The 288,358-nt window shown below is 34.4% G+C and overlaps 2 protein-coding genes and 1 long non-coding RNA gene across 8 annotated transcripts; all 3 read left to right on the top strand.

Annotated features, from left to right (window-relative positions):
• Positions 1 to 106,064: 106,064 nt before the first annotated feature.
• Positions 106,065 to 115,219, top strand: LOC116419432. Of its 2 annotated transcripts, XR_004229746.1 has the most exons (4): positions 106,065 to 107,223; positions 108,166 to 108,241; positions 108,641 to 108,791; positions 114,950 to 115,219. It is a non-coding gene; the product is annotated as an uncharacterized LOC116419432 (long non-coding RNA). The 2 variants fall into 2 exon arrangements; XR_004229745.1 differs by lacking the exon at positions 114,950 to 115,219 and having other exon boundaries at positions 108,641 to 109,262.
• Positions 115,220 to 153,541: 38,322 nt separating this feature from the next.
• Positions 153,542 to 202,921, top strand: LOC116419431 (forkhead box protein D1-like). Its single transcript, XM_031939609.1, has 2 exons — positions 153,542 to 154,248; positions 202,787 to 202,921. Exons 1-2 carry the CDS (start codon positions 153,585 to 153,587, stop codon positions 202,816 to 202,818), a joined length of 696 nt encoding a protein of 231 aa, XP_031795469.1. The 5' UTR covers positions 153,542 to 153,584; the 3' UTR covers positions 202,819 to 202,921.
• A 9,389-nt stretch (positions 202,922 to 212,310) lies between these two features.
• Positions 212,311 to 285,873, top strand: LARP4B (La ribonucleoprotein 4B). 5 transcript variants are annotated; one of them, XM_023505020.2, is made up of 16 exons: positions 212,311 to 215,962; positions 230,495 to 230,642; positions 230,882 to 231,034; positions 240,943 to 241,009; positions 242,324 to 242,460; positions 248,046 to 248,149; positions 249,764 to 249,874; positions 250,947 to 251,000; positions 251,085 to 251,294; positions 265,356 to 265,462; positions 266,273 to 266,524; positions 267,433 to 267,478; positions 272,450 to 272,614; positions 279,779 to 279,903; positions 280,476 to 280,587; positions 281,580 to 285,873. In XM_023505020.2, the coding sequence occupies exons 1-16, from the start codon at positions 212,768 to 212,770 to the stop codon at positions 281,874 to 281,876; spliced, it is 5,283 nt and encodes a 1,760-aa protein (XP_023360788.1). In that variant the 5' UTR covers positions 212,311 to 212,767; the 3' UTR covers positions 281,877 to 285,873. The 5 variants fall into 5 exon arrangements, 4 of the variants coding, with proteins under 4 accessions (XP_023360788.1, XP_031795466.1, XP_031795467.1 ...); XM_031939606.1 differs by lacking the exon at positions 230,882 to 231,034; XR_004229744.1 differs by lacking the exons at positions 265,356 to 265,462; positions 266,273 to 266,524; positions 267,433 to 267,478; ... (2 more) ...; positions 280,476 to 280,587; positions 281,580 to 285,873 and adding exons at positions 254,115 to 254,377; positions 254,624 to 256,287.
• Positions 285,874 to 288,358: the final 2,485 nt, after the last annotated feature.

Here is a 288,358-nt window from a genome sequence, read left to right as displayed (position 1 = left end):
TTTATTTTTTCATTCTTTTGGTTTTGTTTTATTGTTTCTTAATTTCTCACAGAGTCATTAATTTCTACTTGCTCAATTCCAATTTTTAAGGAATTATTTTCTTGAATGGGGTTTTATATCTCTTTTTCCATTTGGCCAATTTTATTTTTAAGGAGTTTTTTTCTTCAGTAAATTTTTGTGCCTGTTTTTCCATCTAATTAATTTTACTTTATAAAGAGTTTTTCCTCATCTGTGAATTGCTATATATTTTTTTCCATTTGGCTTTACAAGGCATTCTTCTCATTACATTTTTTACTATTTTTTTTTTTTTTTGCCATTTTTTACACTCTTTTTACCATTTGGCCTATTCTTTTCTTAAGGTGTTATTTTTTTCAGTGTTTTTTATGCTTCCTTTACCAAGCGATTGACTCTTTTTTTCATGATTTTCTTGCATCACTTTCATTTCTGTTCTCAATTTTTCCTTTACTTCTCTTACTTGATTTTCAAAATCCTTTTTTGAGCTTTTCCAAGACCTAAGACCAATTCATTATTTTCTTTGAGACTTTGAATGTAGGAGTTTTGACTTTGATGTCTTCTAAATGTGTATTTTGATCTTCCCTGTCACTATAGTAACTTTATATCATCAGAATTTTTATGTTGCTTGCTCATTTTTCCACGTTATTTTTTTTTTTTAACTTTTAACTCTTTGTTCAAGTGGGACTTTGCTTGCAGGGTGAGGATACCTTGTCCCAAGCTTCAGAGTTTTGTGCAGCTCTTTTCAGAGATATTTCTAGGGATCAGTAAGTTTTCAGTTCTTTTGAGGTGGTACAATCTAAGGAGAGGTGTGTATATTACTTTCCAGGCCTGTGCTCTGATCCGTGAATGACCACAAGCACTCTTTTATGCCCTGGAACTGAGATAAGGGTCCTCTTCCACTAGGGCCAGCTGCAAGCTCTAGTTATGTTAGTGTTCTTCCTCGCCCTCTGACTGCTATCCAGGATCACAACCCAGATCCGAGTATGGGCAAAGCAAAAGTGTTGCATCCAGTGCCAGCAAAGAAACGCCTGTATTCTCCTTCTAAACAGTTGTTCAAATCCTCTTAATTATCCTTGGAATAAGAGTTCCAGAAACAGTGGTCATCACTACTAATTCAGTCACTCCCAAAGCCTGCTGGTGCCTGGTCTACACTGTCCTGGCCTGCACTGGACTGTGCTCTCCTCTTGTACAACAAATCTTTTCTTCTGATCTTCTAAGTTGTCTTGGACTGGAAAATTGTTTCACCTCATTCTTTGGGGCTTCTGCTGCTCCAGAATTTGTTTTAGTATTAAATGTCTTTGGTGGGATTTGGAGGCAAGCTCAAGTGAGTCCCTAGCTTTTCTCCAGTATCTTGACTCCCATTCCTAGATATTTCCAAAGGACCTTTAGTAGAAAAACAATTGAACTATAAATCTGTTCTAAGAAACTTATTATAAGGGCAATGACACCATCATTTAGGTGACTGAATTCTAGTCTGCTAATTAAAATGACTCTTAGTAATAGTGCCACCAAAACATAAAAGGAGAGAATTTCAGCAGGCTTCCCAGAATAACAGTAATAGCATCATTGATGACATTAGATAAGAGCACAAAATGATTCCTGATTGAGGTTCCCATTTTAGCATTTCTCTCACTTAGTACTGTTATTTCATCATGTTACCTGGGTTAAATAAATGTCTGAACAGTACTTATCTCACAGTTGAGATGAGCAGAGCTATAAATACCCCAAGTCATTGTTAAAAAACTCTGAAAGGTAATGGAGCAGTGGGACCAGGGATGAGGGCAGGAAGACTGTGTTTTAAAGAATTGGTTATTTGACAGTCATTTCTATGAATTAAACACACAGGAGTGGATGGGACCTGGACCATAAATTAATAAGAAAGGGGAAGATAAAGGGGAGGAGACCCGGGGGAAAATTATTTCAATCAATCCATAAATATGTACTTAGTATTTACTGCTGTATGCAAAGAACTTTCAGAAAATTAAGCAAACAAAAAATTCTTCATATGCAAACATACAAAATATAATTACACAGTCTATAATTCTACTTTTAGTTAAATAATTTTTATTAAAATGTCAGGAATTGTTCACTTAATTTTACACATTGTTAAGAAAGAATAGAGACCTAGTGAATAGTTAAGTGAATACCCTAAGGTCATCATCAAAGGCTTGCTAGAGCCAGAGTTGTAAACTGGATTTCTTAATTTCTAATCCATCAGGTAATGTATTACTTCATACCATAATTCTAGGCAAATTCTTGCTCTTCCCACCTTCTGTGGTGTCCCAGACCTTGGAGTCAAGGAATAAACCCAGCCCACTTAATCTCTTCTAACCATATCACCTCATTTTCTAGGGCTAAGCAAGATCCAATCAGCTAGCATCCTTTGTTGTTCTGAAGCAACAGGGGAAAGAGGATGGACAGATGGGATAAAGAAGAAAGATGACAACAGAGAGCTAGCATTTATATAGCATCTACTATGTGTCAGGCTTCCAGAGGTCCTCAAACTTTTTAAATAGGGGGTCAGTTCATTGTCCCTCAGACTGTTGGAGGGCCAGACTATAGTAAAAACAAAAACTTTGTTTTGTGGGCCTTTAAATAAAGAAACTTCATAGCCCTAGGTGAGGGGGGTAAACGTCCTCAGCTGCTGCATCTGCCCTGAGGGCCATAGTTTGAGGACCCCTGCTTAAACACTTTACAAACATAATCTCAGTCAATCTTCACAACATCCCTGGGTGGTGAAATTTAGACTTAGATCTTCCTGACTCCACACTTAGCACCATTGTGCTCCAGACCATTATACTACCCAACTACAACAGGTTTCCTAACTTTCCCCCTGATTTCTAGTCTCCTCTCAGCACTACTGTACTAGAAGAAAATAGTAAACTACATATTACCAAAGTTTTTGTAACTTAATACTGTCCCTCAAAACCCCTTCTTAGTTCCCTTTCACCTGTCTCTTTAGTCTTGGCTTGTACATTACTCAGTTCTAGATTTCTTGTTCTGTATTTGGTGACTTAACTGATGCATTTCAGTAATTTACAGTCTGGATCAAGGCTTGGGTTTATGTGTTTCACATTTCTGTCAATGACTTGGATAAAAATATAGAATTTGCAGATGACAAAGCCGGGAGGGATTACTAACATAATTATTCAAAGAGCCAGGAGCCTTATAAAATGAAATTCAATAAAGACAAAAGTAAAGTCTTACCTGGGTACAAAATCAGTTTCAGACATATAAGTGGGGGAGGTATGGTTAGATAGCAGTCATGCTGAAAAAGAATTGAGAGAATTAAAAATTTTAATGCAAGTCACCAATATGAAGTAGCAGCAAAACAAAATAAAACACAGATGAATGGAGTCTTGAGCTGCTTTAAGAGAAGCACAGCTTCCAGGAATAGAGTACTGTATTATACTCTATATATTAACACTATATAGTTATAACTACTATATAGTATACTATAGTATATTATATTACTATGTACCAATATACTATACTATACTATACATTACATAGTATACTATATACTATGTATACTATATATTACATAGCATACTATATATTATTATACTATATATTACATAGCATACTATATACTATATATACATGTGTGTGTGTGTGTGTGTGTGTGTGTGTGTGTATAGACAGATAGATAGACAGATATACTGTTACTTCATCATGTTACCTGGGTTAAATGTTTGATCTGTACTTATCGCACAGTTGAGAAAAACAGAGCTATAAATACCCCTGGGATTGATTGTTGTCAAAACTCTGAAAGGTAATGGAGAAGTGGGACCAAGAATGAAGGGTAGGAAGAGTTTGTTTTAAAGAATTAGTTATTTAATGGCAGAAACTAGGCATTGATCCATACTTAACGCCGTACACCAAGATAAGGTCAAAATGGGTTCATGACCTAGGCATAAAGAATGAAATTATTAATAAATTAGAGGAACATAGGATAGTTTACCTCTCAGACCTGTGGAAGGGGAAGGTCTTTATGATCAAAGCAGAACTAGAGATCATTACTGATCACAAAATAGAAAATTTCGATTATACCAAACTGAAAAGTTTTTGTACAAACAAAAACTAATGCAGACAAGATTAGAAGGGAAGCAATAAACTGGGAAAATATTTTTACAGTCAAAGGTTCTGATAAAGGCCTCATTTCCAAAATATATAGAGAATTAACTCTAATTTATAAAAAATCAAGCCATTCTCCAATTGAAAAATGGTCAAAGGATATGAACAGACAATTCTCAGATGAAGAAATTGAAACTATTTCTAGTCATATGAAAAGATGCTCCAAGTCATTATTAATCAGAGAAATGCAAATTAAGACAACTCTAAGATACCACTACACACCTGTCAGATTGGCTAAGATGACAGGAAAAAATAATGATGATTGTTGGAGGGGATGCGGGAAAACTGGGACATTGATGCATTGTTGGTGGAGTTGTGAACGAATCCAACCATTTTGGAGAGTAGTTTGGAACTATGCTCAAAAAGTTATCAAACTGTGCATACCCTTTGATCCAGCAGTGTTACTACTGGGATTATATCCCAAAGAGATTATAAAGAAGGGAAAGGGACCTGTATGTGCACGAATGTTTGTGGCAGCCCTTTTTGTAGTGGCTAGAAACTGGAAACTGAATGGATGTCCATCAGTTGGAGAATGGCTGAATAAATTGTGGTATATGAAAATTATGGAATATTACTGTTCTGTAAGAAATGACCAACAGGATGATTTCAGAAAGGCCTGGAGAGACTTACACGAACTGATGCTGAGTGAAATGAGCAGGACCAGGAGATCATTATATACTTCAACAACAATACTATATGATGACCAGTTCTGATGGACCTGGCCATCCTCAGCAACGAGATCAACCAAATCATTTCTAATGGAGCAGTAATGAACTGAACTAGCTATACCCAGAAAAAGAACTCTGGGAGATGACTAAAAACCATTACATTGAATTCCCAATCCCTATATTTATGCACACCTGCATTTTTGATTTCCTTCACAAGCTAATTGTACAATATTTCAGAGTCTGATTCTTTTTGTACAGCAAAATAACGTTTTGGTCATGTATACTTATTGTGTATCTAATTTATATTTTAATATATTTAACATCTACTGGTCATCCTGCCATCTAGGGGAGGGGGTGGGGGGGTAAGGTGAAAAATTGGAACAAGAGGTTTGGCAATTGTTAATGCTGTAAAGTTACCCATGTATATATCCTGTAAATAAAAGGCTATTAAATTAAAAAAAAAAAAAAGAATTAGTTATTTATCTATTGGTCATCCTGCCATCTGGGGGAGGGGGTGGAGGGTAAGAGGTGAAAAATTGGAACAAGAGGTTTGGCAATTGTTAATGCTGTAAAGTTACCCATGCATATAACCTGTAAATAAAAGGCTATTAAAAAAAAAAGAATTAGTTATTTGACAATCATTTCCTATGAATTAAACACACACAGGATATAATATAGTATAGCATACTCTGTACTATATACTACTATATAGTTATATATAGTATATATAACTACTATGTACTATTATAACACCCAGAACTCAAGAGTATCATAGTTTAAGATGAATATGAAAGAGCTAGAGAACGTTCAGTGGAGGGCAATTAGGATTAGTCCATATTTTATGGAAATCAATAAAAATGCAAGTTTGTCCTACAGAGAAGAGACATGAAAGCTGTCTTCAAGTCATGTGGTAGAGAAGTTAAACATCTTCTGAAGATAGAACTAGAAGCACAGAACAGAAATCACAAAGAAGCAAATTTAGGATTGATGTCAGGAAAAATTTCCTATAATTAGAGTTATCCAAAAGTGGAATGAGCTTAAATAGATGTTAGGTTCCCCCTTCCTTGCAGGTCTTCAAGTAGAAGCTATCAGGTATGCTATATAGTGATATAAAGTATTGATTGGACCACATAATGACTCAATCCTTTCTAACTTTCAAAGTCTATAATTCTGCATTCTCAGCCTTCAATTATCTTGATAGAGCTCCAACCTTAAACAATTACTTTCCTCCTAGACCTTTCTATCTTTGTTATTTTTAATTTTCTTCTTAATGTTTTTCATTTACATTATTATACTATATGTTGTTATCCTGATTCTGCTTATTTCACTCTGTATCAGTTCATACAAATTTTCCCATGTTTCTTAGAATTTAATGTACATCATTTATTTTTATACCTGTTGTAAGGGCTATCCATCTCATGCAGAATGAAAATGTCATTGTGAAATTTGAAAGGAGATAGAATTGATATCTCTAACCACTTCTCCCCAGACCCTTCTCCAAGAGTTTATTTCTTGCCAATAGAGGAATCAGGAAGTTAGGACCAAAGAGCTTGGCTATTTTGTTCTTCTCAGAGAAAAGCAGAACAGATTAGAATTGCATCTGTTACCTTAAATATTATTACTCTAGAGGATGTAATTTTAAGGGTCAGTCTTACTTCTGATCTCAGTTTTGTCAATTAAGTAAAAGTAGGACCCCTAGCATTACATGAAAAGGTCCTTTTCCACCAAATACCAGTTCCACAATGAACCTACGTATAGTAATCAGCCAAGAAATACATTTATTGAAATTGGCAGTAAACTAGAAGTCAGAGAAAGGATACATATAAGAATATATAATAGACAATAAGAAGGCACTCTCCTGTTAGAAGCAAGGTAATAGCTCATCCAAGAGAGAAAGAGAGACCTAGAGAGGATTCCTTGATATTGCTAGAGTAGCAAGCTGGGAATAGATAGAGACACGAGAAACTACTAGCTACTCTCATGTTGGCTTCTTCCAAGAGTCTTTTCCATCAGCAACCTGAAATAGGTTGGAAATCCAACTTCTCTCTTAAATCTGGAATCCAATTGTACCCAAAATCCAAAATCCATCCTTAGCAACCTGAAGAAAAACTTGAAGCTTGAAAATAATTGTGAGACTTCTTTCTCACATCTCAGCAAATCTTCCCCAGACATGTTGTAGGTATGGAGCATTAGTCTCCATCATCGAGGAGAGAATGCCATATCAATGGGCTTTTGGATTGGGTTATACACAATAACATTCCTTTATATTACATATATTAGTTTGCTTAGTCATTTTCCAGTTGATGGACACTTTCTTTGTTTTCTGGTCTTTTCTCCCACACAAAGTTCTGCAATAATTTTTTTTTTTTTTTTTGGTACATATAGGATTCTTCTTTCTGCCTTCTACTTATTTAGGATATTGATAAAATTCTAATTCTAGAATATCTAAACTTCTTGAATGTAGGAACTTTTCAAAATTTATATTTGTAACTCCACTACCTAGATATTTCTGGGAAGATGGAAAGCATTTACTAGATTCTTGTCTCATAAGATCTTGCCTTGACTCTCTGGCATAGGAGAATGTCTCTTGTCTACTTGACTCTTACTGAAAGGTTCTCTTATCTATTTGACACCCAAAGCTATAATTGTAAAGTGCTTAGATAGTGCCAGACACATAGTGAGTGCTTTATATAAATGTTAGCTAGTATTAACTCTTTATTCCTAAAGTTCAGGCCTTGTTACTTTTCTCACCCTTATCTGACCCTATAATAACAAAATCTGTCATTTATATAAAAATAAATTATATCATTTGAGCCATATAACAGCTTGTGAAACAAATACTATAGTTGTTATCATCTTTATTTAAAGGACAAGGAATGTGAAGCTAAGAAGCTTTCTCCTTCTGTAATCACAAGTCATGAAATTAACCTTTTCATTTACAAAGATTTCAAGTCTGGCTCCTCTAAGCCTAAAATCTCATCTTCTTCACATCATGCTCTTCCAGATTAGAATAAAACTTGTTCTTAACCACTGAGCTTGTGCCTTTACCATAATCCCCTTCCCCCACAACTCTATCCAGAGTGACTTTACAGACATTCTTAATTGTAATGTCCGTGCTAGCTTTCTGGAGGTCCTCTGGGAGGGCCTTGGTCTCAGCAGGATAGACATCACGAGAGTGGGCACAAATAGAGTCTAAAGTCTTTATTGTCTCCTTCACAACCTGTGTCTGTCATAGTCTGACCCAGTATCCTCCAGCAGTCTACCAGTCTTAACCAGTCTCGCCCTGAATCTGACTTTGTCCCCAGTTCTCTCAGCCCTTCAATACCCTATTACAATTACATCATTACAGTACACTGAGTATAAGCCAATCTAGAGTGATTATATCATTATATCAAACCAAAGTGATTATATTATTATATCATACTAGATATATGTGAACTAGAGAACCATTATCTCATCAATTCCACTTAGTTAACACCTTCGTTCAAGTATACTTCTCCAAAGTTCCACCCTCTATACTTAATGGGGATTGAAGACTTTTTTTACTTCTTTCCAGCAGCAAGATCCAATTACTTGTAACAGATTGGCAGTACCATTGTGTCCTACAGTTACAATCAACATCATCATCATCATCATCATCATCATCACCACCACTTCCTCCTCCTCTTCCTCCTCTTCCTTCTTCTTCTTCTTCCTTTTCCCCTTTTCCTTCCTCCTCCTTTTTTTGCTCCTTTCCCCCCTTCCTTCTCCTCTTTCTGCTCATCCCCTATTTAAATTGCTGTAATTGTGTATATTCCTTCTTCTTTTTGCTTCTGTTGGTATCAACTTATATATCTTCTTACTTATGTCACATATATACATAATATTATATATATATATATATGTTTTCTTCCTAAACATCATTTCTTGCAGCGTGGTAATATTATGCCACCATTTATTTAATCATCTCCCAATTCATGAGCATCTACTTTGGGAAATCTAGACATTTATTCTTACAATAATAATTCCTTTTTATAACTCTTTCCTCACAACAATTCTATATATAGGTATAGGATCCTTATTTTACAGATAAAGAAACAGAAGCACCAAGAGGGCAAATGGCTTTTTTCCTTGGTTACAAAGCTAGTTAGTAAATATTGGAGCAGAGAATTGAACTCAAACACTCCCATGAACTATAAAATTTATCTAGGATTTACTATTTCTTTTCTTTCTCTCTTTTTAAAATTTTTATTTATTTATTTTTATTATTAAAGCTTTTTATTTACAAAGCATATACATTGACTCTTGCATAATCTTGTGTTCCAAATTTTCCCCTCCTTGCCCCCACCCTCTCCCTTAGCTAGCAAGTAATCCAAAACATGTTAAATATATTGAAATACATGTTAGATCCAATATATGTATACATATTTATATAGTTATCTTTTCTTAAATAACTTTTTATTGACAGAACCCATGCCAGGGTAATGTTTTACATTATCCCTTGCACTCACTTCTGTTCCGATTTTTCCCCTCCCTCCCTCCACCTCTTCCTCCAGATGGCAAGCAGTTCTATACATGTTAAATATGTCACAGTATATCTTAGATACAGAAGATAGAAATAACCTGGGAAGAAAAACAAAAATGCAAACAGTTTACATTCATTTTCCAGTGTTCTTTCTTTGGGTGTAGCTGCTTCTGTCTATCATTGATCAGTTGAAACTGAGTTAGAGAAAGGAGACCTTTATCAGATCCTTTGGATATAAAAATGTTTTCCCAGTTTATTGCTTTCTTTCTAATCTTATCTGCAATAGTTTTGTTTGTACAAAACCTTTTTAACTTAATATAATCAACATTTTCTATTTTGTGATCAATAATGATCTCTAGTTTTTCTTTGGTCACAAATTCCTTTCTCTTCCACAGGTCGGAAAGGTAAACTATCCTGTGTTCTTCTAATTTATTTATAATCTCATTCTTTATGCCTACATCATGAACCCATTTTGACCTTATCTTGGTGTATGTGTTAAGTGTGGATCAATGCCTAGTTTCTGTCATACTAGTTTCTAATTTTCCCAGCCGTTTTTGTCAAATAGTGAATTCTTATCCCAAAAGCTGGGGTCTTTGGGTTTGTCAAACACTAGATTGCTATAGTTATTAACTATTTTGTCCTGTGAACATAACCTATCCTACCCAATCAACCAGTCTATTTCTTAGCCAGTGCCAAATGGTTTTGATGACCACTGCTGTATAATGTAGTTTTAGGTCTGGCAAAGGTGGGCCCCCTTCATTTGATTTTTTTCATTAGTTCCCTCAAAATTCTTGACTTTTTGTTCTTCCAGTTGAATTTTGTTATTATTTTTTCTAGGTCAGTAAAATAGTTTCTTTTCTGATTGGTATAGCACTAAATAAATAAATTAGTTTAGGGAGTACTGACATCTTTATTATATTCGCTTGACCTGTCCACAATCACTTGATATTTTTCCATTTTCTTAGATCTGAATTTATTTGTGTGGAGTTTTGTAGTTTTACTTATATAATTCCTGACTTTCCCTTGGCAGATAAATTCCCAAATATTTTGGGAACAGTTATTTTAAATGAAATTTCTCTTTGTATCTCTTGCTGTTGGATTTTGTTAGTTATATATAAGAATGCTGATGAGTTATATGAATTTATTTTGTATCCTGCACTTTGATAAAATTGTGGATTATTTCTAATAGTTTTTTAGTTGATTCTCTGGGGTTCTCTAAGTATACCATCATATCATCTGCAAAGAGTGATGATTTGGTTTCTTCATTATCTACTCTAATGCCTTTAATCTCTTTTTCTTCTCTTATGCCAAGGCTAGCATTTCTAATACAATACTGAATAGCACTGGTGATAGTGGGCAACCTTGTTTCATCCCTGCTCTTGTTTATCTCCATTACATATTATGCTTGCTGATGGTTTTAAATAGATGCTACTGACTATTTTAAGGAAAAGTCCATTTATTCCTATACTTTCTAGTGTTTTTAATAAGGATGGGTATTGGATTTTATCAAATGCTTTTTATGCATCTATTGAGATAATCATATGGTTTTTGTTAATTTGTTTATTGATGTAAGTCAATTATGCTCATAGTTTTCCTAATATTGAACCAGCCCTGCATTCCTAGTATAAATCCTACTTGGTCATGCTGTATTATCCTGGGGTTGACTATCTGTAATCTCTTTGCTATTATTTTATTTAAGATTTTTGCATCAATATTCATTAGGGAGATTGGTCTATAATTTTCTTTCTCTGTTTTCATCCTACCTGGTTTAGAAACAGACAGTACCATGTCTGTGTCATAAAAGGAATTTGGTAGGAGTCCTCATTCCCTATTTTTTTTTTCAAATAGTTTACATAGCATTGGAGTTAATTGTTCTTTAAATGTTTGGTAGAATTGACTTGTACATTCATCTGGTCCTGGGGATTTTTACTTAGGGAGTTGATTAATAACTTGTTCTATTTCTTTTTTAAAAAACGGGACTAAGTAATTTATTTCCTCTTCTGTTAATCTGGGTAATCTATATTTTTGTAGATATTCTTCCATTTCACTTAGGTTATCAAATTTATTGGCATAAAATTGGGCAAAGTAAGTCCTGATAATTGTTCTAGTTTCCTCTTCATTGGTGGATAGTTCTCCCTTTTCATTTTTGAGACTAACAATCTGATTTTCCTCTTTCCTTTTTCTAGTCAAATTAAATAAAGGTTTATCTATTTTGTTATTGGGTTTTTTTTCTCATAAAACCAACTCCTAGTTTTACTTATTAATTCAATAGTTTTTTAGTTTCAATTTTATTAATCTCTCCTTTTATTTTTAGAATTTCAAGTTTGGTATTTGCGGGTTTTTACATTGTTCTTTTACTAGCTTTTTTAGTTGCAAGCCCAATTTATTGTGCTTCTCCTTCTCTTTCTTTATTTTATGCAACTAAGCATCTAGAGATATAAAATTTCCCCTTATTAACGCTTTGTGCATCCCACAAATTTTGGCATATTGTTTCATTATTGTCCTCTTGGATGAAATTATTGATTGTGTCTATGATTTGCTGTTTCACCCATTCATTCTTTAGGATGAGATTATGTAGTTTCTAATTTATTTTTGTTCTATTTTCCCCTGGCCCTTTATTGAATGTAATTTTTATTGTACCATGATCTAAAAAAATGCATTTACTATTTCTACCTTTCTGCATTTGATTTTGAGGTTTTTGTATCCTAATATATGGTCAATTTTTGTATAGGTTCCATGAACTGCTGAGAAGAAAGTGTACTCCTTTCTGTCTCCATTCAATTTTCTCCAAAGATCTATCATATCTAGGTTTTTCTAATATTCTATTTACCTCTTTAACTTCTTTCTTATTTATTTTGTGGTTTGATTTATCTAGTTCTGAGAGAGCAGGGTTGAGATCTCCCACTATTATAGCTTTGCTGCTTATTTCTTGCAACTCTCTTAACTTCTCTTTTAGGAATTTAGATGCTACACCACTTGGTGCATATATATTTAATATTGATATTGCTTCATTACCTATGGTACCTTTTAGCAAGATATAGTTTCCTTCCTTATCTCTTTTAATTAGATTAATTTTTGTTTTTGCTTGATCTGAGATCAGGATGGCTACCCTTGCCTTTTTTTACTTCACCTGAAGCATAATAGATTCTGCTCCAGTCTTTTACCTTTACTTTGTATGTATCACTCTGCCTTAAATATGTTTCTTGTAAACAACATATTGTAGGATTCTGGCTTTTAATCTAGTCTGCTATTTGCTTACATTTTATGGGAGAGTTCACCCCATTCACATTTATGGTTAAAACTACTAATTCTGTATTTCTTGCCATCTTATTAACCCCAAATTATACTTTTCTCTTTCCTTTTCCCCTTTCCCTCCTCCCCAGTATTTTACTTATGAGACTACTTGCCTCAAGCAGTCTTTCTCCTTTAGAGACCCTCCCCCTTTCTTATGTCTTTCCCCTACTATTTCTCTTTCCCCTTCTATTTAACTTACCCCTTCCCTTTTCCCCTTTCCCCTCCCACTTTTCTATAAGATGAGAAATGTTTCTCAATAAAACTAAATATATTTAACATTCTTTCTTTGGGCCAAATCTCATGAAAATAAGATTCACACAATATTCTTCACTCTCCCTTCTTTCCCTCAATCATGTTTTCTTTGCCTCTTCCTATGATGTAATTTCTCTCATTTTATCTCCACTTTCCCCTTTTTTTCTGTTACAATCCTCTTTCTACCCCTACTTTCTTTTTTATATTATAACCATAAAATCAGATTATACATGTATTCTCAATATATACCCATAACAGAAATACAGTTCTCAAGAGTTTTTTTTTTTCTTTTTACTTTTTTAATGCTTCTCTTGAGTTTTATATTTGGAGGTCAGACTTTTTGTTTAGCTCTGGTCTTTTCACCAAAAATAAATGGAATTCATCAGTTTTATTGAATTTCCATCTTTTTCCCTGAAAGAAAATGCTCAGTTTAGCAGGGTAATTTATTCTTGGCTGCATTCCAAATTCCTTTGCCTTTCAGAATATCAGATTCTAGGCCCTTCAGTTCTTTAAAGTGGAAGCTGCTAGGTCCTGAGTAATCCTAATTGTGGCTCCTTGTTATTTGAATTGGTTTTTTCTGGCTGCTTGTAATATTTTTTCCTTGGTCCAATAGTTCTCAAATTTAGCACAATATTCCTTGGGGTTTTAATTTTGGGGATACTTTAAGGAGGCATTCGGTGAATTCTTTCAATGGTCATTTTACCTTATGTTTCTATGATATCCAGGCAGTTCTCTTTGAAGATTTACTGAAAGATAGTGTTTAGGATCTTTTTTTATCATGTATTTCAAGGAGTCCAATAATCCTTAGATTGTCTCTCCTAGATTTGTTTTCTATGTCAGTTATTTTCCAAGTTAGGTATTTTACCTTTTTTTTTTTTTCTATTTTTTCATTTTTTTGGGTTTTGCTGATCCTTATTGTCTTATTAAACTGATTCTTATTGTCTCATTGAGTCATTCATTTCCACTTGTTCACTTTTGAATTTTAGTGAATTATTTTCTTCATTTACTTTTTTTTACTTCTTTTTGTATTTGTCCAAATGAATTTTTAAATGAGTTGTTTTGTTCTATGGAATTTTTTTCCATTTCACAAATTCTGTTTTTTAAGAAGTTATTCCTTTTTCTATTTCACAAATTCTGTTTTTCTGGGAGCTGCTTTTTTTTTTTTTTTTCCATTTTATCAAATCTATTTTTTAATGAGTTATATGCTTTTTCCATTTCACTAAGCCTATTTTGTAGTGAATTTTCTTCAGATTGTTTCTGTGTTGCCTTTTCCAAACCCTCCTGCAATTTTTTCATTTCCTTTCCCCATTTTTCGTCTAGCTCTCTTTTAAGATCCTTTTTAATTTCTTCTAGGAGAGCCTCATGTGATGGGGACTGGGTTATATTGCCTTTTGGGTCTTCATCTGGAGACAATCTGACTTTAGTCTCCTTGAGGTTTGAAATCTATTTTTTCTTTCACCATAAAAGCCGTCTATGGTCAGAATCCTCTTTGTTTTTTTACTCATTAAAAAAAAAAAAACAAAAAAACAAAAAACTGCCTTTAGGGTGGGGGAGGTTTTCCAAGCAGCAGCTTCACTGGGTCAATGCTGCTTTACTCCTGGTGCTGGGTGGGCATGACTAGATCCCATGAGATTCTGGCGTTTGGGGGTTCACTCTTTACCTTTTGTGTTTTGTTGGATGTTTTATAACTTCTGTGCTGATCTATTGGCTTGCAACCCAGGAAGAGTGGCCAACACTGTTGTAGATTTTTGTAGATTCCTTCCTGTAGATTCTCTACTACACAGAGTCTGCACTGCCCCAGGTCTCTGTGCTGTGTGTGCTGCCATTTGTGCTCAGCTTTGTGTTTGGCTGCCTCTCTCCCATTTCCAATTGAAACAAACCTTTTCTGGTGATCTTTGAAATTATCTTCTGCTGGTAATTTGTTGCACTCCCAATATTTGTTTTAATTCTATATATAAAGAGAGAAGGTTGAAGAGAAATGTGTGCTATCTCTGCCATCTTGGCTCCGCCTCTGGGAGTCCACTCTTCTTTCCTTCTTTTAATTCCCCCTTGAAGGTCAATAAATTTGTTTTATTTGTGACTAGTTCCTTTCATTATTATCATGCCTTCTCATCCCTCCTTGTTTCCCTGTTGAATTTGCTGTATTTCTAAACCAAAGTGTTTGTATATATGTATGTTTTTTCAATAAAAAGATTTTTATCTGATGCCCACTGTCCTCACCTCTTGCTCTATTTTTTTCTTCTTCTTCTCATATATTCCATTAAAGAAAAGGAGCAAGTTTCACTCTCTTCTTATTTTACAGGAGTGTAGTCTTTCCTTCTTTCTGCCCTCTTCAGACCATCAGAATAGAATCAATACCACAATTTCTATTCTTATTTAATTACTTTAGCATCTTTTGAAGACATTAAGGTTCTAAAGGGACCCTTGTCATTTTCCCCTGATAAGCATATTAGCACTATATCATCATACTACTCCTTCCAATTGCTTAAATAAATTCACCTTTGTACCTTCCTTTGGAATTTTGTGCCTGCTCAACTCTGTTCTTTTCATCTGAAATACTTGACAATACTCTATTCTATTAAAAAATCCATTTTTCATCTATAGGATTATAGTTAGCTTTGCAAAGTAAATTATCCGTGATGACAAGCCTCTTAAATTTTTTTACTTTAAGAATATTGCATTCCAAGAATTCTATTTTTTATTTGATCCTACCAAATCTTGTGTGACCTTGACACTAGTTCCTTGGTATTTGAATCCATTTCTAAATGCCTGCAAGATTTTTTTCTTTGATTTGGGAGCTCTTTATTTTAGATATTGCACTTATTGATAGAATCCATCTTTTTTTTTTTTTTTAACCATATATGGACAGGTTTGACTTATGATTTCTTAAAATACAACATCTAAGATTTTTTAACCTTGATTTTTGGGGAGTTTAATGGTTTGTAAAATTCTTTCTCCTTGCATTATATTTTTGGTATCAGACCTTGTATTTTTATCTACTTTCCAACCTTTTATTTTTGTGCCAATATTTTAAATTGATTTGTATAGTGTTGATTTCTACTTAGTCTATATTAATTTTGAGGAATTCCTTTTTGGAGAGTAAGGTTACCACTTTATCTTGCAAACTGTTTATTCTTCTGCTAACTCTTCTCAAGAGACCTTATTCTATTTTTTATCTTTTGCTTCATTTCTTCTAAGTATTCATGAAGTCTTTGTAAAAAAAAAAAATCCACTTTTTCTTTTGTATCTCTGCTTGAAGTTGTTTTGAAGTTAGATTTGCATTAATTTTTGGCATTTGATATTTTCTTTAATTCATTCATCCTTCCAGCATGAGTTCCTGAACTGGGTTTATGCCAGCGTGAAGCTTTTCTTTGTGCTATGTTCTTAAGTATTGTGATGAGCCCTGCTTAGCCTTGCCCTGAGTCACTTGGTTTCTTGTATTGACCTCACCTTCACAGACTCAGCCCTAGCTCCCTTAAACTTTAAGATAAAGAATTCCAGATCCTTTGGGTATTCTTTGGTGCCTCAGAACCATCTGGTAAGGACATCAGAGCCCCTTGGCCTGAGGTCCTTTGACCACCTTGGCACTATTACTGATAATTACCTTAAAGCTTCCAAGGTCCCCAACCTAGATTTCCCAGTTGATTTCTCAGAAGAGTCTTTTATTCTTGCTGCTTCTGGACACAGAATTAAAGGCACCGTTATATAGGAACTAGGTAGCCTGACTCATTCGTATTTAGTTAGCCATCTTTGTAGAAAGTTCCAAGAGTTGGCTATTTTAAGCCTCGCAAATAAGCGTCCAACTTGTGTTTATCTAATTGGGTGGTTGCTCCTTTTTATTCCCTCAGAGAAAGATGTTCATAATTTATAAAGACATTATTAGTTATTAATACTGTTGTTTACACATCAATGCCTAGTTATTTTTATCTCTTTTTTGATTTCTATGGCAAAATAAATTTTGGAGGAAGCCAAATTCCATCTCCTTTACATATGTATAGCATTTTGTAATCTTTAAGTGATATTTAAGTATCCATTATTATTATCATCATTATTATTACCATTTTTACCAATCTTCTATGGACTTTTGGTTGGCTATACAAATCAAAAAGATAAAATTATCAATATTGAAGATTTTAAAAAGAATGTTTTGACAATCTCTGAAGGGACTAAAGTTAAATAAAATTCTTTAGTAGATATGTACATGACTATTGAGTTTATACTGAGCATTTGCTGTTAGAAAACTATTTGAAAGAAGGTGTTTAAGAAGGTTTTGCAAGGGTCAATGCTGAAAAATTACCTATGCATATATCTTGTAAATAAAAATCTATAATAAAAAAAGAAAGGAGTTTAAACATTGCATTTAGTGAGACTAGAAAAATTTAGCATATCCATCTTGGTCTATTATTTGGTATTTGACTTAATTTTCAATAAATTCCAGCAAAAACTCTAGATGATAACTTAGAGATCTATTAAAAAGCTGTCTTTAGAGGCTGAAATCATTGAAAAAGAAATTAGGAAATGACTGTAATTATGAATGGGTCTAATTTTACATCATTTTAAAATAATTTTGAATTCTGAAAATCTGCCTAACTGAAAGAAGATTCAAATTTAGTTAATATAATTCTACTTCATCTTATATTTAAAGATGCTTTCTTTAACTTGGATATTTCAGTAACTTATGATTGCATTAATATGAGTACTCCTTGTAGTGAAGCAAATCACAACTTATCCATGCTCTTTTGTTCAGTGTGGTTCTTGTCCATCTCCAAAGGACCTTCCAATTCTCTTGGCATTGTGAAGATACTAAAGGAGTTCTCAAGCTATTCATCTCCCTTGTTCTTGCCACATAGCACTTTTCTTTTTTCTCAAGTCATATATATCTCTTTGATAATATATTTTTAGGTGACTTTTGCTACAATTCTTGGAAGCAATATGTTGCAACCTACTCATGCCTACTATATACCTCTTACCTCGTTATTGATAGAGAAATCCTTTTTTCATTTGGACTCTGTGCTAAACATTTCCCATAATAGTGGAAAATATCTTTGGCAAGCATAATTCCCTTTCCTTTGCCTACATCTCCTTAAAATGCTTTTCTTCTTCTCTGTCTTTTTTTTTCTTTAATCATAAAATTAAGTAAGGGGAAGATGGTATCGTTTTCAGAAAAAGACATCAAAAGATAGGCATTCAAAAGAGCCATATCTACTTTCTCCTTCATGGGTAGAAGAGCCTGATTCTTGGCTTCAGAATCAATTCTCTTTTATGACAAGGTAATTCTCTTCTTTTGTCCTTTTTGACTGTTAAAAAAACAACCTTATAAAACAATTCTGACAACTATAAATTAGAACTTATCAGGCACAAAATGTTCACAATGTTTCATATTTCACACTTGTCTCTTCTTTCTGAGGTCAATGCCCTTTAGATAATATATTGGGACATATTTCTAGACTTCAGCCAACATGATTAGGGTCCAAGAAAATCAGTCTTTAATCATAATATGAAGTGAACAGTGTCACCACCTATCAACATTGATCTGTGACATCAAATACTAGATAAAGGAGGAAAAAGTAGTCTCTTTTGCTATCATAAGATTAGAGGTCTAATCAAGAAAAGTCCTTTTTGTTTGAAAGATGATGAGTATTAACTTATAAGATGATTGAATATTTATTATTTTGTGACAATAATGCAATATTATTCTAAGAATTAGGATTTAGTTATTCAAATTGTCAAACACATCCTACAATATTCTTTTATCAGAAAACTATAAAGAATCCTTAACAATAAGCTATTTTACAATAATAAGATGTTATCTATACTATCTAAAGAGCTCATTTCTTCTTTCTTCTCTCCAGATGGTTAGCCTACAAAACAGACCTTGATCAAAGACTAGGGTTGCCTCTATTCAGAATGAGGACTCCATTCTGAATGAGGGCTGTTTCTTGCAATTAACTCTCTTTTATGGCTATTTCACACTATTTAAAAAATGCTGCTCCCATGAAAAAACAAAGAAGTCTGTGATTTCTTTTTTTCATTTTTTTCTTTTTTATTTAAAACTTAATACAAAATAAGAAAAAAAAAAGCAAAAGAAAGACAGAAAAGGAAAATTAAAATAAAACAAAATAAAACAAAACATAATCATGTGCCTAGTAGAACATCAGGGAAGATTTAAAATATGTAACAATAAATGTCCATTTCAAGAAATCATATATAATAATATGAGATTGTATATTCACAACTGTCCATCTTTGCTTTCTTGTAGGTTGTTCTTTTGTTCTCTGCTGTGTACTTTTTATTTTATCTTTTTTTCAAATCTGTTATTTATAAGATGAAGTAGAATCTCAGCATGTAATTATGAGCATTGTAATAAAGGACAAAATGTCATTATGGAAAGAGCATTGATGTTAGAATTAGAAGAGCTGGGTTTGAGTTCTAACTCTGATACTTGCTAACAGACGCATCCACTGGACACTGTAAGACTTGCTGGTCCTCCATGACACCTCAAGCATTATAGTTGGTAAAACCCAGCTTGTCCAAGTCAAATAAGCAGCCATATTACTTTTCCCATTGGGATGCCTGGTGGGATCTGGGTAGTCCTATAGTCAGAGAAGAGGGAACGAGAAAGTAAGAAGGAAGAATCTTCTCTCTAGTAAGTCTTCCTATCCAGACACCACATGGAGTCCAGGGAGTCGAAGAAGGGGTGATGGAAGTGCAAGGGAGTAGGGAATGCTTTATTTGCCATACAACATATGCTAGATAATTAAAATATGTATTCGATAGAATTATTTATGAATCTTCTTTTATATGCAATAACATAATATCTGAAATTTCACAACATAACCTTCAAGAACTATTTACTCTGACTTATAGATGGATCGTGGAAAAATTTTCCACACCAATAAAACCACAAATCTTGAATTATTCAATATAAATTTTAACTTCCCTTAGTTGTTCCTGGCATGCATTTTTTTTAAGAAGAAGCTAATCCTCTTCAACAAACATCTGCTGATTGCTATAACAACTAGATACTTTTCTTCTAGATTACCTGAAAATAACATATTCCAGTAGTTTCTTTTCTATATCCCCCATACTAAAAACTGTAACAGTTCAGTCCCTTGAAGAGTCCACCTGTTGAAGTCCTGAAACCGGCAGATATACTGGCTTTCCTCAATCTGTGTCACAGGAATCACAAACCTCAAGTGCTGGCTGGCTGAGGAGAGCCAATACTGCTAAACTTTTCTAGCCTGATTGAGTTTCTCTCTTGTAAGTTTGACTTTCATCTAATCATTAGCTAATTGGCTATCATATGTCCCTGAGACCATGGTTCTATTTCAGTAGGATAAATTTTCTACCTCTTCAAAGACAGCATGGTAGAGTAGTGGATTTGCATTCAGAGGACCTAATCCAACTCTTTGCTCTGCTACTTGGTACCTATGTGATTTTGAACAAATTATTTCACCCATCCATTCTCAGTTCCTCATGTGTAAAATGAGGAGGTTGATCTAGAAGGCTTTAAAGGTCCCTTCCAATTCTAACTCTATGATCCCATAACTCTTCTGGAAGAACAGAGATCACTCTGGGTTCTATACCATTTAAACACAATTTCTGCCAGATTTTCTATTAAGAAGTCTTCAAGTACAGGCTTAGGAAAAAGCTCTATTTTCACCATCTGAAAACCAGCTGAAGTAAGACCAGAAAGAGTCATCACTAACAAAGAGATCTTTTAGTGATGAGAGTTTTTTTGTTGTTTTATTTTATTTCTTTTGGGAGACTGGATCTCCTCTTAACACCAGGCTAGCAGCCAATCATGGAATTGATAGTACTGCTGGCTGGTCCCAAGGCTTTGACCTGCTTGATTTCTGGGATGGGTCATTTCACCTTTCCTACAGCAGCTCAATGCCTTCCTCCAACTTTCCAGTCTTGGGAGTTCACCCCCTTGGTGCCAGATTTAATGTGAAAACTGGATTGGCTTTAATTTTATTCCAACTTAAAACTCCAGAACTCTACAAATCTTGAACTACCCAATGGCAGGGATTTCAAGGATGTGCTCCCATATTCTACCTGATGAATTTTATAAACAACACTATTTACTAGATCTAAAGGCAGAGTGATATGCCTTCAAGAAAGAAATCCCCAAACCAACAGAAATACAGGCCTTTGAAATATATTCAGATAAAATATATTCAAATAAATAACTGGTATACAAAATTGAAAACTAGTTTTTTATAATGCCAACAAAAAATGGAATAGAGACCTCAAGTCAAATACCTTCTATATTTTATCTTTAGTGAAATGCAAAGTGCAGAATGATCTGACAAAAACACAATGTAAAAAGTGCTACATTATCCAGGAAACTTATCCTTAGAAACTTAATACTCCATGTATGCTGATGCTTTGCTTAAACAATCATTCTCATTTTTCTCCCTTCAAATATCTTTAACCATCATTTTCCATGAATTAAAACCTGGCACAGAGTCAGAACCCTGATTTATAATTAATAATTGTTGTTTATTATAATGCAGTCTCCCAATTCTAGGTTATTCATCAAGATCTTTAAATCCAGAGTGGCCCAGAGACCTAAGCTTACCTAGAGCATGGATTGAAGGATCTACACTGCTAAATTGAAGTAAATGGAATATAAGAAAATGGAATATGAGAAAATTTTAATTTCTAGAAAATGATATTTAAGAATTGTGTGTTAATTGGCAATCTCAGAAATGGCTTTTTTCTTTCATTTTAATTATGTGTGTGTATGTGTGTTTTATACTGCACCACATTACCTCTCTTAAACATTCAGCACATCAGCTCCCAGATCTGCAAAGCTATCTATCAATGGTCCAAAAAAAGACTCTTAAGAACCTATGATCCACATGGTTGCTTTCTTATTTTATGGAATTTATTTTGTTGGGTTTTTTTGTTCTAATTAAATTTTTGTTTATTCCCAGATAACCATTAGCCTCTTTATATTTGAGGCAAGAATCAGGATATAGGAAATATTTAGATAAAAGGGAAAAAGTAAGAGAGAAAAGAAGAGGAATAAACATTTATATAATACCTGCTATGTAATAATAATAACATATATATAATAATAAGTACTATATATATGTACAAGGCACTGTGCTAAGCACTTTTTATAAAAGAAGAGAAAAGATTATATTATAGTGTCAGTCACTGAATAGGAATGGAGAAGAGAGGTTGGAAGAAAGAGCAGACTTTTGGAACTTCCCACGGGCCTTGAAAAAGTGGTTACAACTAGAACTTCAGCCAGAGTCATCTGCTCCAAGATAGTTTAGTTTGTCCTAGTCTTCTTTTGGTTTCCTTTTGGCCCCTCCTTTTCTCTGTCTCTCCCAGCCCCCCTTGTAATTTATCTCTTATTTTTCACTTCCTTTGCTCTGCTTGTGCTCTCTTGAAATAATATCTATCATTGTAACAACTTCACTTAACCCATCTGAAAAGCACTATTTTTCTAACACACTATTTATCATCCAGTGAATTGGGATACTTAGCATTTTTCAACAACGTCCTTTGTGAATTCCCACATTTTTTTCCTCATTTGCCTCTTCCAGTTTCTTGCTGAAAGAGTGAAAGTGGGGAGAGGGAGGATTACTATTGTATTTGTGTATGTATGTGTTATATGATGTGGTTGGGGATAAGGAGTGTAGGTTCATTTATTTAGTATAAGACTTTAAATTCCATACATTTTAATTAACTTTCAAAATTATTAAATGATATTAGATTTGTGAAGACATCTAAAAATCTGTACCATATTAGATTAGAGATATAGTAAAATTTCATTAATTTGATGTCCACTAATTATGAAAAGGATTGAGCTGTTCATCTTTTTATCATAAAAGATTATGAGAAGAAAATCAATAATGAAAACAAGATGTACAAGCACATTAAAAACTATTTTCAATCAATTTAGAAAAATATCTCTATATAATTATTTATTCATTTCAAATCAGTTTTCAGTTATATGAATAAATATTTCTTATATGCCTACTCTGTCCTTATGGACAGAGATTTCTAGCAGTGAGATGCTAGTAATCCAAAGATGAAAAATGACCCAGTCCCTGACCTCAAAGAGTTTACAATTGAGTAACATGATTTTATCCATTAACCAAGCAAAGCCTAAAGCAAGTCTAGGAACCCAGGATAAGTTGAGTTACTATAACTGTAACTGGATTTGAAAGTACAGCTTGACCTTCACAACCTCATTCATTCCCACAGCCTCAACTATAAATGTCTCCCAGATTTTCAGATCTAGACCAATTTCTCACTTCTGAATATCCTGGTATCACCTTAGATTCTCTCCCTAAAAAACTACTGCCCATCTTATTTTCCTTTGTGTGCCAGGGTTATTTATTCCTGTTCAAAACTTTAGTTGTTAGCTGCTGTTTTTGTTATTGTTGTTTTGGTTTAGTTTAGTTTTTTGCCTTTTCCTTTTAGCCCATATCAATTCAATTCCATTCAAAAAGAATTTGTCCACATGTGCACAAATGTTTGTGGCAACCCTTTTTGTATTGGCAATAAACTGGAAACTGAGTGGAGGCCCATCAATTGGAAAATGGCTTAATAAGTTATGGTATATGAATGTTATGAAGTATTATTGTTCTGTAAGAAACGATCAGGAATATGATTTCAGAAAGGCCTGGAGAGACTTGCATGAACTGATGCTGAGTGAACAGAACCAGGAGAACATTATACTTGTCAACAATAAGATTATATAATGATCAATTCTGATCAACAATAAGACGATTCAGGACAGTTCCAATGATCTTGTGATGGAGAGAGCCATATGTATAGAAAAATTGTACATGTCTAACATATATTAGATTAGTTGCCATCTAGGGGAGAGGATGAGGGTAAGGGAGGGAGAAAAAATTGTAACACAAGGGTTTTTAAGGGAAAATGTTGAAAACTATCTATGCATATTTTAAAGATATGTTAGAATATAATTAAATATATATGTATGCATATTTATACAATTCTCTCACTGCACAAGAAAAATCAGATCAAAAAGGAAAAAATGAGAAAGTAAACAAAATGCAAGCAAACAAGAAGAGTGAAAATGCTTATGTTGTGATCCACACTCAATTCCCACAGTCCTTTTTCTGGGTATAAATGGCTCTCTTCATCACAAGATCACTGGAACTGGTTTGAATCATCTCATTATTGAAGAGAGCCATGTCCATCAGAATTGATCATCGTATAATCTTGTTGCCGTGTACCATGATCTCCTGGTTCTGCTCATTTCATTTAGCATCAGTTCTTGTCTCTCTAGGACTCTCTAAAATCATCCTGCTGGTTGTTTCTTACAGAACAATAATATTCCATAACATTCATATCCCATAACTTATTCAGCCATTCTCCAACTAATGGACATCCACTCAGTTTCCAGTTTCTGGCCACTACACAAAGGGCTGCCACAAACATTTTTGCATATGTGGGTCCCTTTTCCTCCTTTAAGATCTCTTTGGGATATAAGTCCAGTAGCAACACTGCTGGATCAAAGGGTATGCACAGTTTGATAACTTTTTGAGCATAGTTCCAAATTGCTCTCCAGAATGGTTGGATCCGTTCACAGCTCCACCAACAATGCATCAGTGTCCCAGTTTTCCTGCATCCCCTCCAACATTCAGCATTATCTTTTCCTGTCATCTTAGCCAATCTGAGAGGTATGTAGTGGTATCTCAGAGTTGTCTTAATTTGCATTTCTCTGATCGATAATGATTTGGAACGCCTTTTCATATGATAGAAATGGTTTCAGTTTCTTCATCTGAAAATTATCTGTTCATATTCTTTGACCATTTATCAATTGGAGAATGGCTTGATTTCTTATAAATTTGAATCAATTCACTATATATTTTAGAAAAGAGGCCTTTATCAGAACCCTTGAATGTAAATATTTCCCCTAGTTTATTGCTTCCTTTCTAATCTTGTCTGTGCATATGTTTTGAAAATAAAAAGGTTTAATAAAAAAAATAAAGTCCAGTTTAGGTGCTATCTTCTATATGAAGCTTTCCTGGCTACCAAGACAATAATATATCCCTCCATCAAAAAGAATTTATTTTGCATCTCATTTGTCATGTAACATTTTGTATTATTATAGTTAAAAATATCCATGCCCTATTCCATGAAGATTAAAACCATATCCCCTGCTGTCCATAGTAATTATTAGATGGATATTTTTCACATAGTAAGCCTAGCTTCCCTCAGTTTTTCTGAGCAAGATTTTTATTTTCATTTTAAATGAAATATTTTAATATATGCATCAAATGGTAGTCTTTTCTAGTACGAGGTGAGGAAGGATAGACACAGTTTAGAACATAAAATGTAACAAAGAAAATCAATTTATTTAATTTTTAAAAATAAATGAAGTACTTTCAAATTGGTAAAGAATTTATAATAATCCTATTGTAATCAAACTGTGGATCAGCAAGAATAGGATATGACACTAGATTTTGTAGGACCTTGTAGGTTGCTTTAATCTACAGATCCAAATTGCTTCATTGTATTCAAAGACTCTTTATCTTTTTTCTTTTCCTTTGGTTTTCTTAATTTTTGTTTTCTTGCAAATCTTTCTCCTCCCAGTGTTAACTTTTCCCAACAATGGAAAGTCAGTGGAATTAGCATAATTCTATCACTTTATTCAGCCTTTTGTCCTAATCCATCTATGTGACTAGGATAAGGTATTCACTTTGCCTCTGGTGTTCTATTGTAACATAGGGGGATAAAGAACTTCATTATAAAGAAAGAATGGAGGTGAATGGTCAGAAAGCATATAATTTGCCTTGAGACCGATATATCTAGTTCTTTCTAGCTTCCTTAAAATGTATTCAGTGTCAATCTCCTATCCTGGATAATTACTTTGTGTGTTTTCAATCACATTTTAAAAATAGAATGATGAAGTTATAAAATCCCATAATTTAAATATCGGCATTCTTAACAGTTAAACACTCTTTAAAGTTGTAAGATAATGATCTTAAGTAATTACCTCATCTCCTAGTAGTAGATTAACTGTGACCTTTCATCTGCAAGTGAATTATGTAAATTAGTGTTTTCATTAAACATTTAATAATTTCTCTGGAGAAGAAAGGGTAAGGTGAATTCTTTGTAGGGTATTCTTAAAATATTGTTAATATTTGTCAAGTGCTTTGTCACTTCATTGTCTAGTGTTATTACAGGAGGAAAAGTAGAAAAAAGTAAAGAAGTTTGGTCTAGAAATGACAATGAGGATGATCAAGTACTAAAGATCATTACATAATATATATTACTATCCCCCATGGGGAAACCAGGGGATTAAAAGATACTTTAAGGATCATTTAACCAAACTATTTTGATGAAATGAGAGAACCCAATGATGAAAGATTCCCAATTCTCACTTACCACTTATCACAAATAAAAATGATCTACTAGACTTAGTGGCAAAATAAGTATGGATATTTGTTTCTTATTAGATTCATAAGTAAATCATTAAAGCATTCCAGGGGAAAAAAAAAAAGTAGAGACACTACTTTTACAAGAGACTAGCCCCCTAGAGATTTCACATAGTCTTACTTCTGGTTCATGAACAACCCTTTAAAAATCACTGATTTAGTCCAACACCAAACCAGTCCACCCCTTTTTATAGAAATGCTGAAACCATTTCTATTAACAAAAATCTCTCTAAAGCAGTGGATCCCAATGTCTTTTGTTCTTCAAACCTCTTTAAACATAAACAACAAAAAAATTATTATGAACCTGTATTTTAGATTTATTTAAATTTTTTATTTCTATAAAATTATTTAATTTTAAATTTATCATTAACTGCTTATAAGTTACAATGATAACTTTTAGCATTAAAATAAAAATTATATATTATTATGAAAAATAAAATTATGTTCACCAATAATTCTGAAAATTCAAAATTATAAAATAATTACAAATATTTTATGGGAGACCTGTAAGAATCAAAAGTAATCTAGCACAATCTCAAATGCTTCTTATTACCTATTAGAAGTGATATTAAATTTTTTTTCATTTTTCCAATTTTGTACAATGTAAATAACATTTTAATGAATTAAGTTACAATTTGGAAGATGTTTAACATAAAATAATTATGTATAAACATAATTTCAATGTCAAAACTTTTATTAGGAAAAATGTTTGCAATGTTTGGCTATGCATAAGAGAAACACATTATCAAATCTTGTTTCATATTGAGTTTATGATTGTATTTTTATTTAAAAGAAGAATAAAGTGAAAACGCTTGCTTACCCAAATATGTGGTGGAGATAGTAAAATAATTTTATAAGTTTTCTTGCTCTGGAATAGAAATTAATTTCTTAAACATTTTTGGCCATCTAACCAATTAATAAAAATGAATCTTTTACTCAGTTACAACTATGAGTGTTTACTCTTCCACTGGCTAATGACAAGTGATATATTAAGTGATAAGCATAAGTGATAAGTTCAGTTGTATATATTGCTTTATTTTAAACAGTATTTACATATAAACTAATCTTTGCAAAGAAAGAAATTTTTCAGATATTATCTTTTTTCTTTTCTATAACTGATACACTGGCTATAGTCTCACAGAAATTCTACTGAACCATTGACTAGAGTTGCCTATCAGTTCATCCTGAAAATCTTCCAAATTAAAGAATAATACTTGGAAGACAAGCTTAAATTATAAAATAGGCTAAATACTAAAATGGGAAGTCAAGCATTTCTGCAGAATGTTTCTACAGAATATTTGTGATGGTCTGTTCTGGTTTAAAGATAGCATGTAATTATGTACAACCAGAAATCATAGTTTTCAAATAATCTGATATTTGTGGCATAGGAACTTCAATGTTTGAAACATCTCAACCACATAATTACATGGGGATATAGTAGAGAATTACTGTAGTGCAGAATAAAATGCAAATAAGATTATGTACATGGTACATGTACATGTAACTGAACTGGTTTGTGTTCAAATGTGGAAACCCTATGGAGGTTTGGAAACAATTTGATGATGGATTAAGAAACTGCATTATATGTTACCCTTATATTCAGTCAAAGTTTGATGTAATACCAAAATCGTTGTGCAAGATGTTCCTTATCAATCATTAGCTTCTAGCATTATAACATAAACATGTTGTAGTTAGATTGTAGCTTAGTATATGTATACCTATTTAATATTTTCTTATATAAAAATATAAAATTCTATTACGCTAATTGATTTTTTAAATTGGCCCCATAAAACAAAATGGTGCTTTAGAGGATCTTCCCACAAGGTATCTTTAATCATTCAAGATTCCTTGGAAATAGTCAAAAATAATAACAAAAAAAACTCTATTCAGTGACTTTTTTGTAAGTGTAAAGTAAGTTATAAAACAGAAATATATGCTCATCAAAAGAATGCTTAGTCTCTGTGAGAGGTGAATTCCAGCATAAATCGAGGAAGGTTTCTTTATTGCATGGTGAAATGATCCAGATAATTCAGTTTGCAAATGATATTGTGGAAATGTATCAAGCACCAAGATATTGTAATTTTTCCTGGAAGAAGTCTGTAATTACTCAAAAGAATTATCCATCAACATGGAAAAAGCCAAATGGATAAAGAATGTCTATTATTTAGATTTCAACATGCATCTAAGGATATTCTATTGAACTTATTTGTTTATATCTATGTCTGGGACAGGCAATTGAAATGGACCATGAACTTAGTACAGAGTTGAAAGGAGAAGGAAAACACTCTGGATTGCTTTTGGGAAATTGCAGAGTCCTTTTACTGATCTCGTTCCCATCACAGCAACAATCCATTTTAGAAATACAAACATCTTACATATATATCAATGTATGACAGCAAGACCTAAAATACCACTGTTTTTGAAGAACCAAGAAAAGCAAAACACAAAATGTATTGAAAAAAGTGAAGGACGTAGACCAACTAAAACATTAACCAGTGAGCAACTTCAAAGAAGAATAGAAATGAAAAAATATCATCAAAAAACTGAATAACAGAAAGAGAAGATGAGCTGGTCATATGGTATGAGTAAGGTAGACTATTAGAGTTCTTCCGTGGTATGAGAGAAAGAAAGCAAGGAATGCCTCCAGCAAATTGGATGAACACCCCCCTACTCCATAGGGCATATTTGGGAGGATTTAGGTAATAGTTGCTCAGGATAAGCCAATCATAGATAATGGATTGTGGCTTGCATCATTGGAGGGACTTCCTCAAAAGATAGGACCAAAGATCTATTTAAGCACAGTTCATTTTAGATTAATTATATTTTAGATTAGTGTTAGTAACATTTTAGGGAGACATGCTATGCTTCTTGTTGATATTTAGGAAATGCTGCTAATATCATTCAGGACATTTCCTAAATTTTTCTCTAGGTCCTGGAAATACTTCCTAATTAAGGGTTCCTAAACCCTATGCTCCAGACTAAAAAGTCTGTCAATGATAAAATTGTTTACATCCTCATAGGTACTTATCTTACAATTATCATAAGACACGAAAAAATAGTACCTTAATTATGACTTAGGTATTTTTGAGCATGAGTGATTAATTAAAAAAGCATCCAATTAACTACACCCAAAGTCAGTGTAATGGACAAAATGTTTGACTCAAAATAAGGGAAACCAGAGTTCAAATACTGCTTCAAAAATTCTCTAGCCTTGTGAGCCTGGGCAAGTCACCTAATCTCTCTGTTTTAGTTTCCTCATTTGTAAAATGGGAATAATTATAGCATTCTGCTCATAGAATTGTGAGAGTCAACAGTGATGTGTGTAAATCATTTTGTAAATCTCAAAACGTTATATAAATATTTTTAAAACATAATTATTTCCTAAGCAGCTAATGATCTAAAAACATAAGGTTTTAAAATAGAAATATAAAAATTTCCTCTATTATGGAAGTTTCAGATATTTCACAGCTGAGAATAAAAAAAGAGATTTTAAAATTGAAACTCTAGTGGAATTAGTCAAAGGAAATTTAGAATATTTCTATAAAGGCATTATTACATCATTATGTCTACTCTCACATTGTCTTAATTATTATTAATTTTCTTCTTATTTTTTTTTTTTATTATTTGAGGGTTTTCTATCTGTATAACACCTAAGCAGGAAACGCTGGAATGATTTTATACCAACAAAGCTTTAAGTTTTAGAAACTGAACAGCAAAGCCAAAATTCAGGAAAGGAAATTAGAATTTGGTTTGGTTTCGCTGCCAGTGATGTTTCTTAAGGTGTTTTTTTCCTTCTGATTTTAGTCACTACTTACATTCATGAACCACCAGTCTCAGGGGATATATAAGGATTCTTCTAAATGGAAAACGGAAATTAGGCATGTAAAGGTCAAAGTCTCTTTACCAATTCCCAACCCCAAAATAGGAAACCTGAAATTCCACTTTTAAAAACTGGTACTTCTCAATAAGAAAAAAAATGTTTGAGGTTTTTATGTGAATATAAAGGTTCAGATGAAACTTATTCTAGTTTTAAGGTATTTTCAACCTGATAAAGTTATTTCATTCCATGAATGTATGAGTTATGAGCAGTCTTTCTTTTTTATATTATTGTAAACATTATTCATTAAGGTGTGTTAAAATTCATCACCTAACTAAAGTTAATAAGAGATTTGCTTATACACAGATAGGGCTTTTAGTGATGTTTCTATTTTCCAAGCTAGAGATTTGTGTATGTAACTGATGAGTACTGTCCTCATTAAGTGCTGTGTCCACAACTATTTAGAGACAGGAGTTTCCATGGAGAGTAATGCAGGTGGTAGCCGAGGGAGCTGTCCAGCTGCAGCCAATTAATAGGGGATGGGAGATCAGCCTCAAACAGGGCAAGGCATTGAATATACATCTGCCCCAAAAAAGCTGAAGCGTAGGATTTGAAGGACCTTAGAGACAATTTAGTTCTATTCCCTCATTTTAAAGGTAAGCTTTTGAATGGAAGGTTGCAGAAATTTAAGTGACTTATTCAAGGTCACACATATACCAAACCAGGATTCAGAGGCAAGCCTGACCTGATGCCCTCTTTATTTATTCCCCTCAAAGCTGTAGTCTTGATCTTGTAGCTGACTTTGCATTTTCTCTGAATACCATTTCCCACCTGGGCCCTTCATCTCAGTACTTGCTCACAACTCTGGCTTATTACATGACATTTCCCATCTGCATAGGTTTCATACATAGGTGGCCAGTCATGTTATGGCTATGATTTTTTTTTTTAACTTTTGGTTTTAAAATTCCTAGTTGGCAGTTTGGGGCTGGTGCCAATGCATAAGAATAGTCAGTAAGCAGCTGACAGACACTGAGCATGCAAATTGGTCATCCCCAGAGATCCCAGAACCCACATTCTGAATGCCACTGAATGTGACTGTCTTGTGTTTTGTATTTTTGGCTTCAGTCCTAGCTTCCTCCTTTCTGAATCCCCCCCTTATTTTTTTTTCTTGAACTCCTCTGATTTTCCACCACAATTTTCTTCCCTGTTTGTGGATCTCCTTGGCACTAATTCCTGACTCACACACTTTAGATAAGGCCTTGTTAGAATTAAGCCTATCACCGTGCCCCATCCTAGTTCCCCTTCAGGAGAGAAGCCCCAGTATGACGCTACCCCTCATAAATTCCTCTTTTCATTTGAATCATGCTGCAGGTATTGCATATCCTGTCAGAGGGTAGTGGATTAGATAGAAAAGAGCCAGTAAGAATAGGGTAAAATGTCCAGGACTTGTCCATGAAAAACCAGGATTAATTATAAGAACCTTTTCAAATTTTATGGCTCATTTTTTCCCCATTATGTGGTTCTCCTATATTTCTTTGTAGCCAATTCCCATTATTCCTCATTTAATTTTTTTCTTTACATAAACTTAATTTAAAACAAAATATTCATATAAAGAAAAAGATTGTATATAAAGCTGGACTATTACATATAATTTTTTCTAATAATATATTAAATTTAATAAATTAGTAACAAAATTGCTCAGGATGTTTGTGTCTCTTGAACTATTTTATCTTATGTATTTTTATTTTTTTAATGTTCTTTTCTCTCTTTTTTTTGAATTTCGGTTCCTATTGACACTCCTCTCACTTGCCACATTCCCTTTCTTCTTTTGCTGTACCCCCTTCCCTACACCCTTCTTTGTAACAATTAAGTATTATCAGATGAAACAAATCATGACTGAAAATGGATGACTAATCCTATACCAAATCCATCACTTCTCTGCTGAGAGGCAGGAGGCAGGTTTCATTTGCATGTAAGTATATCGTTTCATTCTTTGTATCTTTATCATATTCTGAAGTAGCCCTTCTTTGCCAAGGTAAATATTTCTACACACACAAGTGATCCCATTCCAACCCATCTTCTGCTTCAGATAAACTGAGGCTTGGGAAAGACCTTAATTTATTTACTTAATTGGAGGCAGAGGAGACAATCAGCACTAAGTGATTTACCCAGAGTCTCACAGTTACTGAATGTCTGCAGCTAGATTTGAATTTGTAGCTCCAGGGCTGCTGCTCCTATCCACTGCACCACCCAGCTGCTCCTGAAAAACCTTAATGTAGGAAAGCCATGGTCATCCACTGCATCCCAGGCCATCACCGGGCATCTTGGCTCTTGTCTTGCCACTGGACTTCTACAGTTGTGAAAGAGAGAGTGAGCTTGGAGGCTCTGACACTTTTTTGCCACTTTCTATTAGCCCCATTCTCTCACTTAACTTCAATTCCTCCTTCTACTGGCTGATTTGCTACTGCCTTCTAAATGTCTGTGTCATCTCAGTCCTCCAAAACAAAACCAAACAGCTGCAACAGCAGAACCCAAGCCCAAGTCTCCCTTATTCCACCATCCCTGATAACTCTGGTCTCCTACCTCTCCTACCATTTGTGGCCTCCATTTTCTTTCTTCTCACTCTCTTCTTTACTGTTTAGTCTAAATTCTAATTTCATCATTCCATTGAAAACTCTCCAAAGTTATAAAAAAAAATTCCCAATAGCTAAATCTAATGGTCTTTTTTCTAATCCTCATTTTTCTTGTTTTCCCTACACCTTGTGACATTGTCCATCATTCTCATCTCTTTGATATTCTCCTTTTCTTTCTCGGTCTTCAGTACTCTAGTCTTTTTTGCTTTTCTTCCACTTGTATTTTCTTTTCAGTATTTTCTGGATCTTCATCCAAGTCATACAGGGTTCTGTCCTAGGCCTTCTTCTCTTCTCTCTATATATTCTTTCATTTGGGGACCTCACCTGTTCCCATGGATTCAGTTTTTGTTGGAATACCGGAAGCTGTTGGAATACATGGGAACCACCAGACAGTGGCTGCCAGAGATCCAACCCAGACCTGCAGAATGGATCTCCTCTTGTGAGAGGATGATACAAGAGGACTGAGAGGCAGTTGCTGTTCTCTGACCTCTCTGACTGAGAGGCCGATGCGGTGTCTGACTTCTCTCCTCTTTCCTCTGCCTCCAATTTATCTCATTCCCAGTCTGTAATACCTGTGCCAGCAAAGGCTGCCCTGCAACTCCTTCAGATGCTATGATCCACAGCTGTGGAGGCTCTCGGAGAATTGATCTGCTCTTTAACAAATTATCATCTCTATGTTAATGTTTATCATATCTGCTTATCAAGCCCTAACCTCTCTGCTGACTTCCTGTCTTATATCTCCAACTTCTTTTTTTTTCACCCTTGCAAAATCTTTTGTTCCTTCTCTTCCCCCCTCTCTCCCCAGATGGCAAATAATCTATGTTAAACTTATGCAATTCTTCTATACATTTTTCCAAAATTATCATGCTGCACAAGAAAAACCAGCTCAAAAAGGAAAAAAATGAGAAAGAAAACAAAATGCAAACAAACAACAACAGAAAGAATAAAAATGTTATGTTGTGATCCACACTCAGCTCCCACAGTCCTCTCTCTGGGTATAGATGGTTCTCTTCATCACAAGACCATTGGAATTGGCTTGAATCATCTCATTGTTGAAAAGAGCCATCAGAATTGATCATCATATAATCTTGTTGCCATGTATAATGATCTCCTGGTTCTGCTCATTTCACTCAGCATCAGTTCATGTAACTCTCCCCAGGCCTTTCTGAAACCATCCTGTTAGTCATTTCTTATAGAACAATAATATTCCATAACATTCATATACCACAATTTATTCAGCCATTCTCCAATTGATGGGCATCCACTCAGTTTCCAGTTTCTGGCCACTACAAAAAGGACTGCCACAAACATTTTTGCACATGTGGGTCTTTTTTCTCCAACTTCTTATTGAATATCACAAACAAAATATCCTACAGGTATCTTCCATTTAGCATACCCAAAACTTCATTCATTATCCTTTCCCCTAAAAACAAGACAAACAAAACCAAAAACAAAACTCTCCCTGATTTTTAATTTTCCCATTACTTTTAAAGTGTACCATCATCCTCCAATCTCCCAGGCTTACAACTTTGGCATCATCCTTAACTCCTCATTCTCTCTCACCTCATTCTCATATCAAACCTGCTGTCAAGGACTGTTGATTTTTACAGTATCTTTTGCACAGCCCCCTTTTTCCCCTTCTGACCCTGTCACGCACCACCTGGTGCAGACTCTCATCACCTCACACTTGGACTATTGCACTAGCCTGCTGGTGGCTCTGCCTGTCTCAAGTCCTTTCCCTCTCCTCCATCCTCCACTCACTTGTCTAAGTGGTCCTCCTGAAACACAGTCTGCCCTTGTCGCCTTCCCCAGCCTAATCAATAAACTTGTGACTTCTTATCACCTTCAGGATCAAATATAAATCATTTGGTTTGATGTTCAAAGCCCTTCATAACCTGCTCCACCTTTCCAGTCCTCTTGGATTTTACAGCCCACTGCATGCTTTGCAATCCAGTAGCATTAGCAACCTTGCTATTTCTCAACTCTCCAGCTTCCATCTCTCATTTTCATTGACTTTTCCCATGCCAGGAATACTCTTCTTCTTCATCTCAACTTCTTGACTTCCCTGACTTTCCTTCAGATCCCAGCTAAAATCTTATCTTCTTCAGGAAGCCTATTCCAATCCCTTAAATTTTAGTGCCTTTGTTCTATTATTAACAATTTATCTTCTATTTAGCTTGTTTAGACATAGTTGTTTTCATCTTGTCTCCCCCTTCACACTGTGACCTTCTGGAGGGCAAATATTGCCTTCTTCCTTTTTTCATATCCCCAGTGTTTAACATAGTGTTTGGTACATAATAGGTGCTTAATAAATGTTTATTTTTCTGGCTGACTTGACTGTATATCCAGTGCCTTGAATTTAGAAAATACTTAATAAATATTTGATTCACCATCAGTCCTCCAAAGTAATATCACATCATTGATTAGAATTATAAATTTTTTTTGAAATTGTTTTCATTTGTATTCCAAGTTTTCCTGAATTCTTCACATTTATCATATCTTATTACACAAAAATTGCATTTCATTTAAATACCATAGTTTGTTCAGCCATCTCTCAAATGATGAAAGATTCACTTTGAAAAAAAATTTTTGATACCAATTAACCCTTCTATATCTTTTGTACAAATAAATTCTTTCTCTCTATCATATGACTTCCTTCTAGTATTTTTGCTGTTATTGTTGCTGAGTGAGTCATTTTTATTTGTGAGTCTCATTGAGAGTTTCATTGGCAGAGGTACAAGAATGACTTGTCATTTCCTTCTCGGACTAATTTTACAGATGAGACAAAAAGGGTTAAGTGACTTGCTCAGCTAGTAAGTGTTTGAGGCTGGATTTGAACTCAGGTCTTTTTTGACTCCAAGCTCTATGCTCTATACATAGTGCAACCTAACTGCCTGATATGTAGAGAGGGCTTTCAAGTTTGCTAAGAGCATTGCAGATATTATTTCATTTGATTGTCACCATAATCCTGTAAGGAGAATACTATAGCTGTTAACGAATGACATTCAATGACTTGCCCTTGGTCACAAAGCAAGTGAGTCAGAGTTGAGATTTAAGGGTTTTTCTGAAATCTGCCTGTTCATCATTTTTATTGCACAATAGTATTTCATTGCATTTATATCCCACAGCCTGTTTAGCCAATTCCCAAGTGATGGGCATCCCCTCAAAAGGGCTGCCATAAAGATTTTTTTGCAAATATAGATCTAGTTCTTGGTTTTAAAGCATTTTTTGATTTGCTAAGAATCTCTGGTGAGGATAGCAAATTTTAATTAAGTAGGTAAACCAGGTTGAAAACACAAGTGTCAATAATGGCATAAGCTCCTAATTTGCTGATTCATAGACTTTAGCCTTAGGGACTACACACTGCCTTTCATGCATGAGGCAGCAGCTGTACAATTTTTAAATAGGCTCATTGGTACATTTGCTAAATAAAAAGCAGTGTACGTATGCATGGATTTACATCATAGCAGCAATTCACAGAATCCAAAGCCACAATCAGAGGACTGAAATAAACCTCCCCACTTCCCATGCAATAACTGCTCTGACCTCTTCAGAAAAAGAATCTTTGGCCACAGAAGCATTTAACTTCTTGTAATCCTGACAAAGAAAACTGGACTTTTGGTTCCCAACAACAAATGTAAAAATCACAGGAATCCCCAGAAGCTTTTTGTTTTTTTTCTATTAGATTTTCATGAACAATTTGTCTTCCTGTTCCATTCCTTTCAGTTTCACTCTGTCCTCCAAGAAAAAGAGATGTATAACTTATTCGGATATCACAGTATACTAGACCAAGGTTCAATTCTTAGTCACCCAGAACATTGCAAAATCTGGTGGCTTATTTGTTGGCAGTTGGTACAAGCCAGACCATATTTTTTTTTAAATAGTTGCCAAATCAGGATCCTGGGATGGATGAACACTTAGGATGTCTACAATGAAAACTGTCAGTCCTCCTGAAAATTCTCAAACAGAAAATAATACAAAATTATGAAAACTTGGTTTAGGAAATTTCTTTACTTTTGAGCTTTCATTATTGTTAAGTTATTTTAGTCGTGTCCAACTCTTCATGACGCTGTTTGGATTGGCAAAAATACTGGTTTGCCATTTCCTTCTCCAGATTATTTTATAGATGAGGAAACTGGTAAACAGGGTGAAGTGACTTGCCCAGAATTATACAAATCTAGTAAGTATCTGAGGCTTGATTTGAATTTAGGTCAAGAAGACTGCATTCCTAGTTGCCCCTTGCAACTCCCATACCCAAGTGAAAAATCATTAGCCAGGGCTATTTGTTTTGTTCTGTTTGTTGTGCATGGATTAACCTGAGAAAATCTGTGGTGATCCAATGCACTAGTACCTGGCACCACGTATGGTTAAATAATTTTTGTTGCTTTATGGATAGGATTATGATTAATGAGCTAGCTGCAGATGGAAAAGAACCGACTTGGTTAGATAATATGTGAACTGAATTATTTTCCTTCTCTCTTCATACCACTTGATAAATACACTGCATATTGTGTGCTCACAATAAATCCTTTTGACAAACAGCTAACCTGTTTCCTTTGGCATTGATATTGTCCTGACTTTTTCCACCTTCTTCCTACTTACACAGTCAAAATAACTCCAATGATTCTACAAGCCCCAAAGCAGCATTATAGAAGTGACTAAGAAGTAAGGTCCAAGTGAGCCTGGGGTATACAGGATGTTATACAGCAACTGAAAATGGACAATGGGTTCTTCAACTCCAGAATGTATGTACCTCAAATGTACAAACTTTAGAGCAAATTATTTAAATGATTAAACAGCAATAAATAAGTTGAAGCTACAAATAAGTTCATGCAAAATAATGTGTACAGATTACTTGATAAGTTGGTTACTTTTGAATAATTCTCTTTAAATAAAAACTGAAATTAAAACAAAACCAGAGTTTCTTCATTATATCTAATAGCTACTTTAGGCACGCAAAGTCTGTAGACTTTCACTGGTAGTAAAATCAGTATTGCTAGGTGTCAAGGCTATTTCAGAATTTAAGCTCAGGCCCAGAATTTTGAATTTAGGATTTTATATTTGTTTCTTTTATGAGACTGGGGCTAAGAAAGAATCCTTTAGCTTGGTTACATTGAGAATATATCTCAGATAAAATTAATCTTCCTTGAGAAATAGAGAAACCAGCCAAATTAAAGGATTGTATGTAAGGAGAAAGGAATGGTTCCTATTTCCAATGTTTCTTGTATCTGCAAAAAATAATTGCTAGCCCATTGGTTAACTTTCCTACTGGGCTAAAACTAACTGATGCTAGGTCAGGCAAGGAGAAGAATGGAACCCTTGCTTCAATTTTTATTTTCCAGTGTTGGAAGCAATCTAGAAGAAACCCAAGTATTATATTAGGTTTGTTTAGCTCTTGCTAAAAACTCTGACTTCCAGGTTCTCTTAAATGCAACCTCCTTTCTGACTTATTAGTCACCTCCCATTCATCTCCATTTCTATGAAATCTCATAGGTATTGTTTTTCCTTAACTCCTCACCCAATATCACCCACTTTTTTTTGTTGTTATTTACTTTTCATTGGCTTGCATTTGCACAGATCAACAAATATTCTGGCCAAGCTGCAGCCAGGAAGCTTCCTTCATTTTCTTGGTGACAATCCTAGTATAATTGCATATTGGTAACTTTGCTCATTCTTTGGCAATGGTGAATTGTCCTCCATTGATCTCTGCATTCCTGGGGTATTCTTGTGGCTACTTGTTTCTTGCTAGTGTTTGACAATGCTCATATTTCAGGCCAAAAGACCAAGAACCTTCATTTCTCCTCTTTGTCCCTATCTCAATGCCTTTCACATAGTAGCTGTTCAGTTACTACTTGAGTTGCCTTCCTCTGCACCCTTGAGAACATTTTTATATTAATGCTTTCTTAAAATAAAATGTGATGAGATTGCCTGATCAGCCCCACTACAAAAGCTATTAATGTTAATGTGAATATCTTTTATATCCTGGGAGCCTGAACAAGCCTCTCTTCAGGCTTTCCTCATCCCAGACCTAACCATTTTAATACCATGGCTACCATAACAGATTGCTTTAATACTTCTCAGAAATAGTTAGTCACCATTCTTGTATTATTTATGATGTAGATTATAAAAAGACAGGAGTATATATTAGAAAACATTATATAGGGACTCAGGAAATCTAGATTCAAATCCTGCTTTGTATATTTACAACTGCATAAAGACTCATTTATCAATCAGTCAAATGGGAATATTACTTATACTACCAACTTCTTAGGAAAGTACTTTGAAAGCTTTAAAATGTCTTTCTAAGTGTACATTATTGGTAATAGTACTGAGATGAAAAAATAAGATTATCTATTCCAACATCCATGATTATTGCAAAAGGTGCTTTTCTACCAAAAAAGAGAGAGGCTTTAAATCTGGTAAATGCTCCCAATATTTTCCATTTTGATTTCATATTTTCCTTTGATTATGTATTAACACTACCAATAAAAGCAAATCTCCCATTGGAAGATTATAGAAGCCACATTCACAGGGAGAAAAAGATATCATTGTGCTCCTAAGCGAGCAATATTAGCATACGGAGTACTCACATGTGACAAGAACACATTTCCCTGTAGATGGTTATTTATCCCGTACCTTAGGATGGAGTGTTGTAAGTGATCCCAGGGAAGGAGTGTAAGTATCAATAGGCTTGTTCCTGGGTTAAAGCTATTAGCCTTGAGGCAGAAGGCAAAATGAGTCTGATTGGCCAACTTGAGACTTATTCCATTATTCCCAGATAAATATTGCTGTGCAGTGAATCTTTCTCACTTTAACACAGAGAGCCTAAAAATAAGGTCTCCTAATACACAGTTTATCTGTTTGAAAGTGTGCTAATTATTCATTAAAATCTGTGCATCTTTACTTTTCCCATATATCTAAATATCTTAGAAATGGGAGAGAGAGTGGCAAAATGAAGTTTATTTGATGCATATACAGAAACCTGGAAGAGAATATAATGTACTTTAACAGCCTTTCCTAATTTAGAAAATGATATAGATTAGATATATATCTATAGCTCCCATTGAGCTATATATGGGACACAGAGACCAAGAACTTCAGATATCAGATCAAGAAGGGAACATGCAGAGAGAATCTCCCATGAGCACTGAAATAAAGTCAGAGAGATACCCAGGTCCTGCTTTCTACCCTCTGCATCTCTCTGTTCTGTCAGAGCAACTTAGGTGCTAGAAATTTTACAGGGAATGTTTAGAACTAGTGAGGGATTAGTACATGAATTCCAGCATGGGCAGAGGAAAACCATTGTCTGAGAAAAGCTTGAGGAAGATAGAGAATGCAGGTGATGCATTTTGGGACAAAAATTGAAGAAAGGCCTATAAGGATAAAATAAAGACTGGCTGACCTAGAATAGAGGACCCTCAGTGTTGAGCTGTGAGCCCCTCCTCCCCTTCAGTCACCATAGTGATGTGTAGGGAACACCTTTGGTGTTAGTATTAGTCCAACTCATTCCTAGTATTGCTGCTGAGTTCTAAGAACAGTGATTGCCAACATGGGGAACAATGGTGACAAAGCTGAAATGAGATATCAAATGCAATAGCGTCCTACTTATCTGCTCCTTTTTCTGGTCATTAGAGAAGGGTAGGTGTGAACCATTTCAGTAAACATCCATGATGTAAATTTAATCTTCCTTCTTGGATCAACTCATCCAGGAAACAAGATTTAGAAGGATCCAGAAACAGCAGGATTTAGCAAAGTTCCCTTTGCAAAATAACCACTTTGCTACCTGTAATTGCCAGAATACTTTTCCAGCTGGTTGAACTGGATGTCTCAGAGTACCCTCACCAGCCTTAATCCAATTATGTCACATTATTTTTTTTTAAAATACCTTCTATCCAGGATTTGTTTTAATTAGATGTTATTACATGTTAGAGACAAATGCACTTAAAAAGAAAAAAAAAAAGTAATGTCAGACTTAAAATATACATTTGCCAAAAGAATAATTGCTAATCAAAATGGGTTTCTGATTCACAGTTTTAGTGAAGATTGAGGTTATTGCATTTATTCACTTGAAAGGGGCTTTATTGCTACTTTTGGGAAAACCTGTGGCAATTTATTGGTTGACATAACATGGCACCATCACCTAGCAACCCAATCTTCATGACCACATTCTTTTAAGTTTTCAAACTTTGGACAGTTTTATTTATTAAATTCTATTCCCTAAAAATTTTCAATCTGAGATTTTAAAAAAATGGCTTTGAGACTGAGAGTGCATTCTTACCACATGAATCAGAAATGCAGCAATGGGGGAAAAAAGCACCTTGGGCATTAAAGAAATAGTGTAAGTAGAATTTTTTCTACCATTGTGTTTTGGATGTTCCAATCAAACTTGCCTTTTCTTTTTCTTTTTTCTTTTTTTAGTGGAGATCCAGTTTAGGTTGATTTTAAAGATGTGCCACATAAATTGATCTAAACATCCAACTTGACACTTATAAAAATCTAAGTGGAACAATCTAAATGAAAATATGTGAAAGGGGAAAATTGACTGTTTAAGCATTTTTTAGAAATATTACCTGTAGTTGACAAAGGCTTATTACCTTACTCTATTTACATGGAATAATGAAAATAATCATTATGTTGTACTATAAAGGTTCTTAATCCTTGTACTTTCATTAATAGCATTCCATGGATTTGAGGGAAAGGAGGCTCTGAAGTTCTAAAGATTTTCACAACTTTTAATACCATGATGGATGGTGGGGATGTATTCTTAGAAAGACCCATGTATCTACCAATAATATCTGACTCTAAAGTTTCATTTACTCTCAAAAGAATATTTTGTAACAGCCCAGGACAATGTGTGGTATCTTTGATAGCCAATTTTAAATTCTCAAAAATTTTTCTAAAGAAAATCAGTTTTAATACTGTTTAACTTCTTTAAACATTATAGCATTTAATATACACTTAGAACATTTTTATAAACATGTATAACTTTTGAAAATGTATAAAACAATAAAAAATTTGACCTGGTGAGGAAGTATAAAAGAAAATAGAAAGGAATGTTGCAGGATCAAAGAAATGTATTAAGATGTAAAAACTACCAAAACATTAGAAATTAACATTTTAAAAAAATCTCAGTGCTTTTATATCTGTCAAGTACTATGTTATATGTTAAGGAATATGGATTTGTGATCATCTCAAAGTGGTGAATTTACTTCACTAATATAGATTAACAATTCAACAATAACATAATCTGAGAGAATTGTCTGGGAACTTTGAAAGTGTGACTTGTCCATGGTCAAACAGTTAATAGAATATGTGTCAGAGGATTTGAATCCAGGTCTTTGACCTGCCATCTGATACAGTATATTTCCTCTCATTCACAGGTGTATACAAACACATGTAAAATGACACATAGACACATTTTCAATTATAGAATATATATTTGCATTTTTTTAATGAAAAGAAAAGTGCATTAAGGTCACAGAATACAATAGAATCAATATTAAAGAGATCCTTGAAAATTAAGAAAGATTAACTTTTCTATAGGCTTGTGTAATTTTAGATAGGTTAAATTATTAAATGAAATTTAAGAATAATAAATGTAAAGATTTAGGTTTAAATAATCAATTCTATAAGATAGAAAAAAATTTTTATAGACACTAGCCCAACGTAGGTAGGTAGGTCTTAGTAAGCAGCAAGCTCATTCATTGAATCTTGTTGCCTAGAGAGGTTGATCCATGAAGAGACTTGTATCTTTAAAGTGCTCCATGAAATAAGTTGAGAGGCCTAAAGGTTACATTATTATACGTATATTGTTCAATATGGAAATATGTTTAGAAGGATTGCACAAGTTTAACCTATTTATCAAATTGCTTGCCATCTTGGAAAAGAGGGAGGGAGGAGATAGAGGAAGAAAAAGTTTAGAACAAAATCTTACAGAAATGAATGTTGAAAATCGTCTTTACATGTATTTGGAAAAATAAAATACTATTGGAAAAAAAGTATATGTTCACTGTATTTAACCCTGGTCAGTCAATATACAGAATATTATGTTCAGTTCTGGATACCATATTATAAAGGGCAAGAATGTTGTATGACTCCTGGAGTCAGGAGAATCTGAATTCAAATCTGGCCACATGTAGTTTTTTCTAGTTGAATGAGCCTGGGCAAGCCACTTCACTCAGTTTGCCTCAGTTTCTTCATCTGTAAAACAAGCAGGAGAAGGAAATGGCAAACTAGTCCAGTATCTTTGCCAAGAAAACCCCAAATGGGGTCGTAAAGACTTGCACACAACTGAAAAATGACTAAGCAGCAAACAATATCATGTTTTAGAGGGAATCTTGACAAATTGGATTGTATCTAGAGGAGGGTGTGCAATATTGTCATATGGAAGAAAATTTAAACTTACTTGGATTGGCCACAAAGAGCATATCTCTTTATAAAGAGAAATAATGAGGCCGAATTACTTCCTTTCTAAGTTAGTGTTGCCCCCAAAGACACCCCCATTTGTAGGGGGAATTGTACTGCATATAGGGATTGGACTAGAGAATCTCTAATAGCATTTTTAGGTATAAGATGCTATGATTATAGATCTAGAAGGGACTTCAGGACATGTTGTCTAACTGAGGTTCATAGAAGTTCCATCTTGTCTAAGGTCACTCACATAATTTTGGCAGTCTCAGGGATGAGACCGAGGTACAGGATTCTTTCTGTGAAATTTTCTGCTTCTAACCTAATAAAATAATGTTTCCTTGAATCTCCTCCTAACGTAGAACAAAGAGGTTTAATTCATTTGAGATACTCAAGGCAAGCAAAACTCCAAAAGGAATTCTTTCCCCCTCTTTCCCTTGTGCCTACTTCTCCCACTCCAGCTTTTGCTCCAGTGCCTCATCCAGTTGATACCATTCTAATGCCATAGTTGATTTTGAAGAGCTGCCAGTGGAACTGGGCATGAAACACCACCCAGGCAGTTCTGTGTTTGTGTTTTTAAATACTGTTTTAATTGATTCTTGCAAATACCAAAAATGTAACTCTGACCCACAGCAAAGAAGTCATAGGAAGACAATCAAGCCAAAGGCAACATTTGAAGCTGTAATATATATCCTGTAATAAAACTATCAGCTTGATCCAGAAATGGCACAGCTTTGTTCCTCCATTACTTTTTATTCCTTCCTCTTATGCTTTTTGCCCTTAATTTTCTTGGATTGTACCCCCTACCTATTTCCTTTCTCTTGATGTGTGACATAATCTTATGGTTCCAATTTAAAAAAAAAAGGAAAAGGAAAGAGAGTGATTGAAATTAAATAATCCCTTTGTAATTTTTTAAGTTATAAAAAAACTTGCCAAAATCACTCACTCTTTCTAGAACTTAAAAATAAGTAAGTAGGACAAGTCCATTAGAGTTGTTGATGATTTTGGAAAGATATTTGGAGAAAGACATTTACAAACCACTTAGACCCTCAATTTGAAGCAAGCAATTGCCGTGTTTGGCACCCTGGAACCTTAGAGATCATCTGTTCTAACAACTTCAGACACATGGTCCCTACATGTTACCCTGGTTGCCTTCCTTTGGATGCACTTTAACTTGTCAATATTTGTCCTAAATGTGTCCAATTTGGACATAACACTCTAAATGTGATCTGAGACTACTTTTATACTGGACCCTATATTTCCTATTAGTGGAACATTGGCAATAATAGCATATTGCCAATTCAAATTGAACTTGAACTTAACCGTAAAACTCCTAAGCCTTTTACACATAATCTGCTACTAAACAAAACTTCTCTTGTCCGGTACTTGTGCAATGAAATTTTGCAACTGAAGGTAGGATTTTATATTTAGCCATATTAAATTTGTTTGTTACTATGAGTCCCATTCTCATCAGTCAAGATCTTTTTCAATCCTGACTGTCATCTAGTGTATTTATCCCAGGTGTTAATCATCTGCAAATTTTTCAGAATGCCTCTGGTGCCAAAAATATTCAATAGAATTAGGCTAAATGCAAAGCACTGAAGTAGAGTTCTATACTTTCTATTATCTACCACTCCCCCATTTAAAACAATTAGGCCAACATTTGCCAATATTCAGTCTTTGGGCACCTCTCATTATGAGTCTTCAATTATTAATGTCAATATCATTATGGTTCACCTTGGCAAATTCTTTCAGTGGCTTGGAATATAATTCATTTAAATGTAGAAATGTAAGCTAATTTAAAATAGCTTTTTTTTTTTTTTTTTTTTACTATTATCTCACTTTCCTTCTAAAAGAAAATGTTAAAGATTTAAAATATTAATAAACAATAAACTGAAGAGATGATAAATTATGATTTAGCTGCAATTGAGTTCAAGTGTCATCTGCCAAACTTTAGTCTAAGTTACTAAAAAGACTGCTTGTTTGCCAAATTGTTGTTAGTAGTCTTTGGAAGGTTTTTTAGATCGTGGAAGAAGTCTTTGAGTATTGGGTTAAAGCAAATGTCAAATTTTTCTTTTACGGAAAAGAATGTAAAACCTACAAATCATAGACCAAAGAACTTGCTTTTTGTACTTGGAAACATTCTACAAAACATTATTTTTAAAAGAATACACTGCTCTGTAAAACCACATCTGGTCCAGGGCACCATATTTTAGGAAGACATAGATGAACTGAAGATTGACCAGAAGAGTGTAATTAAGTGGTAAAATAACTCAAGAATACATCAACAAATTGGCAAAAAGAACTATTTAGCCTGAAGAAAAGATAACTTCAGATGGATATGATAGCAGTTCTTAAATATTTGAAGGGCTGTCATATGGAAAAGGGATTTGATAATCCCAAAATACTATTACAGAGCATATATCACCCAAAAGGTAAAAAACAGAACAGAATAAAATGTATAAACATATTTATCATGGTGGTTTTGTTTTACAAAGAGCAGAAAACAAAATGGGTACCCATAAAGAAATGCCAAATGTGATGGATTTAGAGAAATTTGGGGAAATTTTGTTTGAACTGATGCAGAATAAAATGACAAGAACTAGGGGGATAATTTACATGATGACCACAATAAAGTAAAGGAAAAACTTCTGAAGGTATGGTCTCTTCTCTGATCAGTATTTTGATGGCAAGGCATTTGCTTTCCTTCTCTTATGAGAAATGATGGATTACAGGTATGATATGAGATAGATATTAAATTGACAACAATAAACTTGTCATAAAGAAAAGACTGGGGGTGGGGTTTGTGCTTGTGTTAGTGGATAATGATAGACAAAAAAAGAAAAATAAAGAAAATAACATCAATAAAACATTTTTATAACATACAGAAGAAACCAAAAATCAGCTAATAGGGGACACAGAGCAATATTGGTAATTTTAGTTTGTACTTTTAATATATGGACAAGAAGTTCTCAAGTTTTCATGCAATCTGTTTTGTTTTCTTTGTATGTTGTAGTTCTGTGTTTGTTTATAATTATTAACTTCATAATAAAAATGATTTTTTAAAAGTGATTAGAGATTGTTCTATCAGGCCCCAGAGGACACAACTAGGATTGGCGGATGGCAGGTGCAGTGAAGCAGGATGATAGGAAAAAAAACAAGTAAATCTTAATTTAGTTTTTGGGCAATAAAGCTGGCTAACAGTAGAATAAAATCCCTCATGAGAGAATTCATTTCCCCCTCACAAGAGGTGTTTTTTCCCTTAATTTTTTTTTAATTCTGATATTCACAAATACCAAATAAAATGAGCTTACTATATAAACTGTAGCATACCATGAAGGCTTGTACACAAAACTGTGAATCTCTTACTGTACAGTATGCTTTATATATACTATACAATTAATTACTTTTATTAATTTATTAATAATAAATAAATTATAAACTTAAAAAGTAACTTTTAAGATCAGTTTGGCAACAACTAGTCATAAACCATACCAACCATAACTATGGTCATCTCACCATACCAACATAAACTCAAAATGGGTATGTGATTTAGACATAAAGAGTAATCTAATCAAATTAGAGGAGCATAGAAAAAGTTACCTATCAGGTCTACACATAAAGGAAGTGCTTATGACCAGATAAGAGATAGACAGGATCACAGGAGGTAAAATGGATAATTTTTATTACATTAAATTTAAAATGTTTTGTACAAAGCCAATGCAGTCAAAAGTAGAAGAAAATCAGAAAATTGAGAGAAATTGTTTACATCAAGTTTGTCTAATACATCTCTTTAAATATATGTGGAACTGAGCCAAATTTATAAAAATAATTATAAATACAGATATAAATACAAATAAGAATCATTCCCCAGTTGATAATCAAAGGATATGAACAGGCGGTTTTCAGATGAAGAAAGCAAAGCTATCAATAAACATATTTTTAAATTCTCTATATATCTAGTAATGAGAAAATGCAAATTAAAACAACTCTGAAGTAACACCTCAGACCTATTAGATTAGCTAACATGACAGCAAAGGAAAATGATAAATGTTGGAGAAGACATAGGAAAATGAACGTTAACACAGTTAGCAGAATTGTAAACTGATCCAACCATACTGGAGAACAATTTGGAACTAAAGTGAAAGAACAACAAAATTGTGCATACACTTTGATCCAGCAATATTTCTACTATATTTATACCTGAGAAATCAAAGAAAAAGAAAAGAACCCATATGTAAAAAAATATAGCAGCTCTTTTTGTAGTAGCAAAGAATTAGAAATTGAGGGTATCAATTAAAGAAAGGCTGAACAAGTTGTAGTACATTATTGTGATGATATACTATTCACTATCAGAAATAAAGGAGATTAGAAGGGAAAGGGACCTGTATGTGCACGAATGTTTGTGGCAGCCCTTTTTGTAGTGGCTAAAAACTGGAAACTGAATGGATGCCCATCAGTTGGAGAATGGCTGAATAAATTGTGGTATATGAATATTATGGAATATTACTGTTCTGTAAGAAATGACCAACAGGATAATTTCAGAAAGGCCTGGAGAGACTTACATGAACTGATGCTGAGTGAAATGAGCAGAACCAGGAGATCATTATATACTTCAACAACAATACTAGATGATGACCAGTTCTGATGGATCAGGCCATCCTCAGCAACGAGATCAACCAAATCATTTCTAATGGAGCAGTAATGAACTGAACTAGCTATGCCCAGAAAAATAACTCTGGGAGATGACTAAAAACCATTACATTGAATTCCCAATCCCTATATTTATGCACACCTGCATTTTTTATTTCCTTCACAAGCTAATTGTACAATATTTCAGAGTCTGATTCTTTTTCTACAGCAAAATATCGTTTTGGTCATGTATACTTATTGTGTATCTAATTTATATTTTAATATATTTAACATCTACTGGTCATCCTGCCATCTAGGGGAGGGGGTGGGGGGGTAAGAGGTGAAAAATTGGAACAAGAGGTTTGGCAATTGTTAATGCTGTAAAGTTACCCATGTATATATCCTGTAAATAAAAGGCTATTAAATTAAAAAAAAAAAAAGAAAAAAGAAATAAAGGAGATTGGGGGCAGCTAGGTACTACAGTGGATAGAGTACTGCTCCTGAAGTCAGGAGGACCTGAGTTCAAATCTGATCTCAGACACTTAACACTTTTAAGCTGTGTGACCCTGGGCAAATCACTTAACCCTAATTGCCTTGTTAAAAGTAATTTTAATTCCAAGGTACCACTATAAACTTCTCAGATTCAGACAGGAAAAGATTATGATGAATGTTGGAGGGATATGGGAAAATGGGGACACTGATACATTGTTGGTAGAGTTGTGAACAGAGCCAACCATTCTGAAAAGCAATTTGGAACTATGTCCAAAGGGCTATCAAACTGTGCATCCCCTTTGATCCAGCAGTGTTACTACTGGGCTTATTTCCCAAAGAGATCTTAAAAGAGAGAAAGGGACCTGGACCTGTATGTGCAAGAATGTTTGTGGCAGCCCTTTTTGTGGTGGCCAGAAACTGGACACAAATGCTGGATGCCCATCAGTTGGAGAATGGCTGAATAAATTGTGGTATATGAATGTTATGGAATATTATTGTTCTGTAAGAAACGATCAGGAGGATGATTTTAAAGAGGCCTAGAGAGACTTACGTGAACTGATGCTGAATGAAATGAGCAGAACCAGGAGATCATTATACATGGCAACAATGATAAATTCTGATGGACATTGCTCTCCAATAATGTGATGATTCAGGCCAATTCCAATGGTCCTGTGATGAAAAGAGACTTCTGTATCCAGAGAGAGAGAACTATGGAGACTGAATGTGGATCACAACATAATATTTTCATCTTTTTGTTGTTTGCTTCCCTTTTTCTTTCTTTCTAATTTTTTTCCTTTTTGATCTGATTTTTCTTGTGCAACATGATAAATGTGGAAATATGTATAAAAAAATTGCACACATTTAACATATATTGGATTGCTTGCTATCTAGGAGTGGGTGTGGGAGGCAGGGAGGAAGAAAACTTTGGAATACAAGGTTTTTTAAGGGTAAATATTGAAAACTATTTTTGCATATATTTTAAAAATAAACAGCTATTATTTTTGAAAAAGTAATTTAAACCATAATAATGTAAGTGATTACAGAAAAACCTGGGAAGACTTGTATAAGCTGATGCAAAGGGGGAATGAGCAGAAATAGGAGAACATTGTACACAGTAAGAGCAATATTGCAATGATGATCAAATATGAGAGATTTAGCTACTCTGTTGAATACAGTGATACATGAAAATTCTAAAAGACTAATGATGAAAAATGCTATCTACCTCCAGAAAGAAAACTGAGTATGGATTGAAGCATATTTTTTCCACTTTATTTTTCTTGCTTCCTCCTTCCCCTAGAGGAAAGCTAATGGGGAAATATATTTTACCTGATTTCATATAACAGGTACATTTCTTGACTTCTCAATGGGTGATAGAAGAATAAGGGGAAGAAAAGAATTTGGGACAAAAAATTTCAAATACACACACACATATATATATACATATGCATATATAAATTTCAACTATATGAACATAATTGTAAAATACTTTATATACAAACAAAGTCAGATTTAAATAAGTAGATAAATATTGTTTATGGATGAACAAATCAATACAATAAAACTTACAATTCCAACTAAACTAACCTACTCATTCAGTACCATCCCAATTAAATCACGCAGAAATTATTTTACTGAGCTAGAAAAAATAATAACACTCATTGGGAAGTCCAAAGGATCAAGAATATCAAAGGAATGAATTTTTAAAACGTATATTATAAAGCAATAATTATCAAAATTCTCAGGTACTGGCTAAAAAATAATAATAGAATCATAGATATGATAGATCAGTGTGTATTGAATGATAGATGAGTGGTATATTGTACAATATACAGTATAAATGATTATAGTAACCTTATGTTTGATACAATAGATAGTATGCATGATTATAGTAATCTTGTGTTTGATAAATTTAAAAATTTAAGCTTTAGAGGTAAGAATTTATTATTTAGTAAAAAAAATTTGTTGGGAAAACTGAAAAACATTCTAGAAGAATTTAGATATAGACCAACATCTTATACCATTTAACATTAAAATGAATACATGACCTAGATACAAAAAGAGACATTATCTATCAGATTTAGAAGGATAAAGCAGTAATTTGAGCTCTGATTTATAATGTATTGGTTCTGGAGAGGCAGTTTGAGTTGACTCCAGAACACTCCAACCTATATATGTCCTTTGAGATTCCTTCCAGCTCTTAGATTGTCATTTTAATTCATATTTTAACATTTTACTGCTACAACATGCTTTACAGACATCTTCTTATGTGATCTTCACAACAACCCTGTGACACAAGGAGGAAAGATAATGTTATCAGCCTTTTTAAAGGCTGAATAAACTGATGCTGACTTGGCCAGTATTACTTTTATATTTTAATATTTCATGAATTAATAGTGAGCTTCCTTGAAGTTAGGTATGTTAGTCCTCAGACTATAGACATAGTCTTTTTTGGGGGGGAGGATTGAGTTTTTGTTATTGTTGTTATTGAGCTCATAAAGCTTTTCCAGCTTGGAACAATCTGCAAAAATTGATATTCTGTTGACAAAGCCTTCAGTAATCCAGAGTCACCTCCATTCTGCAAAAAAGGTGTTAGGGAAGGATTTGCAATATTTATAGTATTTTCTCTAATACCTCCAATGGATATGTCATCTCATTGATATTCTCTTTAATAAGGCATATCATAACCCATATATGTCTATCTATGTGATTCTTACATATTCTCTCCTAGATTCAACACAAAAAATTTACCCAAAGTTCAGGAGGTCCTATGTGGGTTCTCCCAGCATCATGATTTCTGGGATGTAGCATATGAGCTCCCCATCATTATCCCTCACCATATCCCTCACCAGCCCATCTTTTTGGGTCTGACATTTCTTTGATGCATTCATTACACAGCTTCTCCTACATAATCCCTCATTTGTAATATGTTGCAACCAGCTTCCACCCACCACTTGCTTCTCCATTGTCCTTTGGGTAACTCTTAATTTCAGTTCTTCTGAGACTGTAGTGTTTCCCAACTCACAGCCATACAACAAAACTAGAAGAATATTGTTGTTTTTTTAAATGGGCCTTTGTTTAAAGGAGAAGTTTGGGGTCACTGAAAAGACTTTGCAATTTCCCAAAGTCAATGAAATTGGTCTCTTTGTATTCAGTTCAGGGCTCAGTTCATATTCCACTTACACTCATCTGTCCAAATTATATATGCTGATAAGTGAATAGTCCATCCAACTCCATTGTCTATGCAATAGGAATTATTCACTTACATCTTTTTTCATGTCTAGATAGTTAGGCCCAAATTGTTTTTAAATGATGATATATCTCATCAAAGAGTTCTTGCAATGTTTCAAAGCCCTATGTAATCAACACAATATTATCTACAAATAGGAACACCTGGAGGATTTCAATACCCATTTTGCTATGATTTATAGGGAAACTCTTCAACTTGGATTTCCTGCTGTCTCATCCATGACCTTGGCAAACACTTTTGTTATGTGTCTCTGCCTGCCTATTTTATTTGTTTTGCTTGACTATGCATATTTATTAGAAGAAATTTGTTTTTCTTTTCTTCTCTTTCTCAGTGAGTTGGGGACAAGGGGAAGAGAAAATGGATTTGTTATTTTTTTTTAAATAGAAAAGTGGGGAGTGCTACAAATATAACATGCTACATACATCTTCAGCAAGGAGTCTATTATTAATTTTGTGTAACTTTTTAATGTTGTTATAAGAGATCTCTCCAGGGTAATCTGCAAATATAATGTAAAAACAAAACACATCAATAAAACTTTTTCAATGCCCCACTTGATATTAATAATCAGAAGGTTTTAGAATATTTTTTTCTTCTGTTTTTCTAGTTTTCAAGCAATCTTGTAAAATGCTAACATGTTTGGAGGAAATACCTTGTTGGGGAGAGAGATTAAGACAGTATTTTTGCTTTGCTAAGTAATTTTTTTATGGTCAAGTAAGTGATGGTAAAAAGGTGGTCTACTGTGGTCTATCTTTGCAACTAGGCTGCCTGTTCTCCTATAATACCCTCCCAAAGGTGCCCTGAATACATAGTATTTATTTACTCTACTGAAATAGAGTCCATGGTCACAGTGATATTTGATAGTCAATTAGCTAATGATTAGATGAAAGTCAAACATAAAAGAAGAGAAACTTAATCAAGCTAGAAAAGGCTGGAAAGAATGCCTACCCCCAACTCTGGAACACTCTGCTACCATGATTCTTTACTACACAGACTGGATCAGACCAGAACATCTGAAAGTTACAAAACTTCAACCCAGTGGAATCCCCCAAAGGCTTTGAACTATACTGTTCTTTCAGAATGAGCAGGGAGATAAAGAGATTGAAGAAACATGCTATTGTTAAAGAGTAGGAAAGGGAAATGACTGGTGGCTAATTGAAGGAGAGGTCTGTTGAGAGAGGCTCAACATTTCTGGAAATGGAGATAACAGAGGGAGTAAATTACAAGACCAGAAGTTGAAGCTAGATCATTTGACTTGAAGAACTCTGTTCTTTCTGGTAGAAAAAAAAATTTTTTTTTGTTTTGCATATAAGAAAGGTGGAAGAAGCTAAATCTATGATATCACAGGTATAGAAAATACCTTTCACCAATCAGTCAACCAAAATTCATTGATTAAGCACCTCTACATGCTAGACTCCGTTGTAGGAGTGTAGATAACAAAAAAATGTCCTCAAGGAACTAACAGTTTCTTCAGAGGTGCATTATATATACATATAAGTAGACTTTTTTTGAAAAAAAAATTTAAACAGTGAATTCATCAGCATAGGGAGCCCAAGAGGAGATTTCCTCTACCAATGCAAATCAGAACCTGCTCTTCAATTTATAGTCTTATAAAATTGGCTGAGAAATTAAGAGTTAATACATTTGTCAGGTCACACAACCAAGATGTGGCAGATGTGGAACTCAAACTTCCTGATTTTGAGATCAACTCTTTATTATATCTTTTTGCCTTTATATTTATATATGTATAAAATAATTTTGAGGTCATGGACAATTGCTCTGCAACTTAATAGTCATTTGTGATACTGATATCCATTAGAGAATTTGTTGTTATTGCTGTTCAGTCATATCCCACTCTTTTTGACCCCATTTGGGTTTTTCTTTAATTCTGGCAAAATTGTTCTGAAGTGGTTTGCCAGTTTTTTTCTCCACATGAGGAAACTGAGTTAAATGCCTTGTTCAGGGTCACAGGCTAGATTTGAACTCAGGAAAATGAGTCTTCCTTAGTCCAAGCTCAACACTCTACCCACTAAACACAGAAGTCAAATAAGGAATTTAGTAGTTGTGCTCTCTGTCATTTACAAACATTCTACCATTTCTGCTACAGACCATTGACTCTAGAGTCAGGAAAACCTGATTTCAAATCTGGTCTCAGATATTTACTAGCTATGTGACTGTGGACAAGTCACTTAACTCTATTTGCCTACAAAAACAAACAAACAAAAATTCTACCATTTCTCATCTAATGGACCTCTCTGCTTCTAATCATCTTTAGGAAACAGTTTTTGGTTATCCTTAACATTTTTTCGTAGTTTTTAATTTCTCTGACATTATTTTTACAAGTTCATACCATTCGTCTATCTTTAATTATTTATTCCTGTTTTTATCTTTTATCTACATACTTTCAAAATCTGCACTCAACAGAGAATGCTCCCTGTGAAAACACTAGCTTTTATTAGATGTCTCTCTCTTTTCATCTTACAGGATTGCATTGTTAGACTTTTTTTCCTTAGGGCATTTCACTTTTCTGGAGTCCAAATCATATGATCATATCTAGCTTTCATTTGAATCTTCCAAAATCTGCTTTCTAAAAACTAATGGTATATATGCCTTTTGATTATGCTCAATATTCTATTCCTTAACTACAACAAATGCTGAGATCAGAGTCACATCTTCCCAAGATTTTCATCACTTTGATTTCAACAACAAGTTATTTCTTGTAGGTTAGTATTCATCACAAAGCATATTTCCTTTATTGCCACATCAGCCTTGTGAGAAATTAACCTGCTCATAAGACTTTTTCAGAAGTTCTGCTTTTAGCAGGGAACTTCTCAGCCAACTTCTAGAGAGCTGAAGGCTCTCATTACTACCACAGTTTCCTTTATGAGAATTTTTTGATCTGTGTCAGGGATTTATAATCTAGGATGCCCAAAGGCAGTTACTAGTAACTCGTGAATGTGGGAAGGATTATGATTTCTCAGAAGTCCTTCAAACATATTGATATAGATCAGGGTTTCTTAAACTTTTTCCACTTGCAACCCATTTTTTAAAAAAGCTTTTTATTTTCAAAACATATGCACGAATAATTTGACAACATTGACCCTTGCATAGTCTTGTGTTTCAGATTTTCCCTTCCTTCCTCTCCCTCCCCCCCTAGATGGCAAGCAATCCAATATATGTTATACATATTAAAATAAACATTAAATCCAATATGTGTAAATATATTTATAAAATTCTCTTGCTGCACAAGAAAAATCTTATCAAAAAGGAAAGAAAATGAGTAAGAAAACAAAATGCAAGCAAACAACATCAAAAAGAGTGAGAATACTATGTTGTGATCCACACTCAGTTCCCATGGTCCTCTCTCTGGGTGTAGACAGCTCTCTTCATTACAAGATTATTGGAGCTGGCATCAATTATCTCATTGTTTGCAACGCATTTTCACCCTAAAAACTAATTGTTTTTACATGACCTAGGATATACATATATAAAATAAGTACATAAATTCACCTTTTACTAATAATAAATCATAATTTTGGGACCCCATGTATGATCATGACTCACAGCTTAAGAAGCTTTGTGATAAATAAATTCTAGGAAGATACCTAAGGTTAAGTGATTTGTCTGAAATCACATAGCTCATAAGAAGTATATTTGAACACAGCCTTTCCTAACTGATAGTGCAACACACTGTGCTGTCTCTACAAATAGTTAAACCCCATTAACTTATTCTAATTGAAGAGGAAGACCAGTTTGAATTAATGAAAACTCCAAACTATAGAATATTTTTTTTAAATGCACATACACTGCTTTTAGGTACATAATAAAACCAGAAAGACATGTTGTGAATTAGAGTAAGTTACCAACTTGCTTTATCAAGTAGATTAACCCAGTCTAGAATGAAGGATGTGATAACGTCATTGTATTCTACTCAGGTCATGCTATGACCTTCATAAGGATCACAGTGGTGAGGAAAGAAACAAAGAGATGAGACTGTTCCTGCTTCATTCTGATTGAGACTTAAGGCCTCCCTCACCACCAATTTTGCCTGATGCCTTATTCAATGACCTTCTTGGCCCCTGGATCAATCCTTCACAAGGATTGCAATGGAAAAGCAAAAGTGGTTGCCTCTGGTATATGCTGCTTACAATCCATCACCTGACCTTCCCATGTTTATTTTACTTTTTTAAACTAAATATTTCTTTTTTTTAATTAAACTTTTTATTTTCAAAACATATGCATGGATAAATTACCTTCCCACATTTAGAATCCATCCCTGATCAATAGGTAACCTGCATTTATTCCCCTGATTGTCGTAATACAAAATGACTTTCTGTCATGGCAAAAAATCCATCCCCCTCCCTCTTCCCCCCCCCCCCCCCCGCAACTTCTTATGCTCTCATCCATATCCAGCTCAGCTCTACCCACTTTCAGTTTTTATCCTCTTCTGCCATTCCCTTCCTCTGTACTCTATGCCATCCTTGCTGCATTATTATTCTTTTTGGAGACTACTGGGATTAAGTGACTTAAGTTCAGTGTCACACAGTGAGTAAGTATCTGAGGACAGATTTGAACTCAGATTCTCCTGATTCCAGAGCTTGTGCTCTATCCACTGTACCATCCTCCTTCTCTGTTATAGAGTCCCTTTCCCTCTCAAGGAAACTGGATCTTTTGGAAACTACTTAAATTCTTGCCACCCTCCCTCCAAGATCCTAAGCTAGCAGGAGAAGTACAGCCCACTTATAGAGCTCATCAACCTCTCCTCTAAAGTTCATTTCATCCATTTGTACCAGTCCATTCTGGTCCTTTTCTCAGCTGAGACAGAGCTTTTCTCAGGCTGCTGTACTCATCCTTGAGGATTTTAGTATTTACCTTAATTTTCCTTCAAAAACCCTGGTCTCCCAATCCATCAACCATCTCAATTCCAGTAGCTAAAATTTTGCCTTGTTCAACCACAGAAGTGGCCACCACTTAAACCTCATTCAAAACTGTTTTGCCTCCATGTTTTTGAGCTCTAAAATCCTTCTCTCTGATCATAACCTCCTTCTCCATCTTGTCTCATACTTTTCTTCTAAACCTATTCTTTTTCCTTAAGGAGAACTTCAGTCACTCTACTCCTGACAAGCCTTCCAGTAAATCATCCCTCTTTCTCACCCCCAACTTTCTTCCCTTCATGATCTTTTTTTTCCCTTTTCCCTCTTTTAAACTTTTCACTGATTTTTTTGTTTGTTTTTACATCACCTTCACTAGTGAATGTAGTTTTCACTCCACTCCTACCCAATAAGTCATCTCAAAAAGAAATTTTTTTTAGAAAAATTAGCCAATATTTTACCTAAGTCTGATTACATAGACAACATTCTAGACCCACAATTTCCCATCTCTACAAAAAATTGCCCCCCTTTTTTGTATTTTATAGGTTTAAGGAACTCCCTATGAAAAAGCCTCCTCTATCAATTCTCCTAATTATAGTCCTACAAAGTTGCCTCATGCCGCTGGAGACAAAATAACTTACCATAATCATATAGCCATTATTACATCAGAGGCAAGACTGGAATACAGATCTTCCTGACTCCGGGGTTATCTCTCAGGTTACCTCTACTTTCCTCATACTAAGTTTAACTTGGACTATTGAACGCTTCACATTATCTATCTTTTCAGCAGGTGTTGCAGTGATACCAGCTGAATTTAGCAATTTAGGCTATCTAATCTTAAGTGGTTCTTCCTTGCTACATGGGCAATTCTTCCATTTTTCCTTGATTGATTTTCTGCCATTGCCTCTGCAATTACTTTTGGTCTACTTGTAATGAAGGAAGGTCAGGTTCTTGGTTCTTCAAGCCTTCCTTCTCCCTGTATCTCCCCAATTTATGAAAGGTACGGTGTAAACAGAGAAGAATCCAGTAACAAGATCACATTCCAACACTAACTTAATATAAGACCCTTCCTCTCACTTGATGAAAGAACTCGTCTTCCCTTGTAAGCTTCTTGCCCCCCTCGCCTCAAAGCCTCTCTATATCAACACTCTATTTTCTCTTTTGTTCCAGCCCTTCATCTTGACAAAATTAGCCCTCCTATTCATGCCTTTGATTCCATCCTTTCCCATATTTTAAGTGAGATTAGCATATCAATTATTCCCTGTCTTTTTATTTTAATCTCCTTAAATAAATCTTTCCCCATTTCCAGTGAATACAGTTAGATCTCTCCATCCTTACAGGGAAAAAAAAAAAAGCCTTTCATTTAATCATCCTATCCTTTGAGCTAGTGTTATATATCTTCTGTTAAACTCCTACAGTTATGCATAGTTAAGACTTCAACTTCCTCACCACAAAGTGCTTTTTCAAATCTTTTTTCCAGCCCCTTCTCTAAGCTGTGACCACCCCCTCAGAAGTTACCAGTGATCTCTTAATTGCAAAATCTGTTGATGTTTTCTGGAATCTCAGCTTTTTGCACCTTTTTATACTCTTCATCAATCCTTGCTCCAATGAATTCTCTCTTTTCTTGGCTTCCAGAATGTAGCTTTGTTCTGCTTCTCCTACTTATATGATGTCTCCTCAGTTTCATTTGTCAGATAATCATTGCTCCCTAAATGAGGGTGTACCCCAGAATTCGTTCTTGAGTCTTCCTCTTTTTTCTTTACAATCTCTTGATGATCTCAGTCGCTACTATAGGTTCTATTATCACTTCTAAATGTTGATAACTCAAAAATCTTTATACCCAGCTTTAAACTCTCTCCTGAATTTCAGGCCTACATCATCAACTACCTGCTGTACATCTCCACCCAGATGTCCCTATGGCGCTCCAAAATCAACAGTGGACTTCATTATCTTCCCCTTAAATATTCTCTTTAAACTTCAATCTCTCTCTCCAGGCCCTCCCATCCCACGAGTCTCTTGGGCTAGTCAGCTATTAATCTTCCCTTTCCCTCATTCAAATAGCTCTAGTTATTAGCAAGTTTTTTCTTTCAACAAATCTAAATTTGTTGCTTTTCAAAACTTCACCTATTGTTTCTACTTCAACTCTTTAGAGACACAGAAAACTCATTTGGTTCTTCTTGCTTATGATAGCCCTTCAAATATTTGAGGACAACTATCATGTCTCTCCCCTCAGCCCCAAATTCTTCTCCTCTCCTAAATAAAACATTTCCAGGTTTTTCATCTGATCTTCAAACATCATTACCTCAAGACCAGCAGAGGTAATGGTTCAATGAAAATCGAGATAGATTTAAGACTAAGGAAATTCAAATCCTTTTATGAACTATCTTCTGTCACCCTTCTAGCTATAAATCTGTGGTTTTGTCTATAATCAAGACATTTACCAGCTTTCCAGTGTTCTTTTATAAAATAGATCCCAGAACTAAACTTAGCATCACAGAACGTTCTTTGATTAGGGCAGAATACAGTGGAATTGTCATCCACTATAACATGATAGATTTGGATATGGATTTAAATCCTCTCTTTATTGTCTGTGTGATCTGATCCTCAATTTTCTCTTCTGAAAAATAAAGGAATTGAGCCAGATGACTTCAGCAGTCTCGTCTAGATAGAAATCTATGATCCTATACTTGATCGCTTTGTTTCTCTTAGTGCAGCCTGATGTTAAATTAGCTCTCTTGACCATCTCATTAATTGTTGACTCATTGAGTTTTCAGCCCATTAAAATTCAAAAGTATTTTTCAAACTGCTCTCAAGAAATAACACTACCATTTGCACTTGCAAAATGATTTTGTGAACTTCCTAATTATAAAACTGCACATTTATTCTTAAATTTCAGGTTATTCAATCTGGCCTAAGATTCTAACCTGTCAATATCTTTTTTGAATTCTGAGAATATCATCCATTATTTTTTTTTTTACAAATATGATAAATGTACCATCTATGTTTTTATCCATGTCTTTGATAAAAATGTAAAAAAACCCAAAACCAACAAAAACAGCCAGGGACAAATATGGATGCCCAGAACAGACCACTAGAGAATTCCTATTGAGTTAAGTATATTATGGGCTGTTCTTTGGCTCCATTCACTCAAACATATCTAAATGAACATCCATCTTCACATTTTCCTCAAGAATAGCTTTAAGGGCAGGGATAGAATAGAATTAATTCTAATATTTCTTAACAGTTCAGCTCAAGAAGCAACTCTTTCCATGAATACTTTCCTTGTACCTTAAATGCTCTACATTTTGTATATTTCCTCAGCCCTCTTTACTTCTTGTCCTGTTATTTATATTTGTTATGGCCTTGAGTATAAGGAAAATTTTAAAAAAATAATTACTATGTTGTTTTTCTCTTATATCTCCTGTTATACCACTGTGGCTTGCGTGTAGCAGGCACAAAACATGTTTGTTAAATTGAAATTAATTCTGTTATTTGTTTATCATTACAATAGTTGATTGGACCAGAGATTTCATTTAGTGCAGAGATCTCTGAATGAGGAAATTCCACAAATGCAGAATGCATCTCTGAAACTTTTAGTCTTGGATTGTTGGGTCTTGTTTGGGATTTTTTGGTTACTGTTCTGAAGTACAGTAGCTACTGGCAGGCTGAGGCCTACTGCTGATTGGCAGGGAAGATTTGGACTGCCCTATTGGGTTCATTCTTCCTTAAGCAGCCTAGTCCTTGCCACCCTTACCCATACCATTTTGGTAGACAGTACAGACACCTAATTGGCAACAGCCCTACTGCAGCTCAGAACACCTGAACTCAAACCATTCCTCACTCTCAGACTCTCCTAGTATCAGGGATTAAGAATAGTGGGTAAGAATATAAAATGCTTTGTTAAAACATAGATAAATTATATCCATGTCAGTCCCTTCACCTATTAGTTTAGTAATCCTGTGGGGGGGGGGGGGGAAAGAATTAAGGTTAATCAGAAATAACCTGTTCTTGATGAAACTGTGGAGACACATGAGGATCATCAATTCCTTTTCTGACTATTCATTAATCCTGTCTTTTTTACATTTAATTTTTCCACCACCTTCTTCCCTATTGAAATAGTATCTTTTGAATAATGTGTTTCAGTATTTAGAGAAAAATCAAAATCAAACTCACTGGAACAGAAGGTAGGCCAGCCAGACAGAATCACAGATAAGCCAGACATCTTTGAAAGTTACATATTTAACTTATTATGTAGTGAAAAAAGAAAAGTTATACAAAATAGAAACTCAAAGTTTTATGTACAGCCCTCTCTCTTTGACTGTGTTTATGGAAGTGTTCATTTAAATCAATGTTTGTAAAGTTCAGAATTCTTTAAAAAAAAGAAAAAATCTAACAGTAATAGGGAAAAAAAAGTCTAGCTTGCTGCTCTATAGTCTATAGACTTCTTTGTCTTTGCTTTTTTTGAAAACTGGGACAACATTTGCTTTCCTCAGACCCTCTCCCATTCAAAGATTTTTTGAGAATGACTCAGCAAATACCTCGGTTTTTTTCAGTGCCTGAGGATGTAGTTTGCCTGAGCCAGATGATTGAACACATCAAGGGCAATTAGATGTTTTCCTACTATCTTTAAACTGTCCTTGGGGATCAGCTCCCTATTAGCCACTTTTGTTCTGTCCTTTCCAGTCCAAAGCTCATTTTCCCTGGCAGAGGTGCCACCGTTTGTATAGAAGCAGCCAAGAGAGTGGGTGGCAAGTGTTTCCCTTCAGGGTGTCTCAGATGTCACTGGGTACAGTGACTTGATGTACCAGGGGCTGGGAACAGTTAACACGGGGAGTGCCCTGCAATGACTCTGTGCCTTCAGGTTCAGGGGCACCTGAGGACTTGTTAGTACCCTGTGAGGCAATATGCCATGCAGCCAGCGATGAAACAGTGGTATTAATCTGCTTAACAAATTTTTCCACTCCAGAACACAAGTAAACTGCCAATCAAGATCTTTGCAAATTGTCTCAAATTCCATCCCCAATTTGACAAGGTTTTGCTGTAGTATAAAATCATGGAATCTGATTTAGAAATAAACTTTGGAATAGTTTGGTTCCCCTCCTCCCCTCTTTGGTTCCCCACCCCAAATCCATTCTGGGCAAGGAAAGGTCCAATACCACATGGGGGTCTTCCCTTCCACTTAACTGTTTACAAAGCTTGCATGAGATGGGAGTCAGCTACTCTAACCCTTTTAGTGACTTTCACTGTCTCATAAAGACCTCCAGGTCTTATCAGCTGTCCCATCTCTAGGCTCTGCAGACACACACACAATCATATAATCTACTTACACATAACTTAAAGACCCTTGATCTTGCCATCTGTCCTTTCTACCTTAGGACTTTGAAGATCTTTCCATCTGAGCAGCAACTAAACCTGCTTTTGTGCATGGTTTCCCCCAATTATATAATTTGAACTCTTTGAAATCAGGGACTATCTCAATCAATCAATCAGTCAACATTTATTAAGTTCCTACTATGCACAGGGAATGCAAAAAGAGGCAAAAAATAATCTCTGCCCTTAAAGAGGTCATAATCTAATGGGAAAGACAACATGTAAACCAATGCATATACAGGATAAAATGGAAATGATTACCAGAGGGAAGGTACTAGCATTAAGAAGGATTTAAAGGGGCAGCTAGGTGATTTAGTGAATAGAGCATCAGTCTTGGAGTCAGGAGGACCTGAGTTCAAATCTGATCTCAGAAAAAAAAAGGGGGGGGGGGAGTTTGAAAAGTCTTTATGTAAAAGTTGGGACTTAGAGGAAGCCACGGAGGTCAGCAGAAATAGGTAACAGCCAAGAGATGAGAGTCTTTTTCATGGAACAGCTATAAGAAGACTATCAGAGAATACAAGGCATGGAGTAAAGCCTTAGAAAACTAGAAAGTTCAGAGAGAGCTAGTTTATGAAGGGCCTTGAAAGCCAGTAGAGCATTTTATGTTTGATCACGCAGGCAGTAGTAAACCACTGGAGTTTATTGAAGAGAGAGGGAATGAATGACATTGTTAGACTTTTGCTTTAGGAAAATCACTTCGGTACCCAAATGGAGGATGTAGTGAGGGAGGAAGAGGCTTGAGGCAGTAGTCCAGGCTGAGGTGATGAGGGCTGTATCAAAGCAGTACAGGAGAGAGAAGGGGATGTGATCAAGAGATGTTACAGAGGTGAGAGTACAGGTCTGGGTAACAGATGGAATATGGAGGAGGAAAAGATAGTGGGGGGTGGGGTGAGGATAACAAATAGGTTTTGAGTCTGAGGGACTAAAAGGATGGCCCTCTCCAGTCATCAGAAAGGTTGAGGGGGAAATGAAAAGTTTCATTTTCAACACGTTTTGTTTAAGATGTCTACTGGCTATCTATTATGAGATATCTGAAAGGCAGTTAAATCTTCAAGACTAGAGAAGTTAGGCTAGAAAAGATAGACTTAAGGATTGTCCACAATGATAATTAAATTCATGGGAGCTGATAAGATTAGCAAGTAAAATAGTTTAGAGGCAGAAGAAAGTCCAGGATAGAACCCTGAGGGACACACATGGTAACTCAGATTTAGCAAAGGGAATTTAAGAAGAGATCATAGAGGTAGGAGAAAAAAGAAAGAGTGATGGTCCAAAAATCTATTGAGAAAACAGTGGTCAAGGAGGAAAGAGTGATCAGTACTATGGAAGGCTACAGAGAAGTTAAGGAGAATGAGAATTGAAAGAAGGCCACTGGATGTAATAACTAAGACATCTTTGGCAACGTGAGACTTTTAGCAGATTGATAATACTGGAAGCTGGATGTTAAGATGATAGAGAGAGAAAGGAGAGACATATGTTGTCATATGTAGGCCATATGTAGGCCAGTAGATGGCCTTTTCAAATTTAGCTACAATGGATGGAAGAGATATAAAATGATAGTTGGCAGGGATAGAAGGGTCAAGTAAGGGATTTTTCAGGATGAGGGAGACATAGACATGTTTGTAGGAAGTAGGGAATGGCAGTAGCTAGGGAGAGACTGGAAATAAATGAAGAGTGGAGATGACAGAGAGGACAATCTTTTGGAGAAGATAACTGGAATATGACTATACACATACATACATACAGTTTATATGTGTGAGAGGAGAGTAAGAGAGAGAGAAAGTGTGTGTGTGTGTGTGTGTGTGTGTGTATGAGAGAGAGACAGACAGACAGACAGACAGAGACAGAGATCTGCAAAATAGTTATCTAGTTGGGATATAGAATGGAATAGCTAAACAAGCATATAAATTAGCCTTGGTAAGGAGCAAAGCCACTTCATCTGTGAGATGGGGGGAAGGAGAATAGAACAGAAGGCAGCTGAGTGATAGGAGATGGGGAGTAGGGGAGAAAAAGGAGTTCATGGCAAATGTCTTCAATTTTTTTTTTTTTTAATAAAATATGAGGCCTAGATCTCAACTGAGAAAGTGGAGGAAAGAAAAAGGGAGGTTTCTCTTTTAAAACCCTGTAATTGGCACAATGCTTGGTAGATACTAAAGCCTTAATAAATAAATACTTTTTCATTCATTTATTCTGTGCTTCCTAAAGCAGGACCAGTTCTTGTCTGGACCATTACCTGATAATAGTTGGGTAAATTCCTGGGGAAAATCAGACAAGGTAAAAGAATAGGCAAATAATAATATTCCCAGTAAGAGGGGGAAGCTGAAGATGGGAGAAGAGTAGACCCAATTAAAAAAACTAACCTGAGCAGTTCCCAACAGGGCTTGCAGGGTTCTGAGATCTACAGTAAATGCCAGAGAGAAGAGGTGGGTCAATTGTCAATCCAACTTGAAATTGGCCTAACTAGTTAAAGATTAGAGATCTAAAATGCATAGACTAAAAGATGAGTTAGCATTTTACCTGAACCAAAATTGCTTTCTGTCAAACTGCTTCCTGGGGCAAATTTCTTATCCCCAAATGACTCTGCTCTTAATGTTTTCCCAGGAGGGTGCTGCCATTCCTGTTGACCTAGACACTCCCAATGAATCACAGGCCCATATCAGTGTAACCTCTCATCTAGTGGAAGCTCTTCTTGACCAGCAGTCATCCACCCTCAGGTTGCTTATTTCCAGGGACAGGGAGCTCATTACATCTTGAAACATAGGACAATTGTCATAATGTTTTTTCTCATGTTAAATCAACTTCCACCTGTTGATCTTTGTTTTTGCTTCTAATACAAGTCAAAACAAGTATGCAATTCTTACTTTTCTCTTTTCTGAACTTTCTTTATCTGCAACCTTGACTTTCTTCCCCTGGAAGGCATTGTGGATTGGGTTGTTGAAAGGGATAAAAGTGAGAGAGAGAGAGAGAGAGAGAGAGAGAGAGAGAGAGAGAGAGAGAGAAGAAGAGAGGGAGGGAGGGAGAGAGAAAAAGGAGCAAGCAAGGGAGAGAGGGAGAGACAGACAGAACAGAATAATAGAGAAAAAGAGAGGAAGAGAGAGAAAAGGAATAAGCATGTGGGCCAGACACTGTGCTTAATGCTTTACAGTTGAGTCACTTGATCCTCACAACAGCCTTTGGAGGGAGATGCTCTTATGAGTCCCTCTTTTGCAGATGAGGAAACAGACTGAGAGAGACTAACAGACTTGCCTAAATTCACACAGTTGGTGATTGTCTCAGGCAGGATTTATTTGAATCCAAGTCTAGCTCTTTATCCATTTCATGAAGGGGAGAGGAGAGATGAAATGAGCAGAGGAGATAGCACTGTGTGGTTATGAATGGGAAATGTTATAAAGGCCTGGTTTGGGGCAAAATAATCAGAATACAAAGCCCACCTGTCTGAGCCTGGTATCCCACGCACAGAATTCAATATTGAGGTGCAGGGAGACAGGGATGATGGATAGAATGGGGCAGCATACTGTGATAAGAACCAGATCTGCAAATTCCTGTATTAAGAAATTTCCTCTACCAATCCCGGTTGGCACCTGCTCTGAAGCTTAGTGTCTCAGAGAGCTGTCCAAGACCCTGAGAAACTAAGTAACAGTTAGCATTTGTCAGAATTTCCTAGCTCTCTCTTCCAACACCATACTGGCCCTCTTGTTTCTTAATATATCTCCTAAGTCATTGTGCCCCAAATCAAACAGAATACCCCAGGTATGGCCTGACTGATACAGAGTCCAGACAAAATCATTTCTTCTCATGATTATATCCTACCCCAGTTCACCATGTGGGACATCCCTAGTTGGGGAGGGAAGGTGAAAGTGAAGTTATTTGCTCCAACATCCCCTAACATCTTGGATCCATCCAGGATCTCCAGCTCAATATGAGCAGTACTCTTATTTTAGTTGCTAGAATCACAAACTAGAGGACATCTGTCAAGTATATATCACAAAAAAGTAAGATTACAGGTTTCATTTCCATCTTTTTCAAAAATATAGAAATAAGTTTCAATAATATTATCCTGCTATAAATATCAGAAGAATAATGGAGAAGTAACTTTTGAGAGACAATGTACACAATGTAAAGGAAAGCAAACTGGCCTGTGAAGCTAAAGACCTGGTACCATTTTGCTCCATGACTTTGCAAAAGTCACTTGACCACAATGTGTCTTGATATCCTCTTATCTAAGATCCCTCCCTTCCAATTCCAACATTCTATGATTCAAATAAGGAAAATAAAGCACGATCCTGAATGCTGCTGTCTGGAAGCCAGAAGAACATTCACGTCATTGGCTTTCCATTTTACAGTGAAAGAAATTCTCTGCACATCTCTGTGTATATGGCAGGTATAATTTGATTTTCAGTGTAACTGAATCCAGATAAAGCATGACTCGCTCTTGTCTCATTGAACTCCTCAGGGACTTTAGAAGGTTCAAAGTGCTCTCCACAATATGTAAAGATGGTATAATATTACTACTACCCTTATTATTCCAGGGGTAGCATTAGATCTAGTCTTCTACTTTCCCAGCAGGTACCAGGCAATGGATGATGGATTTGGGTTTTCATTTTCGGGGGAAACTGTGGAAAGGGCACTGCCTGAGTCATTTCATTATGCAAAGATAATGCCTTAGAAAAAAAAATGCGGATGAGTCAGCTTTAGGAAAAATAATACAAGATGTGACAGTAGCTTCCTGCTTCCCATCTCCTTCAGAAGTGGCTAATCCTGCTTCTCTGACATGTGTCAACTCTTACCCCATGAAGGAAAGTAGCTTTGGTACCTTCTGGAAAAGACATGTGCTCTAGATGTCCCAGGTGCCCTTGAGAGAACTAAACACTGTCCATAGCTGTTTACCTAAAATGTAAGCAGGCAGTGGAGGATTTTTTTTTTTTAATGAGAATGAAGAGAGAAAAAACAGGAGGGAAAGAAAAGAGGAATTATGAAGGAGGGAGGTCATACACAGAGAGATGCACAGGGTCAGAAGGAGAAGAGTCTTCAGGGACCCTGGGCATCCTACCTCTAAGAGCTGCCCTTCTGGACCTCTTTTATTTCTCTTGCTTTTTTTTCTTCTTCTGGAGCCCATTTCTGCCCAGATAGAAAGAAAATACCTGTGGTAACATCTGCTGTTTCAGTTTTCCAAAAGGCAGCAGTGGGCAGATTTCCCCAGAGGGACTCCCCTCTTTTCCACCTGCTCAGGTATCTTCTATACCATCATCCAAAGCACTGCAGATTGTGGGGAAACTTTACCAAACACATATGTAAAATAGAAATATTGCACAGATTGAGAGCAGAGGTTCATCAGTTCTCTCTAGACTAGCCAATGTTGCAAAAGATTTTATGTCCTCACTGGGTGTTTAAAGATGGTGCTTTTGGATGAGCCAGCTGATAATTCTAAAAAAATAAACATAGGCCGGTATCCAGAAGTCATCTGGAGCATGATTTGACTATTTCACCAATTGGCCAATATAGCTGTGACCCCAAATCACTTCTATTCTCCTCTTTCATTCTATAATTTCCCTCAAGTTAACACATAACTACCCAAACCATGCATGTTCACTAGAGGGATCTGGTATTTGTTTGTTTTATCTCTACAACCTTCCCATATAACATAACTTGAAAGTTAAGCTTTCCTTAATTAGAGCATAAGCTCCTAGAGCACAGGGGCTATCTTACTTTCCTATTTGTATAGCCAGTGTTTGATACAATGCTTTGAAGATAGTAAACACTTAATAAATAATTTATTTACATATTCATTCAGATTGGAAGCTCCTTGGATGCAGGTTTGAAATCTCATGAAATCACAAAATGTTAGAGGGAGAAGAGAATAGAGATCTATTTTTTTTTTTTTATTTGAGAATAGAGATCTAGTTCAAATCTTCAATTGACAGGGTAGAAAACTGAGGCCCAGAGAAATAAAAAAACTTGCCCAAGATTACATTTAGCCCATGCTTAATGGAAGTATAGCACCTGCTTGAGTTCTGAGTCCTGGGAGTAAGAAAGTGTGAGAAAGGGAGTAAGGGATAAGCAGTGTAGCAAAAAATAAATACTAAAAGGAGATAAAGAAGCTCCACTCTGTTCCTGGGCACCAGATTGGTCCAAGAGAAAATTCTGAAACTTACAAAATTCATCTTTGCTATTCTTCTTCCTTCCATCCCATCCAGTGCTCTTATCCCCAGACCTCCAGGCAGCCAGTGTCCCTGCACTGCTCTTAAGCCCTCTGCTATGGCACATTACCCCAGGCCCATAATACCCCTCTAAGTATTACCTGATCCAAAGGCTAGTAAATGGCAAAGCCAAGGCTAGAGCCCCAGCCTAATAAATCTAAGTCCAGCCAGGCCACTTTTTATTCAAGTTAATTCAACAAACATTTTAGACATCTACTGTGGGCAATGAATTGTGCCAGGACTAAGGCTACTAAGAAAATAATGAACTGGCTTCTATCCTCAAGAAGCTTCTATTTTACTGAGAGGATACCAGATCTAGGTTTGATTTATATACAAGATTTTAAAAATAATTTAAAGAAGGAAGGAGCATTCATAACTGGATTAGGATGGTAGTACAGAAAAGGCCCCTGAAAGAAGTTAGGGATGTTATAAGGTAGAGAGAGGAAGGAATTCATTCCAAGGATGTAGGACCACTTAGATAAAAGCATGGAGGCAGGAGATGGAATGTCATTTATGGGGGAAAGTTACTGGAGTATGTAAAGAATAGTAATAAAAAATAAAAGTGGAATGGCAAGCGGAAGTCAAATTAGTAAGAGCTTTAAATGCTAGGTCAAAAATATTGCATTTTGTTGTTGGAACAATAGGGAAACAAAGGAGAATTTTGAGTAAAGGGATGACAAATTTGTGCCATACATCATCTTGGGCAGATGGGCTAAACCTAGAATAACCAACAGGCCTCAAATCCATTGGTGAATTAGAGTGATGTCCACCCCAAAGATGTGAAGAATTCCCCTAGGAGAATGGGTGAATGGAAACAAGTTGTTTGGACCACCATGAAGGTATCCACAACAGGTGCTGTGTGCTGAAAACTTAGTCACGGAAAATGCCGAGGTCCTCCACTGCATCTGCAGCCATCACCCATAATCCTAACTTTTGTCCTGCCATTGGACTTCATGACTGGAAGAGTAGTGAAGCTGATGACTTTGGGCAGCACTGTCTCATTTAAATCCAATCCACACACAAGCTATTACTTGTGATTTTCAAAATTTTCAAAAATAAAAGACAAACAACATTACTCTTATAAAATCTATTCTTATTTAGTATTAATTTATTTTAATACTTTATTTTAATTTATTTTTATTTTTATAATTTAGTAAGAGTATCCCTAGTGTTCATCCATGAACTGGATAAAATAATTGGTTTGGGAATATTTTTTCTTATTATCTACAAGAAAATTTTATAAATGCATTAGATACATAAAATGTTAGAAATGTAAGAGACCTAAGAGTCAACACAACTCTGATGTTCATCCCAGATGCATTATGGCATTAAGAGAACTTTCTTCCACAAATGGTCAAGAATATCAAGGGAAATAAGGAACAAAACCAACAAAGAGTTAAGCAACACCAAATCTAAAATTCTATTATAAAGAAGCATTCATTAAAAATATATGGTATTGCTAATTACTTCAAAATAGATATTTTATGAAATGGCATCATTATAAAAGTAGCAAATGCAATTTTTCCTTTTTCATCTGGTTTTTGCAGCATGATTATTATGGAAATATGTATAGAAGAATATGTTTGGATTACTTGCTGTCTAGGGGAGGGGTTAAGGGAAAGGGAGGGAGAAAAAATTTGGAGCATAAGATTTTGCAAGGGTAAATGTTGAAAAACTCTCTATGCATATGTTTTGAAAATAAAAAGCTTTTTTAAAAAAAGAAAAAAAAATATATGGTATTGGCTGAGAAATAGAGTGGTAGATCAGGGGGATAATTTATATAGATATGACACAATAATTAATGACCACCATGATCTAGTATTTGTTAAACCCCAAACTCTAGGTTCTGGGGTAAGAATTCACTATTTCACAGAACTTTCTGGGAAAACTGGAATAGTAAATTCTATTAAAAAATGAACAAGCTGATTTTAGAAAGGCCTGGAAAGAATTACACAAGCTGTTGCTGAGTAAAACATGCAGAACCAGAATACACTGTACACCATAACTGTAAGAAAAAATAAATGCTTATTATTTGGGAAAAAATTAATTAAAAAAGAGAAAGTATCACCCAAGAACATCCACTCCTTTTTCTTTTATCCAGCATTCACCAAGCAACCTTCTACATTTGTTATAATTTGCTCTGTTGGACAAACCTGTTCATCAAAGGGATTAAAGCATCCCTTTTATAGATGATCAATATAAGTTCTCTCACTAAGTAAATTTTCATTTAAAATAAATTGACATCCTAGATTATCAATCTGTCAGTATAAATTTATTCCTCTGTATAGACTAATTATATCAAATTCCTGAATTTGCAGTGTGGAGGACCAAATCTTAGACTTCTGGTGAATCTTATCACCAACACTAACATTTATGAGTTTCTAGCCTGAGCAACCATCTCTTCAAAACTGATTTTTGGCTACTCCAACTTGTATTGAGAATCTTGGCTCAGAGAGTTAAGTGACTATTGCTTTGATTTCTGACTCCTGGTTTATATCTTGGACTTTGGACCTCATGATAGAGTGACTTCTGACCTTTATGACTATCTCTACCACCAAAATGATTTCTTATTGTGACTTCATTTAGCTTCTCTTTGGGGGCCATAGTCCTAAGGTCTCTTTTCATACCCCTAAGCTACATTATATCCTAGTTCCCTAAAGGGGTTTCTGAAATAGAAGCTAAGAGGTAGGCCTATTAAAATATAAATGGATGAAGTTTTATTTTTTAAAGTTTTTTTTTAAATGCTGAACCTAAAAAATGTGGAGTAAAACAGATATTTTCTTTCTTTTTTATAGTATTTTTAATTAAATGTAAAGAGAAATTTTCACATTAATTTTAAAATTTTGGAGTTTCAAATTTTCTCCTTCCGTTACCTCCCCTCTCTTTGATACAATAAGCAATTTGATAGAAGTTATATATGTACAATAGTGTAAAACATATTTTAACATTAGTCATATTGTGAAAAAAGAAACAGACCAAAAGCAAAAAAAGAAACACAACAAAAATAAAATTAAAATGGCATACTCTGATCTGTATTTTGATTTCACCCCATTCTTTCTCTGGATGTAGCATTTTTCTTCATGAATCCTTTGGAATTGTTTTGGATTACTATCTTGCTAGAAATAGAATAGGCATTTTTATATGTAAAGAATAGAAAAAGAGAATTATATATAAAATCTCCCATTACATGCAGCTCAATTTTTTTTAGAAGTCTATAATACGATATATTACTTTCAAAGCTGACTCACTTGTGTATGTTTCCTTATGAACTTCCTTCTGTTCTACTGGTACATTTTTTAAATGCTTGGATGACTTTTTTTATTTCTTTTCTTTTCTTTTCTTTTCTTTTCAATGGAGGCCTACATTATTAGAAGCTTCCTTTCAAATTTCCCTGCCCCCAGTAAAAATAAATAAATAAATAAATAAAAACTACCATCAAGCAAATCCAAAATCCACATTAGCCAGGTGCAACAACGTGCATCTCCTCCTGAACCTTGAATCCATCCTCCCTCTAACAGGAAATGGATAACATGCTTCATTATCAGTACTCTGGAGTTGAAGTTGGTCATTGCCCTGATTAGAGTTCTCAAGTGGAATTTTATTCTAAAGGTCAGGCATAAGTGATCTCAAAATGCCAAAGTGTTCTGCTTTCTCCCCTGGTAGAGATAGAAAAATAATACTACAGAGGTGGAGAATTGGGGGTGTGGGGGGAGGAGAAAGACCAACAGAATTTATCCTGGAAAACTTTTCTTCTCCAAGATTTTGACTTACTGTAGCTGTCCCCCCAAACTCCCTCCCATTCTCCTAATCCATTTTAGGGAGTCTGGGATGAGAGAATTGCTTCTTTGCAATTCTCTTTGCAGCCTTATAATCTCGCTCAGGACTAATGCTCTATGTCCCCTTTGCCATCCTCCAGAGACACTTCTGCGCTTGCAGATCTACAGTGAGCTCAGAAACCTGTCATTATGATGCAGCATCTGACCTGGATTTCTCAGCATAGAGCTCTCCTGCTATTATTGCAGCAGAGGAAGAACACAAGGCTCCTTTTTTTGCCATACACAGTCTCTCTCATACCAAATCCCAGCCATCCCCTGGAGCTGCAAATGCCAGCCTTAACTGACATGAAACAATCAGATTCCTCTCCTTCCATCTCAGTCTTAATTTAAAATTGAAAAAATACTTTGGGCACTTATAGTACTTTGTATGCACCATATGTTTTGAACAAAAATCAAAGCCAGCCTTTGGAACACATAATACATGCCATTACACAAGCTGCCATTTGTTTGGGATGCCAAAATAGAATATTTCCACCCAAGTTGTACTTCTACAGGCTTTATATTCCATTTCTTCCAGTCAGGGGTGTGCTGGAGCCAGCTCTAAGGGATTTTCAAGGAAAAAATATTAAACTGTCAGTGTGTGTATTTACATTTCAGAAATGAGCAAATACTACAAATCAGGGCTTGGATTTTTATTTTGTTGATTTTCTAGATTTAAGAAAGTGAAAGAGAAAATGTTAATAATGCAGTTGAAACCTAAGAGTGTGTTGAGGATACATTTCCTACTCCAAAGAGCCAGTTGTCATGTATTTATCATCGCACTATTGCTCCCCGGGTTTCTTTGAGTTTCATTTCTAAACCCATCTTTAGATAGGGGCAGAAGGTGGAAGGATGCTCATTAACAGAATCAAATGGTAGCAAGTGTAACTCTAGGAAGGTGTCAAAATATGTATATGTCCAAATCTTTAGAGAAGTTTCTTATTGAGTCCTTACAAAGCAAAACTTTTTAAACTGTGGATGGAGACCAACTGAATGTGGGAGCTGTGAAAAAACTAATAATAAGGTTTCTGAGTGCAATAATCAAAGAATTAATACAAAATCAAAACGTAATGAATCTGAGGTTTCTGGGAGCGTGGGTCCCTATTACATTGTGCGACTTCCCTATAGCCTTGGTTCTGGATATACGACATGTGCACTTTGCACTGTGCATGCACAAATAATGGCAGAAACACCTCTGTTGGAATCTTTACAAAGTGTTAAGACATTGGAGTTTTGATCTTAGAAGTAGATATTTTGGGCCAGAACTTGAAACTAGGTACTAAGTGGAACTGATTGAACAATGCTTGTGTTCACACCTTTAGAGAGCTCATAAGTATCTAAGTACTCAATGGAGTTCACACATGTAGGGCTTAGTCTGAATTCACACCTCCCTTGAAGTTCTTAGGGCCAGAGAGCACTCTGGGAGAATCCCTCTCCCTCCAGAAGGTGGAGTTAACCTTTGGGAGATCACATAAATATAGGGAGCTTTTGAAGCTTGAACTTTTTCTGGTGGAACTGACTGGAGGTACAGAGAGATTCATTGCCTCTTCCAACTTGGTGCTGAAGAAAGCAGAGGCAGAAGCCAAGGACAAAGCTGCAAGAGCTCAAGCAGAGAGATAGCCCGGTTTTGGAGTAATTATTGACTGAGACTAAGGCTGCCTCCAACATTGTAAATATGTGAAGGTTTTCTTGGAGGCAGCCTTAGTTTCAGTTACAATCAATAATTATTCCAAAATGGCAGCCAGCTAATAAAAATGCAAACGTTTTATTTCTCCTTCCAAATTAGCCCGGTTAGTTGAGGCCTATCTCTCTGCCTGGCTCCAAGAGATCTTGCAGTTTTGTCCTTGGCTTCTGCCTCTGCTTTCTTCAGCCTCCAGCTCAACTCCGACTCATGGCTTCTCAATCTCCAACTGAGGCCAGTACCCTCCTGTATCTCCTAGAGTGCTCTATTTATGCTACTTCTCCGAGAGTGGGATTGTGGGATATCTCCCAGCATGCTCTCTGGCCCTAAGGAAGGTGTGAATTCAGATATCTCTTTCTAGACCCTGAATCTCCCAAACTGTGAACTCCATTGAGTACTTAGATACTTATGAACTCTCTAGAGGTGTGAACACAAGCATTGTTCAATCAGTTCCACTTAGTACCTAGTTTCAAGTTCTGGCCCAAAATATCTTCTAAGATCAAATCAACTCCAATGTCTTAACACTTTGTAAAGATTCCAACACACCTCGGCTCAGGTTCCAGACAGGATCCCATAACGATTTCTACAGCAAAAAGGAGTCACAAGTGGAAAAGGCTTAAGAAGTCTTGTTACAGAGTAGGTCTGGGTTTGTATATGCGTAGAAACAAATTAATTAACATACAAGGAGAGATTTATGTGTCTTTCCAAGAATAAAATTAATGGCCAAAAACTAAGGTAAAAATAGACTTGGACTTCTCACCAGTTTCAATTACTAGAACCATGAAGGAAAATTTATGACCAGAAAAAGAGATGGATCAGCCATGTAGCAAGAATTGAAGATGACAACCACTTTTAGGACAATAGAGAGGTGGGTAAGAACAGGCTGAAACATATTACAAAAGAGGAATTGCACAAAAATAGTTAGAAAGATGCAATGACTGGGGGGAGAGGGGTGGAGAAAGATAGAAAATGAAAGAGGAACAGCATGGCTTGGGTTTTCCATTCCTATTTTGGACATGTCAGAAGAATGTGAAGATGTATATTAAGTGGACCTCTTATAACAATTTTATGGAAAAACATGGATGGGCCACAGAAGATGAACAAAGATGACTGGGTTGTGTTCTCATATTGGAGGGAATTTTTATATTGACAGAACCATGGAGTCTCTGGAAAAGTGGAATATTGAAGAGGTCAAGGGGACTGTCCGTACTCTTCATCTAGGTCCTCATCAATGAGAATAGCAAATGCTTTGAAGTGGTCTCATATATTAGAATTTGTCCTGTTTGAAGTCATAATTATACAAATATAATTATTTCCCTTTTTGTTCAGTCATTTTTCAGTTGTATTCAATTCTTTATGACCCATTTGGAATTGTCTTGGCAGAGATACTGAGTAGTTTGCCATTTCCTTTTCCAGTTCATTTTACAGATTAGGAAACTGAGGCAACTAGGGTAAGGGACTTGCCTGGAGTCAAACTACAGCTAGTAAGTGTCTGAGGCCAGATTTGAACTCAGGAAGATGAATCTTACAAAACCCTGTCCTGGAACTCTATATACTGTGTCACATAACTATTCAATTTAAATACTACAACTCTTCAAGGGAGATTCATTACTCATGCTTGTCAGAAGTTAGGTGTACTGCTTATATTATTTTCATCCTCTAAGATCCCAAAGTTCTGGTTTTTCTTTGTTTGGGACTTCTCTGGGGAGAGGAGGAGAGGTTGGGGGGGGGGGAGGGGGAAGTGGCAGTTCTGAACCTACGACATCATCATCAGTGTACAATCCTTAAAGGCAGGAATTTATTTATGCTTTTTCTGTGCACCCTCCAGGCTTGATACAGTACCTGGCACATAGTAAACATTTGAATGCTTTTTGATTGAATGTACTAAAAACCAATAAGTGAATGCCCTCCCTTAAAGCAGATCAACTGCCTATGTGCTGAGAATGCTTCCCTGTTCTTTGAGAAATTAGTGACTTAGCAAGGTCATATGTCACATTACCCCATGAACCCATTTTCCCAGGTGCCATGACTAGCTTTCTATCCACTCTGCCTCACTACTTCAGAATTCTTTTTCTATGTGTCTCTCTTTTTTTTTAATTTCTTTTTTTCTTTTTATTCTTTTGTTAATTTTTATTTTTTTATTTGAAGAAACAGAACTTAAAAAAAAAAGAAAAGCAATACAAAACAAAATAAAATGAAAAGAAAACATATGTGCCCAGCAGAATCAAGGAGGATTTAAAATATATAACAACAAATACCAATTTAAGAAAGTATACATATTAGTAGAAGAAATTATATTCGTGAGTGTTCATCTTTTCTTTACTTCCTTGTAAATTGTTCTTTTATTCTCAGCTGCACACATTTTTTACTTTATTCTTTTTTTCCGCCTTTCGTCTCCTCCTACCCTCATGCAGGTTATAGTTAAGAAAGAAAATATTTACATATATATATGTAGAAATATACATACACATATATACACCCATACATATCTATGTGTCTTTAAAGGTACTTTATCTTGAAGCTATTTGGATTATAAACTTTTTGGGACCAAGATTGTTTCTGATTTATCTTTAAGTATCTTCATTGCCTAGCACTGTACCTTTGCACATAGCAAGTCTTACAAAATATTAATTGAAAGAGGGGAGAAAATGAGACATTAATGACAGGGAAGCTAGGTAGGATAATGGATATAGTACTGTGCCTAAAGTTAGGAAGAACTGAATTCAAATCTAACTTCAGACACTTTTATTAAATATGTGACTCTGTGTAAGTCACTTAACCCTGTTTACCTCATCTGGAAAATGAGCTGGAGAAAGAAATGGGAAACCAATCCAGTGTCTTTGCCAAGGAAATCCAAAACAGGGTCATGAAAAACTGAAAAATGCCTAAAAAACAACAATAAAAAGGGAGAGCTTCTCTGAATATGAAATACCAAAAAACCAGATCTTATGAATGGAATGTACTTTGCTTTTCACTCAATTAAAAACAAAAAAAGATATGAATGTGACTTCTGCCCATGAAGAGGGCACCGTGATGATTTATAATAGTGATTTCTGAGCCACAGCTGGGTCTTCCTCTCTTCTCCCTTGCATTACCTCTCTGACGTCATGGTCCTCCTCAAGAACGAAGGACAAATAACAACAACCTTGGATAAGAGAAGCAAGGCAAATCAATCACTAAACAACCTTAGATTGTTCACAGCTGAGTCCTGAGTGAAGGATGTTCTCTGATAACTATTCACGGAATGGCTTAGGTTAACTTGGCCCATTTCATCCTGTCCCTGGCACAGACTGTCTTATTTACTTACAGCCACTTGGTTAAACACTGCATTGAATGGATTCAAGTTTGCCTTTAAACCAAGGAGCCCTAGTCAGCACTAAGAGCCTAAATAATTCACCTGTTGGAAGTCAGAGGAAGAAAGCCAAGGAAAGACTGAACCTGGAGACTAATGCTGTGTCTGCTTAGGAGAAAGGGATTAACTGATGCAATGAACTTAGATGGTCGATTAAATTCAATAAATAGGTATTGCATGCATGCAAAGTTATTCTGCTATGGAAGTCTTTGCCTTTGAGAAAAACAGTTTTATAAGAAAGGGGAAATAAACATAGACATTGTACCAGGAAGTGCCCCGGTGGATAGAGCACTGGGTCTGGAGTCAGAAGATCTGAGTTCATCTCAGTTGATCTTGTACCCTTACTAGCTGTGTGACCTGAGAAAGTCACCAATGTGGCTTTAATCCACTGGAGATAGAAATGATAAATGGCTCCCATATCTTTGCCAGGAAATCCCCATGTATGGCATTGATGTGTTTTGGTCCACAGGGTCATGAAGAGTCAGACACTACTGATCAATTGAACAACTACATGTCATACTAGGCAGAATCCGGGAAGTGCTATGAAAAATAAGAAAAACATTGGAGGTTTCAATGGAAGGAGAAATTGATTATATCTAGCGAGAAAGATGTACAACAATTCCCGAATTTGCATGTTATTTCTTAACATAGGAACTGATTTTGCCCTACAAAATGCTAAATATTTATTTCAAACGGGGGTATTTGCCATCTGGAAAGGAATTTCCAGTCCAAAGCCTTCTGCTTGACTATCACTGAGTCAGTTTTCTCAACCTGTTTTATTTTTAATACCTTTCTCTCTTCCACCATCCATACCAACCATATGGAAGCAAAGAGAAATGTTTTCAGCCAAATAATACCATTGCCTAGAAACATTTAAATCAGGTAGGAATTCTTCTAAGTGTTTAAAATGTGGAAAATAATTTTACTTTTAGCCTAGAGAAAGGAAAAGTCTGGTCAGGATAAGGAAGTCTATTTTAAACCTGAAAAGATCTTAAAGGTCATCTGGACCAACTCTTTTATCTTACATACGTGGAAACTAAAGCATAGAGAGGTTGAGTTGAAGTAGAATCATAAATTTAGGGAGAAAAAAGATTTTTGAAGCTATTTTATCTAGTCCTCCCATTTTACAGATAAGAATACACAGGTTAAGAGCCTCATTCTAAATCACAGCTACTAAGACTACTATGGGACTCTAGGGCCTAATTTGTAATGTCCAGTACCAAAAGAACTTCAAAACTAGCAGGCAGCCTGGAGAACCTCAAAAACCAAGTTCTAATAGAGAAATCAGAGGTCTTGAACAGATTCAAAGTGAGTGGGGAGGAGTCACACATGGCATAAAAATTACTCTCCGAGTTATTACTAAACTAAACAATACCTGCTCTGTGGCAAAACATGGGCTCAGGTTTTAGGGCTAGGAGTCTGTTTTTTCCATCAACTCCAGTTTCTCCCTTTCTACCTACTTGGAAGGTGGCATTTTAAACTGGAAGTGGAATAAGCACATGGAAGAAGAAAGAATTAAATCCAATCAGTCTGCAGGCTATTGCCTCTGGAACAAACTGGAAGTGACATTGGTTAATGGCATCAAAGTAGTGATTTCTAAATGAAAAGTGTCCTATGAGACAGCTGCAACATTACACTTCAATCTTTTCAATTCTATCTTCTTTTCCCTCTCCTTTCTTGTCCCTACCACTTAGAAAAAAGAAAAAAAAAAAAAAGTCATTTGGATGATCATTCAATGTGTAATAAGCTCTAATTTTTTTCCCCCTAAATAGCCATAAAGAAGAAAAGGATTGAGTGCTATTTCTTATATGTAAAGCACTCAGCATAGTACCTAGCACATAGTAGGCACTTAATAAATATTTGTTCCCTTCTGCACCCCAACCACCCCCAACCCACCCAATCCTTCTGGCCTCGGCTGGAGTTACCCATGCTTGAATTGTGGAACTGACTCCCAGGGAGCACATTGAATCCAACATTTCCTGAGGGAGTAAGGCATAAAACCCTTCCAAACTCCCCCACTGTGGACACACTCAGAGGAAGAAAGGATGAAACATAAAGCATCTGGAAACAAATGGAATTCTTGCTATGGAAAGCCCACACTAGTACATTCAAAAGAGATTGAGAACACAAAAGAAATAGAAGAATTCAGCTAGTCAGACAGCATTATTTATGCCCTAGAAATAAAGAAATTAACTGCAGATGAGAAGGAAATGCCTTTCTAATCCTCTTAAACTACTCCCTTTTAGTTACTTGGCTGCTTATACTTTGATCTTCAAATTGTGTTTTTTATCCTTTGATCTCTTTATGTCTCTTTAGTAGGTCATCTGACCTTTTTCCTCCCCCATCCCATCTTTCCCTTTTCCCACATTTTGCCATCATTTTCTTTCAATTCCACTTCCCAATATAGGCTCTCACTTTCCCGCCCCTTTCCACTTTGTTACCTACAACTTAATCACTCAATATTGAACACCTCTAGTCTTCCCAAGCAGGATCTTCACATCAGTTGTTCCTGGATATAAATATCAGAATTCAATAATTCCAAAGATGAACGAATGTCCTTAGCCATCTATGGAGGCAAAGAATTAGCTAGTGTTCCTACTAATGCAATATATATTCAGTGCTTTGTTGAGGAAAGTTTATATATTCTTTAAATCTTAGATGAAAAGTAGATTAGCATAATCTAAGAGACTGGGAATCAGTCTCTCTGATCAGCTGTGTAACCTGATCAACTCTCCTCACAAGTCTCTATTTTACATATCTCTAAAATGGAAAAAATTACAGCCTCCTACTTCTCAGAATTACTTAGAGGATCAAATAAAATATGTAAAAATGCTACATAAATGTCAGCTAATACTAATCAGGGTGATGATTCTGTATTAATTAACCAATCAAAAAAAACACCGTTTGTTAAGCTCCACTATTTGCCAGGACTTTGTGCTAAGTGCTGAATGTACAAAAACAGGCCCTCAAGAAACCTACAATTTAATAGGGAGACAATATGCAAGGAAATCTATACAAAGTAAGATTAAGGAAGAAAAAAACACCGATATTAGGAGGGTTTGGGGCAGGCTTCCTGTAGACAGCAAAATTTGAAGTGGGATTTTTTAAAAATTAGGGAGATCAATAGTCGTAGTTAAGGAGGAAGAGCATTCCAGGCATGGGTTACAGTCAGAGGAAATGCTTGGACCAGAGAAATGGAGTGTTTTTTTCAACTCATAGTCAGGAGCCTGCCAGTCCTCATAGTATTCAATTATGTCTTTGCTCATTCAAATGATTATTTATATTCTATATGACGAGGTGGGGAGGATTTATGTTAAGAACTATGACTTACCAGCTAGTGGTATAGTGGATAGAGCATTGAACTTGGAACCTGAAAGAACTGAATTATTGTTTTATTGATTATCTAGCATCCAGATTTTCCAGAAAGCAATGGAGAAAATGTTAGTATAACACATTAAATTTAAAAGTATACATACTATGTACACAGGAAAGCTGGTAATTAACCATCTATTAACACACACCAGCCTGGAGAGTTCATGTAATCTAGAGGTTCTAAACCATTTTCCATTTGCCATTCCTTTCTCTCAGGTATATAAATTAGGTATACAAATCAATCAATTTTCAGTTTTGATACCAAATCATAATTTTGCAATCCCCTCATTCAGTTATGTAATCTCCACTTTAAGAAGCTTTGATCTCATCCATTCTTCAATTTACAAACAAGGCTGTGACTCAATTATCCTGAATCAATCATCCAATCTGTGTCTAAGAATCTTGATGAAAGGAGACCCTTCTTGCCAAGATACTCACAGATTTATATGCAGAAGAGTCTGACATTTAAATCAGTTCTGCTGTACTTTAAACCCATCCTCTCTTGTCTCTGTCTAAGAGGATAAAAAAAGAAAACAACCACTTACCCCTACTTTCTTATAGTAGCATAATCCTTTTGAAGGATGTGGCTAAATCTCTTCAGAGTTCTGCTGAGAATGTGAGATAAGTAATTCTGATTTGCTCTGAGTGCTAACCTCCAACCCAAATCTATTTTTAGCTCTTTCTTTAATTTAAGTCTTTCCCATAATAAATACACGGAAAACTATTTATTGAGGTTCCCAAGATACGAATGAAATAGAATCATACGTTTATGAAGCAGTAAAAAAGTTGTTTACAAAGCTTTTTCTTCAAATACATTTACAAGTCTTATCAATGTTGCTTCTACAACACATCTCACTTATGTCCCCTTCTTGTCACTACTATGGTTACATCCCTCATTCATCCCTTCTAGCCTGGACCATTATACAAGTCTCCTATTTCTTGTTGTCTTTTCCCACTCTGCCCCATCTTCTATTTAACTGCTAAATGATTTTCCTAAATTACAGGTCTGACCATATTGTTGCTTGTTCAAGAAGTCCTTGTGGCTCCCTCTTGTCTCTAGGGTAAATACAGACTTATAGATAAAGTCCTCCAAAACTGGCTTCTGGTCTACCTTTCCTACCTGCCTTCTGGCTTTACCTAAAATGACCCGTTTTCCATTCTGCACACAGAACATTCCATCTCCTGTTCTTGGCTTTGCACGCCTACCTAGAAATTCATTTCCTCTTAACTTCTGAAGGCTCAGCTCATGTGCTTGCTATCTGCTAAAGGAAGTCTAATCTGATTTTCTTCCCCTTCCCTATTTACTAGAACTCTCTTCCTCCTGAAATTACTTGGCACCTTCTTTGAATCTACTTTGTACTTAGTTTTCTGTGTACAATATGGTATAGGAACAGAGGTACTGTCGAATAATGGTGATGGTGCTGACTTCCAACATAGAAAAGCTGGTTCAAATCCCACCTCTGACACTTAATAGCTTTGAAACTCTGGGTCCATTTCTCAAACTTCCCAAGCTTCAGCTTCCTCATCAAAAAAATGGGAGTTGGAGTGAAACCTATAACTTGTTGTTTCCAGTAAATAGAATGTAAGCTCCTTCAGGGCAGAGACTATTTTGTTGTTTGTTTTTATGTTTACAGCACATAACCTTATATACTATGTCCCTATATAACCTCTTTATCCTGAACTAAGCTGCTACTTACTATTTCATTAACAAATTCCATATTTTTCCACCTCCATGACTTAGTGCATACTGTTTTCTCTGTCCACAGGGTTCTTCCTTGCCAATTCAACTCCACATCTTTTCTTTCCTTCAATAATATTTTATTTTTCTAAATACTTGTGAAAATAATTTTCAACAATCATTTTTCTAAGACTCTGTGTTCCAAATTTTTCTTCCTTCCTTATTTTTTTCCCTTCCCAAGACATCAAGCAATCTAATATAGGTTAAATATGTGCAATCCTTTTAAACATATTTCCATATTTGTGCAAAAAAAAAAAAAATCAGAAGAAAGGGGAAAAAAACCACAAGAAAGAAAAAAAAGGAAACAAACAAAAAAGGTAAAAAAAACTATGCTTCAATCAACATTCAGTCTCTATAGTTCTCTCTTTGGATGAGGATGGCATTTAGTATCCCAAGTCTATTGGAATTAGCTTGAATCATGACATTTTTGAGTGAAGATAAGTCTATCAGAGTTGATCATCACATAATCTTATTGCTGCTGTGTACAATGATCTCCTGGTTCTATTCACTTCACTTAGCATCAGTTCACATAATTCTTTCCAGGCCTTTCTGAAATCAACCTACTCATCATTTCTTATAAAACAATAATATTACATTATATCCAAATACCATAACTTATTCAGTCATTCCTCAACTGATGGACATCCACTCAGTTTCCAATTCCTTGCACTAAAAAAAGGGCTGCTGCAAACATTCTTGCACAGATGGGTCCTTTTCCCCTCTTTTATGATTTCTTTGGGATACAGACCCAGTAGTGACACTGCTGGATCAAAGGGGATGCACAGTTTTATAGTTCTTTGGGCACAGTTCCAAATTGCTCTCCAAAATGGCTGGATTCGTTCACAATTCCACCTACAATGCATTAATGTCCTGGTTTTCCCACATCCCCTTCAATATTTATCATTATCTCTTCCTCTCATCTTAATCAATCTAACAGGTGTAGTAAGGTGGTACCTCTGATCAATTTCACTTCTTAAAACTGTAGTTATCCTTCAAGCCTTAGTTTCAATGTTCAATTATCCATGAAGTCACAGCAGACCTCCTCAATATAAAAGTGTCCTTTGCCTCTTCTAAACTCCTGTACACTCAACTGCCCCTGATGCTTCCTACCTGTGTGACCTTAGATAAGTTGTTTGATCTCTTTAGGTCTCAATTCCATCATTTCTAAAATGAGAGAATTGGTCAAAATGGACTCTGAGGTTTTTTCTAGATCTATATTTTGTACTCTGCTACCATATATCACATTCTGACAAAGATATATTTATATGTATGCTACATCTCTATTCTTAGTTCATAAGGTCAGGATAGCATCTAATTAATTCATACTCATCTAATGTTAGGACTCAGTTAATATTAATTGGAAGGAGAAAGAGAAGGGAGGAGAATGAAAAGAGAAAAGAAGCAAAGGGAAGAGAATGATAACAGAGGAAGAGATCAAGATAATTTTTGTTGCTGAATCATTTTTTAATCATTACCTATTCTTCATGACCCAATTTTTTGGCAAAGATACTAAAATGGTTTGCCTTTTCCTTCTCCAGCTTATTATTTTTGGTTGTTGTTGTTTGCTCTCTACATATTTATTTATTTTTATTAAAACTTTTTATTTTTCAAAATATATGCATAGACAATTCTTCAACACTAGTTCCAGCTCCTTTCATGAATGGAGAAACTGAGGCAGACAGGGTTAAGTGACTTGTCCAGGCTCATAGTAAGTGTCTGAGTTTGAAGGTTTATTAATCTACTCCAAAATGGATCAGAGAAGGAGAACTCTATGGAGAACCTAAAGATCTTTCTGATACTATTAGGGATTATAGATCCTAGTATAGATCTGACACATTTAATAGAAGAAATCAAGTTTGCTAAATTGGTCCTTTTTCACCCCATTGATTTTCTGAGTTAGGCAATTTTTATATTATTTTGAGGTCGTCGGTTCATTAAAGTTTGCTTCATTTCATTCCCCCCTTTTGCTATTTGCCCAAACTTGTCTTTATTATTCTGTCACTTTGTGCCATTCAAGGGTTCCATGATCACCTGCCCTAAAGAAGAGTGCCACTGTTCCCTCTCCTTGCTTCTTGGAAATAGGCCAGAATTGTGAATGATTGATCTCTCCTAGCCAAGAAATCTCCTGGTCATCCCTGAGTTTTTCCTCACAAAGCAAGTTTTTCTTCTGATTTTTAAAATGAACAAAATCTAAATTTCTAACTCTGCCTGAAGTTTAATAACAACAATGTTAAATGATTTTTGTTAAGTGCCTGGAACCTAAGTCAGACACCTTCTCAAGCAGCTATTTCGCTGCTGTCTGAACTTCTTATTAGAGCCTGATTTAACTTCACTAAATTAATTGCTCTAGACCTATTTGCCTGCTTCTTCCTTCAGGCATTGCCAGGTGGTGCCAAACTTTGCTGTCAGAATTCTATGAATAGACAACACTTCTCCTGTCCAAAGAGACTTCTGGTAAAATGTCACTCTTCCTTTAATATTTGTCTTCCCACTCAAAAGCTTCATTCTATCCCCTCTCTGCTTCCTCTTCCTCTCTTTCAGAGGAAGAGTCCCCCTTCCTACCTTTCATTCTTAGTAATCCCTTTCATCCTCTCACTTTATCAAATGCTTAGAAAGAAAAATTACAAGAATTATTCTTTGGCACATGGAAAGCGCCTAATTTTTTTTCCATTCATTTGTTTACTACTGGAGGAACTAAAATTCACTCATATTTCCATACAGTTATATTTACACCAGAAATACTATACTGTCTTATATATGTATGATACTCCTTTTCTGTTGACCAGCATTGTACATTAAACTATTGTCTTTCCCTTTTACTGGAAGAAAAATGGCCTCTCAATTACTATAGACTTGGGATGGAAAGAGCCATCTGCATCCAGAGAGAGAACTATGGAGATTGAATATTGATCAAAGCATACTATTTTCACTTTTGTTGTTGTTTGTTTGCTTTCTTTTTTTCTTTCTTGTGTTTTTTTTTTCTTTGATCTGACTCTTCTTGTGCAACATTACAAATATGGAAATATGTTTAGAAGAATTGCACATGTTTAATCTCTATTGGATTGCTTGCTGTCTTGGGAAGGGAGGAAGAAGGAAGAGAGGAAAGGAGAAAAAATGGGAATACAAGGTTTTACCAATATGAATGCTGAAAACTATCTTTATATATACCTGGAAAAAATAAAATGCTATTGGGAGAAAAAAAAAACTTTGATAAATGTTTCTTGACTTGACTTGGAAAAAAACAGGCAAGCTATACATAAAAGAGACTTGCAGTTTCATATGCAATCTTATTTGTCCATTCTACTTTGCATAGTTAAATGTTCATTCTATATGCTGTTTGTTAAATTCAGAATAAACAATATTTAAACTTAAAGCAGTGATTCCACCTTTCATTATACCTTTCTCCGGCACTCATCCTCCACCTCATCTTTCCTATTTATAAATCATAAATGTTTCTATTAAATAAATGTCTTGACATTCACATTTATATAGGGCTTAACAGCAACAAACTTTATCTGTAGTGTGAAGAATAGTTTAGCTATATAGAGAGGCTAATCATCAATAGGTAGATCCCTAGGCCACAAAGTCTTTGGCCATATCTGTAAAACCCTTAGCACAGTGCCTGGTACAAAGTAGGCACTTAAAAGATTCTCATTTACTTACCTTCCTATGAAAGAGAAAAAAAAAAAATAGGAAAAAATGGCTTCCCTTCAACTTCCACAGTGATAGCAGCAGAGAGGGCTAAAAAAATCATATAATTTTTAGACTTTTCATAAACATTAATGGAAATGTTGGTCCTCTAAGATACTTATCTAATAATTAATAAATCAATACACATATTGATCCAGTCTCTACCTCAGATCTAGGTTAAAATTTAAGCTGGTACTCTGATTTGTGAACTTTTACTTAATTTTGCCCAAACTTAGGCTCATCACACCACTTTCTAGATATCTACAGGCTGTGCCTTCACACAGCCTTCCTCTATGTCTTCCCTCGCTTTGCTCTTCAGCTCTAGCACGGAGAAGAGCAAAAAAAATCAATCCTAATCATCCTGGAAAGGATAATTACCCTGTAACTCCATTCACCTTTCTCTGTGATTCAATGTCTAAGACACTCTTCCATGGTCACCACTCCCCTAATATGTATTGTCTTCCCCATTAGAATGTAAGCTCCTTGAGAGCAGACAACACATTGGCTTGTGTCCCATATTTAGTATAGTGCCTGACACATAGAAAGTACTTAATTTTTTTTCATTCATTCATTTGTTCACTACTGGAGGAAATGAAAACTCAGTCATACTGATCTAACAGTTATAAATGAAATCAAAAGACAAAGAAGTTCCAGCTGAGTGGAAGGCTTTCTCAAAATTCTCCTCAGAGAGGTATATAAAGGAATTATCAGAATTAGTCTCATCAAATGATCAAAAGCAACAGAAAACATTTTATAGAAAATTTAATCATTTCATCCTGCAAATCGAGTTCACTATGAAGAATATTGCTATATCCCAGCCAATTAATGTTGCAATGAATGAAACAGAGAAGCTCTATGGAAAACCTGACCACATTCTCCAAATTTAAGTAATGCAAAGGGGAAAAAAAAGCTATACGATATTATTCAAAGTTAAGAATTTAAAGAGACCACAAGATTATAGATGACCCATATGTCCTGTTCCTATATATTATAAATACTTTCTTCCAGAAGAGAATTGTAAAATGCTGGAAAAGTTAAGAACTAAACAATATAACAAAAAAATTAAACTGACTGTATCTTAACTGACAAGTAATAATTGGTTGCCAATGTGAGAATCATTTCAAAATCAATAACCTATGTCTTTTCTGCTAAATTAACTCAGTAGACCAAAGGTTAAAATTAAGACACAAGGAAAAAAAAGATAAGAGAATACAAGTTTCTTGAGTTCAGAGAAAATGTCTATTTATTGATTGATTTGATATCTATATTATTTAGCATAGTTTTGACACAAGAGTTTAATTTTTTATTAATCAATTACCAATAGCATGCAATTACAACTGTTCTAGCCCAATCTATTTAAACAGGTTGTTGACTCTTAAAAATAGGAAAGGGATGAAAGTAAAGCCATCACCTCTGATTATTATCACATCAAAGAAGCCAAAAGACCAAGTTAGGACCCTAGTTAGCCAGGAAACATTGCTTTCCTTGACAAGTGGACAGATATGGGCAGCCAAAGGCAAAATGAGTTTAAATTCCAATTTCATCTGCAAAGCATTTTGAGGAAGATAATAGAAACATTTAAACATGATAGCTTTACAAAACAATGAAGAACAGAAGAGAAAAAAATGAATACGCAGACATCTTGGCATGAGACACAAGGAAGGTGAAGAATCCCAGGAGCATTTAGAGATTAAACTGGAAGAGGACAACAAGTAGACATAACATTGAACTTATACGCCGGCATTTCTAAAGTAATATGCTCTCATTGTCAAGGACACTAGTATCACTATTTTACGACTAGCCAAATTCTAATATCTGAAGTATTATATAAACAGAAATAGAAATTATATTTCAGAAAATGAAATAAGGGAAAATAAACAAATGTGGCCAAATACAAACAAAAAAAAGATTCATGCTAAAAATGACACAATTTTAAAGGTATTTGGAAATTGATTTTCAAAAATTCTCAAAGGGGGAAATATTCTAAAAGAATGTAAAAGTTCGGAAATGCTGTTAATAACATGAAAAGTAACCAAAAAAACCTATATAGCTATCAAATAATATGACTTCTTTTTCATTTCTATAAGATCATATAATCTATGAGATCTATAAGATCTCTATAATCAAAAGAGAATTTTTGGGACACAAATAAAATCAAGTGGAAAAAGAATGAATATTGCCAAAATTATGACATCCATTTGGATGAGCCACCATTGATTATCCATCTGTATGTATATAATATCTTAGACAAGAAGTACAAATGAAAAAATAAGCCCAGAATTGAAGAAGGCAATGACCTATATTCCATTTGGGAAATTAGTCCTTTCTATCTGTACCCTAACCCAAAAGTACTATTTGTTAATGTCTATATTCTCCCAGAGGTGATATATGGCTGCAACTCATAGAACACAATTATGGTAAGCCAGGCCTAAATAAGGCATGTCTGTGGTGATTGGAGTTTGAGATAATGAAATGTGACAAATGTAGGTGATCTAGCAGTTAACAAAAGGAGGTTTATTTAACCATAGGGATAGAAGATATTCAGTGAATATCAGTAAATTCAGCTGAGGGAAACTGTCCTGCCTCTCTATTGGCCATGAGAGAATAGCTCCAGATTCACTGATCCCTCGATCTGTGACTTTCATAAGAGAATGATCCAAGCCTTAGCCCCTTTAGACCAATTAAATCTCAAGAACAATTTCAATCCTAAAAAAAAAAAGAAAAGAAAAGAAAAGAAAAAGGTGTGTTTGTTTCAATAACTTTCAAGGAAAAATTAACCTAGCCTGAATAGTGTAGGACCTTAGGAAAAACTAGCCCAGATTGTGTTACAGAGAGACTAATCGATGTTGCTGTCAGTGATCTCAAAATGAAAGCTTCAGTTAACTAAGGCACAGTGGAAAGATAAAAGATGGAAGCAAATAATCTGTAACACAGACACAATAATTCTATATAAGGAAAGGCATAAAAGCCATTACTGAAGACGTTTGTTTCTGGAAATGAGGTCAATTGTTCATGTAGAGAGAACAAGGGATAGCAGATCCGAATCTGAGCATTGTACTGGTGTTCTTAAAACTATTAAAAAAGGGAGGATTTGTAGAAGGACAAAAAATCAAGTTGGATGAAAAGGCAGGGACATTTTAGTGACAGGTACCAATGTAGGAAATGCCTTTGTCAAAGGATGGCTGAGTCATTGAGATGAAATTTAAATGTATAGCACTGTTAGACATTAAAAGGGATCTCACTGAACCTCCAGGTTCCCTCCCATGTCCCATGAGTTGTCCATATCCTCATCACTCAAGCAGTTATCATAAACAAGCATTTATTAAGCACTTACTATGTGCCAAGCAGGAGCAGTCAGGTGGCTCAATGGAGAGAAGGCTGGTCCTGAAATCAGGAAGACTCATCTTCCTAAGTTCAAATATGGCTTTAACTACTTAATAGTTGCGTGATTCTGCTCAAGTCACTTAATTTTATCAGTCTCAATTTCTTCATCTGGAAAATGAGTTGGAGAAGAAAATGGCAAACCAGTCCAGTATCTGCCAAGAAAAACCCAAATGGAAGAGTAAGACAAGACTGAAACAAAACTGAACAACAATCCAAAATGTTTAGCACTGGAGATATAAACAAAGATACAAAACAATCCATGACCTCCAGGAGAGTACATTCTTTTGAAGGAGATAACATGTAAATAACTAAGCAGATAGATATAGAAGATACATGCAAATTGGATGATGTTTATCAGACTAATTATCATCCCAGTGGGATGATCCCATCTAACATTGGAGCCCTTCCTCCCCTTCTTCTCTCTTGTTGCCCTCCTCCCCATCATCAACAGTTGACTGCCATCTTTTCCTTCTAGAATACAATTCCTTGATGATATCAAGTCAGACAAGGCAGAAAAAAAACCTGAATTAAAATAAAAAATGTTGGGGGTGAGGGGAATTAAGGTTAAGAATGGCTAAAGAGATTTGCCTAGGGTCATAACCATTAGCAAATTTTATAAGCTACAGAGGTTAGATAAAAAACTCCAATAAACCAGCAAAGTGAGCAAATACCTGCCATGTGATTAGGTTAGGAATTAGTGTAAGAGATCAGGGTGGTTGTGCTATGTAAGAAACAGTGCTTTACCCAGCTAAAAGTTCTCCAGGCTTTGAATTTCCCCAAGTGCTGCTTTGTCTGTATCTCATGGATTTTAATGTGCTCTCATTGTTATCATTCTCTTTATTGAAATATTTATTCTGTGATTTGTTCTTTGATCTCTGACCCTCTCATTCTTTGGAATTCAATTGTTTACTTACCAATTAATTTTTTTATTTGTTTCCACAGCCTTTTTTGGAATGATTGAATGTAATTTGTATTTCATTATGTTCTGAAAAAGATGTATTTAAATTTTTTTTGCAAAACACCCACAAAAACTCTTCTGAGCCCCTCAACTTCTAGTACTTCTCCTTCCCACCCGCAATCCCCAAATCCTTATGTTTACTTTGCATGCATCTGATATTCACTTCTATGTGTACATGATGTTTCTTCCTTACCCCACAGTCTTGGCAAGGAGAGAGACGGTTTCATTTTCCTCCCCATTAGACTGTGAACTCTTTGAAAGCAGGATTGTTTTTTGCCTTTCTCTGTATTCTGAGTGCTTAGCACAGTGCCTGACACGTAGCAGGTGTTTCATAAATGTTTATTAACTCATTTTCTTTTATATCCTCAATGCTCGCTGACATTTAGCAGACACCAAACAAAGGGTGATTGATTGATAGATTGGTGAATAAATATGAATGATTATATACTCAGTTCACAGCAATGTTGTGAGGAAACTGCTTTGCAAATATTAAAGGACTATATAATGTTTCAGACTTACATAACACTATAGAATTTGAATTATTATTCTTATAATGATTAAAAAACATAATATAGCCGTAAGTTATAAATCAAAGATCAGTCTTCGCGTGTACATAGCACGGAAAAGAAAGGTCAGATGGCTGGTCTGTTGGCCCCTCCCAGGGACTCGATTAACAACTGTGCTGGGGGAGGAGAGAAAGATCTCATGAATCATATGCAATTTTTCACTTGACTAATGAGTTTACATTCCCCACATTAGTTCTGTAGGACCAAAGATTATGGAATGAGGTAAGTGCTTACTAAACTTCAGACTTTATCGTACTTGGGTTTGTCCAGAATTCTCAAGTTTAACCATCCTTTAATCAAGGAAATAATCTCCACTGACAAAGGCTGGACTTAATCCTAGATTAAGAGGATTTCTGGTTGCTTTATTTTAATGCCCTTTACATATTGCCAGAAAAGAAAACTATGGGAGATTTACATCTGCATACCACTAGGAGAAAACAACCACAAATCACATAAATCTCAAGGTTAAAAATCCACCGACTTCATTCAGGAACCTTCTTTACTTCTGCTTCCTACCTGTTACTCATAGGCTCTCTCCTCCTCACTCTAAATATCCACCCCTAGGAGACCTTATCTCCCAGGACACACCACACTTATGTGCCCATCCCAATGGCCACCTTTGGTGAGTAAGCAATTAGGCGTGGTATCTCTGCATAAACACTCATTGGGACTCTGTTATCAGCAACCAGCTGGGCGCAGCCCACTCAGAATGCAGGGGACTTGTTTTAGGATTGATAAAATTGTTGCTTAAAAAAACACCTATATAAAATCTTAGATTAAACGTCTTCCTCCATCAGACTGTTCCAATGTAAGTTATTTTTCTTGGATTCTCTTATGATGAACCCATCTGGAACAAAGGTGTGGCTTTTGGAGTCCGGTGCTTAGATGTGGAGACCTGTGACTAAGCAGGTAACATAATTATGTATTCCGTGGTTCAAATATTATAATTTGCTTAACCCAACAGATCTTTAAGCTGCTCATTGGCTAGATCCCTTCTGTTAGAGTAAATGGAAACCTGTAGGGGGAAAGCACAGGTAGGATAAGCGCAGGTTTGGAAAAGTCCTGGTCATGTTTTAACAGAGACTACCACAGGTACAGGAGCAGGAAGTCAACTTAAGTTAATTATGGGCCATCGAGGAGGATGAAGAAATAGCTGTGTGCTTTTGTGGGGGTAGAATGGAAATAATGACTCCTAGTCAGTCTCCCCTCTGCCTACAGGCTGTGTGTGTGTGTGTGTCTGTAGCCTGTGTTTCTACCTGACACTAGCTTCGCTGCAGAGTGAAAAGCATTTTACTGAATTAAACCTTTAGAAGGACTTCAAGCCATATGGCTGGAAAATGTCCAAAAAGCCAGCAGAGGTAGAGTGAAGTACAACTCAGAAAGAGAACTGAAAGCTTGGGCTGCTGATCGCTTTCCTCCTTGCTTCAGTTTTTCAAAGAATCATTTGAAACCAGTGGAGTTTCAAGTTATTCCTGTTAGTAGGAGGGTGTTTTCTTTACATGTTTATTTCCTCCAGCAGCTTACCTCAGTAAGTATTAAGCTCTTTGGTTTTTGCAGGCAGGTTGGCAAGGCTTCCCATCCATGGGGTAAGTAAATAAAAGTAACCAGTCCTGGCCAACAATAATGAGGTTAGTGTTGCCTGGCTTAGAAAGTATTTTATTGAAAAGATACACAGACCCCGGTAAAAACTTTCAGTTGCTAATAACAATAGGTATTTGGGTATACAGAACTTTTAGAAGGTATTTTTTAAATAGCACCAAAACAGAAAGTCCTTCCATCAAGTCCCAGATTTCTCTTTTTAGTAAATTTCCAAGAGGTACAAGTAAACATAGCTTTATGTGCCCCAAATATAAGGATCTAAGATGGAAGAAAAATTGGGGATTGTGAAGATAGTTGACCAAAGCTAGCAATCCGGTAGCCCCACCAATTGTGTTTTGGCTACTTTTCTGGGTGCCAGGACACTGAGAATCTGCAGAGTGTCCAGAGAGTGATGAAGGGCTACAAGTTCATTCCATAGGAAGACTAGTGGAATGGAATCATAATAATTTATCCAAGAGAAGATTTAGAGGAGCCATGATAATTATCTTGTATTTGAAGGAGTGGAATATTGTTTTGCTTGGCCACAGAGAGGAGAACCAGGAGCAATGGGTAAAATTTGCAAATAAACATATTTAGAAAATGCCTGGGAAACCCTTCAAAATTTAGAACTACCCAAGTGTAGAAGAAGCTGCCCCAGGAGACTTTGTGGGTTTTCCTCGTTGGAGATTTTTGAGCAGAGGGGAAATGACTACTTGTCAGACACATAGAGCATAGAAGTAAACACAAATCCTCATCACCTTGAGGTGATCCAGCCTTTGTACAGATTGGTTTAAATGTTCCCTGAGGACTCTTCCAATTCTGGTAATACTGAGTCCAGACAGGTAGTACTAGAGGCAATATAAGAGAAAGGTAGTGGGTACTGGGGGCTTCCTGCCCTCAGTCTTTCCCTAGACTCAGTGATTTGTAGTCTTCAGATCCAGACTGGGTTTCTTAGTCAACAGGGTGAAGAATCAAACCCTTGGGAGGGCTTCTAGCCCTATGGCTACACCTATACTCTTTCCATATTCAAGGAGGACTTCTGTTATAGGCGGCTAAGAGAGGAATCTTCTACATTTGCCTTAGGCTGTGTGCAAAAAAAAGCCTTAGGGCCCCTCAGAATTACAGCATAGATTTTCAGAACTTTTGTCTACCTGAAGCATCAACTACTTTCAGAAATATAGAAGAAAAAAACTCTTCCCTTTTCGATGAAATCTTTAAACTTGAAAATTATATAGTTCATACTGATTTTATTGCTGGAAAATTGAAAATTAGGAGCTTTTGTTCAGACTGAACTGAAATCTGCCTCCTAAATTCTACCTATTAGTCTTATTTAATAACAACAATAATAAGTTCTCATATTTATATAACACTTTATAGTTGTGTGTTCCTCACTTTTACAGAGGAGTAAACTAAGGCTCAAAGGTATTAAATGACTTGTGCAAGGTCCCACAGTTACTATTTGTGTGAAAGCTATTGCTGTAATCCGGCCTCTTGGAGCCTAGAAGAACAAAATGTGATAATCCTTTAAATAATAAAAGCCAGAGACCTAATCTTCCCTACAATGCTCCCAAGTAAAGAGAAGACCTAGTTCCTATTTGTTAACATAAGCTGCTAATGTTATTCACATGCAATTTTCTTTTTTTTTTTTTTTAATATAACTTTTTATTGATAGAACAAAGGCATGGGTAATTTTTTACATTATCCCTTGCACACACTTCTGTTCTGACTTTTCCTTTCCCTTCCTCCACCCCCTTCCATAGATGGCAGGCAGTCTTATACAATTCATATGCAATTTTCATTTTCAGTTTTATTTTACACCATTTTTTATACCTAAATATTTAGGTCTGTGTGTGTTGCCTTGAACTGACTCTTAGTTTCCTATTTTTTTCTCTCTCTTGTTATTTTGTCTGCATTGTTCTTCCCTCCTGTGTTTCTACTTATTAAAAATCTTCCTAACATCTTTTAATGGTTTTGATGAATTCCTTATCTTTGAACTTTCTGTCTCAGTTTACCTAACTGTTTCTCCAGTTCTTCCTTTCCTCCCTTATGGTACTCATGCAGACTATTTCTACTGAAGCAGACCTAATGTGTCTTGTTTATTCATATGAACTTATTTTCTCCCTAATGTTTTCTTGTTTCATGTCTGGTTTCTCTTCATTGGATTCCTGTTTCCTCCTTTTTTTCTCTCTCTTTTTTTTTTAATCATCTAAAATCCATCATTAATTTTTCCCAATTTCTCTTCGAGGTTCTCTTTTGCAAATTGTCTTTTCTCTCACAAGGGGTTGCATGGAATAGTGGAGAATGAGGCAGCTTCAGAGAGATCTGGGTTCAAATTTTTCCTCTGCTGCATATTAGTTGTGTGACCTCAGGGAAATCTCAGCACTTCAGACTCTGAGCCTATAATTGAGAGTCTTTGCTGATAAGAATTTATAGAGGGAGTCCATTCCTCCCTAACCCTTCATAGTGTGCTTGTATTCAAGTAAGTTGCTTTATATCACCTTTCTAGGAATTGTTCTCTCATCATAGTTCCATCACCAGTACCTGCATAGTTACTGGTACATGGTAGGTGTTTGATAAATGTTTTGTGATTGATTGAAGGAGGAGTGTGAGTAAAGCTATTCAAACATAGAAAATCTTTCCAAAGGTTAGTTCCTGCCTTGTTTTTATAGAAACTCTTCATAGTCCTTGTTCTCCACCTGAAATGGCATTTCTGACTCTTCATCATACAAGTACCCTTTGTTCAAACTATATTTACTACACGTCCTCATGCAGGTCCCCACTGCCTCTCATTCTGTCCCTAAATAAAACCATCTGCCAGTGGTTAAATTCATCTTCCTCTTGCCCAAGCTCCACTTTATAACATACACCCCAGTTCAAATTCTAAATCTACCTTCCTTTTGCATTTTTGATACTTGATCATTGCCGTGAACATCCAACACCCAAGACACACCAGGTGATTTTTTTCCAAAAGGTAATGAACAAATTATTTTGTCTTGCCCCCTGGGCTCAAGATTTCCCTAGTGCTTTAATTCCTCTTGGTATAAAGGCTGACTGACTTGATTCTTGTATGTGTACAAACACTCACAAACCTTTTTGTAATTTGTAGCATCCAAAAGAAGTCCAATTTCCTTCATGTTCCAAAGCTTTCACTAAGTCCTTTTCCCCAGGAATCTGAATAATAATTCCTGACATCCATATAGCACTTTAAAGTTTCATAAAAATCCTGTGAGTATATAGGTGCTGCATATCTTTATACTTCTTAGGCTATTTAAATCAAGATCAAATATGGGATTACCATTTGATAGCTGGGGAAACCAAGGCTCAGAGGGTTAAATGATTTGCCCATGGTCTATTAGCTAGTAAGTGTTGGAGGTGAGATCTGAACATCTTGCTGAATGCAATTCTAGGCTCCATCTATTTAGGAAGTAAATGACAGTAAATATGGCATATGTTCATACATATTGAATTAATAACCAAGGCCCTTGCTCACATAATCTCTTGCTGGGCATCTGTTCTCATTCTTTGTGTAGTACTTTCTCACCACAAATCTTATGAATGAATCTTCCTGCTGTCTTCTTCCCCTCATAGAGGATCCCCAGATCTTTTCATGTTTTTTTTGTGTGCTTCTCCTACTATTACCCTTACAGAAAAGAAAGTGCATGCAACAGTATTTTTTTCCTTTCTCCCATTTTTTTTAATGATTTTGCCCCACCTCTTCCACTTTTTGTCATCAAATTATTTCAAAGTTCCCATTTGTAACAAACATTCCCTTAGTGAGGCTCTGTTCATCCCAGTTTCCAACGTTATCTGATTCTTGAGCATTATCACTTCCCTTTTTGCTCTTTAAGTTCCAAATTACTTGTACCCATCACATATTCTCAGTGCCCTCGGCTCCTTCCACCAGCTCAGTTTCTTACATGAGTTGGCATAGCAGGTCATAGAGTTGCCATTTCCTCACCACTTCTTTCTGCACCTCCCCCTTTTGATCCCAATGTTTCCTCCATCCCAATATAAATTAATCCAGTCTAATCAAGCATTCATTTATTTAATCCATGATTGGAACCAATATATAAAAACAAAATAAATAATGACCCTACCTTTTATGGTTCTACTTAAATCCTATGTTACTCATACATCAAACTTAAATTCATTTTATCTTTAAATTCTTGCTTGATAGATGAGAAAACTGAAGCAGAGAGAGATTTAATGACATAACCAAGGTAAAGTGTCTAGCTACTAGCAGGAACAGGACCAGAATCTGGGAGTCCTAATTCGTAGTCCGACGTTTTTCCAATGTGTCATATACTCATGTTATAGAGTAACCAATCTTGGCTTTCTAGATTTGCTTTAGGAATTTGCCTGTGGACTCGGTCATCTTCTTTTATGAAAGTGGGTGATATTTAATTATTTTTAGTGTGTGTGCATATATATATATATATATATATATGTATATGTATAAAACATACATTTATAATATGTATTATAGATGCATATATTATATATAATTATTGTATGCATTATATATAATGCATATTTATCACATAGAATATGACAATAGAAAGGGATCTGTGAGTTCACCCAGCCCGGTCCATATGTGAATAAAAGTACACTTGCCAAAATCTTATCGATCTCTAGTTGAATATTTCTATTGATGAACTTGGTACCTAGTAACCTACCTCATTACCTAGTCCAGCTTGGAGCAATTTTGATTAAAAAGTTTTTCTTTATATCAAGCTAAAATCTATCTTTTTATTATTTCTAACTCATTTTATCCTCTGGGGCTTATTAGCAAAGCAAATCTAACCCTTCTTCTTCATGTCTTCAAGTATTTGATAGTAGCTATCATTTCTTTCCTAAATCTTTACTTCTCCAGGATAAATATTCCCAAAACTTTTAATGAGTCCTCATGTGGTATATTATGGGCCAGTATATTGGGAGAACTGGAGAAATATAAGTTAAGACCCCCACATATGAACATACTCCCATATCTTTAGTTGAGATTGTTGTTGTAGTGCAGACCTGGAGCAGTTTGGGCTAACTTCGTCCTCCAACAGCTCAATCTGGGATCCACGTGTTGGCAATTTGGACAGAGCATAAGGTAGTTCTGAGAACTTTAGTAGGGATTTCTTGAAATCCCAAGGAACTGCCTTTCTTGCTGCTTTTAACCTTCTTGCAGTTGCCTTTTATTTCTTGATTTCCTTGAATTTTTTTTTTCCCCATACCACCTGAAGGTATTGGAAGATGTTTTTAGTAAAAGGACCTTGTTTGAAGCTTCAGGCTCTGAGCTGAGTGATCATTGTACCATCTGTTCAACTTCACCCAAATGACTGATAATAGGCGAGGGATATGGTGCATTAAAAGAGAAACTTAATGACATAACCAAGATGAAATGTCTAGTTAGTTGCAGGAACAGGACCAGAATTTGGGAGTCTTAAATCTTTGCTTTGAAAATAGTCCTGGGTGATCCCTGGGTCCTCAGAAAACTGCCCAGGTAGTCATGAGTGAAATGACATTTGGACAGCTCCAGCAGAAATAAGATAATGGTGAAAGCAGTGGTGCCCTGACCTGTAAAATAATACCCCTCTCAGCAATGCCAGTGCCAGAAACACCAGAATAATGGGAAAAACAGTGGTGCCCTGGAAACAATAGCACTGCCAGCAGGGAGACAGTGATCTTGGTAGTGACGCCCAGCTTGCAAACAGCTCTTATAGTGGAACACAGTGATAGCTGAGTTTGTAAGCCTTAACCCAGCCTGGAGACAACAGTGTGAGCCTGGACCCAGAAGCAGCTGTGGTAGTGTTTGGGCCAAATGGGCCCCAGGAATGAAGAGCATGTGGGCTAGAAGCAGTCCTAAGTAAGCCTTGGCCAACCATGGGCAGGCTAGAAGCAATAGGAGTCATAGCCAGCAAGAGGAACAGACCAATGCAGATACCATTCTTGTTTTTTTAATGGGACTTTTTTTAACTTTGCTACGACATGTGGGTAAAAAGACTAGTGAAGAAAGAAAGGATGGCATGGACCCAGAACAGTTTGGGTTAATTTTGTTCTTGAGTGAATTAATGTGGGATTCAGCTCTAGACTCTTATGGCAAGAAGAGCATAAAAATAGTTTTTAGGACTTTGGGAGAAAGTTCTTAAGAATGCTAGGAATCTCCTAGAAGACTGCTTTTAACTTTCTTGAAGTTGGCTTTTATCCACTTTTATCTACAATGGTTTCTACCTGGAAGTTTCACAATATGTTTTTAGTAAAAAGACTATTTGAACCCTTGGGCATCTGCTGAGCCATTGAATAGATGCAGAATAACCACAACCTGAACATGTAGCACAGACTCCAATTTCAACACCCATTTGGTCTCTGTCCTCAAAGCTCTGGTTTGTCCATGTCCTTCCTAAAATGTGACACTAGAAGTGAACACAATGTTCTAAAGAAAAGTGCAACAGGATTCTCACCCCATCATTACAAAGGATATAACTATCAATACAGTTTAAGAAAGTATTAGCTTTTTTGGTTGGCAAATCCACACTGCTGACTCCTATGGAGCTTATTCTCTAGAAACCAGAGATCTTTTTTAAATATAAAATGATATCTAGTTTTGTCTACCACCATTGTATACTACCCATGGTATATTACCCAATATTTGTTTTTAAAAATGCTTTTCTCCAGTGCCTTTTTCTGTTCCAATTTCTATGATCCTTCTATGACTTTGTTTTTCCTATTTAGATACTTGTGGATATTGATTCTGTTGTCTGACAAATTAGCTACCCTTCACAGCTATATGCTATCTGTAAATCTGATAAATATGACTTTTATGCTATTTTCTAAGTCACTGATAACATTGAAGTATATAATGCAAGGACACAGTGCATCCGATGCTTTCCTAGAGATTTGTAAGTTGATGTTATTCCATCAAATATTCTTCTTTGGCTCTAGTCATTTACTCAGCTCCAAACCCACCTATCCAGCCTATATCTTTCTATCTTGTCCCTAAGGATATCATTAGAGATGGTCTCATTAAAGATGCCCGTATTCTCTCTCCCCACAAAAAAGGGGCAGATAGGTGGTACAGTAGATGAAGTACCAGCTTTGAAATCAGAAGGAACCGAGTTCAAATCCAGCTTAGACATTTGATACTTTCTAGTTATATGGGGGCAAGTCACTTAACCCCAGTTGCCTAGGAAAAAATTTAAAAAGATGCCAATATCATTTCCCTGACCTACCAGATTACAAACTATTTGAATTGTTTTAGGAAGATTCTGAAGATCACCTGGCAGAATAAAATACCAGACACAGAGGTTCTTTCTCATACTAAACTTCCAAGCATTTCAACTCTACAGCAGAGAGCACAACTTTGTTGGGCTGGCCACATTGTTCAAATGCCAAATGTACACTTGCCAAAAATTATTTTATGGATAAATCGCACAGGGCAAGCACTCACAAGATGGTCAGAAAAAGCAATACAAGGACACTCTCAAGGTCTCTCTTAACAACTTTAGAACGAAGAGTATGACATGGGAGACACTGACACAGAACTGCCCAGCATGGTGAGCCTTCATCAGAGAAGGTTCTGGGCTCTATGAGCAAAGCAGAATTGAATTAAACCAAAGGAAATGTGAGATGCGCAAAATTAGAAGCTCCTCCAAGTGTTCATATGGATTATTTGTGTCTGACCTGTGGCAGAGCATTCTGAGTTCATAATGATCTAATCAGCCAGTCGGACACACTGTAATTTGACTCTAATATAATGATATCATTTTGGTCCTCTTCAAGATTGAAGGACAACAACCAACCAACCAACTAACCAACAAAAATAAAATAATGTTATTATGACATAACTTGAATTCCCTGAATACAATCTGGCTCAAAAAGAGGTTACTTTCTGTTCTAAATACTCATAAAGTTGGCTCCAACAGCAAGCACTGATTAAGCTGAAATTTCAGGACTTCGGCAGTAATCAAAGTCAAACTCAAAAGCTCAGCCTGAATAATCTACCCATTTTCCTTTTTGTAAAGTCAGGAAAACATTTTCCTGTTTTAGGACCACCTTTCTTGTCCTCAGTTTATCAGAGATGGCTCACTGATGATATGGTTCTCGTTATTTAAATCTCCAGTTCTTTTAGGATCCTTTAATGTGGTCATTCTTGATCTTGTTGCTTGTGTCTATTGAGGTCAGCCATCTGATTTTTAAATTTCTTCTATATTAAATTTCATCTCCTTTAATTGTACTTGTTCTATCCTTCAGAATAGTGTGTTAGCTGTGGTTCAAAAATAACCTTTAGTTTTATGCTTCCAATACATATTCAAATATTAATGAATGGAGATGATGGTATGATTGTTATTGGTCTTGCTGGCTAAGAGTTATTTTTCATATTTTTCTTTTTTTGACTAAGATGTGTTAAGCTCTGAAAGTAAAAATTCATTTAAGCATACAATGATTTTCACATGAAATTAGTAGTTGTGTGTTTTTCTTATTAAAAAGAGAGGAATGGGTGGGTAATGGGAGGGTAATGTATCAGCAAATGAGAAATGTAATGAAAACATAAAAGTATCAATGAAAATGCTTTAAAGAAATTAACTATTATAATTTGCGTAACTGTATGAAAAAGTCTTTAGGACACAAACTTTCATAGAGGTATCACAAGACATATGATTTTAACCTCAGAATCTTGAATTTCAGGGAGAGCTCTAATTCATTCACTCTTTTCACCATTAGATACTTCCAAGTGAGGATTGCTCTTTCTCAGACCAACTTTTCTTTTGGAATGAAGTCTTTGTATCTATAACAAATCTGTAATAATAACCCATGTTTTATAGAGCTTTAGAGTTTGCAAAGCACTCATATACTTTATCTCATTTGATCCTTACAAATTTCCTAGTAAGTAGGCAGCATTGGTATTATTAATCACCCCTTTACAGATAATTAATCTGAGTCCCAGAGAGGTTAAAGTGATTTGCCTATAAAATAACTGGCAAAGCCAAGATTAGAGTTGAGGTCCCTGGTTCCTTGTCTGCTAGTCTTTCATTAGATCCATTAGATTAGATTAGCGCTGTTCTTTTCTATACAGTCTCTTTAAGTAAGCCTTTCACGTTTCCAAGAGATATCTTCCATAGTTTCAGGGAAATAAATGGTTAATAAACAGATGGGGATTGTAAAATTCATTTCCTAGACTCGTTTTTCCTAGATTTTAGCCATGCATTATTCCTATAACATTTTTTTTTCTATCTAGCTGGAATGACCTTTCCCTTACCCTCCATATCCCCAAACCAAAAACAATTCCCAGTAAGAAGATCAATACGAATTGGCAAAAACAGTTTCTTGATTTCTTCTATTGGTCTTTTTCATATGCTACACACAGTATAAAGTCGTTCCTGGATACTTAGTTGTGGACAGATGGAGAGCAGTAACAGAAAGGGTGAGTTGAGAAGTTCCACAATGAAACTATGTTTAGCTCCTTCGGGTAGCAACTTTGTTAGAATATAGCTACAAGCATACTCTGTGTGCCTGTAGCTTCTTTTGGGCAATTACCCAGGAGCAGCAAAAAATATGAATGTACTTACACAGTGAGAAAATATGAAAATATTCCAGTTTACTATTTTCCCACAGTTAAATTAAAAGGGTACTGCAGGAAAGCAAGCCTAGAACTAGAATACCTGTCACTGGAGTCCAAAATAATAATCATAACTTCAAGGATTGATGAGTTTATTCAACACAAATTAAACTTCTCAGGGCCAATTTTTACACTTAAGATCTTGTGTTCAGTTTGACATAGGTGCTTAAAGAAGCTTCAAAGTCAAAACTAAAAATAAAAAGCATCCAGTAAGCTTAAGCATTCATTCCTCCTCCACAAAGAATTCACTCACCTCTGGATCAACTCATAAAAGGTAGACTACATCCAGTATGTAGGGAGATGTGTTTTGAGTGGGGTGAGGTGGGAAGAAAAAGGAGGATACTAGATACTATTAAGAGTGCTTAAGCGCTCTTCTCTCTAATTCTTTGGCTTGTTGCTGTTGCCTAACAATTCACTTAAAGCTGAGGTTCGGGGTCAAGTTAGGGTTTTCATCAAAGTTGGGGATATTAATAACAGCTAGCATTTTAATATAACCAACCATGTGTGGGACACAATAACTATTTCATAAATATTATCTCATTTGATCTTCACAATGACACTGGAAGGTAGATGCTAGTAATACCTACTTAATACAATTGAAGAAATCTATTCAGAAGTTGTGACTTGCCCAAGATGCTCAGTGTTCAATATTGTACAATTCTCAAGATGTACACTGAATTGGGTATAGAATGGGTATTTCCTATACACAAGAAAATTGTTTTAAAAAGACACAAAAGATTTGAAGCATGCACTGACAAAACTTAAGTAACCAGTAACATATTACAAGCATGATTACCATCTCCCAGGAGGTTGAACCATAAGCACTCCATCATAAAGCATTTGGTAAGATAGCATTTCTAGGTATCACCTCAATTCTGCACTATAGTCCCACTATAGCAGATATCTCCTGGGAAGCGACGCCAGACATTGGGTTTGTTCTCTTGCCTGGTGGTCACCTTCTTTCAAAAGAGCTCAAATAATTGTCCAATATTCTTTCCAAATACCCCCTAAGGAGTTAGCTTCTTCAAAATTTCAGACTCACAAAATAGCCCCCAAGCTTGGATGCCTCCATCCTATATGGGGTCACTACCCATTAACCCAAGATCAGACAACAAGAAACTCAGAAGATGCAGCCCCCAAACCAGGACCAGGCTCACTTAGGAGCACAATGCCTTTATCTGCCACATTAATGGAAGAGGCAAGCTACCTTTTCCGTAACCATAAACAGTCCCAAGTGATCCTCAGCAGAGAGAAGAAAAAACCAGAGCCAGAGCCAGAGATCCTCCCTTTATAAAGGTTCAGTGACTCATCAGTCTCTTGCTCAACTGCAGATAAGACAGTTGCTTTGTCATCTGCATGTGCAAACCCTTCAAGGCTAAGTCAGACATGGCTAGAACAAGCCTGAGGCCCATCATCTCCAGAGAGCACAAGCACTGAGTCATACCTGACTGTTCCATGTGTGCTCCTATGCAACTTTTGGTTATACTAGTTTTTCTAATTAAATAGGGCTCAAAGAACAGGTTTGGATTTTGAATTACAACACAGTGGGGAGGGAAATGTGGGGTTGCAGGGTGCAATAGTCAAATAGTTTTAATATAATGTAATATATGTAATATGTAATATGTAAATGTATTATATGTAATATGTAAAATAATAATTTAATATAAGCAACTATTATTATTACATGTCAGAGATTCAAAGAGATGTTGTCAGAGACAACAAAGAGATTGTTGTTTCTCTCAGATGAGATTTCCTGGAATGCTATTCAATAATACCCAATTTACAAAATACTTCTCCCTCCTCCCCTCCCCCCTACTTCCCACCTCACCCCCACCCCCACCAAAAAAAAAAACCATTGTAAATTCATTGTCCAAAACTTGGAACCCTTTCCCCCATAAGAATATTGTTTTAAATTATATTTAGGTTCCAAGCCTTTTTAGACCATGATGCTGAACTATATCCCAAGAGTACTAACCAGTGATCCTAGCAACAGCAAGATGTCTAATGCACCAAAGAGAAAGAAAAAAGAGGAAAAAGTTACCCACCCATTTTCTGAGTGAAGTCTAATGTTGAAAATGATTATTACTCTTTTGGCATTCTTTTGCATATGCTTCTTTTTACTCTGGAGACCAAGGGTGCTATGAAGATGGAAAGAATCTGAGCGATTTCCCTGTTTATTCTTTGGTCTGCACATACAGACTGAGCAATGTCATACATAGCTGACTTAGTGCCTCTGGAGTCCTGAGTAACTAAGGACAACACCTTGGACATTCCAACTTACCAGACTGTCAACCCTAGTAGATCAGCTGGAGTTCAAGGTTCATGTCAGGTCCCCAGAGCTCTAGTGATTCCCTGATCTAGAAGTAATCTCTCTCTCTCTCTCTCTCTCTCTCTCTCTCTCTCTCTCTCTCTCTCTCTCTCTCTCTCTTTTCTGAGCTCCCATAACAGACTATATCTCTTAGAGAAGACAATATATCCTTTTTTGTTGTCTAGTTTCACATATGTTTAATTTCCCTTACTAAACTGTAAACCAATCTGGGATTACAGCTTTTGCCGTAATCGACTTTTCACAGTATGCTGCACATAGTAACCACTTCATCTTATTTGAATAAATATTGAAGGAATAAATGTAATCAGTCCTCAACTCCCCACCTGGCCCTGTCATGCCCCAGAGCATTCTTTTCTTAAATTACTACTATCCCCTTCAGCTCAATCAAAATATTCATTCCTTCCATGTTAAGTGCTCTCTGCCAGGTGCAAAATGGAAAGCTATCTAATTGAATTAATTCACTCTAATATGGGAACAAAATCCAGAATTAGCCCTTTAACCATCCCAGATGTAATTGGTTGTTGTTTGAGGGCTTTTTTTCCCTAAGAGAGCTCAATTGACTTAAAAACTGGTAGGATAGAACAAATGAATAACAACAAAAATAAACTGTAAAATAAAATGAAGTGAAGATCTCTGGTGATGAAGGAGAAAAATATTGGGGATGGGTCTGCTCCACTAAGTTTTCTCTGCTCTCCGATTGGTCCCTTCTTACCGTTCTGGATCCAGGAACTCTGCACTTAGGATTGTGGCAGCGGCCAAGAGGGCTCTGACTCCGAGGAGAAGGGTGGGGCAGATCCATCCTGGAAATGTTAAGTGGACTTTTGTAAGTATGAGTCATTTATAAATTAGGTGTTTGTTTATTGCCAAGGACTACCCATAGACTGCTTGTAAAAATAACTCTAGTTTCACTACATTTAGTGAATACTATAGGTTCTCATGGCTGAAACTTGCAGAAAAATAGCTGAGCATCCAGTGCTCTGACTCCTACAAGGGTGGGGACCCAAGATTTGAACTTCTGCCTTTACCTTTTACTTCCTTTCACAGGAAGGACTTTTGAGGCTATCATTGCAGTTTTTCAGGCTATACAAATCAAGCTTTAAAAGAAGGACTTTACCATCATCAGTTAGAAAATGAGACTTTTCAGGATCGAGTAGCCACTCTCAAGGAGGAAGATGTAGTTTTATGATCTGGCATGGACCACAACCTTCCTTCTCCAGAATCCGACAAAGCGATGGAGCATGTAAATGAACAATTTTCCCCATTTAGACTTAGCTGCCCCTGGACTTTCTCGACAGCCAAGCAAGCAGAGGCAAAGTTTGCATTAGTATGATTTGCAAGCCACTCGAGATGAAGTACTTTCTGTGTTTTGTTTTTTGTTCAAGCCTTTGATTTCATAAATAGGTTTAGGCAGCAGGAGCCAGTGGTACCCAAGAGTCATTTGGTAAATTTTCAATGTGAGAATTTTACACTCTAGGAATTAGGAGACAAAAATAAACCTGGGCCTGATTTATTGTTTTGTTGATTGTCTAGACTTGGGAAAGTGTTAATGCAGATTAAACTTAAAAGTATGTTTACATAGATTCCTGTTCCCCTCAAGAGCCCAGTTGTTAAACATTTACAAGCATACCCCTGCTTTGTCTATAAATACTGTTTGAGCTCAGCAAGAATGCATGCCCCAGAAGGCTCAGGGAATGAAATCACTGCTGAACTGGAGGCCAGACTGGAAGATAGAATGATGATAACTGGCGTATATATAGTAGTTTAGGGCTTGCAAAATGCCTTAAGTCCATTCTCTCATTTGAGCCTCACAACATCTTTGAGTGTGGGTATTTCCTAGGATAGAAATTTCTTAAAATGGCAATACTTAACTTATATTAACCTTAGAGAGTTCCCTGGGGAAAATTAAGGGCCTTCCCCTATAGAGGGCTGGAACTTTGGAGAAGTATACTTGAAACAAGGATACTTACCACAAGGTGTTAAGTCAGTGGAATTGATGAGATGATGGTTCTTTAGTATACATATACTTAGTACTTAGCACAGTGATGTAATTCTCTAGTTCACACATACTCAGTATGCAGTAATGATATAATTGTATTAAAGTGTTTAAGGGCTGAAAAGGACTGGATATGAGACATTCCATTTTTGATCAACCTCCTGGTGGCTCTCCTGCTTCCTGCGCTCCTCCACTAAGATCAAGACTGGGCCAGAATAAAGACTCTGGGCTCTATTCCTGATCATTCCCGTGGTATCTATCCTGCTGAGACCAAGGCCTGTCGGAAGGACCTCCAGAAAGCTAGCCCGGACATTACACTCCCCATTGCCTCTCAACTTTTATACAAGAATTGGGACTTGAACTTTGCTTTTTCCAATACCAGATCTGCCCTCTGTCATATGCATTTATCTTTGATCTATCTCTACGTCAAAACAAAAACAATCCTTGATTGGTGACTTTAAAGAAGTCTAGTTAGTGATTAACAACTACATAACCACCAGGCTAATGAGGCAAACTGGGAAATCAGAGAGTTCTATCAGAGCCAGAGATTTATTATCAACCATACTAAAATTTTCTGTACCTTCAACCAAGATCTTCTGAATAAAGCAGTTTCCATGGAGCCCAACAGGCACGTGAATAGAATCTAGACATGGAGTCAGGAAAGATCTGAATTCAAATCCAGGCTCAGTCACTTAATAACTGTAACCCTGGTTGTCATTTAACATCTCTGTGCCTCAATTTCCTCCTCTGTAAAATGGGGATGATAAAAGCACCTACTTCCCAAAGTTGTTATGAGGTTTCATTGAGTTATTATTAGAATAATTGTCAAATCTTAAAGCACTAAATAAATGCTAGCTACTGCTATTACTAATTTGTGGAGGGATTATCTAATCTATTTATAAACCAACTAAACCAAATATAGACTGCCATTGCCCTCTGTCTCTTTCATATATTGTTCTATGTCATTTATTAGACAGATGGCCCCAATAGATACTTACTTATGTCACCTCATGTCTTTATAATTTAATTTCTGCCTATAGGTAATATTTCTTGATTTACCAACTTACAAATGAGTCATGTTCCAAATGTGTCTCTGTAAGAAGTATCGGTCATTCAGTCTACAAATCTACAGAGGAAAGCTACTTGCCTACTTAATTTAGTATCATCAGAACAGAGTCCTATTACTGAGGGACCCAAGTAAGTAGAAGAAGACATCTCACTATACCTGGGATCTCTCATACTTCTGGAGAACTTCTGCCATTTGCCTAAGGATCTCTACTTGTACTTTGGCTGTCTTGGCTATCTCATTGAAAGTTATCCAATATACTGTGACATATTTAACATGTATATGACTGCTTGCCATCCGGAGGAGGGGGTGGGAGGGAGGGAGGGAAAAAGTAGGAACAGAAGTGAGTGCAAGGAATGATGTTATAAAGAATTTTTTTTCAAAATAAAAAAAAAAAAAGAAACATCCAAACAGAAATAGTTGAGAAGAAGGTGAACAATGGTGTCCATCCCCTGTCATACATATTGCCAAATAAACTCATTGCTCTTTTCTGGAAACTTCATTTCAGTGTAGTAATGGACAATATCCTGAATAAGTCTTTTCTAAATCATTGGGACTTGTCATCTATTATGGAAAAACACCTGGATAAAGTATTGATAAAATGAAACAGTGAGAAAAAGTGAACAGAGAAGGGTGAATTTGGGGGTACTGGATGAAGATCAGTCTTAGTAAGCCCTCTCATGGGCCTAGAATTTTGCAATCATTCACCTTAACCTTGATCTCATTGAGGTCCTCTTCTAAAGACATTAGGAGCATTTACCTGTCCCGGCTTATACATTGATTCAGTGTCCACCCCTCCCATCTTCCCTGTATGATTTTTCTCAAATGCAAGTGAATGGCTAGGCTTTGACTGACCTCTGTGTCCTGAATATAAAAAAAGATATTACCAAAAAATTGAAGATATTGCCTGTCATATTTATGGATAGGTGAACAATTTATGAACAAAAAGAGGATAGGGAATAGTGTGAGGTATAATTTTGATTATAAATTTAAAACTTTTTGTACAAATAAAACAAATGTCATCATGATCAGATGGTGGATTAGTTTTAAAGATCTTGTTCTTATTTATCTAGGACCTTAGAAGGCAGTAAGTCTGTCATGACCTGTGTAATATGTATACACAAATATGTGCCCAGAACAAAGATTCAGGTGAGAAAAGATCTCTTATTCCTTTCATTCACAGTTCCATTTTAATTCTTTGTGTCGATAGATGTTATTTATTATAGACCTGCCCCACTTGGGGAGACCATAATACCTGGGTATTGTTGATAACTTCACAAAACTTAACTACTCAGTTACAATTCAAATCCTGCTAATTCTACAAAGATAACAATGGTAACTCCCATTCACATAATGTTTTAATGCTTAGGTGCTCTCTGTACAACAGTTCAATGAGTGAGATGTTATTCTGTTCCTCATTGTTTAGGTTTGTTGGCTTAAAATAAGAGTAAATAGCAATTGTTCCCTGTTTTGGCCAAAAACTTTGAGGGTCTCCCCTTCCAGGCTGATATTTTTTTGATAGCAAATTTTGTCTCAATTCTTACCTAGCTTTTAGCCATTGAATGGATGTTGCCTCAGAGACAAACTGAAACCTTTAATTTAGAAAGGTCAAGTTCACTCACAGCATCCATCCAGAGCCATCACCAGTCATCTTGATTTTTGCTTTTGCCACTGGACTTCAGTGACATTGGATAAAAGAGTAAGTCTGTGCAGCTTTGCTTCACTTAATCAAAATTCACTCAGACATGCAACGTGCAAATGCAATGCTATAGTAATCTTATGTTTAACAAGTGAATGACTTAAGTTTTAGAGCTAAGAATTCATTATTTGGTAAAAATTGCTGGAAAGCAGTGTGGCAAAAATTGGGCATAGATCAATATCTTGTATGATTTACCTAGATAAGGTCAAAATGAATATATGGAGGAAAATATAGGAGGAAATATGCCTCCTAATTCCTAGAGTGTAAAATTCTCACATTGAAAATTTACCAAATGACTCTTGGGTACCACTGGCTGAATATAAAGAGAGATATTACCCAAAAAATTGAAAATATTGCTTATTATATTTATGGATAGGTGAACAATTTATGAATAAAAAGGGCATAGGAGTAGTGTGAGGTATAATTTTGATTTATATTAAATTTAAAACATTTTGTACAAATAAATATAACCAAGATCAGAAGGAAAGCAGAATTTCTCAGATAAAGGTTTCATTTCTCAAATATATAAAGAACTTTGTCAAATTTAAAAGAATATGAGTCATTGATAAATGGTCAAAGGATATGAATAGGAAGTTTTCCCATGGAAAAAAATCAAAACCATTTATAGTCATATGAAAAAATGTTCCAAATAACTTTTGGTTAGAGAAACACAAATCAAAACAACTTTGAGATATCATTTTATACTTATCAGATTGACTAAAGTGAATGAAGGAGAAAGTGACAAATATTGGAGAAAATGTGGAAAAATTAGGACATTAATTCGCTGTTAGTAGAACTGTGAAAGGATCCAACAATTTTGGGAAATAATCAGGAATTATGCTCAAAGAATTATTAAACTACATATTCTCTTTCAACCAGCAATACCACCACTAAGTCTGTTTCCAAATATGAATATGGAAAAAGGAAAAGAATCTATATTTCTAAAATATTGATAGCAGCTCTATTTGTGGTGGTAAAGAAGTGGAAATTGAGGGGATGACCATCAACTGGGTAGTAGCTAAACACATTGTGATATTGTTTATTGTAATACTACTGTGTTATAAGAAAAGATGGTCTTAGAAAAACATGGAAAGGCTTGAATGAAGTAATAAAGAAACAAATGAGCAAAATCAAAACAATATTGTATGTAGTAAAAGCATTATTTTAAGAATAGCTTTGAGCAACTAATTTATTTTGACTATTACAAATACCCAAATTAACTATAAAGAACCTATGAAGGAAGATACTATCTGTATCCAGTGAGAGAAGTGATAAAAAGAAACACATATAGAATGATTACATATACATTTATACATATTTGTGCCTAATAGTAGCCATGGAGGGGGGGAGAAGAGAGGAGGGAAAAGTTACATGATAACTTTAATATATATATATATATATATATATATATATATATATATATATATATACTTAAAAGGAATAACAAGTTGTATATATTTCCACTTTCATGTGCAATCATCTTCCTGCACCCCATCCTACTATGTTATGGAAATGTTTGTTATGATCAGAATGAAATAAATAAAAAGAGAAAAAAATAGAAAAAATTCTGATTCATTCACCAAGTCAGGATATCACCTTCATGATGTCATCAAATCTCTTTGAGAAGGAAGGACAAATCACAAAAATCAGATGTTTTTAATTGTGTCCTGACTCTTCATGACCCTATTTGGGATTTTCTTGGCAAAGATGCTGGAGAGATTTGCCATTTCCTTCTCCACCTCATTTTACACTTGAGGAAATTGAGTCAATAAGGGTGAAATGACTTGACTAGGGTCACACAGCTAGTAAGTGTCTGAGGCCAGATTTTAACTAACAAAGATGAGTCTTCCTGACTTCTGACCTAGGACACTATCCTCTTTGCCAAGTATTATTACTTCCATTCCATAGAAGAAAAGTCTAAGGCTTGGGGAGGGGTGGGTTAAGTGATAAGATCTTAAAGGAGAGGAGAATCATAGCATGAAAGCTGGGAGTGAATGCTCACTGATCAGTGAGTGCTCAATGCAGTATCTATCACTTCTCAATCCCTCACACTCCTGCCTAAGAAAGGCCTAATATTCTCTTGCCTGACCTTTCCTCTTAGTTGGTATTTCTGCCCCCTGTATCTCTTCTCTCCATTCCATCCTTCACACAACTGCTGAAATAGTCTTCCAGATATGATCCATGAGCTGACCAGGTCACTCAGAAACCTTCACTTACTCTCTATAAAAACTGGGATAAAATCTGGGATAAAATACAATCTTGTTCGCTTAGCACTTAAGGCCCTTTATGACCTATCTTCAGCCTAACTTCCCAGTTTTTTTTTTTGTTTTGTTTTGTTTTTTAACAAAACTCCCCATTAAATTTGCCATGTTCCAGATAAACTAAGCAATTAGCAACTTTCTATCTCCCACCTTCATGCATGCATTCACATAAGACCCTCCCTTCATCTAGACTTCTTGATATTTAAGAAGCCTTATCTTTCTTTGAGGTTCAGCTCAGGTGCCAGCTTTTTCATGAAGCTTTCAATATTTCCAGCAGTTCTAAGTTGTCACTTTTTTCTCAGAGTTCACTGAAATATTTTATCTGATCTTTTCCTTATCACCTTCCCTCCCTGTTTTATATTTTAGTTGTCTGTGTGCATGTTATAGTGTCACAGTAAAATGTGAGAAAGTGGAGATTATTGTTTTCATCTTTTTATTCCCAGATCAGAACCTTTCATAAAGTTGGGCCTTAATAAAATTTTGTATGTAGACATTCCTCCATAATTCCTATGTTCATGGTCTACCCCCTGCAATGCAATGAACAGATACAGAATGCTAATTCCATACAATACCTCTGTTGCTATCTCTCAAATTATCAGGATTGGATAAAACTAATCAATCAACATTTACTAAGCATTTATTATGTGTCAGGTACTGTACTCAGCGCTGGGTATACAAAAAGAGGCAAAAAATAGCCCTGCCCTCAAGGACCTTACACTCTATATCTCCTGACATGGAATACTGTTATAATAGCTCTATTCACTTTTATTCCAATATATCTTTTGTCAACTATTGGTTCTATTGACAATTCTTCCTGAATCTCACTCCACACCTCTGAAACCACAATCCCAGCAGAGTATAATTTTTTTGTTGGAAATAACTACCAAAGTAGAGCTAAATGCCATTCTAAGACTAAATACTACTGTTAATCATCCCTAAACATTGTGGAGGCCATTGCTGATAGGAAATAAGGTGGTAAATTTGACTAAGGTACTTTGTTCTACCGTGTCTTTTAAGGAGATATGAGAATAAGCCATAGAATCTTTTCCTCTCACTTATATAACCAATCAGTAGTCTTCCAATTCCAATTCCTTCTAGGATATCTCCTTAAATATTCACCCTTTCTTGGAGCATTGCTGCCCAAGACCCCTATCATATTCAAACTTTATTCCCTGTGTCCAGATGCCATTTCTTCTTAGTGCTTGTGGAAGAATAAAAAAGATGCAAAATTAATCCACCTGGAACTCTCACCTACCTCAGGGACATTTCCAGTATCTAAAGGATAGGAGAGCTATGGGCTAGAAAAAAGGTTCTGGAAACTGGTTGGCAACTTCTATGCTCTAAAGTTTCTCAAGGTGTTCTTTCAACAATTTTCCCTTAAATAGAGGTCAAAAGGCACCAAGAGAACCTGGTGTTAATGCATTACATACACTTCTTCAAAAGGCTAATTGACCCATAAATTATATCAGTCATGGACAGTTATATGAGTAGATGAATTCAGCCATGTATGTATTCTAGCATTTATCCCTTGTATGAGTTGCTTAACGCCAGCTCTCTGTCCTTAGTCTTTGTTTCTTCCATAGTAATTGGACCTCCCTGAGAAATGACTAAGCTTATTGATGTTGCTACTGTTCAGTCTGATTCTGAATTTCTCATGTTCTGGGTATCTGAAATCTTTGTTGTTTTGTTTTGATTTGGGACTTGATCTTCAAGGTCAAGACTTTAGAGTAGAGTAGTCTCTATTACTAGAAAACTATATATATTCCTGAGAGGAAAGTACTGAAATGTGAAAGTTTGCCTCCTCTAGTATATCCAAGTCTGTTTCTTTTCTGAGAGAAGTGCCAATCCTCAGAGTACCTTTATAAAACTGGGTGCATGTATACTTTCTTGGGTGGGGTAGGGAAAGGTGGGATTCTCCAAGATATGTAGCAACTTTTCTTTCTTGAAGGTCAAGTCCTCAGGGTAGATGGGAGAAATATGTAAGTTTTCTTGGGATGGAAAATATGACTCAGTAGAGGGAAGGTGTTTTCCTGATTGTTATGGGCACTGAAAGTACTTTGTATTGTTTTGCATTGAAAATGTAAAATACAGGTAAAATGAAGTTTCTAATGTGCATTGTTACCATGAGTATTTGTATAGAAGATGGGACCTTTTAAATCAGATCTGTAGAGACATAGACATTACCTATGCAATATTCTGGATTTTCCATTGAAAACTCTTCACAGGCATTTTGCCAAAAAAGTCAGGAATATGATTTAGGAAGCACCCTCTGAAGATTTACCCCAACATGTATAAACCCAGAACTTGGAGTTCTAACTCATGGATTACAGCAAGAAAATTCTTTGGACTTTACTAAGTCCCTTTAGATGGTGAGAGACCTTTCTGTGCACCTAACCCTACTCTAAAGTAAGTTAATTAAAATTAATAAATTAAATTAAAATAAATTAAGCTGTTCCTAATTCTCTCAGGTGCTTTTGTTGTCCACAAATTATTTTGTATTTATTTGTATTTGTAATTATTATTATAAATTACAATTAACTTAGCTGTGTACTTGCTATTTCCCTCTAAGAGAAGATAATCTTTTCAAGGATATGAATAGCTTCATTTTCTTAAGTCTTAGTCACTTAATAAATGCCTTTTGAGTTGAATTGAATAAATTATAGACAGGTTCCAGTGAATTGATCATGTATAACACTAATACCCAATATGTATATAGCATTTTAGGGTATGAAAAAGTGCTTTGCTTATGTCATTTCATTTGATCTTCACGACAACTATGTAAGAAAAATTCTACAAGCAAAATTTTGTCATTCTACAGCTAAAGAAACTAAGATTTGGAAACATTAAGATCAAAGTTACATAGATAGTATGTGTCAAAGGCAAGATTCAAAACCAGAGATCTCTTGATTCCAAGCCCTTCATTCTTTCTACTATACCATGATGCTACTTAAGTTAAGTCTTTAATGAAGTTGCCTAGGACTGCATCTATACAATAATCAATCATTAATCCTTTCTAATTTTGATTGGTTACCCTCCCACTCTCAATCCTCCAATGGGAGGATTAATCTCCCTGAAGGCACTGAAGAACTTCCTCTGTTCACATTCAAGCTCTCCATCTATTCTGGCAAACTGCTTTTCAGTACAGACATTTCCTGTAGGATATTTAGTATAGGATTATAAAGTTGAAAATCAGTTGAAATCAATAATTTTAATTACTATTTACAAGTATTTTACCCACTTCACTTCATATTAATAAGGTACCTTTAATGTACTTTGTCTTCGGAATACATAGACTCCTAATTTGAAGGAGCTGAAATTTTACTAGAAACAATAAATAAGTTTTTGAAAAATAAATACAAAGTAATTTCTGAGAATGAGAGAAAATACTCAAAACTGGAGAGATGATCTGGAAAGGACCTCATGGAGGAAATATCATGCCCTCTTTGGCATCTATGGAAGCCTAGTGCTCCACATAATGTGAATAATGGTTTTATTAAAAATAAAAAAAGATATATTGCTTCTGTAATATATTAAACATGAAGCTACGTAGGCACCAAAAATACTTATTATGTGTAGCAGTTTCTCTGCATCAAAGTAGGTTCCTTTTATTTTGCTCTCAAATTCCCCTGACTAGCCAACCTTTTATCCCTGGGGATAGTCCAAACCTTTATGAAAGTCTCCAGAACAGTTTTTATGAGCTCTGCCAATATATTTCAGACTTAAAAGTGTTCTGTAGCCAAAATAGTTTGGAAAATGCTGCTTTAGGATATGGCTGAAAACTCTTGGGCCTTTTTTTGTGCTTTCTGATGATTTATGTTTCTTTTCTTCACTCATGGATTCCATGTATCTTTTATTAGTGTGTCATGCTGATGTAGAACCATTTTATTTTTATTTCAGTGAAAAACATCAACAACCTTTGGGGAGAGCAGTACAATTTATTCATCAGGGACCTCAAAAAATAAAATATATGTACCACAATAAAAGAAACAGGACAAATGATTTATGTTGATATATATATATATATATATTCATACATACACACAGAGCACATGCTAAAGCTTTTCAATTGCAACAAATTCTGTATTAGGGCAACTCATATGTAAAGTCTTACAAATAATGGGCATTACTTTTTTTTTTAAAATAATTATAACTTCTTATTGACAGTACATATGCTTGGGTAATTTTTTACAATATTATCCCTTTCATTCACTTCTGTTACAATTTTCCCCTCTCTCCCTCCACCCCCTCCCCTAGATGGTCAGCAGTCTTATACATGTTAAATATGTTATAGTATATCCTAGATACAATATATGTGTGCAGAACCAAACAGTTCTCTTGTTGCACAGGAAGAATTGGATTCAGAGGGTAAAAATAGTCTGGGAAGAAAAGCAAAAATGCAAGCAGTTTACATTCATTTCCCAGTATTCTTTCTTTGGGTGTAGCTGCTTCTCTCCATCATTGATCCATTGGAACTGAATCAGATCTTCTCTTTATCAAAGATATCCACTTCCATTAGAATACATCCTTATACAGTATTGTTGTTGAGGTATATAATGATCTCCTGGTCCTGCTCATTTCACTTAGCATCAGTTCATATCTCTCCAGGCCTTTCTGAAATCATCCTGCTGGTCATTTCTTACAGAACAATAATATTCCATAACATTCATATACCACAATTTACCCAACCATTCTCCAGTTGGTGGGCATCCACTCAGTTTCCAGTTTCTGGCCACTACAAAGAGGGCTGCCACAAACATTTTGGCACATACAGGTCCCTTTCCCTTCTTTAGTATTTCTTTGGGATATAAGCCCAATAATAGCACTGCTTGGTCAAAGGGTATGCACAGTTTGATAACTTTTTGGGCATAATTCCAGATTGCTCTCCAGAATGGTTGGATTCATTCATAACTCCACCAACAAATGCATGTGTCCCAGTTTTCCCACATCCCCTCCAACATTGATCATTATTTTTTCCTGTCATCTTAGGCAATCTGACAGGTGTGTAGTGATATTTCAGAGTTGTCTTAATTTGCATTTCTCTGATCAATAGTGATTTGGAGCATCTTTTTCATATGAGTGGAAATAGTTTCAATTTCATCATCTGAAAATCGTCTGTTCATATCCTTTGACCATTTATCAATTGGAGAATGGCTTGATTTCTTATAAATTAGAGTCAATTCTCTATATATTTTGGAAATGAGGCCTTTATCAGAACCTTTAACTGTAAAAATGTTTTCAATGGACATTACTTTAAATAATGAAGTTTGTTGAGTATTCATTGGATGACTATGTGCCTAATGCATGACACCAAATATCTTTAGGTGCTGCAGGATGATTTTGTTTCTTGGGCCCCACTAACTCTTTCAGTCATCTTGAACAATTCACCTAATTTCTCTAAGTTCCAGTTCCTTCACATGTAAAACAAAGAATTCATACTAGATTTTTTTTCTTAGCTTTTATTTTTTAAATTAAATTTGATTTTTCAAAAAAAGAAAAGAAAATCTACTTTCTCTCCCATTTTTCTTTTTCCCATTGAAGAGAAAATAAAACAAAACTTTTGTACAAATGTAGTCAAGCAAAACAAATTATTACATCGACCAGGTTAAAAAATGTTTCAGTTTGCAATTCTGTGTCTATCACATCTCTTTCAAGAAATGGGTAGCATATTTCATCATGAGTCCTCTGGAATCATCGTTACTTATGGTGTTAATCAAAGTTCTTTAAAACTTGTTTTTTTGATATTGTTACTGTATAAATTGTATTCCTGGTTCTACTTACTTCACTCTTCATCTTCATACAAATCTCAGATTTCTCTGAAACCAACTCTTTACTCAATTTTTATAGCAAAGTAGTATTACATCACATTTATATACCATAACTCATTTAGTCATTCTCCAGTTGATGAGCAGTCCCTCAGTTTCTGGTTCATTATCACTATAAAAAGGGTTACTATTAAGGTTTTAGTACATCCTTAGTTTGTTTTGCTTATGGTGAATCCTTCCCTTAATCTGCCCTCTTCTATTTCTCCCTACAACCTTCTCCACTTTCCTTCCTATTTCCATATTGTGTGAAATATATTTCAGTACACAACTATGTGTGTGTGCTTATGTGTATAAATTCTTTTCTTCTTTGACAAGCCCAGATGAGAGTGACATTCCAGTATCACCAGTCGTTAGTGCTTTTTTATATAGAATTCTACTAAAACCCATAGTTGTATAAGATAATTTTCCCCTTCCTTCCTCTTTTTCCTTCATAGTATATTCCTCTTGCCCTTCCTTTCCATTCTTCTTTTAAGATAATCAAAACATAGTAGAGCCATTCCCAGGTCCTTTGTTTAATTAGACTACCTCTACAACCTCAGAAGATTAAAAAAAATTCTAAAATTATACTTGTATTATCTTTCTATATTAGACTTTAAATAGTTTATACTTAGTCCCTTATGATGTTTTATACTTTTCTTAATTCTTGTGTTTGCATTTAAAAGTTTCCATGTGATTCTGGACTTTCATCAGGAATGATCAGAAGTCCTCTGTTTCATTAAAATTCCACTTTTTTTCTCTTGACATATTATACTATTTTTCTGGGTAAGTTATTTGTTAAATGCCTATAGCCTTTGGAATATATATCCCTCTGGAAGATTGTATTCCAAGATGCCTATTCCTTTTTTTTTTTTTTTTATTAGTAGACACTAAATCATATGAGATTCTAATTGGCTCTTTGCTACTTGAATTATTTCTTTCCTGCTATTTCTAATATTTTTTTTTTTACTTTTAAGCTCCAGATTTTGGTTATAATGTTCCTTGGAAACTTTATTTAGAGAATTATTTCAGGAGATGATCCAAATATTCTTTTGATTTCCATATTGCCCTTTTGTTCCAAGAGATATGGTCAATTTTCTCCTATGATCTCTTGAAATAAGATATCTAAATTTTCTTTTTTTAGGTCATAGTTTTCAAATAATCCAATGATTATAAATTATCTATCCTAAATCTATTTTCCATTGTTTTTGGTTCAAGATAATTCATTTTATGCTATTTTTCCAGTGTTTTGGTGTTAAATATTTTTTGTCTCATGGGATTATTATCTTCTTGTTGGTACCTGTTAATTTTCATGGTTTGTTGTTTAGATAAGGTTTTGTTCCTCCAATCTGTTATTTACTTTTCTGTTTCTTTCTTTCATTGCTCTCATTTCTTTTCCATATCTTTTCCTCTTAATACTTCCATTGTATTTACAACAACAAAAAAAAATTAACTCAAAAAAAAGGGAAAAAAAACTCTTTTGTTTCATATCTTCCAGGAATTCTGGTTGAACTTCTGTCCATGCTATATTCTTCTTTGAGGGTTTGCTTATAAATGTTTTGGAATCTTTTTTTTTTTTCTGAGTTTGTTTTTTAGAACATCCATATCACTATAATAGTATTCTATATGGGACTTTTTTTTTCATTTTTCTACCTTTCTTCCTGACTTGGGACATTGTTAAGATAAGGCTCTATGCTCTTCTGGAGGAACTATCTGGGATGAATCTGTGTCCTTTAGGATCCTGTTGCTACTTTCTGGAATAGTAAATGTTGTATTATTCCAAAATCTTAGGGCCATTTTAGGCTGGAAATCTCCAAGCTTTCAGAACTTGCAGAATGATCTGTTCCAAAGCAAAGTTTGTGCTTGGCTCTACTGGTCTGAATTCCACAGGTTTCTGACCTGGATTTGGATCTGAGCAACAAAGGGCCAGACTATAATTTTAGTAGATTGCTGTTGAACTTAAGAGTTTGCTAGAAAGAAGGTTCAGAATAAAAAAAAAAAAAAAGAAGAAAGAAAGAGAAGAGAAAAGAAAAAAATCCTGCAAGTTCTGCTTTGGTTTGTGATTTCTGATTGTGTTATTCCCCTATAGGTTTCAGAACTCCATGTTGGCTGAAAGTAGGAAATGAGACCCCGTTCCACTCCTAAGGCCAGAGACACTCAGGGGCTGCTTATTTCTAGATTTTCTCTTTGCTCAATATATAACCTACCATCCACAGCAGATCTTCCCCTTGGAATGCTACCCCTAAGTACAGGTCCTCTCCTCAGTAAGTCCTGGATTTGTAGAACGAGTAAGTCATGGAGTTATCAGCTATCACTTATTCCCATTCCCTGCACAAAGTCAGGAATCTCTATGCTGGATCTGACATCTTTCTGCCTCTCCCTATGCTGAAATGCTATGAGAGGCCATTCTGGCTAGACCTTGTACCCTGTGTCTGCTGACTTTTCTGCCTCTCTTCGTTGACCTGGGCTGGACAAATGGCTCATTGTGATTTTTTTTTTTTAATTTTCCCATCAGAATTCAGTTTAGTATATATTGGAGATCCTCATGGAGGTATTGTGGGGTAGAATTTGTGGATACTTTTTCCTATTATTCAGCCATCTTGGCTGCCCTTCCCATACTAGATAATTTTTCAGAACTTTTTTAGCTCTAATATTCTATGGTAAAATTTTCAGGACTAGAAAAATCAAACTGGAGAATGCAAGATATGGTCTTATAAAATAAAACTAAAAATTGACTAAATTTCCCTCTTAACTTGGTGAAACAAAGTAGACAAATAAACAAGCAAAATATGTTTTGCTATGATGCATTTCACTAACTTGAAGTTTTATTTTCCTTTTTTTAAAACATGTGCAAAAAATATTTGTAGCAGTCCTTCTGGTAGTGGCAAGGAACTGGAAATTGAGTGCCCATCAATTGGGGAATGGCTGAATGAGTTATGGTATATGAATGTAATGGAATATCATTGTTCTATGGGAAGTGACAAGCCGGCTGATTTTAGAGGGGCCTGTAAAGACTTGCATGGACTGGTGCTTGGTGAAATAAACAGAACCAAGAGAACATTGTATACAGCGGCAACAAGATTATGTGATGATCAACTATGATGGACTAGGCTCTTTTCAACCAGATAGTGATTCAAGGCAATTTCAATGGACTTGTGATAGAAAGAGCAATCTGCATCCAGAGAGAGGACTATGGGGACTGAATGTGGATCAAAGCATAGTATTTTCCAGTAAGTAAATAAATAAAAGATCCTTTTATAGAACTCAAAATAGAAGGCTTATTAAAGGCAAAATAACATATTGGTAAGAATAGAATCTTAGTAAATAAGCAAAGGAACTTTGTTTAAAAATAAAACAAGTTTCTCTTGTCTTGAAAGCGATTGGAATGGCAACCCCTCTGAACTCTTTCTGGTAATAATTAAATGTCAAGACCACAACATTTTTAGAAGTTTAGTAAGGGCTTGATCACAATGAAGAATGAAATAAGAAAGGTGGGGCATGGAAAAGAAATAAAGGAACTTGGACATTTTGCAAATCAAAATATAGGATTATTATTTTTTTTAACAGTAAATAATCACTCTTTCCATTCTGTAAGAATCTTGGAACTTCAAAAATCTTTTCACACATATTATTTCAGCATTCAATTTTAGCATTACATGGAACCAGAATACTATTCCAAATAGGTATTGATAGGTATTCTATCTACCAATGCATTTTACAACTCCTTTGTGTAGATGGTCTCCATGAATTGCTGAGAGGGAATATCATCCCCAGAAGTTCATTCTTTAGTGAGGCCTCTCTCAATTTGTCTAAATAGGTCCTTAAAAACAAATATATACTCTATCATTGCCTTGTCCATCATGGTAGAACTTCCCAGAGTTTATGTTCTGCCAGAACAACCTTTGAGAATACAGGATCATCTCTACACAATGATGAGCACAAGTACATATAATTTGAGATAATACTGGTAGTCTGCTTTGTGTTTGAAGTATTATTAACATAAAAATTAACATCATTTGAACACTACCAAGGTGCTATTTAAAGCACAAAATCACAGATTCAAACCAGAAAGGAACTTCTCATAACCCATAATGGGCATTTCTTTTGTGCCCCATGGCATCTGCAGGTGGACGCACATGGTGGTCATTCAATAAAATAAAACAAAAATACCATCTGATCTAGCCTCTTGGCTTTAAGTAACTGAATGTCTATCTCACTGGGGAGCAGATAATTTTGTATGGTCTCTTCTTGAACATCATTAGAGATGGAGATTGCTGGGTTGTCCCTCACAGTATTTTATCATATGCTTTGTCAGCTACTTCTTCCTTATTTCCATTTCCCTTTGTGAAATGCTCTGCAAACTTGGACAATAAATGATCCTTATTTCCCTCATAACATTCTTCCTGTACTTGGAGAAAGTATCATCATCCTAGGGTAAATGCTGTCTTCACCTAGCGAAAAAAAAAAAAAAAAGATTTCTTTAATCATTTTTATTATTCTCTAGATTTTCTTCTACCTGAACTTTGTACCTACTTTTTAAAGATCTTAGACTTTTAAAAAGAAATTATGAAATATATACCAGCACAAAAATTGCTGAGTCCTTGGTATGAAATGGCATTTGAAATTCAAACATGCCTGTGAAATTTTAAATATGTTCATTTACTAATTAACTTTCTGAAAAAAAAAAGGTGTGTCCTCTTAAACAAATAATTACATCATCAAAATGGAAATATGTGATTTCTTCAGTGTGGGAACTCCCTCTACTTCTCTGTACTTTAGCAGATAAGTTTTATTTTTTTTTTCTGTTTCTTTCCCCTTTTATTTTTTTTTTAATTTTTAAAATTTTTAATAGCTTTTTATTTACAAGTTATATGCATGGGTAATTTTACAGCATTTACAATTGCCAAACCTTTTGTTCCAATTTTTCCCCTCCTTCCCCCCGCCCCTTCCCCTAGATGGCAGGATGACCAGTAGATGTTAAATATATTAAAGTATAAATTAGATACACAATAAGTATACATGACCAAACCGTTATTTTGCTGTACAAAAAGAATCGGACTCTGTGAAGGAAATCCAAAGTGCAGGCAGGCAAAAATATAGGGATTGGGAAATCAATATAATGGTTCTTAGTCATCTCCCAGAGTTCTTTCGCTGCATGTAGCTGGTTCAGTTCATTACTGCTCCATTGGAACTGATTTGGTTCATCTCATTGTTGAAGAGGGCCAGGTCCATCAGAATTGGTCATCATATAGTATTGTTGTTGAAGTATATAATGATCTCCTGGTCCTGCTCATTTCACTCAGCATCGGTTCATGTAAGTCTCTCCAGGCCTTTCTGAAATCATCCTGTTGGTCATTTCTTACCAAACAATAATATTCCATAATATTCATATACCACAATTTATTCAGCCATTCTCCAATTGATGGGCATCTCCTCAGTTTCCAGTTTCTGGCCACTACAAAGAGGGCTTTCACAAATATTCATGCACATACAGGTCCCTTTCCCTTCTTTATGATCATTTTGGGATATAAACCCAGTAGTAATAATGGGATATAAGCCCAGTAGTAATAATAGCAGATAAGTTTTAAGTGCACATACAGATCCCTTTCCCTTCTTTATGATCTCTTTGGGATATAAGCCCAGTAGTAATACTAGCAGATAAGTTTTAAAGAGTTGCTTGCAACTAAGGGAAGTCTGGTGACTTGCTCATGGTCATACAGCTAGTAAGTGTCAGAAGTAGAATTTCAACTGTTTTCTTCTTGATTCCAAATCTAATATTCTATTCATTCTACCACACTACCTATCACAAAGCTAAATCTGGCTTTGAAGATTAAAGGACAATACGTGTGCAAAAATATTTGTGGCAGCCCTCTTTGTAGTGACAAGAAACTGGAAACTGAGTGGATATCCATCAATTGGGCAATGGCTGAATAAATTGTGGTATATGAATGTAGTGGATTATTGTTCTAAAAAAAACGATCAGCAGGATGATTTCAGAAAGACTTCTAAGTGGTGAGCAGAACCAAGAGAACATTGTACATAGCAAAAAAGATTATGTGATGATCAACTCTGATGAATGTGGCGCTTTTCAACAATGAGGTGATTTAAGGTAATTCCAATAGACATGTGATGGAGAGAGCCATTCACATCCAGAGAAAAAACTAAAGATACTATGTGGATCAAAACATAGTATTTTCACCCTTTTTTGTTGTTTGCTTGCTTTTTTTCCCCTTTCTTTCTTGTGTCTTTTCCCCTTTTGATCTGATTTTTCTTATGAAGCATGATGAATATGGAAATATGTTTAGAAGAACTGTATGTGTTTAACTTCTATTAGATCGCTTGCTGAGTTGGAGAGGGGAGGAGATAGGGAGAAAAATTTGGAACATAAAAGGTTTGCAAAGGTAAATGCTGAAAACTATCTTTGTATTTGGAAAAATAAAATACTATTTTAAAAAAAAAGAAAATTGAAAAGTAAGATGAACCATAATTCAAGAATTTGTTAAAGCTAGTCTTGACCACTATAGACATAGCAGAATTTATAGAATACATTTACAATTAGAAGGAACCATAGAGTCTACTGAAATCCCCTCCCTCACTTTACAATTGAGGAACCTGAAACTCAGAAAGGATATATCTTACCTGGAATCATGTTATATATGTATATATAGAGTCATATATATATATATATATTTCTCTTCTCTATAATATATTCGTTCTCTGTGAGCAGGTTTCTTGGGGGGCTTCTGAAGCCAGCTTAGTCAGTTCAAAGTAATAATCACCTCAAATGCAGCCAGTTGTTAAAAGTTCAGATCCTTTATTGTCTCCTTCAAAATAGCCTGGTTAGTTTTCTTAGAGGCCTATCTCTCTCCTTGGTTCCTAGAGCTCTTGCAGCTTGTCCTTTGCCTCTACCAGCTTCAGCCTCTAGCTCTCTCCGAATCCTTCATTCTGCCCAACTGAATCCTACTTTCTCAATCTCCCTAACTGACTCCTAGCTGAGACTCCAAGAGCTTCTTAAAGCTTAAAGGTATGAACTCAAAGGTTGACTCCTTCTCCAAGAGAGTGGGATTGTGGGTTCCTGACTTGTGAATCTCCAACGCTAATGTGTTAACTCTTAAAGATGTGAACTTAAGTATATAAGCATTGTTTCTATCAATTCCAGTGAGTTAGCATCTTGTGTCAAGTTCTGGCCCATAACATATATATATGTGTGTGTGTGTGTGTGTGTATGTGTGTGTGTTATGTACATTGTCTAAACACATGTATATGCATGCATGTGGACTGAGCAATTATCAATGACTATTCTGATGAATATACATTGCATCAGTTTCTCTCAGACATTAAAACTGAACATTATAGTCTTTAATTTGTTCTGTAGTATGGGCATGCAATGTGAAATACATGACCGGATGAATGCATGAATTTTCATTGAGCTATGATGAATTCTTAAAAGAAACAAAGTAAAAATGTGGCATCTATGTCCAAGTAAAATGTTAGGCTACAGTTAAGTTTAACTTTTTCTGGAGAATCCCAGTCCTTAAATCATTTCCCATCTCAGAGGCCAGGCGAGTTTTTGGTGGAAAAACTCCCAGATTGGATCTGAAGTCTCACACTAGGTACCTGAATAAGTCCTGGAGTTAACATAAGCTCAGAGCACATCACCAGAATCAATTCCACTTTTCAGGGATTTTCAGAAATTGTTTTTCCTGTCAAATTAGCCAGGGATCATGCTTTTTCTGAGTCTAATATAGAACATAGGAGCCCAGTATTCTTAAATTCAAGTTCTAAAATTGACTGCTTGAAAATAAACATGGGCAGACATGGAAAATATTACAATTTTGATTACTAATTTGACAAGCTCAAGAGTAATATTATCTTCCATGATTATTTAATGTAATAGTAAATGTACATAGTGATTTAAACATAATAGGCCTTTATGAAATGTACATTTTTTTAAATTATAGGGACAAAACAAAGGCATGTTTTCAATGTCTTCAATTTATTTATAGTATAAGGCAGATAATAGTGACATTTGTTTATTTGGGGAGTGAGGATGGGATTCATTATTTGTGTTAGCATCTATACCCTTCATATATATTTTTCAGTGATGGAACTATTTGTGATAATTGAATTAGAATGACTAATAGATGTAAATTCAGTCAGGAATTTATATGTTCCTATGATTAACCCAGAAGAAAAAGCCTTTGCTATCATAGCTATCTGGAACCAACCATATATTTTGGTCAGATTTTTGTAGTCTATGTAACTTTGTTGATGAGACAGTATTCAATGGCATTAACATGAAATGAAAGGTTGTTCCAACTATTAGGAATAGAAAAGAAAAGAGATGTCCCTTGTTTCAGAGTAAGCAGAGGCAGATGGTATTGTAAGAGGGTATCATATACTTCATGAAATCACACCTACGGACTGGATACGGGGCAAAGAATTAACACATGGTGTCGACATCTCCACCTCTTGCAGAGGAGAGAAGGCAGTGATAGCACTTTCTTACTGTTTTCTAATGAACACTCCTGTTTACTCCTCATTGAGCATAGTGGATTGCATGTAACAGTTAACAAATAATTGTTGAATTGTACTAGACTATTTGTAGGCTATCAGAAGGAAATAATGTCCTATTATATGGTCACTCATAAAAATGTTTTATTGTCCAGTTGCTGAAATTATTCCTTGAGCAAAAAGTTGTCAATTTGCAAGATTAATGGAACCAATAACTTTCAAAAGGTAGTGCAGTCCGGGCTATGAATCTTTCCTAAGTCTTCTGCTTCTTCTTCCAAATGAAGTCCAATTTAAATCCCACTGTTCTTAAAACAAACAAAAAAAACCTCTTTATAACTTTGAGAATGGGAAGATCAAACCCATAGATTTGGAAAGAACATTAGAGATCCCTGCCCAACCTCCTAATTTTATAGTTAAGGAGACTGAAGCTGAGGGAGGTGAAATAATTTGCTAAGGTCTTGCAGGTGATACGGAGCAGAGCCAGGCCTGAAGCCAGAGGCAGTGTTTTTCCAGATACATGTTGTGGTCAATTTTTTTTTAATGCTGGCACCCTTCCAGGTTCTGAGGATGTGGATCCTGTTGTGTTCAGTCTTTCTGAGAATCTTTATGCTCTTTTGGTTAGTAGCTGATTCTGCTTTCTCTGTGTGTGTGTGTGTGTGTTTGCACGTGCAAGCTTGAGGTCTTTATCTTTTCTATACTGAGAAGTTTTAAATTTTAAAAAATGATATATTCCATATTGGCTTTCCTCATAACAGAACAATTGTCTCTGTCCCTTTCTTAAGAACTGGAAACATCAAAAATTTCCATTAATATCTTAAAGGGGAGAGAGCCTGTGATCCAATCTACACACATGAATATAGACTCTGTGTTGCCTCAGATAATATGCTTATTACCCCACTTTTGTTTTATCAAATGGGATGAAAAGGTGAACACAAGAAAGTGGTTCCCCTTTCCCCCAGAACTACCTTAAAAAGAGTAATGTTTAATGTCTCATTTTGTCTCTGTACATGTAAGGGTGTGGTCAAAACACTTCTCCTCTACTTAGTCCTGATACATTTATCAGGTGAGAACACATTTCAGTCTAACTAGATGCAAACAAGCTCTGGATCCCTTTGTGGATGAGAGAAGTCTTTTTGGATTGAGACTTGTTCATATCTTCTTGGCCTATATAAAACCACTGAGCGAGTCAGAATGAGGAATGCAAACCAGAAGAGAGAGTTTCAGCTACACCCAGAAGAGACCATTTGGGGCAGTGGGAACTTTGAAAGGTCTGGAGGTTTCTGGACCCTTTATTTTCTCATCAGCATTTTGGCCACATTCCCAGAGAGCAAGTCAGTATCTTATCAAGAGTCAAGTCAGACTGGACAAGATGAAAAATTAAAATACAATATTCTACAGAGAGGCTAGCATAAAAGCTACTTCATAGCTAAGGGGAACACATTAAGAATTCCAGCAAAGATATTATACTTTGTATGAGTTCCTCCCTTTACTATAACTTGTTCTCTAGCCTGAGGTAATTTTTCCCTAAATTTAATATGAACTATTGTTGGAGAAGGAATGTTCTATATTAGTTGTTCTTAATTTACCAGTTCAGTAAAGACCTTAAACAAATTTATTTGGGCTGAGTGATATTTATAACTTTTTAGTAGAATCTCTGGGGTTCTCTAAGTATACCATCATATCATCAGCAAAGAGTAATAATTTGGTTTCCTCATTGCCTATTCTTATTCCTTTAATCTCTTTCTCAGCTCTTATAACCAAAGCTAGCATTTCTAATACAATATTAAATAGTAATGATGATAGTGGGCAACCTTGTTTCACTCCTGATCTTATTGGGAATGGTTGCAGTTTGTCCCCATTAAATATGATGCTTACTTCTGGTTTTAAGTAGAAGCTACTAATTATTTTAAGGAAAGGTCCATTTATTCCTATATTCTCAAGTGTTTTTTTTTTTTTTAATAGGAATGGATGTTGGATTTTATCAAATGCTTTTTCTGCATTTATTGAGATGATCATATGGTTTTTGTTAATTTGGTTATTAATATGGCCAATTATACTGATAGTTTTCCTAATATTCAACCAGTCCTGCATTCCTGGAATAAATCCTACTTGATTGTGGTGTATTATCCTGGGGATGAGTTTCTGTAGCCTTTCTGCTAATGTCTTATTTAAGATTTTAGCATCAATATTCATTAGGAAGATTGGTCTATAACTTTCTTTCTCTGTTTTCAACCTATCTGGTTTAGGTACCAGTACCATGTCTGTTTCATAAAAGGAATTTGGTAGGTGATATTTATAAATAATTATGGGGAATCTACTTCATGAGTTATAGTACTAAGCAAGACATTATCATACCCAGATAAAGTTTTAAGGGTGCCCTCTGGAATTTTGAGGAAAAATGTAAGTAACTAAAACCTCAAGATCTTGACTCACAAAAACCTGTGAAGTTTTTTTAATATTATTTAACTGGTAAGGGAATAAATAAGGACTTTTCTACAAACTACTTGAGAGGGACACCTGAAAAATTCTCATATTGTATTCTGTGGAATCTTGCTGTTCTGTACAATGTGAATATTAGTGCTGTTAGAAAGATTTGAAAAAAAGCAATATTTTTCCTTTGAAATATAAAATAGTGTGTGGTTATGAAATGTATTGAACTTATCTTCCCCTATTTTTTTTTTTTTTTTTTTTTTTTGCTGAGGCAATTCGGGTTAAGTGACCTGCCAGGGTCATACAGCTAGATAGTTTTAAGTGTCTGAGGTCAGATTTCAACTCAGGTGCTTTTGACTTCAGGGCCAGCACTCTATCCACTGCTCCATCTAACTAGCTCCTCCCCTATTTTTTTTTTAAAGTGTCCATAATCTCCCCCTTTTCCTGGAGATATTAGTCCCATACCCTCCTGAACCTGAACTGATGGGTTTTATCAATATATTTGAAGATCCCAAATATTCAATCATTAAATTGAGAAGTATCTCTTTATGTAAAGTAGTTGCAGTCATGGCTCTCAACTTCAGAATGTATTTGCAAGAAAAAGAATCTTGAAATTGCATAAACCTGGAAAGAATGTCAGGATCACTTACTTAATAAATCTTGCTTAAGTTCTTTGACTAATAGACTACAGGAAGAAATAGAGTAACTGATAATAATCCTGCTTTAGGAGTTTTCTCATTTAATTGCAATTCTTTTCTCCCCCTTTTTTCTTTCTTTTTCTCTCTCCCTCTGTCTCCTTCCCTCCCTCTGTCTCCTTCCCTCTCTCCCTTCCCACCCCACCCCACCTCAGAATTAAATGACTTGCCAAGGGTAGTATAGCTAGTAAGAGTAAGACCATAAATTTCAGAGCATGGACAGATCTGCTTTGATTTTCCTCACTAAGAATTCCTTCTAGAAATGAAAACACAGGTCTAGATTTTCAAAGCAAACAAACACTGTTATAATTTTCTTTTTTTTCATAGTTTCATGTCACCAGAGAGCTCAAGACACTAAAAAATTAAAAAGCAGTTCCATAGAATTATAGATGTCAACTTCTGAAAGAGATCTTAGAATTGTCTAGTTTAATGCCTACATTTTTATAGATAGGGAAACTGAAGGACATAAAATTAAATGATTTGCCCCAAATCTCATGGATTAATAGTTGTATCAAGGATTAGGACCCAGGTCTCTTCACTTTTGGTCCAGTATCTTTCCCACTACTTTACAACTATCTGAAAAGAAACAAAATATGAAAAAATAAGGAAAAGGGTGAATTAAATAAAAAGATGCATGTGGAGAAAAACTCATTGGTTTCAGATAAGAATAGACAAAAGAAATTCAAATGTATCTATAGTCCCATTGATATGGGCAATCTCTCCCAAAATGAAGATCAAAACCCATCCATACCTACTCCATCCAGTGCAACTATTTTCTATTTCCTTCCAGAGAGTTCACCCAACATATTGAGATGCATCCTACCTTTCTCTTCAAATCAAGAGTATACCAATATGAGCTCATTGGTAATCCATTATCTGTTCACCATCATATGATAAACCCATTTTCTTTTTTGCTTACATATATTTTGGATGATATCCTTTACTTGTTTCTTCTACATACTGCTATACCTTGTTTGCAATGTGTTTGTAGCCTGCTCACAATCACTCTGTTCTTCTCCATTGCTCTTTGGTTAATTTTCAATTTCAGTGCTTTAGAAAATGTATAGTTCCATGACTAACAGATATAAAATATCAGTAGGAAACAGTATTAAAAATGTGTGCCGTTTCAAAGAGATGTTTTAGATCATTTAAATGATTTTGCAGTTTCCAAAAGTCAATCTAACACATTCCCCTCTTCCTCTTCAATTCTGGGTTCATTTCATCATCTATTTGCAGTGTCTGCCCAAAATCTGCATCTCTATCTGTATTGATAAATGAAAGGGAACAGAATAAACATTTGTGTATAGCGCCTGCTAAGTTTCAGGTACTGTGCTAAACACTTTACCAGTATTATCTCCTCTGATCCTCACAACAACCCTGCAAAGTAGGTGCTATTATTACCCTCATTTTACAATTGAGGAAAACAGAAGTTAAATGACTTGTTTCGGGTCATACAACTAAAAAGTATCTGAGGACAGATTTGAACTCAGGTCTTCATGACTCCAGCATCAGAATGTCCACAGGTATATGTAGTCAGTCAAACTGCATTTCAGAACCTGAACAATATACATTCTTTTTGATGGATTAAGTATCTTATGCAGAAATAAGGTTTAAGAGCTTGATTCAGCCATCACAGTGTCATTTGCTTACAAGAATATAGGGCAAAGCTCACTATATGTAGAAAAATATCTTTTGGACTCTATGCTAATCTTCTCCATGACAGTGATGAGCATAGCAAATACACATCCTTTTGTTTTATGTCCTGTCTGATATTAATGATGAGAGGTTCTTGGAATAAGATTTTAAATGTTTCTTAAGAAATTTCATCTAACTCTAATAACATGCACGTAAGATACTTAGAATATTTACAGTACCATTTTGTTCTACTGAGTCAAGAATATTTTGTGATCTCCTGTGAAATCACTTGTGAAAATCTGATTGGCAGATCCTCATCAAGGATATATTTGATTATATGGAGATTAAGCTCATAAAATTCTTTCTAGATAGGCAAATAGGCATTTGGATTAGCACAACAAATTCACATAATCATAACAGCTGATATACATAGAATGTTTTAAAACTTACAAAGCATTTTATACACATTATCTCATTTGATTCTCACAACTATTTTGTGAGGTAAATATCACAAGTATTATCATCTCCACTTTACAGATGAGGAAAATTAGGTTCAGAATGACTTACCCAGAGTTAAATAGCTAATAAGTAGCAGATGTGGGATTCAAGTCTTGATCTCTGCTTACTCCAAAGATTTAAGGTACAGCATGCTTCTTACTATACCACAATGCCTTTCCAAAATAATCAGTCTCACTTCTGAAGAAAGTCACAAGCCAATTTGATTCCATTCAATTCAAGAAAAATTTATTAAGTCACTGATAATACTTCAAGGAAGAAAAGGCAAAGGCAAAAGGTGGAAGCTTTTCTCAGGTAGGTTGTTTTATGCTGGTGGTGGGCACTTTGTTGCTTTTTTTGTAATAAATAATAGATTAACCAAATTGTGAGAATGAGAACCCTTGGTGTAGGATGTTTTCTGGACCTAAACCTGGATCTTTTTTTGTGGAGGCTTGATGGGGAGATGGAGGATGGGATTAAAATGTGTCTAGCCCTCGTCTACAGTATTTCTTTGTCACAAAGAAAAACAAGTAAGCAAAACCACACAGTGATTGTATCTAACAAAATAGGGACTTGTAGCCCTCAGCCTCTCTTAATGGGAGTTCATCTAGTTCATGGTCTGTACTTTGTCATTGCCTCTAATTTTAATTCAACAGTATAATAATACAATATCATAAATAATCTCTCTGTGTAGAAATATAGCCTTATAAGGCCCAATGCCTATTTGCAAACAGAGCCCAGTCAAAGGGTCCAGAAGCAAAATTTTCTATGAATCTGGACACCTGTTTGTAAGGATCAGTCTTCCCCTATTTAGGACCAAACTTTATGCAGTGTTCAATAATACAATTTTAAAAGTAGACAGGTATAGAAGAGCGAGGGTTACATGTGGAGTCAAAGATCCCAGATGCATATCTGCCAGTTATTACCTCTGTGATCTTGGACATGTTATGTAATATATGTGGCCAATTTCCTCATCTAAGAAATATGAGAGATGGACTAGAAAACCCTAAACTCTATTAGAAAAATATCTCCACAATATCTTCTGCCAAATATATATATGTACCCAGCACAGAAATTGTGGAGGTAAAAACTTAGGTTTTATTATTATGCTCAAGTATAGGTCAAGCCTCAGAAAAAACCTAAATGAGCAATCGTTGGATTCTAAGGTTTCTCATAGGCAAAATTATATGAGTGACAGAAAAAAACTAATTTACAAATTGCAATCTTATATATTCCTCTTAAACCCTATAAACTAGAAAAGACAGATCCATAATCCCACACTTACTATTTAAAACAGAATCATAATCTCATACTCCTCTAAGAAAACACATCAAACTGACTTTATAAGTAAACTAAGTCAGATTACAGACCAAACTATATTTAGAGGGTTCAAAAATAGACTTAGAAGAAAGATTTATATGTAGCTAAGGAATTTAGGACAGCTGAGTTTCTTCTTTTGACTTCTTACCTATAGAATGCTTAAGGCTCTTAAGTAAATTTTTATATTCCATGGGACAGGTTTTTGGTTAGGTGATGTTATTAACCAAAATTTGCAGGAGAAAGAAGAGGAAAATCAAAATTTCCCATAACAATTCTCTTCCAGTTATTAAGCTATGATTTTTAAAACTTTACTAGCCTCTTGTCTTATCAGTAACTTGTTTCTTTTGTTTCTACTTACAATTTTAAAAATCAAATTTGTAACTGTAATATACTAACTACTCTTTATCATTTGGGAAAGAGTTTTATAAAAAGAAAAACAAGTAATCCAGCTGCCTAACCCAAAAAACATTTAATAAGCACTACTGTGTATCTGGCACAATGCTAAACACAAAGAATACAAGTTTAAAAAAAAAAAAAAGAAAAAGAAAAACAGTTCCTGCCCTCAAGGTAATTATAATCTAAAGGAGACAAGGAAAGGAAGGTGGGAAGGCATGGCCATGAGGGGTGTTCACCACCTTTGAGAGCAGCAGATGCAAAGCAGAAAGAGCTGATGGTCCAGTTACTGCTTTAAACTAATACTTTAAGATAAAATATGACAGGAAATTCAATTTACCTTTTTTGTGCTTTCTAAAGTAGATTACAAATGAGCTGTTTGATTGATTCTAGTATACCACACTTGGAATCAGAAACTCTGGGCTGGAATTCCACGCCTGATATTCTCATTCTGAATCTCTTTCTCTCTCTCTCTCTCAATCTCCCTCCTTTTCTCTCTCTCAATCTCCCTCTTCTCTCTCTCTTTCTGTGTCCTCATCAAGGCTCTGAAAAGTTATTTGCCCCGGGTCACATACCTAGTAATATCTGAGACAGTTTGAATTCAGACCTTCCTGACTTTAAATTCTGTCCTCTGCTTCATCTTGATGAGATCTTTGTTTTAGGAACAACAATTTTGCAGAGATGTGGAGAACTGATTAAAAAGGGAAGTTACTAGAGGCAGGAAGGCCAATTTGGTGCCTCTAGCAATAGACAGGAAGTCAGAATGGTTAAATGACTTAAGGATAGTGCATTTGTTAGCAGTTAGGACTTAGTAGACTTTCAGGCGGCTCTCTCTCTTGGAAAGCTTATTTTGAGCCAATAAAACCCTCACATCTTTACCTACTGACATAGTGAGAACTTCCTGAGGAGGCTAGCATGATATATAGGTCAAAGAAGCCCTATCACTATTCTCAAATATCAACACTTCTATCATTCTTGAAAAACTCAATGCCTTTTCGTTTTCACTTTCCTACACCTCTCTGAAGCAAAGACCATTGAACACATTTTCTTTCTTGACATTCTCTCTTCTTCTAGGCTTCTCTAATATCTTGGTGGTCTTCCTAGTTTTTGATCATTTTTCTTTTTTCTCCCCTATAGATAATTGCAAATGTTCCCCAAGAATCAGTTATTTTCCTGAAGCCTTCTGCTGTGGTCTCTTTCCTTGGTTGAACCTTTTTACACTTCAGTTGGCATCTTTGTGCCAATTAACTATCCTAAACATATATCTAGCTTAAACCTTTCACCTATCCACTTGTTTTTTTCTAAGTTCAGTTACTAATTAAATCTTAAAAGGAATTAAATTTTCTCCCCCAAACAAGCCTCCTTTGTATTTTCCTCTTATTCTGCTTTATCTAATCTGTTCTCAAGTCCTATCAATTCTTCCTTTGAAATATTTCTAATTTTTTATGTCTTCTACATTCTTATTGCTGCCACCCCAGGCTAGACTTTCTCTTCCTGAGGTCTAGATGCTCTAATGACCTGCTAAATGATACTCCTGCTTTGAATCTTTCTGTATCTTTCATCCATGAAGAATTATTTATGACTGAATAACAGATGTGGAAAAATGTGGATCTCCTCTTTTGTCTGTTAAAACATAAGACATAGATTGTTAAGACATTCAAGTGAAAGATATGGAAATTGAGGTCTCTTTGACCAAGATTTGGGTGACATAGGTCATAGCACCCTAAGACCTTCATTTTTATATAATTTACCTACTGGGTTATCCAATCAGAATTGATTGCCACTTCTCAGGAATACCTACTCTTTGAAGGATATATAAACTCTGAGATGGCCATCATGGCCATGATTGTCTTAGGTCTGAGAGAGATGGCCAAATGCCATTTTTTAAAGTTACTCTTAGAATCTCTTGGAATTTTAAAAAATCATCACAGAGTAGTTTTGTATTATGGAAGCATTGAATATCAGACAAAAGAATATTTGTTTTACTCAGTAGGAAATAGGGAAATACTTCTAAAACTATGTTGTCCTGAACACATAAAGTTCCAATGGACTATGGGGCTCCTAAATGAGATTCATGTTAACTTGTCTTCTGAACTCAATAATTTTCAGTGGCTCCTCATTATCTACTGAATAAAGCCTACCAGACTCTTCATCTTTGCATTTGAGATCCTCCACAAACCCTAACCTACATCATCACCAGCTATTCCTCTATAACCCAGGAAAATTGGAACCTTTTGCTCTCCCTATACTTATTTCAATAGATTTGTGATCTCATTAATATGGATGCTTCCTTCCAATAGGGCACTTAACATGAATTCTTATACTGTGTGATCCTTATCTTTGACCTTTTATAAATACTTCACTTTTTAGATTTTTTGACAATGGTGGGTATAATGGAGCATGCTGACCCTCTATGGCCCCAACTATTCCCTATTCTTAAATCCATCCCCACCTGCTTTCTTGTTATGTATCATATACCTTGTCATATGGCCTTTTTTTCCCCCTTCTTGGTTGCTCTTCCTTGTTAATATGGCAGAGTCTATTCATACTCACTGTGTGTTGCTTTTCCATGACTCCTAGCTTTAATTCTACATAGAATGGAGGATATAGTGATTTGCAGGCAGAAAGCATCATCAGAAGTAGTTTCCAGGTTCTATCACTTCTATGGTTCATGAGGGAGTAGAGAAAACTTGGGCAGTGATCCTATCTTAGAATCCCAGCTCTACTGCTTATCTTTCGTTTCTCTTCTCTGGGCTTCAGTTTCTGATTCTGTAATGTGACAGAAAAAGTCTCAGGGTGGAAAGCATGCTGGACTTGGAGTTAGACGATCTGGGTTCAGATCCTGGGTCTGGCACTTGGTACGCGTCACTGTGATCAAGTTATTAATCTGACTGGTTGGGCCTTGGTTCCTTCATCTGTCCAATTAAAGAGTTGGACTAATGAACCTCTAAGGGCCCTTCCAAGCCTAAATCTATAATTCTATGAAACATATTCTCTACGAAAAAAACCTTGATCATATCAGTAAAGCTTATGGCTAACTAGACCTAGGAACATTGGCTTAGAACTACAATAGACTGTCTAACTTTACATTTGATAGGTGAGGATTCCTATTAAGATTCAAAGAATCACCTATGGAATAGAACTGGGGTTTAAACCTGAGTAAAGGTCCCTTCCATCTTTAATGTTCTAGTATTCTTAATAAATTTTTACTGGCACATATATACTGAGAAGCAGTATGGTGGAAGACAAGAGCTACAGCCTGGTGTAAATCACCATTATACCTAGTGGGAGGAAGTTAGTTACAGAAATACCCCCTAACTACACACTTTCCCTTCCCTTTCTCTTTAGCCCATTGCTTCCTACCTCTTCCTCCATGATATTCCAAATTCTCACCCTCCCAAGGGAGGAATCTTATGAGTTGAATTTCTCTAAAGGAAAAGAGGCAGCCATGGGAAAACAAACTCTAAGCTGTCTTTCCCTTCCTATACCCATATTTAGGATGCCATTCCATTCCATTTCCCTCCCCTGTTCCCAAGTGCATTCACCTGGACTAGTTTACTCTACCTGTGCCCTAAGCCAGCACCTTATATTTGCCCCCCTATTTCCACTGAAGTAGACACCATTCATCCAGTTACCCAGGTTTGAAATTTGTGCTGTCATTCCTTTTCCTTCTCCCTCTTTTTCCCTCCCACATCTAATCTGTTCCCAAGTCAATTCTCATGTCAGCTTTCACATCACTTTCCTTTCTATTCACATTCTGAACAAATCTTTTATGAGCATACACTAAGACTCAATTCAACAAGCAATTATTGTCTACTAAAAGTCTTGTGCCATGCTAATGACCAGGAATAAAAAAAGACAAAGATTCAAATTGTTTCTGCCCTCAAAGAGCTTAACATCTAGTGGGAGGAAAGGAAGGCTAGGGGATAACAGGTACATGGATAAATAAACGCCAAAGTATTCCCAAAGTAAAAATACAAAATAATACAAAACCTGGAGAGATCAGGAAAAACTCCAGTAGGAGATCTTACTTGAGATGGTTTTTGAATGAACCTACGGATTTAAGGAGGAAGAGCAGAACATTACAGGCAGGAGAACAAGTTGCCTAACAAAGACATGGTAGTGGGAGATGGAATGTAGGATAGCAAGTAGACTAGTTTGATTGGAATTTAGATTGTGTGGGAGATTAATGTGAAATAAGTCTGCAAAGTTTAGGAAGAGCTTTAAATGCCACATAGATTATATTTCATCCTAGAGGCAATGGGGAGTCATTGTAGCTTTTTTGAATGGGAATTATGGGGATCATTTACTTATCTTCTCCAAGTCTCAATTTCCTTATTTGTAAAATAAAAATACTTCTACTACTGACCTTCCAGAGTTTTTAAAGGAAGAATACTGGATGCTTTAAAGCTCTGTATTTGTTGTTATTGAATCATTTCAGTCCTGTCTAATTCTTTGTGGGTTTTCTTGGCAAAGATATGGGAGAAGTTTGCCATTTCCTTCTTCAGCTCATTTTCTGAATGAAGAACTGAGGCAAACAGGGGCAAGTGACTTGCCCAGGATCACAGAGCTTTACGTGTCTGAGGCTAGATTTGAACTTCAGACTGGACTCCTTATTTCCCATTTATAACTCTTCCACCTCCATACCTTTATTCATGGCTTCCTCTCCATCTCTATTTATGGAAATGTCACATCCTTTAGAACAGCAAGATTGGTTCAGGTTAGCTCAGAAGACACTGACAGTTCCATTGTGGGGATGTGTTATGCTTGAGTCATAGGGAGATTAGTCTAGAAAGAAAACAACATTAAGAGGAGTTTCCATGAATCAGAGAAGTAAACTGGGGCCAAGGAGTCAAACACATATCAGTTTGTGTTCTGCATGGCAGCTAGTAGCAAGAACTAAAATGATCCAAGGCTGTCACTAAACATGGAGAAGGAGAATATTTAGCATACTGTGTGGAATACTTATAGTTCTGCCATGGTCAAGTGACTCTTATCTTTGCTCAAAATACATGCTGGTCTTCTTCCTAAACAGAAGATAAAGGGGCCCAATGAACACCTCTTTCCTTAACAAGTTTGGGGTAGGTGGGGGAAGGAGTCTATTTCTGGACTCTCTAATGATGAAACAGCTTCATTTTCTCCAAAGATTTATGACATATAATCACAGGTACTGTCAAGTTAGAGATCATCAAAAAAGGGTAAAAGGAAGAAAAGATGAGTGATGATAGTCAGGGATTCCCAACTGAGAGGTACTGATGCAATTATTTGTTGATCTAATAACAAGAATAGGGAAAATGTATAAGATATGCTAACAAAAAAAAGTTGAACTAGGTATCCTAAATCCAAAAAGAAAATTTGATTTGACTTCATAAATATCACCAAGACCTGGTAGTATGAGATCCATGATGCCATATGGCTCTGGAATAGTTTGCCTCATTTATTTCAAAAGAATTCTGTGCTATAAAAAATAATGAGCATGTTGATTTTAGAAAACTATGGAAAGAATTGTATGAAATGGAGAGTGAAATGAGCAGATTCAATATACAATAACAGTGATACTGTTTGAAGAACAAATTTGAGCAATGAAGTTATTTTGAGTATTATACTCAAATCAACTACTTATGAAAGAAGATTTGTCTCCAGAGAAAGAACTGAGTTCAAATCCAACCTCAGATACTTAACACTTCCTGTATGATCCTGGGCAGGTCACTTAACCCCAATTGTCTCAGCCCAAAAAAAAAAAAAAGAGAGAGAGAGAAGAAAATGATGTATAGTACTTATGTAGTTTTTTTTTTTTTTTCTTAAAAGTAAACAATATGAAATGAAATGTAAATTCATGGTTTTATAGTGAATTCTCTTTTTTATGTTGTGCTGTATACACAGACATGTTCTCTTTGTCTTTATATATTTAAGTTTATAATGAATTTTTTAAAAAGACATACTTATAAACCCCCTAAAAGAAATAGGATCAGCATAAAGAGAAGTCTCCTGTGTGCACGCAGGGGAGCAGTAATGTTTTATTAATGAGGTCTACTCATGTGAGTAAATTCAGGAATGATAAGGGGGAAAACAACAAAAAGCATTTTCATGAAGATCAATAGACAGTTATGAAAACAATGTTAATATATTTTTAATTATCTACAAGGCATAGATAAGGACTCTGAGAAAGCAGAATTCTGCCATAGATGCATGATACTATAGTGATCAAATATTACCATTATCTAGATAGCTGCTGAAACCTATAACTATTTCTTGATGAGCTTAAGATAATTTTGTCCTTCAAAAAGTAGAACAAAGAAAAGGGAGTGGCTATCATTGATCTAATCCTTGCACCAAATAAGAAAGTAGTTACTGGAGTTGAACTGATGGGAATTTTAGGAAAAGTAATCATTCCTTCTCAAAACTTGTGGTAGAAAAGGAAAGGAAACAGACATACATTCTGAAATAGACTAGATTTTGCAATGGCAGATTTCAGAGTTCAAAGAAAATCAGCATGGATAAAGAACTCTCAATAATGAAATTCAGACAATAGAAGATGAAAAATTCCAATGAGTTAGAAAATGGGCAGTTGTCTTTTAAAAAAAATTGTCTAAAGAAACAAATGAGTTTGTTCAAAGAACTCATCAGCTAGGTAAAATTTTCAAGTGACAGTATATAGAAGGCAGCAAAATGAAATATAAATTGAAAAGAACATATTAGACTTCTGTACAAATAATAACAGGAGTATTAAAGCCCAAAATGAACAGGGGCTGGCAAAAAAAAAAAAAAAGCTTTTCTTTATCTGTATTGAAAAGTATTATCCTATTTGGAGTAGATGGAGTAATAATGGAGTACAGCGAGAAGGGAGAATTGTTCAACTCCCATTTTGCTTCTGCTTTATTTGCCAAGGAGGATGATCTTTAGAATAGAAAGGACAAAACAGAAATCACCACTAATAAGGGAGATAATACTCCAAATAAGTAGGAATAGCATCTGATTGCCCTTAATAAGCTTAAGTTACCAGGCCCAGATGAACTTCATCTCAGGACACTGAAAAAAACTGGCAAATGGCTTTGCAGACTCAATAAGAAGTGGGGCAGAGGTGTTGTAGGACAATATTCCTTCCTTCCTTCCTTCCTTCCTTCCTTCCTTCCTTCCTTCCTTCCTTCCTTCCTTCCTTCCTTCCTTCCTTCATACCCTAGAAGAAACAACAAAGAACAACATGTGAAAGCTACAAAGGCAGATTGAGGCTTGATGTGAAAAAATTCATCATTAGTGCTATACAAAACCAGAATGACGCCAGTCAGAAAATTTAGGATAGGTAGGATCTTGGCCAGTGCAGAATTGGATTATATAGTCTCAGAGGTCCTACCAACTCTTGAGATTCTGCGAATCAAGAGCAAGTGGGATAAAGTCTTGCATCCTTGGGTTCCAGAACATATGGGCTGATTTTATTCACAAGCAGTACCTCTTATCTTTGCCTCTGTTACAGTTTTGTACTTGGTTCAGCAGTAGGGTCTGGTCACCCAAGCAAACCTCATTTCCACCAAGCTACTTCTTATTCCTCTTAGCTGGAAGTGATCTTGTCTTCCTGGGTCTGAGAAAATCTTCTGTTTGAATTTACATATTTGTCCTAATACAGTATAGAACCAGAAGACTGCGGCACAAATCCTTGTTTTAATGCTAGGATTGGCCAATGGCCCAGTTACCAATCTTTTAATTCTGTTTCATCATCTGTAAAATGGGGATAATAACTTCCACCATGTACCTTATTGGGTAAAGTACATTGAATAATGTGCATTGTAAAATTTAATGTACTACCCAGTTATCATTTCATGTGGCAATTTTTTGTATATAAACTGTATCTCTGACTGTAGTATAAAAACAATCTTATTTAATAGTGCTTATTTAGTGCTTAATATTTGTGCTGAAATTGAATTTTTTATGAAAAGGGGGCAAATTTTACTTTAATCTTTAGTGTACCCTAGGATCTTTATCATTTAGGAGCAATTGCTTTTTTTTTTTTAAAGCAAGATTTAAATGAAAAAAGAGAGGGGTAGAGGAAAAATAGAAGGGAACCTTTATAAATATATTTTTTAATCTTAGAAAATTTCATGTAGGTTATGAACAGAAATGACACAGTCTTCTGGTCCAACTAGGCCAGGGAGGCAGGACACTGTGATGGGAGCAAAGGTAGGCAGCCTTTCAAGAGATATATGAATTTCTGCAATCAGGAGGGGAAAAAAAGAGAGTAAATGATCTGATACAAGACCAAGAAATAACTGCCCTTCTACCTCTCTTCCCCAACCCCTTCACCCAGCTTGGCCTGTTCTTAATTCTATTCTTATTGCTACAAGTCCTCTGCCTCAAATGAGGGATTGACCAGCACTGGCTTGAGGTTAAGGAGTCTTCATTCTCCCTACAATGGCCATGCAAGGGCCCCCCTTTTTATTTCCATAATCACTTTTTACTTTTATGTGTCTTATTAGAATGTAAACTCTTTGAAGATAGGAATTATTTCTTCTAAAAAATTTTTTTATGTTCACCATTTAATAATAGTGACTGGCATATAGTAAACACTTTCATTCATATGTTCTTTACAAACTAAGTTGTCATAAATGATGGTTAATTTTTGTAGTGCTGTTTAAAGAATGCTTGACCTTAAAGGAGATTTAGATGGAAATAGTTTTTATGCACTGACCTAAGGACTTAATAATTATTTCTCATGTTATTTATATATTCCAATGACTGACTTCCAAGCAAAATTTTGTGGTTCAACCTATGTGTAGATTTGGGGATACCTTTTTTTTTTTTTTTAAATCAATTCAGACAATAACACTACTGTATTTGGAGCAAACAAAGGGGACCTGTAGAACTTGGATAAGACAGCCACAGGAGTATAGGCAAATCTACAATTTAAAAAAGCTACAATACAAAATATTGTTCATGTAGCACTCCTCTAGGTACTATTTCTCCAATTCCCATTCTAACTGGGGATTCACTGAGTCCCCAGAAGATGGTTACTTCTTTTATGTCTCAGGGTGACCCTGACAAGAATGGTTTTTCTAACTCTATATTGTTCATAGAACTTCCATCCAGGCAACTCCTCATCACATCATCATTTAGCTTTTAGGAAAGGACATTTATTGAGTTGGTATAGAAAAAATAGTTGGGACAAAAAACAATTCCCCTCAAAGTCTGGGGTCTTTCATAGAATCTATGGGAAAAATGGGCACAGACTTAATGTATGGTGTTGGTGAGGTTAGATTACAAAAAGCCCCATATGCTAAATATGTTTTAGCTCCCAATGAAAATGCCAAAATTAGTCCCATTTATTTCAAGGACACTGCACTAAAAACTGGTTGTTGTGAAACCTCTTCAATGGATGGTTAAGTTTTCTGGGATGTGTGTGTGTATGTGTGATAGAGACAGACACAGATTTTTCCAGGTCCCTCCCCTACTCCCTAATTCCTTTTCTGGAGCTTGGCTAGAATTATTCCATTACTAGGCTATCCTGCATTTTTTATCCAAAGCCTCACAAGGTGACTGATTCTCTTGAACCATTAGTCCCAAAATATTTGTGTGATATCTGTTCATGATCAAAGAACTCCCCTCCATTCAAACTGATGAAGAAACATATTCCTCCTTTGTACACCTTTGATTGATTCAGTCAGAGGTCTGGGCCTTCTATACTTACATTAATTGCAGTTTAAAAAAAAATGAGGAACCATCTCAAATCTCCAGAAAAATAGATTGGAAACTTGTGGGACTAAGAAACGCTTCATGAAAGGGGTGACTTATAATGTGAACCTTAAAGAATAAGTAGGTGAAGGGAAGATGTTTCAGATAAAACAAGAACCAAGATCGAGTCAAGAACGCATTGGGAATTTTCAGGAGACAGAACAATTCAGTTTGATGGAAGCACAGAATGGATGAAGAGGCCTAATGTGTTAGAAGCTAGAAAAGAATTGAGTGACAGATGGTGAAGGACCCTAAGTATGAACTTTATTTTGAGTGGCTAATAGAAAGCCACAAAAGATTTTGGAGTAGAGAAGTGACATCACCAGATCTATGAGTAGAAAAAGGTATTTGACTAAAATATGAAGAATGGTCTGGACTGGGGAGAAAATGAAAGCAGTGGAGGCTAAAGAAGTTAGAACTAAAAAACGGGAACTGGATAGGATGGTGGCTGCATTAGAGAGAAAAATCAAGGGAAACCCATTAATGTACAGATCCCGAAATTAAGTGGGAAAAGTGAGTATAGAAAATGAGGATTGAATGTAGCAGCTGGATGTGAGGGTGAAGAGAAGGAAATCACAACATGGAAGACCAAGCTAATAGTAGTGCTATAAATAGAAACTGTGAACTAAGAAGGATGAGATAGGTTTAAGAGAAAAGATAATAAGCTTAAGTTTGAGACATATTGAATTGGAGGTGGTGGTGAAGTACCCAGGTAGAGATGGCCATTGGTAATTTTAAATAAGGGCCTGGAATTCAGAAAAGAGAGAGCCTTCAGGAATTCATGTGCATTTAGTAGTAGCTCAATCTCAGAGAGGATAAAAAGGAGGGAGATGAGAATCAAACCAAGGACAGAATCTGGAGAGATTATTAAAGGGTCATTCAGAGGACAATGAAAGAAAGGGCAGTTTAACAGGTAAGCAAAGGACTTGGATAGTGTGGTGTCTTTAACGCTCAGGGAGAAGGGAAGATGCAGGACTAGTCAGCAACATCAAACACTCGAAGAAATGGAAGATAAGACCTTAAAAAAAAAAAATAAAGGCATTAAAATAAATGATTAGGAAGTCCTTTAAAAGAGCTGTTTCAGTAGAATAACGCTGGCCCAAATCCAATTGCAAAATTGGGAGTAGTGAGTAATGAAGAAGTGAGAAAATGAAGGTATAAGGAATAGGAAGATTTTTAAGAAGTTAATAAAAGAGAAAAATGGAACATTACCCGAATGGACTAGGTGGCCAAAGAAAGATCCTTTTTAGGAGTGGGAGAACTGAGCATGTCTGTAAGCAAATGGTATGGAACTGCTGGAAAGGAGAGTGAAGCAGCATGAAAGTTAAGGAAAGACTACTGAAACAAAGTTCAAAAGTGGGAAGGAATGAGATCAAGATTTTACATGAGTAGTTTAGAATTTTTGAGCACAAGGTATTACATCCCTAGAGAGGTGTTGATGGGTATTATGAGGAATATAGAAATATTAAAAATAGACCTGTCAAAGAACTTTAAATCATATAGTTGAGCAAGGCTACACTTTCCTTTTTCAAAAAAATTTTAAGTTCCATAATGAATTAGTATACATGCTATATTATCATGTGTATTTGTTCTGAGAAAATAGACATTAGTATAGACAGGAATGAATAGCAAAGGTTTCATGGAGAAAAAAATTTAGACTGGCCTTGAATTTGGTAAGGAAAAAGATTCCTGGTGGGGAAACTTGGAAAAATGAAGGGGCCCTCCCAAAAAATATATCTATGAAAACCAATTTGAAGGATGTATTTAATATAGCAAACAATCCATGTCAGATATCTGGAGTTAAACTGGGATGGATACCAAGATACTAATGTTGATGGATACTGGGAAATTGAATTAGTGGTTAAAAAACAAGAGGGAATGCAAGTAGACTGTTCTTTAAAAGTAGAGGCAGCAAAATGTAGTGGAAAGTGTACAGGCTGAGAAATCTTAAGATCTGGTTTTGAATGCCAACTTTCCACTAATAAGTTGTGTGACCTTGGTTAGATCACTTTATTCAAATGCTTTTTGGGTCTTTTTATCACTAGTAAAATGAGACAATTTTACTTTTAAAGTCCCTTCTATAGCCTACATCTTATTATCCTTTAAGTTTTGAGGAATGGAAGAGAAGAACTAACAGCACTGGCCTAGGAAATAGGTTTAGTCATCTGCTGACTGAAGGTGCCACTGCAGGTGGGACATGAGAGGAAAAAATAGTTGCTAATGAAACAGGGAATCCATAAGACTGAAGCCGAAGTGCAGCTGTGGTTGTTTATTAAGAATCTGTTGTTATATTGGGCTACTTGCCATCTAGAGGAAAGAAAGGGGGAGGGGGGTTGGAACACAAGGTTTTTCTAGAGTTAATGTTTAAAAATTATCCATGCATATGTTTTGAAAAATTAAAAAAAAAAACAACATTGTTAAGATTGGTTAGATTTTTAAATGTTCTGCAGTCACACAAAAACCCTGGAGCAGGAGTTGATGAATCTGATGGTGGGGGCCGTTCATCCTCCTTTAGTGTCTACCTTTTACCCAACTCTTACCTGTGGCTCCAAGAAACTGTAGCATGTATACCAGGTGCACCTTGGAGCACTGTCTAGATAGGAATGCTAAGCCAGGTTGAGGGTAACTGATAGGCTTCAATTCAAATCTATTGATGAGTCAGGGGGGACTCAAGCATGTGAATTTCTTCCAGTGGCCATGAAGCTCAGAGCTTGCCAAGGTGATCCACTGCATCCTGTGCCATCCCCAGTCATAGTCAATAGACTTTGATGATTCTAGAACTATGCCTCCCTTAAATCCGAATCACACTCATGTCGAGTTATTACCTCTGATGTCACTGATACTCTTGGAAACAAAAAAGGACAAACATCCCTCTTTATTTATTTTTTTATTTTTTATTTTTATTTAATAGCCTTTTATTTACAGGTTATATGCATGGGTAACTTTACAGCATTAACAATTGCCAAACCTCTTGTTCCAATTTTTCACCTCTTACCCCCCACCCCCCTCCCCTAGATGGCAGGATGACCAGTAGATGTTAAATACATTAAAATATAAATTAGATACACAATAAGTATACATGACCAAAACATTATTTTGCTGTACAAAAAGAATCAGACTCTGAAATATTGTACAATTAGCTTGTGAAGGAAATCAAAAATGCAGGTGGGCATAAATATAGGGATTGGGAATTCAATGTAATGGTTTTTAGTCATCTCCCAGAGTTCTTTCTCTGGGCGTAGCTGGTTCAGTTCATTACTGCTCCATTGGAAATGATTTGGTTGATCTCGTTGCTGAGGATGGCCAGGTCCATCAGAACTAGTCATCATATAGTATTGTTGTTTAAGTATATAATGATCTCCTGGTCCTGCTAATTTCACTCAGCATCAGTTCGTGTAAGTCTCTCCAGGCCTTTCTGAAATCATCCTGTTGGTCATTTCTTACAGAACAGTAATATTCCATAATATTCATATACCACAATTTATTCAGCCATTCTCCAGTTTCTAGCCACTACAAAAAGGGCTGCCACAAACATTCGAAACATCCCTCTTTAGACCATGAATTAAAATAAAATCCTGTTTGGGAATTAAAACCTTTTTTTTTTTTTTTAATTTTTATTTTTTTATTATTATTTATTTTATTTTTTTTTATTTTTGGGAATTAAAACCTTTTCATGACCCAGCCTTCATCGATTTTTCTAGAAACTGTATTCATGATCCCCAGATCAGTCTTACCAGCTTCAGCCCTTCAATCCTCCATCAAAGAGAGAGAGAGAGAGAGAGAGACAGACAGACAGACACACACACACACAAACACACACAGACAGACACACAGAGATATTGTGTGTATACATGCTTGTTTTGACAAGGTGAAAGAGGAGATTCTTTGCTCTCAATTGCTACCCAGCCTTAACCACTGAATGGGTGCAGCCTCAGTCAGACTGAGACCTGTTGAAGACCTTACCTTAAAAATGCCAAGATATCCCACTGCATCCAGGGCTATCTCTAGTCATCTGATTTATATCTGGCCACTGGAACCAGATGGCTCTGGAAGGGAAAAGTGAGAAAGGTGATCTTCACAGTCTCTTAAATCCAATTCATTTGTATATAATGGCATCACCTCCCTGAAGTCATAATCCTCTTTAAGAACAAAGGACAAATCACAACTTAATTTTGTGTCTATGTGTTTACAAGTTATCTCCATTAGAATGAATACAAGTTCCTTGAAGTTAGGGAGGAGTCTTAGTAACCTTTGGGTTTAACTTCAGATTTAAGCATAGATGCTTAAAAATTAAATTGGTTGATTACAGAGTTCCCTGAGACTCTAGGAAGTTCAGTGACTTTAAGAGCGGCACACAGCAGGGAACAGGTATTCTAAGATTAGCCTTCTATCCACAATGCCAAACTAATTATCTAATCAAATGAAAGCAAAACATAATGCCTGACCCATACCAATTATACTCTTCCTCTTATCCCGATTAGTTATCCCATCTAGTTAAAATGATGTAAGTCAAAGTAGTTTTCTCTTCTAGCTTTAAGCATTTAATTCTGTTTCTTTACTATTTAAGAGGGAAAAAAGGATAATTTACCAAGAATTGATCTGGGAACTGGCAGTTGTTAAAATACTCTGAAGAGTTCAATGTATGTACACACACATTTAATTAAGAAATTCTAAAGGGAATGTAAAATTCAATTTAATGTGATAAAAATGTGAATGTGTTTGTGCCAAGTATTCAATTCAAAAGTATACAGCTGAATAACTGACTTTCAAATACTTTATATGCAGTCATTGAATAATTTTACCACATATTATATAAAATATATACATATCATTATATCAACTATTGAGACAAGATCTTTTTTTTTTAAATCTAAGATCTATGATTTCATCAAGTCTCCATTAGAAAATTGCCCCGAGGCACTAAAAAGTTAAAGGCTTGATCAGTTATCAGGATACTTGTCACAAACCTTTTTTTCTCTAGTTGCCTACACTAGATCTGACTTCTCAGTAGAAGACCTACATACTACACCAAAAGAAGCTTTCTTACTGCTTCTCACAACATTTCTTTTCTGTCCGTGTGCCCCAATTCATGGAGTGCACTAAAGCTCTCTCTACCTCTTCTCTTCCCCTCTCTCCTATAGTTTCTAGGTTCCCTCAAAGCCCAGGCGAGAGTCACTTTTTTAATGAAATCTTTTCATCAGCCCTGGATGCTAATGTCTGATCCCTAAATTATTTTAAGTCTCTTATGGAAGCTCCTTGAAAGCAATGACTATTTCATCATTGACTTCCTATCTGAAATATTCTAGATAGCAGATCTGTAGGTGTTTAATACTTTTGGATTGACAATATGTGTCAAAGACAAGGCTTGAGTCTGTGTTTTCCCCACTCCCAGGCCATTTCTTCATTTGGTAAGCATTATAAAGGCCTACTATGGTTCAGACATTGCAGAGTGCTTTTACATTATCTTACTTGATCCTGCCTAAAATGCTATTATCATTATATAGCTGACAAAACTGAGACCAGTAGAGGTTAAGTAACTTGCCCAGGGTCACAAAGCTAGGCCATTTCTAAAGCCATAACTGAGGTGTTCCTGACTTTGGTAAGTGGTTCTCTTCACTGGGACATTAGTAACAGTGCCTTCATTGTGTTAAGATCTCATCTTTCCCTATCCAAGAATTCAGTCTGTCTTCAAGTCTATGTCATTACATCCTAAAAGTTTTAGCTTATTAATTTCTAGATCCCCAGGATGTTCTGAAACTCTTCATATATATATATATATATATATATATATATATATATATAACACAATTATGTGATGGCATTTCTATAACATTTTATGGATTCAAGACAATTTAAAAAACAAATTTAAGTATTTCTGCCAATATGTTTGCCATCTTAGAATACATTTTTTAAAATTACTATAGCAAACTCACAATGATTTGGTATAAACCATCCTACCCATCATTCAAAAATGTTTTGGATATGTTGCACCAAGAGTTGGCCAGCAATCCTGAAATAAGATTTGTGGCTAAGGAATTGAAAATATGGATATTGACATCAACTTATGGATAAACTATGAAAAAAAGGGTAATAAGTTTCCAATATTTGCTAACTATTCAAAGATGACATTTCAAGTGTTGCTAATCTGCATAAGTATCAGCGTGTATGAAAAGATTATGATATGTAATACATTCCTCCTGTCATACATAAGTAGCTAGTGGCTACAGCTAATGTGTACAGTAAAAAAATCAATGTTATGTAGTCTCCCTTTCTTGACCCAAAAAGTTCCTTGTCATTTGCTTAAAATGAGCTATTTTACCTTTTATTACTACATCAGCTTAGTCTGGGGCTATAGTTGGGTTTTCGTTCTGTTTTGAGTTATCAGAACTCATGTTGGATTGTTTATGTGCTTAATAGATCTCTTGTGTGCCTTTGGTGCCAAATAAAATATGCACAAATCACCTAGACATTTAAGAGGCAGGTAAATAATAATGGCAAGTTTTTTAATTCTTCTAGATAAAGTCTATACCTTGGTTTGATTTGACTTTAATGCACTCACCATATATCTAAAAGAGTAAAAAAATGGAGAAAGCAGCAGCTCAAAGGGAAAGAATCCTTTCTGTACCTTTAAAAACAAAGCCTCCTTTAGGGGAGGCTTCCAATGACTTCACCTCTAAATCATCTCATTTCTATAGGCCTTACAATCTGTAACACAAAATGGAATAGTTTCATTTGCCAATCTATTGTAGGATGACCCAGGAGTTAGCAGCTTCTTGGGGTTGGGCTAGAGATGGATTTACTCTGCCTCTCTCCTCTAGTTTTTCAGAAGCCTCTGTCTGCTGTTGCTTTTCACACCCTCTCTATACTTTATTGAATTTTGCTTTGAATTTATTTCCCTTTTGAAAGTTAAGGCATGACCTGGTTTTCAATAAAAGATTGTGTAGTTGGAACAACAGCATACTGGTCACAATGATATAATGCAATTTGTCATCATACTTGTATTCACAACTCTGCTCTGAGGACTACAATCTGCATTACTATGGGCAGCTTTTCATGTCTAGACCTGGTTACCACATCTAAGGGGGTTGGACTAGAAAAGTTCTATAAGGATATCATTTTCAATCTAAACCCTTTTCCTTTCTTAGTAGTTCTAAGTGTTGTATGCTCACCATACAGTATGTAATTAGCATACGTTTGTATATATATATGTGCATTAGCTATTAAGCCTGATAAAAATGGGAATTTCACTAAATACAGGTGTTCCAAAAGTTTTACTGTATTTTAACGCTGGTGTTAAAACTGCACTAGGTGTTTTGGGACATAATACGTAGTTCTGATGTTGTTTCACTGCACTTTTGTCCTGGCTTGTTAAGGATAATTTGGGTCCAAAGCATAATGTGATAAGATCAATCCACATAACTCTTCTTCATGGGAAAAAAAAAAAGCTGTTTTAACTTTTTTTCATTTTAAAAAAGCTCTAAAAAACAGAACTATAGTAGCAAAAAGTGCTAGGCTCATTAAATATGCATATACAATCCAATACAGAAACAGTCACTACTAGAATAAGATAATTCCTACTCTAAATTATCACAGAAAATTAACTAGGGCAAAAAAGGGCACAAAAGCACATTACTATACAAATGATATCATGTAATAATAAAAGCAAAAGGTTAAATATTTGCATAATAAGTTTCTGTGATGAGATTCTATAATATATAGTGTGTTTCATTTCTAAGAGAAACCAAAGATATTTTGTCTAATTCATTTCAGCAGATCCAAAATTACTTCATTTCCATGCTATACCTGCTTACACTTCATTTTCAATTCTTCCAAAGAAGATTCCAATTCTACCATGCCTTAGTGGTTTGTCACTTTGTGTTGAAAAATCCATGATTTTAAAAAGCAAACTATAAATATTGGCCACAGGGGAAAACTGATTAGCCTCAAGTTTAGATTGGCTTGTCCTCCAATATGACATTAGATGAATATATGAAACTTTTCCAGGTTTTTAAGTCTTGCTAAAGTTGTCTGTGGTCTGCTAATTTAGCCTTGGAGAACTTATAGTCACTTGGAGATATCATAGCAGTTCAATTGGTTTGGAATTGTGTTTAAATTCTTTGAAGCCCCATTTGGAATTTTCTTGGCAAAGATACTAGGTTTGTTTTCCATTTCCTTCTCAAGCTCATTTTACAGATAAGGAAGCTTGCCTGGGGTCATACAGCCAGTAATGTCTGAGGCCATATTTGAACTCAGATTAGTCTTTGATTCCAAATGGGATGCTTTGTCCCCTTCTATTCTTAAGCTGCCCATACGAGATTTAATAGTAGATACTTAATGAAATCTTTCCTTGCTTCAAATATTATATCCCACTACCTCAAAAATAGCTGCTTTCTTCCTATTTTCAGTGATTGCCTCGTTCTTATGCCATATCAAACTCTGTTTAGGTCCCTGCAAAACAAATATTAAAATAATGGATATAAAAACTCCAAAAACCACAAAGTGATACATAAATGCAAATAATTGTTTGAATCTTGACTTGTGATGAACCTTATCACTAGTATCTGTAATTCTAACAGTTAAGTTTCTCATCTTAACTCCATATTTAACTTTGCTACTGGTATTGCTGCTGCTCTGACTAGAGGGGTGGGGCCATGAATTTGAAAAACCCAATTAAGTAGAGACTTCAACTCACTTATCTTTTCCTACCCTATTACACTATCTTGGGACTTCACCATGCCCTCAGTTGGGTACCTTCTCTTCCTCTCTTTTCAGCTTCCATTTTTGTCTTTAATCCTTTTAAATTGTAGGCTTCTTGAGGGCAGATACTGTCTTTTTTGTATTTGTATCTCCAATGCTTTGCATGGTCCCTAGTACACAGTAGGAAAATTTTTTTTGATTATTGACCGGTTCTATAAGCTAAAATTTCTCAGCAATGGGACTAATGCTCTTCCAATGAATGTCCCAAGGTATGGATAAGACAGGAGAGAAAAGGCAACATAAAGATGGAAACTAGTTAGGAAGACAAAATAATGAGCCTATTTTCAGAGAAAATTCTGGGAGGTAGCAAATATTGTCAAAGGACTTCTATAAAGAAAAGCCTTTAGTTAAAAAAACACTATCATTTGAAAAACTGATGCTAAAAATATACCACTGACCTCATCTTTTCCATACAGGATATGACAAAGTGTTTACTGTGTAGTTAGTAATGTATTCCAGGATAACAAAAGTATTTTATTTAATATTTTATTCTTGATTATTTGTGTTTTAAAATTTTTTGGATGAGATAATACTTATCTGAAAAAATTAATTATACCTGACTCCTGCCCATTTATCTGTCCATTAACTCCTCTGTAACAGTGACTTGGTGGAAGACAAAAAAGTAAAAAAAAAAAAATAATTGTTTTAGCAGCGGAAGCTGAAATTTTAATAGTACCAACACATTTGTATATTATTAAAGAGTAAGCTATTTTGACAAAGGTTTAAGATTTGGCAGGATAAAAGCAGAGGCAACCAAAGCAGGGACACTTTCAAAGGGGCAGTTAAGACTAGCAAATTTTTTTTCATAAATTTCAATTCTTTACCTTTGCTGTCTAGGAATATTATTTTTGTGAATACGCTACTCAGATTCCAAAAGTTATCAAAATCAAGATTATTCTTTAAAATTGAAAGGAATCAAAACTTAAAGGAATGCATTACTTTATCTAAAAAATATTTTTGGTCAAGGCTTGTGATTACAGTGGTGACCCTTTACACAGTTCAGTTCACCAAGGACTCAAGTGCTTGTTATGTCATGTGCAAGCCCAAGGACAAGGTCTAAAGCCTTATCATCTAAGGATTAGTAATACAGTTAAAATGGGGAATATGAATTTCAGAACTATATTCATATGCAAGCATGGGTAAAGGGCAATCTGAAATGGCTTGGTGTCATAAAAAAATTGGAGGAGCAGAGATCTGGATCATCCAGAGCTCTTCTCCTCTCTAAACTTGTTTCCTTAACTGTAAAATAAGATTGAACTAGATCTAGACAATTCCTAAAGTTCTTAAGATTACTCTATAAAAATACTGCTATGAACATAAAGGAAACTAGCTGGAAAGCCAAAACTTGGGAACTGAACATACTTGCCTTTTTGAGAAATTTTTTCCATGGAAAACCATTGGACTTGTGTTTGGGAGCAAGGGGACTCCACTGAAGATGTGTGTGCATTCCCTAGTTAGTCTGTATAACTTTTTCATTTTACAGGTGAGTTCAGACTGCTCCACCCCTTGTATCACATTACTGTTTCAAAACGGAAGAAATTGTGGCAGACTCTTCGGCTTCTTGAGAAGGGAAGAGCTTTATGACAGCTTTCTTTTGGGTGAACAGGTAACTGGGGGAGGGGGGGCTGGAAAGGCAAAAAGGCAATGAGGCGATTAGATCCAGGAATGAGGGATAAGCAGGAACCAACATAAGGATTAACTAAGGAGAGTAAACGGTGTAGTTTTATAGAACTGTTTAGTCAATATCCAACAGCTGTTCTGAGTCCAACACTGGTCTGTGTAATTCCCTACAGCTTCTCAGTCTCCTCCAATTAATTCACAACCTGCTTGAATGATACAAGATTAACGAGACAGAGATTGCATGGCTGTATAAAAGGAATTATTTTATCAGCAGATTGGCCAACAGATCTCGCAGGCTCTAAGAGAAAGAGGGCCTAATAGTTACTGGGGACGATTTTGCTTTTTACTTGAGTCGCAAAGCGGCAATGCAGAGAATGAACCTCGCCGCAGATGGGTGGCCAGAGCAAGGAATGCTAGGGAACAGGGAGGTCAGACCTCGTAGCGGACAATTCTTTGCTGGAAGCTCCTCCGCGAGTAAAGTAACCACGCTGAGGAGCTAAAGCAAATTGGCCGGACTGCTCCAAGCGCGTTTCCCCTGGGCTCCCCCCAGGTGGCCTCGTCGGTCAGGACTCCTAGCCCGCTACCGACACCTTCCCCTCCCCCCCACCCCCCGCGGGGGTGCATGCGCTCGGCTAATTGAAGATGAAGAGCGGCCGTCTTCCTCGGCTGCCTCTCCCGTCTTCGGGATCCTACGGACCGTGGCACCGGGGTGGGCCCTGCCCCCCTTCCCCTCCCTCCCGGCCCGCACGCGCAACCCGCCCCACTAGTTCAAGAGTTTTTAAATGTGTTGAGACCGCCGGGGAAACCACCAGGGCCGGCGCTTTCGGTTTCCGGTCAGCGGCTCAGGTGGTCTCGACCTTGGGATTGCCCAAGACATCGGCTTCCTCTTTTCCTAAGAAACGGGGCCATCCGTCATCGGAGGAAGTTTTCCTTCCAGCTCCCGCCGCCGCCACCTTCCAGTTTCCTCAACGGTCGCTACGAGAGCCGAGAGGGGCTATTCGCCGCCACGTGCGCGTAGCGCCAGGAGCCGCGCGGAGAAGAGGGTGCGGGGGAGGGGAGGCGCAGCTAGAGGAAGACGGATCAGCCGCGGAGGGGGTACGGGGTGGGACCTAGCGCCTAATTCGCCGCTAGCCTAAGGGGCCGCTCGGCGGCGGCATGCGTCCCTGCTCCAATCAGAAGCGCAGGCCTGGGGGTGCGCGCGGAGTACCAGAATGGACTAGGACGAGGAGCGGGGGGCGGGGAAGGGAGGGAGAGCAAGTCCGCCAATGGGCGCGCCGCCTTGCGCTTGACGTGAGGCTCTCCGGGCTTCCCAGACCGGCAGTCTCTGGGTCTGGGCGAGTGAATTCGAAAGGGAGCTGTGGGGAGGGTAGAGTGGGAGGGACTTCCGCCGGGGTCCCGGAAGTGGGGGGCTGTGGGTTCTCATGCGAACGGGAAGGAGCGTTGGGGATTTGGAGTCTCGAGGTTGAGACATTTTCGGGCCTGAAAGGGGAAGCGTCCGCTGTCGCCGCCGCCGCCGCTGCAGCCGCCCAGCCCGCGCCGCTCCCTACCCCACCCTCCCCCTCCTTCCCGGCGCCCGCCCGCTCCTCCGCCTCTTCCTTCCCCCTTCCCTTCCCCTCTTCTCCCCCCACCCGGGTCCCCGCGTGTGGTGCGGTCGCTGGGAGCAGCCGGGGCTGCGGCGGAGGCGCCCGTGGTCGGGATCGGGCGGCGGCGGCGGCATTCGCAGGAGCAGCAGCAGCGGCGGCAGCAGCAGCAGCAACAGCGGCAGCCGGAGCTGGGGCCGGAGCTGGAGCTGGAGCTGGAGCGGCGGCGGCTGTGACAGGTGAGAGTTGAGCCCCAGGGCTCCTCGGCGCCGTCTTTGACTCGCAGCTTTCGTCCGTGTCCCCTTCCTGCCCGGGGCTGCCCCGGGGACTGGCGGGGGAGGAGTGAGCCGGGGGGAGGGGGACTCCGGGGCCAGGGTAGGAGCCTGCTCTTCTCTCGTTCGGACCCGCCGCCGCCCGTCTCGCTCCTGTCACCGGAGCCGCCATCTTCCCGCCGGAGGCTGCTCCCTGGGCCCCGGCCGGGCGGGCTGCTCGGTTTTTGCGGGCGGTTCCCTTGGGCGAACGGGTTCCCGGGGCCGGGCCCAAGGAAGTGCTCGCTCTGGGGCCCAGGGGCGTGCGGTGGCCGGGCCCCCGTCCCGCACTGCCCTGACTATTTCTCTATGACCCTCGCCCCTGGGTCCTTGCCTTCCCCTGCGTCCCCCGGACTGCCGAGGCGCGGGGAGCCAGAGCCCCCCCGAGAGCGCGTCCGGGTTTGGGCCCTGGCGACATTTCCACTCCCTGTAAGCCGTCGGGGCTGGGAAGCCATGTGGCGGCCGAAGCTCCGGAGCGCTCTCCCTCCGGGGCCCCGGGGGGGGGGGGGGCGGGGGCCGGCCGAGGCCGCGCTGTGTCAGCTTCTCCCAGACCTGCAGTGCGGCGGGCCGTGCCCTTTTCTCCCTTCGGCCGCTTCCCTTTCGCCCTGGGAGAAGGGGAGCGCTCGCTCCCTTTGCCCTGGCCCCGGCCCGCGGGGAGCTGCGCCCTGGTAGCTCCTTGGGTGTCTTGGTCCTTGAGTCCTCGGGAGAGCTGGGGCGGGGGAGGCGGCCTCCAGCTGCGGACGCCCCGGGGAAGGCGAGGGAGGGGTCCTTATTTGGGCGGCCTCTCCGGCTTCGCCGTTCCTGCCCTGAAACCCGGGAACCCCTCCATTTGCTGGGGCCCGAAAGGGTGTCGCGCATCCTGGGACTGATGGACCAGGCATTTCTACCCGGCTGGTTCTGTTGGCGGAAGTGGCAGCAGCTAACTTTATTCGTTATCCCGGCGGCTGCACCGCCGCGCCGCGTCGCAACGCGCCGGAGCGGACTTGGCTGCAGCGTGCCTCATCCCTCCTGAGTCCGTGGCAATGACCGCGGCCAAGTGTGTGTGGGAAGGGGCTTTCTTCCCAGGAATGTGCGGCTTCGTAACTCCCGAGTAACCCCGACGCGGAAAAGGGACGGCTGAATACTCGGAACAGTGAAAAAAAGTTTGTCAAGCCCCACTGTCAGGATGCACTTTTTGTATTTAAGAGGCGGGGTGAATTAAGTTAAAATGAAGTTCCCTTAGTTTTTCTTTGAATTTTAAGATCTTTGTCCTTTGGTTTTCGATTTGTTGAGTAATTTCTATTAGAATGTTACTTTATGATAGCGTTTTTAAAGTTTTAAAGTTTTAAATGCAACTCGCCAAAGTTGAGCTGCACTTTGCCGGGATACTTTTAAGAGGCAGTAAGGCAGCAAAGAGAAGTCACTGAATGTGGTCAGTTTCCATTCTGTTGCCAGTCCCTTTTCTTAAGGCTCCTATATTTAATATCCTTTAATATAATAAAATATCCTTTAATAAACTTAATTTCAAAATGGGATACAACAGAGCTCTTCAACTGTTTCATACATTTTTAAAGCAGTGGGCTTCCTTTTCCCCCCTCTCTCCAACATTTATTTACTTCTCTATAATAACTTAAATTACTTTGTCCTTGTTTCATAATGTCAATAGGTATAAAACTTTCCGGAAAGCATTTCTATTAAGACATCTATATTGAAAACTGACAAATTTTTAAGATGTGAATACTGTGACTTTGCTTCGAATAGTTGATATTCTCTTGGTTTTGCTGGTAAGGTACGCCAAATTTTCTTAATTAACCTGTCAAATTTGTTTTTTTGAAATTTTTCATAAAAATTAAGCTGAAATGACCAGTTTTTTTTTTTTTATATAGCATTACACATTCCTTCCTAAAGTTTATATTGGCCATAATCTACAGTTAGAAGGTAGAAATAACCTTTTTAGTTACTTGATTAATAAAACTATATAGTATAAGGTTTTAAGCTATAAGCAACTTTAAAAGTTATCTACTGTAACTTCATTTTTCAGATGAAAAAATAGCTCCAGAGAAGTTCTTAACTGAATGTCACACTGCTACTAAGTGGCACAGCCTAACATTTGAACTTGAATCTCCTGACTCAAAATCTTTTTTTTTTAAATTCAAGACCAAAATAAAATTCCATTCTAAAATTTTTAAATACTGTTTTCATCAATATTTTTATAAGACTTCATTCAGCATTTATTTTAATAAGACTTTTATGTTCTGAATTTTTCTCCTGATAAGTGTTCATTCTGAGGTGTACTTGGCACCATACAGATTTTTTTTCTTTTTTTTTCATCTCCAAAAATTTTGCTAGAGAGACTTGACCAAAAAAGCACTTCTGGTAATTTGTTTCAGGGTCAGGAATTTATTAAAATGGTGGAAAATCCAGCATTTTATGTACAAATCTCCTGCTTTTCATTCAGTATCCATTATATTAGATAACAATGATCCCTTGAAACTTGAAGAGTACACACAGATAGCTGCAAAATACTTAAAATACCATTTATCATCATCCTAATTAGATACAGAAGAATCTTCAGTTGAGCAAATGTTTTTTTAATGTTTTAAATATGATGCTATGGTTCACCTTGTAATTGTTTTGCTGGTTGTTTCTTTGAAGTTTGAAAATGACCATAACTTTCTAGCTGCAAGATAAAATCACAGGGATGTAGTCAATAATACAGTTTTTTTATTGAGTACTTATTATGGGCCAGGCACTGTATTAAGTGCCAAGACTACAGAGAGAGAAGACTGCTAGTCTACAAAGAACTCTCACTCTGTTATGGCTGCCAAACAAGTACCTAAAAAACAAGCTATATACAGGGGAAATATTCGTTAATTAAAAGACGTAAAAGCAGTAATGGGGGAAGGTGGAGTAAGGCTTCCTGTAGAAAAAAGTTGAAGGAAAGTTGGAAGGTCTATTGTAAGCTCAGATGAGGAAGAAGAACATTCCAGCACTGGTGGGAACAACCAGAGAAACTTCAGCTACTCCGCTGCCCCTCACCCCCCACCCCCCTAGGTCTTGCTCCTCGTATAGCAGGTTGCAAGGTGTAAAAAAGACTGGAGGCAGGGCGAAAGAGGGTTGGTCAAAAGGGCTTTTGAACACCAAAATGATGGTTTTTGTATTTGATCCTGGAGCTAATTGGGAGCCACTGAAATATGCTGAGTTGATGTGATTTATAATTGAACTTTTCCTTAAGAAAAATCACTTTGATGGCTGAATAAAGTTGAAGTAGAGAAACTTAAAAGCAGGTATACCTACAGAAGGTTATTGCAATAAAAAAGCATTAAGTTTATGATTTATTAACTTAATTTCCTTTGTCCATACAATATCGAAATAACTTTTTACTTCTTTATACTTGGTGACGATAAAATGATGATAAAAATTTGAATGGTTCAAGTATTCCCCTTTCCTTCTCCCAATTAAATAAGTCATGGTGCTTGAGAAAAATATTTCTCTTTCAAGTCGTTTGTTAAAGTGGTAATTTTACCACAGTTTTAATATTTTGGAGACTTAGTTGTTATTGGTGTTAGTTTTGTCAGAAAGTGCTTTTGTTTTTTTGAATATGCCCAGTAGAAGGCAATTTCCTTTTCTGGGGGGTGGAGGGGAGATGGGGTAGGAGAGATCTTCAGTTGTCTGTGAAGAGGTACTTTGTATTCTGAATTGCAAAATTGAGTGACAAAGCTTAAATAATTTTTTAAAGATAATCCAGATTCACTCATTCATTTAATATGTCTTGCTTTAGGATATTTTTATTATGCTTGTAGGCTGCATGGCATGGGAGATAGGAATCTAGTCAGGAAAGCCCGACTTCAAGCGTTGATTGTGTGAACTCTAGTGGCTCATTTAACACCTCAATGCTTTAGGCTCCTGTCTATCTTTTAATTGGGGGAAATCTGGTAACTTTCATTGATAGAGGGAATTTCCTACCAATACCAATGAAATCTCAGGTCTATTCCAAATTCGGCAAAAGAGTTTAACTAGAAGTTAATTTCTATCCTACACTGATAACCAAATCATTACAGTATCTTTCCTAAAAATGGGAGCAATACCTATTGTAATGATAAAATGCCTTTTGCATTACCAGGCCTTAATAAATGTTGATTTAAATTCAATTAATCTGCCTTTACCTCGAGCCTTCTGATTAGGAATTGATTGTTGGCTAAAAGGAAATGCATTTATTGAAGCCTGAGGATCTACTACTATTAGAAGATTAGGGAGAGAACAAGTTCTTAAAGTGAGTAGAAATCATGGTTAATATACGATTTTTATTTAATATTTAAAGAATAATTTTTATTTCTGATTTAGTTTTTATTTTCTTAAAACATGAATAGTTTTATGATTCTTGTCCTCTTAATTCCCTTCTAACCTTTCCTAAAGCCATTCTAGGTATATTTCACTTTTTTGGGTGACACACACTCTTGCTGCCTCTGTATTAAACTTGTAGTTGTGACACAACACAAATTCACAAATTCACTTCTTCCTGAATATATATTCTTTTTGCGGTGCTAGCATCTACATGTGTGAGACTCAGATCAGAATTTAAGTCTGATAAAACAAAATAGAATTAGACTATCGAAAGGTGTTTGAAGTTTTGCTGATGCTCTTTTAAGATTTATTAAGTTATTTTCTTTTATAACAAAAAAAAGTTTCTTTGTGTTTTGTTTTCTGAATGGCAACAAGGCTAAGTTCTCCCAACTTACTTTGAGAATAAAATCACATATCATAAATATATGTATTTTATTAAGTACTTTTATGGGCCAGACACTGTATTAAGTGCTAAGACTACTGAGAGAGAGAGAGAGAAGACTGCATGTCTTCGAAGAACTCTCACTCTGGTAAGGCAGCTTTTGGTTCTTAAAGTTGTTCCTTGATTAACAAACAATAACCAAAAAACCCAATGATTTTAGTTAGGTGGTGATAGAAAAAATCCAATACTCTTGTTCAAAGAATTGATTTCTGTATTGGTGATTATGATCGATTTCATAAGCTCAATTTCGAAAACATTTTTAACAACAGAATTATTCATGGGGGGAAGAAGAAAAATTGAGAGAATTTTTCATAAGCTGATAAATGAGAGGGTAAAGTAAATTTTATGTTATTAGGGGACTGACTTGAACTTAATTTTCTTCAAATAGAATGTACATTTACAACAGTCCAGGAAGATGTAAAATGCTTATAGAGAGAGAGATTATAGAAGTTAAGAATTAGAAACAGCTTTTTTCCTTGTGCCTTATTTTTAGAATGGTTACATTGCAGTTATCTTTTGTTACCTTTAGAATTGTGGTTTGGAGGTTAGATTATATATATATGTTCTTCACTTATAAATTTAAAAATCACTGTTGATTCTAAAGAACTTGAAAATATTTGCATTCCAGAAAGATTTCACTGTAAGAAATGTCTACATATTTTCATTAAAATAAAATGATTCTGTTAAGGCACTTTTTTTTTTCAGGAACAAATTCATTGCAATATATTCCAGTATTCAAACTTTATTTAAGAATAGATACAGTAAGTAGATTTGAGTCAATTAAAAAATAATAGAAATTAAGAGGATATATTAGAAGAGAAAAAGATAAGAGGGATAAAAAGAGAATATTTCTTAGACTATTAGACTTTGGAACTTTTTATACCTGAACCTTCTTAGTTGCTTGTATATTTCAGAGTTCCATGGACCAAAGTTCTGGAGTACTAGTTCAGAGGACTAGCTCAGGGATGCTGCTATTAAATCTAGGTGTTGGTCAACATGACTGCCTTGTTCAGTTCTAGTTCTTCGTCTAGTTTCCTTTGATTGGGGAGCTGAAGACTACATCATACAGGAAACCCCTTTAAAGTTTTCATATGCTGGGTTCAAATGGATTTGAGGGAGAAAATGATATCTGATTTTTTTTTTTTTTTTTGTATTCACAATGATGCCTAAATTTTAGCTAAACAAATATTAGAAAATAACTGTGCAAATGTCGTATATGAGATGAGAGAAAAGAGTTGTTATTCTCATGGAAGTTATAATTGGCAGAGGAGGAGATTGGGATTTGTCATTGTTTGTTTGCCTAAATGCCATTTTATAGATAGTGTTATGGGCTTCAGAATGAGGCAATAACTACATTTAATTGAAGCAATTGGAGGAGGGTTCATGGAGAAAGTGATACTGATTTTTGAAGGATGTGTAGAAATTTGACAGACATAGGCAAAATCATTCTTGGCAGATGGAACAACATAAGCAAAGGTGTAAAATCATAAAAGTACATTGTTTTCTATAAAAAGGATCATTTACAAGATCTTTCATTTTATGGGGAAATCACATATTGGTAAACCTTTGGCAAGTATGTCTCCTTGTTTTATGCCACATTTAGATGACAGTCAAATGATGTCTCTGTTGTGTTTTTCTATGACTGTGACATAAAGAAGACTCTTTGTTGTAGGGGAGCATTTAAGGTAGCATTTCAGTAGCATAATGGAGCGAAATGCTCCATTAAATAAAAATTTTTTTAAAATCATCTATTGTATTTTCTGCCCTTTTCAATCAATTCTGTAACCGTAAAGACACTGATCTATTGTAGAATTTTTTATAAAAGCCTGCCTGTTACATTTTCTACCTTCATCAAGGATACTTTCAATATGTATATAGATGGTGTATAGATTATTTTCATAAAGATTTTGTAATAAGAAAGGTATGGATAGTTTTCTTGGTTACCTTATTTTCCTTCCACTGATAATAAAGATTTTTGATATTTTCTCAAGTCTTCAATATTTTCCCTTTCCCCATTTTCCTCCCATTGTCTCCACAACATTGCAGAGCTTTCTAAGTGAACTCCATACACACTCAATATTCAACATGTAGGAAAGACAAGTAAATGGAGAATGCAGTGGGATGGATAACTAATAGAGCTAATCCATCAGTGCATATAATTTGGACATGTGCCAATGGATAACTGAATAGGAGAAAGAGAATGGATTGTATTGCCCATAAATGACACACTCATGAAATACAAATCTGCCATTATAGCTTATGTTATTTTTCTGATGTTATATACCTGTTAGTTGTTGAGTATCACAATATTGAAAAAATTAAACATACAGTACACTTGGAGAGCAATACAGTAATAGCATGTGGTGACTTAAGTGAGGTACAGCAGTGTATTACCGATCTAAGACGATATAAGAGATAACCATCAGTTATCTGGAAAAAAATGTGGGTCAGTCATGTTGTGAGTGCAAGGGATAATTTATTGATAATTGGCATGTTTATTGGTAATTGTATGATAATCAAGAGATATAAAGGAAGGCCTCAGTAGGTCTGCTAGATGCCATGTGGAGGATTTTTTAAAGGTAAGTTAAAGTCCATATAGGAATTAGAATGTGTAGGTAGTTTGTGATCTATGATACTGAAAGTCAGCACCCACATTCAAACCTTTTGAGTCTTTATTTGAGTATAGGAAGGAAAATGTTCCAATTTGCTTGAATTGTAAATGAGTAGTAAGTCATAAGACTACAAAGGTAAATTAATGCTACATTATACAGGGATTTGATTGCTAGATTGACAAGTCTGGATTCTTGGTGGTAGGCCATGAGGAATTGTTAAGGATGATGATGATGATGTCATCATGTATAGTAAAATAAATCTAATTGAAGAGCCTCTGTAGCCCATGGGCTTTGTATTTAGGACACCGTCGCCTATATACATAAGAACTAGAGTACTCAGAAACCTTAAATTTTACTTTGCTAAATGCAGAACCACTATGGAATATGACAATATTTATGATTTATGATGACTAGTGTTGATATTTGCTCTCATACTTTTAGTTTGCTGCACTATAAACAAGTAATTGATGGATCAGTAGGACACTGTTCAAAAATGTGCTTGAATGTTTTTTACTAGCAGTTCTTATTGCTTGATTATCTTGCAAATATTTAATTATCATTTATAAAAATAAAAGTGGAGGCAAGGAAGACTAAATTGTTTTGAGCTACTAAAACAAGTTAATAGTATTGATAGAAATTTTGTAAATATTTCAGTGGTTTAGAGCACTTTTTGTGCTAATCTATGCCATTTCTGTGTTTATAGCTTTCTGTTTGCTGAAATTAATTTTCTTGGATATAATTGCAGTCAAAATGGCATGTATATATAAAAAAGAACAGGAAATAGAAAAATAGACTTGTCAAATTAAAGAGTAAGAGTATTTAGACAGGTGAACTTAGTTTCAATGGTATAGACTCATTCCAGTTTTAGTAACATTCTATTTCCTGTGAAAAGTGCTTTCAAGTGCTTTGCTCTTTAAATGTAAATTGATAGTGCCTCAGTTTTAATAATTTTAAATCTTATCCAGAGACTTTATTTTCCTAGGCATGATGTCCATTTGGATTTATCTTTAGAGAAAAAATTTCAAATTTAACATAAAAATATTATGCTTTGACTGTGATAATCTTTTTTATAAGTACTACTGAGTCTATGATGTCTCAAGCATAAAACTCATCATTATTTTATTGGGTGATACCTCAACTTATTATGGTATCATTTTGCCATAACCCTTTGAACAAGGTCATGTTATATGTATGAGCTGAACCACTAGCTCCCAGAATAGACAATTTTATGGAAAGGTTTTAGATAAAGTCTTGATGTTCATGTGTGTTAATATTATTTAATGTTATCCAACTTAAATTCATTTATCTGCATGAATGTCTTTTTTTTGTTAGTATAGTTTTATGGATTATAAACATTTAAGACAAATTTGGCCATAGCCTGTTTTCTGGCTTTTAAAATTTTGTTTAATATTTACACATTATAGTTATATTGTGAAAAAAGAAACAATAAAAGAACAGTCATACACATGCAAAAAGTGAACTAGTATGTTTCAGTCATCTTTCAGATTCCATAGTTCTCTCTCTGGATGCGGATAGCATTTTCCAGCATGAGTCTTTTGGAGTTGTCTTTTATTATTGTATTGCTCAGAATAGCTAAGTCAGTAATAGTTAATTGTTACATAATGTTACTGTACTGTGTTTAATGTTCTCCAGATTCTGCTGCTTTCATTTAGCCATCAGTTCATGAAGTTTTCCAGGTTTTTCAGAAATTTCACCTATTTTTTACAGTACAATAGTATTCCATCACATTCATATACCACAACTTGATCAGCCATTCTCCAACTGATGGGCATCCCCTCAATTTCCAAATCTTTGCTCCCACAAAAAGAATTCCCCAAATATTTTTGTGCATCCATTTTCTCTTTTTTATGATCTGTTTGGGATATAGAACTAATAATGGTATTGCTGGGTCAGAGAGTCTGCAGTTTGGGCATAGTTGAAATTGTTCTTCAAAATAGTTGGATCAGGTCACGACTCCACCAACAATACATTTTGAGATATACTTTTGTTGTAAACACCATTTTTATTAATTGGTATTTCTGTTTTATTCCAGAATAAATGGCTTTTAAACTAATGATAGTGTGATAAAGTAATATCTAAAGATAATGCAATTTTTTGGTGGCGCACATAAGTTGTCAGAGAAATTGTAACATGTCTGACCAGAAGTTAGTGGCAGAGCCAGATGTACCACAGTGACAAAAGTGGATTATGAACTTTAGGATCTTAGACTTTTTCTCTCCCTCCCATTCCCCCTTTCTCTTCTTTTATTTTACTGCTCCTTTTTCTTCCTAACACTTAATAACTTCCTAACACTTCCTAACACTAATCACTTCCTAACATCCTACCTTCCTTTTTAAATCCTCTTCTTTGTAAGAAAGAAGTATTGTTAAATAAAAGAAAGCCAGGACGGTTTTTGACCAATTCATAATTCCCTGTGCATCAGTGTGCCAGGTTTTTTTGTAGCCACGCTTAACATTTACTATATTTTTATCTTTTGTCATCTTTTTTACCTAATAAATGTAAAAATTAAAACAATTAAATTTTTAATTTTGCATTTCTTTGACTAGTCATATAAAGCAAGCATTCTTTTTTTATGGTTGATTGCATTTGTGCTTTTGCCAAATATACATTTCTTTCATTTGACCACCAAATTATCAGATGGAGAATTGGTATATATTTATATCACTTTTTTGTTCTTGGATTTTTCTTTTTCCTGGTCTTTCATTGTCATTGGGGTTCCTATTGAGGAAATTCTCTTTACCAATGTAGGTTAGCTCCTGCTTTACACACATAAGTCTTACAATTGTCTGGAAAACATACATCCATAAACATAGATGACTTAGACCCAAGATGACTTTTTCCATGTTATTTTGCTCAATTAGTGAAAAATCTACTTTCTCTGCTATTACCATCTACTCTGCAATTGAAAACGTGTAGAAAAACAAAAACCTTTAAACATACTGGTGAAGCAAAAATTTCCTGTGTGGGCCATTTCAAAGAAGGTATATGTCTTTTGGGGGGGGAGGGCATTCTAGGTTCATTATCTCTCTGTTAAGATAAATAATCCTGTTTTATTTTAATTTCTCAAAAATTGTAGTGGGTAATTATTTTGGTCAAAATTCTTAAGTCTTTTCTAAATTATTTGTCTTTACAGTGTTATTGTATTCATTGTTCTCCTGATTCTGTATCATTTCATTCAAATGGTTTCTCTGAAATAATTCCCTTCATTGTTAGAATTCAGTAGAATTCTATCATATTCTTATACTATATTTTGTTCAGGCATTCCCTACTTGATGGGCATCTGCTAGACAATTATATAAGCATTGTAGATAGAGTGCTGCCAGGCTTGGATTAAGAAAAACCTGATTTAAATCTGGCCTCGTGCTTACTAGCTATGTGATCCTGGCTAAGTCACTTAACCTCTGTTTGCCTGAGATGTTAATCAACTGTAAAATAAGGACAATAATAGCACCAACCTCAGGGTTTTGCAGAGATCAAATAAAATATCAGACATTAGCACTGGGACTCGTAAATGGTGCAGTAGAAGGTACACTGGTCCTCCTAGAGTCAGGTGGACCTGCGTTGAAATCCAGTCTAACACTTAACACTGCCTGTGTGACCCTGGGCAAGTCATTTAACCTCAATTGCCTCTCAGAAAGGAAAAAAAAGATTAAGCACAAGTTTCTAACACACAGTAATAGATGCTTATATATATAAATGCTTATTCCATATTCTTTCCCCTTCCAGTCCCTTTTAATTTTTAGTTCTTTGCTACCACAAAAAGAAATTTTTTTTATACACATGGGTGCCTTTTTAAAATTTTATATTTTTTGAAGCATATATAATAGGATCAAAGGTTATTTATAGTTTAGTAACTTTGGGGCATATCTTCAAATCATGATCCAGAATGACTAGATCAATTCATAGCTCCACCAAGGCATTTTTGCTTGTTTACTGTTTGTTTATTTATTTATTTTTTTGGGTTAAAGTTAACATTTCCAAAATTCTATCAAATAATAGCCACATTGTACATGTTTAATTATCCTTGGTCTTATTCAAAAAACTTTTGATATTTTTCTCTTACAATTGTTACCTCTTGGATTTAGGCACTATAACTATATATTCCTTTGTTATATTTTTAACTTGAATCTTGTATTTTATTAAAGACTTTGTTCCTTTGTTATATTATTAAAGACTTAGGATGTCTATCTACTGGTATATTGTATTAATATGATCTTTGTTAATAGGATTACAGGATCATAGAATTTTATATGAAAGGAACCTTAGATACTGAATCCAATCTCTCTTTCTAGATAAGAAAAGTTTAAGTGCCTTGTTGCTCAGTTGCACAAGAAGTAGGTGTCTGAGGTAGATTGAACTCAAGTTTGTCCTATCCACTGCATCATACTTCTGCATCATACTTCGTTTCATAATTCATTGATCCAGCATATTTACAGCTTTTCTGATATTGAGACATTGTTTTATTCTTGGTAAAAGTCACAATTATGTAAATTTAGAACTATAAGGACTTTAGTCATCTAGTAATAGGATCTAATTATACAGAAGAAATCTTAGGATCGAGTGCCATGCTTTTAAAAGCACATAGATTAAATCCATCTTGGGCATGGTATCTTATATTTTTAATATGTTTGTTGATTTTATCTATTTGTTAATATTCAGCAGTTTTGCATATATGTAGTGATATTGGTCTTGTTTATTTTCTCCATTTTATTTCTCCTTTTATGGGGAGTCGACCATATTTGTGTAATGGAATTTGGCACAAAGCACTTTCTGTTTTTCATAAACGTGTAACATAGGAATTAGTTTGCTTAATTTACTAACGATTTTAAGTCCATGTACCTGAATTTTTTCCTTTTCCTCTTTCTTTTCTTTTCTTTCTTTTTTTGGTGGCAGGTAGATGGCACAGTGGATATACTGGTCCTGAAGTCAGAAAGATTTCTTCACCTTTGGATCTCAGTCACTTACTAGCAATGTTACCTTGGATAAGTCACTTAACTGTTTCCGTTTCCTCATCTGTAAAATGAACTAAGTGGCAACTAGTTGCTACTGTGGTCCAGGACATTCAATTCCTGAGTTCAAATCTGGCCCCAGGCACTTACTATGACCCTGGGCAAATTTAACCTATTTGCTTCTGTTTCCTCATCTGCAAAATGAGCTGGAAAAGGAAATAGCAAACTACTTCTGTAGCTTTACTAAGAAAATCCTAAATAGGGTCATGAAGAATTGGACCTTCCAAAATGATTGAACAAAAAAAATGACTAGTTTAATTCCTATTTCTTTTGATGTGAATGTTTATATTTTTATAAACATCAGTTTTATGATCATTTTTGTTGATGTTTTATTGTGATAGTTTCTGACAATTTTTCCCTTTTTCGTTAACATTTCATTGTTAATTTTAGTATTTGGTTTTCATCTTGCCATTAATTTGGTATTTTTCTTTTTCATTTTTTTTAAGTTGCATGTTTACTATGTCTTTTGTGGATTGCAAATTTACATAGTAAGAGAGTTCTCCTTAAGTACTGTTGTGTCTCCATCCCATGTATTATTTTACTTGCTTTAACTTATTCAATTTTTTTGACTATCTTTCAGCATTACGTAATCTCAATTTACAAATGAATGCTTTTTTCGTGTCTTCCAGCATGTAGTGACACGGATAGGATTCTGGACCTGGAATCAGGAAGGCATGATTAAAATTTATTTTCTCACAGTGGCTGTGAGGCCCTGTGTCTGCCTCAGTTTTTTATTTGTAAAAGAAAAAGAATAGTAATATACTTGCCTTAGAATGTTGTGAGGATGAAATGACAAACAAAGCTTTTCAAACTTTAAAGATGTTATGTTTAAATATAATTTTTTGTTGGATCATAGCTTGTAAAAGAGATGTTCACTAGTTATTTTTGTACATAATCAGTTTTTGTAAAGGTGATATATAAGGCTGAAAATGGGTACATTCCTTCTGATTTAGTTTTCAGTGATAAAGGTCTGTCATACTTTATTTAAAAAATATTTTATTTAGATGCTTCCCTTCTTTGATTCTTTCTTAAAATTTATCCAGATATGAAAAATCTTGTTCAGATCCCAGCAGTTGTTTTATAGTCTCTATCTCCTTGTGGTTTTTCTTGGATTTTTTATTCTTTTATTAAGATGCATTTCTGATAATAAGCCATTAAAGACTTTTTGATGTTGATCGGTTTCAGTGAGATCTGACTTTCTTTATCCAGCTAATTTTACAGATGAGGAAACTGAGGCAGACAGGAATAAGTGACTTGTACAGGGTCACACAGTTAGTGTCTGAGGCCAGATTTGAATGCAAGATAATCTTCTCGATTCCAAGCCCATTACTATATCCCCTTTATCCTCTATTGAAGATAAGGAAAATTTGTTAGGAAAAAAAAGGGAAATGATTAAAAAATGTAATTATATTTTATAATCATACGTGGGAATTTGTTAAGGCTTTTCCAGTGTTTAGCAGCTACTGTTGCTTTTTAAAAATACTGAAATAAGTCAGTCATTAATTGTAGACAAGAAGATCTAGTATTTGCCATAGAGGCAGCTGCTACCTCAATGAAAAGAACATTTGGGTTTGGAGTCAGGGAAAGTGGAGTTCAAATCATGCTTCAAACTTTTAACCTGTAGTTGCCTGACAAAATGTATCTAATGGAGAAAGAAATGGCAGATCATTCCAGTATCTTTTCCAAGAATACCCCAAATGGGATCATAAAAGGGTTGGGCAGGACTTAAAACACCTAAATAAGTATTTCCCAAACTTTTAAATAAAGCATTAATTAATAGTTGTAATATCCACAGTGGAATACTTGAGGGAAATTAAAAAAAATGCTACAGACTTATCCTTCAGGTATGAAATGATAAACAAAAATGATCATAAAGTAATGGCTCTTCTCAGAAAAACATTGTACACAGTAACAAGATTATGGGATGATCCACTGTGATAGACTTGGCTCTTCTCAGCAATGCAGTGATTCAAGACAATTTCAATAGACTTGGAATGGAAAGTGCCATCTGCATCCAGAGGGAGAACTGTGGAAACTGAATGTGGATTGGAGCATAGTATTTTAACCTCTTTTGTTTGCTTTTTCGTTCTTGTCATTTTTTTCCTTTTTGGTCTGGCAAATACGGAAATATACTTAAAAGAATAGCACACATTTAATCTGTTACCTTGGGGAGGAAGCAGCTGAGGGAAAAAATTTGGAATATAAAGTTGTACAAAAAGAATGTTGGAAATTTTTAAAAAAAGTAATAGCAAGGAAGAAAAAATTTCTGAAAATGTGATTAAAATGGCACTACCTATCCAAATTTGTATTATATTCATTATCATTAAATAGTCTATCTAAGAGTTAAGTGAAGCTTTTACTTCCTGAAACATTGATATGTTTCTGCTGTACCATATTTAAATGTATTTAGGCTTTGAAAATGGCTACATCTTGTTCCTGATCATTAATTTTTAGTAAACAGAAACTCTGAGTAAAGAAAATAACATGCTTTGAGTTAACCATATCCAGTTTTTTAGGCAGTTTATTATTCTGCACTATTTTTAAAGTATTGGGTTAGATTAAGGGCCTAGACTGTACCTCTCCTCAAGAAATTTACATACTAATAGGAGAAGACTGAAAAGGGTGGCTTTTAGAAGTAGAAAAGTAGTTGGGGGAATTAGAGGCCTAGGTTACAAGGTGATCATAGCTGCCCTGGGTGTTTTTGACTGTTTCATGGTGGGAACATACTTGTATGACATGATTTCAAATTTTAAAGGCATGTAGCTTTCTTTTTCCCCCCTCCCCCCAATAATACTTTATTTTCCCAAGTACATGAAAAACAATAGTGTTCCAAATTTTTCTCTTTCATTGCCCCTTCTCTCCCCCCAAGATAGCAAGCATATCTTTCATGTTGTGCAAGAAAAATCAGATCAAAAGGGGGGAAAATACACAAAAGAAAAGGCAACAAAAAGTGGAAATATTATGCTTTAGTATCTATAGTTCTTTCTCTGGATGGGTTGGCACCTTCCATTCCAAGGCCATTGGAATTGGCATAAAACTTTTTTTTATTTTTATTATTATAGCTTTTTATTTACAAGTTATATGCATGGGTAATTTTACAGCATTGACAATTGCCAAACCTTTTCTTCCAATTTTCTCCCTCCTTCCCCCAGATGGCAGGTTGACCAATACATATTAAATGTTAAAGGATAAATTAAATACAAAATAAGTATACCTGTCCAGTTATTTTGCTGTCCAAAAAGAATTGGACTCTGAAATAGTGTACAATTAGCCTGTGAAGGAAATCAAAAATGCAGGCAGACAAAAATATAGGGATTGGGAATTATATGTAATGGTTCTTAGTCATCTCCCAGAGTTCTTTCGCTGGGTGTAGCTGGTTCAATTCATTACTGCTCCATTGGAACTGATTTGGTTCATCTCATTGCTGAAGATGGCCAGGTCCATCAGAATTGATCATCATATAGTATTGTTGTTGAAGTATATAACAATTTCCTGGTCCTGCTCATTTCACTCAGCATCAGTTCATATAAGTCTCTCCAGGCCTTTCTGAAATCATCCTGTTGATCATTTCTTACTGAACAATAATATTCCATAATATTCATATACCACAATTTATTCAGCCATTCTCCAATTGATGGGCATCCACTCAGTTTCTAGTTTCTGGCCACTACAAAGAGGGCTGGCATAAAACTTTTAAGCTAAGGAGGAAATCGTTCTCATTTTTTTCAGTGAATTTGTATTTTTAGCTTTTTTTATTCAGAAGATCTCAAAGCCTTTATTTTTTTTTATTAATCTAATAAATATATACCTCCTGTCCAAAGAAAGATACAACAAATTGGGAATCAGAGACCAGAATGTCTTGCTTTCATTTAATGTTTCTCAAGTTATACTTCCTATCAACAAAACAAACCATACAATACAACCTTTCAGATCTCATTTTTCAAGAAATAACTACAAGTGTTATTACAGAAACTTCTGGTAAAGAAGGAAAACTGCAACAGTTTATCTACTCCATTAGCCCCAGGTTCTTAAAATGTGGTTCACGACCCCATATGGCATATCATAACTGATTGCAAAATTATGATTTATTACCAGTAAATGTTTGGTTTGTAACCCTGTATTATATTACAAGGTGTCATAAAAATTTCTTGGTCAAAAAGGGGTTATGAGTAAAAAAAGAGCCCTACTTTAGTCCAACCTCCTCATTTTTAAAGACTTGGTGAATGAAATTAAATGGTTGCCCAAGGTCACAATGGGGAGTGTTGGAGATAAGATTTGAACCCTGGACCTGTAACTCCAAAGCAGTGTGTCAGGGAACAACTGGTGTGTGGAATTTATTGCTTTTTAAGCAATTTTTTAAGCTTTTTAAGAAAAAATATTCTCAAATGATAGCTTGGTGCAGGAGAATATGTTGGATCAAAGGATCTGGGTTCAAATTCTAGTTTTGTCTTTTATTACTCTTGCCTACAACTTGGGTAAGTCATTTAAGTTCACCTTGGCTTCAGTTCCTCATTGAGGGTTGGACTGTATGCCTCTTAGGTCCATGACAGAGATAATGTATGCCAGGTAGCAAGATTTGGTCCTTGTACTTAGTTCTGTAGTCCGGAAAATCAAGGCAGGAAAAGCTGACTTGGTAAGTCAAAGGAGTAGACTTAGAAAATCCATTATTTTCAGGACTCCTGGCATAGGAGATCACATTGCCATTCACTTGTAACTTGTAATTGCATACTTATGACATATACTTGTGTTTTTGGTTACTTACATGGTTAATATTTTTAAAAATACTTTTGGGTAAGTGATTTATTGAGTACTTTTTACAGAGTTAATTCATACATTTTTTGTAGCTCTATAAAGTCATGTTTTAAATGTAAAGCCTTATCTCAAAAACCCTTTCATTTGCTACAACTGGACTGTGACCTTTGTTATAAATGCAGTTGTGCAATCGCTAATTAAAGCTTAGTGTCTGGATTCATGACTTCATTCCTATGGTGAACTTCCAGGTGTTGAAACATCCTCTAGTAAATGGAGATTCCTGCCTTCCTGCAACTTAAAAGTTTGAGGTTTGGGTAGAACACTGAAATATTAAAAAATTTTAAGTTAGAGGACAGATTTTGACCCAGTTGTTGGTGTCTGGGCCAGTTTTCTCTCCTGTGCTGAAAGTACTAATTTCTAGTTAATTACTAGAAATAATAATTGGTCATTGCTCATTATATTATGGTCATATAATAATATGGTCATCACAGTTGTCTGTGATGAGGTATTTTGTATTCTGAATTGCAAAATTGAGTGACAAAGCTTAAATAATTTCTTAAAGATAATCCACATTCACTCAAAAAAAGTGATAGAATTCACTCATTCATTTAACATGTCTTGCTTTAGAATATTTTTATTATGCTAGTAGGCTGCATGGCATGGGAGATAGGAATCTAGTCAGGAAAGCCTGGCTTCAAACTTTGTGTGAACTCTAGTGGCTCATTTAACACCTCAATGCTTTAGGCTCCTGTCTATCTTTTAATTGGGGGAAATCTGGTAACTTTCATTGATAGAGGGAATTCCCTACCAATACCAATGAAATCACAGGTCTGTTCCAAATTGGGCAAAAGAGTTTATTTAGAAGTTAATGTCTTTCCTACACTGATAACCAAACCACTACAGTATCTTTCCTAAAAATGGGAGCAATACCTATTGTAATGATAAAATGCCTTTTGTAGGAAAATTACTGTATTAAGCCTAAAAAATAAATTCTGTATAAATAGACCTATTATCTATTTGTCTATGTCTATGTATCTATCCCTACATGGATACAAGTATGCATATACATTTTGATTATGTCTATACCCACATAGATATTTATAGATACTGAAATATTTTCCATATATATATGTGTGTTATGTTTCAATATTGGATATTTCTTTTGATAATTTTAAAATTTCAATTCCACATGTTTATTAGGCCCTTAGTTTATACAAGAAACGCTATGCTAAATTCTGGGGATACAGTAACAGAAGCTATTCTTGTTTTTAGTAAATTTATGCATTATTTAAATAAGGGGAATAATGTACCAGATTGTGAAGTGATTGGAAAAGGAAGAGAACATTAATAATTGGAAGGATTAGGGAAAAATATTATCTGGGCCACAGGAACTAGTACAATGGTTGAAAATGTGCTTGCCATTCTACAGGCTATAATTTAAACATATAGCTACAAGATAATTTAAATAAGGAGAAGGCATTAAGCTATAGGCAGTCAAAGATATTTGCTAAAATGATTTTATACCTGGGAACAGCTAGATGGCACAGTGATATCCTGAAAGTCAGTAGGACCTGAGTTCAAATTCGGGCTCAGACATTTATTACTTCCTAAGCAAGTGTGACTCTGGGCAAGTCGCTTAATCCCAATTGCCTCAGGGTGGGGAGGGGGGGAGAGTTTGTATCTGTGTGTGAATTTAGCCATGAAAGAAGAGGATTCTGGGATTTTGTAAAGGCATGAAGGAGAGAATGGACTTTTTTGAGTTCAGATTTTGTTTGATTAGTTAGTGTAAATGTATAAAGGGAGATAACATAGACGTGTACCTTAAAAGATTATTTTCGTAACTACATGTGATAATTCAACAATGTGATAATTCTGAAAGGATGACTATTAGGAGGGACTTTTGAATGATCCAGATCATTGATGTGAAATTCAAATAGGAAGACACCCACTAATTTATACATATGGAGTCTGTATATTGATATAGCTTTAAAATATGACAATTTATATAATATGTAATATTTTTTGTTGTGTTTTCCAAATTGTATTTTACTTTGATTTGAGTAGTATTTGAAAGTATTTATTATGGATTTTGTATTCTCACACTTTTCAATCTTAGTGGTATGATAAGGTCCTCACATAAAAGTTCCTTTTCTGGTGGTCAAAAAATCATAATGACCCCAAAGAGCATTTGTTTGTGTGTATTATGTGTTCATATTTGCCGTATCAAAAATTAAAACAGATAAAATTTTAAAATAATTATTAATATATTAGTATAACCAATCACGTTAACACTTATTTTTATGAAAAATAATTATATTTTCTAAAACAGAAATTTAGTGAGAAAAATAACTTGTTTTACATATTATGAAAAATAATTATATTTTCTAAAACAAATTTAGTGAGAAAAATAACTTCGTTTTACATATTTTTGAAGATCTCTTTAATGTCTGGTTTTTCTGTATTCACTCTTTTGATATATTGTTTTGGTTGAATTATAAAGAAGATAGAGCTTCACACAGTTATATAGTTAGGAAAGGGATTATTATTTTAATAGACTAATAATGTTTTAATTTTATTATGAAAAGTTTTGACCTTGCAGATTCTCTGAAAAAGTTCTAGGGATCTCCATGAACCGAAAGACCACACTTTGGGAATCACTGATGTAGATAATAATGAACCTTAAAGGAAGAGATGTGTGGAATGAGCTTAGCCAGGGGCAGTATTTCATGAGATGAAGAAAAGTAAGGGCTATGTTTAGTTTTCCTCTTGGCAAAAAACTAGGTTGAGACATATTTGAAGAACATGTATTCATTGTTCAAAAAGGGTGGCCATGAATTCAATATATTTCAGTGGTGGATGGGTGGATACAGATTTTTACATCTTACATCTCTTTTATCACTGCTGAAAAGCAATATCTTATTGCAAACACTCATCACATTTAGTCTGGATCATTCTAGCCTCTTCTACTTAAGAGTTAAGTTGATTTTCCTAAAGGAGGTCTGATAATGTCATGTATATTATGTTTGCTTCAGAACAACTGACTTAGTGGGGGTCAACTTTGTATCCAGGTCCTGTTTAAGACATTGCATCATTTGCCTCATTTTCTAAATAATCTTGAAGATTTAAAGAAATAAAATTGAATAATACCCCAAGTGGTTCAAGAATGTCTTTGCTGTAAAGACTCTAGGTTTATTTTTTATAGATTTTTGTTTGTTGCATTGCCATTGCTTCTCTCACTCTCCCTGACAGCCATTTCATATGACATGGTGTTTTTATTGGGGCAGGGGTCAGAACTGTTGATTGCATCTCTTTTCATACTTTCTCAATATAATCAATGTATAATATTTATGAACCTCTACAAAGAATAGGTTGGGTGTCTCCTCATTTCATATCATTCAATTCTTATTTAATCTTTATAATTTTGTGAAATTTAATTTTTTGGATTTTTAAAATTTGCATTATTGTAGTTATTGTGTTTTCTTGGTTCTTCACTGCCTTTTTTCATTCTTTTCTGTATTCACAAACATCATTTCCATTAGATATTATCATATGGAATATTATCATATTCCATTATATTCCTATACTACAGATTGTATAACTATACTACTATTGTATAACTTACTCAGTTGATGGACATCATTTTCTACTTGTTTGCCATCTTAGAAAGTACTACTGTAATTTTTGAACCATATGGGAACTTTTTTCTTTAAGCTTCCTTAAAGTTTGTTTAGTAATGACATTTCTGGGTCAAAAGATATTAATATTTTAATAATTCCAAATTGCTTTCCAAAATATTTGTAAGAGGATCCTTGAGAATCAATTATAAAATAGCTGAAATAATCTCAGCAAAAATTGAAGGATATAAATAACTGTAATCAACAAAATCCAGGTGGAAGAAATAGAAAAAGAAATTTTATTTAAAGTAGCAGTGGACAATACAAAATACTTGCCAAGACAAACTTTGATGGTATATGAAGAAAACAATTGGAGAAATATTAATTGCTCATGGGTGGGCTGGACCAATAAAATACAAGTGACAGTTCTGCCTAAAGTAATTTATTCATTGTCATATTAAACAAAATAATCATAAAATTCTAGTTCTTTTATAGATCTAAAAAGGATCATAACAAAATTCATCTGAAAGAATAGGGAGATATCAAGAATATTAAGGGAATCATTAAAAAAAAAAAAAAAAAGGAAAGGAAAGGTGACTTAGCAGTACCAGATTCTCAGACAAAATAATTCTTGTCAAAAACATCTGATATTGGCCAAGAAATAGAATGATAGATCAGTGGCATAGTTTAGATATACTTTGTACAGTAGTATGACAATAATAATCCAGTGTTGAATAAACTCAAAGATTGAAGATTTTGTGACAGGATATCAATATTAAACAAAAATTTTTGGGAAAATTGGAAAGCAGTTTGCCAAACTAGCCATAGACCAATATTTCACACTTTATATCCAGATATGGGTCAAATGGATACATGATTTAGACCAAAGAGTGATACCACAAATAAATTAGGGAAGCATGGAGTATTTTATCTGTCAGATCTATGGGTAAGGAAAGAATTTATGACCAGAGTTGAGAGAGAGCGAGCATGCCAGGATGTAGAATGTATAATTTTGATAATATCAAATTAAAAAGGGTTTACACAAACAGGACTAATGCAGCTAAGATTAGAAAGGAAGTGAGAAACTGGGGAGGGTAAGGGGGATTTGTATGAACTGTTCCTGATAAAGGTCTCATTTCTCAAATATATAGAAAACTGAGTCAAAATTTATAAGAATACAAATCATTCCCCAGTTGACAAATGTTCAGAGGATATCAACAGGAAGTTTTCAGAAGAAATCAAAGCTTCTATATAGTTATATGAAAAAATGCTATAAATCACTACTGATTAGAGAATAACAAAATAAAATAATTCTGAGGCACCACCTCATTCTTATCCCATTGACTAATATGATTTTTTTTTAAAGGAAAATTACAAATGTTGGAGGAGAAAAGTAATACTCACTCTTTCAAAAAATTAATTAATTAATTAACTTTTTATTGACAGAACCCATGCCAGGGTAATTTTTTTACAACATTATCCCTTGCACTCACTTCTGTTCCTATTTTTCCCTTCCCTCCCTCCACCCCCTCCCCCAGATGGCAAGCAGTCCTATACATGTTAAATATGTTATAGTATATCCTAGATACAGAAGGTAGAAATAACTTGGAAAGAAAAACCAAAATGCAAACAGTTTACATTCATTTCCCAGTGTTCTTTTTTGGGTGTAGCTGCTTCTGTCCATCATCGATCAATTGAAACTAAGTTAGATCTCTGTCAAAGAAATCCACTTCCATCAGAATACATCCTCATATGTTATTGTTGTTGAAGTATGTAATGATCTCTTGGTTCTGCTCATTTCACTTAGCATCACTTCATGTAAGTCTCTCCATGCTTCTCTGTATTCATCCTGCTGGTCATTTCTTACAGAGCAATAATATTCCATAACCTTTCATATACCATAATTTACCAAACTATTTTCCAATTGATGGGCATCCATTCATTTTCCAGTTTCTAGCCACTACAAATAGGGCTGCCACAAATATTTTGGCACATACATGTTCCTTTCCCTTCTTTATCTCTTGATAGAGCTGTGAATTGATCCAAACGCTCTGGAGAGCAATTTGGAACTGTACCCAAAGGACTACAAAACTCAGTATACCATTTGATCTTGCAATTCCACTACTTAGGTCTATATCCCAAAGAGATTGAATAAAAAAGAAAAGCATCAAAAATATAGCAACTCTTTGTTGTGGTGACAAAGAATTGGAAATTGAGAGATCTCCATCAATTGGGAAATAGCTTAACAAGTTATGATATGCAATTGTGATGGAATACTGCTGTGCTATAGGAAATGATGGGCAGGCAGATTTCAGAAAAACCTGGAAAAACTTACATGCATTGATGTAAAGTGAGCAGCACCAAGAGAATATTTTACAGAATAACAACAATATTGTTGCCATTTATTGATCAACTGTGAATGACTTGGCAAAATAGTGATCCAAAACCATTTAAAAGGACTTAATGATAAACATTACCATCTATCTCTAGAGGAAGAGCTGATGGCAATCAATGCATATTGAAGCATCCTTCCCCTCCCCCCCCCTTTAAATTTTCTTGATTCTTGGTTTTTTTAGTTTATATTTTCTTTTACAGCATAGCAATATAGAAATGTTTTCCATGATTGGCACCTCTATATATCAGTTTTTCTTTCCAACAAGGGAGAAGGAAAGGAAAGCACAGAGAATTTGGGACTGAAAATTTAAAAAATTAGAAAATTGTTTGCATATAATAGTAAAAATTAAATGAGAGGAAAAAAAATCAAAATGGTGGCGCGAATTTAGCTCCTCCAGAAATGTATTATATATATATTCCCGCCCCCTCAAACATTGACTGTTTGACATTTGCCATTTGCAAGGTATGAGGTGAAGTCTCAAAGTTGTCTTGATTTGGATTTTTCTTGTTAGTGTTTTGGAACATTTTTTCATGTGGTTGTGAATACTTTGCAATTCCTTTTGACAATTTTAACTATTTTTCTCTTGGAGTGGCTATTAATCTCATTCATTCATATAGACATACATCTATATATCTTGGATGTTCAATCCTTATCAAAGAAATTTGATTCTAAGAGCATTTCCCATTTTGCTTTTTTCTTCTCTTAGACACATTAATATTATTTCTACTTTTATTTATTTTATATTTTATATTATTTCTATTATTCCCATTCTCCATACCTCATTTTGCATTGGTTCATATCAGTTCCAGATTTTCTTGAATCTATTCTGGTTTTCATTTCTTACAGAATTTTAGTTTTTCATCATGTAGAGCATATCAGCTTGTGCTGCCATTCCCCAATTGATGGGCATGCTCTCAATTCCACTTTATCCACTGCAAAAGAGCTGCTATAAATAGTTTTATATAAATAAATCCTTCTCCACCAAAAAGAAAAACAACAACAAAAAAGGTGAAAATGTATTCTTTGATTCCCATTCTGTCTCCATAGTTCTTTTTCTGAATACAGATGGCATTTTCTAAGGGAAGTCTATTGGATTATTTTGGATCACCATATTACTGAGAAGAGATAAGTCTATCATAATTAATTATCATACAATCTAATTTACAATTACTAATTTACTATGTTCTTTTGGGTCTCATTTCAATCAGCATCAGTTCATATAAGTCTTTACAAGATTTTTTCTTATAGAATAATAGTATTCTATCACAATCAAATACCACAACTTGTTCTGTCATTCCCCAAGTGATGGGCATCCTCTTCTTTTTGTGGTGGCAAAAAAAAAAATTATGATTTATTTGGCATACAAGACTTAGTAGCAGTGCTGCCACATGAAAGAGTGTGCAAAGTTTTTTAGCTTTTGGGGCTTAGTTGCAAATTGTTCTTCAGAATGGCTGAATCGGTTCACAACTTTACCAACAATGTAATCATATCTGTTTTCCACATTCCCTCTAGTATTTGTCATTTTTCCTTTTCAGTCATACTAGCTAACCTGATAGGTGTGAAGGTAGTACTCTATAGTTATTTTAATTTGCATTTCTACAATCAGTAGTGATTTAGAGCATTTTTTCATATGATTATAGCTAGCTTTGATTTCTTCTAAATATTACCTGTTCTCATATCCCCTTTAATTTATCAATTGGGAAATGGCTTTTTTTTTTTTTTTATAACAAATTTGACTCAATTCCCTATATAATTGAGAAATGAAGCCTTAATTAGAGAAACATGCTTAACATTTCCCTAGGGGTTTTCTGCTTTTAATTTTGGTTGCATCAAAAGTTACCTATTTCTATCTTGTTCTGTCTTCTTTGATCATAAAACATTTTCTTTATATATCTGACAGGTAAAATGTTCCATGCTCCCCTAATTTATTTGTAATATCACCTTTTAAGTCTAAACTATACATATTTTTTGACCTTAGTATACAGTATGAGATGTTTGTCTGTGCCTGTTTCTGCCAAGCTGTTTTCTAAGTTTTCCAGCAATCTCTGTTAAATGTTGAGTTCTTAAACCCAAATTTTGAATCTTTGGGTTTATTAAACACTGAATTCTTATGGTTTTCTGCTACTATGTAAAGTCTGAATCTTTTTGCTCCAGAATATTTGTAGCCCAAAAAGATGTTTGAGGCTCAAGGAAATTCCTCCATGACACTGGAAAGTGAGAGAGGATTAGGTTTGTGTGTGTGTGTGTGTGTGTGTGTGTGTGTGTGCGTGTGTGTATGTTTTAACCTTTTTGGTTCCAGAAGTCATGAACCATACAAACAGTTGAAATTGCTTCATTTTTGCCATGTGATTTTTATTTTGGACAAGTTTGAGAGGATGTAGGGGTCAGAAAAAATGTCTAATCTACCATCTTTTTGCTCACATGTCTTTTTTAATTTTTTATTTTATTTTATTTTTAATAGACTTTTATTTATAGGTTATGTGTATGTGTAACTTTACAGCATTGACAATTGCCAAACCTTTTGTTCCAATTTTTCTCCTCCTTCCTCCCACCCCCTCCCCCAGATGGCAGGATGACCAGTAGATGTTAAATATATTAAAATATAAATTAGATACAAAATAAGTATACATGACCAAACCGTTATTTTGCTGTACAAAAAGAATCAGACTCTGAAATATTGTACAATTAGCCTTTGAAGGGAATCCAAAATGCAGATGGGCAAAAATATAGGGATTGGGAATTCAATGTAATGGTTTTTAGTCATCTCCCAGAGTTCTTTTGCTGGGCGTAGCTGGTTCAGTTCATTACTACTCCATTGGAACTGATTTGGTTCATCTCATTGCTGAAGATGACCAGGTTCATCAGAATTGGTCATCATATAGTATTGCTGTTGAAGTATGTAATGATCTCCTCGTTAATGATCTCTTGGCCCTGCTTGTTTCACTCAGCATCAGTTCATGTAAGTCTCTCCAGGCCTTTCTGAAATCATCCTGTTGGTCATTTCTTACTGAACAATAATATTCCATAATATTCTTATACCACAATTTATTCAGCCATTCTCTAATTGATGGGCATCCACTCAGTTTCCAGTTTCTAGCCACTACAAAGAGGGCTGCCACAAACATTTGTGCACATACAGGTCCCTTTCTCTTCTTTATGATCTCTTTGGGATATAAGCCCAGTAGTAACGCTTCTGGATCAAAGGGTATGCACAGTTTGATAACTTTTGCTCACATGTCTTTGAAGTTCCGGCATGTTGAGTGAGTAGTGTTGGCTGAAAAGAGTTAGGATACTGGGATATTAGGATTCTAGTTCTTTACTTTGTAGCAGTGACTTAAAATGAAGATGATTGTAAGCTTCTCTGAGTCTCATCTTCCTCATTTGCTAATTCAGTCACATAATTAACATTAAATACCTACAATATGCCAGGCTCTTGAATAAAAAATTTAAAAGGCAGAAGATAGCCTTTGCTCTGAATGAATTCACAATCTAATGAGGGGAACCAGTGTGCCAACTGCTATGTATAGACAAGCTATAAACAGGATAAATTGGAGCAAAATCATCAGGGGGATAGGAGGATCAAATGCTTTCTGTAGAAGATGGAATTTTATCTGAGGCTTGAAGGAATTCAAGGAAGCCAAGAGGTTTGTACAGAGACAATGTCAGACACTGGGAAGAAGATAGCCTTTGAAAATCTCTTAGAGCAAAGAAGGCTGGCATTATTGGATCCACCTGAATGTGGGGGAGATTGGGAGGATGTAAGATATTAGATTAGAAGATTGAAAGAGACAGGGGGCCCACATTATCAAGAACTTTAAATGCCAGGCAAAGGCTTTAATATTTGATTCTCTAGTATTAGGAAACCTCTGGAGTTTATTGAGGATGATGGGGCAGTGTGTATGACATGATTATTATACCATTACTTTAGGAAGATCACTTTGTCAACAGAGTGGAAGATGGGGTATAAAAATACACTGTGCTGCCCTTTTTTCCCTCTTTAATATTTCTGAGTGATCTCATGGTGTCAACTACAATCTTAGTCTGTTTTAGGAGTTCTGCTTTCCTTTCCCACCTTAAAAACGCTGAATACCCAAATCATATACTGTTGTTTCCCATCTCCACAAAATTTTTGTGAGACTAATCTTTATGTTCATCAATGATATTCTTGAAGGAAGAGTATTGTTAGTTGGGGATAGGCAGGTTTTGATCTTTCACAGTAGACATCTGTGATATCAGAGAAGTGAAAGATTCTACCATGTATTTTAATTGTTGATTATTAAATAGCAGTTGGTTTAATCAAATACAGTCCTTTGAAATAATTTTGCTTGTATTCCAGGTGTGCAGGTTCATTAGCATTTACTATCAAAACAAAGCTCATTACTGTCTGCATTGGTCAGGCATTTGTTCTTTCATTCATTCACTTATTGACTTGTTTGCCATGCATCTATTAATTTAACCTTATTTATCTTCACATCACTGCAAATATTACTGGTCTTCTGCTTGGTATTTGTCATACTAGCATTTTGTTAGTCATATTTTCAATCTGGTAGTCACAAGTGTAGGTTCCAAAAACTATATTTTGCAGTTCGTTAAAAAAATGTTAATTTTTCATACGGAAGAGTTAGGCCCTCAGACAAAGACTTGCTTTTTCCTTTCTCTATTAAGCTTCACTTCATAAATGTGTTGAATTAGTTGTGAGAATTACTTAAATTTCCTAATTTCAGTGTTTATGTTTTTATATATAATTTCATGTTATTTTCCCAAGCACTTACCAAAAATTTGACACCCAGAAGGTGCTTAATATATATTTATTGACGACTGACAAGCCCATGAGGTTAAAGGTCACTTAATTAAATTTACTTCCATGTTCCTTTTAATTTTAAGTGCTTGCTTGTTTTTGAACTCTTACAGTGTAACTTTTATGGTTTGTTTAGTATTTCTTATGAAGTATTATGAAAGTGATGAAGAGCGTGATTTGCTCAGAAAAGTTGAATAATAAATCCCTGAATCACATAGCTTTTACTTGCTGTAAAAATAGTATTTGAGTACAATGAAATTTATTTTGTGGAAGTTATAGACAGCCTGTATGTTAATACCAAATTTCTTTGCTTTTTTCCTTATAGGTTAGATGAAATAAATAGCTAACAGTTCTTCCACTAAAGTCCTACTGTGTTGCGTTATCTTGTGTTGGAGGTGGAATCCTGAGCATTTAAAAGCTATGCCTTTGAAATGTAAGCTTTTTGAGTTCCTACCACATAGAAAAGGTTTTAAAAGTGGATTCAACATGTAACATGAGCAAGTATGTTACACAACTGGAGAACCAACCTAAATAAGTTCAGAAAACTTCTTCACCAAAAAGTTAGTTGCCAGGTGATGAATTTTTTTCAGCTACAGCATCTTTGAAGATTGGCTACTAAGTAAGGTATGGAAGGATTGGATTCAACTTTAGTAGAGGGAGGAATTATATAGATCATGAAAAGCTGAAATAAAAAGCTAAAAGTAATATTCTTTAACATAGACTTTTTAAAAAGCACTTTAGAACCAATTGGACACATACATCAAAACGGTTTTTAACAAGTGATTTTGGAGGAAGAATTGGGTCATATGGTCCTCTATATAGTCCAAGTAGAAGCATTAGCTTTCCTATGTTAGAAGCATTTCTGACCCCCAAATATAAGGGCTCAGTAAATGAACAAAATCTCAGGATGAATAAAACAGTACAAACTTTTAATACATTCCTGTGGGAAGCAGGAATGAAACTCGGGATTAACTCATCCAGTTTTCCGAAGCAAAACCATAGCCTTTTATACTTTATCCTCTTCGCAAAGTGCCTTCCTCATCTCCCCATTGGCTGGGGTAATGAGGTTAACATTCTTTTCTGATCCTCCTGCAATACACGCCCCTTAATATGTCCCCCCTACTGTTGCATACATTGCAAGATCCTTAAAATGAGCTTTAGCTCCTCCTGGGAAGAAGTTAAAATTTATGAAGCTAGATAAGCCATGATCTTTGCCCTGCTTTCAGGTTTTGTTTTGTTTTAATAATATTTTAATAATAGTTCTAGTTTTACCTAGATATCCTGATTTCCTTCTGGTTCCAAACTTCCAGTTTTCCTCTGATATGGGAACGTAACTGTTTGTTTCTCACACCTGTTCTTCATTTTCTCTACTGTAACAAAGTCAGGAACATTTTCTGCAGTGCTATCACCTTAAATAAGAGATAAAATGGGGAGGTACAAGAGAGTTATCTCCTTCCCTCTCACTACACTTTATCATCCCCTTAAACTGTCATCCCATATTTTTATCCCCTTAGAATTTTTTTTTAATGGATTGTAACAGTCATCAACAGACAAACGTTTCTTATTTAAAGGACAGAAGAGGATTATATGTGTAACCATGAATCTACCATTGTATAACTTGGAGCATATGTGTAAAAATAATTATCAACATTGCTCTTCATTATGTCCCTTTCTGAATTTCTTTTGTTACTTTTTCATTGACACTTTAATGTTGGTTTGTGTTTTTTTTTTTTTTTTGCTTGTTTTTTACTTTTTTTTTTTTTTTTTTTTTTTTTTTTTTTTTTTTAAATTTTTTTTTTTTTTTTTGTCATTATCTTTCCAGTTCTACTCATAATACCTCACCTCAATAAAAGTTTATTTTGCAAATAGGCATAGTCCAGCAAAAAGCAAATATTTTTTGTATTACAAAAATATCCAAAATGTCCAAAAATATGCATCTCATTTTCTGCCTCTAGTCCATTAATTGTTCAAATTAAGTTCCCTGAAAGGTAGACGTTTTTGCACTTTTATTTTCATGTTCTTGATTACTGGGATAGTGAGTGTTACAGAATAAGTACTTGATAAATACCCATAAGACCACAAATTCTAAGATTGGGGTGGAAAAAAAAGCCTGAAGGTCATCTTGTCAGAACTTTTCATGTTTGGCTTTCTTGTGTGTGTTTATAAAGATATTTTTGTGGTTCCTAGTATTATTAATAGAGAGTAGATTCAGATAACTTGGAAAGCATGGTTACCCCATATTTGAGGTACCCCACATGTTACCAGTCTTTTGGAATTTTGGTTGGTCGTTGCAGTGATTTAACATCATTACTGCCAAAGATTAACAAATCTTTCAAGAATTATTTTCTTTTATAGTATTGTTGTTAGTATAAATTATTTTGGTTTTGCTTTTTTTGGTCTGTATTAGTTTACCTAAGCATTCCCAGGTTTCTCTGAATCTGTTAATTTTGCCACTTCTTGTCACATCTAGAGAAAAGGAACATTACTATACTTATTTTTTCAGCCATTTCCCATTTAATGGGGATTCATTTGTCTTTATTTTACAGCATAGAATTTGGGGAGTATAATTCCAAATTACTTTCCAGAGTCACTGAACCATTTTAAGATTCAATAGCAGTACAGTTTCATGTCTGTCCTCCCACACAATTCTTCCAATGATTTGTTTTTAAATTTTCCTTTATCAGACCGACTCCTTGAAAGAGTTAGCTGTACTCTACCTTATTTTTACTCACTTTTTTTTTTTTTTTAATTTAAGCCTTCGTACTCTGGCTTCTGGCCTTCTTAATCAGCTAAAATTTCTCTCTCCAAAGTTATCCATTGGTTATTTAATTGCCAAATAGCATTTTACACTGTTTTTTTTTGTTGTTGTTGTTGATTTTTGTGACCCTGTTCTTTTCCTGCATCTCCTCCTGCCTGCTTGACCTCTCCTCATTCAGCTTTACTAGATCATCATCCATGGCATTCTCCATAACTTTGAGGATGCTAAGTTCTGGGGTCCTTCTTCTCCTTTCTTTATAATTAAATGTCCATAGTAGACTGTATCAACAAGCCAGAGATATTATATAGGCACTTCAAACTCATTGTCCCCCAAAAGTTTATTATCCTTTTCTTCTAAACTTAACCTCTCTGAACTTAATTGCTTTGATGCCATTATTGTTTTTTTATACTGTACCTCCAATCTTTACACATCCATTCAATGTCTAAATCATATTGTTTAGATTTACCCATTTCTCATAGATCCCTTTTGCTAATTGCCCTAGTTGAGTCCTTAATTTCCTCTTGCTTGTGCTAATGATAGAGCCTCCTAATTGGTCTGCCTGCCTCAAGTCTTCATCCACCTTGCCCTCTACATAATTGACAAAGCACTTTTCTTTTTAGTCAATTCATTCATCCACTTATTTATTTTAAAAAAGCATTTTTTAAGAACTTTATTTTCTTGGGGGAAAAAACATAGTAGTAGATTGTTTGCTGTCTCAGGGAGGTGGTAGAGGAAGATAGGAATAAAATTTGAAACTCATCCCCTCTCCTTTTGCCTGTCTTTTCTATTCATTGAGAAGATAAACTTATATCAATTATGCATGTAAAGCCAGGCAGAATATTACTTTTATTAGCTGCTTTGTAGAAAACCCTAAAACAGTAAGAAAAATAAAGTGAAAAAATGTGCTTAAAAGAATATCAAGTGTCCCTGGAGGGGATAACATTTTTCATCATAGGCTCTTTGAAATTATCTTGCATCATTGTCTTAATCAGAGTAGCTAAGTCTTTCATAGTTCATTATTGTTACAGTATTGCTGTTACTGTGTACAATGTTCTTCTTCTCTTCACTTAGCATCTGTTCCTATGTCTTCCCAAGTTTTTCTGAAACCATCTTGCTAAAATTTCTTATAGCACAATACAGTTCAGTCACAATCTCATAATACAGCTTGATCAACCGTTCCCCAATTGATAAGCATAAGCAGCTCCTTAATTTCCAATTCTTTGCTATCAACAAAAAAGAACACATATATAATTGATTTTTTGTTGTTGTTTAACTAGGTCCTTCCCCCATTTCTTTGCCAAAGGGAAGGTCTGAGTATGTCATTCTTTATCGTCAAGTGCTATGATTTTTAGGTTCACATTAATTATGCCCATTTTCCTTTTAAAGCTTTCCAGAACCTGGCCTGATTTCTCTTCAAGCTTCATTTATTAGTCTTCCCATTATAACTCTAGTCAGACTGACCACTTTTATCTTCATGTGTGACCCTCTATCTTCCTCTTTCTGTTCCTTTTTCATCTGACTCTCAGAATCCCCCCCTTTTTCTTCAAGAGTCAGATAAGGAAGGCCTTTTATGGTCCCTGTCTCTCTCCTCTCCCCTCTCCTCCCCCTCCCCCCCCAACTATGATTCCTCTTCTCTCAAGTTTATCTTGTTTCTAGGTGGGGAAATGTGAATGCACACACATGCATGCTCACATGTCTCTTTTGTTAAGATATATGCTCCTTGAAGGCAAAGATTATTGAACTTTTGTTTTCTTGTCCTTGGTGCCTGGGATAGTGGGTGATACTGAGTTTAATAAATGCCTAGAAGATCACATATTCAGAGCCTGGGGAGAAAAAACCTGAAGGTCATCTTGTCAACACTTTTCATGTGTGTTTTTTGTTATTTATAAAGGCTTTTATGGTTCCTAGTATTAATAGGGAGTGGATTTATTAGTACTGTGGTGTACTACAGGCTTTCATTTTAATAATCATAATAACAAAATAGCTTATTTTCATAGGCAGTTTATATTTAAAGTTTCTTTTTGGAAAAAAACACGCCAAATCTGTTAGGGTTATTTTATTATTATTATTTTACAGATGATGAAATTTAAGTCCAATGAGTTTAAATGACTTAACTCAGGGTCACAAAGCTTGTAAGTGTAGGAGACAACATTAATAATAGCCCAGCATTTGGGTATTTGCCAGACACTGTGTTTTATGGTAACGTGGCCCACAAAAAAATCCTTTGGGGTAGATACTATGATCCCCATTTTGATGCTCAGTGCATCATTGACCAGTTCATCTGCCCAGGACAGGCCAAGTGGGTTCAGCAGAATGGCATTGTGTTGCTATTATCTCATGGCAGTTTTCTCTCCACTGGCACTGTCAATGAGCCTACCTCTCTATTCAAATTTAGGTGTTGCTGACCTAATGTCCACAGATTTATGTACTCCTATACTTGTTTCAAATAATAATCGACATCATTCCAGTAATAGGACCTGTGATTTCATCAGTGTAAGGAACTTTCAGATGAGGAAATTCCCTTTACAAATGCAGAGCATCACTTGATCTGTAATTTATGATCTTTAAACTCTTGAGGTTTCCAGAGCATTTAAAAAACTTCCTCAGGATCACACAGCCAATACAATTCTAATGTATCAGAAGAAGGGCTCTAACCCAGGTCTTCCTGATTTCAAGTCTGACTCTGTGTCTTATGACAGTAATGCTAGTTCATTGGTTTGTAAATTTCTTGCAGTGATGGCCAGGGGGTTCATGCTAGAAATTCTTTAATGGCAACTTAAACACTAATTGCCCACTTGTTAAAAATATACTTTTCCTTTGTGATAATTAACATATACCTTTTTTTCTGCAGTTAGTTGAAACTATTGTGACCATGAGTGGTTGTACAGTGGTTACATTAAACTCTGATCCTTGCATTGTGTTCTTAGTTTGTCAAGTTATCAAATTATTTTCAAACTACCACAAGAGCCATTACAGTGCAAACCAGTTCTCAATAAGGGCTTAGATAGATAGATGTCAGAGTAGCTCCTTTGTTGGCTTATAACCATACTGTATCAACTGTGTAATCATATGATTAAGATATAATTGATATTTGTGTCCTTGAAGTACCAGTGACAGTCTTATTTGAAAATGATGATTATTGGGTCGCATATATATTACAAATCATATTGAAACCTTCACAGAACCTCAGAAACATGTAGAAACAAACATGACAAGTAATCTTTCAAAGTGCTTTTGATGTATTCAGATTCAGTCTTTAAAATTATTTATAAAATATGTCATTGGTTTTAGCCCAGTGGAAATAATGCAGTGCTTAATTCAAACAAGGATACTGCTTCAGAGGATTCGTTATTTATACTAATGGAGCCAAGCTGTATTGCCTCATTGCACTTTTTTTCCCCCTGAGGGAATTGGGATTAATTGACTTGTCCAGGGTCATGCAGCTAGGAAATGTTAAGTGTCTGAGGTCAAACTTGAACTCGGGTCCTCCTGACTTCAGGACTATTGCTCTATTCACTGCCATCTAGCTGCCCCCTCCTTGCACTTTTAAGGCTGTTTACCTAATGAAATTTATCTTCTGCTTATCTTACTGTAAAATCTGATGAATTTTCAAGCTAGTTGGTAATACTTGTCATTCATTCATTTGGTATATAACCATTCAGTGTTTGAAGGAAGAGAAGATTCTTTACAAAGATTGACTTGTGTATATATATAAATGCTTAAAGTGAAGCATTGTATGCAATTGGATTTTAAGTATATTTATCATTTAGCCTAGCTTTTGTTCAGTAGAAAAGTTAAGTATTTATATTATAACTGACTATTCATTTTTGCTGATTGGTTAGGTGTTAGGATTCTTACAAGGTACTAAGGCAATGGAATTGATCGAGAAAATAATTATCTAATTTAGCATGGTTCAGTATGATTGATCTGATCCCACAAGGAGAAGTTATGGGTTAGAACAAGATACTAAGTGGAATTGAGGAGACAGTGATTAAATCTTGTTTAGGATTGATTTAATCCTACAACAAATAATGGTTTCCTAGTGATATAATGATTGATGTACATTCTGTGTACAGCATATAAGCAAGAAGCTTTCAGGGCCAGGAGGACAAGCCCACTAAAGGACAAGCCCACTAGAAGCTCTCGGAAGCCTCAGGCAGGATTCAGCAGATTCACAAGCCAGAGAAAACAGCTTAAGCCGACTACAAGACTAGAGAAGGCCTCTAAGAAAAACTAGCTGAGCCCCCAAGTGAAGGAGATATAAGACTTTGAAGGATACAATAAAGGATTTGGACTTTAACTCCTGGCTGCATTTGGAGTGATTATACTGAACTGAAAGGAAGGTTGCTCCCAGAAGCCCCCCAAGAAACCTAATCCCAGAGAACATTATATTTTAGAGAAGAATATTACAGTTAGGTAGTGTAAAAATTTCCATATCTCAGCAAGGAAGCTTATAAAATTCCTATACCTTGAGCAAGTGTTTTCACTTTTATTTGTATTTTGATTTAAAACAAAATTAATTAGCCACCAAACCAGATTTTAGACCGCCTGGTCTCAAACTAAATCTTGCAAACCCTGATTGTTTTTAAAAGTTGTGCCATCAAAATTAAATCTATATATGATTATTACATTATGTTAAACTTGCAAATTGTAACTCATTTCATTAAAAATGTTTAATATGTTAAAGTTAAATCTTAGATAATAGAATATGAGCTCTTGTTACTTATGTCTAGAGAATTTACTTCAATATTTAAAATTTTTATAATTAAAGTTCTATAATTCTATATTTTTATAATTAGGACATTTTCTGTTTCATGGTTGTAATTAACATATTTGGACTATTATGTGCACTACATTAATTTTCCCTGGCAGTTCACAATCCTTTTTTTTTGTTGTTGTTGTTGTTGTTGTTGAGAGAGGTTCATAAGCGATGATAGTATTTAAAATGAAACGAGTATTACTTTTGGCATCTCTGAGTCTGAAAGATCAGCAGAGTATGATGGGGAGTACTTTATTCTAGTTGAAACACTTACTCTTTCCTTCTAGTTTCTGTTTTACTCTTGTACCTACAAATGGCCTTATAAATGGCATTAAAGTCATTGATTTCCCGGGGGCAAAGCAAAATGAAATTATCAGATTGTTGTTTTTCTTCTGTTATTTCTTTTCTAGTAGCAGTAGTTTTGTGCTTATGGGTTAGGAGATGGCACTTGAAAGCATGTATGAGAATACCATTATAATGTTATTAGAGTAATATCTCTATCAGATTTAACTGCTTCCAAGATTTAATGCTTAATGTTTCCTAGAATCAGCATTTTTTTCATCCTTGTTAATTAGTCAACAAATATAAGGAAGGACTGCAAGGCCTAAGTATTCGGTGATTGCAAAGATGGTTCTCAAAGAGCTTCAGTTTAGTCCATGGGTTTGAATACAGGGTTAAATAGAGATCTCTTTGAAAGGACTGCGCCTGCACACACGTATCAAATGACTGTTTAAAGTTACCTATTGTGAAAAAACCTGTGTTAGTCCTCAAAAAGTCATAGATAGATAAATTTATGCTACATAAAAATATAGGACTGTTTTTTGTTTTTCTTTTAGTTCTAAGCTGTGACTTCATTCTGAAGAAGTCCCAGTACAGAAACTTCTCTCCCCCCTGAAGAGGTGAGAGACTTCTATTGGTTAACCACCTATTGGTTAAGCAACATGCCCATTGTCATATAGTGGCAAAAAGGACCAGTACTTAGTCAACAGATCTTCATTAGGCATTTGCCTTGTGCTAAGGCACTAGGAATATAAAAATATAAATATATCATCCCTCTTTTAAAGGATTTTAGGGTCTAATGGTGGAAACAAACATGTATGGCCTTGAATGAAAATTCAATAATGAAGATTAAAAGAATGATTGAATAGACTACCCAGAGAGTAGTGTCGCGAAAATTTTTGAGAAAAGGTCAGCAATATCAAAGACTACAGAGAAATGAAGATGGATGTGAATTGAGAAAAGACCATTAGATTTGACAATTAAGAGATTACTGATAATTTTGAGAGAGCACCGTTTGTTTATTGAGATCAGAAGCCGTATTGTGGAGGGTCAAGATGAATGAGAAGGAAGTAAAAGGTCTCTAATATAGATAGATGCCTTTTAAGTTTAGCCAAGAAAGGTAGGAGAGATATAGAAGTATAGAAATGATTTGATTGAGATGTGTTTTTTTTTGTTTTGGTTTGGTTTTGGTTTTGGTTTTTTAAGGCTTTTTAAAGGTGTTTTTTTAAGGTTTTTTATAGGCAGCAGGGAGAAAACAGGAGTGATTAGCATAGTATTGGGAAGACTTTGAGATGTGTTAAAGTTCATTTTTTGCAGTATCCAGCCTTTTGATTAATGGTGTTTTTACCATCATAGTTCCCCATTTTTAAGCAAGGAAGAGAATGTATTTTCTCTTTAGTGTAAATTTAAGCATGATTTCATAACATTCACAATTTCTCTTGTTTTCCAGGAACATTGTTGTAGTATTTTGTGTATTATATATTATGTATTGTGTATTATGTAGTGCTTTATTTTGTATTGGTTCTCTGTATTTGTGTTAATTGTTATTTTTTATAGCACAGTAATATTTCATTCTTGAGTTGAGAGCTTGCTGTAGTACCCATCTAACACAATTCTTCCATTGTGTTAATCATTTCAATATCTTGCCAATTTTCTAAGTTACTGAATCTTCATATTTGCATTTCTCTTATATTTATAAACTTCCAGGTTTATGATTTCATTTCCTGTAAGTTTGCCATGAGTGAGAATGCTGGAAAAATCCACCCATCGTACTTTCTTTGTTTTCTCCTGACTTTTTAACTAGTGAAAAGGAGCTTTATCATTTCTACCTTGCTTTTGCCACATAATCATAATCTTTTCCTTTTAATATAATTTCATGGTGACATTTTTACTTGTTTTTCATGTCTTCATGATACCATACCATACCATACCATACCATACCATATACCATACTTGCTCACACTTGCCATATGCCCCTAAATTCTCTGTGTATAATGCTGTGTTTTTAGTTGTTCAGAGTTCCATATCTCATTGTCAATACTAGTTAGATCTATGCTATTAAAAAAAGACTTTTCCTTACTCCGCACTTTGCTGAGGCAATGGGGTTACATGACTTGCCCGGGGTCACACAGCTAGGAAGTAAGTGTTAGAGGTCCAGTTTGAACTCGGGTCCTCCTGACTTCAGGGTTGGTGCTCTATCCACTGCACCACCTAGCTGCCCCAAGTTAATAGTGTCTTAAAAGCTTTCCTATGTCTGTGCAGCTTGTGGTCCTAGCTTGTTCAATCTGGAAATTTATATGATGCCTTTTGAAATATACATTGAAATCTGTACAATTGATATCCATCTTCTAGGTTTCTGCTGTGTGAATGCATAGGTCTTTAACTTCTTGGAGTGATTGCACAACTCATGTAAGCTCACCCATGTTGTGGGACATGATGAAATCAAGCCTGATATCTACTATAAACTGGATTATTTGAGCTCCTTTACTCACCAACTGCCATTTTAAGATTACGTAGTCATTTCAAAAAGTGTGAGATACAGGTTTCTTGTTTAGAAATAGGATCTCAGAATCAAGTAATCCAACTACATCAAATAAAAATAATTAAAACATTTTTCCATTTTTCTATTGTATACAGAGCACTAATAAATCAAGGACATAGAATTAGATGCAGTCATTCTGTGATTACACTTCCTGATAGAAAGATGTGACACATACATAAATAAATGTAATAGCAATGAGACATGAAGTATATAAGACATGCAAAAAGGATACTGAGTAAGGAGCCTAGAAAGATAGTTGCAGTAGTGGTGATGGAAAATTTTTGCTTAGTAGGTGGAATCTTAGTGAAATGACAGGAAGATTGGGAAAGATTTGGAACTAAAATTAAATTTTTATATTTAATAACTTAATATTTCCATTTGATCTGACTTATGGACTGTGTTAGGGGCCAAACAATAATAAAAAATCCTGCCTTTATAGTTGAGTAAAATCTCTGAGAATTTTTTTGAGGTAGCTAAATATTGTGGTAACATTCATTGTTTTGAAATTATTCCTTCAAACAGATAAAAGTTGGAAGACTTCAAGAAAATTTATAAATATTATAATTGTAAATCTTTAAATAAATAATAAATTGTAAATGACTTTTGTGCAGGTCAAAATTCTTCGTGAAAAAAATTTTTTTTTTTTTAAGAACCTGGACTGATAAGTCAGACTTTTAAAGAAGGGTAAAAAAAAATAAATTTTTTTTGAGCCATTTAATATTTTTTTCTCCCCTTTTTCTGTTTCTTCTGTTTTCAGGCATATTAATAATGAAAGGCTCACATAAACTAGAAATGATATCCCAGGATTCAAAAGCTCAAAATTGTTGATTTCATTTAATACTCATCACATAGGATGACTGACTACAAAGCTGGAATAGGGAAATTTCTTGTAAATTACAAGAAAACTATATTAAACTATAATCCTATAATTATTTTGCATTACCGAATTTAGACCCCCCCAAAACAAAACAAAATTACAAGAAAATGGATTGCTATTTTTTTTTAAGTTTTTAGAGAAAATCCTGGAATCCTTATACTTTATTATTTTATAATGTCAGTTTTACTACAACACTTGCTTAGAAATTTGAATTTGGGGTTAATTTGTGTTTGTTTGTGCAAGATTTTGTAAGAACAACAAAAGAACACAAAAGTTGTTACATAATAACTCACAGACTCAGTTCCTCTGACTGACAAGCAAACTGAATATCATTTTCAAGATAATGTGCCACATTTATTATATATCTTCTGCTGTGGTCAATAGAGGGCTACTCTGCATCTCTCCTTCCACTCAGGAAGGCTATTCAGTCCTGAAATTTTGGTTGGGCCCACATAACCCACATAGGCCATTTGAAAAATTTGGGTTGCAAGCCAAGCAGCAGCCCCACTGCCACTGTATTTAAAACATATAAAAAAGTGTTACTTTTTTTTTGTTATGTTGTTAGGAACAATATGTCAAACTAAAGGAACTGACAGAACTGAGAATGCTTGGTATTGTAGAAATACTACATAGTATTACTCCTAGGTTCCCATCTGCCTTCTCTGGCTTCTGAATCTCCCCAACTTCCAAGGGTTTGTGCTTCAGCCTGCAGCCACCACAAAGGTAGAGAATGGAATGAATCTGTCTTGGCCTCCGGGAGCTTCTAGTGCGCTTGTCTTTCTGGCCTTGAGAGCTTAGCTTCTTGCTTATATGCCCCACACTGAGTAAACACGAATCATTATATCACTAGGAAACCATTATTTGTTGTAGGATTAAATCGATGCTAAACTAGATTTAACCATTGTCTCCTCAATTCCACTTAGTACCTTGTTTTAAGTTCTGGCCCATAACATCTCCTTGTAGGATTAAATCAGTCATACTGAACCATGCTAAATTAGATAACTATTTTCTCTGTCAATTCCACTGACTTGGTACCTTCTGAGAATCCTTTGTTTCAAGGTCAGAGTGCTATCCCATAACACATGGTAACAAAGAATATTGGCTTTTATTAACTATTATAGGGCTTGATATCCTAAACAACATAACAACAAGATTGAATAGTCCTGTAGTCCTTGAACATATTGGTTATGTTGGTTAGTGGTATTTTGATACAATTAATTTCCTTGGTATTCCAAGCCTTTGTACGTATTCATAAACGTTCTGAGGTATAGGACTAGCCCTGTACTGTAGTCGGTAGACTGCCAAAAAATGTCTTACATATAAAAAGAAATTTTGGACTAGATTATCTTAATGACTCTTCTTTTTTTAAATTTTAAAATTGTGGGTTATAAGGAAGGATAAATGAGACTTAAGATTGACCTTTCCACCTTTTAACACCAACCCCCATTAGTAGCTTTGGGGAATTAAAATAAGTTATTTCTTCACTGGCCATTAATGGGAGGAAGGGCACAACAATGCTAATTGCATGTAAAGGGACTGAAGAGACCCTAGTGGTCTTGTTTGTTGTCAGCTGATGAGTTACAGGTATGGTATCTAGAAATGATGGACAGTTAGTGGTTCAATGAATATAGAAAGAACACTGGACTGGGAACCAGGAAGACTCATCCTTGTGAGTTCAAATCTGGGCCCAGACGCTTACTAATGTGTCCCTTGACAAGGATCTTAATCCTGTTTGCCATTAGTTTTCCTCATGTGTAAAATGGTGAAGAATGTCAAGAAAATTCACACACAGACACAACTGAATAGCAAATCCCCAAATGACTGAGCCAGTGGTATGGATCTTATTTTATTGAAGCTGTTTAGATGAGTTGGGTCCTTAATAATATCTTGGATAGGAGAGCTAGAGGGGAAAAAGAAATTATGAAGGATTAATATAATTAGATGTGTGAATTTATATCAGAATCAAAATTCAATAGAGAAATTTTAGATAGATGAGTTTAGTGGAAATTTTTCCAAGTTTACTGACTTTTCTACTGACATGTTTTTCCACAAATATTTAAGAAAGAAGTTTGGTAAATTTGGTTAACCTGTCTTCTAGCCCCAGAAGTCTTAAAACTCTTTTAAATTTATGAACCCATTTATCATTTCTCACTTTTTAAGTGGGCAGAAATGTTCATGTGTAGTATCTACACATTTTCTTTTGCAATGAATTATTGAAGAACTTAGAGATGGTGGTTCTTTGTTGAATTTGATTGATTATTGATAATTTAAAATTATTGATATAGTTCTATAAATACTAAAATAGCAGTAAAGCAGGGGAATAAAATTAAAGCCTGTAAATAAAACAATTAAAACCTATCTTCCTCATTATGATGTAATAATTTGCTTAGAAAAATCCAACCAATAGGCAAAAATTCTAATTGAGACAATTAATGGCTTCAGCAAAGTTGACAGACTACAAAATGAATTCTCCAAAATCAGTAGTATTTCTGTATAATAATAAAATGGAAGAAGCAATAATATCCCCTCCCAAAAAGAAAACAACCCTGTTGAAATTCCAGAATGCACAACAAATTTGATGTCATTGTGCTTAAGCATGTGAAATACTTGTATAGATTGAATTATAAAATGTATTTTAAAGAATGTATTTTTAATAACTGGAACAATATTCAGTGCTATACCAATGTTAAAATTTGCAATACTGCCAAAGTTAATTTGCATTTCTAATTCTGTATCAGATTTTTGTAGCTGCTTTACAGAAATTGAATTTAATTCAATTGTTTTTAATTCATTTGGAGGAATTAAAGATTTAGAAGAGCAAGAGAATTAATTTTGAAAAGGTAGAAATGAAGGAGAAATATCATTTACAAATTTTAAATTTAGCCTGATCATCAAAGCCTTTTTTTTAACAGTAGTTAAAAAGAAAAAAAGTATTTCATTGAAATAGACCAAACAGGGGATAATCAGAATTAATGGGATTCAGCTCCATGTTTGATAAATTCCAAAACATGTAAACAATTACTTAATAATAAACTCCTGGGAATACTGGAACACATATTGGAAGAAATTCAGCTTAGATTTAATACCTTATACCATATCCTATAATATATTTCAATATGGATACATGACCTGAATGTTAAAGATAATACCTTTTTTTTTTTTTAAAGAAGAAAATCACCATATACAAAAATAAAGGTAAATGTGTTTTGAATAATTGGAGGCAATTATAAAAAAGGTAAAACTGAACTTTCACTATATGAAGTTAAAAAGCTGCTCCAAAAATTGATATGAGTTAAATGGGTTAAAATCTTTGTTTTAAATTTCTCAGATAAATGTGACATACAAGTGTGTGTATATGGGTTCTCTCTCCCTCCTCCCACTACCACTTCCTCCTTATTCTACCCTTTCTTTTCTTCCCTTTTTTCTTTTCATTCCTCTCTTTGTCCTCTGCCTATTAGTAACCATATGAGAGAATGCTTTAAATCAGTAAAAAGAGAAACTAAAATCTAACCGAGTTTTCATCTGGATATATTGACATAAGATGAAGAACAATGGCAGTATTCACTGATTGGAGGATTGAAGAAGTAAGCACAATTAGTGTATTGCTGGTAAGTAAACCAGTATAAACATATTGGAATGCAATTTGAAATAATGCAACCAAATTATATCCTGCTGAAGTAGAGATATTATCACTAGCCTATACCCCCAAAGAGATCATTGATAAAAAAGGAAAGTCTCCATATGCCTCCAAAAAAAGGTTTAAGTAAACTACTTTTATAGGTAATAATAATATTAAGTAAAATATATGCCGTTCTTTCTTCTGGGACATGATGGCACAAATTGTATTTGAATGCAGTAGAATATTGCTGTGCTGTGAGACAAATTATACTAAACAGGGGAAAAGCATGAATTCTAGTTGATTTTTGAATGATAGTTTTCATAATTTATAATGTGGTTTTCATTTTGCAAGTTAAGATTTACTTCAGAAATGATTTGTGCAGGCTGTACTCAGATTTATCCTTCAAATTTTATGTAAGATAACTGTTTTCTCTACTAATTTTTCTTTTGTTTTACCTCTACATTCTATTTTATTTTAAAATTATTCTGACCTCCCAGTAGATACTTTTTTTGTCTTACTCTTGAGAGTTTATGCTTATAGAAATGGGTTAGGTAGACCAATGCAAAGTTGTAAATATATCACAATTTATGGCTTTCCCTGGCTTAAAGCAGTAGATGTGAATGAATGATAATAAGCTTATAGTCTGAAAATAAAGAATTTTGTAGGACTTAAAAGTATGGTCTGAATAACCAAACACTCATCCATTGGGAATTGAATAGATTTAACTTTTTAAACTGTTAACAGTTTAAATGTCTTTTATTTAAAACCAATATATTTAAATGTACTAGTTCATATATGATTATACTAGTAATTCATCATCAACAAAGTTTTTGTGAATTTATTTTTTCCAGTAGTTATGAATTTGTATTGCTTTACTTGGATTATAAAGCCTCTAAGTGAATTGATAACCAGATTCAAGTTTGAATCTGCCTTTAGTTACTTAATAGTGTGATTCCAGCAAAGGGTGGAATTCATTGAGATAGTAATACAGTACAACATACAGAATGCACTTCCCACCAAAATGCTAAAAAATTTACCAAGAACATTTGTAATAACCTTGTCTGCTTTAAAACTCAAAAAATTTGGTATTTGATGCATCTTGAGGAAAAAATGTTTCGGCACTTGATGCTCTCTTAAGCATCCTTTACACTTAGTTGTTGTCTTGGTTGAGCAGTAAGAGTGAGGGATTGGCCAGGTGTACTGCCTGATCCCATCATCACCGAGGCTGTGGGCAATTCTTTCCCAGCAAAGGTGGCAGTGTCTAGGACTTATATATTTACATGACTAAAACATGACTAAACAAAGAAACATCATGCATGTAAATATATGTTTTCTTCCTACTAAGTAAAAATGCATGGTTTTTTGGGTTTTTTTTTGGTAATTCCATTTATTTTTAATACACATTGCTTTATGAATCATGTTTGGAGAGAAAAATCATAGCAAAAGGGAAAGACCCTGGGAGAGAGAAAAAAACAAATAAAAAAATGAACATAATATGTTGATTTTTATTCAGTCTCCTTAGTTTTTATTTTGCATGCATTTTCTGTCCAAAGTCTATTGGGATTGCTTTGGATCACTGAACTGCTGCTGCCTTTCATAGTTCATCCCTCACACATTTTTACTGTTATTGGGTATAATGTATTCCTGGTTCTGCTTGTTTCACACTGCATCAGTTCATGTAAATCTTTCTGGATCTTTCTATAATCAGCTTGTTCATCATTTTTTATAGAACAGTAATATTCCATTACCTTCATATACCACAACTTGTTCAGCCATTGCCCAATTGATGGGCATCCACTCCTTTTCCAATTCTTTGCCATCACAAAAAGAGCTACTACAAACATTTTTGCATATGTGGGTAAATACAGATACACTGCCAAACATTTTTGTCTCTTAATATTTTCCATAGACACTGTCATCTGCAGATCTTTATATTTTGATCTGTTTCTAATATTAATTCATCTAATATCTTCTGTTTTGTTATGTTTTAGAAGTTTTGATACTATATAAAATAAAAACAGTGAGTTTTCCTTTTTTTGTAAAAAAAATTCTTATTCCATTATATATTAACTTTTGGCATAGTTTTTTTTTTTAAATATTGTTGGGAAATACTATATTTCCAAAATGCATATTGACTCTTAATTGAAGCTTTTTTTCCTTATGGGATTTCCTCATGAGTTTTTGGTTTATGCTTTATGATAAATAGGTTTTTTTTGTGTGTGTTTGTTTGTTTTTTGATATTGAACCAGTCTTGCAGGTCTGGTATAAATCTTCTTCACGATGAATAATTTTCTTAGTATGCTGCTGTATTCTATGTATTATACTAATTTTTAAAAATAGTATTTTATTTTTTCAAATGCACATAAATATAGTTTTCAGCATTCATTTTTGTAAAACTTGATGTTCTAAATTTTCTCCCTCTTCCCTTCACCTCCACTCTCAAGACAGCAAGCAAGTTGATTTAAGTTATACATGTATAATAACTTTTAACCATATTTGTGTATTTATCATGTTAAGAAAAATCAAAAGAAAACAAATAGAAACATGAAAATATTATGCTTTGATCCACATTGTCTCTGTATTCTCTCTTTTTGTGATTGATCACAATTTTCCATCCCAAGTCTACTGGGATTGCCTTTTATCACTGCGTTGTGGAAGAGCCAAGACCATCACAGTTGATCATCATGTACTCTTGTTGTTCTCTGTTCTCTTCCTGGTTCTGTTTTCTGTTCACTTCATTCAGCATCTGTTCGTGTAGGTCTTTCTAGGCTTTTCTGAAATAGTCCTGCTCATCATTTCTTACAGAAAAGTAATATTCCATTACATTCATATACTATAATTTATTTAGCCATTCCTCAATTGATGGGCATCCACTCAGTTCCCAGTTCATTGCCAGTATATAAAAAGAGCTGCAAACATTTTTGCACATGTGAGGTCCCTTTCCCTTTTTTATGTCTTTGGGATACAGACCCAGTAGTGAGACTGCTGGATCAAAATGTATGCGCAGCTTGAGAACCCTTTAGGCCTAGTTTCAAATTACTCTCCATAATGGTTGGATGCTAATTAGTACTTCTATTTTCCTTTAGTATTTTTTTTTTAGTCAATAACATGTTTGCTCAAAGGTATTGCATAATTTTAGTATTTGTCCTTATGTATGAATAATTTATGTTAGGGATTTTGTGTTTTTAGAAAATCTTTCTGTGAATACTTTTTGGGGGACATGTGACACTTGGTGAGCCCATTTGGGGTTTCCTTGGCAGAGAGATACTGGAGTGATTTGTTATTTCCTTGTCTAGGTAATTTTATAGGAACTGAAGCAAATGGGATTAAGTGACTTGCCCAGGATTATACAAATGGTGTCGAGGCCAGATTTGAACTCAGAAAGATACCTACCTGATGCCAAGTCTAGGGCTATATCCACTGCATCATCTGTCTAGCTCTTTACTGGAGAGTTTATTGGGGGGATGGGGGGGAATGGAAAATGATTGAAAGGCCAAATTTGAATTTGGGAAAATGAGATTTCCTCTTTCTCTACCCACTATACCATCTAGTTACCCATTTCAGTTATATTATTTTGTTATATTTCAGTTATATTATTTTGTTTCTATTTCCATGACATTTCTTAAATATTTCCCTTCTTGTTCATTCCCAGAACTTCAGTTCAGATCCTGATCATTCAATCCAGATCATTTCTGTTTAGACTGTTGAAATTGCTTTTTAATGAATCCTGCCTCATATTTGTTTCTTCCTTCTCCAACATAGCTTTTTCACAAAAATATATTTTCCTTAATACCAAATTTCACTATATTAACCTACTCAACAAAAGTTAGTTTTAACTCCAGAATTGCTGTAAATTCAATCAAATATAAATTCTTATGGATATTAGAAATTCTTATGAATATTAGAATTATTTTGCTTTTATTATCGCCAGACATAAGTAGTACTATTTTAAGTGGAGCACATAGTCATAAAAAGTCTAATGTTCACCTGTATAATTTTGTCAGGTCACTTAATCTCTTTAGCCTCATTTTCTTCACCCAAATATTGGGGAGGATGTACTGTAGAATTGGATGTATCAGATTTTATGGTTTTATGCATATACACACTATAAATCTATGAGTGACTATGTTAGTACTTCATTGAAATTGTACTACTTCATAACCATTGTTTCTTAGTAAATATTGTTGTGTCACTCATTTAATTTTATTTCTAGTTATTATTTTAGATTTAATTAATTTTTATGTATCTAAATATTTTGTTCTTTTTTATGATAGAATATACTGTTGAAATATAAAAATGAAATATAAAAGCTTTTGATGTTGGGATCATAAGTTTAGCTTGTTATTTTCATTTCTCTTTACATAATACAGTTTACATATGCTCTTTACATAATACAGAATACAGTTTAAGTTATGAGTAAGCCCTTTAAGTAACTTAACTTGGTATATGGGGTTAACAGTACTGTGGGATTGTTGTCATTGAGTTATCTCTGTAAGGACCTAGGGAAATAGAATATGAATATTTCTATGTTTCTTTTCCAAGCACCTAGTAATATAGTATAGGTCTTCTGAAATTCTTGATTTTATATTGGGCCTGAAAATGTTTAGAAGTTCTTTTTAAGGTTATTTAAGAAATCTTAAGGGAAGATGGTGAGTAGTAAATGACAAATGTTGGAAGGAACACTTGTGTAAGCACACCTTCTAAAATCTTTGCCCTTTAAACTTTTTCTGCCATTTCCTCATCTTGCAGTTTTTCTCATTAAATTTTTTATGGAGTAGTGGTGTACCTCTATGGAGAGAGCTTTGCTTTTGGAGTTGGGTGAACTGGATTTGATCACTGGGTTCTGTGTTTTGTTGTAATCACTTACTCCTTTGACCTCACTCACTGTCCTCGTTTACAAAATGAGAATATTAAATTCAGGTACTTCTGACATTTCTTCCAACTCTAAATCTGTTGTCCTGTACATCAAGGTTCTTACCTAAAAAATATAAAGTGTTTTAATAAAGTTAAATCTATTTTTTTGGTCTGTGTTTTTAATTTAAGGTTAACAAAGGAATTGAAGTAATGCTTTCTTTTTTCATTTAAGAAATGATGGTTGTGGTGATAAGGAGTGTTAATATTGTTTGAATTACATTTCGATGTGATAGTATTTGGTTACTGAGTTTGAGGATATTTCCTTAATATTTAAGTCTCAAGTGTCTTATTAGTGAATTGTTTCTTAAGCCTTGAGTATAAGTCGAAGTTGTATTTAGACTTCTATTTAGAGCATTTAAAAGAAGGAATGAGGGGGCAGCTAAATGGCACAATGATCTTCCTGAGTTAAAATTTGGCTTCATGCTTACTAGCTATGTTGCGCTGAGTAAGTCATTTAACCTGTTTGTCATAGTTTCTGATCTGGAAAATAAGTTAGAGAAATGGCAAATAACTTTAATATCTTTTCAAAGAAAACCCCAAATGGAGTTTAGGAAAGTCCACAAAACTGACATAAGTAGCACAAAGCATTTAAAATCAAAAGCTGACCACTTTAAAGTCTTCATTAATCTGCTATGTATAATCTAAAATATATTACTCTCTAGTGTACTATCAGAGTGAGTTCATTTTAAAAAATTGGTGACACTGAATTTTGTGTACAGGTTTTTACACTGTTTTCATTTTTTGTTACTATATAGCACAAGAAGATCACCTGCAAAGTTCTCTCTGAAGAGTCATAAAGTAGACAGCTCATGACTTCTGATCAGGACACTAAAGTTGTGGCTGAACCGCAGGTGCAGCAAGTACAAGAAGTCAAAGACAGTTCTCATCTAGTAAGTATAATAAGCTTTATATAGTTAATTTATATATAGTTAGTTTATATGTTAAGAGTACATACAAATTTGGAAATAATGATACTATCAAACTGATTTTTTTGTCATTGGAAGATTTTGCTATCAGAATTTTGTGAAATTGGGAAAAAATAACTATTTCCAAATGAGGGAAAGGTAAGCAATAACTTACAAAATCTATAAAATCTCATTAACTTTATGAAGAAAAAAATTTTCCTCACATTCAATGAATCATTTTTGGTAAGAAATTTTAACTATTTAAAGGACATTTAAAGCATTTGTTATGTATCTAAACGTTATTTTCTCTGCAAAGTAATTAAGATTACTTAATTTTAAAAGGTTTTGATAAATTATTTATGGGATCATAAGTTAAAAGTGATATAGTGTATTGAATTTCTACATATTCTGAAAAATTAATTCACATTAAGCCATAAAGTTAAAAGGGGATTCAGCTTATCATTTGGGGTCTCTTTAAAAATGATATTATATTTTATCATTCATCTTATTTAATTATATATTTTTAAAAAGAGCTATTTCATTAATGTCTTTAAAAAAGAGGGGGGCAATTTGTGGGGTTCAAGTTCTATCAGGAATACTAACTATGATACTGCTAAGCCCTTTAAATTCTTCATTGCTCCAGAACTTAGATGCCTGGAAATTTTCACTAGTAGAAGGAATTTCATCATTGGGCAATTTCTACCATATTGAAATAATAGATTCTAATTCCTTCTCCTCATAAATAGGGGTTTAAGTTAAACTGGATATATCATTTTTGTTTTAATTTTTAAATTGTTGACAGTATTTACAAATAATAGTGATGTTGGTAAATATTTTCCCAGATGAATGGGACCATCTTATCTTGACTGAGTCAGGTAAATTTTATTATATGTAAACATTCACAGAAAGTTTATCTTGGAGGGTCAAAATTATATTTCAACAGTATAGTCTATCATAAAAAAAGAAAGAGGTAAGGACTTAAAAAATAAAAATTGAAAACTACATTGAAAAAATATAAATTCTTTAATTTAGAAATTTATTTTAGAAATAGCAGTGTTGCTGATAGGTTTGAATAAGATTGATGATACAAACTATTATTATAAAATGTCATTTGTAATGACTCTTCCCTTTTTCCCTCCACCTCCCCTAGTTTAGTATGAATGTCACCAGGCTATGGTGTGATTTTTTTTTTTTTTTTTTAAAGTAACATTTTGAGATAACATACCCACTTACCAGATACATAAAATACTTTAAAGAGCTGGAAGATGACCATTCTGGAAGACTCTATAAAGAATAAAAATGTAGGGGGTTGTGGGTGTGGGTGAATCCAAATGGAAAGATGATTTGAAAACTCTGAAAAGCAACCATGGTTTGCAGTACTTTTTTATTATTATTTTTAATAACTTTTTATTTACAAGTTACGTGCATGGGTAATTTTACAGCATTGACAATTGCCAAACCTTTTGTTCCAATTTTTCCTCTCCTTGCCCGCACTCCTTTCCTTAGATGGCAGAATGACCAATACATGTTAAATATATTAAAGTATAAATTAAATACAAAATAAGTATATATGTCCAAACTGTTATTTTGCTGTACAAAAAGAATTTGACTCTGAAATATTGTACAAAATATTATACAAAAATGCAGGCGGCAAAAATATAGGGATTGGGAATTCAATGTGATGGTTTCATTTCCCAGAGTTCTTTCACTGGGTGTAGCAGGTTCAGTTCATTACTGCTCCATTGGAACTGATTTGGTTCATCTCACTGCTGAACTAATTTCTTTTTAATTTTCTTGAAATAACTTTCAAAGTCCTCATTTTTGTACCAGTTTTACATTTGTTTCATTAATTTTTTTTTATGTCTTTAATAGTCTTATATCTCAGTGAAGAACAATTCAACATATCCTATTATGTGATTCTTGTTTAGCATGGATTATTTTATTTCTATTTGAAATATACAGTCAGACCAAATGAAAAAAATATATTACTTTGTGGATATTTTAGAAGTTTAGAAACATGGATCTGAATATGGATATAGTATTTTTACAGAATAAGTTTATAGTAATTACCAAATGTTTTTTGAAATTATTTTAGAATTGGTTGACTAAAGCTGTGTTTTGAAATTTTGTTCCAGGGAAACTTATATACAGAGAACTTATATACAGAGACTTATATACAGATAATATATAGAATTTATTTGTAAGGAAGTAATTTATAACTGCTCCTTGATGAGATGGATATTAGCCATCTCAGAGGTTACATAATTCAGGAGTGTAAGCCTACTAGATCTTTTCTGATCCCAAATCTCTTTTTTTATGATTGTAATTCAGTAGTCCTTCATTGAAGCTTTTTTTTTTTTTTTTTTTTTTTTTTTTTTTAGGACATGGAAAATTTAAAAAAAAAAAGTGAAAAATTACATCCCAAGGTTTTGGAAACTTCCATCTAGTTAGATAATATTGTTTTATGATATTTCATAAACTAGTTAACCTATGCTTGAAGTGATAGGAACCATTCCATAGTTTACTGTGGCAATCCATTCCATCTTTAATGAGATCCAATTCTTAAGGGTATTTTTACTTTTTCCTCAATAGTATTTTATTTTTCCAATTGCATGTAAAGACAGTTTTCAATATTCACTTTTGTAGTACTAAAGAACTTATGGGGGGTATATCTTACTTTTAAGTTGTTCGTTACGATTCTGGTTTTGACTATTCATTCTCATCTGTTCTCTTAAGTGAGAATTGTTAGTCTGTGATCTTTTCTTCTGGTTCTCCTATATTTGTTTTGCATTATTTTGTCCATGTCTCTTTGTATTTTTACTTTTCCTATATTAATTATTCTTAATTGCTATGATTTTCCATCATATTAAGATTTTTGTCTTTAACCTTTGCCTACTGGATGTTTTCAAGTTTTGAGATTGCCTTTTTTTTTTTTTTTTTTTTTTTTTTTTAAACAAAAGTTAGTTATATTCCTAGCAATCGAACTTTGGGTCTAAGAGTGATTATTTTGTTACCTTTACTTTTCTATATTGTCTTTCTTGCTTCCCTCCCCCAAATGAATCTGTAGTTAATTAATTTAGTAATAAGTAAATGTTCACATTTCTCTGCAAGCCTATGTACAGCATATTTCATAGCTTCTAACTTTATTTTGCCCATTTTAGTGAAGGGCATAAAAATTTTTACACTTGTGTGGGTGAATTGACAAAAACGTCACTGATAATTGAAATTGATTTGACCTATTCAGATTGGAGCATATCACAGAAGTGTATCAGAAGTGTGCAGGCTTCTTAAGTTTCCAAGCCAATCCCCTAGAGTGAAATCTTACTGGGAATAGGACAAAAAAGAGGTTGGACACAAAAGTTTTTTACCAATAGCATATAAAAACAATCTTTGATATTTAAAAAAATTTTTTTTCAGTCCCAGGTTCTCAACTTTCATCCTTCCCTCCCTCCCTCCCTCCCTTCTCCTCTTCCTGAAGTGGCAAATAATTTTTTATATGGGTTATACATGTACATTCATATGAAACATTTCCATGTTAAGGAAGAAAGTGGACCAAAAGGGGTGCATAGCAGTATGCTTTGATCTGCATTCATATTCTATCAGTTCTCTGACGATGCATAGTGTTTTTTATCATGAATCCTTTGGAATTGTCATGGATCAATTGATCATCTTACAATATTATTGTTAGTGTGTACAGTGTTCTCCTGTTTCTGTTACCTTTACTCTGTATCAGTTAATATAAGTCTTTTCAGGTTTTTCTGAAATTATCCTGCTCTTCATTATAACTCAGTAATATTGTATCACAATCGGATACCACAACTTGTTCAGCCATTCCCCAATTGATGGGCTCCTACTCAATTTCCTTTGCCACCACAAAAAGTTGCAATAAACAGTTTTTAAAAATAATAAATAGGTCCTTTTCTTTTTTCTTTGTGATATAGGCATAGTAATGGTATTGCTAGATCAAAGGGTATATAGTTTTATAACTCTTTCAACACAGTTCCAAATTACTTTCCAGAATGGTTGGATCCATTCAGAATCAACAGTGCATAAGTGTCCCTATTCTCCTACATCCTCTCCAGCATTTATTATTTTTTTCCTTGTCTGTCATGTTAGCTAATCTGATAGTTGTAAGGTAGTATCTCCTAGTTGTTTAAACTTTGCATTTTTAAAAATCAGTAATGATTTAGAGCATTTTTTCACAAAAGCTATGAAATATGTTGTATATGATTTCTTCATCTTAAAACTGCCTGTCATTAGACAAATGATATAGTCTTATAAATTTGATTTGTAAAAATAAAATTGAATGTCCCTCCAATCTAATTTAGAATAGCCATTCTGAGCTCAACTACTTTTGGTCATATACCTCAAAGAAAAGAAGGAAGTGACTCACTTTATAAACTCAAACACACACACACATACACACACTCTCTCTCTCTCTCTCTCTCTCTCTCTCTCTCTCACTCTCTCTCTCTCTCACATACAGAATTAGAAGCTATTGAGTACACCTTAACAAATTACAGTATTTTTGCACCATGAAAAAAATGATGCACTGGATAGTTTCAGAGAAAATTGGGTAGATCTCTGACTTTTGGAGTAAAATGTGTAGAAATAATTGAATAATAATATTTTAAAGAAAAATAGCTAAAAGATTTGCAAATTCAAATCAATATACTGGCCACATTTTTATGGAAAAGTGATATTCAGAATGAAATATTTTCAGATACATCAAATGTGGGAATTTGTTTTGCTTCATTGTACATATTTGTTATAGGGGTTTTATAACATATAGCCCCTGTTCCTGTGTTGACCCTATGATTGCTAATTTCTTTTGTTTTCATTGTGTGGTTCTCCTTCTGGTGACATCTGTCATAGGAAATCCAAGTAGTGACTACCTCTGATGAAAAATGTTTGTTATAAAAATTTTTTTGAAACCTTTTCACTTTTCTTTAGCGTGCTTCCATTTTCATTTAGAAATGTCCTTAAGATAAGTTTGCTTACTTGAGCATGTCAATAAATATTTTTTTTTAATTGGTTTTTAGCCTATTACTGCTTTTCCTTGTTTTATGTACTAGCACTGCTTATAATTTGCTGGGTTTTACTGACAAATTCATATTCTAAATCACTGCTGCTTTTTGGCTGCCTACCTCTTGGAGTAAAAAGTAAGTGAAGTCTTTGTTAAGGTGATCTTGATTATTTTGTTCTTTTTGATTATGGTAACTGATTTACATCATTTAAAAAAAATTAGTCTCTGGCCATCTGTCATTGTTAGGATTGATGAAATTCAGAAAGGAAGTGCTTAACAAGGAAGTGCTTCCTTTCTGAATTTCACCAATTCTATTGACACATGACTTTGTGCTTTTATTTTTTAAAACATTTTATGGAAAATGCTACAAACAGGAAGGCATCTAATCTCTTGAATGACTTCTCTGACCAATATCCCTTTCCTGCTACCCTCCCTCATTCCATCTTCCCTTCCACCTCATATCCTAGATACATTATAACTAGGTACTATTGTGAAGTTTCTAGGTTAATATTGAATGAAGCAGAGTGCAATTCTTTTATTTTTTTATTTTATTTTTTATTTTTATTTTTATTTAATAGCCTTTTATTTACAGGTTATATGCATGGGTAACTTTACAGCATTAACAATTGCCAAACCTCTTGTTCCAATTTTTCACCTCTTCCCCCCCCCCCCAGATGGCAGGATGACCAGTAGATGTTAAATACATTAAAATATAAATTAGATACACAATAAGTATACATGACCATAACGTTATTTTGCTGTACAAAAAGAATCAGACTTTGAAATATTGTACAATTAGCTTCTGAAGGAAATAAAAAATGCAGGTGGGCATAAATATAGGGATTGGGAATTCAGTGTAATGGTTTTTAGTCATCTCACAGAGTTCTTTCTCTGGGAGTAGCTGGTTCAGTTCATTACTGATCCATTGGAAATGATTTGGTTGATCTCGTTGCTGAGGATGGCCAGGTCCATCAGAACTGGTCATCATATAATATTGTTGTTGAAGTATATAATGATCTCCTGGTCCTGCTCATTTCACTTAGCATCAGTTTGTGTAAGTCTCTCCAGGCCTTTCTGAAATCATCCTGTTGGTCATTTCTTACAGAACAGTAATATTCCATAATATTCATATACCACAATTTATTCAGCCATTCTCCAACTGATGGACATCCATTCAGTTTCCAGTTTCTAGCAACTACAAAAATGGCTGCCACAAACATTCTTGCACATACAGGTCCCTTTCCCTTCTTTTATAATCAGCAGAGTGCAATTCTTATAAGAATGCTTGTAGAAAATTCACTGATAATATCAAAATTTCATTATGTACTATATATTTTTCATTAGACATTTTGGTGAGCCTGAAGGAGAACTTTTGGTTTTTCCCAATTAAAATTAGGGTGCTTTTCTTAGAAGATATTTTTCAAAAATTCACCAGATTTACAAGTTAAGTATCAAAAAAAAAACACAGGATACTATGTTTAAGGGCAAAAATCAACTAATTATATATAACTCATCATATCTTATTCCGATGACCCAAAACAAAGAATCATCAGAAAGATTATTGATGATTATAAAGCCCTGGAAATTACAGGTATGCCCAAAAAAATCATCTTTCTTTAGACATAGTGGTATATAGAAAGAAGTACTTCTAAGTAGTTTTTTTTTTTTTTAAGCAGTCATTATTTCCTAAAATAGTTTAATATGGTTTCAAACATTGAATTTTTTAAAGATAAGATTATATAAGTATCAGATATACTCTGTTGAATTATAATAAATATAATTATTTTTATATAATTTATTTGTTATAAATACTGATGTGATTGACTGAAACTTTTTTTCAATATAACATACTTGGCACTTGGAACGTAATATCTTATCCAAATCAGAAATGTTCTACATATCAGAATTATTAAAGACAATTTGTTCATATAAAACTATTTTCTAGAAAGAAGTGACGATTGGTCATGTAGATACACAATAAATGCTTGTTGTATATAAAAATAAGAGGAACAGGGTCAAACTCAGATATTATATAGTTTCTAAAATATCCTAATTTCTAGCACGAACAAACCAGCATGAATCAAAAATATTAGTCACTATTTCATTTAAACCAATATTTTAAGATGTAAAAAGTTAAAAAGAAGATATGAATTCAAGAAGTATGTTTATCTTTGATATGACTTGGGCTGAATTCTAATGTATCTGCTGGAGTTTTTTGCTTTTGTTTTCTCAGTCATGGATCAAAAAAAGCATATAACTCTTAGGAACCTAGTATAAAGATTACAGTGAATATATAAGTAGATAAACGTGGTTATAAGAATTTTCCTCTTAAATTGGCTCTTAGAACCAAACAAATATTAGTTTCTAACTATATACTGGTCAAGTTACTTTGTTTTCTTCATAAAAATATATACTATATAGTACTCGTCACCATAAAGTTGTAGCAATGATAAAAATTAACATATAGGGTAAGAAATTAAGACATCTTGGGAATTTTTGCATCAACTTTCTGATAAGAATTGTATCATATGTCCTTGTGTATATATGAAATACATATGGAAGTAGTACTAATATAAAATCAAAAGCCATTTTACAAGCAATCAAAGGATGTGAATAAACTCTTAAAAAGGAAGTGTAACATTGATATTAATAATAGTTATTAAAAATCATACGAAATAGCCAATAGTAAGAGAATAGTAAGAGAAGCACATACAATCAAAACAATTCAGATTTTACCTGATAGAGATGATAAAAAATGAAAATAATATTGTATTGTGAATTGATTTGACCATTCTGGAAAGCAACTGGTTATGAATATCTGAAAAAGCATGATCCTATATACCTCAAGTTATTTATTGTAGCATACCTTGTCACAACAAATAATTGGAAAAAAGGTGATGGCTCAGTTGATTGATTGGAAAATGACTAAACAAAAGTTGTATGAATAATGAAATAATACTGCAACAAGAAGCAATAAATAAGGGAAGACAAACTGATGTGCTATAGAACCAAGAAGAAAAGATAAATATTAACTAATATTGAGCAAAAGAAAAACAACAAAACACCTGAAACTAATGCTGTGAAACTGTAATAACCAAGTTTTGGCCCAAGGAAGAGATAGGAGAAAGTCTCTGCCTCCCCCTTTCTTTGCAGATTTATTGGGTTTGGGTATGAAACACTGTATATGATATCATTTAATTTTTTAAGTGTTTTTATTAACTTCAGAAGTCTTTTATTCTACTCCTAAATGTAAGGAATGGCCTCCTGGGAAGGGCAAATATAGAAGTATGTTGGGAAATGCAGGAGATGTAGAAACCAAATATTAATTAAAAACATTCATTCTAGCATAATATTTAGATGTCTATTCTCTGAGGTCTATACAGATTAATAGAGAAGATATAAGTACAAATGAATGGAAGAAAGAAATAAAACATTTATGACTATTTGCAAAAAAAAAAAAAATAGTGCTAAATATTTACTAACACATTGAAGACCGCATTGTAAGATTTTAAGATTTTAAGTACAAGGTACTGGTCTAGAATTCCCATGGTATTTAGATATAGCAACAAAGTAAAAAGTAATATTGCTGCTTCAATCTAATTTTCATTGATAAAGTCATTTTAGTTTCTGATAATGTTGGTAAGAATTTTGATAGCAAGAAATTCCCTGTCTGAGTCATAAGTAGTTACAGTTATAGCTCCTTCCAGAATGTTTGCCAGCCTGGAAATCTGTAGGTGTCGTTTCCGGCAAGGTGGTTGAGGACACTGACCTGGAAGTAATGCTTATCCCAAAGCCATTTCCTTTCAAAATCAGAGAGTGGAGATGATAAGGTCATGGTATGAATAAAATTTCTTCTTGTAAGGAAGAAATAAGACAAATACACAATTTAGTAATAGAAGGGGAAATGATGTTTTAATTAAAGATACAAAATGATGCGAGAGTCAAGAGGAGAGAGATCACATGTCTTTTAGAAGGGAGCAAGCAAGAAATGAATGGAAAGGTAATGGCATTGAGGGTAGGCTTTGAAGAATAGATATAATTTCAAGGGACTTTGAAAGGATCTTTTTGAAGGGTTCTAACAAAACTAGAACAAAATTAGAAATGAAAACTGCTTAAAGTAGTTGAATTTATGTGACATTAATTTGAAAAAGGACTTGATAAATCTGTTATTCAGTAGGTGATTCATTAGTCCTAATGACTGAGTGCTGATTTTTCTGCTTTATAAAATGCTTAAAATCAGTAAAAAGGTTGCAGTGAAAATTGTCTACATCAGTTTTCTTGTTGGTCATTAGAGAACTTATGTTTTATATATATATATAAAATCTGATTTCATAAACTTTGTTTTAATCTAAATTAATATATTGAAGTTTTTTATAATGGTTTTTATTTTCCAGTGGAATTTTAGAGGTTATCATTTCTAAGGGAGCTTGAATTGTTACATGGTATTGAATATGTTCAATAGTTCTAATAATGCGTTTGTGTGTATAGTAAATGTAATATCTGTAGCATTTATAAATATTAATAATACATACTATATGGGAAACAAAAAATTTATTACTTTGAATTTTAGGAATAGTTTTTAAGTTTAAGAATATGTATGTATGGCATAACTTTTGAAGATACTAAGTATGAATCTGTTGTAGTTGGGATTTGAGTGACAGTAACATGTGAGTGTCTCACACAGTGCTATTTTTGGTTTCTGGGTGTTGGCTTTTCTTCAGTAGCTATAGAAAGCTAAATGAGGTACATTTGGAGGCTCTGAAATGAAGAGGAACTTTTAATATGATTATTTTGAACTTTTCAACATGGGTTGCTGCTTCAGCAAAGAATTAAACAACAGCAATAACAATGAAAAAACTGGCCTTTTAGGAAAATCGGAGGAGGCAGAAGTACCGGAAAACAGGATAAGTAAAACTTTATCTTCACTATTCGATACTGTGGAAGGTAAGGAACTACACAAAATAGAAAATAGAGCCAATGGGACAACGACTAGAATTAATAGTTGGGAGAAAGAGCCAAATCTTAAAGATTTGTTTTGGACCAAAAAAGTGAAGTTTCCTTCTTTTCATATTTCAGAGACTGAACATGAAGTGCCTTGTAACACTAGCAATTCGTTTAATTTTATTCCTTCATTAAATTTGGTACACAAAATCTTAAATAGATATGAAAATTTAGAGAAAAATGAAAGGAAAAAAGCTGAAGAACCTGTTACTAATGCCTACTTTATTGATAATGGAAATAAACTTAACATATCTAAAGATAGGAGTTCTCAAGGCGATATTTCTTTTTCATATGCATCAATGCTTTCAGACCAAAACTTACAGGAAGAGTTTTTTTTAAATACAAGCCATCTGGAATATTACCCAGTAACTTGTAAAGGCTCATTATCAGAAAGGGAAATAGTGGCAAACGTCCAAATCAGCACTAATAATGAGAACAACAAAACTTTAGGTGTTTCTGAGGGACAAACAGATGAAAAACCAACTTGCATTGTTCACAAACAAAATAGTAATTCAAGAGAGAATGAATTTTATAGTATTTGTGTTATTGATTCTGACTGCCTAAAAATGGAAGAAGAGATTTCTCCTAATGTGTGTGGAGAAACTGCAACAGATGAAAACCATTCAGCTGTTACCAGTGAGGGAATGTGTACCATGGCATGGCCTCTAGATAATGAGAAAGAATTTTTAGTCTGGCATGCTGTACAAGGGGGAGCTAAGTTAAACAAACAACAGAAAGAATCGTCCCAGTGTGAAATCTTATCTTCAAGTGAAGTAAAGAAAGTTTCTAATGAGGAAAGTAAGTGTATTACTGAACTACTTACTGCAAATGATCCATTGCATACATTGGAAGATATTTCTAGCATATTAGTTGATAATTTAAAGTTAAAAGCAAATGCTGAATTTCCTAAAGAGCATAAACAGAACAATTTATTACATAATTATGCCAGAGATGGTGATTTATTAAAAGATGGATGTGTTGATCAAGAAGAAAAAGATATCCCTGTTTTAGAGAAATTAAGTCATTTGGACAATTCATCCATTAATTTCCTCAAAGACCATGGAGATAGTAAAATTGATGTTGAATGTGATGCTTCAACTGTGAGTATATGTCAGAACTTAAGTTCCAGAAGTGAAGTGGAAAATAGTTATCTGAAGAAAACCTCAAGTGACAGTAGAGGTAAAGATGAATTAGAATTTAATAGAACAGAAGACTTTTTTTCTGAAAGCCCAGGTGAACTACATCTAAATGCAAATCAGTTAACCAATATTGAGAATTCTCAAAATAAATTCCTTCAGATACTCTATGTTACAAAAGATGTAGTGCGTAATTCTGATGACCATCAAAGTGAATCTTCTTACATCTTAGACACTAGTGAGAACATCTTAGATGAATGTAGCTTGAAGAAGGAAAAATTACACCTTGAAAACATTGATTTGCTTTTGAACTCTGAGACTCATTCCCTGCTTAAAAATGAAGTAAATATTTTAAAAGATGAAAATCATGCTAATGATAACATTGAGTCTAAACTCTTAAATCAGATGCATTTATCTACTGATATAAATATAAGCAAACCATTAATACAAACCAGAGAGATGTTAATTTGTGAATTATATGATAGAAACAAATATGAAGTAGACCAAGGACCAAAGAACCCAATACCTTCTCTCTCAAAAGAAGTACTTGAAAGTAAAAATAAAAGTTGCCTCCAGTCTTCCAGTTCTGGAAGCAAAAGCTGTGTTTCCCCTTCCTCTCTCTTAATTTGCCCTGATAATAAAATAGACTTGATGTCATTTCATATATTGCCCAAGAATGAAGATGATCATTGCAGAGTAACTGAAGGTGAAACAGGTCCATTAAATGATCTATCTGAAATAATCCATAGTGAAGGTAATAATTGTGAGACAGAAAGTTTTGAGTCAGATTTTGAAACTATCTTTAATCAAGAAGCAAATACAGTAATTTGTAAGGAAAATTTATTGCCCAGTCAAAGTGTTCTTTTGGTTTCTCATGATAGCCCTGAAATTTTGAAAGTTTCTGAAGTAAAAAAAAATAATCAAATGAAAAACTATGAAACTCAGAAAATCACTAGTAAGTATAAAAAAGAATCTTCCAGCTTATTGCCATGTTTATTTCAGTGTTCTAATTCAAGTGTTACTCAGCCAAAAGTTGAAGATTACAAGCTGAAGAGAAGTGAAGATTTTAGTAGTGATCCACAACTAAAACAAGTTTATTGTAGATCCATGAAAGGAGCTAATGTTAATTCTGGCATCTATAACTCAAGTTTAAGTAAACCAGGATTTTATAATGAAGAAAAGAAAGAAAGACAATGTGCAAAAAAAGAGGATGTTGGTCTTAGTGGTAATGATTCATTAGATACTTATGAAACAAATGACTTCCAGGTTTATCATTTAGAAGAAAGAAATTCTGAACTGCAAATTAGAAAATATGTTTTAAGTGCCAAAGAGAATGAAGTGGAAAATTACAAGTTAACACATGAAAAACTGAAGTCTAGTGACAAGAAAACACTGGGTGAAGTTGACCCAACTCAAATGGATAAGTATGCAACTACTCCGTCTCATGCCATAACTCAAGCAATTCCTGTCATCTCGATTGATGGCAAAGAAACGGTACCTCTTGATGAAAATGCCCTACATCGTACAGAAGATAAATTGAATGTGTCAGAATGTCCCTTTAAAGTAGACTTTCAGGATGAATTGAATTTCCATTTCTTAAGTGAACTTTCTTACTACCAATCTGAAGGGATGACAAATCAAATATTTTCTACTAGACTTGTTAATGGTTGTGGTGCTTTCCAAATGGACTACCAATGGGCAAATTCAGTCCCTAAAGATATTATGGAAGATATAAATGACAAGTTACAAAATAAGTCAAAAGACTTAGATCTTGCATCATTTTCAGTGGAAAGCTACCCATATCAACAGTTGATACCAGAGGATAATGGTATTTGGGGATGGCAAGAGAGAAGTGAAGAATTGGTAAGCCTTTTTGTGATTTAGTTATTTTTAGAATCAGTAACCTAACAAATTTGTACCTAACTAGTTGACATTTCAACATTGCTCTATTGTTTTGCCTAATATCGACCCATAAAAAGTTACGATTCTTTGCTGCTACCTACTTTCCCCAAGTAATCACTGCATTTTGATTTTTACTTTAAAAGTAAAGTTTTGAGTCGAAAGTTAATTATCAGTTGTGATCGTCATTACTATGCACTATATCAGCTTTTTTATAGTCCTAAACTATAAGGATGATATATTCTCTATAGTTTAAAGTATTTGATCCAAAAAAATTTATGTTTAAATATTAGTACTGTGACACAGATGACTAATCTGCATTTTTTTTTAAAATCCAGAAGTCATACACATTAGTGAATAGAAAATTTTTGTTTATCTGTGAAGCTCACAGCTGGGAATAATTTAAGACTTTGCCAGTTTTCCCATTTAAAAAAAAAAAAAGGACTTCTAATGCACGTTTTCTAAAAATTTGAAGTACTATTTCTGATATGAGAATCTTTTAAAAAAATCGTTCAAGGTTTATAGCCACTTAGTGATATTTCATTATTAGCCCCCCCCCCCTGTGTCTTAATTTAAAGAAATATTTTCCCCCACAAATGTATGTAAAAATTTTTTTTTTTAACAATTAAGAAAAACGAGTACCAAATTCTGTTTTCTTCCTTCCCCTCACCATTCCCAGAAAAACAGTGAGAAATTTTGTTTTTTATATGTGTGTGATCATGCAAATGATATTTCCTTTTTTTTTTTTTTTTTTTTTTTTAATTTAATAGCCTTTTATTTACAGGTTATATGCATGCACTTTACAGCATTAACAATTGCCAAACCTCTTGTTCCAATTTTTCACCTCTTACCCCCTGCCCCCTACCCCAGATGGCAGGATGACCAGTAGATGTTAAATATATGAAAATATAAATTAGATACGCAATAAGTATACATGACCAAAACGTTATTTTGCTGTACAAAAAGAATTAGACTTTGAAATATTGTACAATTAGCTTGTGAAGGGAATCAAAAATGCAGGTGGGCATAAATATAGGGATTGGGAATTCAATGTAATGGTTTTTAGTCATCTCCCAGAGTTCTTTCTCTGGGCATAGCTGGTTCAGTTCGCAAATGATATTTCCATATTAGTCATGTAGTGACAGAAAACAGATCAAAAAAGTATAAATGAAAAGAAAAAAGGAATCCTAAAGGAACTATTTAGGGGAAGTTATTTTTAGCATTGCATATTTATATTTTGTGCTTTGTATGATAACATACATATATCACATCTAAATATTTTGAAATTAAATACTAATTTATTAAATGGACAACATTAGGACATTTTGAATGTCAGGCATTTTAACATCATATTTTGACTCCTTATTCAAAATAAATTTGGCTCAAAAGGACTTTAGAGGTATTTTATGTAGTTTAGACTCTTCATAGCAACAGTAATATGGAATACAAATGAGGTAAAATGATTTGCTCAATATTTCTCAGTTGTTCCATGGTAGAGTCAGTGGATGATTCTGAATACTATTCTAGATTTCTTGACATGTTTCCATAAGCCATCTGTCCATTCCAACCTAAGACTCCAGTCAAGAGTCTAATGTTTGAATATGCTATGTTTATAAGCACATCAGTCCAAAAAATAAGCAAACGGACAAATGTGTTTCTGCCCTTACAAAGTGTACTTTCTTTTGGGATGATAAATCATGTAAACAGATAAGAATATATATTAGGTAATGAAGAAAAATGAGAGAACACAAACAACTGGTAGAATGAAAAGTTTCGTCTTGGAAGTGGCATATGAGCTAACTCTTATAGAGACATACATATCCAGGGAGTTTGTGTAGAAAGAAGGTAGTGAAATTCTGAAGAAAGAGAAAAATTATTTACTTATATGTTGGTCATCTGCTCCCAAAGTCTTTCTTCTCATTGATTGGTCTTTTATGCTCACACTTTCAGGCTTCATTTATTTTATTTATTTTCCTGTTTATGTCTAGTCTTTTCTTTAGGGATGCTCCAAATTCTTCTATTGCATTGAATAGCCTTTGTTTCCCTTTGAAGTATTATACTTAGTTTTGTTGGATTGGTGATTTTTGGTTATAATCCTAGCTCTTTCACTTTTAATATTGTCATATTCCAAACCCTTTGATCTATTAAGTAGCTAAATCTGATGACTGTAAAGCTACGATATTTGAATTGTTTCTTTTGAACTGTTTCCAGTATTTTCTCTTTGATATGAGAGGTCTGCAGTTTAATTATACTGTTTCTGGAAGTTTTCATTTTGAGATCTCTTTCAGGAGAGGTGATAGATTGTTTTAATTTCTATTTTATCCTGTTTCTAGAATATCAGGCCTGTATTCCTTGATAATTTCTTGAAAGATGACCTTTCTTGTTTTTAATCTTGACTTTGAGGAAGTCCAGTAATTTTCTCTGCTGGATTTTTTTTTTTCAAGTCAAGTTGTTTTTCAAATGAAATATGTCACATTTTCTTCTATTTTAAAATTTTTGTTTTCATTGTTTCTTGGATGTCTCAAAGTCATTAGGCTCCATTTGCCCAGTTCTAACTTTTAAGGAATTATTGTGAGAAATATTATAGTTCCATTATTTTACTAATTCTACTTTTGTAGTTCTTTTGATTGAATTTTTCTTTTTCTTTTTTCATTTGAATTGTTCTTTTCAAGGCCTTTTTCTCTTCAGTAGGTTTTTGTGCTCCTAAACCATTTGACCCGGATTGTTTTTCAAGATGTTATTTTTTTTCAGTATTTTTTTTGTATCTTCTTTACTAAACATTGACTTTTTCCATGATTTTCTTGCATCATTCTCATTTTCTTCCCTTTTTTTTTCTTTCTTTTTTTTTCTCTAGTTCTCTTACTTGATTTTCAATATCATTTTTCAGTTCTTCCATGACCTGAGATCAATTTATATTTTTCTTTGAGGCTTTGAATGCAGGAATTTTGATTTTGTTACCTTCTGAGTATGTTTTGATCTATATCTTTGTGGAATTTTTGTTTGTTTTTTCAGTCTATTTCTTTTAACTCTGTGTTAAAGAGAGACTTTGCTTCCCAAGTGGAGGAATTACAACCCTAAGCTTCAGATACAGCTGTTTTCAGAGGTAATTGTAGAGAATTGTAAGTTTTTGGCTCTTCCAGGGTTGTATGTCCTAGGGACAGGTATGTTTGCTACGCTCCTGTGAATAACTACAAGTACTCTTTTCAACTCTGGGACTTTGACCAGGATTCTTTGTTCTGACTGTGACCCATATCTAAGTATAGGCAGAGTAACAGTCTTGCCCCCAGTGTTAGCAAAGATGACCCGAATAAATCTTCAGATCTGGAGTCTGATCCCTTTACTTTTGGAAGCCACTGTTACTGCCACTAATCTAGATGCCCCAGGGCCTGCTGCTGATTTGCTGGGGCCTGGCTTGTGCTGGTGTAGCTTCTTTTCTTACTTTGGTGCAACAGATCTTCTAAGTTTTGGGTTGGAAAAATGTTTTCCTCTGTCTCTGTGGTTTAGAATTTGAGTCACTGTTTAAAGATATTTGAAGGGCTTTTGGAGAAAAGCTCAGGTGAGATCCTGCCTTTCCACTGCTATTTTCACCTATTTCTAGGCTTTTTCAAACAACAGTATTAATGGAGTCATGGATGTCTAGATTATATTGAAAACTCAAGGCACCTAGGTGACAGCAAATAGAGTGCTGGGCCTGGAATCAGAATGACCCGAGTTTGAGTTCTGCCACACTTATTAACAGTATAACCATGGGCTAGTCATTTAATCTTTGTGTGCCTGAGTTTTCTCAGCTGTAAAATAGCAGTAATAATAGCACCTTTCTCATGGGGCTATTGGGAGGATCAAATGGGATAATATTTATAAAGCACTTAGTACTGCATTTAGTGAATGTTACTGACCTTATCATCTGGAGAGTAGGCTTCAATAAGCATACTTAATGGACATCAAAATACAGATTGCTTCTCCTTCAAATGCTCTAAGCACTTAGTTCTTCAATTTGCCCACTTCCAGTCATCTCACTTCTCATTCTGTATTAGCCACACACAAAGATGATCATACCCTTTATATTGCTAGCACCCACAAACAAATATGCCATCTCTGTGTTCAAGAACTCTGATGGTTTCTTTGTGGTTGTTTGGTGTTGTGTCTGACTTTTCCACATTTTTCCATTGGGAATTTTCTTGGCAGAGACACTGAAGTGGTTTGACCTTGACCAATTCATTTTACATATGTAGAAACTGAGGCAAACAACATTCAGAGATTTGCCCAGAGTCACACAGCCAATAAAATGTCTGAGTCTGGATATAAACCCAAAAAGATGAGTCTTTTTGATTCCGTTTGGTGCTTTAAAATGTACATTCAGCTTGTTGGAAGCAGCATGTATTTAGAGAAGTAATTTGGGAATGGAGAAAGTACTAACAAACTGTGATAAGAAGGAGCGCTTGAGCTGAACTTTAAGGAGAAGTAGGAACTTTTTCCTGCTTCTTCAGCATGTACTTCTGATTCATTTCCACAATACATGAAGGCTATATTCATCTGTATACCCATCCTTTTTTCCCTCCCCCAGACTCTCAGCACAAGCTTTTCAGCTCCCTCTTAGATGTCTTTACCTATTAGAATGTAAACTCTCTTAGACCATCCTTTCTGCTTATATTTATGTTTCTAGTACTGTGCTTAACATGCACTAGATGACTAATAAATGCTTATTGATTGACTGGCCAGATATGTCCAAAAATAGGAGTGAGAAACATTTTGGGTATTAGGGACATCTTGGGCTAAGATACAGAAGATTGAGATTGGATGTTTTATAGGAGGTACAACAAATAGATCAATATTATTATTGAAGAGTATATTAAAAGGTATTAATGTGATATCCTAAAACAGGGAATTTTTAACCATTTCAATTTTATGAACTTCTTTGTTAAGCTGGTGAAGCTTCTCAAACCTTTCTCAAGGTAATGTTTTTAAACCCCATTTTAGAAAAAGAAATTGAACAAGTCATCATTGAACTCATTAGGAAAAAATCTGCAGGGCCAGGTGGATTTGCAAATGAATTCCACCAAACAACAATTAATTCTAATACCATAAACTATTTGGAAAAATAGGTGAAGGAATCCTGCCAAATTCTGACAATACGGTGCTGATACCTAAAGCAAAGAAGAACCAGAGAGAGAAAATTATAGAAAAGTTTTCCTGTTGATTGAAAATTGGTTCTTATTGATGCAAAATATGTTAAATAAAGTATTAGCAAAAATGTTAGAGTAGTTTATCACAGGATAATAATATACAGTGATCAGGTAGGATTTATACCAGGAATGCAGTGATTGTTCAATATTCTGTTATGAAAACAGCATAATTGACCTTATCAATAAGACATGATTTTTTTAATAGATGAAGAAAAAGCTTTTGACAAAATACAACATTCATGCCTATTTAAAACACTAGCAAGCATGGGAATTAAAATGGAGTTTTCTTAAAATGATAAGTATTATCTGTTTAAAACTACCAGTAGACATTATATGTATTGGGAATAATTTAGAAGTTTTCCCAATAAGATCAGGGGTGACACAAGTTATTCAATATTGTTCTAGAAGTGTTAGCTTTAGCAATAAGAGAAAAGAAAGTGAAGGAATTGGAATAGGCAAAAAAGGAAACAAAACTATCACTCTTAGTAGATATGATGGTATAGTTAGGAAATCTTCTTACTTGAAATAATTTTACAGGGACAGTAGGTGGTGCAGTGGATAGAGCACCAGCCCAGAAGTCAGGAGGATCTAAGTTCAAATTTGGTCTCAGACATTTAATACTTACTAATTGTGTGAACCTGGGCAAGTCACTTAACTTCAGTTGCCTTAGCAAAAATAAAATTTAAAAAAATTTTTTACCAAATTTTCAGGATATAAAATAAACCCACATAAATTATCAGCATTTCTACATAATTTCTACAAATGCCAGCAGCAAGAGATAGAAAAATTCCATTTAAAATAGTTGTAAACAATATGAAATATTTGAAAATATACCTTCTAAGACAGACATAGGAATAACATGAACATAATTAAAAAACACTTTTCACACAAATAAAGTCATGTAATAAAAATGACAATTCTACCTAAATGAATTTACTACTTCACTGCCAAAGCAAGCTACCAAAATTATTTTATAAAGCTAGAAAAAAAATAGTAGTAGTTCATCTGGAAGAAAAAAAAATGCAAAGCAAAATGGCCTAGCCATACCAGATCTAAAACTATATTATAAAGTGGCAGTCATCAAAATTATTTAGTGCTATCTAAGAAACATGTCATGAATCAGTGGAATAGATTTGGCTCACAACAGTACACATAGTAGCCAGTGACTCTAGTTGTCTAGTGTTTGATAAAGCCAAAGCTCTAGCTTCTGGGAAAAGAACTCACTTTAAAAAAAAATAAATTTTGGGAGAACTGGAAAATAATATGGCAGTAACTAGACAAAAACCAACAACATCTTACACTCTATACCAATAAGATCAAAATAAAAGGTGATACTATAAGCTGGTTAGGAAAGCAAGGAACCCTTTTCCTATCAGCTCTCTTGGACAAGGGAATAATTTATAATAACCAAATAAGATGAAATATTATGAAATGCAAAATGAATAATTTTGATTGTATTTTTTAAAAAAGACTTTGTACCAAAAAAAGGCAATTAAAAAAGCGCTAAAAGCTAGGAATAAATTTTTATTGCTAGTATTTCTGATAAAGGCTTCATTTCTCAAGTATATAGAAAACTGAATCAAGTTTATTAAGAATGCGAGTCCTTCCCCACTTGATAAATAATCAAGAGGATATAAACAGGCAGTTTTCAGATGAAGAAATTGGGGCTATCTATAGTTGTATGAAAAAATGCTCTAACTCGCTATTCATTAGAGAAATGCACATTAAATCAGGAAGTACCAGCTCATGCTTTTTAGATTGGTTAAGATGGCAGAAAAAGAACATGATAAATGTTGTAGGAATTGTGATAAAACTGGGACACCTAATTCCAAAAGACCCATGATGGAAAATGCTGTCCACATCCAGAACTATGTAGTCTGAATGCAAATTGAAGCATACTACTTTGGCTTTTTTTGTTTATTGTGTTTTTTCTCTTTTATTCTGATTTTTTTATATGACTGATGTGGAGATATGTTTAATATGATTGTACATGTATGACTATCAGATTGCTTGCAGCCTTGGGGAAAGGGAGCAGAGGAATGGAAAGAAAAATTATGGAACACGATATCTTATAAAAATCAATGTTGAAAACTATCTTTATATGTAATTGACATAAATTTAGTACCATTTTAAAAAAAGAACCTGGGGTATAAAATATAGATTGGAAGTATATCATGATGGTATTTACATGCTAAGCAGGGGATTTTGTATTTTGTTTTGGAGATAACTTAAGTTTTTTGAACAAGAGTGACATAGTCAAACTTTCTGCAGGAAAAATGCAAGGATCAAAAAGAAGTGTAAGTTTGAGCCACACGAGGAGTATTAGTTAGGATTATTGGCATGCCAGGGAATTTCAGTCAAAATAGTCCCTCGTTTTCCCCACTTGTGTTCCCTTTGAGCAGTTTGTGAAAGGACCCTAGAGTAGTAGAAACAGGACTGCTTGCCTTGGAGTCAGTACGCTTGATCAGCTGTATGACTGACCTTTGGTCAATCACTAGACTTCTTGGAGCCTCAGTTTTTCTCATCTTTAAAATGCCGCAGAATTAGTTAATGAAAACCTTTCCAGCTCTGAACACTGATTCTTTGACACTTGAATTTCTCTGGCATAAGCAAACTAATAATAAATTAAACCTATTTGAGAAAATTAATTCTTGATATTTCAGACCCTGTATAGAACTACTACTCATTTATCTCCACCTTCTGTAGTTTGTGGATGCTAAATATAGAATAAATGTTTAATTATTATTCCCTTGCCCCTCAGACTCTCCAGATAATGAAAGTTAATAAAAAGCAATTGGACAAAAAGAGAATAACTAGAAAATTTTAGGACTAACAGTTATTAACTATTCTAGCTAACTTTTAAAAGAATATGAAAGGCAGATTTTCTAGAATTAAGACATCAGAAAAATGGCAAAATTGAATTGCTTTCTCCTTATTCATACAGTTTTTTGCTGTATAATCTTTTTTCTTAGACAGTAACAGTAAATTTTGATTAGGGAGCTAGCTAATTGTCATTTCTCTTAAAGTGATCTATGATTGCTGAAGGGTGTTTAGTGGACCACATACTAGTATTAGGGATCAATTCTTATATAGTGCTTATACAATTTCTTTGACCTTGAAGTAGCACTGCTGACTGCATTCTTATTTCTAGGCAGATTCTCTGAAGAGATATAAGAAGTACATACCACACATAAACTAGTCTTCATCATCTTTTCTTTTCTTTTTTTTTTAAATTAAAGCTTTTTATTTACAAAACCACATGCATGGGTAATTTTTCAACATTGACCCTTCCAAATCTTCTGTTTCAAATTATTTCCTCCTCCCCACCTCCTCCCCTAGCTGGCAGGCAGTTCAATGCATGTTAAGTGTGTTAAAATACATATTTATACAGTTATCTTGCTGCACAAGAAATTGGATCAAGGAAAAAAAAACTGGGAAAGAAAACAAAATGCAAGCAAACAACAGAGTGAGAATCCTGTCGTGATCCATTCTCAGCTCCCATGGTCCTCTCTTTGGGTGTAGGCGGCTCTCTTCATTGCTGAACAATTGGAATTGTAAACAAGTCTTCTTAACTTGGAGTTTATACATACCCCAGAATAATAACGTGGGTAGATTTCAAGGAGTCCATCAACTTCAATGGGGGGGGGGGGGGGGGGGAAGCTTGTTTTTATTTTAATAAAATAGGTACCTTTTATCTTGCTTGATTTATTTTATGTATTTAAAAGCATTATTATGAAGTGACCATAGATCCCAGTGGCCTGACATAGGATTCCATGACACAAAAGTAGTTAATAACCCATGATTTAATATGAGACATCATGCAAATAGCTGTGTATAAACAAGGCATGTACTTGGTTCTGCTAACATAGTTTGTTTTCAGAAACATGAATTTCTTCCATCATAAATGGTATATTAGAGGACATTTTGAGCATAACCAGAATTTAGAAATAGTCCAAAAGTCTCACAATTTCCAGTTTCACAAACGAAAAAGACAGCAAGCCACACTCAACCACATCTGATGTTATCTGATTTCTGAAATCTCTCTACCATTTCACAAAAACTCATGATTTATAACTCTTTTGACACAAATTCCACAAGATAACTTTAAGGTTTCTATAAGGAAAAGAGAAATTTATATCTTCTGGTATAGTGTGAACTTTGGCTCTAGGAAAGCTGGTGGTCCATATTCTTTCCTGTTACCATGTACATAGCCCTATACCTTTTCTGCCCTGTCAAGAAGCATGGTTGAGCAAAATCTTCATCACTATGTATTGTAACATTTATCAATTTCTTGGCCATTTGATGTAATTTTGCTGCCGGGTTTCTGTAATGTCCTGGTTTGCTTTTTGGAGATCTTGGGACCAGCTTTTGTTTCAGCAGAGTAATCACCACAAGAAAGCAGGGATAAAGTCCAAATTCTTATATTATCTGCTTCACAGTCTGTTTCCTTGCCTTGGGCCTGGGCTTGCTTTCTGGAGACCCTTCAGATGGGCCTTGGTCTTAGTGGGGGAAGCAGGAGAGCCAGGCTAATGAAGATGCAATGTCTCTCTCTTGAAGTCTCTTTCTGGCTGAGTTTGTCCCCAGTTTATATGCTCTATTACCATTACATCTTTACAGTATATGGAGTATAAACAAATCATTATATCACTAGGGAACCATTATTATTGTAAGATTAAATTAATTATACTGAACTAAAGAACTCACATTCTAAACTAGATAACCATTGTCTTATCAATTTCACTGAGTTAACACCTTGTTTAAATCAATTATACTGAGCCTTAAGTATATTTCTTCAAAGTTCTTGGACTTTACAGGTTTCTATCTTTTGTGTATTACTGATGGAATTTTTTAATGTTAGGTCCTTAAACATTCTACCACCACTTTCTCCTCCCCCCCCCCCCCCCCCCCCCCCCCCCCCCCCGCCCCCTTGCGCGCCCCCCCATCCTCTAGTTTTTGTTGAATGAATTTTTATAGCAAGATGATTTTTTACATCTTTATGGTAGAGCTATGACTGTATAGGAGTTAAATTATAGCTAATTTCAGAAAGAATGCTCTAAGTTTAAAGAGAACTGGGAATAGTTCCTTGCAGAAGGTGACAACTTCAGCTGAGACTTGAAGGCATAGAAGCTAAAAGAAGAGATAAAAGAGAGCAGTAAAAATGATCAGAATTTAAGAGTTGAATATTGTAGCTGAAGAATATAGCAAGGAGGCCATTTTAACTGTCATTTCTTAACCTCTATTGGTCTCAAGTTTCCTCATCTATAAAGTGAGCATAATGGTAGGTTGCTGAAGGTGAAGTAAAATAATGTTTTAATTTAATTTAATCTGTTTTCTGGCCCTTTGTAGGCACTGATTGTTTCCTACTTTGTAATAATATTGGAAAATTAGGAAGGGATCAGATCATAAATGGCTTTAAAAGTCAAAAGGACTTTGTTTTTCTCTTTTAGTAGTTTTTAATTTTTCCAAATACATGTAAATTTGACAAAAGTAAAAGGTAACAAATATTCTGAGATTTAATTCTTTATGTAAAATAAGCTTATCTATCTCAGTAGTATGCAAATTTTCTTTTGTCTTTAATAAAAAGTGAAATTGTATATACCAATATTTTAAAATAAATTTCTTTATAGTTTATTATCAGTAAATGTTTAATTTGTATGCTTTTTTAAATATATCTATATTCCTGGGGTTGAGTAAAAATTTCTCCAGCAAAAAAGGGGATAGAAGTAGAAAAAATTTTACAAGCCCTGTGATAAGTGAGAAGAAATATAGGCATAGATTGACATGCATCCTAAACTTTGGGAATAGACATGTCAAAAAGATCAGAAGAAAGATAAATGGGATCGTATAGGATGAAAGAATTCAGTTGAAGTGAGCTGAAGTGAAATGCTCTGTAAGGAGATTCTGATGACACAAAAGGAAATTGCTCCAATGAAGAGTAAGTTTGGTATTTTCAGAAGAGATCAATGTATGTAGACAGTGAGCTCACTAACCAATCTAGATATTCAAAAGAAATGTATAGAAGATGGAAGCAAGACCAGGTAATGAGTTGAGTGGCAGTCTTATAATAGGGAGAGTGTTATACACACAAAATGACAAAAGTAAATACCACTAACAAAGAGTTGCCCCAATATAACTAATATAAAAAAAAAAATAAAAGCTGTAGTTCAAGAGCATTTAGTTGACTTGTGATGAAATCTATTAACCTGAACCAATGTCGTTGGGTCCTGAAAGAACTGGGAAATGCAATTGCTGAGTCACTATCATTGATAGTTAAAAGATCATAGAGAAAATGAAAAGTACTAGAAAATTTGAGAAGGGCAAAAGCTTTCCCAAATCTTTTTAAAAGGAAAAAGCAAAATCTGCACATTGTAATGCATTTGAAGAGCTTAACTTCAATCCTTAGATAAATTCTAGAATGAATCACTAAAAAGACAGTTTGTAAACATTCAAGGTAGCAGATAAAGACAGATGTTGTAGATGGGATTTGCCTGGATTTTCCAAAAGCTTTTGATAAAAGTATCTTACAGCTCCTGTGAAAAGTATAGATGGTAATATAATCAAGCGAATGTAAAACTGATGAAATTAGCAGGTTAGGTATTAGTGATTTCATGTCAGTCTATTCATGCCAGGACCTCTGCTTGGTGCCTTGTGTTTAGTGTTTTTATCAGTGATTTGGATAAAATCATACATGTACATCAGGTTTACAGGTAATATGAAATTAAGAAAAATCCCAAACACTGTGTATCATTCAGGATCCAAGACAATTTTCATAGACCAGGACATTGGTCTGAGTCTATAACGATGAAATTCAGTATTCAAGTAAACAGAAAAAATCAACAGAGTACAGAAAAATCAACTTTACAAATACAAGCTTAAGGAGGTATTGATACATAGCATAGTGAAAAAGATCTTTTTATTGAACTTGAAAGTCATCATCATCCATTATTGTGAAACTGTTTTTTCAGCTAAGAAAACTGAGACAAATAGGGTGAAGTACCTTGCTCAGCATCACATAGCTTTTAGGTGTCAGAGACTGCATTTGAGCTCGGTCTTGCTGATTCTAGGCCTAATGGTTTTATGTCTTCAAGTTTTTGGAGCATTGTCATGTGGATAAGAGATAGACCTGTTGTAGAAAGCAGAACCAGAAGCAATGAGAAGTGGCATAAAAGCAAATTTTAGGTTCATTATTCATTAATTCATTAATGTTAATTTTAAACATTGTTCAAAATTGGAATAAAGGGATAGAGTATTATCATTTGGAAAATCATTTGTCTGCCATTATGTGGTGATATCTTTCATATATTAATTGAACCAGATGAGCACTGTCATCTCTTCCAACTGTCAGATTCTGTGATTACTACATTCTACCTTTTCCCATTATTTAAAGGTTGTTTTAGTTGTCTTTTTTGTTCTTCCATATTATTTATAGTTTGATAAGTATAGCACCTATTGCCATGTCATTGAACTTGTGGGTCAATAAAACAGTCCTATAAGGACTCTTGAAAAACATTTTCCTAGGGTAGGGGTTATTACCTGAGATCCTAGGATTAAGTCTAGAAGATCTATGAATTTGATTGGGGGAAATCCTATCTTTATTTTAATGAACACTTAACTGAAAGTTTGCATTTACTTCTATTAGGAAGTAAATTCATAGAGCAGCATGTACTGTATATACTGTAACTGTTTTTAAAAGAAACCATTGTGATTTTTCACTTTGTATTATAGTTGTTTGTAGCTATCTTGTGATCTTTTTATACCTATCAATATCTTGAAATTACTGTAGTTATTAGACCTTTCTTTAGATTGAGGATGGTCATAGAAAGGTGCCCAAAAAACCTTCTGTTCCATCAGCAAATCACATTCAACATAATTTTTAGTACTATAAATAGTTCTTATTTTAAGTCTTGGAAAATTTCTTATGGATAATGATAAAATTTGGAAAACTCACAGTAAAATACTATTTAAATACTAGGTAGCAATACTAGTATTGGATGCAGAAGGAGTAAAAATAACAATAATAAGTAATCGGAATGTTTAATGGGAATATACCATTCTTTGGTGTTTTTGATGCTGAGTAGTGGGTTTGAACAACAGTAGACTAGATATGAGGAAGTCTTGAGTTATATAGTCCTTATTCTTAGATTGATTTATTGAGCAACTTTGGGGAACTCTTGCCTCAGTTGTGGCTGTGCCTCAGTTTTTCTAAAATGTCAGACAGGTACAATATCTTTCCTAATCCCTTCATAGTGTGGCCACTGAAGTGATTAAGAAGTAATCAGAAGTAGTACTACAAAACATTGTGATGAATATCGGGTTTTGAAAGTGTTACAAGATAATATAATTGGGAGGCTTCTTTTCCCCCAAATAGAAAAATTGTAAAAACCTGTGACTAAGATCCATAAAAGTATAAAAATATTTTGTTATTTAACTGTTTCTCCTTTTTTTCAAATGTCTAATTGATTATATTTGAATATAACATTGAATATATATAATTTAAAAGTTTGATTCAGATCTTCATAAAGCATTTTTTGGAAGGTAACTAACTTATAGGATAAACCATTTTACTTTCTGAATGTATTTAGTTTTTGTTTTGTTACCTCATCTTTCTAAAGGGAAAAAAATTAAATATTTCTTACTATAAAAATTTTGAAGTTCTGTTATGTTTCATTTATGCAAGCTAATATTTTAAAATTAAGCTTCTATAAGTGACCATAATTAATATTTAATTTTAATATTTACCAAGTTAATATTTCATACTAGAAAACTTGTATTTCAGTGTACATTTTGCCTACTTACATATTAGAAGACAGTATAAATTGTTAGGTAATGAGAAACATGAGAACTGTGGACCTCAGTCCTTGACTTCAAAATTCAATTATTGATTGTTTTATAACATATCTGCTTGTTAATAAGATAAGTGAACACAGTTGTTTTAATGTGCTTGTTGTGGCTTAAGGGGGAAAAAACGGCTACATGGCACAGTGGAAAGAGCATTGGTCTCAGACACTTAATACTTCCTAACTGTGTGACCCTGGACAAGTCATTTAATCCTAATTGCCTCAGCCAAAAAAAAAAAAAAAATCAGATTTACTAAAGGAACCTATAAGGAAGGCTTAGTAGGGGATCACTGAAATAAACCTCTACTAAGGTCATATGGAATGAATTAGATATTTGGTCCTTTAATGCAATTTTTTCTTTTTTCTTCCTCACACCTACACCCTTTAATTTTTTAATGAAAGTTCATTTTGACTTGATGTACAAAGGGAAATCTGTATTATGTTATATAAAAATATTTCATAAACTTTGCTTTTAGGAACCAGCCAAGGTTTCAGAGTTAAATCCTAATGCAAAAGTATGGGGAAATCACATGTTACACTTGGAAGCAAGTGGTACCACTGATGGAAATGTGAGCAAAGCCTGGGAAGAAATAGCAGATCACCCCCCAGATGCCTGCAAAGAAGGTATGTTTTAAATTTTAAAACTCTTTTCTCTAAGGTAATTCTGTTTCATTATTGTTTCCTACAGAGAGATTATTAGTTTATCAAACATGAAGACCATGCTGTTTTACCAGTTTTTGGTAAACACACACTAAGGACTTGTATTGAGTCTGTTTAAGAAAAAGTCTAAGGGATTTTTTTTTTTTTGAGAGATTTTTTTTTTTTTTTTTTTACCCTTTTTGGGGTACAATTTCCAATTGCAGGATTGGATGCCAACAGTAATGGCGACACATCATATCCGAATGCAGTGTTAGCAGACCTGCAAGAGCCAGTTTCATTGTCAGATCAAGCAGATATGAACACTTTGGTCCTGGAGCATTCAGAATATGAATCAATGCCTGAAAATCCCCAGACAGGTAAGGATGATGTAATATAACATAGATTAATGACACAAGAATCTGCCAAAATTTGGAGAGTGCAGAGGCATTTGCTCTGCAGTAAGGCAGTGCCAATAGAATGATAATTAGTGTGCTTGGTGTCTAGTACTGGCTTGGCCACTAATTTGCTTTGAGAAATCAGCCAAGCCACTCTTGTTTTCCTCAACTTGCTTCTTCCATTTATGGTATTCTGTGATTGCTTCATAACATTTGATTATATTTTGATGTGATTCCTCTGTAAATTTATTTTCACTTTTAACACTTTGCTAAAATTACTAAATTGTTAAAAATGCTGAATTTTAAATATTCATTATTTGAGTATTTCCTACTGCAAAGCACTGAGCTAGAAGATGTGGCGATTATGGGGGAAAAATTATTTTTGCACAAATGTGTGTAAAGTGAAATAAGTTATAAATGTTCACTTTAAGATATTTATGATCTTATTGATGGGGTTTCTCTTTCTAACTGAAGTAGATTAAAACTCGCATGTACCTTTTCACTCTTTGTTGTCCTTTTAAAGAATCTACCCAATTCTGGATGTTTTTTACTGAACAACACTATACCAGGGGTCCTCAAACTACGGCCCTCGGGCCAGATGCAACAGCTGAGGACATTTATCCCCCTCACCCAGGGGTATTGAAGTTTCTTTATTTAAAGGCCCACAAAACAAAGTTTTTGTTTTTACTATAGTCCGGCCCTCCAACTGTCTGAAGGACAGAGAACTGGCCCCTTATTTAAAAAGTTTGAGGACCTCAGCACAGACCCTGGACTAATTACCTATTCTTATTCCCTGCTCTCATTAATTAACTTAACTCTTTTTCCAATCATTTCCTGTAAATATCTTTTTTTTATATATATAAATTAGTAGCTTTTCATTATAAATTAATAGCTTTTCAAATTTTCAAAACACATGCAAACATAGCTTTTAACATTCACTCTAGCAAAATGTTGTTCCAGATTTTCTCCCTCTCCTTCCTTCCCCTAGACAGTAAGTAATCTATGTTAAACACGTGCAATTCTATACATATTTTGACAATTAACATGCTGCACAAGAAAAATGAGGTCAAAAGTGGGGGGAGGTGCGGGGGGTGAATGAGAGAGGAGAAAAAAAGCAAGCAAACAACAAACAAAAAAGGTGAAAATACAATACTACATTTAGTCCCCACAGTCCCCTCTCTAGATCTCCATCACAAGTCTATTGGAATTGACTTGAATCATCTCATTGGTGAAAAGAGCCAAGTCCATCAGAATTGATCATCACATAATTTTGTTGTTGCCGAATACAATGTTCTCTTGGTTCTTCTCATTTCACTCAGCATTAGTTCATCTAAGTCTCCCCAGGCCCCTCTGAAATCATCCTGCTGATTGTTTATTACAGAACAACAATATTCCATAACATTCATATATCATAATTTATTCACTCATTCTCCAGCTGATGGGCATCCACTCAGCTTCCATTTGCCACTACAAAAAGGGCTGCTACAAACATTTTTGCACATGTGGGTTCTTTTCCCTTTTTTATGATCTCTTTGGGATACCAGCCCCAGTAGAGACACTGCTGGAATGAAGGGTGTGACAGCCCTTGGGCATATTTATTCTTCTCTAGAATGGTTGGGTCATTTCATAACTCCACTAACAATGTATTAGTGCCCTAGTTTTCCCATATCTCCTCAACATTTATCTTATTTTTTACTGTCATCTTAGCCAAATGTGAGAGGTGTGTAGTGGTACCTAAAGGTGTCTTAATTTGCATTTCCTCTGATCAATAGTGAATTAGAATATTTTTTCATATGACTAGAAATTACTTGAATTTTTTCATCTGAAAATGTCTGTTCATATCCCTTTCACCATTTATCATTTGGAGAATGGCTTGTGTTCTTATAAATTGGAGCCATTTCTCTATATATGTTAGAAATGAGGCCTTTATCAGACCCCTGAAAGATTTAATACTTATGTTTTAATCCTTGTAATCTGTCATTTATTTGATTTCTTGCATAAAAGTCATCATTATATATTTTTTATTTATAACATGGCTGCACCCATCATTCATCATTGCCTTTTATGTAACCTTGAGTTTTGTTCTGAAATAGTATACTGTGGTTTAGTTTTATCAGCAGAAAAATGGTAGTATCTATGATTTCATCATCTCAGTATGAGAACCTTCTTCATAAACAGAGATCACACCTTTCTACATGTGATTTAAGAGAATTGCCTGAGGTCCTTAAGAGATATGAAGTGACCTGTTCACAATTACAGACTTGGTATATATAAGAAACTCCAGTCAGTTTACAGTAAGCTACACAGCTTTTTTTTTTTAAAAGGGAAAGAGACTAGTTCATGTTATATCCGTGTGGAAGAAGAAAATATTCAATAAGCCATTTTGATTTTGTATGAAGGAAGCAAGAAAAAGAGTCAAGGGAGTAGATGTGAGCTAAATTATGAAAGACCTTGAGTGCAGGCAGTGGTATTTCTGTTTATCACATAACTAATTGAGAGCTATTGAAAGTGTTTAAGGAGAGGAGAAGGACAATAAAAATGATATCTCATCTTGGTTTAGCAAAAGCGCACTACGCTGGGGAAAAAAAGATCCAAATTTTTTAGGCCTGCTTTTGCCACCTGCCATTGTTAAATTGTTAAATTTAATTTAAATAAATGTTAATTTAATTTAATTTAATTGTTAAATTGAATTGTTAAACTTCTTAAATGGATTTCCATATCTGGAAATAAGAATTCTTTATTTGACTTTACTATCTCTTAGGTTTGCTGTAAAGAAAAAGAAAAATTCATTGTAAATCTTAAAGTGCTATACAAAGAGGAACTATTTTAGTAAATTAAATATGGTAGTACATAAGATAGGTTGAAATAACATGGAGAGAAAATATGGGCAAGGAGTTAAATAAATTATGGGGAATTACATTGCCCCACAAATGTGAAATAATTAGATCCTAAATTAGGATGATGGCAATGAAAAAAGTAGTTTAAAGTATTCCTGAGAATTGTCAAAATTTGGTGACATTTTCATCATGTATGCAAGTACTTGGTCTGCAATAGGGAAAAATTATTTTTGTGTTGTCATTGTTAGAAGGGTAAAGAAATTAATTTTCCAAGATTGTTCCATATTACAGTTCTAATATTGTTTCTCCCAAAGTGGAAGTTATCAAGATGGTGGTTTGTCTAAAATACTATGTGCATTTTATTTTATTTTTTTAAATATAGCTGGGAGGCTTAAATCTCCTAGTCTAAAAACTAATTTTATAGTTGAAGAATCTGAGGTCCAAAAAGAATAAAAGAGTTTGTTCGAAAAATAGTTTTATGCTTCAGTTGTAGTAATTTAATAAACACATTGAATTAGAATTGGAATGAATCAATTAATAGGATGTAATTTTTGTAAAATTAATGAGGATTTCAGATATTTCTGTAGTAGTAAAATTGATTCAAGCCAGTCAACCTCTTATTAAGCACCAACTATTTGTGAAATGGTGTGCTAGGTTCTGAGGATAGGTTCTGAGGTTTGCTCTTGCTACTTGCATTTAAAAACATTGGCTAATCTGACTGTCATATTACTGACTTGATTCTCCTAATACTCTCTGGTCCGGGCAATTAAATTTTCTTACTGCTCCTCATAGAGAACATTCCTCTGTTTCTGTCTCTTAGAATCCCAGGTTACCAGCAAAAGTTACCACAACCTCCACTTTCCTATTTTCTCTTTTATCCATTACCCTCTAAATTATTCTTGGGGAGCAGTATGAAGGGGTGGGTGGGTCTGCGTCTGTGAGTCTCTCAGTATTTACCTACATTTATACATCTGATGTTTCTCCTCCAGAATGTAAGGTCTCAGTGTTCTAGGGGCTGTTTCTCCTTGCTTTGTACCTGGGACAAAATAGGCATTTAGCAAATACTATTGATTAAGTCATGACAAACTTTCCATTTGTTCTTCCATGATTTCTAATAGCCTTCCTCTTCTTTCTCATCCTCTTGACTTTTCTATAGTGTTTGACACTGTTTACCATTACCTTTTTTCTTGATGTTTTCTGGAAGTTTTTGTGACTTTAATATCTTTTGGTTCATCTGACCTGTTTGACCATTCATTTTCATTTTTTTTTCTAAGATGTTCACTTATGTGCCCTTTGCATGCATGTATCCCAAGGTTTTGTTCTGGACCTTCTGTCTGATTGTGGAAGAAGGGATTTCATTAGCGTTCTCCCTCAGCATAATTCCTAAATCTTAACCTCCAGCTCTTTTTTACATCAAACTTAAATCACCAACTGCTTGAACAGAGCCAAATTAGAACCAATTTATCAAACCTGCCTAATTTTGCTATTTCTGTGGAGTATTTCCATCCTTCTAAATATCCATGCTTATCTTTGGTCACCCTTTGTATGTATAATTGCAAAGTTCAATTTGCCCCTCCTTTCCTTTCTCTTGTCTCCTAATTCAGGCCTTCATCACCTCATCAGGTTTACTTCTTAGAGATCTGTTTGGCTTCATTTTCCCCTTGCTTTTTATTTAACCATATCACTATTCTAAAGCCCAGGTCTGACTATGCCTTAGTGTGTTCAAGAAGCTTTAGTGACTCCCTCTTGCCCCAAGCACAAAATATCAAAGCTCCTTTTTGTTGTTTAGGGCCTTTCATATTTATAGCACTGCTTCAATAGAAAAATGAATTCTTATTTTTACAAAGTTGGTTTACAAAAATTCTCAAATTTGACTCATTTTGATTTTTTTGAGTGCTGCCTGTACTGTAGGTCTAGAATGGGACTTAAAATCACTCTAAGGATTTTCTTGCTACACAATTTGACTTTTAGTAGTTTCCAGTGTAGATACCAAGTCCAGCATTTCATAAATATTCTAAGGTATTAACTTTATCAATTGAGGAATTTGCACATCACTACTATTATATCCCCTCTGTAGTCATGGACTATCCAAGAATAGGTTGGAGGGACCTTTAAGGCTTTTTGGTAGGACAGGATTGATTTTTTTTTTCCTTCATCTTAAGTTGGAAATTTTTTAAAATTGAGAAATCACAAATCCAAATAGTAAGATACTTTCAAAACATAAAAACATAAAAATCACATATCTAGAAGTCTGAATTGTAATTATAACCTGTGTAGTAGATGCCATTAATAAATCTTTTCAGTCAATTCATCAATGCTTCTGTCTTCTGTTCTTTCCTCTCTCCCCAGCACATTCTCCTCCTTTGGATTCCCTTGGTAGGTGGTTGATTATTTAAATTAAGCAACCATCTGCAGCTTTCAGTCTTAAAGACTCTAATTCTGGTATTATGAGATGTCAAATGATTTGTTCAGGGTCATGTAATCCATTGTAGGTTAGAGGTATAACATAACCCTGCATATTCCTGAACATAAGACTAGCTTTACTCATTTATTAAGCCATGTATTCACTTTGAAGTAAGCTAACATGGGAAAAAGTCTGCATAGATTCTGAGGAATTGACATATGAAGAAAAACTTCTATTTAAAAAAAAAAAACTATTAAGTAAAAGAATCCAGAATAAAATTTCAAAAGAAAACAATAGTTTTCTAATTTCAATTGAACGACCAAGAAATTTTGAATTGCATACAAGTACTCAGAAAATGGGTGAAGTTTGTATGGAAATGAAAAATAAAATTAGAATTCTTAACTTAAGAACTCCAATGAAGACTTGATAGCTTAGAACTGAAGCTGGAAATATTTAACAAAGCATTCTACATAGATAAAATGAATGAAGTAAATAACTGAAAAAAATTACATAACTCATGATGCAATAAGAAATATTAAAGGAATATTAGAATTGTAATTTTTTTTAATCAGAAAATAACTTTCTGAAAAGTAGCCAATTAAATTTAAGTATTCTTAGCCTTTCAGAAATATGATACATAAAAACCCCAATTACTCTATTTTGAGTAATGGGAAAAAATTTTTGGCAAAAAGTACTAAAATCGAAAAGTAAAATGGAGATCTAGAGAATCTACAGAGAAACAAACACACCGTTTTAACTCACTCAAAATAATTGTTGCTGAATTTTAGGGATCCTAGGTCAAAGATAAACCATCCCAAGTTGCTAGGAAGATCTAGATGATATCCCATTTACTTACGACAGAATTGTACAGTTCCATGAACATTAGGAGGAAAAAATTTGAATAAAATATACAAAAGGACAAAGGAAAATATACAACAAAAAAAGTCGATTAAGTTTAATATAATTCTGTTGGGTTTAAAAAAGCCTTTTAATGAAATTTTACTTTCATTCCTACTATGAAAACTGTGCTGAACAGAGTTGCTCAAAAGGGAAACACACTGGACAAAAGAAACTTAAGGTGATTGAGCTGGTTACCTATCTTGAAAAGCTTCAGTGCTTACACTCTTAAATTTCATCTACTCTGAAAAGAGGAGGCAACAAGAATTATTATACTTTCACCAACAAGTATGAAGCAAATATACATTATATACATATACATGTCTTAATGTACATTTCTCTGGTCAATAGTAATTTGGAGCACCTTTTCATATGACTAGAAATAGTTTCAATTTCTCTGAAAATTGTCTGTTCATATCCTTTGATTTATCAATTGGAGAATGGCTTGAATTTTATAAATTTGAGTTAATCTCTCTATATTTTATAAATGAAGCCTTTATCCTTTAATCTTTAAATGTAAAAATGTTTTCCAGTTTGTTGCTTCCCTTCTAATCTTCTCTGCATTAGTTTTGGTTGTACAAAAACTTTTTAACTCAGTATAAATTTTCTATTTTTGATCAATAATGATCTCTAGTTCTTCTTTGGTCACAAATTTCTTCCTTCTCGAGAGATCTGAGAGATAAGTTATTCTGTGTTCTTCTAAATTGTTTATATTTTCATTTTTTTATGTCTAAATCATGAACCATTTTGACCTTATCTTGGTATGCGGTGTTTGTTAGGTGTGTGTGTGTCTATGCCTGCTTTCTGCTATACTAGTTTCCAGTTTTCCTGGAAATTTTTGTCAAATAGTGAAATCTTATCCCAAAAGCTGGGGTCTTTCTAGTGTTTGACAAACCCATAGTCAATGACTATTTTGTCCGGTGAACCTAACCTATTTCATTGATCAACTTCTCTATATCTTAGCTAGTACCAAATGGTTTTGATGAGTGCTGCTTTATAATTTAGTTATAGACCTGGCCACCTTCATTTGCTTTTCTCTTCATTAATTCCTTTGAAATTCTTGACCTTTTGTTCTTTGAGATGAATTTTGTTGTTGTGTTTTCTAGTTCAGTAATATAGTTTCTTGGGAGTTTGATTTAGCACTAAATCAATAGATTAGTTTAGGGAGTATTGTCATCTTTATTATATTTCTTCAAACTATCCATGAGCGGTTGATATTTTTCAAATTGCTTAGATCTGACTTTATTGTTTGGAAAGTGTTTTGTAGTTTTGCTTATATAGTTCCTGACTTTCCCTTGGCAGATAAATTCCCAAATATTTTATATTATCAACAGTTATTTTAAATGGAATTTCTCTTTGTATCGTTTGCTGTTGGATTTTGTTAGTGATGTATAAAAAATGCTGATGATTTATATGGATTTATTTTATATCCTGCAACTTTGCTAAAGTTGTGGATTATTTCTAATAATTTTTTAGTTGGTTCTCTAGGGAATAATTTTTATTACATAAAATTAATTTGATTTTTTTTTTAAAGAGAGGAGGGAATTTGTTTTCAATTGAGAAGAAAAATAATTTTAAAAAATTCTACATTCCCTAATTAAATGTCTCCCAGTTAGAAAACTAATAAAATTGATGAATATCCACAAACATTTTTAATTAACAAAATAGGGACTGGATAAAACATCTGGTCACCTATTTGGTCACGTGACTAAAACCTAAAAAATTGACAACAAAGCATCTTTTTGTCTCTGAATACTAATTAAATTCTAAGAATTTAAATCATTAAAAAAAAAAACAAACAAATCTACAAATAACTACTGTATTAATAGTGATAGGAATGGGGGCTATGATTTCACTGCAATAAGGAATTTGCAAGTGAGAAAACTCCCCCTGCCAGTGTAGCAATATATAGTATGAGCAGTTGCCTAGAGCAGAATGTTTCCAAAAATAGATGATTCTGACACATTGTATAGAGAAAGTAAAGAAAGAAAGTTTGTCAATATCACTAATGAACATTATAGTGATGTAAAATATATATTAGCACAGAAGCTACTATAATATATTCAAAAAATGTTCACTAAGATCAGATGAGATTTTTGTTAGGTAACATTTGGTTGGTTCAATATTGGAAAATAATTATATGTAACATATATATATATATATATATATATATATATAATTTATATAAAATATGACTTTAAAAACTTAAATCATGATTATATCAATATAGATATATTAAAAGTCTTCAGCAAAATACATGAAAGAACTAAAAAGCATAGGAATAAAAGGGCTTTACCTTGTGACAAAATCTGAGCTAGAATTCCAGAAACACTGGGCATTTTCTGAATGAATGAAAAAAAAAGTAGCAAGGATACTGTTGTCTATACAATTAACTTACATAATACCAGCTTTAAATAAGAAGAAGAGAAAAATTAATAAGTGAGAGGGGGTAAATTTTTTCTCTTGCTGTTTATTCATGGTTGTTATTATTAGGTTAGATTTTCAAAGCTTTTAAATACAAATGGGTTCAAAATTATATATTAATTAGATATTAAAGTACCATTAAAAAACCTGCAAATTTTTTAAGTTCAGCATTTTTTTTGGTAAATGACATATACAACATTTTTACTATAAAAGTTTTTAAATGTCTGTTTATGGTGACTTCATACTATGATTACTCATCATCCCTTATACTATAATGAAATCCATATGGTTTAAATATAGAAAAATGTTGTACCACAATAAAGTAGAGGAGAATGGAAAATTATTTCTAATACCTAGTGGATTGAGGGCAATTACATGATCAGAAAAAAGATAGAAGTCATAAGTGACAGTCTTGTTTACATAAATCTAAAACATTTATGCACAAATAAAAATAATTTACAATTAGAAATGAAAGAAAAATTTCCACCAAATTAGATGTTCAAAATCTGTAGAAAATACACATAAATATATAAAGTCAAGGTCTATTCCCCAGTAGGCAAATGTTCAAAGACCATAAGCAGTTTCCAAAAGGAAAAATTAAAACTATTTAAGATAGCTACATTAAAAAAATATTAAAAATTACCACCAGGGGAATCCAAATCATAACAATTCTAATATAATTTCATATACATTGAATAGAAAATGTGGTAAAATTTTGTTGATGTACCTCTATGTATCATTGTTCATTAATTTAATTTCATGTAATTCAGGCAATGTCCTTATGAAGGTGTTTATTAGATTTTGGGAAATTTCTATTATCAACAAAGCAAAATGCATAAATTAGATAGAGGTGACATATGTAGCTCCACTTATATTTTCTTTAGTATGCTATTTTGGGACTGGAAAAGACTTCAGAGATTATCTAGTCCAACTTGAAGCATAAATTCCCTTTTCTACAGCTCTAGGAGATGGGTTCACAAAGACTCAGAAAATATTTATTAACTTTCTGCTTCCTTCCACCTCCTTCTGTTTCTCTCTGTTTTTCTCTCTCCCTACACACACACACACACTCTCTCTCTCTCTCTCTCTCTCCCCCCTTTCTCCTCTTTCTCTGCCTCCCCCCTCCCCTCTTCTGTTCTTGAACCTTCATCCGCATGTTTGCATATTGGATGTGATATTGTTATTTTTGATCTATATCATTTTGCCATAAAGGAATAGTATTGGTTATTTTAAATTGAAAGATTAGTTCAAGCATTTTCAAAGTAGTTGTTTAATAATAATATTTGAGTACTTTTTTCTTTTCTGAGTTATTTGTTATTTTTGTACAGAAGAAAGTGAAGTCGAGGAAGACCCCCGAGAAGTACTTAAAAAAACACTGGAATTCTGTTTATCTCGGTAAGATTGTCCATTATTATTTATTTTGACACAGTATCAGTTTTTAAAAACATGATTAGGTTTGTATGGCCATATGCTATAGTTTGGTGGAATAAAGATTTATAGTGCATTTTTCAAAAATTTTAATCTAGAATCTTTAAGTACCTATTCACCTTTTATGTAACATGGAAGTATTTAAATCCAATTCTGCCTTATATCTCAAAACATAAGACCAGTACCTGCTGTCACTTGGAATAACAACTTATTTTATTTTGATAGCTGTAAATATTGTAACATTTTTTTGTTCCCTGAAAAGCAAATAGATTCTTTGAGTAACAATGAAAGAAGAAAGGACAGACAACTCTGAATTCCCTTGGTTGAATTGGATAATATGTCTTATCTACTCTCCCACTATCAAATAGATTGTGCTTTCTATTTTTCTAATGGTATATTTAGACAAAACCAGCCTTATAATTCTAACAGCCTTGTTTCCAGAAGTAGGTGTATTAGAAGTGACTGATGAAAAATGGAAGAATAATCATGTTTTACAGTATAGAGTTTATACAGAAATTAATTGGGTGTATTATTATTATTGTGTTAGTATAGTTGTTACTAATTCCCCCAGCTCTAAAATGAGGTTCAGTTAAGAAATGTCTTCCAGGTGAAAGATTCTTTTCCAGTTTTATGAGACAACAACTTGCCAAAGGGGAAAAAAACAACAACAATACTTGTATTCACAAGAAGTATTACAATTCTTTTACTTAAATAACTTAAATAACAATTTAAAAGAATTTCTGGGTCAAATTTATCCAATAAGCATTCTCACATTAAAAATTTTCATATATGAAATTCATACTTAAAATATGGTTAGAACTGCTATTGTATTTTTTATGTAAATTATTATGTGCTGTAATTTTTCACAAATTGCAATTTGTCTATACCCTAATAAATTTTGTAAATTGCTATTGCCAGAAGTTTTATCATTTGGAGATTCAAATGCTTATTGAGGGGCTCCAAGTTAGTCCTTGCATATAACCCAGTCTGGTACCCAGTGCAAATAGAATTTGGAGTCTACTTACATCATCTTTGAGCTACTTCAGTTCCAAGATGAATCATTGTATTTTAGGATTTCATTTATAGAATCTTCTCTCATATTCAAATTATAATTTAGTGTATAAAATTTGTCTTACTTTATATGACATAGTGCTTTTAGGTTTTATGTGAGAAATATGTGTAGATTTGTTCTTACCTATATTGAAAGAATAAAACAGTTTGATTTTGTTGTTTAATATTGATTCATAAAGCAACCCCCCCCCCTTTTTTTTTTTTAAACAGAGAGAATCTTGCAAGTGACATGTATCTTATATCACAGATGGATAGTGATCAGTATGTGCCAATAACAACAGTAGCTAACCTCGACCATATCAAGAAACTCAGTACTGATTTGGATTTAATTGTTGAAGTTCTTCGATGTAAGTGGATGACCTTTTGAAAGAAATAAAATATGTGATCCCTATATTTTATGCACCAGTGAACTATTTATATTTATTTATATTTTTTAAAATCTTGATTATTTCTAGATAGAACTCTGTTTTCATTGTCAATGTTTGCATGTGAATCTTTAATCTGTGATGCTATTATTTTAGAGTTTTTAAGGTTCTTAAAGGCAAATATACCTAAATCCTTTATTATTCTGTATTTTTTGTGTCATATATCTTATATGTGCTTACTTAGTTCTAATTTAATTAATAACCAGAAACTAAAAATACAGTTTAGTAAGCCAGAAGGGTAATTATTTTCTTAAATAAAATGGTAGTGTAGATTAGCCAACCTAATGCAGAAACAAGATCCCAAATAATTGGGATATTAATTAAAGGTTTTCTTAACATTGGATTTATTTCTTTCATTCCTCAGTTAATTTTTACATTGTGTTATTGAACTGTTGGGGGGTTTTGGAAGAAAGAATAATTTAGTGCCATGACTGACTAATACGTATTCAAAATAATAAAAAAACTGACTCCAAGGAACTTTAGATTGGTATAGATTCTATAATCCATACTACAGTTTCAAATTCCTCAAATTAATTCCATACAAAAAGAGGCAGAAAAACAGTTCTTATCCTCTAGGAACCAGGTGGCATAGTGGAGGGAGCTCTTTGCCTAGAGTTGGGAAGACCAGAGTTTAAATCCAGCCCCAAATGCTTATTAGTTGGGTGAATCCAGGCAAGTCCATTAACCTCTGTCTGCCTTAATTTCCACATCTATAACATGGGAGTAAGAAAAATTTCCTCCTGGAATTCTTATGAAGATAACATGAGATGATATTTGTAAAGTATTTTTAAACAAGTTAATATATAAATGATAGAGTAAAAAAATGGTAATCCTAATCCCCTTCAAATATTCAAAGTAAGCAGGGAAGGAGATAGTTGTGTTCTGCACTTGAATAATGTAACCTTGTTCTTATCTTCTAAGAATATTTTTCAGTTTCTTTGTGTCAGTGAACCAATATTTATTAAATGTTTACTGAAAGGATGTTGGTGCCCTCTAATGAAATCGCAGAGTTCAAAAGAAGAGTGTTTGAGGTGAACTGAATTCTCTTTTGGATATGTTTCATGTGCCTATAGCATGTTCATTTTGAAATGTCTAATAGGTAGTTGGTTATATGAGCCTAAAGCTGAGGAGAGTGCTATAGTGCTATACATAAAGATCAGGGAATTATCTGTAATAAGGTGAAATTTCAATCCTTGAAATCTGATGAGGGCACTGAAAGAGAATAAGGTAATAGCATGTTTTTTTTTTGGTATATCTACAGTTAAGAAGGGGAGTTTCAGAAAAGGTAGCTAAGAAGGGTAGCCAAGAGAAAAACGGTATAGTGGGAACCCACCTCCATCATTAAAACAAAACAGGCTAGGTCATTTAGTTTACTCTAGTTATTCTTCCTTTCACTCCCCCGAGACAGTTGGGATTAAGGAACTTGCTCAAGAGTTACATAACTAATAAGTGTCTGAAATTGGATTTCCACTCAAGTCCTCCTGACTCCAGGGCTTCATCCACTGTGCCATCTAGCTTCTCGTTAGATCAAATCTCCCTAATGAGTATTGACAAAAATTTTAAATAAAATATTAACAAAGAAATTAAAACAATTTATCAGCAGGACAATATACTTTGACCAAGTAGGATTTATAATAGGAAGTCAGGGCTCGTTCAATATAAGGAAACTTCTCATAACTGACCATATCAGTAACTAAACTAACAAATTACATGATAAACTTAATAGATGCAAAAAATAGTTTTTGACAAAATACAGCACCCATTTGTATTAAAAACATTAGAGTATAGGAGGAGTTTTTCTTAAAATGATAAGTAACATCTATCTCAAACACCAGAAAGCAGTATTTGTAATGGGAAAAAGCTAGAAACATTCTCAGTAAGATCAGGGGGTAAAACAAGGATGCCCATTATCTCCACTTATTCAATATTATTCTAGAAATATTGGCTTTAGAAATAAAAGAAAAGAAAGCATTAGAATAGGCAACAAGGAAATAAAACTTTCACTCTTTGCAGATGATATGATGGTATACTTAAGAGAATCAAACAAAAACTTTTTGAAACAATTAACAACTGTAGCAAAGTAGCAGGGTACAAAATAAACTCACACAAATTATCAGTATTTCTATTTGTTACTAATAAAGTCCAGCAGCAAGAGAGACAGAGAAATTCTATTTAAAATACCTTTACAAAATAAATAGTTAGATGTCTATCTGCAAAGACAAACCTAGGGGTCTATAGGAACACAGTCACTAAGCACTTTTCACATTAATAAAGTCAGTTCTAAACAATTGGGAAAAGTATTAATTGCTTATATGTAGATTGAGTTAATATAATAAAAATGGCAATTCTACCTAAATTAGTCTACTTATTCAGTACCATACCAGTTAAACTGCCAAAAGATTATTTTATAGAACTAGAAAAAATTTATTTATAACAATTCATCGGGAAAAAGAAAAGGTCAAGAATCTTAAAGGAATCAATCGGCGGGGGCTGGAGGAGAAAGGGGAAATGTTGAGAACAGTAGCCTGGCAATACCAAATCTAAAACTATTATAAAGTAGCAGTAATCAAAACTACATGCCAATGGCTAAGAGTGTTAGATCAATGGAATAGGTTACACACACATGACACAATAATCAGTGACTATGGTAATCTACTGTTTGAAAAAACCAAAAACTTAAAGTTCTGGACTATGATAAAATGAGAATTTACTATTTGACAAAAATTATTGGGAAAACTGGAAAATAATGTCAGAGATTTGGTTTATTCCTACATCTCATAGTCCATACCAAAATAATGAATAAGTGATTTAGGCATAAAGGGTGATACTATAAGCAATTTAGGAGAGTAAAGGTTAGTTTAGTGGTCAGACCTTTGGAGAAGAGAGGAATTTAAAGCCAAAGAAGAATTAGAGAACATTATGAATGCAGAATGAATAATTTCGATTACATTAAATTAAAAAGGTTTTGCACAAACCCAGTCTGGAGTCAAGATGTAGAGAACCAGAAAAGGGGGAGGGGAGAGAATTTTTTTTACAGCCATTATTTCTGATAAAGTCTTTTAGAGAGAGAGAGATACACAGAGAGAATTGACTTAAATTTATAAGAACATAAACCATTTCCCAATTTATAAATGATCAAAAGGTATGAGCAATTTTCAGATACAGAAATTGAAAAATAAAAAAAGTTGAAAAAATATAAAGTGAAAAATAAAAAATATTTTAAAATGCTCTAATTCACTATTGATTAGAGAAATGGAAATGAAAACAACTCTTGAGGTACCATTTCACACCTCTCAGATTGGCAAAGATGACTGGAAAAGGTAATAATAAATGTTGGAGGAGATGTGGGAAATACTAATGCATTGTTGGTAGATTGTGAACTGCTCCAATCATTCTAGAGAGCAATTTAGAACTATGCCCAAAGGGCTGTAAAAGTGTATACCTTCTGATTCGGTAATGACACTACAGCACCTGTATCCCAAAGGGATCATAAAAGGGAAAAGGACCCACATGTGCAAAAATGTTGGTAGTTGCTTTTTTCATGTGGCAAGAAACTGGAAACAGTGGATGCCCATCAACTGGGGAATGGCTGGATAAGTTCTGTGAATTCAGATGGTATGTGAATATTATGGAATATTGTTGTTCTGTAAGAAATGATGAACAAACTGGTTATAGAAAAGCCTGGAAAGATTTACATGAACTGTTGCTGAGTGAAATGAGTAGGACCAGGAAAACACAGCAACAGCAAGATTAAGTGATGAGCAGCTATGAAAGACTTGGTTCTTCTCAGTGGTTCAGTCATCCAAGATAATCCCAATAAACTTTGAATGAAAAAACACCATCCTCATCCTAGAAGAGAGTATTATGGAGATTGAATGTAGGCTCAACACATACTATTTTCACTTTTTTTTTATGGTTTTACCCTGATATTTCTCTTCCAACATAAGTCATATGGAAATATGTAAAAAATGAATCTACACACATAGGAAAAAAAGTTTTTTTTACATGTAAGTGGGGAAAATAAAAAGAGAAATGATAAAAAGGAAAAAATGAATAGGTCGTTAATAATGGAAGAAACAGTTTTTTGGAGTAATAGGGTTTGAAGCCATATTTCGTCAAATTGAAGAGTGAAAAGTAAGGAAATGAAAGCAGTAGTAAGGATAAATAGCTTTTTTTCTAAGAATTTGGCTGTGAAAGAGAAGGTAGACGTGATTATTTTAAAAGATTTATTTCTAAGAAATTGGGGGACCAGAGCACATTTGTAGAAAGCAAAAAGATCTTGAGAGCAGAAGTTTATAATATGAGGTAGAATGATTTCTTTGCTCAAATGAATCAGGAAAAGGATGAAAGTAAGGGATTAGTGTTTAGATGGGTTAAGACTATGTAAGATTAAACACCTGTGGTCCCTAACAGTACTTTTGAAGTATTTTAACAGATAACTTTTTAAATCTAAATTTTTTTTTTGAGCACAGCCTTTAGAATTTGAACTATAAATACTGAAATGTTTCAATGGTCTAAAATACATTTCTGATCCTTGAGGATATTTTCTGTTACCAATCTGATATGTACATGAAAAAAGTACCTATTGTGCTTACTAAAATATTGAGATAGGTAGGCAGACATTTTTATTAATAGCAAAATGCCTTTTTCAAATTTGCATCAAATTGTCTGCTTTATAAATTATTTGTATATCTTGTTTTAAACTAAAAGGATGTTTTGGTTTGTCTTTTTCTAATCCTGTTTTTAGAATATTATAATAAAATAAGAATAAAACTTTAAAAGGTCATTAATGGAGTTTAGCTAGACTAAATATCATGTAACAGAATTTGTTTCATTTAATAATTAAACATAATATATAACTTAGGAATTCATATTGATTGTATCAAGACTACAAAATGAAATTTCTATTTTTGTATTGTACTTTTGAATGACATACAAAGTTTTTATAAGAAATTTAGTATTTCATAATACTATTCATTAGAATTCTAGTCAAACTTTATTTTTCAATCTTAAGTTTTTGCTATTTAAAAAACTAAATTCAGTGTCATACTAGGGCGATTTTTATCAATTACCAAAATCAATCGATTTTAATCTGACTAGTGTATTTTTTTTTAAACTATGACAAAGACATTAGCACTTTGTAAGTAGTTTATTATCATCTTAGGCCTTGGAGAATGAAATAATGTACTATCTGATAACCCAAATTCCATGGAAGGATTGTCATTCTTTATTTTAGGAAGTTTTTTTTTTTTTTTTTTTAAATAATAACTTTTTATTGACAGAACCCATGCCAGGGTAGGTTTTTATAACATTATCCTTTGCACTCACTTCTGTTCCAGTTTTTCTCCTCTCTCCCTCCACCCCCTACCCTAGATGGCAAGCAGTCCTATATATGTATATGTCCAGTATATTTTAGGAAGATTTTAACCAATAAGTTAAAGTTTTTTAGTAGTCTGTTTCTTGTTAATTTTGAAAATTGCTTCACTGCATATTTTTCTTCTCTGTAGCATTGCCTTTAGTCCAAGTGGATGAGAATGGAGAAAAAGTCAGGCCAAATCAGAATCGATGCATTGTTATATTGCGTGAAATACCTGAATCTACTCCTATAGAAGTAAGGAATTTATATTCTAGATTGGACTGTCAAGTATATATTTTGACATTATGGAATGTTTTTGTTTGATGAATTATTGGAGGTGTCACAGAATTTAATTCCAAGCCTCACTATTTCCCTTAATTATCACCATAAGTTATTAGTCAAATTCCTATCTTCTCTGTAAGGCTGCTTCCTAGAAAGATTTGACAAAAAATATAATCTTACCATGAACTCAAGAATTACAAGGCATTATTTAGGCTTATAAAAAAAAAGTAGTGTTTAAAGGGGAAACATGTTTAGATCTGTAGTCCCTTCTTTTTGCATTGGTACAGTGTTTTTCTAATTGACTAAGCACACAATTTATATATATTTTTTAGCATTATAGAAATAGAATTGATAGACACTTAAGTGCTCTTGGGTACTTATAAGTGTTTGTGAGTTTTTGTTAAATGAGTTAATGAAACAAGAACTTGTCACTGAACAAGAACAACAAGAAGTGAATAAGAGGTGGTGTTTTTTTTTTTTTATTTTTTTTATTTGTGTTACACATCTTTTAGAGTTACCTCTTGTGTAAAAATATCTACATTCCTGGCTATGCTTCCAAGGTTTCTTTCTTCAAGGGACTTAGAAACTACATATTTTCTACAGGCCTCCTTTTAGAATTTGCTGTCCAAACTAGTCCCTTTCTATTGCTTCAGGCTATATAGCTAAATTTATCTTCTTATTAGTTGCACATAGATATATTAAATGAGATGTTATTTTAAAATGTTTTTATTCTGTTCTTTCAGCATTATAAAATCCTTGTAAATATAGGGTAGACAAAATAGCTTGGAATTGGGGGGTGAAGATCTGGTATCTTTTTTAAAAGATTAAATTCTTACCTTAAGCTAGCAAAAATTAATGCTTTTAATAATAACAGCTCTTGTGATAATTTCTAAACATAATTAAAATACTGAAATTATTATCTCAGTGGAGTGAGCAGGAATTTCAGTTCAGTCAGGAACTTGTGGATAGAAATTTCTACATGTAGTGTGATTATTTGTGTCCTTCATGTGGTATGCCTAATGGGCAAAAAGTGCTTTATAATCAGGTCTTAGTCATATACATGTATGTTCCCCCTCAGATGATATCCAAACAAAAATCTTTTTGTTCCAAACTATGTTTTGTAAAAATCTTAAAACTTTAATTGCTTTAAATTACACTAAAACTGGAATACAGCTGGCTATAGAAATTTAAAATGATTCAGGAATAATGTGTATTACACAGTATCAGAGAGGATCCCCCAATAGAAAAGAATAGCTTAAGTAGCATTTAAATAATAAAAATTTCAGGATAAAACATTTGCAGTGCATTGTAAAAGAAGAGGATTAGATTGCCATAAATTATATGCTTAATATATATAATATTGATGGTTAATTGTCATTAGAATATAGTATGACTTCATTGTATAGGTATTTAAACTAAGTTTTTTGAAGATTAGCCCCCAAGGGGAGGGGGGAGAAGAAGGAGGGGAGGCGAGTTTTGGAATTGGTTTTTTTGGTCCTAATTGATTATTTTTGTTCTTGACTCTCCTTTTAATTCTAAATTTGGATAAATTACATTATAGCTTCTTTTGTTTACAACATTGTATAGGAAGTAGAAGCACTCTTCACAGGAGATAATTTGCCTAAGTTTGTCAATTGTGAGTTTGCCTATAATGACAATTGGTTTATAACATTTGAGTCAGAAGCTGATGCGCAACAGGTAAGCACTTTTTTTTTCTTACAAGTAAAATATAATGTAAATACATTTACTAATATTCTGTAGATCAATAGCAGAGCTGATGTTAAAGTGATGTTACACTATGCTGTAGCTTGAATCTAGAAGAAAGTACATACATAAAGAGGAAAAAGGAAATTGGGCAGGTTTTCATTTTTGAAGATAAAAATTTTACAAAACTTGATATTTATAATAGCAATATGAAAAGTAATGATTTCAAAGAAATTTGACATCACTATTTAAATTGTATGAAAACTATACTTAAGATTATACTACATATACATCTTCTTTGTGGCTGGTAATCTCATTATTTGAACTTTTGTAATACACAGGAAATTCTTTATGTTCATCTATGAATTGATCAACATGTCATAATTCCTTATTCTGTTATTTGCAATTTGATATTTGCTGTGTACAAAAGATCTTGATAGAGAAACAAGACAAACATAATAAATCATAGCAAGTAATATACAAGGTATTATAATCACATGCTAAGTTATTGTGGAGCTAATAAATGTAGTAAGACAAATTTGCAAATAGGCAAGGAAGATTAAAGAATTAAAATTGAGGATTTTAAAAGAAAGATTGTAGTTAGATAGTTAGAGGGCAGAGCAGGTCAAAAATATAAATGGATACACAGTCAGGAATGATTATGGTCTGTGGGATAATGGATACACCAAAGAGATTATGCTTAGTGTTGCAATAGAACAATGAAAAAATAAGTCTGGTTAGTTGTGGGATCTGATCAGATTAGGGCTGGACTATGGAGGAGGAATGTACTTTAAAATTTCTGAGAGGACTTTTCTTAAGTTTAATATTTACTTGAAGGCCCTACATAGATGAATAATATGAGTTATACTAGTTTCTCCTTTTGTTTCCTTTTCTAAATTATATGACCTCAGTTCCAGATTAGCTAATCTAATCATTAATGGTTTTTGTCATTTATCTTTTCAGGTGTATCACATTTAAACTAATGAGCATCTTATTTTTGTTAATAAATTGCATTAAATTAGTTTATAAAAATGAAGAAATTCAATTTTTAATGTTCTTGCCTTAGGCTTACAGATACCTGAGAGAAGAAGTAAAAATTTTTCAAGGAAAACCAATAAAGGTAATCAAGAACATTGGCCTCATATTGTTTAAATAAAGTTATTATTATTAAGTATCCTAATAGGAATTTAATGTTTTTGCAAAGGCACGGATAAAAGCAAAGGCTATTGCTATAAATACATTTTTGCCAAAGAACGGATATAGACCTCTGGACATGAATCTCTACACACAACAGCGTTACACAACATCGTTTTATTTACCTCCAGTATACAGTCCCCAGCAGCAGTTTCCATTGTACAGCTTAATTACCCCACAAACTTGGTCAGCTACACATAGTTATCTTGATCCATCTTTGGTAAGTTCCTTTATTTTTTATCTTCTGTTAAGATTAACAAATGTTTTTATAGTTGTTTTGATTTGATTTGGTTTGTTTGTTGTTGTTGTTTTTAAAGAATTCTTGGGGTTGACACAGCAGTTTTAAAATTATCTTTCTAGTGATTGTAATGTGCATTGTGAAAGCAGTTGTTGACTTTCCATTTATTGATATTTAGCTATAGGCATTGCAGAAACAGGTAAGCTAGAACCTTAATTTTTTCCACAAAAATAAAATCACTTGTCAATAGTAATTATAGTGAGTAAGTGATAAAGAAAAATATAAATCCTCTTCTCAGAAATTTTGATAATCTTATGCTTGCAAGAAGCAATACATTATTTTTATTCCAGGTCATACAAGGGTAATAAGGTTAGGGATATATAAAGTATAAGGGACAAATAGATCATTAGGAATAATTTAAATTCTTTGAACAGGTGGGCTTTTTGTAGAAGAGTTTAAGGAAAAATGAATATTGAATGTTTATTTACAAGCATTCTGCTAATCACTGAGGAATAGAAAGAAATGACAGCTCTTGAGATAAGATCTTTTAATGTATTTGAAGGGTTGATATATAGACATATACTACATAACTGAGTTTTGTAATAGTATTGATTATAAGTGCAAGTAAAATTTAGAAAAGACGAACATCTGCCTTCAAAACTCTTGTAATCTGACAGTCTCCCCTGTCAGATTACAAGACAACATGCAAACAAATAGATACAGACTGGCTCTGTTCTGGATAAGTAGCAAAATAATTAATAGGATGAAGGCACTTGAATTAAGGGGAGTTGTGAAAAGCTTCCTATGAAGATGAGGTTTTATTTGGGATTTAAAAGAAACCAGGAAAATCAGTAAACTAAAGAGGGAGGGTTTCAGGCATGTGAAACATCCAGAGAAGATCCACAGAACTAAGGGATAGGGTGTCTTGTTCATGGAACAACCAGGAAGCCAATGTCAATGGGTTGAAAAATCCAGTGAAAAATATCTGAGAGTAAGGTATAAGAACATTAAGGGGAGATGTGGGGAAGATGAAGGGGATAGATTATGAAGGATTTTGAATGTCAAGGTATTTTGTATTTGTTCCTGAAAGCAATAGAAAGCTATTGGTGTTTTTTTCAGTAGAAGAACTGCTCTTTAGCAAAATCACTTTAATTTGCTGAAGTTCTGGATGATGAATTAGAATAGAGACTTGAGGTACTAGGCTCATTAGCAGCTCTTGAAATAATTCAGATGTGAGGTGATAGTAAGGTGTGCTCCTGAATGGTGATAACAGTCAGAGGAGAGGAGAGATGTGAAAAGGGAAAAATCAATAGACCTTGGCAATACATTTTTGTATTTGGGATTTGTATTTTGGATTTGGGAGGGTGAGTATTATTGAGGAGTGCAGTATGATTCTAGACTTTGGAAGTGGGGTTGAATAAGATGCCTGGACACTTGGTAGATAAATCCTGCCTGAGCTTAGCCTTTCCTAAACCATTCTTACTTTCACAGTTTTTCTTCTTCCAATTCTTAACTTGCATTCTCTGAACCCATCAAATGGTCAGTGAACTATTAGAGATCACCTAATCTTAACCCTGTTAGTCTATAAATGTGGAAACAGGAGTCCAAGGATGGAGGAAAGGAAGAAAATCTGCATTTAAATAGCACCTCCATATATGCTGTGCTAAGCTGAGAAGGTGAAGTTCTTTATCCATGGTTACAAAGCTATGAGTTGTCAACCTTTGAACTTAAGAAGCCTCAGTTTTCTGGTACTCTCCTGGTATTCTTTCCACTAAATTATACAGTGGCCTTAAATAATCCTTGATGGCCTTAGCAGTGAGACCACTGACAGCAAGAACTAGTAAAGGGGATAGTGAGGTATTTTTTTTAATAACATGAATTTTTGTAGGTTTTAGGCATAAAAGACTTTGCTTAAGCCTTCAAGACTCATTAAGATTTCACATATTTAATGAGAGAAGAGTATAGAAAGTATAGAAAGAATAAGAAAACTAAAGATATGAAAGTGATAATAAAAGCTAATAGAGATTAGACCACTAGTAGTAGAAGGTAGATTTTGGTTATAAGTTTGTATCCTTTAAGCAAAATCAACTGTAGCCTGTAAAACTTGGCAAATGAAATTTCGTATTTGATAAAGTGAGTACAAATAGCAATTTAGGAAGACTAAGCCTACATCTTTGTGTAAGGTAGAAGAAACTAAAGTCAAGAAGACCCACTAGAATTCTTTACAATATTTTAGCTTTGGTTAACTTTATGTAATGACAATGCTAATAATAAAAAGAGTGATTCAAGGAAGCATGCTGAAGAAAAAACAATTCCATGGAATCAAAATTAGTAGAAACTCCACTTTTAGAATTTTGGAAACTGAGGCCTAGAAAGGTGAAGCAACTTAAAGTCATACATTATTAATAGTCACAATGATCTAGGACTTTACTGTTAACAAGTATGTTTCCCCTTGTAATGTTAATGCTTAGGAAAATTCAGACACTGGTAGACTTTTCTACTCCAGAAGACTTTTGAAGATAGGAAGGGGAGGATGTCTTTAAAAATTGAAATTGTGTTTTTGGGGGAATTAGAAATATGAGCAAACTGTAATGTTTAAAAAAATTTTTTGTAGTGTCTTTGTTCAAATATAGAACTAGTAAATAATATTATTATCCTGTACTTTGAGAACATGAAAGTTTCCAATGTCAACAAAAGCTGCATTTTGATCTCCAGGAGCACAGTGATTTTTACAAGACAGAAAAAAATTCAGTCAGTGCCTTTGCTTGCTTGTGTGCTTCCTCTTGTTGACTTTTGATATAGAGGTTGGTGGCCGTGTTCCTGTTCTCCTGGATGGGCCTCTTAAGAATTGGGAGTGGAGTGGACAAAGGCAGTTACTCCTTTCATTCCTATAGAGATTAGAAATAGAGAACTTTATTGTTCTGCTTGCTCAAAAAAGACTCATGAAAAAGACAACTGTATGGAAATCTGAAGGTTTTGGAAGCAGAAGGAAAATGGAATTTAGTTTTCTTGCCTTTTGACCTGGAATTCTACAAAGGAGCTGAGAGAAAGTGCTTTATCAGAAGGTAAGAATATAAATTTATTCTCTTAGAATGTTAATTTTAGCTGTATTGCCTAATTTTTTCAAATCACAAATTGAGTTTTTACTAATGCAAAATCACCTGTTTAATATTATCAATAAGGTGATACTTCTCTGATTTAAAAAGTTTACATATAACAAGGAAAAACAAAAACCAAATTTGTGTGAGCTTCATTTAATATTTGTATGAGAGCTTGCCACTAAAACAAAATTTTTATTTTCATCCCTTCAGCAAATTGGTGAGCCCTCTTCTGAAGACAATTCCACACTGGATGAGTTGTGAATCAACATGATTTGTGTACATTGTCGAATTTAATATGGATTTCATATATTTGGGATGATCAGATAATATCCTTATATCTAGGAAGTGTCCTGCAGATGTTATTAAAAAATTCTTTATGGACGATAACCACCATGATGAAGAAAATACGAGTAAATCTTTCCAGTATTTAGATCAAATTGCATTTTTTCTGCTTCTGTAAGAGCAGCTGCATCATAAAAGAGAGAGGCGCAATTACTAATTGAATAAGTAATTGAATATCATGAGCAACAACCTATGCAAAATTTCCATTTTTAGACGAGAACATTTGAAGTCAAGAAAAACTTGAGCAAGTTTTTGAGAGAACATGCTTCAGAACCACTGCTGCCAATACATGAAAATATATACTGACAAGGAAATTTTCTTGCTTTTCTAAACTCATGCATTTAGTTCATCAGAGATTCTTTGAATAAGCATGCTTCTTTGAGTGAGAATATGAAAGGTTAATAGCATGTGTAGAAGGAAGAATTACTGAAGCATTTATTCATTCAACTTATTTTGGAGGACCTTCCACAGACAAGGAACTGTTAGGTAATGTGGGAAATACAGAGATATATCTATCATACATATCCCCTTCATACCTGCAGTACATGATAGCATAAATTACATGACAGTTGCCAAAACCTGGCTGGTACCAGGTATTAGAAGGGATCACTTCCAGCCAGGATGATCAAAGGTGGCTTCATGCTGAAACTTGACATTTCACCTGTATTTTGTAGGAGGAAGTAGGTTACTACAGGAAGAGATGCATGACAGCAAAACCAAATGTAGAAAAAGAGAGCCTGTCTGGGAAGCCACAGCAGTTAAACCAGTTTGGCTGCAGTGTACATATAAGGAAGGGAAATGAAGATGCTTGCAGAAGTCCTTACACGGCAGTCTATGAATTTGGACTTAATCTAGCAAGGCAGGGTTAATCATGGCAAATTTTGAAGAAAGAATTAATCAAAGCAGAATGCAAAGCACAGTGTATTTAAAAATCAGATACCTCAAGTTCAAAATATGACTATTATGTTTACTGTCTGTGTGACCTTGAACAAGTCTCTTAACCCTCCAGTTCTTAAATTATTCATCTATGAAATGAGAGAATTGGACTAATTAATCTACATAATGCTTATCTATTTTAAATCTAATTCTTTAGGTGTGCTCTGAACCAAAAGCATTTGAATTAGATGAATTAAGAAAGGAAAAATAACCATTAAGTTATTGCAATATTTCAAGGACGGAATAATAAGGACTAAGGGTCATATTGGGAATGAAAAAAACTCTGTTGATATGAAAGATCAGGAGGATTTAGCAACTGATAAGACATCAGAGGGAGAATCAAAAAGATAATTTTCCAAGTATGAAACTTAAGGGACTGGTGATAGAATTGAAATATATGACACACAGTTTGAATATTGGAGATTAGATCTTGAGCGAGAAAGGAAAACTCAAGATCAGAAAAGTAGGCTAAAAACAGATATGGGCAATGCTCACATTTAAAAGGTTCTCGAGGAAAAATTGTAGGGTAGAAGCAGCACAAGAATCATTCAGTGTTACAGAAGTCTAGGGAATATCCATTTTCAAGAAGAAAGGTTGGCATATGTACAAAAAATATTTATAGAAGCATTATTTGTGATACAAGGAAGCTGAAAACAATGTGCCCAATCATTGGGGAATGGCTGAATAAATTATGACACATGAGTGTAATGGAATATTACTGCACCTTGACAGATATGAAGAATTCAGAGAAACATGGAAAGACTCATGGAGTGATGCAAAGTGAAGAAAGCCAGACCTCCAAAATCAGAATATACAATGTCTACAACTATAACAGTCAAAATGGAGAGGCAACAAACTTTGGTCAAATACAATGGTCAATGTGAATACACCTTATTGTAAAGTTTAAAGGACAAATCCCTTCTTTAAATTTGCAATCAATAAGCTGTTTCATGCGGGTGGGAGGGTGAATTACATGTTGAAAAGCTTATATGTTAAAATTAATAAATTTTCTTATTAAAAAGGAGAATGGTCAGCGATGTCAGATATCTTAGGCCACAACTTAATGCATGAGGAAAAAAATCCCTGTGGATATAGCAGAGAAACTAGTAGATGATCCTTGAAAGAAAAGATTCAATAGAAGTCATTAGTAGAGTTCAGATTTCAGCTTGAACAGATTTGATAGAAAAATGAAAGTTGTTGGGTACAGACTTGGAGTTATTCAAGAATGTGGAGGAAAAGTACGATAACTAGAAGAATGAGAATTAGCAAGTTTTGGGTTTTCTAATTATATTAGGAAGACTCTAATACACGTAGAAAAAGATTGGAAAAGATGGTTGTATCAAGGTGTGTATATTACTATTTTGGCATGTTATAAAGAATTTTGTACTTGGAGCCCAAAGTACTTTGTTATGAATCCCAACTTGGCTATTTATGTGATATTAAGTGATATATTCCAGGAACCTCAGAACTTTCATCTATAAAATGGAAGACTTTGGACCAAAATTTTCTAGAGTCTTTTCATTCTCCAAAGCTAATGGTTTTGCTTTGCTGATGATGCAAATAATATTAAAGCAGGCAATGAACTTTAGTCTTTCAAGATGACAGAAGGAATCTTTGAAGCCATGTAGACCAACTCTGTTTCATTCCACCTCCTTTGTTTTATAAATGCTAAAGTGATGGAACTGGAGAAATGTGTTTCTTCACAAACTTGCTTAAGGTATCCATTAAGTAACAGAAGTAGAATTTCAACCCAGTTCTTGGGTGCCAAATCTTGCACTTTTTCCTTGGCATCAGACGAGACATTAGATAAAGGAATATGTAAATCTTTGCCTACCCCAGTAGAGCTATAAAAGATGAAATTAAAAATCACACAAATGCTATTTGTATCTTATTTCTTCGAAGATAAGCAAGATAAAACAGTGGTCTAGAGACTGTAGTGAACTTCAGCAAGCAAATAAATGATACCCTTTGGAAAATGTATTAAAACAGCAACAAAATCAAACAGTGAAAGTTAAGATTCCTTATGTACTCAGAAGAGGAAAAAGGCTGCAGACCTCCTTGTGATTTTAAAGTTGTAGTTGTTGTTTTTAAGATCTCATATCTAAATTCAGTATTTTTTTGTCAAAGTATCCTTGGGATCATATCTAAATATATCTTTGCTCTTTTAGAAGAAAGACTTTTCTTAAGAAATAGAAAGAACTTTATTAAGCTATTCATATTCCATTATTTTCTTAGATTCAGGAGTCCCCACCATAAATACTGGTACTTGACTCACTATAAAATCATTCGATACCCTTAAGCCTTTGTATTGGGGATAGGGATCATAAATCTTGTAGTAAAATCAGCCAGATTTTTATAGTTGATAGCAAACAAGAATTTGTTAAATGCTTCATGAGCACTGGATACTATGCTAAACAGGGGAAATAGAAAAACAGAAGCAATGTCCGTTCCTTCAAGGAGCTCATGTTGTAATGAAGTGAACAGATTTTATAGAACAGTTATATTTACTATACCTACTGTCGCTCCATATCTCTAAACTATACCTACTGTCGCTCCATATCTCTAAACAACTTTTCTTATATTCCTGCCTCCACTCATAGTGCTGTCGCCCAGTTCAGGCCCTTGTCATCTCTCAGCTGTAATGTTATAATAACTAATATTTTCCTTTATCTCTCAGCCTTATATCTGTCTCAGTTCTTACCCATCCACCACTCAGCTGTTAGTCATTTTCCTAAAAAGTAGGTCTGACCTTGTCATCCCCCCATTGTGTGAATTCCCAAAGAACATTTTTATCTCCCCTCTCTCTGCCTCTTCACTGATTCTTGCTTTCATTGACTTCCCTCAAGACATAATTAAAATAAGCATGTTCTACAGAAATTCTTTTCTACCTCAACCTGCAATTGTTAAGAGCCTTACTTTGTAAGGATTTGTTTTCAATTAATCAATGTATCTATTCCATTATGTATTGTCTCTTCCCCCATTAGAATGTAAACTCTTTGATGACAGAGATTTTTCCTTTCTATTCCTAACATTTAACACAGTAACATAACTTTTAAATGATTTACTTGATTTCTTGAATTGAGTTTTGCCCAAGCCGAATCCTGAAATATGGAGGCAAACTTTGACTTTGTCAAGATTCCTTGGTCATCTGTTTAAAGTAAATGAAGTAGTCTGTGTTTGGAAATATATAAATCAAAAAATCAGGTGGAAGAGTGAGAATGAGAAACCTATCATTTAGCTGAAAGTTACTGAATGATAGCTCTGAGAGTACTAATATTATTATAGAAAAGTTTTAATAATTGGAGTTCTGTGGACAAAAGTTTTTATTTCTCTTTTTAATTCACCAGGCTATGATTCTAGATTCTTAAGGTTTTTACCTAATCGTTTTATTTGTAACAGTATCTTGAAGTATTTTCAGTTCTCTGATTAAAGTTGTCATTTAAATTTTACATACCAGACATGCTTATTTTATGATAATGCAAAATACATATATCTTATGTTGCTTAGAGTAATATGTCCTTTATATAGAGACACTACTTTTATTTTTCTATCTCCCCTGTTTAGTATAGTATCCAGTGCTCATAAAGCGTTTAACAAATTCTTGCTTGCTGTCAACTATAAAAATCTGGCTGAGGCATTGCAACAAGATTTATGATCCCTATCCCCAACATGAAGTCCTAAGGGTATCAAATGATTTTATAGTGAGTTAAGTTGCCAGTATTGGCAGTAAAAACCAGTACTATTTTGTGTTAGGGATTTTTTGTTTGTTTTGTTTTTGTATTTTTTTTTTTGTTTTGTTTTGAATTAAACTTCTGAAATCTAAATGACATTCTTTATGTGACTATTCTAGTCTTGAGGAGCAGGCATCTCTAAGCTGGGGAGATGGGGATTATAATTGGTGAGCATGGATTGGAAAAGTAGCAGGTTTTTGGATTTTGAAGAGTTTTAAAAGTTTTAAATGTCAAAGGATTATATATTTGATCAGGGAGAGAGTGAGCAGGCTATGTATTTTATTAGTGGCGATTGGGGGTTGATAGTCAAACTATACATAAGGTGAATGAATTAGTATATTGAGTCCTAGTAGAAGTGAGGGCAGTAGTTCAGGATAGAAAGAATGGAGGCCTATCCTATATCCAACTATAAATGGGGAATTAATACTAATAACTAGTATTTATATGTAGTATTAAAGTTTGTATTGTGCTTTATAAATACTTCACTCTATCCTCACAACAGCCCTAGGAGGTCGAATACCATTCCTTTTATCCTAATGATTCCAATATATATGACCTTTACCATTATCATTAACAAAAGCTTAATTTTAAAATTTTGCTGTTTTGAATGTCCTACCTTTATGGATTGTAATATGACTCACTTTTGCTCATTTCCTTTTGGGGGGGGGGGTCTGGTAAAAAATGGGAATCTCTTCAGGGAGTAGGATCTATAATCATATTCAGGACTCTGGCCTGTAATAACCACACAGTGTACTTCTAATTCAACTGTATCTCTAATTGCCATCAACAATGGTTATTACCTGACATTATTGTGACAAGTAATTAAGGAAATGGTGAAAAGAAATTTACAAATAGCATTAAATGTTTTCTACAAATCATTTCGTGATAGAAATACTAAGAAATTTTGAAATTACAGTATTTGTTATGACAAGGGACCAAAGTACCCCCAGTCCTTTCTAAATTGTACATTTTCAAGATAATGCCTTACATTATAATTATTTCTATGTGGATCCCTAAAGTTTTGTTGGACAACTCATTTGTATATCAATGAAACAGGGACATTATTTTAATGATTAATTTAGTCTGTATAAAGTGTATAAAAGTATTTGAAGTTTCATAGCCAAATCTCACATATACAAAGATACTGTAAAACTTTTGGCATAAGAATATTGATATTCTTGGGTTTATATGAACTTATGTTCACTAACTTAGATCTTGTCTAGATATATATTACTCATTTGATCATGTCCCTTTTCTCACATTGACCTTATAATAAATTTGTATAGGTTATACAATGACTTTTTTAAAAAATCTGCCTTCTGGTGCAAAATTCAGGGAAAATAAATGGTTCCTTGTTTGAGTTTATATGAATACCTTTTCCATAAAATCAGTGAAGCTAAATTCCTTCTCTTAAAAAAAAAATAATTTAGGATATTTCTCTAAGATTGCCTTGCTTGCCTCCCCCTCCCAACTCCCATTCTCTGTTAAAAAAGCAAGATTTTGTATATTATGTAAATCATTGAGTTGACAATATCTTCCCCCCCCCCAAAAAAAAAAAAAAGAAAAAAATTTTATCTGTACCCTTGAGTCCATTATCATGAGGTGCATAGCATGTTGCATCAAGTCCTTTAGTTGTCAGGTTGTTTAGAATTCTTAAGCTTTTTGGAGTTGTTTATTTTTACAATTACATTGTTATTTGTGTAAGTTATTTTCCTAGGTCTGGTTAATAAACTCTGTCACAATTCATACAAGTCTTCCTGGGTTTCTCTCGAAGCCATCATATGTTCAGCTGTTCCTCAATTGATGGGTACATCTTTAATTTCCAGTTCTTTGTGTTCTGTAAAAATGCTGCTTTAAATGGTTTTTGTGCACATGGATACTTTTTTTCTCTTTCTTTTGGTTTGCTGTGTATAAAACTAGGAGTGAAATTGCTAGGCTACATAGGCATAGTAACTTTGGGTGTATACCTCCAAATTGCTATCCAAATAACTAAACCAGTTCACACCTCCATTAATAGTATACTCATCCCCATCTCTTGCAACTATTCCAATTAATTTAATACTTTAATACTTTTTAAATTTAATACTTTAATACTTTAGGACATAATTTCATGATGCTATTGTTAGCTTGGATTTCTTGTTTTGAAAATTCTCTGTTAATATCCTTTGACCTGGGTTTTTTTGGGAGGGGTGGTTTTCAATTGAGGAATGGATCTTGTTTTCATGAATTTGAAGCAGTTTCTTTCTGTATCTTAAAAATGAGACTTTATCAAAGAAATTTGCTTGCATTTTTCACCTGATTTGCATGCTTTTTAAATTTTTTTTGCATTGGTTTAGTTAAAAACTAATTTTATGTGGTCATAAAATTACATTTGCATTTTTTGATCCTATCTCGTTTGTGAATTCTTACCTCAACCATTGATCTGACAGTAATTTGTTCCTTAATCATCTTATTTAGGATGTCCTTTATGTCTGTCATGTTTTTTGTGAAGTTTGTAATAGTAATGGTATGAGATGCTGTTTATATGTAATATAATTTCAACACTTTTCCAGTTTTCTCAACAGTTTTTGTGAAATGGTGAGTTCTTGCCCCAGTAGCTCAGATTCATCAAACATTGGCCAATGGCTTATTTTTTTCCTCCTGCATTTAGAAAACCGAATCGACCTATTTCTTATCCAGTACCATGTTGTTTCAATGATTGCTGCTTTGTAGAATTAGATCTGGTGCTGGTAGGTTTTCTTGTCTCGAGATTCTTTACCTTTTATTCTTCTCAATTTTCTTTTTCTTTTTTTTTTTTAAGCACTATAAAATTATTTGGTAGCTTTATTGGTATGGCATGAAATAAGTAAATTAATTTTCATAAAATTGTCATTTTAATAATATTAACAATGAGGACTTCATTGAGCAATTAATATTTCTCCAGAATTTCTCTTCTCAAAATATCTGCTCGATATTTTTGGAGGGATTAACATAATAAAAATGCTGATGATTTATGTGAATTAATTTTATATATTGCAGCTGTGCTACCGGTTTTTAAATTAGTCTTTATTTAGTTTATTTTCTAAGGTGTAAAAAAAAAAAAAAACTGATTATGTATCCTTGCCTATGCTTATTGTCTCATTTAAAAAAAAAGTCTTACTGTTATAGCTAGAATTTCTGTTATTTTGATAATGGGCTGCTTTTCTCTACTTCTGATCTTATAGGAAAGACCTCTAACTTATCACCATTAAAGATAATGCTGACTCTTTTAAATAAATAGACAACTTAACATCCATTTATTCCTGTGCTTTTTGTAGTGTTTTTAAAAGAATATGTGTTGTATCCTTTCAAAAGTTTTGTCTGTAACTATGTATTAAATGGTTTTTTCCTAATTATTAATATAGTGAATTATGTTTTGAGATTTATTTCTTTTGTATTGAACCAGGTCTGCATTCTTACTATATAAATCCAGTCCAGTCACATTATATGATCTTTGTAGTATTTCTGTAGTCTCTTTGTTAATATTTTATTGTAAAATTTTGCATCAATATTCATCAGGGAGGTTGTTCTATGGTTTTTTCTTCCGTTTTGACTCCCTGGTATAAAGATACTAAGATATATTTGTTTCACAAAAGGAAGTTGGGAGGGCCTCATCTTATCCTATTTTTTCAGTAGTTTATGTAATATCAGAATTACTTGTTAGGTTATATTTGATAAATTTTGGAAGTTCATTTTTTTTTTTTTTTTTTTTTTTTTTTTCTTTTTTTTTCTCCTAAAATAGCATTATATCCTATTCCTTCCATTAATCTATTTTATTTAAATATTTATCTATTTCATTTAGATTGTTAGTTTTATATAGAGCAAGATAGTTCCTAATCATTTCTTTTACTGGTTATAAATTCTTTTTTAAAATATTTTAGCCTGTAATGATGATTTGCTTCTTTTTAAAAATAGTTTTATTTGTTAATTTAGTGAATCTTTTGCCTTCAATTTTTTAATTCATTTTCAGGATTTCCATTTTGGTGTTTTATAGAAAGTTCTTGATTTGTTTATTTTTTTGTACTTTAAGTTGTGATTCCCAATTCACTGATTTGCTCCCTTTTTTTGCTTCTATTGATGAAAATGTGTAGGGATGTAAATTTTCCCTTAAATACTATGGCAGTATCCTCAAAATTTTTGTATCCCACCAAATGTTTCTCACTCATTGTCACATTATCTTTAACATTATTATTGATAGTTTCTATAATTTTTATTTTGATTCCCTCTTTCTTTAGGATTAATTTTAATGTTCATTTCATTTTAATAGTTTCTTCAGCAGCCCATTATTGAATAGAATTTTTATTGCACTGTGGTTTATGAAAGATGTTTAATGTTTGTGACAAAATCCTGAAAATCTGACAGTTTGTTTAATGTCCTTCTCCATCCCCTCCCTCATTCTATATTATACTTAGTTTTGCTGGCTATATTATTTTCAGCTGTACCCCTTGTTCTTATGTTTATCTACATATAGTATTCCAGGACCTTTGGTCTTTTATTGTAGCCTCTGATAGATCTTGTGCAATTCTAATTGTAGCTCCAGCCTATTTAAATTGTTTTTGTTTTTGTTGTTGCTTGCAGAATTTTCTCTTTGATCTTGGGGTTTGAAATTGAGTATTTTATGAACAAAGAGTATTTTTCCTTATAGGATTTCAATGGTGACTGTTGGATTTTTTCCTTTTTCTGTTTTTCCTTCTTGTTCTATCACTTCAGGACAATTTCTTTCATTGTTGAATTGTTTCTTGAATTGTTGTATTAAGGTACTTTTTTGGCCATAGCTTTCTGGGGGTCTAAATATTATTTTTACTCTTTATCTGTTCTCCAAATTTGTTGTTTTTCATGTGAGATGTCTCACGTTCTCTTCTATTTTTTTCATTCTTTTGTTTCATTATTTCTTGGTCTCATAACTGTCTTCCCCTTACCCATTTCTAATTTCCAAAGTCATTTACTATTACCCCCCTTTGTCAGTTTTTAATTGCATCACTGGGAAATTTGTTGTGTGTATCTTTTTTTTTCCTCATTATTTTGTTTTCTGTTTATTGATAGAAGTTTAATATGTCCTGATTTTCTCCAAGTATGGGCTTTTAATCTTTTGGTTAAAGAATATTTGTACAACTTAAAACAATACCACCTTCACCCCCACGATTAGGTACCAGCCAGGCTAGTGGACACAGAAACAAAAGTCAGTAGAATCCACAGCTTCGTTGTAGTCTTTTTCCTTTTCTAAAAAGCAAACTATTTGAACATTTTTCATACATATATATTTCTTTTGCCACAGTTGCTATGGATGAATGTGATGTTATATGACGTTAATGGGAATAAGAAGATCATGTTCCGATGCTAATATAATGAACCCTGTTCCTCAGGCAAATCATTTCTACTTTCTGAGCATTTCCTCAACTGTAAAATAAGGAGGTTGAATTCTGAATTTTACAGATAAGGAAATTGGGGTCCAGGGAAGTTAAATGATTTGTCAAGGTCCCACAGGTAGTAAACATCAAGAGGCAGGATTTAAATCAAAGTCCTCAGAATAGAGAACCAGTGTTCTATCTGTACTGTCCCTTTGAACCCTTGAACTTTGAAGTTTTATGATTCTTTGTTTCTTCGTGGAGGAACTATATATGAAAGTTACTATATTTAAGGACCCAAGAAAGAATGTTAGGAACGATAAATGCTTGGTTTTAAGAAATACATGTAAGCTAGTAGTTATTAAGAGATACTGTAGTACTATTCAAACTGTTTTCTTAACGTAGTATTGACAGTTAAAAAAAAAACAGGCTACCAACATACTGAAATGTGGGAAAATAAATTTTGTCACAAAATATTAATTGAAACCAAATTAACAAATTATTTTGGTTGCTGTTTCCTACCTCTTCTGCTCTACACCTCATCCCCTGCCCCTACAACACCCTCTCTAGGTAACACCATTTCCAAATACTGGATTTATCAATGGGTTTACATCTCCCACCTTCAAACCTGCAGCATCTCCTCTAACATCACTCAGACAATATCCTCCTAGAAATAGGTAAGTCAAAAGACTCAATATTTTTCTTCTATTCTCCCTCTACCACTCTCTTCCCATTTGCCCTTTCTTTCAGCGCAGGTTGAATATAAGATCTTTAATGGCAGGCACTATTTTTGGTCTTCCTAGCACCTAACATATAATAGTAAGTGCTTAATAAAAATTAATTAATTTAATTTTTAATTAATTTAATATAATTAATTTAAAAGATTAAATTAATTTAATCTTTTTGTATATTTGTATACTTAAAATAGTAGTACTACCATATAGTTTTCTTAAATATTTCAAAATGTAAATGTGTTTATTTGTATACAAATGTATACAAATATATACAAATAGTGATATAAATTTTTAACATTTGAGCTGTATCTTGTTTTGAAATTCATCCCAAATACTTTTTGTATACCAGAAATCATAATCACAAATAATGAAAATTATTTAAGCAAAATACACTATTCCATAGAAACGTGGACTTTTTAACTTAATTATACATTTTTTTAAAAAGTAGATTATCACATACATATTTAAATGGTGGTTGGCTACTCTTCAACCATGACTTTTGTAAGCAATTTGTAAGCAATTTTTTTGAGAATTAAAGGAATCACAAAATATGGTAAAAAAGGTTAGGTAGAAAAGTGGACTATTTTTTCAAGTAAAAATACATTTCCCTTAAGAAACGGAATTATTGCTTATCTTTAACTAGTAGATTTTAATTGAGATATATTTGAAAAAAACAAAGTCTTTATAAGATTTCTTAATAGATATTTGATCATGATTTTAAAAAATTAAAGAGATATACAAATAAATTTGCAGGAATCCTAGTAAATCCCATCTACGACATACGCTACCCACTGCAGATAGAAGACCTGGACTATTAGAAAGTCCTACAATATTTAATTTCACTGCTGACCGCTTAATTAATGGTGTCCGAAGTCCACAAACAAGGCAACCAGGACAGAACAGAACACGGATTCAAAACACTTCAACTTATACCAAGAGGGATCTTGGAATTGGGAGAATGGAGCCGAATAATCTTGAATCCTCTTCAGTTTTAGGTAGAGGGAGGTAAGTTATATAGAATTAAGTATACCTTGTAGCATGATTTTTTTTTTTTATTTTAGTCAAAAATATCTTTGAATTATAACTTTAAACTGTATCTCAAAATAAAGGATGTGATGTATACTGCAATAGCTCCATATCTTCAATCTGCTTTTGAAATTGTACTGTCCATTCATTGTATCTTGAGCTACTATTCCAGTGAATCTAGTTTTTATCCCTGTTCTGCAACCAAGTTGCTATCATGGTATCATAACATTGCTATCATAACTTAATCTTGAAATATAATTGTTTATAGTCACTTTACCTGAGGAATTTGGTGACTTCCAAGAATATACTTTCTTTATTCCTTACTCTTGTACCTGCTTAGCAAAAACTCATTTATGATAAACATTATTCCTTAGCTTTTTTTACGTATACTCTCTCACACACACACATCTCTCAATCCACTAACCTTCCCTCCTTCTAGCCCCTTTGTCTTTGTCATGTATAGTTCATCACTTCTGCTCCCTGAGAGATTCTTTAGAAAAGTGGACTTTATTGACAGGTGACTAACCTTCCCTCCTTCTAGCCCCTGTCTTTGTCATGTATAGTTCATCACTTCTGCTCCCTGAGAGATTCTTTAGAGAAGTGGACTTTATTGACAGGTGACTAACCTTCCCTCCTTCTAGCCCCTGTCTTTGTCATGTATAGTTCATCACTTCTGCTCCCTGAGAGATTCTTTAGAGAAGTGGACTTTATTGACAGGTGACTTTCTAAAACAGATTTAAAAAAAAAAAAAAAGTTTAAAAGGCTTTATAGAAATTTGAAAAAAAAAGAAGTAAGGGTGAAATGTGGTTTCTTTACATGTATGTGGAAAGCAAATATTTTTTCCAAGGCTGTAGTTTTAAGGATTGATTGTTCTTCCTCTCCCTTAGGAAAAATTCCTATGGCTTTCGGAAAAAAAGAGAGGACAAATTTACAGTGAGTACACATTTTCAACTATTCTCTTTATTTTTATTTAATTGTTTGGCCTTAAAAGCAGAAAAACCAATTGTAACCAAATTGTTTACACATGAAACTTGATGGAGCAAATAAAAATTTTGAAAATTTATAAACATATGATAAAACAAACACAACTAATTAAAGTAGGAAATAATTTGGAGTAGTTTCTAGGTTTTTATTTTTTTAAATGTTTTTATATGCTATAAATGCTCTGCCCCATATGTAGAATCCTATTCACATGTGTGTTAATTATTACTCTTTGCAAATGCACAGTACCTAATTTTGGAAAACTAGTAAATTTTAAAATTATTGGGCTTTTAATTCTGACTTGAGTATAATAAAATCTGCTGGGAAAATTTAGCTGATTTTTGTTTATTTTTTTTTAAGATTCATTTGTTTGATAAGTATGTTTGATAAGTGGCGTGCATACAGGTATTAATGAGATAAGTAAAAATAAATAAAATATTTAATTTATATTGTTATATCTCAAAAAGTCTACTATTTACAGTTACTGTTTTAATTTTGTACAATTACTATTTATATACATAATGATTCTGATACAAACTTGGGTATAAACTTTCATTTAAGTATAGATAAGTGCTATTGAGTTTTAGAGGAGGAACAAGATAACTTCATGCAATTAGGGATAATTGCATGGCAGAAAGTGAAATTTCACTGGCAAAAAAATTTTTTTAGGTTAAGATAATAGCATGGGAGGGGTTAAAAAAGTAAACAGGAGTTAATTATAAGGAATAGTTCTAATAGTTCAATTTGATACTAGAATTATAGATTCAACTCTGGAAGAGACCATTCAAAATCATTTGATTCAGCCCACTATTTTCAGGTGTGTGATACCTCTAATAACTAGCACTATATTTTTTTTTACATATCTTTACAAATGAATAAACCACAGCTTCCTTTAGTTCAGTAATTTCATTGTGATAGAAAAAGTGTTTTTCCTAGTGTAACTTCTTCCAAAGTAATTAGTTTATGGAACATGGTTCTTAATGTTATAATAAAAGATTAAATAGAAAGTCTATTCTGGAATTGAAATTTTTTAGGTTCTGAGTTACAAAAGTTGACCAGTATAATAACATTTTTTTTTTGCAGAGCAACATATCAAAAAGTGAACATGTTTTTGTTGTTGTTCAATTGTTATGACCCAATGGACCATAGTGTGGCAAGGCCCTTCTGTCCTCTAACCATCAAAATCTTTCCAAAGTTCATAGTTGTTTCCATGATACTGTCTATCTATCTGAGTGTCTGCCACTCCTGTTTACTTTTGATTTCAGGTTCCCAACATCAGGGTTTTTTCTAGCGAGTTGTGTATTCTCATTATGTGGCAAAAATATTTAAACTTCAGCTTTAGTATTTGGCCTTCCAGTGAATAGCCTGAATTAATTTCTTTAAGTGTTTACTGATTTGGAATCCAAGTGGTGTTCCCAAGTCTTCTTCAGTACCACATTTTGAAAGCATTAATTCTGCATTGCTCAGCTTTCCTATCTCACAACTTGTCTGACTCTCATAGCCATACATTTCTGCTGGACACATTATAGCTTTGACTCTATATGGACCTTTGTTGGCAAGATGATGCCTATGTTTTTTAGTATGCTGTCTACATTCAGTTAACTCTTTTTTTCAGCATCTGCTATGCTACAGTAAGAGATAGAAGTGACCAACATATTGCCATTAACCTTGAAGCATTTATAATGAGTAGAAAATAATAAGAAATACACACATAAAAGAGATTTCTTACAACTTGGGAGAGAGTTTATTTACCATTTATTTATCCTTAATTTCAGAATCAGAGAAATGGTTCACAGTGCATTTTCATTTACAACACTCACATCTAATGCAATTTGATACAGAATCTTAAATCACAATATTTAATATTTTGTGGAAAGAACTGACTTTATAAAGCATAAAGCAGAGTTGTTCTGTCCTCCAAAAATTATTTTAGAAAACATTAATGAATTTAGAATTACTTTATACATCACTCACCAGAATCTATTGGAAGTAATAGCATTGGTGATTTGGAAGGTAATTTGTTGTCATTTTAGTTTTGTGCCTGACCTTATGTTAAGGTTGCTAATATCAATATCAATAACAAAGTTTGTTTGTACTTCAGGTACAGGAAAGGTAATAATAGCATGTGGTTTGAAAATCAGCCTTGCCCCACCATGTGACTATTCTTGCGGTCATAATATTGTTTCCTTAGTTTGGAGTTGCTTATGGAAGAACATATACTTCAAAAAAGCTAAAATGTCTAGTAATTAACCCTTGCATAAGTGTTGTTAGAACTCTTGTAGATCTGGAGACCATTTCCCAAATTGCTCTGTTAATCAAGGAAATATGATGCTATCAGTTTGGGATGACATCTTTATAATTTAGCTAAAGACCAAGTCAGTCAATAAGTATTCCTTAATTTCCTGTTATGTGCTAGTCCCTGTGCAAAGTGTTGGTGATAAAAAGAAAAACTACTAAATCCAAACCCAGTTCTTTCTCTCAAGCAAAAACAGTCTAATGATGGAGACAATGAAAACAATTATGTATACACTAGTTGTACCCAAAATAAGTTTAATATAATTATCAGAGGAAAGACAATCACGAACAAGGAACAGGAAAATCTTTCAGAAGGTAGGACTGTAGAAGAGATAGGAAGGAAGCCAGGAAAGCTAGGAGGCCAGGGGTAAAGAGCAAGAGAGTGCTAGGGGTGGAAGATGATAGGAAAAAGTGCAAGAAACAGCAACTAAGAGGATTGTATCATTCAGTCTCAGAACGTAAAACTGGGAACATAGGCAGAGGCCAGATTATAGAGAACTCTAAAAGCCAAACAGAAGATTTTATATTTGATCCTGGAGGTTAATTGCTACTGGACAGAGAGAAGTGGCTTAAGAGTGTGTGAAAATGGTCATACTCTTACTTCAGGAAGTAAGACATCTTAATGAAGGATGAACTAAACTCGAGTGGGAAGCGTATTGAGCCATGAAGATCATCCAGCTGAATATTGAGCCTTTTATAGTCCCTGGTCATTGAGCATTCCTCACTAAAGCTCCAGGTAGGATTAATGAAGGCCCTTAAAATGAAAGGATTAGCCAAGGTGATTTGAGGACACTCCTAGCCCTAAATCTGTGATCATATGAAAGTTTCACATGATTTTTATATATGCTATATCAGGTTCTAAAACTGTAATAAATTCTGAACTCACAAGGTAATCAATGAACAAGTAACATTACATCAGCAAAGCTTACAGAACTGATATACCAACTTATTTTTAGGGACTATATTTCAAAAATTTTCAGGGCCTTCACTTGTCTCATAAATAATAGCTTTTAACTCCAGTCATATGACTGCAAATTCATTGTTATTTCTACTGTACCATATTGCCCTCTTCTGGCTAATCTTGTTCAGAAATATGGTCTTTATGACATGACTAAATAAAATAATTTTTGAAAGTACAAATGAACATCTATCATCAGTGAAATCTAAGCTAAATCTATGTCTTTTTTTTTTTTTTAAGAATTTGGTTTTTCTGTCCTTTACCTTGATTTTGTTCTTAAATCATAGATGTCTTTTCCTTGGTTAGAAAGATCATTATAATGGGTTTCTGATATTTGCCAGCCTTTTCATAATTTTTCCTTTCCTGGTCGTTGTTTGCCTAACTGAAGACTTAGTAGCTTCACATCAGTCTTTGGGCCATTAAAGTAGGTATTCAATAAATTTCTCATATTCAATTGCCTTCAATATGCCAGGCACAGTGCCAAGTGCTAGGATATAAAGTGAATATATTGATATTCTAAAAAGTAAATGTCCTGATTTAGTTGATATTTTGGAGTTGCACAAAAAGTTATAAATTATTCAAAAGATACAGTGAATACATTTTTAACCTAAGTGCTTACTTAATATGTATACCAATTATTATACCATAATAAAGTAATTATTCCAGGTACCATTGAAACAGGTATTCATTCATTAAATAGTTTCAAACTTTCCTTTTTGTCTTCTTTAAAATGATTTTTATCATTAATATTATTGATGCGCCGCCCCCCTCCCCCCTTTTTTATTTTTCCTCAGACATTAATCAGCCATGCCTCATATTCATCGGATTCTCCCACCCCTCAGCCCTTACTGTGACAAAATTATGAAACAAAATATCCTGATTCATTGACCTCATTTAAATATACATGCAGATTTCTACACGCAAAGTACCTTACCCCATTTATTTCCCCCCCCACCCCCCACGTGCCCTACTTCTCCAGGGGAAAGAATAGAAATACATTTCTTCTTCTTTGAGGCAAAGATTGGTTATTAAAATTGCATGATCATTATAAAGTCCTTTTTCATACTGAGAGCTTGCATCTAAATAGTCTACAGCACTTATAATTTCTTTTTAATCTGCTACCAATTAAGAAACTAGTTTACTAAGCTTATCAAAATAAGAGCAAATTGAGTCTAAAGGACCTTTTTAAATAAAAATGGTTTTAAGCTTTTGTGCATGAACTCTACAGTGTATATTTTAACTTCATAGAAGTACTTTTTTGTGCACTTATTTCCTGGTTTTCATCTGTGTTCAAGATTAAACCAAAAGTACTTATTAAGCACTTAATGCTATAGACCCTAGGTTTTGAATATAAAGAAAGGCAGAAACAAAAAACTGCCCTTTTAAGGAGTTCATGATAGAACTTGGTTTAGCATGATGTTTGAGAAGTAAAGTACTGATTTAATTTGGATGTAAAGCTTGGTAAATTTAAATTATGAGACTTATTTAAATTAATAAATTAAAAATAATTTAATAAATTTAATTTAATAATTTAATAAATTTAATAAAAAAATTTAATGAATTAAACTAGATTCCTTGGCTCATATCTTTCACCATATACCTCTAGTCATCTCTCTGTAAGTATTGCGATTTTCTCCCCATTAAATATTAACTTTTTTTGTTTGTTACAGCGAAGTCAGACTCAATCTCCAACACCACCAAAACCTCCATCTCCTAGTTTTGAATTAGGCCTGTCTAGTTTTCCACCTTTACCTGGAGCTGCAGGCAATTTGAAGACGGAGGATTTATTTGAGAATAGGTTGTCTAACATGGTAATGGGAACATCAAAAGAAAGAGTAAGTAATGTGTATTATAAAATGGAAGTTATATGGAAATATATATGGAAATGTTTTTATATAACAGTAGAAATTATCTTCTTAGATTTATATAAAGGGAAAACCACTTGAGCTATTTGTAGTGCAATTCTGTGTCATGTAATTAACTACAGCAATTGTAGCCAAGTAAGTGGAGAATTGGCCTTAGATTAGGAAGATTTACTTCTTTGGGTCTCACCTTCTTTTAGTAATAGATTAGCTTTTTGCCACCTTCCAGCTCTAAATTTTGCATCCCCAAATAGGTCTCATTTACTGCATTGGGCACCAAAATAAAATATGTCTAAAATACATTGTTTTTGTGCCTGTTTTCACTATAAACCACTTTTCAGCAATATTTGAATGTAACAGTGTCCCACAGTAGGCACTTTTTTTCTAGGGTAACAACTAGAAATGAGATTGAAATTTAGCTGTGGATAAATAACACGCTTTCTACCTCACCCCCGTTTCCCAGGTCCTACCTCCTGTCTGGATTTCCCAGATTGTACCTCCCTTTGCTCCTGCCTTCTGTGACTCTGGACTTTTGAGCTTTACAGAATATAGTGTTATCATTTACCTTTACTTATTTGAGGCATGACAATGACGACAATGACCTTGGACTTTCTGCCAACTTGGCTGTGCCAAATCTTCACACTGTACTGAGTACTTGATGTCTTATCTTCCTTTTCTCAAGACGTTGGTGATATAGTTCAATTATACATTATTCTCTTAAACTGGAGTACTTTGCCTCCTTTGCTTATTATTGAGCTTGCCAAGACCCAGACTTATATTACTGAACACCATCTACCTTTAACTCCTACTCTTACTAAATGGAGCTAGTGAAAAGTCATGTAACCATATTTGTTTCACTTGACTACAAATTTTTGTTGCCTAATTTTGATTGGGTCCTCATGGTTATATAACTTTTCCTTCCTTCCTTAACCTTTCTGTGGCACTCTTTCCTATCCTTTCAGTTCGCTTACTGAGGACTTGGCCTGCTACTTGCTAAACAAATTGAGAAAATTCATTGAGAAAACTGTTTCTCTTCCCCCCTTTTCCTCATCTCACACCAACCAGTTATCTCCTTCATCCCTTTATCACATGAAGTGGCCTCTGACATGCAAAAATCAAATCGAAATACAAGTGGCAGTTGATTGTCTCTGATCATTCCAACTCTGTCACTACACTGCATTCTCTTTTCCATTTACTAGTTGCTTCCCTACTACCTACAAAAATGTTCACATCTCCCCACACTTAAAATTTTTTCTTTTCCTTTATCTAGTCATCCTCAGTAACATTTGTCCTTTGTCTTTCCTGCCTTTCTCAGCCAGTGTCTTTGTGAAAGTTGTCTCCAATGTATGCCTCTGCTTCCTGACCTCTTTCTTTTATCAACATTTAGCAAGTTGGCTTTTAACTTCATTATTCTACTGAAACTGCTCTTTTCAAAGTTAGCAGGGATAGGAATTGTCACTTTTAATGGTCTTTTCTCAATCATCCTCTTCTTGACCTCTCTGTAGCCTTTTACATTATTAATGCGCTTCTGGCCATGGTTAGGTTTCCATGACACGATCTCTTCTTATTCTTCTTTCTTTGCCTGTCTGATTGCTCTTTCTTTTCTTTTGTAGGATCTTTATCTAGATTGCTCTAGGGTAATTTCTTGCCCTTCCCCTTCTTTTCTATTTTCGTGGTCTCATCAGCTCCCAAAGATTGAGCTGTTCAGATGTAGATAATTCTCAGCTTTCTTTGTCTCTCTCTCTTCATCTGAAATATAATATCACCAATTCTATTGAACAACAATAACTGGCTGGTCCATAAACATCTCAAATTCAACATGTTCAGTTTGAATACTTATCTTTGTCCTCAAACCCTCCCCCCCTTTCCTAACTCCTCCCTATTTTTTTTTTTAAATTTTCTTGTCATTCTCATCTGACTTTCACCCAGTCTTTTCCTAAATCTTACCATTTCTACATTCAAACATCTCTCTTTGTGTGTGTGCGTGTATGTGTGTTTGTGTATTCCCTTCTCTCTACTTCTACAGCTGTTATGTTGGTGGAATCTCTCATTGCATCACACCAGGACTATTGCAGAAGACCTCTGACTGGTATCCTTCTCTCAAGTTTCTTCCCATTTTTATTCATCCCCTATTCAGCTGCCAAAGTGATCTTCTTAAAGTGCAGGTTAGAGTATGTCACTCTTACTCGGTAAACTCCAGTGATTCCTTGTTTGCTCTAGAATGAAATGTAAAATTCTGCTTTTTTTCATTCTTTTTATAATTTACCCTCTTCAACATATTCTTCAGTCCATTGTCCCTGATCTCCTGGATACACTTTTCTTTAATCTTTAATTTTCTTTAATCTTTAATTTTCTTTAATTTTAATTTTCTTTTAATTTTTTCTTTTTAATTTTCTTTAATTACTTTCTGTAATCCATTTTCATTATCTCCTGTTCCTAAAATCTTCTCCCTCCCCTCCTTTGTCTACTGACTAATTTCAAGATTCAGCTCAAATTTCACTTTTTTACAATAAGCTTTGCCCAAACTTATTCTCTTCTAGAGCCTCTTCTTGAAATTACTCAGCATTTATATTCTATTGCAGTTCTTTGCTTGTCCTCTCTACTATTAGAACATGAGCTGTTTTAAGATAAAGGGTTTGTGCTTATCTTTCTTTCCCTGCTGTTTAGCACAACCCTTCACATATGGTAAAGGCTTAATAAGGATGCTGGTGACTTCCTAAAGTACCTTGGAAGCATATTGTCAGGAAAGGTTTTTATTTCATTTTATGTAAAGTGAAGGTGTTTTCCTGCTTGACTCTTAATCTTTCAATTTAGTAATCAGACTTGTAACAAAGTCATGACTCTTATTTACATATATTCAGGAAAATCTGATTTTCATTTGATTCTAAGATACAGATATTGAATCTGACAAATTACAAATTCGTAGGCACTAAATCTGTAAACATTTGTGATACTAGCATGGAAAAATTCTATTACTATATTTTCTTTTAAATTAAGGGTATAGCTGATCTCATTGTGATGTGGGCGGTTCAGTTAAGTTCTTAGTGCCTCCAGGTAGCCATCTCATAAGAAGAAACGAAGACAGGTAGTTGTTAAGTATCTACTATGTGTCAAAGACTATGCTAAGCACTTATACAAACATCTCATTTTTATTCTCTCAACATCCTGGTGGGAAGGTGCTGCTATTATCTCCATTTTACAGATGAGGAAACTGAGGCAGGCACAAGGTAAAGTGGCTTGCCTATGCTGACATAGAGAAGTATCTGAGATTGGATCTTCCTGACTCCAGATCTAGCTCTCTATTCACTATCCTATCAAATTTGTTTGTCTGCACTAGAGCTTTTTGGAAGAGTATCTTACACCAAAATCACAGATTTAGGCAGAAAAAAAAGTAATTAAAGTGTTATTCCCCTAGAGTTCTGATACCAACCAGCAGAATATCTATAACTGAACTTTACAGTTCAGAAAATGTATGCTGGTAGAGTCAGGTATATGATGGTATAATTTAAATTTTTGAGAGGAAAAAGTCATTACATTGCTTTTGAGGATATTTGTGAATGTTTTTTGACATAGTTGATGATACTTAAAATGGGTGTTTGACCTAGGGGCACCATGAAAAAATTGTTTAGACATTAAGGGTGCCACTAACTTTGTTAGTTTAGGGAGACAATTCTACTTTTCTTTTGACCATCATGTCCTTTCAGTTGCTTTTGAAACAACCCACCAACCAAGAAGGAGCCATTGAGAGTCCTTCATATTTCAAAGTCCTGATATATTCACGTATACATAGTTTCTCATAACCAGTATAGTTAGGTTTCTGAAAATTTTTTTGCAATTTTATTATTATCATGATTCATTTGATGCTTAGATTTGTAAATTTGCTGCTAAGAATTCTTCTTCCATTGACACTGATAATTAGCCAAAAAATTTACAGACAATATGTCTTAAGTAAGTCATGGCCAGAATAAGACATGACCTGATGGCTAGATTTGTGAGTATGATTATTTCTAAACTTAGCCAGGGCATTTTTCAGGCAAGAAACATTTAGCCCCTCCTCAGTGCACCAAGGTTTGAAACATTCCAGTATGAAACATTCTCTCAGACTGTTGATATAGCCTTCAGTAAACCAGTATTGCATCCATGACATTGTTGAGATTTAGGGGTAAACATGAATGGAAAAATTTTACTTTTGTTTCCACAATCATTTTCCCCTAAATTATAAAAGGCTAATTTGATTTTCTTGCGCCCACCCCCCAAAAATTATTTTAATTTGTTTTTAAGATTCTTTTTTTTGAGGGACAGCTAGGTGGTGCAATGGATAGAGCACCAGTCCTGAAGTCAGGAGGACCTGAGTTCAAATCTGGTCTCAGACACATGACACTTCCTAGCTGTGTGACTCTGGGCAAGTCACTTAACTCCAATTGCCTCAGCCAAAAAAAAAAAAAAAATCTTTCCTTTTTGAATCTTGATTCCAAATTCTCTTTCCCCTACCCACTGAAGACAAGCATAATGCTATCAGTCATACATGTGAAATCATGTAAAACATTTCCTTAGTTATTCTTTAGTTTGAACTCGTGTTCATCTGTTTTATTCTTAGAATTTCATCAAGTCTTTTGGACTTGTCTTGGACTATTGTATTGATTAATGTCTTTAGCTGTTGAGGTATATCCCTGCTCTCATGGTCTGCTGCAGCTCTAAATGCTAGTGCTTCTCCCTACCTTGGAACTATGACCCAGAAGTGCAAATGGGTAGTAGAGTTGCCTGCCCGCACTATCCAGGGACAGCAAAATAATCTTTCTGACCAATTTGTCCTACCCTCTTATTCTGTGAGTTGAGTATTTGAAGCTGCCGCTGCCGCTGCCACTATCACAGCCATATCCAAGGCCTGCTGTTGCTACTAGTAATGCCTGTTGTCATGTGCACTCTGGGTTGGCTCTCCTGCCAACCTCCTGAATTGTCTTAGTCTAGAAAACACGTCTCTGACTTTTTCTTAGCTCTGCTATTACACAGTCTGATTTGAGGAGTCCAGCTGGTTTGCTGCCTCAATTTTGACATCAACCACCTTATAAATTGTTATTTGTAACAACTTATCCTTGCTTTCTCGTCTTCTACCATTCTTGTTCATGTCCTTCCATTTAACTCTTCATAGAGTAACTAAAGCTCCAGTAGGTCTTCCTCCATGTGTTTAATACTTTGTGTATAACATTAAAGTACCTGGACTATGCATTCTTCTCATCACATGATTGACCGACTTCCTGTGTTGTCACAGATGCAATGATGATTTCTTTCTGCTATTTCTAATGCACAAGTTACCTATTTGCAATATATTTCATCGTTGTCATACTCATTGTTTCAATATATAGATAGATTGTAAATTTCTTCCTCTGTACTCTGCTTTAATGGCAGTTTTTCTATTATGTGGCTCTACCAGAATGCTTAGCTAATCCTTAGCTTGAGTTTCTTTTCTAATTTTTTACAATTACAAATAACATTGCTACAAATATTTTCACACAAAAATATTGCCAAATTCATGTATAGTGCCAATTTTTAATAACACCAATGACCCAAAACTCTAATATCGGTAAGACTTAACATTTTAATTTTTTATGTATTAGACATTAGGTGATACTTTAAAGTTACATCTTTTAAAATTATTTGATGGTTTTTGTTTTGAGGAAATGTTCTATATCATTTCCTTCAGTCGTGTTTTTTTTTTTTCCTATTGATTTATTTTTAATTTATAATTTATATTGCTTCCTTACAGATTCTGTATTTCACATTTCTCTCTGAGAGGAAATACATTATTTTAGACATAGTGAATGAACCATGGACACAGGAGTTTAATATTTTATTTTTTTATTTTTGCTGAGGCAATTGGGATTAAGTAACTTGCCCAAGGTCACACAGCTAGGATGTGTTAAGTATCTGAGGCCAGATTTGAACTCAGGTTCCCTAACTTCAGGACTGGTGCTGTATTCACTGCACTATCTAGATTCCCCTTAAATTTCTTTAAAGAAATAAAAGCTAATAGGTCAGTTAGGCTGATTAGAGAGTTCCTAAAGGAGAATCTGGAATGCTTTGAAAGAATGATACCCGATTTATTTGTTTCTCTGCATACTTCCTTTATCCAGTTATATGAAGTAACTTAATAGAATTTTTATTGGTAATGTAGTAATATATTAATAATAATATAATAGTAATATATTATTTTGGATGGTGGTGTCCACGTTTTTATGACAAATTGTACCGTCAACAGGTGCTGTTACATAAAATGTGCTTAAAATAATAAGAAATTATAGCTGTAAATAAATTCTCAAATAGGAAATAATCTCTTCTGTAGTTTACGTTGAGAACAATTTAATACTCTAAATACACTCCCTTTTCCTATAGGAATAAGAGCCTCAACTTTAGTTAATATAGTTGCTGTAATCTCTTCCCTCTCAAATATAGAATGATTAATTAGGTTAGTAATCTGATTTTTGTGGATACTAATACTCTTCTAATACAGATCTATCTGTGACCCATCCATATCATCCCATTTTTTGCAATTCTTATATGTGTCTTTACATTTCCATCAAGGTTCCTATGTTCTAGACTCCTTCCTCTAGTAGCTGTAATGTTTCAAGTAAGTCTGCACATTGCTCAGGCCATTCATTAACTATAGATCATTCTAACTATATGACTGCCCTACTTCCTTTCTCTATCATACATGTCTATAATAATAAGTTAATTATAATATGGATTGTACTCAACATTGCCTTATTTGAGGTTTCTCTGATTCCTTTGAAATTGAGGGAATCCTTAAAAGCAACTCCCCTCCCCTTTTCTTTTGTTTGAGTTTATTAAAAGTTGGCATACTTTGAAAGGTGAGGTGCCAGAATTTCAGTTCCTGCGCACTCATTGTATTCTTTGTCCCCATGCACTAAAAAATAATAGCATTTCAATCCTTTCTTCCCCATTCCCCCATCCCTTGGCCAAATTGGGGTGGGTGGGTAAAAGCATCACCATTATTGTCACAAGTTCAGTTAGTGGCAAACGCATTTTTTGTAACCCTACTTTTTTATATAAAATCACTTTTTTCTTGTATCTCTTTAAAATGAACTTAATTCAGTTATTTGGTTTTTCTCTTTTTTTTAGCCCCTGAATGTGGATGCAAGTACAAACACTATTCCTGCAGTAATGCCTAGAGAGCCTTCAGTGTCAGGTTCTTCTGTTCTGTCAGCAGCATATGAACAGTCTCCTTCCCCAGTCCAGTTACCTGAGTAAGGATTTGAATTTTCACAACTGTGTCTTTGGTTTTATTAATTTTGAATCCAGAATTAGAGAAGACATTAAAGAATCTGTCTATTCACTATTAAAAAGAATATTGTTTCATGGTAAGCTGTTAGTAAATGAAATAAATCTTTTTTTTTTTTTTTTTTAAATTATCTTATAGTAAACTTTTTAAAAAATCTTAAGAACTAAACCTACCCTTTACATTGGGTACGTGTGTTCTTACAAAAAGCCTGAATTAACCCCTTTAGAAAATATCTATAGAGAGATCTATTTATGCATTTATATAGCTGTTACTATTATTTAGAATATCCCTCATTATCTCTTATTAGTGAAGTTTTCATATGTGTGGAAATAACTGATTTTTTTTCCCATTTGTTTGATTAATTATCTTGGTGATATATTTGTTTTTCATCCAGAATCTATTTCTGGTAGAATTCTATACATGCAAATAAACTTTTTAAGAATTTTTTATTACTTGGCCCTTATTGTTGGGTATCAGGTATAAAAGTACAGGAAGCTGCCTTCATTTTTCAAATTTACATGTAACATTGTTTTACAGAGAATCCAAGGTTGTGGAAAACAAGCAGAGGGAAACACACAGCATGGAACGGCTTTCTTGTGCCCTCACTCCCACTGCGTGTAGATCGGTGCAAGTTAATGGAACTCCTGCAGTATGTCTTTTGACACCTTTTCTTTCTAAATGGTTTAATCTGTCTATAGTATAAGTCTTTTGGGGTACTGTTCAAGAGTCTTATTTTCACTAAGCTTTTTACATTTTTTCTTCACTTTATGAAGTAATTTTGGTACTAGGGAAATTTCAATTCACTGGTTTTTCTTTTAATAGTTTCATAATTATCATTTATGGTTATAAATACAAATCTGTAACTTATCAGAAGTGGTTTTCCCAAGCTTTTCTGTATTTCCCCTCACCTTTCCCGTCTTCTAGACTCTATTGAGGCCACCATTAATTTTGCAGAAACTTGGCATATTTTTTTAAGTCATTCACTTTAAGTCTTGTCAATTCTACCTTCACAACATATCTACTTGTACGTCCAGTCTTTATCTCCTTTCTATCTTTCCCGTTGCCTCCAATAACTTTATGCCATAAATTTCTGTTTTCCCCATAAAGCACCATCCCTAACTCTCTGATTTTGAGATGGTAATAGAATTTTAATTCATGGTCCATTTCCAGTATTAATCAGTAGTAAAATATTTGTAAATTACACGACATAGTATTAAGGACTCAGAAAGTAGGAAGAAAGAGGAAATTTGATTGCAAGCATTTTGCTAGGCTTTGGCCAGGTCTACAAGGCTTCCTTATAGAAAAATAGAGGAAGGATTATATCCATATTATCTTTGCTCTTAGTCCTTTCTCTTTTTCTACATTTCCATCCTTTTCTTAAAATCTTTTACTTGAACCTCAGAATTCTGATCTAGGATAAGAGTCAGTTGATCTGCAATTTCATTATTGTTTTCTGACCATTGACTAAAAAAAATTGACAAAAGCTTAATACTTTTTAAAATATAGAATCAAGTTGAAATTGTTTCATTATATTTTGCTTTTATCTTCTGAGCTTCATTTATACTTAGCCAAGTTATTACTTAAAAGAGTAATCATATTGTGTTTATAATTTAAATGTCTTGTTTGTTCCCAATTTCCCAGGAATTGAGAAAACCCAGTTATGCTGAAATTTGTCAGAGAACAACTAAAGAGCTGCCACCACCTCCTCCTCCTTTACAAGCTCAGAAGGAACAGAAGCCAAATTCTGCTGGCTGTGGGAAAGAAGAAAAGAAGCCCATTGAGTCACCGATGGAGAGATCCCGAGAACCTCCACCTTCAAAATCAAATCCAGGACACCCCAAAGACCAGAGGAGGCAGTCAGGCCGCAGGTCCCCACCGCCAGCCCCTGGGAAGCGTTTGAATAAGGAACAGAATACACCTCCCAGATCTCCCCAATGAAGAGAGAGAGAGAGTGTGAGAGAGAGAGAGAGAGAGAGAGAGAGAGAGTGTGTGTGTGTGTGTGTGTGTGTGTGTATGTATATGCGTGTGTGTGTGTGTATGCGTGTGTATGTATGAGTGTGTGGATATGTATGAGTGTGTGGGTATGGGGACTATGGAAGAGTTCTGTTTACTAAAGTTCCCATTCAGAGTACAGAGCATGAGTTGCTGGTTAGGAGCTTGCAGTGGTATATGAGGCATGTGAAATGCCTTCAAGTTACTTTTCTTCTATGAAAAATTATTTTCCCCTCTTGAAAAACAGTCTATTTTTTCAGGATTTAATTGATCTAAACCTTATGTTTAGGTTGGTGCTTAACTGGAGGTGATGCATAAAGTCTGATTTTTTTTCAGGATAGAAAATGCATTTATCTTAACAAATTGATATTTTTTATTAAGCCTCCATGTGGCTATGATTACAAGCTATATATCTATATCTGCAGATATAGATATATAGTGAGTTTTTCTAAATTAAGCAGAACTCTACTGCTTCATTTTTTTAAAAATAACTGGTCTGGAAGTACATACCTTAAAATGACTAAATAGAGACTGATGATGGTTGGTAACAGCTAGTATTGCGAGTGCAGGAAGAGCAGATAAATTTTACAAAATGCTGGCACATGTTATTGGGAGAAGATTTTTTTTATTAGGTTATTGTGACTCATTTGGGCATAGGAACTTGCACTTTTGGGTTAACTAAATGGTTGGTTCTGATATTTTAAAATTTTTAATTGGCATTTGATCTTCAGTGCAAACAAATGATAAAAGTCCTATGGAGAGCACCATGGAGAATATGTTTGAGTTTTGATTTACTGCAAGCAAGTAACCAGCTTCTCACTCCATATTAAAGTAGATTAGACTACATGTAATAAATTCAAAGCACATTGTGAGTAGAAGGAAAAGCAATTCCATAAATTTTCATTGTGGAGAGGTGCCCATAGATAAGTTACTACAAGGTAGCACTGTCATGTTTTTGTTTTCATTTTTGTTTGTTTGTTTTTATTTTTGTTTTTTTTTTTTGTTGTTGTTGTTGTTGTTGTTTGTTTGTTTTTTGTTGTTGTTGTTGGGTTTTTTTTGGATAACCTGAAAGTTAGCATTCTTAGTCTGACAAGGAAACTGATACAAGTCACCACTGTACCTTCTGGTTCCCTCTTGTCCTATGCTCATGCTTTGTGTATTTCTTTCAACTCTGCCCCAAGTGCTCTTTGAAAGAGTCCGTATATTTAGTCAGCCGAGGGTTGACATTCTTCCTGTACCTCCTAACATTGGCATATAGATGTAAAGTTTTTTGTTTTTTTTGTTTTTTTTTTTTTTAAGTGTGAGAGAATGGTGTGTGTTGGGGATTTTTTTATGTGCTGGAGAAAAATCCCTGCTTTTCCTCTCAAATGAGGTTTCTCTTATTGATTCACTTCTAGAAGTGCTAAACTTCTGAGGAACAAGGATGCACTAAATTAGCAAGTTTCTAATAAAGTTAAATATAAATTATTTTTGTTTTAAAATGCCTAAGGTTTTTCTTTAAGTATTCTAAAGAGCAGGCAGTTAAAATGAAACTATTTCCTGCTAAATGTAACCATACATCTTATTCCATAAATGTTTATTTAAAAGAACTGATTTTTTTTTTAAGAAATTATTTCCATCCAATATTTAAAGACTTGAATTTTATTTAAACTTGAAAATGACTTTGCCTTAACTTTTGTATAAGACAGCGTAGCGTTAATGAAGACTGGCCCACTGGGTTGGCATGAGTGGAATACAGGATTACTCAGTTACCATATATATCTAGGGTCACTGGTTTTACTGAGTAAATTTACTGTAGAACAGGTAATGGCAGTTTTTGTAATATACCTTAAAGATCTTAAACAGTTGAACTTTTTCAGATTGTTGAAAAATGCTGTAAATGCAAATAGTCAATACTGTATTAAATATGTGCACTTGGAAGTGTGTGCTTTGCTTGTACAGTTGTAAATAATCAGAACATATAAAAAGGTACCCTAAAGAAAAATCTGATAAAAATTATTGATATATTATAAATGTTGCTGTTGAGCTGGATGTAGATAAACTAAATGTTGTGGTTTGAGTATTACTTTAATTTGTTGATGTTGGTTTTTTTTGTTTGTTTTTTGTTTTTGTTTTGTTTTTGTTTTTTCTTTTTTCCTTTTCTTTTATTCTGGTGTGCTGATCTGCCTCTTCACTGCAAAAGGGAAATGGGGGAAAATTTTATTTAAAAACCCTCAGATGTTTTCATATTCATCTTTAAAAGTGTGCATTTTATTCAGTATGAGTGTGTCTTGTAATATAATGTAAATAGGCAATTGGCAGTCTAGTCAAGTAAATAAAATAAAACAGATACATTTGAAACGATGGTCCTTTAAAACAATGTGTAAATGTGAAAGTAAGCATCACTAAGAATTCCTTCTCCCTCCCCCTGCCAAAAAAAAATCATACTCCAATATTTACGTGATCACTTCTAAATAGTATCAATACTCAAAAACGTTACAAAATAATTTTCAGATACTTAAATAAGAAATATGTAGTTGATTTCCCTTCATTTGACAAATAGCTGAGAATCAAAATTAATTGGCTTTTTAACACAAATAAATTGGACTGCAAGAAAGATTGCAATGGCAAGCAAAGACCTGATTACTTTTTAATATTGCACACTTTGTTGTGGGAGGAGATGGAACATGAACAACCACAGTTATCACCAAGATTACTAAAACCATTGAGTCACTGGATTTTATTATTTATTCTCTCCCCCTCCACCCCCCTCTGGACAGTGAACATGGCAATTGGATTTGTATATGGCTAAAGCCATCTGTAATGATTTGCTTTGTTTGCCTGCTGAACATGTAAGTGCTCAACAGCTGCAAACAATTTATTAAAAAGGTCACTTAACAGCAACAGTATACAGCTAATCATTATAGTGAACTGGTACATTATAAGGTAATATATTGAGACCAGCAGGATATGTTGTACTGTTTTAATGTATTCTGCTGCCATTTGTACTAGGTCAATACACTGTAATTACTGCTTACCCATCAATAGTCTGTTGCATCCAGAGTTTAAACCTTGCTGTGATGTGGTTTTTATAGCTTTCTTTTTAATTAAGCAAAAGGTGACATGCCAAATAGCTAGCTGTATGATGATACCTCAAAAAAATCATACTGCAATTACTTTGAGAATTTCCACTCACTGACACATTGAGGCTATCAGAATAGAAAGCTGTGATGCTACATGCAGACTTTTGTGATGGGACATATAGCTAATAACTGTGGCTTTCATAAATTCATTTTTAAACCCTCCTAGTAAGCAGTATCTCTAGAATCAGGGGTACAGCAATTAAAATTGGAATTTTGAACTTGTGAAATTGTGCGATAATATTTTTCAGAAATATAAAAATAGTATAGAATCTGGCCCAGTTTTCCCATAAATAATAGTGATGTAGTTGTTTTTGAAGTTAGTGCCATGACAATTTAGAACAGCCCCTTTTCCCCCATGGTGTCAACATTGTTGATCACTAGAAGTCACCTAGTACAGTGACAACAAGCTTTTATTTTGTTGTGTTCTCTTTTAACATTTCTGCAGTTGTCATGAAAAAAGGTCTTGTTTGAATGTAATTCATTGTTTCCCTAGAGCACCAGCTGACTAATGGTGCATATTGCTTTGTATCTCCTTTAGCTTGCTATGGTTAAGGATTTTATGTGCTTTGTAACCTATTACACAAATAGCAGCAGACAATCAGATTGAAGGAGAGTTAACAGCTGCCAATTTGGGAACTAGAAGTGGAATATGGAAGCTTCATTGAGGGTTTTTGTTTTTGTTCTATTTTTTCCATTAAGACTGGAATCAAGCTTACATGTAAACTATTGGTAATTTAAGTTTCTTTTTTGTGTCAACAATGTAAAACTGTCTAATTTGAAAAATGTAGGTTATGAAAAATAAAGATTTAGGCACTGTTCAATTTTTCTTTTGATTTTTTTTTTTAATTAAAATTTTTCTTCTAGAATCTTTTTTTTTTAAACTCTTTTTGATCTAATGCACATTGATGTCTACATTTATGGAAAATAAGTTGACTCCAAATTGCTTGAATTATGAAAGTTCTTCTGACTTGTACATAATTCTAATTATTTATATGAACTGCCACATAAGGTTTTTTCAGTCTAGCTAAAGTTGTTTACGGTTGTTTAATGAAAAATAAAATTGAGCACTAAAATCAAAATTGTTCATTATGAAATAGTGAATTAAACCCAAGCCATAAAGTAAATGTTGAAATATCTTAGTATTGATTTTTTTTTTTTTTTTTTAAGAAATGAATTACATTCTCTTCCAAAGCATTGTCACTTAAGGCCAGTTTAGATTTTTGTTTGTTGTACACATTGGTTTTCAGTTCCATAAAGGCATTGTATGAAAATAACATTTGAAAACAAATTTATTCATCAGTTTCATAAAAAAAAAAAAAGTGATAGAAAATAATTTCACTTGTTTATTTCCCCTCATTTGTGAATGAATGAGGTGTTTTTTTTTTAAACTCAGCAGAAGAATGGATAGGTTTTGATGCTTAATCATTTGAAATAAATACTATGAAAAGTAGCTACTGTGTGTTCTTTAAATAGAAACATTATGTTTTTTAGTGTCCTGGCAGTTTAGCTGGGAAAATTAAACTTTGTATTCAGTGCATTCATTTATATTAATAGTCATTGGAAATAAATAATTAATTGATATTTGGGTTTATGAAACATTAAATACAGGAATTTGCATATTTTAATTTAGTGCTGAGATTAAGAACAATGTTAAGGGAAAAAATGCTAGCCTACTTTGGCTTATCTTTTTCTCTTGAAATTGAGAGTCTAAAGATTTGTATGGATGCAACCAGAGTTTCTTGAGTAGATTTTAAACCTTTCAAAATTCCATAACTATAAGTTTTTCTCAGTTATTTTATTCAGTAGCACCTTGGAAACTGAGCAATGCTGTAAAATCATAACTAGGCTATGGTATTTACCATGTTTGGCAATTCTATGGAAGATGATAGTCTGGCTGTTGATTTATTGGTGTAACAAGTCTGCTTTCCTGGGCAGCCATGCCTCTGGAAACTGTGAAAGGATGTAAAAAGGAATAGACATCAACCCCCTTTTCCAAGAGCCAGCTGAGAAGTGCACTGGCTCCACATCTAACCACTTCTCTTTCCATTCCAGCTCTTGGTTTCACCTGTAGTTTTCATCCTTTAGGAGGAGCAGGTTGTAGGCTTATTTGTTCAGATGGAGGTGCTCAGGCCATCTTGACCCTGCCTGAAAAAGGTCAGGTGACATGATCTTGAGGTGGGTGAATTTTCCATTTTTGACAGTATAAGCTGGACACCTCCCTCTGTCACGGTGGTGATGAGCTTTCTCTCCTAAACTGCCATCCCATTTTCCCTTTCTTCCTTCCCCGCCATGGGGTGATGGCTGCTGTTAGTGTTCTGATGATGCAGATGAATAACAGTGAGTAGTTTTCCCTTCTATCATATACTCCTTTCCTCTGTAGAGTTTGAGACTGGACCAGCAAGTAACTTTCTCCTTATATATGCATACTTCTGTCTATACTCTGCTCTGAGAAGGTATGGACCACATGTAAGTGGTTAAGTGCAGAGAGCATTTAGCCTGGAGTTGGAACGACTCTAATTCAGCCTCAGACACTTTAGTAGCAAGTAACTTAATTTCTGTTTGCTTGAGTTTTCTCAACTGGGAAATGGGGGAATAGCATCTCCCTCTCACGGGTGAAATAATTTTTGTAGAGTATTTAGTACTGTGTCTGACACAAAATAGGTGTTATATAAATGATAGTTCTCATTTCCTCTGATACCCATTCTACCCCCATCTGAGTTCTGAGGACTTAGAACAGTTTTTGTTCTGTTAGTGTGTAGACATCCAGCACGTTTTAGACCCTTAATAAATATATTTTAGATTGAAATATAGAATTACCTGTGAAGTATTATTACACCTTTTCTACTTGGAATAATGTTAGTATTACAACTGTTAAGTACTTTCTATCTACAGGAAAACATCTTAGGAATACGGAAAGCTGTATCTCAGGTTTGCAATTGGGCAAGAAAAAAAATTTACTTGAAAATAACTAGCCAAAACCTAGATCCATATCTGCAAATAAGAAGCTATGTAGAAGGGGACTGAGAATTTCAGGGAAAATTTTAATATTGAACTTGCCTTCCAACTTCCTAGTAGGAAAGTACCATGTAATTAGAAAAATACTAACAATCTAAATTTTCTTAATGGAGCTACGTCAATGATTCTTAACCTGGAGTCCACATAGCCCATAGATTTCAGAAAGTCTTTGACATTGGATGGGAATATACATTTTTCTATTGTCTAACTGAAATTTAGTATTGCCTTCAATTTTTAAAGAAGACATCCTTAAACTGATTACTAAAGGGCTTCATGTCACAAAACTCCATG

This window comes from Sarcophilus harrisii, chromosome 5 (genome assembly GCF_902635505.1).
Source record: "Sarcophilus harrisii chromosome 5, mSarHar1.11, whole genome shotgun sequence".
Lineage (NCBI taxonomy): Eukaryota > Metazoa > Chordata > Mammalia > Dasyuromorphia > Dasyuridae > Sarcophilus > Sarcophilus harrisii.
The sequence above is the reverse complement of the archived record's forward strand: the minus strand, read 5'-3'. Positions and strand labels throughout refer to the sequence as shown.

Coding starts and splice junctions, on each gene's coding strand:
- LOC116419431 (XM_031939609.1), top strand. CDS start 153,585: ATGCGTCCCTGCTCCAATCAGAAGCGCAGGCCTGGGGGTGCGCGCGGA. Junction 154,249..202,786: donor AGCGGCGGCGGCTGTGACAG/GTGAGAGTTGAG, acceptor GTTACTATATAG/CACAAGAAGATCACCTGCAA.
- LARP4B (XM_023505020.2), top strand. CDS start 212,768: ATGGGTTGCTGCTTCAGCAAAGAATTAAACAACAGCAATAACAATGAA. Junction 215,963..230,494: donor AAGAGAGAAGTGAAGAATTG/GTAAGCCTTTTT, acceptor CTTTGCTTTTAG/GAACCAGCCAAGGTTTCAGA. Junction 279,904..280,475: donor TCCCCAGTCCAGTTACCTGA/GTAAGGATTTGA, acceptor ATTGTTTTACAG/AGAATCCAAGGTTGTGGAAA.